This window comes from Coccinella septempunctata, chromosome 8, assembly GCF_907165205.1.
Source record: "Coccinella septempunctata chromosome 8, icCocSept1.1, whole genome shotgun sequence".
Classification (NCBI taxonomy): Eukaryota; Metazoa; Arthropoda; class Insecta; order Coleoptera; family Coccinellidae; genus Coccinella; species Coccinella septempunctata.
In genome coordinates this window covers 12,681,939-12,970,296 of record NC_058196.1, presented here as the reverse complement: position 1 = coordinate 12,970,296, position 288,358 = coordinate 12,681,939, and the positions used below count along the sequence as shown (strand labels likewise).

The window sequence follows — 288,358 nt, the reverse complement described above, 5'->3', positions numbered from 1 at the left end:
GCTTCAGATTCTATCATAAGTTTACATTACTGGAGCGTTTTTAATTTTTTTGGCACACATCCAGTTTTCCTAGAAAAATTTTTCAAGGATGAACAATATCGTTATTCCGCTCCAAGGCATTGAGAATATTCTGAACCGGTGTCGTCCAATGATACAAAGCTCTTCCTGAGTCCTAAAGTAGTTCTTTCAGATTCGAAATTCATATTTAATCACTCATATTCTGATGTATAAAATCATTTAATCCAGAAAATATACCTACCTACTTAAACCAAAAAATCTACAACTTATACAGAATAAACATTCGAAACATATCATGAACGGCAAAACTAAGGATTAACACAAAATTTACATAGAATGTTCGAAATGATTTCCCCTTTTTTGAATACCTACATATTCGAGACCTTTTTATTAAATTTCCAATTGACCTTCTAATGAGGGATTGATTTTGCTTCAAGATATTACATTCCTCGAAAATCCTTTCAACTAGGTGTTTTCTACTTCTAATTTCAACCTTATAAACTCTCGTTTTCAGATATCCCCACACAAAATAGTCTAAACCTAAAGGGTTCAAATCAGGCGATCTTTGTGGCCAAGCAATAGGGCCTCCACGACCAATCCATCTGTTCGGATAATTTACATCCAGGTGATTTCTCACATTTAATGCAAAGTGAGGTGGTGCTCCGTCATGCTGAAAATACATAGAGCGGATATGTACATTTTCCAATAAATTTAGTAAAATATTTTCCAAAAAATCTAGTTAAATTTCACCATTTTATCTTTCCGCAAAAATGTGAGGGCCAACTAAATTTCCGTCTATTGTTCCAAGCCAAATATTGGCAGAAAATCTGTGTTGTGTATTATGACTCTTCTTCAAATGCGGGTTGTCTCTTGCTCATTCGTGGGAATTGTGGATATTGAAAATTCCATTCTTAGTGAACATAGCCTAGTCGCTGAATAGAATACGAAAAATAGTTCGTTGGTGACTAATAACCCAGCGACAAAATTGTAATCGTGGGGGCAGATCTTGTGGCAACAGTTCTTGCACCTTTTGGTAGTGGTATGGGTGGAATTGTTCTTTCTTCAAAGTCTTGCTCACTTTGCTCTGCGAAGTTCCTAATTTGACGAGTACTAATAGACGGTTCCTCCTCCACCCGTTCAACAATTTGAATCGAAATTTCATTTTGAGTAGGCCTATCAATGTGCTCTGCCTTACTAGGATATTGCCCATGTTCTTTAGAATAATGGAATACTCGTCCGAAAGTACATTTATTTGGTTGACGTCGGTTGGGAAATCGTCTATGGTACTCCATTTTGGCTTCATTTCCATTTCCGTTACAAAAATCATATCCGCATATTCCGCATGAGTAAATAATTGAGGCATGTTGAAATACACTTCTTGTAACAGATTATTCATTAAATATTCTCATTCTGTGGTTCACTGTGATGGTAACCATGGATCTCAAAGAACTTGATTTAAATAGAGATTTAATTTTCATGGAGAATTTTCAATTTCATTAAAACTATTTATCATACATTCGTGATTCAATATTTCACATATCATAAGGCCATAAGTGAGTACATTTTTGAACGAAACTACTATGTTTTAGGAATATTCGCTTCATAGAAAACCGGAAGTGTGCCGAAAATCACCTGAATAATGACTCAATTTCATGTTTATCCATAATTTTGCCTTTCATATGTTTCGAATGTTTATTCTGTATTTGTAGTAGTAATCTACATAGATTTTTTTGGTTCACGTACGGATAAAAAAATTTTTTGAATTAAATGATTTTATACATCTGAATATGAGCGATCGAAAATGAATTTCGAATTTGGAAAATTTATTTTAGGACTCAGGAAGAGCTTTGTATTATTGGACGATACAGCTTTACCATCTAGTTCAGAATATTCTCGATGCCTTGGAGCGAAAAAACGATATTGTTCATCTTTGAAAAATTTTTCTAGGAAAAATGGACGTGTGCCAAAAAAAATAAAAACGCTCCAGTAATGTAAACTTATGGTAGAATCTGAAGCAAGTAGAAAATTTCTGAAAACGGAATGTACAGGGTGTTTTTTCAACCTGCATACTTAATCTGAACTTATCATAATTCCCACCCTGTATTTTTGAACAAGTGTTGGAATTATTGAAAGAAGATAATCATATTGTTCTACACTGAAAATTTCATCATGATTGATCAAGCCATACCAAAGTTATGAATAAAAGAAAAATCGGTCGAATCGGACAAATCACCCTGTAGACTCTCAATGAAGGCCCCGAACCATAAACCCAACATTGTTCCGAAACTATATTGACTAGTGTATACTTCACCTAAAATCTGACGGTCTCCTCCGGAATCACCCTGTATAAGATGAGATGTGCTGGATATTCGATCAAAATATGCAAGTTGATCAGGAATTATCTCAAAAATAGAAGATTTTACGTAAAAGTGGGAGGAGAATGCTCCTCAACAAGAGATATTGAGGCTGGAGTACCCCAAGGATCAGTACTTGGGCCACTTCTGTACAACATATACATCCACGATATTCCGAAAAATCCAAGAACCATGCTAACGTTATATGCTGACGACACAGGCATAGCAACTCGACACCGAAACCCTGAAATAATAGAACGAGTTCTACAAGAGTCGATTGACGAAACAAATGACTGGTGCATAAAGTGGAAAATCAAGCTCAATGGACAAAAGAGCCAAGCAATATTACTACAGAAGAGAAGACTGCGACCCACAACAAAACTGGATGTTGACGGCGAAGAAATCGACTGGAAAAATGAAGCCAAATATTTAGGAATAACGCTTGACAAAGGACTTACCTGGAAAAATCATATCAAACAAGCAATCGACAAAACGAAAGCAGCGATGAATAGACTCTATCCTCTGATAGGAAGAAGAAGCCACATGTCGAAAGAGACAAAATTGAAGATAATCAAAGCCGTTGCTAGGCCTCAACTGACTTATGGATCAGTTGCCTGGGGTTTCGCGGCAAAGAGCCATATCAAAAGAATTCAGGCCACTGAAAACAAGCTGCTACGATGTGCAATAGATGCACCTTGGTTTGTCAGGAATAGACAGATTTATAAGGACCTGAAATGGGAAACCATAACGGAATTCATGAACAGAAAAGCAGAGAAATTATTCGAAACAGCGAAAAACCATCCGAATCAAGAACTCAGGAGACTAGTGGACTACGACCCAGAGGAAGACAAAAGGAGAATGCGAATTTACCGAAGGGGACCAAGAGATCAATTAAAAAGAGATTAAAATAACAACAGAAACTTATTGAAAATTTCAATAAAGTGTTAATCCAATAGAGGATAAACACAAAAATCCCAGCACGATAGTGTGCGAGAAGAAAACCGACCAAGAGATGAACGGTTTATAGGCAACTGCCCGGAACCAAAATTCAAGAAGCAGTAGGGTTTTTAGTGGGTCTCGAGCTCAGGAGAGTGAGAAACCCCACACTGTTCCCCCTCAGGAGATGAGGGTGGTTCGTCTGTCTTGCAGATTTTCCCCCTGCTACACCAAAAAAAAAAAAAAGAGGGTGACATTGTTAAGCATTCAATTATAAACACCCTGTTGAATATTTATATATATATTATATTAATTATATTTTATTGGAGAAAAAGGGAATACTTCTGGAGACGCCCGTTTTTGCACTTTGGAGACAGAAAGGTAAGACCCAATGAATTATTAACACTGCATTGATATGGCCGATACGAAAATCCATACTACTAAATGAATTCCAAAATTTCACTAACATGCCACTATCTTACCTTTGTCCAGCTGAGGATATTACCGTAATAGCAAAAAACATGTCTAGGTAAAATAACCCATGGTAGTGAAAATCATGTGATTCATTAGTAATTGTAGTTGTAATTTGTTCAAGTGTAAATCAGAGTATTTGAATAGCGTTGTGGTGGAATAACAATTGGAGTGCAAATATAACTTGCCACAAAAAGAATACCTGTAATATTGGATTTTTACCTCAAAAAAAAATTATGATTAAATCAGTGGTTTTCTCGATAGGAATATTGAATACAACTGATGTTATTGCAGGTCACCATTTCCTCAACAGCAAGTCGCAAAAGAAGTCGCGAAGATATTTCAACAATAAGCGATGGTCCTACGAGCAAAATAAAAATGGCTAGACAGGACAACGGAATCCCAGAAACCTATAGATTGGTATTGATAGCATTCTATCTGGATGAAATTTTAAGATATCACTGAATGATTTTGAAAAAGCTTATGTTCATTATAGAACGAGCTGGAGATCTCCAATATTAGATTACGTTTCATTTGGTTCCGATTGTTTCATTGATATTTAACGATATTAAATAATTCTGAAACAGTATTAATTTTCAGTGTGATTACTTCAGAACTTCTTCATGAAGTAGAAAAGGCTAATGTTAGGAAAACTGTTGCACAAATAAAATTGAAAAGAATGAAAGAGAAAGTTCAACGGTTGAAAAGAAAAGTTACTAACGTAAAACAAGTGTTATGGGCTGTGAAGAAAAAAAATTGGCTTTCCGAGAATGGACTTCAGTGGATGACAAAGTCGGTCACTACTGGACTACCGTTCTCTCTATTGAAAAGATCCTTAGATATTCAAAAGAAAAAATCGCAGGGAAAACAATATAAACATTCATACGGAGAAGACATCAAAACATTCGCAATGAATTTACAATTTCTATCATCAAAGGCTTATTTATATGTTAGAAATACCTTTGATCTTGCTCTTCCAGCACCCTCAACCATCCGAAAATGGCTGAGCAAGGTTGATTGCGAGCCTGGATTCTGCGAGAATTCCTTCACTACCCTGAAAGTCCTTGTCGCTGAAAATAAGGAGAGAAAGAAAGACACTTTATGTAGCCTTATGCTCGATGAAATGTCAATAAAAAAACAAATCGATTTGAGACATGAAAACGTGGGGGTATGAAGATTATGGGACCGGGATCAAAGATGATTCACTCAAATGTGCCACTGAAGCATTAGTTCTAATGGTGGTCTCCTTACAGGGTAACTGGAAATTACCCATAGCATATTTTTTCATAAATTCAATGACGGGTACTGAAAAAGCGAACATTACAAAAGAGGCTTTGATAAAATTGCATGAAGTTGGAGTGAAAGTAGTATCGGTTACTTGTGATGGACCTTCAGCTAACATTACAATGGCGGAGAAACTTAGTGGGAGTATTCGAAATTTGAATAAACTCAAAACATGTTTCCGACACCCACTGACGAAGGATAAGGTGTTCATAATTTTTGATGCATGCCACATGCTCAAATTAGTTAGAAATAATTGGGCAAGTTGTGGAATATTTCTAAATGACAAAAGGGAAAAAATTAACTTTGAATTTATTAATAAACTACACATGGTTCAAGAAGAAGAATATTGTCATTTCGGAAATTAAATTGGGATAAACCATATCAATTGGATGTCCCAAAAAATGGAAGTTAGTTCTGAATATCTATAAGTGGATTCCCATCAATTCAACTCGTACTTTTAGGTGAATTTAGCTGCGCAGACACTAAGTTCCAGTGTTGCAAATGCCTTGGAATTTCTATCCAAGGATATAAAACATCCAGACTTCGTAGATGCAAGCCCAACAATAGAATTTATAAGAATAATTGATCGGTTATTTGACTTATTGAATTCAAGAAATCCATTTGCAAAAGGCTACAAAACACCGTTGAAAAAAATTAATGTTTCTTTTTGGATGCCACTTTTAGAAGAGGCTTTCACTTATTTGAAGTCGTTGAAACACGTGGGTGGACAATATCTGCATATTTCAAAAAATATGACACCAATTATTGGCATTTGTACTACAATACAATCAATATTAGGAATTTTTGATGAATATGTCAAGAAAGAAAATTCGCCCTTAGAATATTTGCTGACCTACAAGTTCAGCCAAGACCATCTAGAATTATTTTTTATTAGCGATCGGTAAGAAAGTTCTTATTTTAAACACATCAATCTTTAATATGATTCTAATTCACAAATTTCCATGCAAATCTGGGATTCTACTCCAGGACTTCGGCACTGCAGGACAAACGCCAGCAAGCCGGCTGTAAGAATGTTTATTGATTCGCTGAATATGTCCGAATAGTCTTATTTCATGCATTTTTTCTGGTTGTTTTGATTCTTTCAGTTTCATACGTCTCATACCATATACATTTTATGTCCTTTTGCTTACCCATGTCCAAGTGCTGAAATTGATGTTATCTCTTCTTTTCTCATCATTTTTCAGGGGAAGGAATGGTTGGAATAATAATCCTACAGCATATCAATTCTACTACACTTTCAGAAGACTCTGCCTCAACATTGATTTGAAGGTATTAAAAGGTAATTGCGATATATTAGATAATACAAAAATGCTCACTTCCTCTACCTCAATTGCGAAACGAAATGTGTCCACAGAGCTGGATCTGGGTGATATGGCAATTATTGAAAAATATGGAATCGATTATAATGAGCTGGTCATAGAAGATGATGAATTTATGTATATAGTTGATATTTTACCATCCCTGTCACTGTTGAATGAAAATGTAGTAGTTCACATAGCCGGATATGTTGTACGGTCAATTTATAAACAAATTAAATGCACCGAATGTCTCGATTCATTGGAAGAGTCGCATTATAAATCAAACGATCGCCAACAATTCATGTTATTGCATAGGAAGGATAGAGGTGGACTTATAAAACCATCCAAAGATATCATTCAGGTTTGTATGTACACAGAAAAGAAAATTCGGCAACTGCTGAACATAACCAATAACCTAATGCCGACTGAAAAGAATTTTTTGGACACCTTTATTATGCAGGCTTCATTGTTCTTGGTTCAGCAAAGAAATATATTCAAATGTTTGGAAGACCATGTATTCGATACTTCCCGTATGAATTGAATCACACAATGAAGTTGATTCGATTGAGAATTTACTCAAAAATAAGATTTTTCAAAATTTCCAAAACGACAGACTGATCTTATTAGAGGAGAATTAAAAAGAAAAAAATTGAGTAAACTGATATTATTTTACAACCAATAATTATATTTAGTATACTATAGGTTTACTGTTTGTCTTTGTATAAGAATAAACAATACCTCAAATTTCAGAATTATTTATTGGTTTCGCTGCCAGCCCCCCTCCTTCCTAGTTCCCGCATGCAAACAATTGTACTTTTACATTTTCCATAAATACAGCATGGGAGCGCCTGCTATAAAAACTTCCTTTTCCTATGTCGCCAAGGATCCCCACTATAATCAACGATAATCTAATCATATTAGGTGCTATTCAAAGATTGAGTGAAAATCACCAATTAATTAAATGCACTTTAATCAATGACTCCAAAATGCAAATTTTACATTGATAACTCCCGTTTAGCTTCAACAATTGCATACTATTTTATTGAAGCCGATCCTGTCCAGAAATAAACTAATGGTGCGCATTCGCATTAACGACAACTGTCAATATTTCGCCCCATTTTCTATTTCCTAGCACTGCATTAGAATTCTAGAGTAAGTATATATATTATGATTTCTATGGTGCAGACGGTGAAGAACTCCTCGTAAGTGAGTTTTTGCTCCCCGACAACGCGAGTGAGATGGTGCTTAGTAGATTTGACAGCGGCTTCCCAAAGGCCGCCAAAGTGAGGACTGGAAGGTGGTATGAATCGCCAGTCAGTTCCGGAAGACGAGGCTGCATCACAAAGACTTTGCTGATGTTGTGGAGTAGACAATAAGCGACCAAGATCACGGAGGTAGTTATGTGCACCCACGTAGTTGGTCCCGTTGTCAGAAAAGATAACGGCAGGATGACTTAGGCGTGCGACGAAGCGACGATAAGCAGCAATGAAAGCTGGGGTGGACAGCTCAGATGCCAATTCTAGGTGAACCGCTTTGGTGGAAGATTGCCCATTGGTTGAATTAGAGGACGGGGTTTGCAGGAAAAGCATCTATTGCAGTTGCGCAGATGAATACGCAACACATTACGACCGTCCAAAATCCAATACCGTCGGCGAATGAACGAGTGAGTACCGAGAGCACCGGCGTGCAGAAGACGAAGATGGGCATCATCGATAATCAGACGAGTGAGATGATCATTTTTTGGCAGAAGAACCGGATGATTGTGTCGATATGGCAACAGCGAGTATGAAAGGCGACCTCCAACATGCAGTAGTCCATGCTCATCACAAAACAGGTGGAGCTTCATAATAAGCCGATGACGGGAAGACGGTTTCTGAAGCTCAGCTAGCTCCTCGGCAAAATGAACAGATTGGACTAGACAGATCAAACAGATCTCGGCCTCCTGGAGTTCAATAGAGGAGAGGAAACCTGAGCGAGGTAAAGATGGATTACGAGCATTAAGAATTAAACATCGACAAAAGGCAGTCACACACTTGAGACGAAGATACGAGGAGAAAAGTTCAACCAAGGTGGGTTCATCTGAGATGGCTGCTAACATGAAAGTGGAGGTCGGCTTGGCCTCGACCTCCACTTGTTGCACAATCCGCTGGATTGTCCTCAGAGACCACATGCCTCCAGCAATCTGAAGGAATCATATCCTGGATCTCAGCGACTCGATTGCCAACAAATGTCTTCCATCTGTGACTTTCACCGCGGATCCACGACAAAGCAACGGAAGAGTCACAAAAGGCAATACACTCAGTTGTGAGATTCGGCAGAACGCGGGTGGACAGATGGTGCATGAGTTTTGCGAGCAGATGGGCACCGCACAGTTCAAGACGAGGCAGGGTCACAGCTTTGCAAGGAGCGATTTTAGATTTGGCCGCTAGAAGAGACACGTGGTATTGATCAGATGATGTAGAATTGCGAAGATAGACGACTGCAGCGTAGCCCGACACAGATGCGTCACAGAAGCCAATCAGCTGATGAGCTGAAGAGGACACGGCAGGGATATGAAGTTCTGCCAAGGTGGGAAGCTGGGATTGAAACGGCAACCACGAAGGCTGGGCTTCATTCGAAAGAGGTTGGTCCCAATCCAGATGAAGAAGACAGAGCTGACGAAAGAAGATCTTGGCGTAGAAGGTGATAGGAGCTAACCATCCCAAGGGATCGAAGATTCTGGCCAGCTGACTCAGCACAGTCCGTTTGGTGACTGTCGCTGAAGTCAGGCGGACAGAGTAGAAGAAGTGATCAGATGTAGGGTTCCAGCCAAGTCCCAGAATCTTGAGACTCGGTTCACGGTCAAGAAGAAGGGGGTTAATTGAAGAAGATTTTCTACAATGATCAGGAGGAATACCGTCCAGCAGAGAAGAATGATTAGAGGCCCACTTGCGCAGCTCAAAACCACCCGCCATGAGCAGATCCTGAACTTGCTGCCGCAGTTCGAGAGCTTCAGACTCGGATGAACAGCCTGTCAAGATATCATCGACATAAATCTCATCTAGCAAGACATGCATTGCAACAGGAAATTTGGCTCCCTCATCCGAAGCCAGCTGCCTAATAGTCCTAAGTGCCAAATAAGGAGCGGCAGATAGTCCATAGGTGACAGTGTTCAGACGATAATATTGTAGAGGTTCCTGTTTGGTGAAGCGCCAGACTATGCGTTGATAGTCTCGCGATATCTACCCCTGACTGAAGTGCCCCGAGAGATGACAGCGCGGATTGGAGACCTGGACCCGGCAGGAGGCAAAGGAGAACATTGGTCCGTCGAGGGGGGATCCGTGTGGGAAGCTGAAAGGGGCGAGGTGGTAGGTGCCAAGTGGAGGATCGTGTGGTGTCGTCGCCCGCACGTGTGACAACACTGAACCGAACTGCACGCAACAGTACCATGGAAAGCCGACATGCAGTTTCTACACAATTGCCTTTCAGTCAAGAAAGCTCGCGTTTGGTGGATGTTCATCGCCTTGAATTCTCGACACTGGCGAATAGAGTGATTCGGGGTCCAATACACACGGGCTGAGGAAGTACTAGATGAAGCAGAGGGGCGTACTCCAGCATATGCATGGGGGCGAGAGGATGGACCAGGGGACTTTCCAACACTCGCAACTTTCGATTGATGAATTCGATCAGTTGAACGAGAGTGGGAAAATCATCAGAGGATATTGGCAGCGCCTTGATGGCATTTATGGCGTTCTGATGGGTGGTGATGGACCGCTTCAATTGTGGCAAAGAAGACACAGATGCTGGCCGGGACTCTAAAATCTGGTTCACGTAAAGATCTGCCAGACGCCGGGGATTCTGGTAGCGGGAGTGAAGGGCCTGATAAGCCAGATGATAGTTGGCCGAATTCATCTCGAATCCGGAGATCACTGATGCGGCCTCACCGGAAAGAGTTTGACCTCAGTGGTCAAACCCTTAACTAAATTGAGCAGGGTGGAAGCTGCGGCGAATGCATTCTCGCGCTTGACCATCGACTCGGTGATAGAGGCCTTCAATTTGTCTTCGACGGCATTCCGACCTTACTGAACGACCCCGGTATGTAAAAAGAATGATTTATTGACCTACAGTTTTACATCCTCCTCCTTCTCAATAATTCACTATTTGACTGAAAAATCCCTGTGACATACCTAGATACACATAACTAATCAAACGTTCAATATTTGCACTTCACTTTCAGTAATACACTTTTCAACTGACAAAATGTCTATATAACTGATGAGACTAAATGATAATAAATACATATCCACTAATCAAAACTCCATATCTGTTTACGTGTTGCAGCGCCCTTGACGGTAGTTAAAACTCTAATGATGCAATACTCTCTCAATGGTCTGAAAATGATACATGGACAAATATTGAGGAAAGTTACAAATATTTCAAGTGAAAATCATGGAGCGGAAATATGAAATTAACTAAATGTGGATCTAATTTGGATGCAACACAGGCACAAATACATTGAACTCTCTTATGTTCGATAGCTCGGTAATTTTGTAGAGAAAATAGGACACTATTTCTTGCGGTTTGAAGCTGAAGCGAAAGCGAAATATATATGTGTATGAAACAATAAAATTTATATAAAGAAAATGCGGTCAACAATGATGACTTACCAAAACTGTGAACAACGATGACTTCAAGGTTCTGTTCCAAATCCCACCTTTTTCCATGGACCCTTTGCTGCGGGATATCTGCTCCAACTTTTTGTTCAAATGCGGTGTTGAAAACACAATCAAAATGCGATGCGAAATTTCCAAATTAGCGGGTCAAACTATGCGAGTAATAAATCCAAAACTAGTCCAAAAATAGCGTAATTTTAAAGAGAATTGCAATAACACAGGTGATAGCGAAACTTTGTCAATTCGCGTTCGAGAAGCGTATGTTCTCGAACAACATATGCGAAGCCACCTGTATTGACTTACAATTCGGGCGAGATTCAAATATTCAGCGAACGCTTTAGCTTCAAATTTATGTTATAACAAAAGGACCGAACAAACTCAAAAAAATAAAAATAGAATAACTTCTTTATTGATTTGCATGCCCAAATATCGCAGCAGACCAATAATGGTTAATTTATTTATTTATTTTATATATTAACTCATTTAAGTAATACGCTATTCCTTAGACTAGGTCAATTACAGAATAGAAGAAATTTACAATTAAAAATAATACAATAATTTAACTTCGTGTACAACTAAACTAAACAAAAAATAAGCAGCATAATAACCAAAGCAGAGCATGGTCTGAAAAAAACTCCATTGGAGAAAAAAAACCTACACTCGGCGATGTAAAAAAAAATTCAACCAAGAATAGCCCTCTTTATATAAGATGAATTGCAATGAAATATATCAATAATACTGATATGACATGTAATCACTACACATTACATACAGAAGCGAAAAAAGAAGTAGGTACATTGGAACGTGAAAAAGGTTGGTGAAATGTGGTCTTATTTCGCACGGGTAATCTAGGAACATGAACATTTATAAGGGCAAGCAAGTAGGGACAATCAATTACCGAGGATAAAATCTTCATCAGGAAAAAATACCTAAATAAGTACGCCGTCGCTCTTGAGAATTGACTCCAAATCTACTTAAGAGATTTGCATGTACAGTACCCCTGTTTGGATAAACACCGTCAATTCGAAAACATATATACTTAAAAAATCGCCTCTGTACATTCTCTAAACTATTGACATGCACATCATACCATGGGCTCCATATTAGGCCACCATATTCGAGCCTTGACCTCACAAAAGCATTAAACAAAGTGAAAAGGGTTCTGTTATCTTGTAACCACCTTGAGTTTCTCAAAATTAAACCAAGTGTTTGAAATCCCTTTGAAACAAGAGATCTCACATATGGTACAAAACTGAGTCCCTGGTCAAACAGACCTCCTAGGTCCCCATACTGCGCCACCATACCAAGGACACAGCCGTCAACGTTATACGAAAACTGAATCATTGTTCTCTTACGGCTGTATGATAACACGTTACCTTTTCCGATATTTAGGGGAAGTAAGTTATCCCTGCACCAACGATTCAAGTCATCTATTTCACCCTGAAGATCCCAAGAATGTTCAATAGAAAGAATACGACGAAACAATTCAAAATCATCTACATAAAGGAGGATAACGTTGATCAAAATTATGAACAAGAGTATCCCCAAAATAGACCCCTGTGGAACACCAGATAACGCCACGAACGTATTCGATCTTAAACCAAAGCACCGAACCCAAAGTTTTGTGTCCGAGAGGTAAGACTTCATGAAGCACAAAAAGCCGAGATCCAATCCAAAAACTTATGGATGATCTAGTCGGTCAAACGCTTTCGAAAAATCTGTATAAACGACATCGACATGAGAAGATTCATCCTCCAGTGATGTACTCAGTCAAACAAGTTTAATTGGTCACGGTTGATCGACCCCTCACGAACCCATGCTGACTATCAGAAATATGACATCTTACATATGAGTAAATTATGTCATAAGGTACACTCTCAAAAACTTTACTGAAGTTGCTCAAATTAACAATGGGTCTGTAATTTTCGATGTTAACCCTGTTGCCCTTTTTGAAAACAGCACACACTCTACCCTCTTTCCAGATGGTCGGAAAGGGAAATTTTGAGAGAGACAACCTATAAATAACAGTCAGAGGTTTGACCAAAACGATCGCACAATCCTTCAACAGAAAAGATGGAACTCCATAGGGTCCTGCTGTCATATTTGCCTTGCATTTTTTATGTACTTGAGCACAGCATCCTCCGTTATTTCAGGAACAGTTAGAGTTTGGCCAAAAGAGTTGACAGGTGGCAGATCACTCAGATTGAAGTCTGAGTTTTCAATAAAAGTTGAGCTGAAAAAAGAACCGAAAGCCTGAACAGTGTCCTGAGGAGTTGAGAGGTGATGATCTCCGTAGTTCATCGAACCAGGAATGAGAGAACTATCCCGAATTGAATTTATATAAGACCAAAATTTTAATGGGTTCTCAGATAAATCTGCCTCAGCCTTTTTCGTGAAATTAGCTCGTGCTATAGCAACTTCGTTCTTTATTTTCCTGCGAAGATCTTTATATTTATCGACATATTGAACATCGCCCGTTGATTTATATATGTGCGGATACCTATTTTTTTTCTTTCAGCCTAGTAATAATATGTCCCGTGAACCATGATGGGTAAGAAGACTTTCTATTCATCGATCTGGGGACACATTGAGAAAAAACATTATTCAGAATAGAATAAAACATGTTACAAGCTAAATTGACATCAGTTTGTTCATTCCATATATCCCAATTGGTGTTAAGGATCGTGTCATAAAGCCGCGGAAAATCAGCCTTTCTGAAGTTAAAACACATAAGATTGGCTTTAACACTTAATCGATGGCGTTATTGGTTCGGTTATCGACACCAAACACCGAAATATTGGTGTTACGCCACTGTCTCTGCATGTAGCTTGTGAATCCATCATCATTAATTATTTCGCAAACGAAGTCTATCCCTTCAGAAATTCGTTCTGCGGGCAACAGTGGAAGGGCCATAGCCATTCTGACGGCAACTGCGTCATTTATATGCATTTGGCGAGCTGAAAAATATTTATCAATTGAAAAATAATCCATATGCTTTCATAAACACTTGATTTCGAATACCATATCGTACCTACCTTTGAGAAATACATTTTTTGCGAAGTGGAACCAGCAACCTCTCAAGGAAATTCCAGCAAACACTTCTCGAACTGCATGTCTAAGGGCCACCTCATAGTCACAAAGGACAGAGGAGATATGGGAGGCGCCAAATAATTGCCTGGTGTATCGCAGTACCCCAGTGTATGTCTCCCTGGTGCGGTTTGGCATCATACAAAACACCACAGTGTATGCCTTGCAGGAAAAAAAAAATAAGAAATGCCAAACTAGAAAATAATAAAAAAGTTATGCTCACCGTGTGATCCCTCATCCAATGGATGATGAACAACTGATGGGTTCCACCTGCTCTGGGCACAATTTTGAATGTCGCGTCCATGTGCAAGTGGAGACTATTCCCATCAATTGCCTCTCTTAGAATACCAGGGGACACAAAAAAGAGGCATCCATCCCTGATGCCATCGAAGAATGGTCTCTGTTGTGGCCCCAATTCCAATGAATATTTCCGATATCTGGAACAATTGAACATGAAAAATTTAATTCTTTTTTCTTTAAGACAGATGAAGTCAATAAAATATGTTTGAAAAATATTGAACTTACGATGCATTTGCCAAATAGCCAGCAGCATCCTCCAATGTAGCTGGTATGGGAGGTTGCACTTTCCTCCTTTCCCGCTGCATCATCGGTTTTACAGTGAGGAACCCATTTGTGAGCCTCAAAGATGCCTCATTGTGGCGAATCTCTTCCTCCATGAATATATGGAGGAGAGTTGATGTTTCGGTCCTACTTCTGAATGCTAAGATACTTTATAGCCGAATATCTTGAAGCAGGACCAAATCTGCCAAATGGTTATGCTCCGCTCTAAAACCACATTCTAGATCAAGTATTGTGTTTATTTGCAATAAATTGAAACCTTCGAAGGTAGTTATTAGATACTTAGTAATAGTTATATTCATTAAGCAAATAACCAAACAATAAGTAAATAATGGTAAATTCGATTTTGGAGTTTTAGGAAACTTGCCCATTAGGTATTAGCCCAGAGAACTCACCTCAAAATCCATTGCTGACCCTCCTGCATTTTAATTCTGGCAGAGCACAATGGATCTTGACATTTTAAATATGTCCTGCCTCTTGATGCCTGTTTATCTTTGATAAAAAATATGAAATTTTCGGGTGAAATATACCTTTCGGTACTTCAACTTCCATCTGAAAAAAATTGTTTTTAAAATCAATAATTTATAAGAACATGGGTGTTCATTGGTAAATGAACAGACTTGTGCCTTGTATTTTCCAAATACTTATATGGATAGCCCTGTCGGAAATGGATATGTTACAACTAGACCTCTATAATACTTAGGTTTTTTGGACTCGACTAGATTATAGCTCTACATACCTCATCAGGTTTACCTAATTTTACTCACCAATTATGTTATGTACCCACATTTTCTTTTCGGAAAAGTATTATCATCAAATAATATGAAATTACCCTTTTATATTTACTCACCTTCTTTTTTATCAAGGAATAAATCAATTGAAAAAACAACAGGAACTTCAACAGACACTCAATAACAACAATAAAAACAAAAACAAATAACAACTCTTTACAAAACGCAGGAAAATCTCGAAAATCTATAAAACAAGCAAAATAGCAGCCAGAACGTTTCAAATGAACTGAAGACTGAAGCGGCAAACCAAGCGCAAGCCCAATGTTCAAAAACGGTTGATAATTTCAAAAGAAGGATTTCTATTCGCTGCTGATTCCGTTCCGCTATTGGGTGGTTAATACGTAGCCTCGTAGCCACTCATTTCGAATATTGGAATATTTCAGCAGGGTTGCCGGAGCACTCGAAATGAAATTCTTGAATCGTAGTATATACGGGAACAGGATATGGCATAAGTCTGAAATATTGAAATATAATCTTCGACCAAAAAATCAAAATGAAAGATCATAAGCCCGTCAATTGATTTTTAATAAAATTGACTGTTTTTTCTTTAATTCCTTAGCCGAATACCATTCCGTTTTTCAAATGGAAACTGGAAACATATACGATGTGTGGGCTTCTTGAAAAGCTCATGGAAAATAGAATCCCACCATAATCTTCGTTGACTCTGAAACACTTTATCAATACTTTTGAATATCATCACCTATACCTATTTGATTTATTTTCTGTGTTCGAGAATAATTTTTTTATCGAAAATCTTTTTTTTGGTGCCTTTATTATTGATATGGCAACGCTGTATGGATCCTCCGTAGCTCTGAAACTGTAGATGTGAATCGTATTTGAAGCGGCCAATGAGAACGTCTCCCCCGTGGTTCAACCGCTTCACTCCTCTACAACATTCGGATGCGTTCCGCATTCGGATGCGTTCCGACATAATTCACGCAGGTTCAATTCACGCGAGAGTTCGTTTTTAAATCTTATATTTCAGAATATACAAGGTGTTCCATCTCAGACGAGCCACCCCAAATATCTTATACCATAGTGATTGGAAAAATTTTCCAAAAAAAGTCAAATGATTTGTTTGGGGGACATCTTTTGATGCATTTTTGAGGTTTAAACGAGCAACCTACTAAGAGGGGGCGCTTCAACCCCTCAAAATTGAATAGGGAAGAAGAGTTGAGTAATACTTCATAAGAAAAGTCTTGAAAACCTCTTTACAGCGGTGTATGAAAATAGTTATTTTCCTATCAAGTGCGGAAAGTGATACTTGCCCGCACGAAACTGCCGTTGCCCGAACGATGCGAAGCAGAGTTCGGGTAAGCAGTTGAGTGCGGGCAAGACACTTTCCGCAAGACTTAGGAACAATATTTTTTCTACAAGCGCTTGAAATAAATAAATGTATCCATTTTGCGACAGATCATATCTCATTTTATTAATTCATATATAATGACAGACGTTATTCCGCATGTCGTTACTAAGGGTTTCTCATCGTTGACGTTCTGTCCATAGAAAGATGATAGAATTTAATTTACTCTATAATATTTGCGTGCGGGAAAGAAATAGCAGGCGTTTTTCCCGCACTCTTTGGGAAAGTGACTCTTTGCAACTTGGAATGCGTGCGGGAAAAAGGTTGAACGCGCACGCTTGTAGAAAAAAGTAATTTTTTATTTAATTATTTGAAGTCAAGGAGGTGAACCCTCTTTATACAAAGTGTTGTAACAAAATACCGAACAAAAATATAAAATATACATTCAAATACACACATAAATACCAAATTGAACAAGTTCAGTAACATTAATGCTAACGATTAACAAGCTTCTTAAGCTTCAATTTAAACGTACCAAAATTAAAAGTACTCTTAATTCCACAAGGAAGAACAAGTTTATTCCATTTGGAATCTTGGACTTAAGATGTCCCCACAAGAAAAAGTCCAAAGGGTTCAGGTCAGGAGATCGGGCAGGCCACTCCATAGGACCTCTTCTTCCAATGCAACGACCAGGCTCTATCTGTTGCCTTCCTGCTTTCTCTGATCGCCCAGGGAGATGCCATTTTGCTGCCCCAGCTCTTCTATTGCCTCGTCCAATTCGAAGTTGAATATGGAGGGGGACATCGGTTCGCCTTGCCTTGTCCCTATCTTGACAGGAAGGGTACAGATCTCCTCCGCAACACAAGAAATGGTAGTTGAGGCTTCTTTGTAATTGGCCATGATGTAATGGCGAGTATCTTTGTCAATGCCCTTGCGTTCTAGACCTCTCCCCACAGTTGCATGTGAAAGCATATCGAACGCTTTGGAGATATCGAGAGCAATTATGGAGTAACTCCGTCTGTCTCTTTTCTTAGCTTTTACAATAGTGTGGAGGGAAATGTTGTTGCCGAAGACTCCATCCCCTCTGGTTTGTATGTATTGGTACCTCCATTAGGTGTTAACCTTTGATGCTCTTTTTGCAAGTTCATCGGCGGTTCGCCCTTTCAAAATAGCTGATATCAGAGTATTTCCAATATTCCTGAATAGTACTGTCAGTATTTCCAGAGAGACGATGCCTATTGTACAGTGGTTCGGTTCGAGTTCTATTGTTATTCGAATGCTAGTCAGTAACACCAGCAATATCGGAACTCGCCCATCCATTTAACGGTGGAGGGTTCGATTCCTTTATAACTAATCGTCAATCCCTCGAAGACAACACTGATTATTCTGTTCACTAGAAAAAGGAATATCGACCTCAGAGCTTATGTCCTGAACGGACAGACTCTGAAAGTCTGGACGTTCTGGGCTTGAAACCGAAAATGGTGCTGTGCCAGCGGTAGTACGCCCTATTTGTCACCTATGAGTCTCTAGCGTGGTGGACAAAAACCGAAGAGGTCACCACATTCAATAGGTTGCAGAAACTGAAAAGGCTGGGCCTGTGTTGGTGGCACGGGAGCTGTATGCATACAGCTCCTACAGCAGCGCTTGAGGCCATACCTCATCTGCCTACCCTTCACTTACATGTGAGAAATGCAGCTTGCTGGAAGCAATAGAAGAATATCCCTTAACGGAAATCTGCTGCCAGGAAACTGGGTTGGACAAATGAGGATATTGAATCAACTGCTCTTGGCAAAACCATCGAGCAGTGATAATTCCAGGGCCTTTGAAACTTCGGGAACCTTTTTGGCTAACAAAATACGTTCAGCCTATTCTGAATATATTGATCGGACTGAAGCTGCTTTCAGAGAGGAACCAAAGTCGTTTTGGAATTTTATCAACCAGAAACGTCAGATAAGATTAGTTCCTAATTCCATGCATCTTGATGGAAGGGTATTCTCCAATTCCAGAGACATTGTTGACACATTCGCTGATCTCTTTGCTGGAACTTTGAATTCGTCGACCAATTGTGACATTTCGGACGACTCGGTGAACTCTGCCGATTTGTTGCTTGTTAATAGTTTTTCTGAAGATGAGGTCTTTGTTGCGTGTAGGAAGATTAAGCCGAATATGACCGCTGGACCTGATGGTATTCCCGCATTTCTCACCCATGATTCTGCTGCAGCTCTGTCCACACCCCTTACATATATTTTTAACATCATTATTTGGGACAATGTTTTTCCGCGGCAATGGAAAACCTCTCGAGTGACTTCTATTTTCAAGAAGGGTGACCGCGCACATCAGTTTGGTAACTACAGGCCTGTGTCAATAGTCTGCAACTTCGCTAAGATATTTGAGATCACACTTAACGAGTAGGTATATTATTAATTATAGTAGAAATCGGCTGTGTATCCATCAGCATGGCTTCCTGTCGGGTAGGTCAACTGTTACTAACTTGGTTGATGTAATTGAATGACCGTGATCGACCTTATCGAAGGCATCAATATTGATGGGGATGGTCAGGTTGATGTGGTGATGATGATACACTGATTTTTCCAAAGCCTTCGATAAGGTCGATCACGGTTTGCTCTGTTCTAATAAGCTTGCTCGTTTCGGGGTTTCGAATTTGCCCCTTCTTTGGTGAAGTTAATTCAATCTTATCTTGACAATCCATTAATGTATGTGGAATGTTGCGGCAATAGGTCGCGTGAATTTGTGCAGTCGTCCGGGTTTCCACAGGGAACAGTTTTGGCTTCTATTCTGTTTATTATATTTATCGATGACCTCACCTTTGAACTTGCGGTTTATTTCCTAATTTAAAGTGCAGCTTGCTGTACAGTTCTTGCACAGCTATTGTTGCAATTAAAGTGCAGCTTGCTGTACAGTTTTTGCACAGTGGCTACTGCATATAAAGTGCAGCTAATACTGTACAGTTTGAGCACTTAACTGCAGCATTTGAAGTATAGCTTGCTGTACAGTTTTTGCACAGTGACCACTGTATATAAAGTGCAGTTTACTGTACAGTTTTTGCATAGTGACTACTGCATTTAAAGTACAGCTTGCTGTACAGTTTAAGCACGTAACTGCTGCATTTGAAGTGCAGCTTGCTGCTGCACACAAAGTGTAGTTTGCCGTACAGTTCTTGCACAGCTATTGTTGCATTTAAAGTGCAGCTTGCTGTACAGTTTGAGCACAGTGACTATTGTATATAAAATACAGCTTGATGTACAGTTTTTGCACAGGGACTACTGCATATAAAGTGCAGCTTACTGTACAGTTTGAGCACAGTGACTACTGTATATAAAATACAACCGCATATAAAGTGCAGCTTACTGTATAGTTTGAGCACAGTGACTACTGTATATAAAATACAACTTGCTGTACAGTTTTTGCACAGTGACCAAACTGCATATAAAATACAGCTAGTTGTACAGTTTTTGCACTTAACTGCTGCATTTGAAGTGCAGTGTTGAAATGCATACTGCATTTAAAGCACAAATTGCTGTACAGTTTTAGCACGTAACTGCTGCATTTGAAGTGCAGCTTGCTGTATAGTGATTGCAATACCATCGCTGTTTTTAAAGTGCAGCTGTTGCTGTATATCAACTGCAGTTTTTACTGTACAGCAACTGCACAGTCCAGCGGCACATATACGGTCCCTTTTGGTACAGTTACCGCATTACCGTCACTGCAGTCAAGTGAAGCAACGATGTGCAGTTTTTGTACAGTGACTGGATTTCAGTGTTTGCTGGGTCATTACTACTGGAGCGAAGAAGAATTTGGGTTTTATTTTTCGAAATCTACGACATTTTTCGGACGTGGACCGCATGAAGTCCCTCTATTATTACTTAGTGAGATCTGGCCTGGATTATTCTTGTGCCGTATGACAGCATCGATTAAAGCTACATTCACAATCAATTCAAGGGCCGAAGTGCACTTCGGCACGAAAGCTTAGCAGATGGCGTTCTCCGTTACCATTCATAATGAAATTCAAGACAAGCACGAAATTCGAAATTGACCAAATTTCTTGCAAGCTGCAAACTATTACTTCGGCAAGGAGTTTCGTGCCGGCTATCGATGATGCTGATGCTTATGTTGTGATCAGTTACATTTTTGATTCATTTGAGTATTTGGTTCCAAGATTATTGCCAATGGTAAATTTCGTGCCAACTTTTGTGCCGAAGTGCACTTCGGCCCGCGAATTGATTGTGAATGCAGCTTTACGCTGAGTCGCTTGAGAGGGTTCAAAGGAGATTCTTGAAATATATATATTGCTTCTGATCGAGACATCAGTTTCTCTCTTTGAAGGATCGTCGATTGCTCCACAGTGTAATGTTTTTGTTCAATGTTCTTCATAATTCCATACACTGTCCCACTATCTAGCAGGAGGCTTAATTTTCGTATCCCTAGTTTGTCTGGTCGTGGTCAAAGCTTTGTTCTACGGGCTCAGACTCGTACTGACCTTTTGAAGTTTTCACCTGTCAACCATAATATGATATCGTGTTATTCGTCGATTGAAGACCAATGTGTGATGTTTTGACTCCTTTGACCAAGTACTCCTTCAAAGAGTTGGTCATTCAGGTTCTTAGGATCAATCAGTTGTGATGGTTTATAGCTTTGTTCTAATGTGTTTTGTGTTGAAAATTCTGTTTTATATCCGCTTTTTTATTTTTTGTATAAATGTTTCTATCTCTCTTTGCGCATTATATTAATTTTGATTTGTTCACTGACTTTTAAATTGTCTTATAATTGAATATTTGTATTCGTTAGACAATAAATTATTATTATTATTAAAGCTGTCACGGAACTGAGCAGAAACAGCGAAAGACATATGGTATGCAAGTGTCCAGAGCTGGCTGTCCTAAGGGAAACCAGTGCTGGATACTCACGAGGTAATGCAAAGGCCCCTAAGGATGTGTCGATTTTATCTACACCATTGACAATCTCCTTGGATTCTTGTAAATGAGTAGGGTAGAGAATACAAAAGATCTACATGGTCGAAGTTCCCGAAAGGCTAACCGAGCCACATAACGACCCCTGTTCTAATAATAATGAGGGCCTTCATTTGACTTGATTCTCTCGAATATGCTACCTACGAAGAAGAGATCCTATGGAGTGACCTGCCGGAACACCTGACCTGAACCCTCTGGACTTCTTGTGAGGCCATCTTAAGTCCAAGATTTTTGTGAATCGGCCTGAAATTAGGACGAACTACGCCAAAGAATTGTAAATGAGTGTCTACAAATAACCATGTTAGAGAGGGTTTTCAGTCAAGATGGTATTATTGTATGAAAGTCATGGAGGAACAGGAAATGCTAGAACAACCTTCTTACCAGATTTCCAATATATCCAAGATTTGCCAGATCCCTAAACCTTTCAGCACCTACTAGAATGATACATCGTTTCAACCTGATGCCTGCCTGCTACCTACTCTGTTATCCTATGCTCTCCAAGGCAAGAAAATCTTCGTAGGTAAATGGAAAACATTCAAATATCCCACTGAAGATGTGAGACAACTGCACTCGATATATTCCTAGTAACCCAATGAACGGGAAATACTAAAACCACCTGCTCACCAGATTTCCAATATATCCTAGATTTGCCACTTGGTTTTGAATCTGAGATTGAGTAATTTAACATTGACTTTTAGTCTTATATTCCGGAGTGTGTTTTTCACTGAAATAGATTTTTTGAATGTGTTCTTTTATTTCACAAAACCTATCACTATTTCAGTATCTTTGAAATCGAACATTGAAATGAGGGAAAAATTAATATCAGAGTAACATTTTACTTGGTAAATTTCAAAACAGACAGTTAAAATCGGTATAAATGAAAGAAACAAAATGTTACTTTCCTTATCAGTCCTTCGTATCTAGAGTAAGTATACATCATAGTGTGAAGAGTATATGGAGAATTAGATAGAAGGAAATCTGGATGATGTGATATTAGATATCGGGAAAAGAAGTCAAATTCCTGGGTCTTCTAAATATTCTTCATTGAAGTCATCCTAGCTTTTGTTCAGTTTCTGAACTTCTTCAGGGACTAAGAATAAATACATACAATATTTTAATTAATGGACATTGTCCCTGAAGAAGTCCAGAAACTAAAAAATTCTAAAAGAATATTTAGAATTAATTTGACCTCTTTTCCTGATATGTAATATCACAGAATATGAAAAATATTTACAATGTATTACACGATTCTACAAAAAAATTTTCGTTGTTTGTCCTAACGTTTATACTAGGATTTTCCGGTTAATTATGCACAAAAACGAAAAGAAAAAACCTTTTTTTGGTATAAAGTTTGCTTTTGTGACAGTTATAGTATTATTAGTCACTCTTCATTTTTTTAATAATTTTTAATAATTCAAAATGACCGCGCGATGAGAGTGGAGTGTTTACGTTTACAAGGTGCCGCTAGAGGGCACTCGAGTCATAAACAACGATCAGGTGTTGTTTACAAGCCCAGACAATCTTCAAATGTCGCCAAGAAAGTGTAAATACGATGCTGGTGCATTTTGTTTTATATGTGGTCAATTTATTATGATTCGTGTCGTGAAATACGAATTAAAGACATCTCACGTTCCCTCTGAAGCCTATGAAGCATATTTTGACTTTCTAGTTTGAAATAAAGACAAGCCATAGGATCCACATGTTGCTTGAAGTTAGTGTAAATGACATCGTTGAATCAGTCTCCTAAACACAGAAGCAAACTTTTTCATGCCATATATTTTTTTTTTCGTCTAATTAGGATCTAAACTATCGAAATTTTATGCTTTGCAGTCAAAGTCAAATTTTGTGTTGACCCGTGTTATCAAAGTTGTTTTTCGGTTTCATGAATGAAATAAACATTTCGTAGATTCAACCTATAGTTTATATTTAATAATTTCAACACAATGAATTAACATACGATATGATTCTCATTGTTTCAATAGGCAATTGTGAAATATTTCTTCTTAGCAAAGCTTATTATATCAGCACTTCACTGTTTTACCAAATAATTTCATGGCAATTCATTAATGCACCTGTCCATTTATTATCCACTTTCTGAAACCAGAGTTTGAGGAGAATCTCTTGTTTGTATAAAATAATATTTGCTTGTACTTAGTCTTTCGTAATCTATATTATATATTGGAGTCGGGAAAAACCCATGCAAATTTCAAAACAGACACTTCGAATCAGTGTGAATGAAACTTATCCATCAAAAAACAAAATGCTACATTCCCTATTAGTCCTTCGTATCTATAGTAAGTATACATTATACTATGAGGAAATATTTAGAATGTTTGATAATACATCTTATTCGCATTATGAATCAAATGAACATCTTGAAAATTCAACCTACAGTTTATATTTAATTATTTCAATACAATGACTTGACATATGGTATGATTCTCATTGCAGTATTAGGCAATTTTGAAATATTTCTTATCCGCGAAGCTTATATCAGCAGTTCACTGTTTTTCCCAATAATTTTCCATCTGTCCTTTTATTATCCACTTTCTGAAACCATAGTTTGAGGAGAATCTCTTGAATGGCTGGTTTGTAAATTATACTCATTGTTTGTACTTAGTCTCTTGTAATCTATATCATTTATTCGAGTCAAGAAAAATCAGCATTAAATGTGATAGGTCTTAAAATTTTCTGATCGCCAACTGCCCTATTCGCCTCAATCAGTAGAATTTATATGTTAAGATGACATTATAACTAATCGTCATCACATTCCCATTTAATTCGAAAATCTTGGTACATTTGTGAGGTGAGGTTCTCTTGCCCTACACTCCTCTCTTATAAACAAATACAGAATATTGCAGTATTTTGATCATTCAACATCACCTGAAAACAAAGGTTGCGTTTGATTAAACTTAGTACAATGAGAAAATGATATTCATTTTATACAATTTATGGATACCTACTTTTTATTATTTCTTTTATTATCCTAGAGAACACTTTCAATGCATTTCATCATATTATCATTGGTCCTACTTTATTCGTCAAAATGATTATTCAAATTGATTTCATTTTTGAGGAAAGTCGAAAAATTTCCAGACTAAAGGTTATGTAAACAATCAACCGTTTTGGTAGTGCAAAATTAAATGTCTAAATGTGCATATTCTCTGTCAAATTTCATAAATTATAAGACAAAGATGAAAGAGTGCCAGTTCCGAGTTGTTCCGAATCGTTCCGACCAATCTGGCCAATCAGGAGAAAGTGGGCGTCATTTTCGGTCGAGTGACTCTTTGATGCAGAGAACTTTTTATTGAATAGACTTTCGATCGAAAGACTTTTCGGTAGACCGATACTTACTCTGATCCCCGTAGTTCATCGAACCAGGAATGAGAGAACTATCCCGAATTGAATTTATATAAGACCAAAATTTTAATGGGTTCTCAGATAAATCTGCCTCAGCCTTTTTCGTGAAATTAGCTCGTGCTATAGCAACTTCGTTCTTTATTTTCCTGCGAAGATCTTTATATTTATTGACATATTGAACATCGCCCGTTGATTTATATATGTGGGGATACCTATTTTTTTCTTTCAGCCTAGTAATAATATGTCCCGTGAACCATGATGGGTAAGAAGACTTTCTATTCATCGATCTGGGGATACATTGAGAAAAAACATTATTCAGAATAGAATAAAACATGTTACAAGCTAAATTGACATCAGTTTGTTCATTCCATAGATCCCAATTGGTGTTAAGGATCGTGTCATAAAGCCGCGGAAAATCAGCCTTTCTGAAGCTAAAACACTTGAGATTGGCTTTAACACTTAATCGGTTTTGAAGTCAATGACAATGAAAATTCCAAGGGGGGTGATGCGCATCGACGGCAACGACAGGAGATAGAGACTCGAGAACAACAACAGAGCATCGAGTACAGATAAGATCCAAAATCCTGTTTTTAGCATTCAATATCTTATTTTGCTGTGTGAGTCCGAAAAAGTTAATAAAATTTTCAAGCGCGTCGACTGTGATATTATGCAGATTTTTTTCCGTGCTTGCGATGAACTCCGGTATATTGAAATCACCTGTAATCATCAATTTATTGTCCTCATTGCATAAACATGGTAGGCAAGAAAGGGTCTCGGAAATCTCCTCGTAGTGATCGGAGGAGGTATTTAGTGGTATAGATATTGATAATGTAAAAATTTGAACCTCGAATAGTCAATCTCAACCCGATCTCATCGACCCCGGGAAAAACAACGCTTACGGAGCTGAGATCAAGTGAGGAAGCCAACAGATTTGAGCACACTGCAATCAGTACACCACCTCCCATCGTTTTACCCGTGAGGACAAATACTCGATCTTTCCTAAACAGAACGTACCACTCTTTACAAATTTCAGAATCTGAAATATCAGACGACAACCAGGTTTCCGTCAAACATATGACATCGAAATCACATTGGGCAATGCTATCATATATACTCCATTCACTTTCATTTTAGTAGTCGGTTGGCCATGGAAATTTGACACATTTCATTCTGTATAGTAGAAAATGTGGGGTTAAGACGCTTGTCAAAACATTTTAGGGTTTTAAATCAACGCTATGTTGCCCGTTCTACGTAAAAATTTCTGTTAATATTATTACGTATTTTATCACAATGTCGAAAATCTTCGGAAAACATGTGACGAACATTATTGAAGTTTATACAAACTCATTGAAGGCATACCAAATCCAGTTATTTGCATGGAAAGTACAAGAGATCAGTATAATATCATAATATGCACTAGCTTGAGGAGAATTAATGTTCGTTATCTTCGTTGGCTAAAGTTTGAATACGTTACATCAGTTGTAGATTCCAAAAATATCACCCCGAAGATGAAATGCATATGATGCAGTGGTTGGGAATGGGTATCTCCCGAAGGAATTAACCGATAATTACATAAATGTTGAATTCTTCAACAGAAATCATCTTGCATCAATATAAGTAAAAGGAATTAAAAGAAGTTTCATGTCAAGATGAACTTTACCTTTGAACAAAAATTTCACATGAATAAACAATTAACAGGACAACAATTATAATAATTTGGTATGTATTGGTACCTTAAGACATTTACAATGTATAGGACAAGTAAAAGGAAAAAAAGAAAAATCAATTTTCGGGATCTTATTCTACGATGACATTAATAGAAAATCCTGTAGTACACTTTCCGCATTAATTCACTCAAACATAAAATTCTCAAATGCCACCACTTTTTTGGGTCTCCTTAAGCTAAGTGTCCACCTGAGAGAAAATTTCGAGAGAAAGTCTCGAGATAAATCTCAGGGCCTTGTCCATCTGAGATCATCTGTGCTCTCGAGACTCGCTCCGGAGACTCGAACATGACTTTATTCTCGAGACTTCCGTGTCGATCTGAGACTCAACAGTCTGTATGACTACTTGCGTGTGTAAATTATTTGATGGATTCACGATAGGCTCTGGCTTTTATAGTTGCGTATAAAATTGTGCAAAAACGAAAAGTACAAAAAAAGAACTGTTGGGTGAGGAAATTGACTTGGAAGCCGGTTCAACTCTCGTCAATGAGTTTCGGTTGGAGGATGCACAGCAGTTCAAAAATTTCATTCGGTTGTCTGCAGTGGAGTTTCAATTGCTGTTCTATGTAGTTAAACATCAGATTGTCAAGCAAAATACAAAATTTCGTGATGCAATTCCTGCTCATGATCGATTAATTGTAACCTTCGTTTTCTGGCTTCAGGTAAGCATCAAGATATGTATTTGAAATGAATTGTACAGAAATATTTTTCCAACAGAATATTTCTGTTAGTATTTCTTTGCAATATATTCATAACCTCTTTGCTGTCATTTTGGATAACGTATAGTTTTAAAGTTGCTTTTATCTTTCAGGGGATGCCTACTGTAGTTTGCAATACCTTTTCTGCATTCCACTCTGTACAATTGGAAGAGTAGTTATCGAAGTATGCAAAGCCATTCATAATAATTTGAGGGGAAAATATTTGAAGGTATTTATTTATTTATTTATTAGTGAAAGGAATACAAACAGGATAAATCCCATAAAAAGTATTCACAGATAATTTATCCAAGTGCTAACCTTAAAACATAACAAAATATTACATCTTAATACCTAAAGAAAAAAACAATTTAAACTACCTAAATTCACGAAAGCAAACCTCTTTTAAGTGATTTCTTAATTTTAGCAGTACTATCAGCGAACAAATCAAAATCAATCGGGCAACTATTCACCGTTGCCATAGCCCTACATAGGGGTGAATTCATGGAACTGTTGGTTCTCCTTAAAGGAACAAAAAAAAGATCCTTATGCCTTAAGTGTCTATGAGGAGCATAAAAGTTAATACCCTCCAGGTTATCACAGCTCAATTTGTTAGTGACAAGTTTATGTACAAAAAGAATGTCATTTATTTTCCTATTATTCTCAAGGCTGTTGAAATTGAAATGTTTGAGCCTTAATTCATAGTTATTTGGATCTCTGGGCTTTAAATAAAAGTTACATTTGAAACTTAAAAATTTGAGAAACTTCTTTTGAACTGATTCAATTCTATTTATATACGTTATGTAAAATGGGTTCCATACAATTGATGCGAAATTTAACCTACTATTAACAAGCGAAAAGTACAATATCTTCAAGGCCAACTGATTTTTGAAAGGTTTACAATGTCTCATTATGAATCCAAGCATACGGTTAGAAGAAGCTATAAGGGAATCTATGTGGTTATCAAAAGAGAGTTCAGCATCAAAGATTACACCAAGATCTCTGATACTGGTGACTCTAGATAATTTAATGTTGTTCAACGTGTAAGAGTACTGTAGTGCTCTCTGACTACGCGAAAAGGTCATAACTGAGCATTTCAGGTGATTAATGTACAGGCCATTAGCTCTACAATAAGCAGCGAAAATCTCCAATTCCTCTTGCAATTCTAAACAATCTCTCAAAGAACTTACAATTCTAAAAATTTTCAAATCATCTGCAAACAATAAAAATTTGCACCTTTTGAAGCATTTAATAATGTCATTTATATAAATTAAAAATAACAATGGGCCTAAATGTGAACCTTGAGGTACACCAGATGATACAAAAATGCTGTCGGAGCAATAACCACCAATTTCAACGTATTGCTGCCTATTTGTTAGATAAGATTTGAACCATGACATCATGACTGCCAAAACACCAATTTTATCAAGTTTGTTAAGTAGCAAATCTCGGCAGACCCTGTCAAATGCCTTGGTGAAATCTGTATAAACTACATCGACTTGTGAACCCCTCCCCAAGCAATCATGCAAGTACTCGACCAAACTAGTTAAATTGGTTTCCACAGATCTCCCTTCAACAAAACCATGTTGTTCACTTATAATTTGATCTTTTACTACATAATATAACCGTGGAAAGACAAGCGATTCAAAAATCTTCTCAAAGACCGAGAGTTTGCTTATAGGTCGGTAGTTATTAATAACTGTTTTGTCACCATTTTTGAAGACTGGAACGACGCATGCCAACTTCCATAATGTGGGAAAAACCCCTGTTCTTAATGATTTATTATAAATTAAAGTCAAAGGTGTTCTGAGGGAAAAACTACAGGATTGCACGAAAAAAGAATTCAACATGTCAGGGCCAGCGCCCTTCCTCTTATTCAACATTCTCAGTGCCTTTTCTACTTCAGATTCAGAGAACTGAATATAGGATAGAGCCTTCTGTGAAGTGTGTGTATAGTTCTCAAACGTTATATTATCAACATTTTTTTGATCTTTTAGCGGTATATAAGTGCTAGCGAAATACTCAGAGAAAAGATTACTAATCTCCTGTCCGATTTTACCTGTACAATTATTATATGACAGCGTATTAGGTAGAGCTTCATGTTTATTCTTGACTGAGCAGTACGTGAACAACTTGCTTGGATCATTTACAATATCAGATTCCACAGTGGTTATGTATTTGTTGAAATCAGCTGAAATTAGTCTTTTAGATTTGTTACGGAGTATTTTGAAGTTCAAATAATCATTTAAATTTTTATATATTTTCCATTTTTTATGAATTCTATTTTTCTGTCTTATTGCTTTGATCGTTTTTGCAGAATAGTAAATTGGAAATTTCTTGGACTTCTTAATTTTAGGAATTTATATATAAACAAATATTGTTGAGCAGTTCATGAAATAAACTTAATTTTTATTATGGAACTATAACCTTATAAACTTAAATATTCGCATTTCATTTCATTTTAAAGGCATGTAGTATATAAATTGTTATAAAATTCTTGTGCCTTCTCAAATTCTCAACTTGGTGGTGGAGAAAAGTTAGTACGGAGGACAGTTGGTAAATTCATTGGAGTTGAGGATAAGGTATTTGATGGGGTAGGCATCACACGTGACCAGTGGTTTTTCTCGTCTATATCGGAAATATTCGCTATAGCTTTCCGAATATGAATTTTCAATAGCCCTCGGTAATAATCTGATTTTAATGTTTTTAATTTCAACGTCACGAATTCTCCAAATCGATCGAAATCCTCTTTCGGCTTTTTCATGAGCTCAATTGTTTCCTTCAAAATGGGGTCATCGTCTTGGCTTTGTGATTGCCTTTTGGTAGACCTTTTTTTTGTACTCTGTTGTATTACTGTTTCCTGATTCTCCATACTTTCAGTATTCTCCAGCAAATTACACTGAAAAATAAAAAATTTATAACTTTTATAATATGTCTTGTACCTTGAGTAACAATAATGATCTATCGGAAATATAAACTAGACCAATATTTATATGTTGTATATGTAATATATGAAAAATAATAGGAACACAAGCAGAAAAATCTATAGAATTTCAGAATACATAAGTAAAATATGTTCAATGCATTCAAGTTTATTTTTATTTCAGTGTCCTTCAAGTACAGAAGAATTGAAGAAATATGCTGGTCAATTGGAATTAAAATGGCAATTCCCACATTGCTTTGGGGCTATTGACGGCAAACATATTACAATAGTGGCTCCACAGAATTGTGGAAGCCTTTACTTTAATTATAAGAACACACACAGCATTGTTTTGATGGGAGTCGCAGATGCTAATTATAAGTTCCTACTTTCAAATACAATAATCCCTTCGAACCAGCATGGATTTTTGCCCGGTCGCTCAGTTCTCACAAACCTTCTGGAGTGTATTAACGATTGGACGAAGGCCTTTGATATGGACATTCCTGTGGATGTCGTTTACCTAGACTATTCGAGAGCATTCGACCGTGTTCCCCACCGTCGCCTTCTCTCCAAGCTGGAGCATGTCGGAGTGAGAGGAGATCTTCTGCTTTGGATTGAGGCCTTCTTAAAAAATAGGCAATTTTCTGTTAGAGTATCAAATGTCACATCAACACCAAGACCCGTCACTAGTGGTATTCCTCAGGGGTCTGTTTTAGGACCCTTGCTCTTTTTGATTTATACAGCTGATCTGCCCCGCATATTGCGTTCGTCATGCTCCCAGTTCGCTGATGATACTAAAATATATAATAATGCAATCTCTAATTCAGCATTGCTTCAATCAGATCTCGATTCGCTGTCTGATTGGTCTAATGATTGGTTGATTCCACTCAATCTAGAGAAGTGTTGCGTTCTTCACATTGGAAAGAAAAATCCAGGACATCCATATTTCCTGTGTGGCCATCGACTCAGTCCGACAGATTGTCATGAAGATCTTGGACTGACCGTTACTTCGGATTTGAGTTGGTCAAAGCACGTGAAAAAGTTTACGGCCAGGGCAAGAAGCCTCATATTCACGATTTCCAAGTCTTTTCGTGGTTGTTCACCTGCTGTTTGTTCTAAGATTTATACAACTTATATACGCCCTATTCTTGAGTTCGCCGGACCAGCTTGGTGTCCCAATCTCAAGTCTGATATTGAACAATTGGAGGGAGTTCAGAGATGGGCGACTCGTATACCGTATGGTACACTGCGCCCTAGTTACGAGGAGAGAATGAAAATTTTTGGAATAACATACTTTCAGGATCGTCGTCTGAGGGGTGACCTCATCGTGACCTTCAGAATACTGAATATGACCTTCGGCACCGATTTATCAGCCTTCTTCGTTTACAATAGAAATAACTTGAGGGGCCACGCGTATAAGTTGAGTAAGGAGAACTTCAAAACAACCCCTCGGCAGCATTTTTTATCAAATCGAGTATTCTCCATCTGGAACAACTTACCCGCTGATGTTGTGGGAGCAGCAAATGTGAATGCGTTCAAGAACAGACTGGACCGACATAGAAGCCATTCGACCGTAACCTGACTGATCTTTATTTTTGTTTTTTTTTGTCTGAATCACTAATTATTTTCCATTGTTCAATTCTTGTTTACGTTTTGTTTCGCATACTAATGATTTTTCTTTTTGTATTTTGAGCTTATATAGGCTTTGCCTCAGCTCTAAACATTATTGTAATAATAATAATTGACGATCTTGAAGATTTAAAAGGTGGATCCCAATATTGTTGAGTTCCTGAAAAACGCCATGTCAACCTGGCGTACTAGTCTTCAAATGAAAGCAGCAGATTGCTCCATTACAACAGGACCTATTCCAATAAGACGCGGAATTTTCCAAGGAGACTCGCTGAGCCCTCTGTGGTTCTGCATGGCCCTGAATCCCTTGTCTCATAGATTGAATTCTACGGACTACGGATTTTCCATCAAGAGCGGCAGTAGAACTATGATGAAACTGAATCATCTCCTTTACATGGACGATTTGAAACTCTTCGCATCTACCAAAAAACAAATGCAACTGATGCTGAAAATGGTGGAAGGATTCTCGGAAGACATCAAAATGAAGTTTGGACTAGAAAAATGTCGACTGCTAAACATAACGAGAGGGAAAATAGAAGATGGTACGTTCAAACTCAAGGAAGGTGCAGAAATTGAAGCATTGAAGGAAGGAGACACATACAAGTATCTAGGCATAAAACAGGCAAGAAAAATCAATCAGACCCAGATGAAGAAGGAATTAACGGAGGAGTTCACCCGAAGATTGAGAAGGATAATGAGAACTGGTCTCAACAGCAAGAATCTGATAAAAGCGATTAACACCTACGCTTGCTCGGCGCTGAGCTATTCATTTGGTATTATCTCTTGGACGACCACCGATTTAGCAGCTTTACAGAGAAAACTACGGACGATGCTGACTAAACACAATAAACATCACCCCAAAAGCTCAATAGAACGGACAGATCTGCCACGACATCTTGGGGGTAGAGGAATTGTTGATTTGTCCAACCGTATGTCCCAGGAAATTGAAGGACTTCGAAAATATTTCTTGAGCAAGGCAGCTTCATCAGAACTCCATCGAGTAGTGTGTGTTGCTGATAGTTTTACACCATTAAAGCTACAGCAGGATCACTTGGAAACCGTCGAACACTCTGCAGAAAGTAAAATGCAGAAACTGATTGGCAAACCTTTGCATGGGAGGCACCAGAACGAGGTCAACCATGATTACGTCGACATATCTGCGTCGAACTACTGGTTGACTTCCGAAAGGTTGTTTCCTGAGACAGAGGGCTTTATGCTCGCCATCCAGGATCAGGTGATTCCAACAAGAAATTACATGAAATACATCGCCAAGGATGCCTCAGTGGCGGACGACTGCTGTCGTTATGGCTGTGCGACTCATGAAACTATCCAGCACATCACCGGGGGATCTCAGAAGTTCGCGGGCACGGAGTACAAGAATAGACATGATGCTGTTGCCAAGATTCTTCACCAAGAATTGGCACTAAAACACCAACTTCTAACTTCGAAAAAAGTTCCTTATTACAATTACCATCCGGATGCTGTATTGGAAAATGAACATCACAAGCTCTACTGGGATCGCACGGTTCTCACAGACCGGAAAATAACCCACAATAGACCAGACCTCATATTGCTCAATAAGGACGAGGACACAGCACTATTCATGGACGTGGCAATTCCAAATAATAACAATCTTCTAGATAGACACACTGAGAAAATTTCAAAATACAGAGATCTCGAGGAACAAACCAGAAGACAGTGGAAGCTGAAAGATATAAAGACCATCCCTATTGTCATTTCATCTACAGGCCTGATACCGAAGAAACTACTAGAGAACTTGAGAAAACTTCAGTTGGACGAAAATATTTATAAAGTCATGCAGAAGGCGGTACTGCTCGGAACGGCGAGAACTGTACGCAAGTACATGGGGAATGCAGAGGAACACCGTCTGCTCCGACAGGAAGTGCGAGTGGAGCAGGAGTCCAACCCACAGCAGGGAGGCGAGGAGCGACCCGGACCCGACCACCACCACGAGCCCGAAAACCTGGAAAGGGCTCCAACAGAGCTTAATCCTTTTGATATCTGAGATATCTGGGATAAGTGAATTTTCCTCTGGAGAGGAGTGTGAAAGCCGCAAGGCTAAAGTCATAATAATAAATTAATTTATGTTGATGTTGGTTGCAATGGAAGAATTTCTGATGGGGGTATTCAGTAACTGCTCCCTGCACGATGCTTTGGAGAGCAAAAAGTTACAACTTCCTGAACCAGAATCACTTCCCGAAAGAGATTTTCCCGTTCCATATATAATGGTAGCAGATGATGCCTTCACTATGACATCATACATTTTGAAGCCCTATGGTTACCGAAATCAACCTGTACCAAACCGAATTTTCAATTATAGATTAAGTAGAGCTCGTCGTATTATATAAAATGTGTTTGGCCACAGCCTTCTTAAAGACGGCTGTGGTTTGGCATTATGTTCAGTAAATTAAGAGTTCTCCGAAAACCAATAAATTTGAAGTGAAGAATGTTACTCTGGCGATATGTACTTTACATAACTTTATAATTTCTGCATCACATAATTTTATATGTTCTGTTCATAAACTTTTTAGGGTTTTCACTCCCAATCTCTGAAACAAAATCAATTAAAAATGAAATCAACGATTTGCTCCTGCGTAAATTCTTGCACTAATTTGTCAGGAGCAAATTAACTAGAAAAAATTGTTGCCTGACAATGAACTCAAAATAAATAACGTTGAAATTATAATTCTTTGTAACGTTTCGGAGTCTATATCAGACTCCTTCATCAGACGAAAAAATCTACTTTTGAAAATCTTCTGAATTGTCGCTTTTTGTCTGACATTAATTGTCAACACACAGAAACAGAGACTGCACAGAAACGTTGATTCATTTAATTTTGAAATTACCGGATGACAGTTCCTTCTTTAGTAAATTGGTCCAAATATGATCTATTCCTACCGAACAATTTGCCAAATTATTATCTTGATCTAATAGAATACACGTAGACTCTTTAATTTTTCGTTTAAAATGGTCTGGTTCTGTCATTAAAATTTTAGTGTTGTCCCAATCCATTACTAGAGAAATTATAAACGGTGAATGGCGAAATGATCCCCCACCAGAAGGAACGTTATTTTCATTAGAAATGGGACGGCAGCGAAACTATCCGATCTGTCAAAAAGATGCCAGAGACGAATCATGACAACAGCTGGTGAGGTTCGATGGCAATATCAATTCATAAATTGAATTATAGGCAATAAGAAATTTCTCGGAAACAAATCACTGTAATAAATAAAATTAAAGAAGATTAATTTACTGACCAAATTCGATGTACTGCTTGTTGGTGGCAGGGTACAAGGAACCACCAATTTCCATTTGCTGTCATAACTGTCATCTACACCATAGCCACTCTTCGATTTTTTTATCTTTTGGAGTTCATGGGAAACCTAAAAAATTTGATTTGAGTTAGTATTAATGCAATTCAATATTCAAAAATGAAACAATACAAAATAAATAACATGAAGTGAATGATATTCAGACGCATATTGCCCGACGAGGTGAAGTGCTTATCATCCAGTTCGATTCAGATAGTAACATTCGCACATATTTATATCGGAGGGTGTTATACGTCTGAATATATATCACTTATGTTATCTTTGAATTCATATGAAACCCGCTTTCATAATGTTATTTTTAAGGATTATTTTGGTAAAAATAGATAAACCTACCTGATTTTGAAGTTGTGTATTATCCTTCGTACCTCGCTAGCATCGCAATTTAATGTTGTCGCAAATTCTTCATAGGCACTCAATTTTTTTTCACGATTTCTGTACAATTTGTGTCCCACATTCCACAAAAATTCCTTTTCCCCATAAAAATGTATCAACTGAAAAATTTCTTCTTGTGTCCATAGTCGGACACTCATTTTCAAATATTAATTAATTACTTTCTTCACACGAAACTATAATATTCCTTTAAATCACGCTATCCCCGTCTGAGACTGCTCTCAGATCTTCTGGAACAAACAGAAGACTGGAGACTAGATCTCGAGTGTAGAAATGAGCGTTTCCACCTGAGACACCTACAGTCTCGGAGACTAGTTATGACTTGTGTCGGAGAGTGCTCTCTGGGGTATGTCCATTTGTGACTGTAGTCTCGACTCTGCTCTCGACACTCTTTTGTCTCAGACGGACACGTACCATAATAGAAGGAAATTCTTTGTCATCCTCTTTATTCACAATCTTTCTGATTGTGGAAATATTCAGCTGAAATATAAGTCATTGAGATTCAGATGAAATATTATATAAATAATTCTCCTACATTGAATATGTTCGCTACCGTCTGACGTATTATGGATTTTAGAATATCAGGTTATAACTATTCGAATGAGCGGACCTGAATTCTAAATAGCACATCCCTGTCTCTTTTTTCAATCACTTACGGCATTTTCGTAATAAAAATTGATATTAGTTGTGGCAACGGCGTTATAACATTAACGACATTTCATTAGTGCCAACCTTACTCCGTTCTAGTTACAAAAACTTGAGAAAATCATTTCATGGCCAACTGACTGCTGAAATAAATGTGAATGGAGTATACCACAAAACTTTTGGATCTCTGTCCCCTCACGTTCTGATAAAAAAAAATTAAATTTGCTAAATGAGCTGCAGAAAAAATTGTGGAAATATTTCGCCGACATAATTGTTATTTAGGAGCAAAAATAGATGACTTATGTACTTTCAGTTTCTTTTTATAAATTGGATATTTTACGGCATCCCATACAGCATGACAACTGTCAGTTGAATTAGCATTAATACAATTGATACATTTGTGAAATGACCTCATTCAAAATATGATCTCCCATCACATTTTGAACAAACAATTTTTCGAGAGCAGCTTAATTTCCTGTGATTGAAATCACCGCACCGATAGCAAATCTTCAAATCCGTAGCATCATAAACCGAGCAAGCAGTAATTTACGAAGAGTTTTTCCCGATCCATTATCGAACCATGAGTTGCAGCATCTACCTCGATTAATGCCTGGAATATGCTCGGATTATTGTGCGTCGGCAAGGTTTTCAGGATCCTCAAATGAGATGAATCAGATAAAACATTGTCCTGTCCCTTCAAAAATTTCAAGATATCTTTATCTGAGTGATCCTCCACAAGACCCAGAATTTTAACCTTGGGAAGAAATCTTTTAACATCCGAAATTTTGTAGTCCGTGGCGAGTTTTTTGGTAGCTAGTTCTCTGAATTTCTTGGCACCGTCAGGTTCGTCGCAACAAATGAGAATGCCACCGTCCTTAATTTGCTTGATTTGAGAAACCTTCAAGCCCAATTGAACCGGCTCAATATTTTTCATTATGTCCAGTTTGGTTTTTGAGTTCGCCTGATCTGAATCAGAATCTGACAACAATCATCCATCTCGTCTTGACAACATTTGAGTACGAGGGAACATCGTCTACGGCTCTAGAGGGAAGGGAAATCCGTGAAAATGTTTCCTCAGCCTGAAGCGAGATTTCATCCAAAAGTTTCTTAAATCTAAGTTTCCTCAAATATTCGCTTGAGTTTACCATCAAAAGATGCCTTCATATGCTCCTCGTATCCATTTCGAACTTTATAACAATCCGGACAATACCAACAAAAATCAGGGGATTTCAAACATTGTAACTTATTAGCGGAGATTTCAACACATTTGGCCTGATAAGTCTTCGCACACGTGCCGGAGCACAATATGCTGGGAGATTGGCTTGGATCGAATGATTCATTACAGTGGTCGTATGTAAACATTTTTCACGACTTTATTCCAACCAGTGAGATCTGAAAAATAATAAGAAAATATAAATATGTAACTCACATTAACGTCGTAAGACGTTCGCAATATTCAAGTTAAGTTATTGAATACCGCCTGAAGCTGTTTTGAAAGAAATTAAAGATCTGCCAGATAAACCTGCAGGACCGGATTATCTGCCAACGTGCTTACTGAAGAATTGCGCTACTACTCTCGTTGTTCCTCTTGATTGGCTGTACAATAAGTCTCTATCTATATATATATAGCGAAGTGAAGAACATCATTAACTTTGAGCTGCACGGGTTTATGAAGGGACGTTCTGTTGAGACCAACTTATTTTTATACACCAATTTCCTTCTTTAGCGGATGAACGCTGGTTTTCAGGTGGATGCTATCTATGCTGATTTCAGCAAGGCCTTTGACAAAATTGATCACAGTATTTTAATTCGAAGGTTTGCTGAGATTGGTGTACATGGTAGTCTGCTGAGATGGATATGTTAACAACAGACGTGAATCAGTAGTAATTGGTGATTGTTGCTCCGCTTAGAGGAATCGTACTTCTGAAGTACCAGAAGGGTCTCATTTGGGACCTTTGCTTTTCAATATATAGGTCAACAGCATTGTGCGGTGCTTCAGATTTCCTAGGTTTCTAATGTATGCTGACGACCTTAAGATATTTTGTGCCATTTCTTGTTTATCAGATTCGGCAAACTTCAGGAAGATTTGAATAGACTCTTCAAATATTGCCATGAAAACTCTCGTTGTCTCAATTTCAATAAGTGCCATTTTAACATTTTCACGCAAAAAAAAAACATCATCAGTGCCCAGTATGAAATAAACCACAATAAGTTGAATAGAGTCTTTGTTATAAATGATTTGGGCATTTTTTATGACTCTAAGCTCAATTTCGATCATCACATCAATTATATTTCCAAAAAAAGCTCATAAGATGCTAGGCTTCATAATGAGAGTTTGCAAAAATTTCCGCCAATGCCAGTCCATCCGAACTCTTTACATAGCATATGTGCAAAGTGTTCTAGCCTTTGAATCAGTTATTTGGAACCCATGCTTTAATGTTTATATCAATCGCTTAGATAATGTATAGAATAAGCTCATTAGGTATATAAATAGGAAATTTTATCAAAATAGCATTAGTAACAAGGTGAGAATTATGAAGAATTCGAAATTGTTAAGCCTTACAGATCAACGAATGATAAGAGATGAGAAGTTCATATACAAAATTTTGAATGTCGCTGACTGTAGCGAGCTTGTTGATATGCTCACCTTCAACGTCCCATCTTATAGCACGCTAGATAAATTTTTATTTCATATAAATCAAAGTTCCACAAATTATCACCTGAATTCACCTCTGATTAGACGCCTCAAGTCATTTAATTCGATATACAGTCTTGTAAATGTGGATCTTTTTTCACAATCATTCGGGAGTTTTTCTGGAATTTTGAAGCGATTCTTTATTGATAACATTTCTCTTATTTAGTTGGTAGAATTGTTCCTTTTTTTGTGTTTCGATGTATATTCTTTGTATTTTTAATCTTTGAACACCACTGTATCTATTAGAGAGTAAATATTTTTGGGTTTGTCCTGTCATGTACTTTAAATAAATAAATAAAATAAAAATCGGAGAGTACACTCCGACGTTGCTAACTGCTGTTGAAGAATAATAATACACAACAAAGTTCTTAATTAGAGCTCCCAATAAAATATAACATATTATTATGTTACTGGTCATCTGGGTTGGAAGGTTTTGAAACAATGGACTAGTATTATTCCAGAATATTTTCAATACACCACTGTATCTAAAGAGAATATTTCATTCAAGTACTTCAAGCAAAATATTCGTTTTTAAAGGAGTTTCTCCACTTGATATGCACAATACCTGTTGAAACTCCCTGTAGAATACTTTCAAAAAAGTATAAGTATCCTTCATTATGGCTCACTAGCATATCTGATATTTGCAGTTATTAACCATATTTGATACCTGATTATTCAATAGTTATCACTTTTCCTTGGAGTTTTAGAATAAAAAATTCTTGATATTATACAGTTCAAGCCTAAGTACTTTGAAATCGAAATGGGCGGATATCATCATGATTCAGTAATCAATGCTGCGATGAGAAGCATGCTCTTCTGAAAGTATTTCACTCTGGACGAGAACGACCTCGCATAAAAAGTAATCTGAGTTCTGTTGTTAAAATGTTTAGGTCAAAATCTATTCAGTACCTATTTTATTGTGAAATAGATATTTTATACTAACAAGGGCGGAAAGTGAACGAAACTGCAGTTCAGGCAAGCAGTTGCCTGCGGCAAGACACTTTCCGCAAGAGTTATTAACAAAATTGTTTCAAGAAGCGCTTGAAATATATAAATATATCCACTTTACGAAACAAAGCGAATTTGATTTGTTAAATTCTTATCTATTAAGTTAAGTTAGGTTAGGTATTTTTGTTATGTGGCAACACCCTTCGTAAAGTCACTGAGGTAGTTGCCAGGATGGACAAGTTGGAGAGAGGAAATTTTGCGCTGAAACAGGAAGTGTCCGAGTTGAATTCTAGAATAAGCAGCATCGAACAACACAACCGTTCAAATAATGTTGAAATTCAGAATGTACCCGAGAAATCTGGGGAAAATGTTATAAACATAATTGAAAAAATTGGAAATTTCATTAATCTGCCTGTTAATGTAGAATCTTTGGACTATGTAACCAGAGTTCCTGCGAAACTAAAGAATAAACCCAAGAATATCATTCTTTCGCTTCCACTCAAAGATAAAAAGCGATAATTTCCTTGCAGCTTACAGGACAAAACGTATGAACATCAGCGATAAAAAAGCTGGGTTGGATGTTGGGGAATTGAACTGTAGACTTTATGTGGGTGAACATCTGACTAATAAAAATAAAATTCTCTTCAACTTCTCTTCACTACCGACCTTTATAGGTCGGTAGTTACAAACTCTCGGTTTTTGAGAAGATTTTTGAATCGCTTGTCTTTCCACGGTTATATTATGTAGTAAAAGATCAAATTATAAGTGAACAACATGGTTTTGTTGAAAGGAGATCTGTGGAAACCAATTTAACTAGTTTGGTCGAGTACTTGCATGATTGGGGAGGGGTTCACAAGTCGATGTAGTTTATACAGATTTCACCAAGGCATTTGACAGAGTCTGCCGAGATTTGCTACTTAACAAACTTGATAAAATTGGTGTTTTGGGAGTCATGATGTCATGGTTCAAATCTTATCTAACAAATAGGCAGCAATACGTTGTAATTGGTAGTTATTGCTTGGACAGCATTTTTGTATCATCTGGTGTACCTCAGGGTTCACATTTAGGCCCATTGTTATTTTTAATTTATATAAATGACATTATTAAATGCTTCAAAAAGTGCAAATTCTTGTTGCTTGCAGATGATTTGAAAATTTTTAGAATTGTAAGTTCTTTGAGAGATTGTTTAGAATTGCAAGAGGAATTGGAGATTTTCGCTGCTCATTGTAGAGCTAATGGCCTGTACATTAATCACCTGAAATGCTCAGTTATGACCTTCTCGCGTAGTCAGAGAGCACAACAGTACTCTTACACGTTGAACAACATTAAATTATCTAGAGTCACCAGTATCAGAGATCTTGGTGTAATCTTTGATACTGAACTCTCTTTTGATAACCACATAGATTCCCTTATAGCTTCTTGTAACCGTATGCTTGGATTTATAATGAAACATTGTAAACCTTTCAAAAATCAGTTGGCCTTGAAGATATTGTACTTTTCGCTTGTTAATAGTAGGTTAAATTTCGCATCAATTGTATGGAACCCATTCAACATAACATATATAACTAGAATTGAATCAGTTCAAAAGAAGTTTCTCAAATTTTTAAGTTTCAAATGTAACTTTTATATAAAGCCCAGAGATCCAAATAACTATGAATTGAGGCTCAAACATTTCAATTTCAACAGCCTTGAGAATAATAGGAAAATAAATGACATTCTTTTTGTACATAAACTTGTCACTAACAAATTGAGCTGTGATAGCCTGGAGGATACTAACTTTTATGCTCCTCGTAGACACCTAAGGCATAAGGATCTTTTTTTTGTTCCTTTAAGGAGAACCAACAGTGCCATGAATTCACCCCTATGGCAACGCTATGGCAACGGAAAATAGTTGCCCGATTGATTTCGATTTGTTCGCTGATCTCTCCGCATGTGTCATTGCGAGTAGACGTCAGTTTACCGCTCCGATAAGTTAAGTTACTATTAATATATATAGTTATTGACAATCCTGGAAAATGGTATCAACCCGTGAAAATAAGGATGAAATAAAGGAAATCATAAAGGATACGGTCATTTCAGTACTTGATCGTTACCTAGATAAATTAGCTGATCAGGTCATGGTGAAGATTAAGGACAGAATGGAAGAAGAGTATCAACAATTACAGTCACGAATCAAAGAGGATGAAATCATTCCTGTTCAAGAAGCCTTCAAGGAAATACAGTTGAAACTTCAGAAAACGGAATCAAACCTGGAACAATTACAGCAAGAAAATAAATGAACAAATTTGGTAATATTTGGGATTCCGGAAACCGAAAATGAGAAAGTGAAAGAGAACCTTATCAACATATGTCAAGATAACAAAGTAAACATCAATGCACAATCAATAAAATATTGTTTTCGTTTGGGAAGAAAAGGCCGAAAGGAACCACGTCCCGTCATAGCAAAATTTATGAATGAATTACACCGAGATGTATTTTATTCGGCAAGAAAACTTTTTCTCAAGAACAAGATTTTTGTTAGTGAAGACCTTACAAGGGAGCGCATTGAACTGTTTAAGTATGCTAAAGAATTATATCATAAAAATGTGTGGACAGTTAATGGTGATATTAAGGTTAAAACTGACAAGGGGATAATTACAATTAGGAATAAACACGATATAGATTCCATGATTTGTTCATTGGGTGAAAATTAATATATTTTATGTGTCTATATTTGATAAGGGATTTGTTTTTTTGTTTGAAAGTGTACAACTTATTGGCGGTATTTGTCGTAAATTATAGTTGCCTTGTTTATAAATTTCTAATTTATATCACATAAGTACGCTAAAATCATTTTGCAAGACTCCTTTCATTTTTGATTATTGATTTTATTGCTTCATTTCAGATTGTTGATTCTTTTCTTTGGTAATTAATAGAGTTACCTTATTTATAATTTTCTATCACATATTTGATAATCGATTTTTATTATTTCAATTTGGATTATTGTTTTAATATTTGGTTCTGTTCATTTTTCACAATAGTAGAATGGAATACCTCGAATCGGAATTTGATGAAAAAACGGATAGATATTATGATATTGATGGTGCTAAAGAAGAAATTGCACTTGACAAACTCCTTAATATTGTTCATTTCAACATACGTAGTATACGTAAAAATTATGATGATTTATTGTTATATCTGAATGCCTTGAATTTGGATAATCTTGATGTGATTGTTTTGTCTGAATGTTGGGAATTGTACGATGAGTCAAATTATAATATTTCTGGTTTTGATGTGTTTTATAATGAATCAAGATATAATCAAAATGATGGTTTGTTAATCTATGTCAAGTCGACCATGAATGTGAATGTTCAAGTGGTGCATCTCTCTCAGTCTAACTTTTTGCATTTGTCTTTCATGATGAACCATATGGAATATGGATTAACTGCATCATATAGGCCCCCTTCTACTGACGTAAGACTTTATATTGAGGAATTGAATGAATATTTGATAAACTTGAGTTCTGGGGATGTAGAGATTTTTTTGGATGATATTAATATTAATATTGGGGATACAAATAACTTGGATGTATTAACATATGAAACTTGTATGGGACAAAATGGTTACATTTCTGAGATAAATTCTCCCACTCGGGTAACTGATAGTTCCGCCACTATAATAGACCATATATATTATTACGTGAAACGTAAAAATAGTTTTCGAAAGAATTTTTTAGTTAGTTCTGGTATTATTAGAACTTCGATTACGGATCACTGGGCGGTTTTTTTATCCATTAAATCTAGGATTATTGATAGTCATAATTCACAAGCTTTTAAAGCGGTGCAAACATTTCTAGACAAGGATAAATTAGTGTTCTGTCTGAAAAAGGAAAGCTGGCGGACGGTGTTGGATGATTCTGACCCCCAGACGGCTTGTTCTAACTTTGTGTGTTCTTTAAAAAAATATATAAAGGAATCATCTCATACAAAAAGTGAGACAGTAAAAAACAGTAGACGAAAGCAGCCTTGGATCACGTCTGGGCTAATAACATCTATAAAGCGACGAGATAAAATGAAATTATGGCTGAAAAAGAATTTTACTGTTGAAAATAAGCGCAGTTTTGCGATTTAAAGGAATTCACTGAATAATTTGTTGAGGAAAGCTAAAGAATCTTTTTATGCAGAACAGTTCAGATTGGCAGGTAAAGATGTTAAGAAATTTTGGAAAACTCTGAATCATTTAAATAACACAAATACTGTTAAATCCGGTATCCCTAATGAAATATGTGATGAGGAAGGTCATATTATTACAGGATTGAAGGAAAAGGCTGAAATATTTAATGATTTTTTCGTCAACATAGGTAAACGCTTGACACAAGATACAATTAAGTCCTCCAGTGCTGTTACTGCGCAGGTTCCTCCAAGTCGGTCCTCCATGTTCATCAAACCTGTCGATGAAAATGAAATTGTGTGCATTATTGCTTCACTTAAAAACGGTTCTTGCCCTGGACCCGATGGTATTTCATCATTCCTTATTAAACATATACATTCATTTATTTTGAGACCTCTAGTTCATATTATAAATCTGTGTTTTTTTAATGGTATAGTACCGACAGAGTGGAAGGAGTCTCATGTTACTTGCGTTTACAAGTCGGGGGATAAAACTGAAATGACGAATTACCGTCCAATCTCAGTAATAAATAATTTTGCTAAGATCTTGGAAAAATGTCTAAAAAGAAGATTAATATCCTACTTTGAAGAGAATAAATTGCTGAGTGACAGACAATTTGGGTTCAGGGAAAATATGTCGACAACTGATGCGATTCAGGAATTTATTGAAGGTGTCATTAAACCTATGGATAGGGGTGATAAGGTACTGGCGGTGTTTTTAGATCTAGCCAAGGCCTTTGACACGGTGAATCATGGGAAGCTTCTTGATCGACTGGAAAATCTTAGTGTCAGGGGTGTTGGCTTGAATTTGTTTCGTAGCTACTTGGAAAATCGAACTCAGCGTGTCAAGATGGGGAGTGCATTGAGTTCTCCACTGGGTGTTGATGTTGGCGTCCCACAGGGAACCGTACTTGGCCCGATCCTCTTTCTGGTTTTCATTGACTGGGTCCTTCGTGCTGCCGGTCTTGACATGATTGCTTATGCTGACGATACTGTCGTAACTTTTAAAGGGAGCACATGGGATGAAGTTTATAACGGTGCTGTGATGGGCTTGGAAAGAATTTTTGCGTTGCTGTCAGTGTCTTCGTTAAGTTTGAACACCCATAAAACAAAATTTATCACTTTTTCCCTTAAAATAACCGAACAACCAGAATTTGAAACGATATTTCTGCATGAGGATAATTGTGATCAGGTGTGCTGTCAGTGCACTGGCATCAACAAAACCGAGTCAATAAAGTATTTGGGGATCTTAATAGACCAACATCTTAGATGGAGTGAACATATAGCTCACCTGGTGAAAAGGATAAAAAAACTATATTATGTTTTTTATAATGTTCGTAATGTCTTGTCACGTAAAGTATGTTTCCAGGTGTATGAAGCTTTGGTATTATCATTGTTGAGGTATGGTATTGTGGTGTGGGGTGGTGCTGGTGAAACTAACATGAGAGGTCTGGACATAGTACATAAGGCCATAATAAAAATAATTTTGAAAGTTGGGAGAAGATTTGGAACTGACAGACTGTACGTAGAATCTCAGCAATTAAGTATTAAACAACTGTATATATATAAAGTGATTCTGAATCAGATGAAAAAGAGAAAAAATCTTGTTCTGCATGCAGTCCAAACGAGACAGGTTGTGCAAGGGAATCTTGTTATACCATTATTCCATAGAAAACATTTACAGAGTAGCCTTTTGTACTATGGTCCCAAATTTTATAATCTTCTCCCTCATGAATTGAAGGCATCATCTAGACAAAGGAGTAGAGTATATAAGAACCAACTCCGTACATATATAAGATTAAACACAAATAGATTCGAGGATGTCATTTCTGCATAGTAGGTATTCTAGTGTTTTTTTGTATTTGGGCAATTCTCATTTTCTGTTTGTTTTCGATGGAGAGAGTTCATCATCGGTTCTTGCAGAACTTGACAGTATACAAGCTTGCTTAGACTGCAGGTTCTGCAACTCAATTTTGTGAATTCTTATTTGAAATGTACATTTTCTTTATGATGAATAAAATTGAATTGAATTGAATTGAATAGTACAGCTAAAATTAAGAAATCACTTAAAAGAGGTTTGCTTTCGTGAATTTAGGTAGTTTAAATTGTTTTTTTCTTTTTGTATTAAGATGTAATATTTTGTTATGTTTTAAGGTTAGCACTTTGATAAATTATCTGTGAATACTTTTTATGGGATTTATCCTGTTTGTATTCCTTTCACTAATAAATAAATAAATAAATAAATATGAACATAGGTCAAGTTTCATTTCAATTTCGCGGTGTCTCAGTATTTTTTGCAATGGAGAAAATCAAGTATCGTGCAGTGATTGAATTTTTATTTTTGGAAGGTTTAAAGGCAAAGAAAATTTTTGAACGAATTTTGAAAGTGTATAAGGACTCTTCGCCTTCAATTAGTACAGCTGAAAGATGGGTTGCTGAATTTAAACGTGGTCGTACAAGCCTTGAAGACGATCCACGTCAAGGACGTCCAAAAGCAGCATCAACACCAGAAATCGTTGAAAAATTACAGGATATCGTTTTGGTGAATCATCGAGTGACTGAAAGATATTTAGTAGAAGCCCTAGGTATCTTATTGGGCAGTATAAGTAATATTTTGACTGAAGTATTGGGTTTCAGAAAGCTGTGCACACAATGGGTGCCGCATTCACTAACAATGGAACAAAAACGCATTCGAATGCGATTTTCTCAGCAAATTTTTGTGGTTTATCGGCAAAATAAAGTGGATTTTATGCGCCGATTTATCACCATGGATGAGACTTGGGTCTATCACCATGATCCTGAATCGAGACAAGGCTAAAGAGTGGTGTAAACCTGGTGCTTTGGCTCCGAAACGAACTCGTGTGCAGAAATCAGCAAAGAAGGTGTTAGCATCCGTTTTTGGGGTGCAAAAGAAATTTTGTTGGTGGATTACTTGCAAACTGGTGAAGCAATAAATTCTGAATACTATTAAAACCCGGTTTGCAGAAGAAAAAAATTATTTCATTTCATCAGAACAACGCACCATGTCACAAAAGCATTTTAACAATGGCTAAAATCCATTAATTAGGGTTCGAATTGATAGAGCATCCACCATATTCACCAGATTTGGCCCCTAGCGACTTCCACCTGTTTCTAGAACTGGAATCCAAATGCATGCGTGGAAAGCGTTTTTCATCAAATGATGACGTCATAACAGCTGTGAAAGCGTATTTTGCAGGCCTTCCAGATTCTCACTTCAGGAGTGGAATTTTTAGATTGGAGTCTCGTTGGAATAAGTGTATCGATGTTCAGGAAGACTATACTGAATAAAAAAGTGCATTTCAGACCAAACAATTGTGTTTTTCTTATCCAACCGCTAAACTTATTGAACAACCTAGTATATAATGACGTAATTCTGCATGTCGTTACCATCGTTATATCATTGTTGGCGTTGGTTCATAGTAACACAACATAATTCGATTTACTCTCCAAGAATTAGGTGCGGAAAATCCTTGCGTGCGGAAAAAAAATAGCAGGTGTTTCTCCCGCACTGTTTGGGAAAGTGACTCTTTGCCACTTGAAATGCTTTACTTACCATTTATAGCTGTAAAAAGGGAATTACAGTTTATGCAGCAGATCTGCTGCAACGTTGGGTTCTCATATTGTCATATTTCCAATATGAATTAAAATCTATGAAGCCCAAGAAAAACTCAGGTGATTGACAATTGAAAGTTATAAAAGGGGTGGCGAAAATAACACATATTTATATACATGATTCGGTAGAGTCATGTGATGCAGGTTTGAAATACAGAAATTGGCCACCTATAAAGCGTCCCTTGATGTATGCAAATTTCCGAACGGCCCTTGGGAATGTTGATTATTTGGTTTTGGCGAAAACATACTTACCTATTTGCTTTAGTGGATTCGTATTCAAAATGGGTCGATACAATTCTAGTAGAACATTCAAGCAGTCCCATCTCATAAAACTTTCACGAAGCATATTTTGCGAGATTTGGTTTTGATTAAACAATAGCATCGGATAATGCAACCTATTTTTCATCTTGGCTGTTCATTTGATCGGTATCACAACTTAGCAAAAGTTGGCACTGGCATCTGAATCAGGTATAAGATTAAAATAATGTGTGTATAAAAAATTCTTCTGATAAGATTGGAACGCGAACTTATTCAATTTACATAAGTATCACAACTAAGCAAATATTGGCACCGGCATCTGAAACATATAATTATGAATTTTGGGATGAAGACTTGGTTTTTAAAAAACACTTTATTTACAATAGAGAATATTTGAATATTCTGTGTAAACTATGACTATCGACTAAGGCTCTAGATCTATTTCTTCACTGAAGGCAAGGAAGAAGATGCTTTTATACAAATATCTTATCTATAGGATGTGACTCAGCACTGCAGGTGTTCACTGCTGACTTTGCAGGCTGCAACATAGTCATATACAAAGCTTATGGTTAATCTGGATAAGTTACATTGAATTAATATGGGGTGCGATTACATAATTCCTCCCCCCTTTGGATAAAGGTATCACCTCTTTGAGGTGTAGCTTTAAAATTATGACAAACTTTACAAATTACTCAAATAATTGTTAAAATTATTATAAGAATCAAGATAATCATAAATGTTGATATCGATGGATTCCATTTCCAGTCTTCAATTTCTTCTAGCTGGATATCTGGAATCTCTTCATCCTTGAAGTTGAAGTCTTTTTTCTCTTCTTCCTTGGAGTGATTGGTAAAAAATGTAGGTTCTGTAAAACGATGTATTTTTCCTCGTTTTTAACTTGGATGGGGTAAATTTCCTTTTGATTGTTACTAATGATACACTTGGACTGGATTATAGCCATTGGCAGGGTAAAATGATATTTTGTCTGCTGTGGGCATTTTTCTTGAATTTCCAAATTATTGATCGATAAAATATTTCCATCTTCCAATGTTTTTAAATTTGGTGCTGAGGGTGATTCATTTCTGGGACAGCTTTCTAAATGAGTTTTCAAAACATTTTTCATGCATTCTGAAGGCCTGTCGAGGGAATCTTGATCACAGAGGTAGTCTTCCTCTACTTGATGACATTGTTTTGTGGACCATCTTAGTTCTTCGTCTCGAGTGAGCATATAGGGTTTTGTGAAAGGAAGGGACAAATTCCGTTGAGGGATATAGTAAAACTTGTATAGATTATATTTTTCCTCATAAACCGTTGGAATTGAAATTAGAAATAACAATGTTTTTTCTTTGAAAATGACTTTGGTATGACATATCTGAAAATAATCTTTTAAATGATGCATTGGAATGATAGTATCGTTTTTGACAATTTCCGCAAATTTTGTATAGGGGAGAATAGACTCATGCAGGATGTGCAATCTTGCAAAGCTCACTGCTGTCTGAATCTCATCCAAAATATTTTTGATGTCTTTAATTTCAAAAGTCATGAGATGCATTTGTTCAATACGTTCTAATTGAGGTACAGTTCGAAGCAATTTGAAATTTTCAGTTAGTTTCTGAAATTCATTAATGTACTTATTTTTCAAGTCATTTACAATAGTAGCAATTTGTTTTTGATTCCTCATAAGTGTCTCTTCGTTTTTCTTCATACTTTCAAAATAACTTTGGTAAAGCTCTTCGTCATCAGAATCTAATGTTCCAAATAATATCTTTGATATTTTGCCTCCAACATTAATCAATCCTCTTTTTTCTCTAATTCTCTGAGTTAAAAGTTCTTCTAATGTTTTTACATTTATTAAATTTGAATGCTGTAAATACTGATAATGTGCTGTCTGAGAAAACCCTAGTTGTTTATTTTTGAAATGATCAATTTCTTTTTGATATTTGAGTATTAAATCTTCAATTTGACTCAAATCAATATGATAAATCAATTGTATATGCCTTTTTGTAATGTAGGCTTTTCCTAATAAAATTGGAAGAATATTATTTTCTAACGGAATAATTGTGAGGTTCGTTATTAATTCTACTGCCTCGAGTAATATGAAAATAAATGTGACGTATTTCATCTTGATCTGAAACAAAATATTCAACTACTTTTTTCTTTGTTTTAAAATTTTCTTATGATAAATGTGTCTATTTTTATTATCCTGAATTCTATGTGTATCGATTTCGCGAATATCTACTTTTTTGTATACGGGATCGAGTTTACGCGTTATTGGATTTTTGATAAAAGTGGGGTTTTCATTTAATTCATAGGTACTTTTTGCTGAACGTTTTTCATTTAATTTATCTAACTTTTCGGTTGCCTTCTTTTGATTTTTCTCCAAGTGTTTCGTTATATCATTTAAATTCTCAATATAATTCTCAACGTAATTTTGAATTTTCTCATTGTGAGTTTGTTCGATTGGTAAAGAATAATTTAGATCTGCTTTTATTATTTGCATGGCTGTTAATTCTAGGCTGGAATGATTTAAATTATAAGTCACTATGCTCTTTAGTATGGTATTGTATATGCGATGTTTGTTGCTTTTGGATATTGATTGATCCCACAGGATGCCATTCATCATGGATATCGCCTTTCTCCCTTGAACATTTCTGTCCTTTATAGCAGCGTCCAGTGTCCCATCATGCGTCAGCTTCATACCAAGGTATCTATATTCGGTGCAATGAGAAATTTGTGTTCCATCCTCTAATGTGATGTTCTGTGGTGTCCCTCCAATACACATAGATTCCGTCTTTTTAACGTTCACTTCGAGGCCCCATTTCTTGTATTCCTCTACTAATTTTCTCGTCATATAGTTCAGGTCGTCTTGATCTTGTGCTATCAGGATTTGATCGTCTGCAAAGCAGAGCGTGTATAATGTTGTTTCATCATTAAGAGGGATTCCCATGCCACTACATTTTTTCTTCCACATTTTGAGAGCTTGCTCTAAGTATATTCTAAAAAGCGTCGGCGACAGGCAGCACCCCTGTTTCAGTCCCTTAGTAGGAGTAAATCCCTGAGAAATTTTGTTTCCCACTTTGATCCTTGTCTTTGCGTCCGTGTATGAATTTTGAACTGCTTTGATAAGTCCATATCGAATATTTGTTTGCTGTAATGTTGGCCATAGCTTACTGTGAGGGACACTATCGAATGCCTTCTGTATTCCAATTTACTTTGGAATGTGGAGTTTTTAGATTCAATAGTTCTCATTTGTTCGATCAGGGTTGAATGGAATCTTTCTACTAAAGCATTTGAATTAGGATTATAATTAGTAATATAATGAATTTCTATTTGATGGACTCTGCAAAAATCTTGTACTACGCTATTTTTAAATTCAAGTCCATTGTCACAGGTTATTTTTATAGGAATGCCATAATGACTGAAAAACATTATTAATTTATCTACAATTTCTGTTCCCGTTTTCTGAAGTAAAGGGTAACACTGACCCAACCTTGAAAATGAGTCTACTATGCTCAAGCAATAATTTTGTCCAAATCTTATAGTATCACAATAAATATGTGTGAAAGGTTTTGATCCTATCGGGTTTGGTTTAAACTGTAATTCAATGGGTGTTCTTTCGTACTTATTCTTTTGACAAATTTTACATGCATTAATATAATTTTGAACATCTTTAATCATATTCGGCCAATAATACTTTTTTCTCAAACTTATTGAATTTTCTCTTAAGCCACGATGAATAGTCTTGGTTTCATGATATTGTTGAATTCTCAAAAGTTGTTCTTCTTTATCTTCTATATTTTCTAGCAAAATATTTGAAATTTTGAAATTGAGGGTTTTATAATCGAATTTATTCTGTAAAATGTTTATAAAAGGTTTTTCTAATTCCTGAGACGCGAAATATATTTTGTATGACATTTTAGGTTAGGTTAGGTTAGGTTAGGGTTAGGTTAGGTTAGGGACATTTTAGGTTGTACGAATTCTTTAATAAACTGAAAAATATCTTTATCAATTGAATTAATGGACACTCTAAATCTGAGTTTATCTCCAAATAATTTAATTTTCGTAACATTAAAATTCGATGCTGTTTTGAAAATAATTTGTAACGGATAGGCATTTACGCTTCTTTCAGTGTAAGGAACTTCTAAAATGGGGTTTTCAATACCACTGTGAACTGTGACATCGCTGTGTATAATAACATTTCCTGTTTGTAATTCACTTAAATCTTCATTTTCTAAAATTGGTAATTCCTCGTTAGGGTTAGTTAAAAGATCAACGCATTCGTCTAGTTCATCATCTGATATGTGATTAATCAAAGAAATTTCGTCATCTTCGATTCCATCAAACTCTTCAATATACTAATTTCTTGATCTTGATAAATAATAAATAACTACATTGATTTTTGATTCATTGAAAATATATTTGATCATATTGAAAATGCATGACCATTCCAATCTATCTAAACCACTTCCTACTTATCGCGGTAATGCTAAATATTTATCGTTATTAAATTCACATAATTCTTTAAGCTTGATTAAACATTCAAAAAAATTTTCATAATTAGGTTTATTAAAATAAAATTCTTTCGTTATTAAATAATAAATATTCTTATTGTCTTTTCTAATAGACTCGACTTCACCAATACCCTTATTTTGTAACTTTAATTCATCTACATTTCCGTATTTATTTTTAAAAATTGACGCGATTCCTTTACTCATCTCTAGATCTCTTGATACCCAATGTGCAAATGAATACTCTTTTGGAGCTTCAAATAAATTACCTTCTTTTTCTTTAACATTATTTGGTTCTGGAATATCATTATTTTCATTTGATTTTGAAAAGTTTTCATACGTTTTCTCATTTTCAGATTTCCATATAATTCTACTCAATGCATCGGCATTATTCATCGATCCTTTTCTATACTTGATTTCATAATCGTCTTCTTCTAACTTGATTATCCAGCGCATTAATCTTGAATTCGGTTCTTTTAACGAAAATAGTGTAACAAAGCAAATTTTCAATTAGTTTTGTTTCCGAATTATTCATTTTCATATTTCCGTAACGTGAATTGATTAAGTCGACCGGTTTCAGGCCGCGCGGACCCATGTGTTCCCGGATCGCGATGTCTTCAACGTGAGGTCAAGGGGGGATATCGTATGCCGAATTTGTTTAATTGCGCATTTGACAATTGTATAAAAAAGGGCCGTGCCGGGTATAAATTCGAGCGATTTCGTAAATTCAGTCAATGAAGCCAGAGTGTTCCATCAACCGTCCGAGAAGTATACCAGATAGTAAGTACCTACATTCAAGGGTTACACATGGGCAAGGTCTCAGGTATGATTATTTTATTTACTCTTTTGGTTAATTTGCCGGTTTATTTATTTTCCCACATACCCTTCTTTCCGCCGTTGAGTTGTGTAGTAGCTTCAAATGGCCTACACTACTCCATGGACTTTCCCAGTATGCGTAGGTGTGTACGCTAGCTTCAAATGGCGCGTACATGCTTCCGTGTCATCCTTCCACCGTACCGCCCGGGTCCTGGAGGCCATGCATTAGCTTGAAACGGCCTGCATGTTTCCTGGTATCCTAAAAGCACGGGGGTGTACGATGTTAGCTTCAAACGGCCCATCCTACACTCTTGTCAGGTACGTTCCGCCGTCTCTAGCTCAGCCCACCCTTACCGTACCGCCTGAGTTCCTAGAGGTGATGCATTAGCTTCAAACGGCCTGCATCTCTCTTGGGATTCCGAGTGTGCGGGAGTGTACGATGTTAGCTTCAAACGGCCCATCCTACACACCTGCCAGGTATGTCCCTTTGTTAACCCTTTTTTTACCCCGCCTTTCCCTAACCGTACCGCCCGAGTTCTTGGAGATTATGCATTAGCTTCAAACGGCCTGCATCGCTCTTGGAATTCCGAGTGTACAGAGGTGTACGATGTTAGCTTCAAACGGCCCATCCTACACAACTGTCCGGTATGATCCCCTTCGAACTAGGCTACCCACCGGGGTTACGGGGGTGGGTACAGCCCCCGTGATTTCGGAACACCTTGGATTCCGAGGACACCCTTGCGGGTGTGTTCGTCGTCCTTGTTCCGTGGTTTAGTTTTTCCCTCGGTTCACCAAAGTATACCGGCAAACCGCCGTCCGTCTTAACACCAGTCTCGCTTATAATAACCGACTTTGCCCATGTTACTACCCGCTGCTTGTACGCAACGTAGAGTTAACTTGCACTGTTTTCACTTACGCTCTTGCTTCATTCTAACTCCGACCGCTTCATCCCGCATTCTTACTTTGCTCACTCATCATGTTTCGACATTAAAAGCACGTTACATCCCGCTTCTGCTTCTGCACCGCTTATTCACCCTATACCCTGTACGACATCATTATGTATATAGAAGATATTGAATAGAAGTTTCATGGTTATTGTGTGTTTTATTTTTCTCCCGAATAAAGTTTTTAAGATATTTCAGAGATAGGGGACTGTCCGAACTTCATGAACATCTGACCCCTGGACATAACTTTCTCTGACTGTAGCTCCTGGTCACCTGTGGGATACCGCCTACAGCCTACAGGTTCCGAGTGTCCTCAACACTTTAAACTAGAGGTGGCGCCCGAGGTTTCTATCTTCGGAGAAGAAGACGGCAACAGATGGAGACAGGAGGTCGTCACAAAATGGCGCCCGAGCAGGGACCGTTGTTTGTGAAGAGCTGCCAAAGCGTCCCAACAACTGGACGGCAGAAGAGAGGTGTCGAAGACTTGACCTGGAGATGAGCGACCGCCGACCAAGAAGCGACCGTTTTCCGTCCGAATAACCGTATTCCGCCCGAATAACCGTATTCCGACCGAGTAACCGTATTCCGACCGACCGTAGCCGTAGCGACAAATGGTGGAGGCTCCTGGGAAACACTCTAAGGATCTGCGCACGGAAGTTTCCCCTACTACCTCCTAGGTGGGGGAAAAGGTATAAATGGAGCGGTGTAAGTGGCTAGGAGGAGAGTTGAAGACCACCAAGTGAAAAGCAGACAACTAGGAATCCAGTTAGCCTACGAAGAGAACTATTGACCAGACCGAAGACCGGACATGACCAGTAACGCCGAGGAAACCCAGCCGATCACCGCCCCTATGGACCAGAGTACCAGCTGGATTTACAAGTTGAGGAAGGAAGAACTTGAGGTGGAATTGGATAAATTCCATCTTCGCAGGGATGGGACGGTAGACGAGATGAGGAAAAGGTTGGCCAAGTTCATCAAGAATGGCCAAGCGACCCCAAACCCAACTATCCACTTGGCACCACCTGTTTTCCCGACACCACCGCCGCAGAATACCTCCAGCCACGCCGACCCCGTGGACTTACATAAGTATGGAGTGAGCTTCGATGGACTACAAGATCCGGCTGCATTCTTAGAAAGGATAGAAGAAGTCCGTCACCAACTTAACCTAGATCCAGAAAGGATATTGGCAGGCCTACCGCAGATCTTGACCGGAGATGCTTCCCTATGCATCGTGGCATCGTGATGCCAGATGAAGAAGACGCGTTGTCGGATTGCTCTGAGCAATCCGAACCTGAATTATTCTTAAAGTGCTGTAAAACTAAAAAATGCTGCATTAAGAAATTGTCAAATTTAACAGTGATCGACCACGTGAAAGTGATATGTTGTGAAAAACGAAACAACGTAGCACTGCAAGGAAGTGACAAAGAAAATCTTTTAACCGAAATTCGTTACCTACGAGAACTAGTCGAGGAAACACGGGACAAAAATAATATTTTGAAAACGAACAACAAATTCCTAATGGATAGAGTAACTACACTTGAAGAACAAATACGGGAAAAAGAGGAAATAAAAAATCGCTCAGATAGTGAGGTAAATATAAACAGTGTTGCAAACTACGCAACTGCGAGAACGGACACCTGTAAAACAAACTTAACCAATCAAGAAAGTACGTCGTCTACGCAAAAGATGCCGCCACTAACTCGCAGTAAGCACAAATCACAGAATTCAGAAAAACTATACAGCAACGCTGTCACTCTGAACATACCCAAAAACACAGAGAAATCACAGACTCTAACCTTAAATGAAACAAAACAAAAGCAACCGATTACAACTTAGCGGAATTCAGAAATTCCAAACGGAAAAGAAGAATTTATCACAGTTAGGAACAAAAGAATAGGAAATCAACAATTACTAAAAATATAGGCACGGGTCAAAGGCAGACCGATTTCAGTGGTCCGAAAAAGAAAAAATGGATGTATCTTTACAGAGTAAACAGGAACGCAACGGAAGAAAAAATAAAGGACTATATCAAAAAGTCTCCTGGATTCGAAAACGCTTAAGTTAATGTCAAAGAAATACCAACCTCTGAGAACAGTCTACGGCGATATGTGGTAACAGCTCCTTTCAACAAAAAGGACGATATGTACGCATCAGATTTTTGGCCTGATGGAGTCGGAATAAAGCGCTTCGACTTCCATAAACACAAAGACTTCTTAGATCAACAAGGAGGCGATTTTTTATAAGAAACAAAAGATCAGCACACCCAGTAAGCCTCATATCGCAGAATATGCAGTCCATAGGAAACAGTATAAATGAACTGAACACCTTACTCGAAGGACATCCAGATTTCCATTTCCTCACATTATCTGAGCACTGGAAGACTGAAGCACAGCTTCAATCATACAAAGTACAGAACTTCACCCTGGCTACCCACTACTGTCGACAGGAGAGAAGACATGGAGGAGCTGCTGTTTACATCAAGAACGGTACCAAATATAGAGTCCACCAACGAATAAATAACTTAGCTGAGCATCGAGTGTTTGAGTGTGCTGCAGTGGAGTGTTTTATGGGCAATCAAAGTGTCGTTGTTATCAGTGTTTATCGGTCACCCAAGAGCTCACTAGAATTATTTTACGAAAAACTAGAAGATGTCTTGGAAGTACTCGTCTTGGACAGAAAATTAACTTTTATATCAGGTGATTTTAATATTGATTTGAAAGATGATCACAATAATATTGTCAGAATGAACCTCCTACTCAGTTCATATTCATTCAGTTCTGCTTTCAATGAATACACTAGAATAACTCCTACATCTAGATCAGGTATAGATAATGTTCTCACTAACTGTGAATATATCTGTTCAACCGATGTATTGTATACGGCTTTCTCAGATCACTTAGGGCTTAAACTCTCATTCACATTGAACTTTGCTATTAAACCTAGCACGTACTACAAAAGAACCTATACGTCCGAAAGTATAGAAATTTTTCCCAAAAAACTGACAGAACAAGATTGGCAACAGGTATATAACGCGAGAGAGAGTCAAGTAAATTCACAATGGAATTGTTTCATGAATCTCTTTCTGAGACTGCTTTCCACTCAAACTAGTTGCCCCACAACGGTGCAAGCCCAAAACCTTCGACCCAGAGATAGAGGAATGGAAAAACAAACTCAGTGCATTACAGTTAATCTCGCACTATCACCCTGAAATGAAACAAACATACAATCGGTTCAAGAAGGAGTATAACAACTTACTAATTAAAAGTCGTTCGAACAACTATCACAGAAAAATTTCCCTATCAGATAATAAAACAAAAACAATGTGGGCCATATACAACGATGTGGTTGGTAAAGACAAGCATTCCAATTCCAATAGTCACTTCAAGGGAACTCCAGCTGAAACAGCTAATCACTATAATAGCTTCTTGCTAGAAGTAATACCTAATCTGATGCAGAACAGCACAAGATCTACTTTCAGCTGTAACATCCTTCCAAACCAACTGTCTTTCTTCTTGAACCCCGTTACAGAAAATGAGATCCTATCATTGGGTAAAAGACTCAAGAATAAATTCACCAGTGGAGATGACGAAATACCAATAATTATCATCAAGCAATGTTTGAGTAGTATAACAGAAGTTCTGAGTTATATGGTTAATAATTCTTTTGTATATGGAATTTTCCCTGAACAACTAAAATTAGCTTCAGTAATTCCTGTCTATAAGAAAGGGGATCGCAGTTTGTTTGAAAGTTATAGGCCCATTAGCATATTGCCATCGTTCTCTAAAATATTTGAGATGGCTGCGTGCAACAGGTTGGTGAGCTTTCTTAGCAAATGTAGCATACTGAACAAAAACCAGCACGGTTACATTAGAGGAAAGTCTGTAACAAGTGCCATACTACAGTTTACAGAAAAAATTGTTGAGGCATTTGAAAAAAATGAAATCCTATTGGGCATATTTTTGGATCTATCTAAGGCATTTGATTGTCTCAGCCATGAATACATCTTGATGAAACTTGAAAAATATGGTGTGAGAGGCATTGCACTAGATTGGTTCAAGTCGTACTTAGGAAACAGAAGACAAAGAACAGTCATAAAACAAGATGGCAACATCTCCAAATCAGAAATCCAAGAGAACCCCTCAGGTGTTGAACAGGGAAGCATATTAAGCCCCATTATATTTGTTCTCTTTATTAACGACGTATCTACTATCCTTGAGGATACTTGGGACGAGAATGCTACAGTAGAAGAGGTTCTAGGCGGCGCAGTTGGAATTGCTGAAGAATTACGAGAGTTTTTGAATGACATGAGCAAGATTAATACATCAGGGGAAGAAAATGAAAGCAGATACTCGGATGAAATGCCCACGGAAAACAATCTAACTGACTGTCTTCTCACAAACTATGCAGATGACACGAGTATGCTAGTACCAGGTTAGGATTATCCTCAGCTACTCAGGACCAGTTCTTTGCTGTTCAATAGAATTGAGGAATGGTTCAAGAAGAATGGATTATTTCTCAACGCTGATAAAACGAATGTTATACTCTTCAGAACATCATAACAGAGGATACAGACACCAACTACTATCAAATTGGAAAACCTAGTAACAAAACCTAAAACCACAACAAAATTCTTAGGAGTCCATTTAGACGAAAACCTCAAATGGGAAGCCCATATTATCAGTCTGGGAAAGAAATTAAACTCTGTTGTTTATAACTTGAGAATAACCAGCCAATACTTAAATGCTGATTCGCTAAGAATATTTTATTTTGCCAACTTTGAGAGCTTACTGAGATTCGGTTTGATTTTCTATGGGGCATGTTCTGGATTACAAGAGATTTTCCGCATCCAGAAAAGAATCATCTTTGGGCTGGGTTACAGGGAATCATGCAGGGGAGTTTTCAAAAGAACAAAATATTAACCGTATATTCTCTTTATATTTATGAATTGTTGATCTATATGTTTAGGAACCTAGGTGAATATAAACTATGTAGTTCAATGCATACCTATCACACTCGGAATTTTGATATTTGTTACCCCAAACATAGACTTTCTATCACTGAGAAACACCCAACTTATGCCTGTATCAGAATGTTCAATAGACTTCCTGATTAATTGAAAAATTGTAAAAGTATTTATGTCTTCTAAAAGAATTTGAAAGAGATGCTCATCACACTAGAACCCTATTCCATTGGAGATTACCTAGACAGATAGGGTGTAAGGTTTTTGACGTTGTTTCATTTAATGTGCATTTACCATGTACTTGTGACATTCTTTGAAATAAACATTATTATTATTATTTTTTTTTCTCTCCTTTTTTGAGGGTTTGTTTCATAACAGATGAATCACGGATCGAGAAAGACCAAGTGAAATCATCTGGAACTTCATCCTATCACGGACCGCACAATGGCTGCCGTCTGCAAAATTACAGCCTCTGCATTTGAACGTAAGTATTCTCCGGTATGCTTAACTTCGACAAATTGCTTTTTAGTGTCTTGGGAATGATGCCAACGCCAGAGACAATCAGTGGTACGATATCTACACTCTGCATGCCCCATATTTGTCGAACTTCTTGTGCTAGTATTTCGTATTTGAGGAGTTTCTCTTCGTACTTTTGTTGCAGATTGTGAGCACTGGGAACAGCAACATCTATGAGGTAAGTCTTCTTTTTCCTTCTGTCTACCAATGTTATATCCGGTCTGTTATGCTGTACGGTCCTGTTGGTAAGGATTGTCTTGTCCCAATAGATCTTAAACTGTACATTTTCTCTGACAGCATTTGGCTCGTATTTATAGTAAGGTGTATCATCGTGCTCCATGCCACACATTTTCAGTAGCTCTAAATATACTATTTTGGCAACTTAGTTATGCCTCTCGATGTACTTGGTTTTCGCCAGTTTTGTGCATCCTGATATGATGTGATCTATTGTCTCTGTTTTCTCTGCACACAGTCTACACTGGTCACTCTGTATATCCTCCTTTAGGATGAACTTACTATAATTCCTCGTTTTGACAACTTGATCTTGGATAGCTATCATTGATCCTTCTGTTTCTGGGTTTAAATACCCTTGTGTGAGCCATCTAACAGATGCCGGTTTATCTACATGTGGTTCGTCTAGAGCTCTGCAGAATCTACCGTGCAGTTGTTTGGATTTCCACTCACTCAGCAGCTCCTGTTGGTTGCATGCATAGGTATGTCCTCTTTCGTTCTTTAGGTCCAGTGGCGTCAGCTTGAGTAATGGTATGGTGTAACAGACGGTCTCTCCTCGAATAAAAGTACCGTCTCATGTTTTCCACCTGTCCATTATGTAAATTCTCGATATCAACTATTCCTCTGCCCCCAGAACCTCTCGGAAGATTAACTCGCTCGCAGCTTGATTTGGGGTGGTGCATCCTTGCTCTAGTAAGAGCTGTTCGCACTCTTCTATTCAGATCCTCGAGATCTGTTTGGGACCATTTAATCACCCCAAACGAGTAGGACAAAGCTGGGATCACGTACGTATTTATGGCCTTAGTTAAATTCCTTGAGTTCAGCTTTGTCTTGAGGACAGTCTGTAGCCTTTTATTGAATTCTGTCCTCAGTTCCTCCTTGACGGTAGTATGGTTTATCTTATTTGTCTGAAGAATGCCCAGATATTTGTAGGTTTCTTCGCTCAGACATTCTATTTGGGTTGTAGGTGTGATCTGCAGGGGCTCTGTATGCTGCAAAGTTCCCCTGTGTACAGTTACAGTTTTGCATTTATTGAGGCCGAATTCCATACCAATATCGGTGCTCATTTTATGTATTTGTTCCAGGACAATTTCTAGCTTCCTCTTTGAGCTGGTATAGATTTCGAGGTCATCCATGAAAAACAGGTGGGTGAGATTGAAAGTGTTTTGCTCAGTTTTTATTTTTATTCCATGCCCCATCCGAACTATGGTGCTAGACAAGGGGTTCAGCGCCAAGCAAAACCAGGGTGCGCTCAGGGGATCCCCTTGGAAAATTCCTCTCCTGATAGGAATTTCTTTGCTCTGTATGATCTGCTCAGTGGTATGTAAAGTAAGCACTGTGGACCATTGTCTCATCGATGTCTCTAAGAAGTTAACGATATCCGGGCTGACCTTATGTATTTTTAGTGCATGTATCAACCATGAGTGGGGTACAGAATCGAAGGCCTTCTTATAGTCAATAAAGGCCATATGAGCATTCCTGTTTGATCTTCTGATGTGTTCAAGGACGACCTCATCCACAACAAGCTGCTCTTTACACCCCAGGACACCCTTCCTTGATCCTTTTTGCTCTTCTGTCATGAGATGGTTTACCTTCAGGTGATTGGTTATTTTTTCTGTTATAAGTGCGGTGAGGATCTTGAATAGTGTGGGAAGACAGGTTATTGGGCGGTACTGGGCTGGGTCTTGTTTGTTCTCACCTTTGGGCAGTAGATAAGTGACACCTTGCGTGAAAAACTTAGGACATCTCGATGGTTGTCTCAGAATATTATTGAACTCCTCGCTGATGTATGGATGCGTAGAGGAAAATTTTTTTATCCAGAAATTTTGAACCTTATCTCTACCCGGCGCCTTCCAATTGGGCAGTCGACTCAATACTCTGCTAAGATCGGCAGGTGTCATCTGTGGATTCGGCATTTCGTTGGTGTCCGCCATTCTCCGTTCTTCTTCATATATCCAAGGAGAATCCGCCCTATGTCTCGCTTCTTTGGACCATATTTCCTCCCAGAATCTTTCCAGTTCCAGCATTTTTGGACATGTGTTTTGTGTCTGGTGCTTTTTCTCGATGATGTCCCGATAGAATCTTCTCTCATCTTTCTCGAATAGAGCATTCTGTTTTTTTCTCTCATTACTTTCCTTATAAGATCTTAGTCTATGTGCATACACGGCCAGTTGCTGCTTCATTGTGTCCAGGCTGTCCAGTATCAATTGTTGATGTGCAGAAGCTGGAGTCTGAATCAATGTTTCGTACATCTTTTTCGGAAGCTTCTTCAGGATTCTACTTCTTTTATTCCCTAACTTTAGCTGTTGTAAGGCTGCTACAATCTTCCTTGTTTTCTCTATTTTCTGTTCCAATCTTATTTCCCACTTCGGCTTGCTTTCTCTTCTTCTGGCGTTGGAAGTGCTGTGGATCTTCTGGTTTTTCTCGAGTACTGTTCTAGCTGCACAATAGATCATCAGGTGAATTTCCTCCAAGTCGGCATCTGTGTTTAATTTAGATTGGATGATATTATTTAGGGTGTTGATAAGTGCACCTGTGTGGGCTCTGAATCGAAGTTTAGACAGGGGTGGTCGTGAGCATGGGTCGGATCCGCGATATTGCATGCAGAGCGTCTCGAAGTAGTTTTCTAGACCCAAGTCAACCCTGTCATGCTCTTCATATTGCACTTCTGGCAGATCATCGTTTCGGACCTGTACTAGGGGTGGCTGGACCATCTCATTTTGGCAACGGACATCATTTTTTATTTCATCTAATATCGGATCTGATAGAAGATCTCTTCGGATTATAGCTCTTTGTTGGTCCGATATTCTCGGTTCGGACAGATGGTCAAGTTGAGGGTAAAATCTCAGGAATTCCTCACGCATTCTTCTGCGATAGAAAGTACGGTCCGCTTCTAGGTTAGTAGCTCTATAGTACGCTGTCATTACTGCTTTATTCATCTCGTTAGTCCAGTGCATTCGACGCGTTTGTTCGTTTCGTCTGGGCACAGCTCGTTGTTGTGCAACATGGCGAAACGGCGAAGCTCGTTGATTTTCTCCGGTATTAATGCTTCTATTTATTCCAGGTTCGGCTGTAGTTGCTCTACCATCTCCAGCAATCTGGTTCCGGCGCGTGGTCGCCCGCCTGCTCAGCTCACCACGGTCAGCTTGCTCACTGTCACGTCCATCGCCAACATTGGACGTGCCCTGGGGATCACCAGGAATCCGCCTGCTCCTTAAGTTTAGACTTCGCCTCATTTCATTGAAAATGGTTTTGCATTTTACCTACTGCCAGGTTTCCGTTTCGTTCTCTTTTTTTAGAGAAGAGGCTGGAAACACGCCTTGCGATCGAAGGTAGAGAATGATCGTTGAGTTGAAACCTCTGTGTATACTGCCACTATAGAGGAGTTAACTTGGGGGGAGATAGACAATACAGTGGGCCCGCTCCCCTCGGGGTGTTGGCTTCGGGTAGTACGGATCGCCCAGAATTCCGTAGCGTAGTTCTAGAACTATATCCAGCCGACCCGACATTATTTCATTTTTTTTTTTTTTTTCCTTCGTGTGAGGGGAAAACCCTTTATGGGCGCCCAGAGGGTCCGCACTCTAGGTAGTGTGAGACTCCGAGATCTTGTTTGGCTACTCACTAAAAACCCCTCACACTTTCGACGGAGAAGTTCTTCGTCCGGCCCTTGCAGCGTCCCTTAACAAAAGAGATGAGCTGCAAGTGGCATCTAGAGTTCATGGGATCTGATGATATGCAGTGACCCAAGCAACACCGCCTTCTGCATTCTGTGCGCTAGTATCTCGGCCCAAGATCTGCAGGCCGGAATAATCTTCAATTCTTCCACGTAGTTGGCTCTCATTCTTCCGAGACATCCTATGATTAGTACAACCATCCTGACTTTATGACCTGGGTACATAGTTCCAAGCTCGAAAACAAGATCTTTGTATTTTTGCCTTTATTATTATTATTTTTTTTTTTCTTCGTGTGAGGGGAAAACCCTTTATGGGCGCCCAGAGGGTCCGCACTCTAGGTAGTGTGAGACTCCGAGATCTTGTTTGGCTACTCACTAAAAACCCCTCACACTTTCGACGGAGAAGTTCTTCGTCCGGCCCTTGCAGCGTCCCTTAACAAAAGAGATGAGCTGCAAGTGGCATCTAGAGTTCATTGGATCTGATGATATGCAGTGACCCAAGCAACACCGCCTTCTGCATTCTGTGCGCTAATATCTCGGCCCAAGATCTGCAGGCCGGAATAATCTTCAATTCTTCTACGTAGTTGGCTCTCATTCCTCCGAGACATCCTATGATCAGTACAACCATCCTGACTTTATGACCCGGGTACATAGTTCCAAGCTCGAAAACAAGATCTTTGTATTTTTGCCTTTTCTGCTCTTCCTTCATCACCATGTTGTTTTCTGCAGGGGATGAGAATTCCACGACGAACAATTCCTTCAGCTCTTTGTCCAAAAGAAGTATGTCTGGCTTTATTGCATTGATCTGCCGTGTTGTTGAGAGAGGATAGTTCCAGTATATTCGAGCTTTCTCGTTCTGGACCACCGCTTCAATCTCCAGAGGCACATATGGTAGCACCGGTTCTTTGTCTATCTCATATGCCGCCCTCAGATGGAAGTAGAGAATTCGGAGTGCCGCGTTGTGTCTCTCTATATACCCCGATGGAGCATGGACTCTGCAGGCGGAAAGAATGTGCATAATCGTTTCTTGTTGACTATGGCACGCTCTGCACGTTGTTGGGGTGTCCATTTTCATGATGTTCTTTTTATACCATCTGGTATTTATTACTCCATCCTGACACGCCATCACAAATCCCTCCGTCTCCGACTTAAGGCTAGCCGACTTCAGAAAGGCGAAAGACAATTCTTCCGACAGATCTTGGTCTTTTAAACTCCTGAAAAATATGGAGTGCAGGCTCTTACTCATATGATGTTCGAGTAATGTATTCGACTGAGACTTCCGGATCAGTCTTGCTAGCCTTCTTTGGTCCGCTTGAGTGATCGGTGCTCCAGCACGCTCAGGATCGATCTCTGTGCAGCTCGGAATAGGAAGGCTCCGTGGTTCGCGAGTTCATGCTGAGCTACAAACTTCAGAAGCGGATCTTCACTTCTTAGGACCCTTACTGCTGTTTCCAATGTTTGTTGATAGTGTTGATATTCCAAACATTGCAATCCTCTACCCCCCTGGCTTCGGGGAAGGTATATCCTCTGAATCGAGCTATTTGGGTGAAGGCTACGATTCATGTTCATCGTTTTTCTTGTTGACCTATCAAGATCGAGGAGTTCGTTCACCGTCCAGTTTACCACCCCGAAAGAGTAGGTAAGTATCGGGGTGGCTAGCATATTTGTAGCTGATACTTTGTTCTTTCCTGACAGCTGTGATTTCCAGATGTCTCTCAGCTTCTTCTTGTAGCTGGCTGATAAGGCGTCCTTTATCTGGGTTGTCTCCAGTACTCCCCTCTGTTTCATCCCGAAAAACTTATAAGTTTCTCCGTCTTCCAGACGTCGAAAAGTCATTCCATCTTCCAGTTGGATATCTTCTCCTGGATCATCAACCCTTCCCCTGCGGAGATAAAAAACAGCACACTTGTCCAAACCAAATGACATTCCCATTGCAGAGGTGTACTCGGAAACGATATTCAATAGTTGCTGTAGTGCGGTCCTGGAGGGAGCGTAGAGTTTCAAGTCGTCCACGTACATAAGATGGGAGATCAGGTGGTTCCTTCTGCCTGGTGGACCGGCCTTGTATCCTATTTTGCTTGCCCTCAGCTCAATTGATAGTGGCATGAGTGTTATGCAGAATAATAACGGGCTTAGCGAATCTCCCTGGAACACTCCTCTTCTGTACCTCACCCATCCCGTATAAACGGTTCGTCCCTCTGCTCGGATGGCAAACTTCGTTTTCCACAACGCAATGATGCTTTCTATCGCATGGGTGATGTTAGGGTGGACTTTCAGCATTTTTAATAGCCGTATGATCAGGTCGTGCGGCGAGGTGTCAAATGCTTTCGCGTAGTCTAACCATGATGTATGTAGGTCGCGCTTGTAATGTCTGGCGTCTAGGCATACGCTCTTGTCGATCAGCAAGTTGTCCTTGCATCCTTGTACTCCTTTCTTTGCTCCCCTCTGTTCGTAGATACTGTCCCACATTGGTCCAATAACCCTCAGAATTCGATCTTGAATAACACTTGTGAGTATCTTGTACAGTGTATTGAGGCAAGTGATTGGGCGATAGTTCTTGGGTTGCCCTAAGTCCCCTGATTTTGGTATCAGCACTGTCCTACCCTCCACCAACCATGAAGGAATGGGCTCACGGCCCATTATTATTATTTTTTTTTTTTTTTTTTTTTTTTTTTTTTTCCTTCGTGTGAGGGGAAAACCCTTTATGGGCGCCCAGAGGGTCCGCACTCTAGGTTGTGTGAGACTCCGAGATCTTGTTTGGCTACTCACTAAAAACCCCTCACACTTTCGACGGAGAAGTTCTTCGTCCGGCCCTTGCAGCGTCCCTTAACACAAGAGATGAGCTGCAAGTGGCATCTAGAGTTCATGGGATCTGATGATATGCAGTGACCCAAGCAACACCGCCTTCTGCATTCTGTGCGCTAGTATCTCGGCCCAAGATCTGCAGGCCGGAATAATCTTCAATTCTTCCACGTAGTTGGCTCTCATTCCTCCGAGACATCCTATGATTAGTACAACCATCCTGACTTTATGACCTGGGTACATAGTTCCAAGCTCGAAAACAAGATCTTTGTATTTTTGCCTTTTCTGCTCTTCCTTCATCACCATGTTGTTTTCTGCAGGGGATGAGAATTCCACGACGAACAATTCCTTCAGCTCTTTGTCCAGAAGAAGTATGTCTGGCTTTATTGCGTTGATCTGCCGCTTTGTTGAGACAGGATAGTTCCAGTATATTCGAGCTTTCTCGTTCTGGACCACCGCTTCAATCTCCAAAGGCACATATGGTAGCACCGGTTCTTTGTCTATCTCATATGCCGCCCTCAGATGGAAGTAGAGAACTCGGAGTGCCGCGTTGTGTCTCTCTATATACCCCGATGGAGCATGGACTCTGCAGGCGGAAAGAATGTGCATAATCGTTTCTTGTTGACTATGGCACGCTCTGCACGTTGTTGGGGTGTCCATTTTCATGATGTTCTTTTTATACCATCTGGTATTTATTACTCCATCCTGACACGCCATCACAAATCCCTCCGTCTCTGACTTAAGGCTAGCCGACTTAAGAAAGGCGAAAGACAATTCTTCCGACAGATCTTGGTCTTTTAAACTCCTGAAAAATATGGAGTGCAGGCTCTTACTCATATGATGTTCGAGTAATGTATTCGACTGAGACTTCCGGATCAGTCTTGCTAGCCTTCTTTGGTCCGCTTGAGTGATCGGTGCTCCTGCACGCTCAGGATCTATCGCCACGCCGGTTATACCGAGCTTCTCCAAGGCTCTCTGTGCAGCTCGGAATAGGAAGGCTCCGTGGTTCGCGAGTTCATGCTGAGCTACAAACTTCAGAAGCGGATCTTCACTTCTTAGGACCCTTACTGCTGTTTCCAATGTTTGTTGATAGTGTTGATATTCCAAACATTGCAATCCTCTACCCCCCTGGCTTCGGGGAAGGTATATCCTCTGAATCGAGCTATTTGGGTGAAGGCTACGATTCATGTTCATCGTTTTTCTTGTTGACCTATCAAGATCGAGGAGTTCGTTCACCGTCCAGTTTACCACCCCGAAAGAGTAGGTAAGTATCGGGATGGCTAGCATATTTGTAGCTGATACTTTATTATTATTATTATTATTATTATTATTATTATGGTTCAGGAACAATAAACGCAGCCTCACTACGTGGTCTGCTTTCACCGAAGCTTTCAGGACTTTCTATTTTCCGACCGACTATTACATCACCCTGGAGGAGGACATCCGCCGACGCCAGCAACAACCCAACGAGGCCGTTACAAAATATATAACCGACCTCCAGACTATGATGAGGAGACACGGAGGGTATAGCGAAATTCAAGAATTGTCCTTACTTCAGAGAAACCTGCTACCTGACTACCGCCAAATGCTCTGGGGCCAAGACGTCCAAGATATACCCACGTTCCTGAGAAAAGTCCGGGAAATAGAGACTCTCAAGATGGAAATCCGCCGCCAGAATGACCCGTCGACAACCGGAGAGTCCGTGAGAAGATCACCGGCATCAACAGGAGCACGAGCGACATATCCTGCAAAACAAGAGCATCCGGCCAGATCTCCGACTTGTTGGAAATGCGGACAAACCGGCCACTTAAGAGGAGATTGTATGAACCGAGCAGTGTTGTTTTGTTCAAGATGCGGACGACAGGGAATTATGAGTCGCGATTGTGACTGTCCCAGGTCGGGAAACTAATAGTCCAAGATCCCAGAGCGACCAGACATAACTTATTTTCACACAGATGAAACTTTAGGATCTCAGTAGATTTTCAAGTGCTTTGAATACCTGCGAACTTGTGTGACTTGCCTAGTGACACCTGGGCAGATACCAGGTGGCAAAGGTGACTAAAAATAAGTGTTACTTTACTTATTTTCACATGGCTGATTTTTATATATGTTTTGAAGAATATCATTCTGAAGTTATATTATAAGTGCCAGACACTTCCCATGGGCCAAAACTCTTGCCAGACGCTTTGAATATGCACAAAAAATAAATGAACTTTACTTATTTTCACATGTATGATGTTATAAAATATGCCATTGAAGTATAGGTGAATCCCTTCACGCCATCCACTTCAACTGCTGAGCTTTTCTTTGTTAAACAATCTTCAAGTGGTAATAGTAGAAGTGAATAAAATGAGTTGTAGTACAATTATTTTTGTGTCAAAATTCTTAGTGTACTGAATTGATCCTACTCCTCGTCCTCCTACCTTGGCTGAAATGTATGTTGAACACAAATTTCGCAAAATTTCCAATGTCCATCGAGAATATAATACTTGATTATTGAAGGCCTTCAGGGAAAACGAACATGTATTTTATTAAATTTTAATGAAACTTCCAATTTTATATAGGGAATAGTTTGATTTCGGATTCTCTAAACGTCTCTTCTTCCCTATAAAATCTGCCAAAAATCAAATAATCGAAAGAAAATTCTTTCAATCCGAATATTACTCTCATTCTATTCACTTCTACTATTACCACTTGAAGATTGTTTAACAAAGAAAAGCTCAGCAGTTGAAGTGGATGGAGTGGAGGGATTCACCTATACTTCAATGGCATATTTTATAACATCATACATGTGAAAATAAGTAAAGTTCATTTATTTTTTGTGCATCTTCAAAGCGTCTGGCAAGAGTTTTGGCCCATGGGAAGTGTCTGGCACTCATAATATAACTTCAGAATAATATTCTTTAAAACAAGTATGAAAATCAGTCATGTGAAAATAAGTAAAGTTCATATATTTTTTGTGCATCTTCAAAATGTTTGGCAAGAGTTTTGGCCCGTGGGAAGTGTCTGGCACTTATAATATAACTTCAGAATGATATTTTTTAAAACATATATAAAAATCAGCCATGTGAAAATAAGTAAAGTAACACTTATTTTTAGTCATCTTTGTCACCTGGTATCTGCCCAGGTGTCACTAGGCAAGTTACACAGGTTCGCAGGTATTCAAAGCACATGAGAATCTACTGAGATCCTAAAGTTTCATTTGTGTGAAAATAAGTTATGTCTGGTCGCTCTGGGATCTTACTCTATAAGTAGGGAAAGGTTTGCTACGAGGCCATACCCGACCCCTGTTCCCTCCGCCTCGTGTGCCGTCACCGAACACCAGGGAGACCGCCGTCCTCACATCAAGGTCGGGATATTTGGAAAGGTGTTCCGAGCTCTTTTGGATACCGGAGCCTCCAGATCGTACTTCGGGGACACCGTTATGGAACTGTGCAAGGCCAAAAGACTGCCTACAACCCAGGAACGGATACCGAACGCCCTACTAGCTGACGGAAGTATAGCAAAAATACCGTAGTCCGTCAAGCTTCCGCTCAGCATTCAAGGAGAATCGTACGAGATGCCCCTGATGTACTTGCCGGGGCTGAGTCATGATGTCCTGCTGGGGATGGATTTCCTCATTCCGAACAAGGTACAAATATTTCCGGCCGCCGATTAAATTATGATCAACGGAAAACCGCTACCGACCCAGTCTCTTAACACTATTGCTGAGAGGCCGACGGGATCCCACTTGGAGCTGACACCGAGGGAGCAGCAACAACTACAAGAATTCTTAACGACGGAATTAGCCAAGTTCAAGGACATCAAAGGAACAACACCGCTAGTGGAACACAAAATACATCTCCTAAAGAAAAAACCGATAAAACAGCGTTACCGGCCCCAAAATCCCAAAATGCAGCAGCTCATCAACCAGGAGGTAGACCGAATGCTGGCTGAAGGAATCATCGAGCCATCAAACAGCCCTTGGAGCAGCCCGGTCGTTATTGTGAAGAAGAAGGATGGAAACCCCCGATTTTGCATCGACTTTCGTCAAGTAAACGAGGTCAGCCGTAAAGATGCGTACCCCCTACCATATATCTCGGCCATACTCGACCGACTACGAGCCACAAAATATATTTCGAGCATCGATCTAAAGCAGGGATATTGGCAGATTCCGTTAGCAGAAGAATGTCGACCAATTACCGCTTTCACTGTACCATCTAGGGGTTTGTTCCAGTTCAAAGTTATGCCCTTCGGATTACACTCAGCGGCCGCAACGTTCCAACGACTATTGGATACCATCATCGGACCGGATATGGAACCCCGAGCATTTGCATACCTGGATGATATCATCGTCTTGGGTAAAACATTCGAGGAGCATTTAGAAAACCTACGAGAAGTATTTCGCCGACTTCGAGAGGCCAACCTGCAGCTTAACCCAGAGAAGTGCGAATTTGGAAAACGCGCCCTCAAATACTTAGGTCATGAGGTCACGGCCGAGGGAATCCGTACCGATCCGGACAAGGTTAGGGCCATCTTGGAAATGAAAGCACCTACTACCGTTCGCGCATTGCGACGATTTTTAGGCGTTTGTTCCTGGTACCGAAGGTTCATAGCTGATTTTTCAAAAGTAGCAACTCCGTTAACGAGCTTGTTGAAGAAAGGAAGGAGATGGTCCTGGGGTGAAGCTCAACAAAAATCCTTCGAGGATCTAAAGAAATGTCTCACGGAATCCCCAGTACTAGCATGTCCCGATTTCGATCGACCCTTCCAATTGCAAACAGATGCTTCAGAAGACGGACTTGGAGCGGCGCTATTACAGAACCAAGAGGGACACGACCGTATAATCGCCTACGCCAGTCGCACGTTACAACCTGCTGAACGTAACTACTCCGTCACGGAAAAAGAATGTTTGGCTATAGTATGGGGAATCGAGAAAATGAGGCCTTACTTGGAAGGATATCATTTTACCGTCATTACCGATCACCAGAGTCTGAAATGGCTTCATTCCATCAAGAGCCCAACAGGACGTATAGCCCGGTGGAGTGTTTTTCTGCAGCAGTACAATTTTGACATCAAGTACCGAAAGGGAGTCCTGAATAAAGTGGCCGACGCCCTATCCCGAGAACCTTTGCCGGAGCCGACCAACACAATACACACCGCCAAAACCGGAAAGGAAGAGAAGAGTACACAGAACTGTTCTTGGTAGGACCGGAAAATAGAGGAAGTCCAACAGCAACCAGAAAATTATCCAGACTATGCGGTCCGAGAAGGAAGACTTTTCCGCCATTTCTGGGACTTTAGCGACTTAAAAGAAGAGGAAGATACAGAACCCTGGAAATTGTGTGTACCGACCTATCAACGGAAAGCTGTCTTGAACGAAAACCATGATCAACCAACGGCAGGACACCTAGGGATCGCTAAGACCGCCGCTCGCATAGCCCGCCACTACTACTGGCCCAATATGTATCGAGAAATCAGCAAGTACGTCCGGAACTGCCCCACCTGTCAGGCGTATAAACCACTGCAACAACAACCACCAGGAAAAATGCAGCCGAGCCCGGTCTCCCAACCATGGGAAACTGTGAGCACAGATCTGATAGGACCGCTACCCCGATCATCTAAAGGGAATGTTTACCTGGTAATGTTCCACGACCGTTTTACTAAATGGACTGCCTGCCGACCTATTCGCCGGGCCACCGCAGCGGCCGTAACCAAAGCACTTTATGAAGAGATCATCACTCGCTACGGGTGCCCCAAAACAGTCATCTCTGATAATGGGTCACATACACTGGCAAGCTTTTTCGTGGAATGATGGATGAAATGGGTATTCAACATCGCGTCAAACCAGTTTATACACCCCAGTGTAACCCCGTAGAGAGGACAAACCGAACCTTGAAGACCATGATAGCGCAGTTTTGCGAGAACAATCATAAGCATTGGGACAGCCATCTGCATGAACTCACTTTCGCTCTCAATAGCTCCCGCCAGGAATCCACAGGCTTTACTCCCGCCTTCTTGAACTTCGGCCGAGAATTGGAAGCTCCAAAGACGATCTATCGCGAGGCCACGAAGGACTACAGAGAAACCGCTGACACCGACCCTAGTCCGACCACCATACAAGAACGCACCAACCGCTTGGGTAGACTACAAGAAATCTTCACTCTAGTACGTCGACACTTGGCCCAGGCTTTCAACAAACAGAAAAAGCACTACGACCTACGACACCGCGCTTGGAGATGCCATATCGGTGATAGGGTGATGAAGCGGGAGCATCCTCTTTCGCGCTCCGTTAACGATTTTACCGCAAAATTAGCCGGACCGTTTACTGTTTGCCGGGTGCTGTCACCCGTGGTTTATGATTTGCGGGATGAGCGCGGAAAGTTAGTCAGGCGCTGGTCTCCCTCACCCGCTGCCCGCTACCGACGACGTGCGGCTGACGTCATACGGGAACGCTGGCGGTCGCTGACAACGGGCGCATGGTCTCTCTGAAATACCTTCCGCATTCTACATGCGCGCTGCAACACTAGGCTACTATGTATTACTTACTCGTTTGATTTTTGGGGAAGAAGACGATGAACTATTGGCTTTGTCAACAAAGAGGCAAAAAACGGATACAATGTTCCAGAACAGGAAAAAGGAAGGCACTTTTTACGGTTTGGTTAACTATATTAAGTGCAATGATACAAAATTTAATGAATTTTTTCGACTTTCCCAAGAACAATTCGCAAGAATATTAGTTTGATTGAACATGAAATAAAAAAACCTTCAACTATTAAATGCCCACGGCCTATTTCACCCTCTAAAAAACATTATGCTTGAGTATATTACTTTTATGGTCACTATGTGAGGCATCGTATAGTGCAAGATAACATTCTATTAACTGAATCAGCATTTCGTACTTTTTCTTATTAAAAGAACTCATTTTTCCCTCTGACGTCCACACGCCACTATGCTATTGAATCAATACAACCGTCGCGTGCGACGTGTGACCTTCGCCAGCCGCGGCTGAACGTCGCACGCGACGTTTCAGGGAGACCGTGCCCGTAATTTTCCGAATATAGCATTCACACGTTGACGGCGGCAGGTCCGCGTACGTCGTCGGTCGCGGGCGGCGGGTGTTTGGGGAGACCAGCGCCTCAGGCAGATCCACTCCCCCTAAACCGGAACATCAACTGAACATCGTCCGCAAATGCCTCAGCAATGCAGTGGTCTAAGCAAGAGAAAAGATCAGCCACATAAATAATAAACAACAATGGCCCCAATATGGAACCCTGCGGAACGCCTGTGAAATAAAACACCCCTTACCTGGAATCAATGGAAGAGCGGCTTTCCACTGAACAAGGGGTGATTATTTTTAAGATGTTAACTACACAAAATTGAAGGCCCCTTTAAGGGCCAAAATGGTGGATTCGGCCCGTCGCGCGAAGGACAGGTCTTTGATGTTTTTCTGTATTTTCTGGGGAGAAAATTTAAATGAAAATCTGTTAAATTTAACGAATAAATCTTTTGCAGAAATTTGAATACAAGCACGTATTTGGTCGATAACGACCACAATATAATCTCAATTTCTTTCACACATGCAAAGTGCGCAAAGCAATAATCATTAAAATTTCATCAATAAAAATCTTGGATTAAAAATTCTCTTTTCTTAATTTCACAACAACAATAAGAATATGATCAAAAATCAGATGAATTTTAGAGGAGCTTTCAGGACAAAAATTGGAACCTTCTACCTTTTTCTGCGACCAGCGACCGTCGTTCGCCTGGGGTTGCTGGTGAACTTTTCGATCACCAGACTTTCCTCGCACAGTACGGCGAATTCTTTACACTCAACCACACTTCCCGCACTTTTCCGTCGTCAACGATTAACGCTCTTCGTTTCGACTCTATACGAAATTCCCAAAATCCCATATCCGATCTATACCACAAATAAAAACAATGTTACGCCCTGAACTGACTTTAACCACGGTACTAATTCTATTTCACTATTCCCCGAATAGCTTGTACCCGTCTTCCTTTTTGAGACCTAACTCCGAAAAATACTTCTAAATTTCTCGAACTGCCGAATCTACTCTCGGACTTCCAAATCTACCCTATTAGAATCCCGGATTCTACTTCCGTCTTCCCGACGTATATTTTCTTCGACCAACTTCCCACTGACTCCCTTCCTTTTTTTGGTTCCTTTTTATCATTCCCCTTCTTAGACCAAAAACCCAAATTTCCTCTCCACCTCTCGTGGGTGTTTCCCCGATTATTCCACGACGCGCTAACCTTGCATATTTCTGAACTAATCAAATTAGCCGGTTAAAACTCAAGAGCCTGCTAATTCTTACAACGCCGAATCAATTATCTTCGAATATTGAATTGATATATAAGCTCTTATGGGCGAGTTATTATCTAAACTAAACCATTTTCCTTTTAACTTAAAATTGGCCTCATGTCCCACATGAAACTCTACTTCTTCGACACTTATCTTCCGAGTGGAAAATTATCATTCATACGCTTGTCATCATACCTTTATTTTCAATTATCTTGGACGTTGAGAGCCCGAGAAAGAATTTCCTAGCCCAATATTCTACAGCATATATATCTCGTCAATATTCCTATTTATTACAATACTCCCCCCTTAAAAAAAGTTTTGGCATTGATTGCCATAACTTTTCCCTATTCCTATCATGACTTTCACTTGTCCACTAGTCCATCGTCTCCCAACCAAAAAGCTCAACCATCCTATACTAAATGTGCCAAGCATTTAAGCGTAATTCACAAGCAAAAAAAAAATTTCCTTTACAACTATGGAACTTATCTACTCAACATAGACAAAATCGATCAAAAATCAAACATCAATATCATGGAGATTCGAAAACATGGAAATTCAAAACAGCAAAATTCAAAGTTCATTGATCAAGTTCTTGAAAGATAAATTTCGTCTGTCACTTCACTTCTCCAGCATGGAGTCTTTTTTTGTCCACTTCGGATTTCAAATTCACTATCGCGAACATTTTCATTCAATCATCGACATCCTTGAAATCATCTGGCATAACTCTTCAGGTGGTAAAACCAAAAGTTACCTCAGGTGGAAAAAGATTCTTTACACGAAACGCCAGTGTTCAACCCGTGCTAGTGTCCGTTTCGTATGATCATCTAGGCATACACTCTTCTGCTCAGTTCGAAATTCTTGACGCGGCACATTACTTAGCACATCGTTTACCGGCTATGTCTTTCAATTCAGTGTGGTAACAATATGGGTAAAATGGACGTAACCCTGGAGATGGTTCTTCTTTGGCATCGTGCTATCGAAGTTGGATTTGCTCGCACTTACTCGCCCTTGGTAAAACTCTCTACTGAGTGATGTATTGGATTATTCGCAGTACACTAAGCTTACTCCATTGCTTCTTGATCTTCAAGGTATATGGTGGACAGTTGATGCCCCGTCGTCCCTTATAGAAGTCTCTTCTGGATACCTTCTACTCGCATCTTTCGAAGAACCTTCCTTCTAAGCTGACCCATCGTCGTTCTGATAATGACAATTACCATCTCAGCATCGTTCCATTTTCCGCACTAGATCAGTACAAGTCCATATATTAAATTGAATGTCAGTCCCATTCTTACGAAAAATTTCCGAACTTTCTAATTGATAGGCGCAAACCTTTTTCGAGTTCTTAAAGTTTCTCAACATTGCGAATGAAATTGCCGTAATTTCCGATCTATTAGCCGCACTTTGGTTCACTATCGTCGTCGCCACCTGGTAACTAAGGTCAACCACCATTCAGAGGTTATTCCACTGATGATGACCTGATGATTCACCTTCCTTCTAGTTGAAAACCTGCCCTGGATTGTCTTCAAAGATTCCTTGGTTTGGATAATTGATTGACCAAAACCAACCTATCGACTAATCACAAGAAATAACAACAACGAAAAACACATGCAAAAATCATACAACAACGAATCTTGTTGGGTGGTATCTCAATTATACCTCAAGTTCTAAGAGTTCTGGGTTGGTGAAAACTTAGGGACTCGAGGATTGAGATTGATAATGCGGATCACTTGATAATGAACGTTTATTTCCTAATCTAACAAACTATATATAGTCAAATTGTACAATGACGTCAAGACCACATAATCGAAATCGACTTACATTCTGCATATTCAGTACATTTTTCTTTACTTGCAAAATTGTCGTAGTTGGATTAAGGAATGTTAGATATTAAAGCAAACTATTGCAATCCTTTGTCTCACCTGGCCTACTTACACAGGAAATAACAATTATGAAAGAGCGGATGATCTAAATAATTTCGAATGGAAATATTTGGTTGAATTGAGTTTATGAATTTTTGATATATTTAATTTTGGATATTTATTGTACGTTTCGTACATATTCCCGGCGGCCATGGTGATGTGGTTGGGGTCTTGATGTCTTTGCTGGTGGTTGTCATCCCTGGAGCTGGACACCTAGTCTGGAGTCATTGTATATTGGCTGCAGCTCGATCTCCTCAGGATGAACTGGTCTATTGCTCGCGTGTGCATCAGCCGGTGCTTGTTGTTGTTTCCTATGTTTCAAAAAGTAAACAATAAGTAAAACAATGACAATGATTATTACGATGTTCGTGCTGGAGTTTATCGTTGAATGCAAGTGATATTGTTTCCAACGGTAACCTGATACTTCGTCGCCCAGGTTAGATTGTTGTACCAGGAGTTTGTTTATTTCTCCAGATGTTTGGAGTTCTTCTTCTTCCGCTATGTGATGTGTCACTGGGAATTCCTGTGTCGTCAAGTTCATGGTCATTGGATGGACGTATGTTCCAATGACGGCCTTTTCGTCGAAAGTGTCGGCTCTTAAGATGCTCCCGTCGGTGTGTATCGTACAATGTGGGGATACTTGTACTATTCCTGTTCCGTTTATAGTGATTTCTTCTCTTTCACCATCACATGTGATTGAAACTGTCACTGCATGGTCGGAAATGTAGAGCCAGGAGTTCGGTTTTTTCAATTTCCTCCACAATATACTGGATACCCGGTAGCTGTAGGAAGGACATCTTTTTTGATGGGGTTGTTTGAATATTTCGTTGATTACGCAGTTGGGGTGCTTGTCCATATTCCTGACGATACTGGGGTTGCATAAATAAATGTTATCTGCAACTTTTCTTGTCTTGGCGTCCTCCTGTTCTGTGAGCTCGAAGTATTTTTGAGTGTTATACTCAACGCCAAGAACTGAAGAGGTTATCCCTGGTTCCACAAATGTTTTGTTTGGTTTTTCTTCTGGTATCGGGGTAACTTTTATCAGATCGTAATATCTCCTCTGTACCACATATAAATAGCAGTTAATTGATAGGCTGTCATTGTCATATCGCGTTTCCATTTTCCATGCCGGTTTTATGAGGATCTTCAGGTCAGATGGCAATTTCATTTCAACATCCTTGGCTATTTTTCTTAATGCTGACGGTGTTATGAAGTCTATTATGTGCCCTTGAGAGTAGTGGGCTTTCATTATCTTTTGATACTTTTCGCGTATTTCTTCAAGGTAGTTGCTTGCAAGTTGGAAGTTGTTCATCGCTTGTAAGTTCAAGGAATTTTCATCGACTGTTTTATACCATGCGTGCATATCATTGATAACTCTTATTCCTTCATTGAATTTTCGGCGGAAATTTTCCAGCTTCTGGTTAATTCGTGTTTCCGTTGTGTTCAAAGTGGCCAGTGTAGATATCATTATTTTGGATTGACGATTTGTGAGGCTGATTAAGTGTTGTTGGTTGTCATGTAGGTCGTCGATATCACGGTATACTTCTTCATTAACTCCAAAAACGGCTGTCATGAGTTTTCCAAGGATTCCTCTTCGTTGTCTTGTTTTTCCATCAAGCAAACTTTCTATCAAGGACACAGCTTCATTTTCCATTTCCCTTATATGATGTTCGAATTCTCTGCAATGGGTATTTACTGAATGAGTAGCGATCCTTTCGCAGATGGTGTGAAATTGCAGGGAGGTGTTTCTGACGTTATCTCTGTCCGCAGCTATTTGTTCCCTAGATACGTTAAGTTTGAGTTTGAGCGTGCCAGCATTTATACAGGCTTGTCCCATATGTTCCACGTAGAGTCCGGGTTTCATTGGAGTTTCTGTGAAATCGGCATAGGATGGGGTAAATATGCACAACAAGGTCAGAAGTGTTACTAGAAATTTGTTTTTTCCTTTCCTTTGTGTGGGTGCCATGGGAATTTTCAGGTTTTCTTCTTCTTCGCTCGTCACGGGCAGTTTACAGATTTTCGTAATCGGTCTTTTTAAGTTGGGATTATCTTTGGTGCGTAAGGTCACCACCCGTACTAAACCATCGTTGCCGTGGTGCGTTTCACTAACTTTTGCGAGGGGCCAGTTGTTTGGGTTGACGTGTTCTTGCTTTATCAACACAATGTCTCCTATTTTCAAGTTCTCTTCTCTCCTAGTCCATTTCGATCTATGTTGAAGGCGAGTCAGGTATTCGCTGGACCATTTCCTCCAAAAGTCTTTCTTTATCGCCTGGATAAGAGACCATCTATTTCGAAGACTCAATCTTTCATCTAGTGGCTGTGATGATTCTGGAATCGCCTTGAGAGGGTGACCGATTAAGAAATGTCCTGGTGTAATGACATCTATTTCCTCTGTATCTTCTGAGAGTGCTATTAGTGGGCGTGAATTCAGGCATGCTTCAATTTGGCAGAGCAACGTTGACAGTTCTTCATATGTTAAAGTGTGATTGCCGATTGTTCGTTTCAGATGATATTTGATGGACTTGACTCCAGCTTCCCAAAGACCTCCATGATGGGGGGATGCTGGAGCGTTCCAGTGCCATCTCACGGCTTCGGTGGCAACTGCTTCTTTTATGGCTTGTTCGTCAATGGCATCTTTTGTTTCCTTGTCCAGGATTTTCTTGGCTCCTACGAAGTTTGTGCCGTTGTCTGAGTACAAATCGGTGCATATTCCCCTGCGCGAGATGAATCTCCTGAAGGCAGCCATGAAGGCGGTCGATGTAAGGTCCGTGACAGCTTCTATGTGGATTGCCTTCGTTGATAGACATATAAAAACTGCTATGTATCCTTTGTAGGATTTACATCCTCTTCCTCTGGAGAGTCTTATCTGTATCGGCCCAGCGTAATCGACACCAGTGTGGGTGAATGGATGCGACGGAGCTACTCTGGGAGTTGGCAGTGATCCCATTAATTGGTTTCTTGTCTCTGCTCGGAATCGTGTACATACAACACATTGCCGGATCATCTGCTTAACTTTGTTCTTCGCTTGAATTATCCAATACTTTTGTCGAATATAATTCAAAGTAGCTTGGTTTCCTCCATGCAAGGTTTGATGATGAGCGTTTCTTATTATGAGGTTAGTAATGTGGCTCCTTGTGGGTAGTATAATTGGATGTCTTTGGCTATATTCTAGGGGTGCGTTATGTATTCTCCCATCTACTCTGAGTAGGCCTTCGTGATCTATGTATGGGTTAAGACTTTTCAGGTGGCTGGACTTCTTCACTTTTCCTGTTTTGATGATCAGCTCAATGTCATTTTGAAAATATGTGTGTTGTGTAAGCTTGAGAAGAGCTTTTTCACTCTCCTGTAGTTCTTCTGCTTCAAGGGATGTGGTGGATCTGCGATTTTCTGGTTTCAGGAATCTCCTGCAGTACGCCATAATTCTCACCGTTTTTTTCCATGAAGAGTATTTACTCAATATTTTTGGCTGATTCTCCACGCTTGCGGTATTCGCGGAAATTTCTGTTTTCTTCAATTCCTTCGTGACTTCCTGTGTGTCAGAAGGGAGTAATAGTAGATGGATTTCTTCTTTCAGTCCATGCTTTAGCCATTCGGGTCCATTCCACCAAAGGTTATTGCTTGCAAGCGCGCTGGGTCTCAATCCTCGTGAGATTAAATCTGCCGGATTATCGGCTGACCTTACGTAGTACCAGTGACCTTGACCTAGCAGGTTATGGATTTCTCGAACTCTGTTCGCGACGAACATTTTCCACTTTCCAGCGTCAGCGTTTATCCATGATATTACTACTTGAGAGTCGGACCAGGTGGATATTTTTGAATTGTTGTGATTCAGGGCCGTAACGCAGCGTTTGATGAGTTTGGCTAGAAGAAGGGCTGCGCAGAGTTCTAACTGCGGGATTGTCTTTGTATTTTTTAGTGGTGATACTTTTGATTTGGAAGCCAGGAGTCCTACGTGGGTGTTCCCATTTGTGTCTGTTGTTTTTATGTATACTGCAGCGCCATATGCTTTCAGGGATGCATCTGAGAATCCATGTATTTCCAAGGGTTGACCACGCCGTAGGTGAATCTAGCGTTGAACCTGAATTTCTTCTAATTTTGGAAGCTCGTTTCTGAAGTTTTTCCAGGTGTTCCTGATGTGCTCTGGTGGTGGTTCATCCCAAGATGTGTTGGTTTTCCATATTTCTTGCATTAACAGTTTCGCCTGTATAATGACTGGAGATAATAATCCAAGAGGATCGAAGATTGTTGCGATTTCTGATAAGATTTTTCTTTTTGTTAACCGATGTTCGGAGTTTCGTTTTATTAGATACTGAATATTATCTTCTCTGGGAGTCCATGTTATACCGAGCGTCTTGGTTGGTCCATTTTTGTCGTCCAGCGTGACGGTGGATTCGCTTTCGGTCAGTACGTTATATTTCCACTTTCTTATATTGAATCCTCCCTTTTTGAGTAGGTCAGTTACTTCCTTTTGTATATGTCGTGCTTCTTCAATGGTGTCAGCGCCACTCAGAAGATCGTCCACGTAGAAATCCCGTAGCACTATTTCAGCCGCAAGGGGGTGGTTTTTCTTTTCATCTGTAGCTAGTTGTCTCATTGTTCTTATGGCCAGGTAAGCTGCTGGTGCTGTACCGTAGGTTACAGTGGTTAATTCGTAGGTTTGAATTGGCTCATCTTTGGTGTTTCTCCAGAGTATAGAGTGTAATGGCTGGTTTTCTCTGTCCAATTTCACCTGCCTATACATTTTCTCGATGTCAGCTGTTATGGCTATTTTGTGTTTTCGCCATCTTATCAGAATATCTATGAGATCTTGCTGTAGTTTAGGTCCTGTGTGAAGTATGTCGTTTAGGCTGAGTCCGGTACTTGTCTTTGCGCTTGCATCGAATACGACTCTTAGCTTTGTCGTATCACGTTCTTCTTTCAATACAGGTTGATGTGGAATATAATACCTCTTCGCTGAATTATTTGAGCTAGCAATTTTCATATGACCTAGCGCAATGTATTCCTGCATGAATTCTTTATACATAGTTCTGAGCTTTTCGTCTTTATCCAGCTTGTTTTCCAATTGAAATAGTCGTGCCAGTGCCCTCTGCTTCGATTCTCCTAGCTGAGTTGTACTTTTCTTGAATGGAAGTTTCACAGTATAACCGTGCTCGTCCCGTCGAAAGGTGTTGGAGTAAAATTCTTCGACGAAAGTAGCGTCGTTTGTTGTTTCCTCGGAATTTTCTGCTTCTTCGATGTTCCAGAATTTTGTGAGTTGTGAATTCTCATTCAAATTCGTGATCAAGCTTGCTAGGCGAAGTTGTGGACTCGATGATGTGGTTCCGCTAATAATCCATCCGATGTGAGTGTTTTGTGCTACTAGTCCATCCTCTGTTGCCTTGAATCCCGACTTCATATACTTGGGGAAGTAGTCAATTCCAAGTAGAACGTCGATTGGACCTGGTACATGGAATAATGGATCTGCTAGTTGTGTATTATCCCAGTTGATTTTGGTATAAAGGTGAGTGGACGGCATATTATTTGTTACTTTGCCTATTACATTGAGCTCAGCATCCATCGCAAATTCACTGTCGAAGTTGGGTGTAATTTTCGTATTTATTTTCCACCTGGATTCCGTAGCGGTATTTCCTAGGCCGGTTATTTCGGCGTTTTGTTTGATTTTTTGTTTTCCCAATGCTTGAGCTGCGGCTGTTGTGATGAAAGAGGCTTGTGATCCTGGGTCAATCAGGGCTCTTAAAGTTATTTTTTCATCGTTTTTGTTGGTGGCTCTGATGAGTGCGGTTGCTAGCACTGAGGTCTTTGATTCTTGAAGGTTGTTCTTTGCGTGTCCCAGATGTGAATTGACCCTTTCTTGAGTGGGGTTGGAAGGATGTGGCCTTTTTGTATCATCATTTCGCTTTTCTCGATGGAGCATTGTATGATGGCGACCGTTGCATTTTTGGCATCTGGTACGACAGTGACAGATTTGTTTGAAGTGGTGACTCAGGCAGTTCCTGCATAGTTGTTTTTGATTGATGTGTGCTTCTCTTTCAGCTAAGCTAAGATTTTTGAATTTTTCACATCTGTAGATTTCGTGGAGGTTATTGCATATGCTGCAATTTGTTGTTCTCTGGAGGTGACTGTTTATTTTCTGGTATTCATCGTACTTTCTTTCTGGTTTTTTTGTATTCGTTCTGACGACTTCAAGTGTTTGGAAACGTTGAGCTAGGAAGCTGATGAGGTCATCCAGGTGCTGAATATCTCGTGGCTTGTTTACACTTTGCTCGTAGAGATTTGCTGTAGTTGAATCCAGTTTTCTTAGCATGATATATGCAATTATGTCTTCCCATTTGTTTATATTCATGTTTCTGAGGGCTTCTGTGCTTTCCCTAATAGTGTCGTGTAATTTCTTCATGGCTCCTGCTGATTCAGAATTCAGATTGGTGAAATTGAGAAGATTGTCCATGTGTTTATTGAACAGCATCCTTGGGTTGTTGTATCTTTCCTCTATGAGTTTCCAGGCCGTTTGGTAGTTGGAAGATGATATTTCCAGATGTTGGATAATTCTGGCGGGCTCTCCTCTGAGATTTGTTTTCAACAGTTGCATTTTTTCTACACCTCCGAAGGAACTGTTGTTGTCTACTAGTTGCTTGAATATATCTCGGAAGTTGGGCCATGAGTCATACAGTCCAGTGAATGTCGGAATAGTTGTAGTTGGAAGATTAATTTTTGAGGATCCTGCTGAATTTTCTCTTCGGATAGCGGTTATTATTTTGGCTTGGGTTTCTTCGTACTTTTCATTTGCCTCATCGAAGTATCCATTTTTTGAATATAACTCTGCATCTTCTGTTCCCAGAGCGTTTATTTTGATTTCCAGAGAGACAATTTCTGACCATCTTCTTTCCATATTTTGTTGTTTGACCTTCAGTAGTTCGTAATGACTTTCATCTTCTAGTAGGTTGTTGATTCTGTTCAGATCTTTCAGGAATAATTGTATGCTCGACATCTGTTCTTTGATGATTTGGGAATCGGTAATTAATGGTTTGTGGGCATTTCCTTCCGTCGTAAGTCCATCTTCCTGAAGTTTTTGCTCAATTTTTTCCAAATGGGCAATTGCTTGTTGATAAATCTTTTCGGCTTGCCCATATACGTCCTTGGTATGGTATTCATGGGTTTTCGGAAGTTCTTGTAGCTTCTGATGAGTTTCTTTGAAGTTGTCCCATTCTTCATTTAATTGTGCCATCTTCCTGTCGCAGTATTCTTTGGTTTTTCTCGATGGTGAATCTTTCTTCATATTGATATGAGCCCTTTTTATGGCTTCGGCCGTTTTGAGCTGCTCGGCGACGAGGTTTTCCATTTTTTTTTTTTTTTTTTTAATCTCTGTGTTGCTGGCTGATGGATTCAGTGGCTGGATATTATGTGAGTGGTTGATTTCTTGTGGATCGTGGATACAGTGGGTGTTTTCCAAAGTCCCTGGTGGTTGAGTCCGTTGACTGCTTCTTGTTGTGTGCCCAGTGGATGTATTTCCCTGGTGGTCGAGTCAAAGGGTTGTAAGTCCGATGACTGCTTCTTGATGTGTGCCCAGTGGATGTATTTCCCTGGTGGTTGAGTCTGTTGACTGCTTCTTGTTGTGTGCCCAGTGGATGTATTTCCCTGGTGGTCGAGTCAAAGGGTTGTAAGTCCGATGACTGCTTCTTGATGTGTGCCCAGTGGATGTATTTCCCTGGTGGTTGAGTCAAAGGGTTGTAAGTCCGATGACTGCTTCTTGATGTGTGCCCAGTGGATGTATTTCCCTGGTGGTTGAGTCTGTTGACTGCTTCTTGATATGGGTTCAGTGGATATTTTTCCAAAGTCCCTGGTGGTTGATTGTAGGCTCGAAGGACCAATGTTGGATCCGGCTCGAAGGACCAATGTTGGGTGGTATCTCAATTATACCTCAAGTTCTAAGAGTTCTGGGTTGGTGAAAACTTAGGGACTCGAGGATTGAGATTGATAATGCGGATCACTTGATAATGAACGTTTATTTCCTAATCTAACAAACTATATATAGTCAAATTGTACAATGACGTCAAGACCACATAATCGAAATCGACTTACATTCTGCATATTCAGTACATTTTTCTTTACTTGCAAAATTGTCGTAGTTGGATTAAGGAATGTTAGATATTAAAGCAAACTATTGCAATCCTTTGTCTCACCTGGCCTACTTACACAGGAAATAACAATTATGAAAGAGCGGATGATCTAAATAATTTCGAATGGAAATATTTGGTTGAATTGAGTTTATGAATTTTTGATATATTTAATTTTGGATATTTATTGTACGTTTCGTACAAATCTCAACAACAATCTCCCATGAGCATGCAATACAATCATGGTAAAAACAATCATCATAAAAGACTTATCATAGATATTTACAAAATTCAAATCTTATCTTAAATGGCATGCAAAAAGTTGTGCTCACATTGAAGGGTGACCACAACGCTTCTTCATAATCCTTTTCCGAACAGGATTATTTCTATCAGATAATTAATCTCTTTCCGATATATGTACTCCATTATTACTGAATATTATTAGTAAGCAAATCAAAATTACCCCCTCATCGTTAATTTAACTTCCAACATGAATCTCCTAACAGAAACACATAGTACATTGCTTCTATGAAATCTATCCCCTCATAATGACTTTAGGTCCAGCTTAACTCAAAATACGTCTGTCTATTTTACAACATTTCTCCCAAAACTACCATTCTTGAAATAAAGCAAAGACCGCTACCTAAATAATTTCAATCTGAATGAAAATAAACTGACTTCTATAAAATGACTTAGGGTTTCTCCGGAGATTACCTAGCGCCCATCTGACGCAAAAAAAAATTAAGAAACCCTTCTTTATACCGGTCATAGTTCCCTCACTATGACTCATTATTACCGGACCTACTTGTTATTCTACCTATAATCTGTGGACTGGGAAAGGTCGATTATTCCTTTTTCAGGACTGTCAGCCAAAAGGTCCTGCCACTACCCAAAAAAACGGACCCTATTCAGGTTGTGGCTCTCCGGGTCAGTGAGAGCCCCTGGAATCTGCGAAAGGGCAGGAGTCGATTCAACTCTCCTGACAGGTCAATCTTACATATTTTCCTGTCGCTACCCTAAACCTGTTCTCTGACTCCTATCCAATTAGGTTACTCCACATATTAGTGGGACGCCTTATCCGGGTAGACCTCCTTGCAATCCTTTCTGGTTCTCCCCTGTCTTCATCACTGCTCTCTAATTCCATGTCTGAATTATGTGTCTGATACCCCTGTGGTACCAACATAGGATGAAACCTCTTAGTTTTCCCCATTTCTGCATCTGTCTCACAGATGACCCTAAATCCTTCGTCTCTTTCTAGCAGATCTCCTTCGGAGCACTTTTGCCGAACCTTAACGACATAAGGTTTCAGCCTATTTACAACGACAATTCGTTCCTCCCAACCCCCACATTTTCGTATCCTACAGGTTACCGAATCAAAGACTTCAATTATCCTGTACTGCCCTAACCAGTTTTTACCCAATTTTTCAGATACCTCTTTTAAGTATACCAGGTCGCTTAACTCAAATTTTGCCATCCGACATTCTTCTGCATCGATGTCCCATGACACCCGTTTAGTCGACTTCGACCCCCTGGGTCTATTCTCACCTTGATACCCCTCTTCATTCCTGTATATACTTGAACTGCTTAATTCATTAAACCTTTGTGTGTCCCCTTTTCCCTGTTTTTTGTTATCATCTCTCGGTTTCTTCCTAGTATCACGATTACTATTTTCTGATTTCTTTCGAATTTCTTCAACAGCTCCTATAATGAAACTCGTTTGTGTACTGTGATTCACAACTCCTACTTTAGCCTTCGAAATCTGTTCTTCGCGCTGTTCCATTGCGATTTCCCTTTCGACGCTATTCTCCTTAATTTCCTTCTTAACCGCGCTATCCCTTTCCCTTATCGAAATTTCTACCAACGACTCTAGGTTCGCCGATCCATCACCACCCATGTGACCTACCCCTGCTAGGTCCGGATTCTCTAAGTTATCAATCATCTCTCTCGATAATAACTTGAAAATTTGTCCTCTAATTGTTATGAAAGGGCCATGAACATAATCGATATGCACCTGGTTAGCATGCATAAAATCTCTTCCCAAAATCACCTGAACATCCCCTAATGTGGAATTATCACACACCACGGCCCTCCATGTTCTCAAAAGTTGCCCTGTTATACTCGTCAACTGATAATTGTCCATTTCTTCCCAGTCTATATCCTCCTTCGATACCAACCCCTTTCCTATTAGCGTCACTGCGGCCCCCGTATCTACCATACAATAACTAATAATACCATTTACCCTCAGCTTTACAACATTAGGTATATCTCCCGACGTTCGACCATATATACCTGGTACCACTATTCTAATATTGTTAATACCCTTCCGTATATCTCCCTCGACCTGAGACAGTTTCTTTACATGTCCATCGACCTGTAAAACTGGATTTTGCCCATCCTCCTTTGAATTTTCCAATCGAAAACTAGACGGCGATCGCGATTGCTTCGGAATCGCGCCGGTAGAAATGTTAATTCCTGATAATTGAAGTGTTTCCCTATTGCTGGAATACCTTGTATCCCTATCCCCGCTCATAAGTCGCCCACCAGGTGTACTTACTTCCTCTCTCCTCCATGACCCATTTTCGAAATTCTGCCTCTGTTCTTTTCGTTTAAATGCATTTTCCTTAGTGCATTCCCTTGCCCAATGTCCCTGCTGGTTGCAGTTATAACACAATCCTTGTGTCTTTTGTCCCATTTCCCTATTATTCCGACATTCCCTCGCAAAATGTCCCATTTGGCCGCAAGAAAAGCACTTCCTTCCGATATTTTTCTCTGGGTTTCCCTGACTTCGCCAGGTACTTCTACATTTCTTCGCCGAATGTCCCTCCTTTTCGCACAATGGGCACACTGTTCCAGTGTCAACTGTTGATATCCTCATATTTGCTAACCTCCCCTGCAACATCCTGTTGTTTGTTTCCTGTAACCGCACTAATTCTTCGGCCTTTTCCAAATCCAAATCCTTTTCCTTCAACAATAAAATTCCGGTTTCTTTCATGACATCCTTCCTGAGACCAATTTTGAATTGATTTAAAATTAAATCCTTATTTTTCTTCCGTATTCCAGGTTCCTCCTCTTCCTTTGCTCCGGTCAGATCCTCGATCAACAAATTAGCCCCTATTGTGCGCAATCTGGTACAAAATGAGGACACATCCTCGTCCTGTCTTTGAAAACAACGACTCAAGTTCCATTGGTATTCGCCCGGCAATCTATCTGTAGTGAATTTTTGTAAGAATCTATTTTTTAAATCGGTATAAGTTAAAGAATTGAAGGTAGGATCCGATTTGAAAAAATTGTAGGCATCACCCACAAGCTTAAGTTTTAGTAAGATGAGGGTATCTTCCTCACTCCAATCATCTAATTTTGCGCGTAATTCTAATTTATCAAAATATCTATTTACATCTTTACCGGAGAACCCATCAAGAGTGGTCGCGATCATCCCCAACGAATACATGAAAGGGAGTTGCACAGAACTTTTTGCCGCCACAGTAGGGGTGGTGTTACTAGCAGTAGCCGCCGGCAACATTTTCGACACTTACCAAATATCCTCAAAAACAAGTAAATCTGAAAACTATCTTTAAATTCCGCAAAGATACTGAAAATCAAATTTCCCCTTTTTCGAAATCAAAATACGCGATAGAGTTAGTCAAACTCTACACACCAAATAATCTAACTATTCACAATTATATGAATCTTAAATAGAAACGTCCTGAAAAAAAAATTATTTAAAAAAAAATGTTATCCTGAACGCAAATAATATATCGAAAAATAAATAGCGCCCTGGAAAAAAAAAATTATATTTCAATAGAAAATAATATTCAATAAACAATTCCTGAAAAAAAATTCCTGCAACCCTATCTTGTCGTAAATTCCAAATTATTCTGTTTATCAAATCAATTAGAAAAATTAAATCAAACTGACTTAAAATTCCAAATTATCCTAATGTTCACTTGATTTTAAACAATTAAATTAAAATGACCGAAATTCCAAAGTATTCAAACGTCCAAATTGGAAAAATGAAAATATTTAATTGAGAGGATTTCACTCTTAATTCCGTGTTCAACTTCTGACAAAACAACACAAAAAAAAATTCTTAATTTTCCATATTCGCGTTAACTAAATTGATCATAATTTCGCAAAAGTTTTTTGAAAGAAACAAACTAATTTGCGACTCCGCTTTTTGTTACGAAAATAACCGATCAATCAACTCTACGTTCTAAATCCTACGTATTTGATACTCAACAACAAAATTTTTTTTTTCGAAATATTCACATCAAAACCATCAAACAAATACAAATTCAAAATTTCAATACCACACAGTAATATGCAAATATCCTGAAAAAAACAAACAGAAAAAAATATCTTTCACCATCAGCCAAGAATATGCACCCTTAAACAGTAAAATTCTTGCGAAAAATTAAATTTCAATCTTCAATATAATCAACTACTATTAAATCTTCTTAAGGTTTCCATCAATCAAATCTTTCAAAATTAAAGAACACCAATGCTTTTCGCGAATAAAATTTTGAATTATAGCCCGATTGAAAACTTGATAAATACCTCCGATTTTCAAATAAAATTCTTATCCAACTCACTGAAAAGTAAATAACATTTTCCAACTCTACTCAACTTTCCCCAATATCTCCGCAGCTAAACTTTAAAGAGAGAGAAAAAAAAAATCCTGTTGGCAACTATACCTTTCACTTTTCACAAAATTCCTCTCAAAATGAACTAAAACCGACGAAAACTTAAATTATCTTTGGCAATAAAATAACTCACAGTTCCTCCATCTGAAAGTCCTCCTCAAATTCATTGATGTAATCAAAACATCATATATTCTCTCGAAAACCCTTAATAAATCAACAACAAAAAATTCTAAAAACGCAATTCCCCCAATACGTTTCACTTCTACGATGACGCCTACCCAATTATTAGATTCAATTAAACTCGCTCCAAAAACAACCAAAACTTTGAAAATCAAACTTTTCATATAATAGAATTTAGTATTCCACCCCAGAAAAATCAACTAACATCATCCCACCGCTGTCACCAGTGAAATAAAACACCCCTTACCTGGAATCAATGGAAGAGCGGCTTTCCACTGAACAAGGGGTGATTATTTTTAAGATGTTAACTACACAAAATTGAAGGCCCCTTTAAGGGCCAAAATGGTGGATTCGGCCCGTCGCGCGAAGGACAGGTCTTTGATGTTTTTCTATATTTTCTGGGGAGAAAATTTAAATGAAAATCTGTTAAATTTAACGAATAAATCTATTGCAGAAATTTGAATGCAAGCACGTATTTGGTCGATAACGACCACAATATAATCTCAATTTCTTTCACACATGCAAAGTGCGCAAAGCAATAATCATTAAAATTTCATCAATAAAAATCTTGGATTAAAAATTCTCTTTTCTCAATTTCACAACAACAATAAGAATATGATCAAAAATCAGATGAATTTTAGAGGAGCTTTCAGGACTCTGGACAAACAAAAATTGGAACCTTCTACCTTTTTCTGCGACCAGCGACCGTCGTTCGCCTGGGGTTGCTGGTGAACTTTTCGATCACCAGACTTTCCTCGCACAGTACGGCGAATTCTTTACACTCAACCGCACTTCCCGCACTTTTCCGTCGTCAACGATTAACGCTCTTCGTTTCGACTCTATACGAAATTCCCAAAATCCCATATCCGATCTATACCACAAATAAAAACAATGTTACGCCCTGAACTGACTTTAACCACGGTACTAATTCTCTTACACTATTCCCCGAATAGCTTGTACCCGTCTCCCTTTTTGAGACCTAACTCCGAAAAATACTTCTAAATTTCTCGAACTGCCGAATCTACTCTCGGACTTCCAAATCTACCCTATTAGAATTCCGGATTCTACTTCCGTCTTCCCGACGTATATTTTCTTCGACCAACTTCCCACTGACTCCCTTCCTTTTTTTGGTTCCTTTTTATCATTCCCCTTCTTAGACCAAAAACCCAAATTTCCTCTCCACCTCTCGTGGGTGTTTCCCCGATTATTCCACGACGCGCTAACCTTGCATATTTCTGAACTAATTAAATTAGCCGGTTAAAACTCAAGAGCCTGCTAATTCTTACAACGCCGAATCAATTATCTTCGAATATTGAATTGATATATAAGCTCTTATGGGCGAGTTATTATCTAAACTAAACCATTTTCCTTCCAACTTAAAATTGGCCTCATGTCCAACATGAAACTCTACTTCTTCGACACTTATCTTCCGAGTGGAAAATTATCATTCATACGCTTGTCATCATACCTTTATTTTCAATTATCTTGGACGTTGAGAGCCCGAGAAAGAATTTCCTAGCCCAATATTCTACAGCATATATATCTCGTCAATATTCCTATTTATTACACCTGCCCGGATTGATTTCGGTGTCGCGTACCTGCCGTCCACCAGCACCCTTAAACTTCGGAATGTTAGGAAAGATCTTATCATAGAAACAGCTGAGGCAGAGAAACCAAAATATTTTAGCTTGGCATACAGAAGGGAATGATTAATCGTGTCGAATGCCTTCGAAAAATCAAGCAAAATATGAAGTACAGAATAACCCCGATCAAGATCATGGAATATTTTATCTGTGACCGATGCCAGAGTAGTAGCAGTACTGTGATTCTTGCGAAAGCCAGACTGGTACGATGGTAGCAAATTGAAGTCATTGACGTACTCCGAAATCTGATCAGACAAAACCTTCTCCAACACCTTAGACAAAAGTGGCAGAATACTGATGATCCTCAAATCCGAAAAAGAAGTAGGCTCCACTGTTTTCGGAAGCGGTATACCAATAGCGCACTTCCACTGCACAGGAAACACACCGGCCACTATGCAGCTATTGACCAGATGCTGAACATACGACTCTATTACTGGAAACGCATGAACGAGCATATCCAGCGTTACATCATCGTCGCCCACGGCTTTAGTTCGAATTCCAGTCATGATGGTCCTTATCTGTTCCAACGAGACAATTTTGAAATGGAATGATGGCTCAGTTCTATAACTATTGTTGTTATAATACGAAATCTTATCAGTACACGCATCATCACCTGCAACACCATTGAATGCTGAGCAAAAATCACTAATAGATTCCGCGTCCTTTAAGCAATCTGGAATAGCCCTTGCATTAACCTTAGCAACATTCAGAGACTTCAAAGCCTTCCAGACAGCTTCATTACCATCAGAACTAGCAGCCAAGAGATATGACGTCTTGCTACGTCTAATCTCAGCCAGAGTACCATTTCTCATTCTCTTATACTCATTCCAATCCTCCGCTGAACCAGACCGCCTGAATGCAGCAAAAGCTCGGTCCCGCTTCCTCATCAACCCCCTGAGCCGTTCAGTCAACCAGGGCGCTCTAGGCTTAGAGATTCTCCTTCGTCTAACAGGAGCATGGCGGTCATAAACGCTCAGTAAGATGTCATTGAAGATTTGCACTTTTTTATTGATATTAGGTTCGCGGGTGAATGAGCGCCACCTTTCCGATCTCAAGTCTGAAAGGAAAGCTTCACAATCAAAATCATCGAAGTCCCTATAAGTTATAAACTTTTGCACCCTCTTCGAACCAGGTACGTAGCACTCACAGAACGCTAAGCGATGATCGCTAATATGACACATGTTCTTAACTCCACTCACCCCCATGAAGTTGGCCGGACATTTCACAAAAATCGGATCCAATAGCGTACTCGATGTTAGAGTAACTCTTGTTGGCTCCTGGATGATTTGATCAAATCCATAGGAGGAAAAACATTCAGACAGAGGGTTTGATGAATTCAGCAGGTTGACGTTGACGTCACCGATACAAAAAATACAATCAGCCATAGGACAAACATAATTCAACATCAGATGAACGTCGTTAACGAAAGAACTAAACTTGGACTTATGCTTTCTACGATTTGGAGGTCTATATACTACACCAATCACAATACTCAATTTTCGAATACTCGGCTGTATCCAAAGACATTCCACAGGACTCTCGAATTCGAAGTCCATATCAATTACTTTGATCTTATAATGCTCTCTCACAAACACACATACACCACCACCCCTACCTACCCTATCATTGCGGATCAACTCAAAACCAGGTAGTGACACATCAGCCGAATTCACGTCATCGTTGAACCAGGTTTCCGTAGTTTTTTTATTTTATTTTTATTTTGTTTTGTTGGTGCCGAATTAAAGTTAATTTGAAGACTGCCTGTACTTGTTTTTGTAGACCTTTGACCCGTGCGCTTCCAGATATTCAATATGGGAGATGCCAAAATTTTGGTGCTGCAGGAGGAGGTGGAATTGGAGGGAGACGTTGCACCGCCGGTTCCGGACCCCCAAGGGAAGGCCCCGGTTTACCTACCGGTAGCGAAGTACCCGTTGTACTGGCGCTGCGGATACCCGGACCACGACCGGAGAACCTGCAGAAGAACCCCATTAATATTCTGCTACAGGTGCGGACTGGTGGGAACCCGGTCCAGGGATTGTGGATGCCCGAAGGGAGCCACCGAAAGGCCCAGGAAAAAGGACATGGGAGTGCAGTGCGAATTAATCCGGGTGACCGCATCCGGGGCTCCAGCCTGGTCACCCGGAAAGTGACCGTTCTTTTGTTTTCTTTTTTTTTCTTATTGTGATTTTAGAATAAATTTTATTTTGTAGTAGAGATTATAAAAAAGTTTCCTTTTTTAGCCGAAGAAGGAGGGGGATGTAACAAAGCAAATTTTCAATTAGTTTTGTTTCCGAATTATTCATTTTCATATTTCCGTAACGTGAATTGATTAAGTCGACCGGTTTCAGGCCGCGCGGACCCATGTGTTCCCGGATCGCGATGTCTTCAACGTGAGGTCAAGGGGGGATATCGTATGCAGAATTTGTTTAATTGCGCATTTGACAATTGTATAAAAAAGGGCCGTGCCGGGTATAAATTCGAGCGATTTCGTAAATTCAATCAATGAAGCCAGAGTGTTCCATCAACCGTCCGAGAAGTATACCAGATAGTAAGTACATTCAAGGGTTACACATGGGCAAGGTCTCAGGTATGATTATTTTATTTACTCTTTTGGTTAATTTGCCGGTTTATTTATTTTCCCACATACCCTTCTTTCCGCCGTGGAGTTGTGTAGTAGCTTCAAATGGCCTACACTACTCCATGGACTTTCCCAGTATGCGTAGGTGTGTACGCTAGCTTCAAATGGCGCGTACATGCTTCCGTGTCATCCTTCCACCGTACCGCCCGGGTCCTGGAGGCCATGCATTAGCTTGAAACGGCCTGCATGTCTCCTGTTATCCTAAAAGCACGGGGGTGTACGATGTTAGCTTCAAACGGCCCATCCTACACTCTTGTCAGGTACGTTCCGCCGTCTCTAGCTCAGCCCACCCTTACCGTACCGCCTGAGTTCCTAGAGGTGATGCATTAGCATCGAATAAAAATAATAAGAAAAATAAAATCAAACAAAGTTCACCTAGGGCCGAGACACCACAAATTCCCCCTGCCAAACACAGAGAGGGTACTAAAAAAGTACTGAAACCGATAGTGGGAACCTCGAAGACGGGGAATCTACATGCTGTCCCGAAGATTCAATTCTCGCATATCCATATTACACGACTCAGCCCGGAAACATCTACGAATGAGCTGCTGGACTTTTTCGATGGGAACATACCCAATGTCTCTTGTGAAAAATTAACTTCTAGGAAGCCTGAGATATACTCGTCATTCAAAATTACTCTACCCACGGAAAGGACAAAGTCTCAAATCCTGACTTCTGGCCTGCAGGGATTGCAGTGAAAAAGTTTTTTATGAAACGACGCCTGTCCAACACTGCTTCGTGAAAAACAGAGCCAGTTCAACGTTTGTACCATTTTCTGATCGCTGTCACGGAGAACTCAATGGTTATTATCAAAATGTTCGTGGTCTGAATATGAGGTCTCATGAATTCAGGAATTCAGTGTCGCGTGGTGATTTCGATTTTGTATCTATAACTGAGACTTGGCTGCAGGATGGGATACAGGATGGTGAGTTGTTTCCTTCTGAATACGATGTGTTTCGGTCTGACAGGGATTTAGTGAGAACCGGCTCATCTACCGGGGGAGGAGTGTTAGTTGCGGTTCGGAGTGAGTATTGTGCTGAGAAACTAGATTTATCTGTTCTGGTAGATTTGATACCTTCTGTTGATGTGACTGCATGTAAAGTTAGGTGTAACTTCAGATCTGTAATTATACTTGTTCTTTATATTCCACCTAAATTGGAAATTGAATTGTATGAGTTGTTTTTTGAAACTTTGTCATCCCTTGAGTTTATGTTGAATAGTCAACTTATTATATTAGGCGCCTTTAATGCCACAAAATATGTTGAGAATTCGCTAACTGATCATCAAACTGTAATTATCGATATATTTAAACAAACACTGAACCTGCATCAGTTCAATAATATTGTTAACACTAATGGTAAATTGTTGGATCTCGTACTTTCTAATATTGAGTGCTCAATAGCTGCCTCTGACTTCCCGCTCGTCTCGGTGGATTTCCATCACCCACCAATTGAAATTTTGTTTAGTTTCAGGCAGCCTAGAAAAGTTCGCAATCTTGGAATCGATAAGAATGCGATGTTTTCGTCTTATAATTTTCGTAAAGCCAATTTCATTGATATGTATGATCACTTCCTCAAGGCTGACTGGTCAAGGGTTCTGAGTAGTTGTGAATCTGACATAGCATGCACTGAATTTTATGACGTTCTCAATAATATTTTCGAACAAACTGTTCCAGTCAAGGTGAGGAGGAAACAACGTTTTCCTTCATGGTACTCCTCTGAGATAGTTGCGTTGATCAAATTAAAGCTAAGAGCTTTAAAAAATTACAGAAAGTTCAAAAATAATATTAATCTTCTCAAATATAGATCACTTCGTAAGCTGCTCAAATCTAAAATAAGTATTGCACATCGAAAGTTTGTTAGTTATTCTGAGGATAAAATACGTACTGATCCAGCGTTTTTTTGGTCATTTATGCGTGAGAATAAGGGTTTTTCTCGTATACCTGGTGTAATGAAAAATGGTGATGAAACTTTTAAAACTCCAGCTGAAGTTGTTGATGCATTTGCTGCTCACTTTTCTGGTGTGTATGAGGGACCTGCCGATACCTTGTTTATGGAACATGTTATTGATAGTACTTTCGTTGAACTAGGAAATATTACGGAGGATGATGTTATTAAGGCGTCTAAAAGGCTGTCGAACAAGTGTACGGCTGGACCTGATGGAGTTCCTAGTTTTTTAGTCAAGGACTGCATTGGTGCGTTTGCTGCACCTCTAGCGCATATTTTTAATTTGTCTGCTATTAAGGGAAATTATCCTTCTATCTGGAAACTATCAAAAATTATACCTATTTTCAAAAAAGGTGAGAAATCGAATATAAAAAATTACCGACCTATTGCTATTTTGTCGAACTTTTCCAAATTATTTGAGATTATTTTGTATAATTCAATTTTTCCATCAGTTAGGCACCGTATCAAACCTAGTCAACATGGTTTCATGCCAAAAAGATCCACCTGTACTAATCGTGCCTGTTTTTTTGAATTGGTGCTTGATTCATTGGATAAATCTGAACAAGTGGACGTAATCTACACGGATTTTCAGAAAGCATTCGATAAAGTCGATCACAGAATTTTGTTGAGTAAATTGAGGTTTATATTTGGATTTGGAGATAGGTTGGCCTCTCTGATGGAATCTTATTTGTGTGAAAGAGTATGTTTGGTAGAGATCGAGCAATCTCGCTCATTTGAGTTCTGTGCAACATCTGGTGTTCCTCAGGGCTCTAACTTGGGACCTTTGCTGTTTCTTCTCTTTATTAATGATATTCTAAATGACACTGACATTTTTATTTTGATGTTCGCTGATGATTTAAAGCTATTCACCAGAATATTCTCGATTACTGATTGTGTTCGATTGCAGAGGGCGCTCGATACTCTCTTGAGATGGTGTGAAAGGAATAGGCTGTCGTTGAATGTTACCAAGTGCCATGTAATGTCTTACACGAAAAAAAGTAATAAAATTCTTTATAATTATCGAGTCGATAATCATGAATTATCTCGTTTAACTGAGTATAGAGATTTGGGGGTGCTGTGTGACAGTCAGTGCTCTTTTGTACCACACTTGAATCAACTTATTTCTTCTGTCAGTAAAACATATGGATACATTATTCGTAATGGTAGGCGCTTCAACAACTCGAACACGTTGATAATTTTATTTAATAGTTTTATTCGTAGCAAATTAGAATATTGTAGCATCATTTGGAGACCCATATATAGTTGTCATAAAAAACGAATTGAATCAGTACAGAGAAAGTTCTATAAGTATCTAGTTTGGAGAGAAGATGGTGTCTATCCAAATATAGGTTGTTGCAATGATATGTTACTTGGTAGATTTGGAGCTGAGCCCATAGAACAAAGGGTCAAAGTAAAAGCACTATTGTTTATTTTTAAGATTGTGAATAACCTAATAGATTGTAGTGATTTGATTGAGCATCTTCCCTTTTTGGTGCCACGATTGGGCTCTAGGAGTGATGCTGTATTTTACTGTAGGGCGGGAAGAACAAACGCCAGTCTCAGATCACCAATTAATTTTATGTGTAACCTATTCAATTCCATAGCTGGCAAATGTGATTTATATAATGACTCTCCCCGCTCTATAGTGGCTGCATTTATGAAGGGGATTGGTAATGTCAACCAATTATTAGAATGAGTTTTTTTTTTCATTGCTCTCAATATTTTATGTTTACTTTCCTGTAATTGGGTTGTTTGACCTGTTGGAAATAAAGTCTTATTATTATTATTATTATTATTATTAGCTTCAAACGGCCTGCATCTCTCTTGGGATTCCGAGTGTGCGGGAGTGTACGATGTTAGCTTCAAACGGCCCATCCTACACACCTGCAAGGTATGTCCCTTTGTTACCCCTTTTTTTACCTCGCCTTTCCCTAACCGTACCGCCCGAGTTCTTGGAGATTATGCATTAGCTTCAAACGGCCTGCATCGCTCTTGGAATTCTGAGTGTACAGAGGTGTACGATGTTAGCTTCAAACGGCCCATCCTACACAACTGTCCGGTATGATCCCCTTCGAACTAGGCCACCCACCGGGGTTACGGGGGTGGGTACAGCCCCCGTGATTTCGGAACACCTTGGATTCCGAGGACACCCTTGCGGGTGTGTTCGTCGTCCTTGTTCCGTGGTTTAGTTTTTCCCTCGGTTCACCAAAGTATACCGGCAAACCGCCGTCCGTCTTAACACCAGTCTCGCTTATAATAACGGACTTTGCCCATGTTACTACCCGCTGCTTGTACGCAACGTAGAGTTAACTTGCACTGTTTTCACTTACGCTCTTGCTTCATTCTAACTCCAACCGCTTCATCCCGCATTCTTACTTTGCTCACTCATCATGTTTCGACATTAAAAGCACGTTACATCCCGCTTCTGCTTCTGCACCGCTTATTCACCCTATACCCTGTACGACATCATTATGTATATAGAAGATATTGAATAGAAGTTTCATGGTTATTGTGTGTTTTATTTTTCTCCCGAATAAAGTTTTTAAGATATTTCAGAGATAGGGGACTGTCCGAACTTCATGAACATCTGACCCCTGGACATAACTTTCTCTGACTGTAGCTCCTGGTCACCTGTGGGATACCGCCTACAGCCTACAGGTTCCGAGTGTCCTCAACACTTTAAACTAGAGGTGGCGCCCGAGGTTTCTATCTTCGGAGAAGAAGACGGCAACAGATGGAGACAGGAGGTCGTCACAATAGCCAAATTAATGGTTTATGATCTGTATAGATCGTGAATTTCCTTCCGTAGAGATATGGTCGAAAATGTTTACATGACCAAACAATTGATAATAATTCTTTTTCTATTGTGCTTTATCGAGTTTCAGCGGAATTTAGAGTACGACTTGCGTAGGCGATCGGAAGATCATCAGGTGGTTCTCCTTGAGATAAAACTGAACCTATCGCAAAACCTGACGCATCAGTTGTCAAAACAAAGGAAGCATTAAAATCGGATATCGGAGTATTGGGTGATTCAATAAATTATTTTTGCATAATTCAAAGGATTCAATGTAATCAGAATTATCAATATTAATTTTTGCATTCTTCTTCAAACACATTGTCAATGGTTTGGTAATTTTTGCAAAATTGGGAATGAATTTTCTGTAGTATCCTATACGACCAAGGAAAGATTTAATTTCCTTCTGTGTTTTAGGAATAGGATAATTTTGAATAGGTTCTAATTTATTTGGATTTGGTTTGATTCCTTCAGGAGTTATTATATGACCAAGAAATTCAATTTCTGTTTTAAAGAAATGACATTTATCTAACTGAATTTTCAGATTTTCTGATGCATGTGTTTCTAAAATATTATGGATATCAGCTAAATGCTGTTCAATATTTTTTGAAAATATTATTATATCATTCATATAAATATAGCATATTTTTCCAATAAAATTTTTCAAAACTTCGTTCATTAATCTCTGAAAAGTTGCTGGCGCATTCTTAAGTCCGAAAGGCATTCTTAAAAACTCATAATGTCCGTTTTCGACAGTAAAAGCAGTTTTTTCAATCGAATTTTCATCCAACTCTATTTGATGAAATCCGGATGCTAAATCTAAGGTTGTGAAATATTTTTTGTTACCGAGTTTGTCTAAGATAGAGTCGATTTGTGGTAATGGGTACTTATCATCAATAGTTTTTTCATTTAATTTTCTATAATCTATGGCCATACGCCATTTAGTTTTTCCGGATAAATCCTGTTTTTTAGGAACAATTACTACGGGAAATGACCAAGGGGATATACTCGGTCTGATTATTTTCTTTTCCAATAAATCTTCAATTTGGTTTTTCACCTCTTCACGATGAATCTCTGGATAACGATAAATTTTACAGTGAACTGGATTTTCATCGATCGTTCTAATTCTGTGTTTTATTTTACTTGAAAAATTCAATGGTTGACCCGGCAATTGGAGGACTTTATTATTAGTTTGAAAGATTTTGATAAGTTGACTTTTTATTTTGGGTTCTAAGTGACTCAAATCTATAGGAATTCTTGTTGGATTTTGACAAACTTGTTGATATTTAAAAGGGATTTGACAAAAATCATTTTCTAAAACCATATTTTTGAAATCAATTCTCAAATCGTATTTATTGAGAAAATCTGCTCCTATTATACCATCATAATTTTTATGAAATTTGTAAAGAACAAAGGGATGAAAATCGTTCATTTTTAATTCGGAAAATAAAGCCAATAAAACTTTTTCATTTGACGTTTGAGATCTGAAACATGCAGTAAGGGTAGTATCTTCTCTAAAAATATTTTCTTTAAAATTATTATAAGCGAATTTTGAATCAATTAGACAAACTGAACATCCACTATCAATTAATAATTTACACTTAGGATATTCAAATTCTACATAAGGTAATTGATTATGATATTCTAACGTTTGGTTTGAGTCAACGCGAGTTTTTCGGCTGATCGACGAAAATTTTGATTGGGTTGCATCTTTGACGTAGAAGTTTTTGCTTGACTATAAAAATTCTCTTTTCGTTTTTCTTCTTCAGCGTGAGTCAATTCTTCGAATGTAAAATTCGGAATATTTTCATTACGATGATTATTCGCATTTGGATGATTTTCATTGCGATTATTATAGAAGTTTCTTTGTGGATTAACATTATATTGCGTGGAATAATTTGCTCGTTTCTGCGGGTAGTTTCTAGTCTGTATAGACATTTTTTCAGGCGGACTATTATTTCTATAATTAGGGTTAGGCTTGAAAACATTAATATTTTGATTTCGTTGTGGATTTGATCTTTCGAAAGTTTCACGATATGAAGGATAATGAGTTTTCACTGGCCGCTGTTGAATCTGAATCGGCTGAGATGGAAAATTATGCTGATTATTATTATAAAATCTATTAACATTATTTCTCGGCTGATGATTGAACGAATAATTATATCGGTACGTCGATTGATAATTAAATACTTTATTCGACGTTTGCATATTCTTGGTGCGACGGCTCTTATCTAATAATTCATATTGTGCCATATTGCACAGATAATCCTTCACGGCATTGACCGTTTCGTCGAAAAAAAGTGCATTATTGGTAATTAAATAGGTTCTCAATTTTACGGGGGCATTCGAAATCAACACGGTTTTACAAATTTTATGAATATTAGATTTATAAATTTGTTTCTCTGGATCAGGCATTAAATCGGCATCAATTCTGTAATTTATTCTGATTTTCATTGCAATAATTTTATCAATGAAAGCTAATAAATCTTCATGAGGTTTTTTAGTCAAAAATTGTAGGTTATGAATCAAAACATCTAAATTAATATTATCACCGAATTTGCTATATAAAAAGTTCTTCAATAATCCCCAATTATCAGGAACATCAGATGTAGAAACCTCAGCTAGGGCTCTATCAGTCAGTTTTGATTTAACGACAGCATAATAATAATTCTTTACTATTTGATTATCATCCGCAAACATCAATAGATATTGTTCGGAACTCTTAATAAAAGAATGAAGTTCATTTTCAATACCAGAAAATTTAGGCAAGAGCATACCAAATGTTTCAGCTAGTGACAAATCTATTCTCTCTTGTGCCATCTTATTTATTTTCTTTTTACGACCCGAAAAATGTTTTATCGACGTAATCGTGAAATATAAAAATATTATCAGGTAATCACGGTATCAATATAAATTATCAATATTAAAATAGTAATCGGTTTTTTCTTAATAAAGAAACCTAGGAAAAACTCTTTAGTGATCGGTTTTTGTTAAAGAAACCTAGGAAAAACTTTTGAAAATCGGTTTTTTAAAGAAACCTAGAAAAAACTATACAAGTTTACTAATTTTTTACCAGATTAGGGTAACTGGGGAGAAATAGGAAATGCTCACCGATAGTCTTGAAGTCGTTGAGGTCGCTACTCCGTCAATCGGACTCTCTGGTCTTCTTCCACTGGTTCTTCAGGGTGTGCTTGATGGTTGAAACCAACAGGTATCTGATCTGGAGCTGGTACACTTGACTGGCACTATTCACTTCTTCTTCAGACCTGGCACAATCCCATCACCTCGTCGCCAATTATGAATTTTGGGATGAAGACTTGGTTTTTAAAAAACACTTTATTTACAATAGAGAATATTTGAATATTCTGTGTAAACTATGACTATCGACTAAGGCTCTAGATCTATTTCTTCACTGAAGGCAAGGAAGAAGATGCTTTTATACAAATATCTTATCTATAGGATGTGACTTAGCACTGCAGGTGTTCACTGCTGACTTTGCAGGCTGCAACATAGTCATATACAAAGCTTATGATTAATCTGGATAAGTTACATTGAATTAATATGGGGTGCGATTACATAATTATATATAAGATAAAAAGAATGTCTGTATGAAAAATTCTTCAGAACATATACATAACATAATATACTCATAACGAATGTATTTTGAATATTTATGAATTTAATAAATTGAATATACATCATTGAATGTTAATTTCAATTTTCATTTCATCGAATACATCAGATTTCTGAAGCGTAACAATTATTCATTTCACTTGATTAGCAAGAATAAACTATGAAGTGATGAATAAGAAATAGGTAAAATGAAACTGTTCGAAATGATGGCCTAAAAGAACTGATAAATGTATTCAGATAGAGGCCTTCATTTCGAACGGACAATGAGACCCATCCATAAGTTACTCTTCAGAAAACTGATGTATACGATCGAATGAAAACTGAAATTAACATTCAATTATGTATATTCAATTTGGTTTAATTCATAAAGATTCAAAATTCACTTCGTTATGAGATGAATATAGTCCATTCAAGAATGATTGACATCCCAGTAGGTCTTGAAAATCCAGACGCAGCTCAATATCTGATCACAAAATATCTTCAATAGTTTCTGTAGTTCCACTCACAGAACAGGAATATACAAATATAACCTAGACAAGTATTTGTAAAGAAGAAATATTTGACTTCAGAGCATATTAATCAGCATTCAAAATTGAAACACTCATGTTTCCAATTTGTACGATTAAATTAAGAACATAAATAGCAGTACAAAATTCAAATTATCATCGGTCAGTGCATAGATTAACACATAATAGGACTATAGATCACTGTTTATTCACAATACCAACCTGAATTCCGCAAAACATAATCTCAACTTATGAGCTGTTACCAACTTAAATTCGATTTTCCATAGCCACCCGAGATGTCAATCATTCTTAAAAGGACTATAGGATGTTAAATATTGACACGAGAGAAAAAATAATTGTCACTATCAAAAAAAAATCAGTCCTTGTCAACCTGGATGGTGCCGCATCCATTATTATGGGTCGAATTGAACGAATGAATCTTACATTTTAAGCAGTTACCGAAAAAATCACGAAGCTCATTGTGAATCAGGGTGATACCGCGAACTTTTAAGAATTGTTCAAATTTATGTGATACGATCCTGCAAATCGAATGATATTTGATTGCAGTTTTCTGGAACCTCATGGAACCCCATTCCAAATTTCGGAGAAATCGGTGATTCCGTTCAGAAGAGAGAGTGGTTTTAATTTCCATTCAAATTTGAAAAGTGAAACAGAATCTAGAACTCCTAAATACTACATATGGAGGTTTTTCGCCATCTTCTGGGTGTTCTCTATCTCACATTAAAATGTGTCACATCTTATACGAGACACCCTATATAAAAATATGTTGCAGATAGTAATAGTAAGTATTTTCTGTTTAGAATAAGATGAAAAGGAAATGGTTATCGATGTTAACTCTGGATAAAATCAGATAGATTATGTTTGTGAGCTTTAATTTTGGTGATAATATTTGGATTTTCGAGCTTTTCACTGTGTCGAGAATTTCAAAGGGTATGTGATATATGATCCAAATGAATTCGATAGAATATGACTATTATTTATTCAGAATGTGAAATACTTTTTCTTCGTATATCATCATATGCTACATAATACGTATGTTTTTTGGGCATTCGTGATCATTTACGATCTCTCCGATTGAGTTCTATCAGAAATGAAGAGTATTGAATACGGTTTGAAACTTATTATTAAGAACCTTGTTAATCCAGCAGCTTCATCTGTACCAATAGTTGAAACTACATTCAACAGATTTTTACAGTTACCCTTACGTGTAGAATTCGGAGTTCGATAGTTAAAAATCCATTGGGTAGCTGGCGTTAGCTGCACTGTGTAGGTACAGTGACTTTATAGGTACTCCCCAGGGGAGTATGTGTATGAGTATGTGTAGGTATAAGCTTTGAGTATTCAACCCAATTCAATACGCAAGGATATAAAGAGATTTAATTATTCCTTCATCACCAAGTACTCAATACTATTCTCACAAAAGTAGTTGAATCATCTCCAAAAGGAAACGCCCCCATATCTCTAGTACTAAAAACCGACTACATTTTGGTGAGTGAAAACACTCTTTATAATGAGAATGGCGCTGAAAACGCACTGTGAATACAGAAAAACTTTTTAATATCAGTTTTCTGTTTTATAATTGAGGGGCGCTTCAGATCAGAAAACAATCATCAAAAACAACAAGAATAAAACAAAAGTATGGATTTATTTTGTCATCAGGATGTTAGTTTTCATCTGAAAATTGTTTGGAATCAATTGATATCAATGAAAAACGCTGTTGGATGTGCTATATATTTATTTGCAATTTGTAAAAAAATCTACAAAAATTGAAATTATGGACAATAAATAAAGCCTTGACTTGGACACAGAAGTACATGGTGATCTGCTTTACGATGCATCGAAGGTGCATGTTATTTCTTCACATATGTAGGTACGAGTGTAGGTATTATTTATAGAATTTTCAGAACCACACTCAAAAAAAAACCTTACAGAAATATACAAGACCTGTATGTCTGTCCATAGTTTCTTGGTGCTTTTTTTGAGATTTCCTTATGATATGGTCTCTTTATGACACAATATACAAATTGATTACTGAATGAACTAAACACTCACAGTAGGCTTCATGAAACTGTTGAAGTAAGAACTGCTGGCCAAAGTTGATTTGGGACCAGTCCACTTCTATAAAACAACCTGCTGACAACTAATATTATGTTCGGCCTAATGCGCAAGCGCAACTAAGTTAGGTACACGTGCTATTAATGGTGCAGAAGCCAGTTCTGTCGGGAATGCGAATAGATAAAGGCTACTCTCACTATTAATAGTTTCAAGCGACCATCAGCCATTTTGTATTATTCACCAGTGTGTTAATATATCTTTAAATAAACTTTGTTAAAAACCGTCTCATCAGTTTTAAGAGTATCCACCCTCACATGGTAGCAGCGCTTGTGTGTATGTGCGTTCGTATTAATTAACAAACAGAAGACCACGTGTTAAACAGAAGACTAGAGGACCACGTGTTAAACAGAAGACTAGACGACCACGTGTTCAACAACAAGCATGTTCAATCAAGAAGAGATGATCGAGATGGACCAATCCGATGCAAGCGAAAGGTCAACGATGGGAGTACCAGAAAATATTTTTGCAATGCTCACGAACACCAATTTCGTGAAGATGTTGGCAGAGCAAATAAACAACTTGAATCCTCCGGCAACGTCAACAGGAAGCACAGTATCAGAACAATCTGTGGAGAAGGTCAATATACCCACCTTCATAATACCTCAATTTGAGAACAGCGACAAGCTGAGGGGTCATTCCAATTTCCGCTCATGGAAACAAAGAGTCGAGCGTGACATTAGGGCCCTAGGAAGATCCCAATTTTTACTGCACAACATGGGTGGACCAGAGTGTAACATGAGCGTAGAAGAGAAAAACATGTACAACGCTCAAGTACTACAATACTTGGAAGCATCTTTGCAGCACGCTCCCAGAGCTATAATAGAAAATGAAGAATCGGCAGCTGAAGCCTTCAAAAAACTTATTCAAATGTTCGGCAAAAATGATGTCCAAAAAATGGTGGAAGTTTTGGACAATTTTGGAAAAATTACATTTTACCCGAAGATGAACCCGGTGAACTTCGTATCACAATTCGAAAAAGGAGTTCAAGAATTCAAGGAACTGGGCTTTCCGTTGGACCCGAAGATCATAGTGGGATATTTTCTACATAAAATCAAGGATGCTAATGGTTTCTTGGCGTTTTTCACCACAATGGCTACACTACCAGAGGAAACGAGGACGTACGAGTTCGTAAAGAATGCCTTTCTGGAGGTGGCGAATAGCCAATATTTTAAGGAAGCAGAAAACAGTATGTATAAGAATGAATCAAATGATAGTTTGGATATTTGTTCCGAGTGTTTTGGTATTACGGGTGAGAATCTCAATACTGAGATCAATGAAGTGTATACTGTATGCTCTTTTTGTATTGACGATCCCATTGGGGAATGTACTTTTGCTAATCCTAATTCAGTTTCAGTGCTCTGCATCAAATGTGGTAAGAGAGATGATAATAATTGTTGTGATTTTTGTTTAGAGCATAGGTCTGATCGAACAAACAGGGATGGTTCAAAAAAGGAGAAGTATCCAGCAAAGAGGTCTCCTTATTTTAAAGAGAAAAGGGTAGAAAAGAGTCCTTACACACTGGATCAGTTGGAGAAAATAAAGAAAATGACACCAGCTGAAAAGCGCGATGCAAGTTGCAGAAAATGTGGTTTGATGTTCCACAAGTCAAACACATGTGTGAACACAGAGAGATTCTGCTTTTATTGCCATAAGAAGGGACACGAAAAGAAGGACTGTAGGAAACTGAAAGATCAAAAATCTAGTAAGTCATTGTTCGATTTGAATAAGTTCAGTATGTTTGCAACATTTCTAGTTGATTCTGGTGCATCTCACCATGTAGTGAATGTACAGAATATTTTGTTGAACTATCAGGCTTATAAAGAGCCGATATCTGTTGTTTTGGCATCGGAAACTGAAAGCACTATGTCAATGGGTCAGGGAACACTTCCATTACTAGTACAGTTTGGAAAAAGTTCGCACATTGTACATCTAGCTAATGTTCAGTATGTCCCCGAAGTAAGGGATAATATTCTCAGTGTCCGTGCATTTAATATTCAGTTTGGGACAAGTCTTGTGCTAAATGCTAATAATGGATTTATTTTATCTAGAAAATTAAGAAGAAAGATCTCCCTGCTCTTTGTATCGGATGGCGTTTATCGAATCTCAGCAAGAGTCAATCCTGGTGATACAAGTAGTATCAACAAAATTAATGTAAATAAAGTAGAGAGTATAAATAAACAGTTAAGTTCGAAAGATAATTCTAGTTTTAAAATGAAACTCTCAGTTATCAAACCCAATAGGAAAGTCAATAATAGTAGAAGGGAAACACGAAAATTACGTAAAAGATTTACTCGTAATCAGTTAAAAATGTTGGCTCAGGAAGGTAGTATGTGGCATCGTAGAATGGGTCATATATCATCTTCTTACTTAGGAAAATTACCTAATGTTGTTCAGGGAGTTAAAGAACTCACGTATAATCTCAGTACTGGTAATTGTACAATTTGTTCTAAAGCAAAAATGACCAGAAAAACATGTGCAAAAGAAAGAGATCGAGCCACTAGAGCTTGTGAAATTCTTCATTCAGATCTATTAACTGTCAATCCGCCAACACATTACACTAAGAAAAAGTATATTTTAATTGTTCTAGATGATTATTCAAGATACGCACAAATTTTCCTGATGAAACAAAAGTCTGAAACTTTCAAGTTTTTGAAGTCTGCTTTGAACTATCTTCAGTCATTATTTCCTAGTCCTGGTCAATTCAGAAAATTACGTTGTGATAATGGAACAGAGTTCATCAGCGAATCTTGTCAACAAGTTCTCGATCAGTTTGGTATTCAAATTCAGTTAGCAGAACCTTATCAACATGAGCATAATGGAACTGCTGAAAGGTTCAATAGAACACTCCAAGAAAGGGCTAGAGCCTTGTTATTTGAATCAGGCTTTCCAAATACTTTCTGGGGTTTTGCATTTTCGACTGCTTGCTATCTATACAATCGTACGCCTCATTCATCATTAGACTTTTTGACTCCATATGAAAAACTCTATGGAAAACAAGCCGATCTGCAAAATATAAGAATTTTCGGTTCACAGACAGAAGTTAGAAATGAAAATGTTCCAAAAGGTAAAAAGTTGAATGCAAGATCCAGCACAATGTATTTAATAGGATATACCGATACTGGCTATTTGTTGTATGATCCTAAAACCTGTAAAACTATTACATCTTGTAATGTTCTAATAAATGAAGAGTTGACCTACAAGTCATATGAATCAAAGTTATCAGTCCCAAGTGATGAATTAACAGTTTCGTCTGAATCTGTTGAGTCCAGTGAGAACGTTTCTGTTACGCCCTCTGTAGGCAATTCTGTTGCGTCCATTACGGACATATCTGTTGTGCCACCTACTGGCAATTCTGTTGTATCAGTTGCAAACAATCCTGTTGAAATGAAATCAGTTGAACAAAACTCTGATTCTGCAAGAACTACAAGTCCAGTACAGAGTAGCTCCAACAATTCTGTTGATAAAATAAGTGCTACAAATATGTTAGAAAATGTTTCAGTTAGCTCTCAGATAAATAATGAGATAGAATATGAAGAAATATCCCAGCTAGATGATTTTGATGGCAATGAAACCAGTGGACTTGATATGCCGCAAATTTCAGTTAATGCCACAATTTTGAATCCATTTGGTTTTGTATATGATACAAAAATCTATCAGACAAGTAAAACACCTCAAACATATCTGGAAGCAATGACATGTTCAGAAAGTAGTAAATGGATTACTGCCATTCAGTCCGAACTTGAAGCTATAAACCAACATGAAGTTTGGGAAATTGTGGAAAGAAAACAAGGTATGAAAAGTATTCCGTTGAAATGGGTATTTACAGTTAAGGACAATGGTGTGTGTAAGGCTCGTTTAGTTGTTGTAGGATGCAAAGATACTGAAAAGTATACTCCTGAGGAAACTGCATCTCCTACACCAGCTCTATCAGTTGTTAAATTATTATTTGCATTATCAGTTTCTAGGAATTGGCATGTTGAACAGTTGGATGTCAAAACAGCATTTCTTCATGGTGAAATTGATCGACCAAAATATGTAAGTGTTCCTGAAGGAATCAATCTTGATAAATCAAAGGTAATATTGAAGTTACGAAAAGCTCTTTATGGATTATCTATAGCACCGAAATGTTGGTTTATGACACTTGATAATTTTCTGAAGGATTCTGGTTTTGAATCAAATTTACGAGAACCATGTTTATATAAGAAAAAGGAAGATAGTAATATCATTTTGATTTTAGTATATGTTGATGATCTATTAATTACAGGTAGTTGTAGAAACCTTATTCAGGAAAATGTGAATATGTTGAAGTCACGTTTTAAGGTAAAACAATTTGGCTTTCCTACAAAATTTCTTGGTTTGGAAATCACTAGATCAGAAAATCAGTTGTTTCTTCATCAAACACAGTTTGTTAATGAAATGTTGAAAGAATTTCGAATGGAAAACTCAAATTCAGTTGACACTCCTTTAGTTCCTCAAGGAAATCATAAAGTTCCGGAAGTAACGAATGAAGCAGATTTTCCGTATAAGAAAGCTATAGGTTCCCTACTGTATTTAAGTATGTTCACAAGACCTGATATATCCTTTGCCGTAGGTTATTTGGCTAGATTCCAAGCTAATCCACAGCAGTATCATTGGACGTTAGTCAAAAGAGTTTTCAGATATTTGAAAGGTACAAGTCAGTTAGGTCTAAAATTCACAGTAGGATTTCCAATTTTGTCATGTTATTGTGATGCAGATTTTTCAGGTGATAGGTGTGGTCAAAAGTCGACCACAGGCTTTGTGATTTTTGCATTTGGTAATCCTGTTGTATGGTGCTCAAAACTTCAATCAACAATAGCACAAAGTTCAGCAGAAGCGGAATTTATTGCACTTACTCATGCTACTAATGAAATTCTATTTTTAGCACAATTATTAGAAGAGACTGTGGGTCTCAGAGCATTTCCAGTTAATATATATGAAGACAATGAAGCAGCAAGACGTAACTGTCTGGCTAGCACAAGTAAAAGCCGCTTGAAGTATGTGGAACGTAAATATTTATTGATTCGTCAACACGTAAGAGATAAGAAAATTAATATGGTGAAGATCAATACCAATGATCAGATTGCTGACATTCTAACAAAACCATTGAATGCAGCAAAGCTCACTAAGTTTCGTGATCACCTTGTATTCTATGAGGTTTGATTTGCATGAAAATATCCAATCCAAGCATAAGATGATAACCAAGTAATAAGTCATAATGATTCAATATTATAGGAAGAAAATGAGAAAAGTCAACGACAAACTCAACACATGCTCTGTTTGATCAAACATTTCATAAGTAATATTAATTTTTTCTTTTCAGTCATTATGTATACCTTATCTGAGTAGTGTTATAAATGATCTTCGATCTCAAACATACTCTGATAATGAATTCTGTTGTTTATCTTAGTATCTTGAAAGGATCTTCGATCCCTTAGGTACTTTGGTAATATGTCTGTTGAGTGTTTTATCTGTATATTGTGGAAAGGTTCTTCGTTCCTGGAAACATAATCTGATAATACTCAAAATTTGTTGTATATTTGTTCGAGTTATATTGGAAGGGTCTTCGGTCCCTGGAGATATACTTTGATGAATATACATGTTGAAGTGTTCATTTGAGACATGTAGGAAGGGTCTCCGGTCCCTGGATACATACTCTTACGAATACTAGTGTCTTGATTTGGAAGGGTCTCCGGTCCCTGGAAATGATAGATGCGAAATCCAAAATTCTGACCACATATGTGTGTAATGAATTAATCATGTTAGTCCGATATGATGGAACATACTATGTATGTGATCAGTCATGTCATTTATATGTTGATCTACTATGTGATATGCATGCATTATGGCATATGTATCTGTTGATCAGTTTCAGTTGATATGATGGTATAATATCACTTGTGGGAAGGGTCTCCGGTCCCTGGACACAATGTATTGATACCATACCAAATATTAAGGACAGTTGGTTCGCTATAAGGAACCCTATTCCATTGTCTCACAGCAACAGCTCTGTATGGTTTCACTGACAATCCTGTTGTAGGTTTAAGGCTTGATTTATATAAATTCTAATAAAATACTATCTATTGTACACTTTATATATATTCTATATTTCTTAGTTTATCGAAGTCAGTTAAATGGAACTTTCAGTTTTCTGTTGATTAGTTGTCAAGTCCTCAGTTTGGGAGGGGGTGTTGAAGTAAGAACTGCTGGCCAAAGTTGATTTGGGACCAGTCCACTTCTATAAAACAACCTGCTGACAACTAATATTATGTTCGGCCTAATGCGCAAGCGCAACTGAGTTAGGTACACGTGCTATTAATGGTGCAGAAGCCAGTTCTGTCGGGAATGCGAATAGATAAAGGCTACTCTCACTATTAATAGTTTCAAGCGACCATCAGCCATTTTGTATTATTCACCAGTGTGTTAATATATCTTTAAATAAACTTTGTTAAAAACCGTCTCATCAGTTTTAAGAGTATCCACCCTCACAGAAACAACATAAAACAAATGAATGACCTATTTACATGTTACGAGTTTTAATACTTACGCTTCCATTTTCCCTAGTTGAGTGAAAAACTTAATCTCGGAAAATCAATTTTATTATTTGATCCACAGTTCTTCACTATTCAATAATTTTTGAACAATATTTTGGTGTATTCACCAAGAAATAAGACAAAAAAATTCAATAATCAGCAACCAAAACGAGAAAGATAAACAAAAAGCGGTACGAGAATCAAAACATTCAAAACCTCTTTGATCAAAATGGGGATCTGAAATCTTACATAATTCCATTTATTTGTATAAATGGCCCTCGAATTAATATTTTAACCATTCCTAGCCTCTTTAAAACACGCTTGACATACAGATGGTGCTCACATCGCTTTAGTCTCCTCGTTTCCCATCTTTCTACTCTATAATCTTTGAGCTAAATATTACGTTTTTGGTCTTAACAGATATTGCAATGTCAAACTTTGGATCGGGCAATGTCAAATATCATTGACGATATAAGCGGGAAATTGAAATCTAAAAGGGTGAAATCAGGTGCATGGACTGAATTAGCGGAGAACTTCGGTATAAGTTCTTGGAAGCTTAGAGACTTACGTTTTTTTCTCATTTATTAGGTACATGTTTTATGTTTCTGATTCAGTTGAATTATTTGTGAAGAAATTGGATGCAAGTTTTGAACCTCTACAATGGTTTTGAAAATATGTGTTGAAGCTTTGTATCTGCAGGAGGACATTTGTTGATGATTTAGAATAATTCATTCAATAACTACTCGACGCGCGTTCCGTTTCATTTAATTTTTTTGTTGTTGCGTTTTTGGTGCATTTTTGCATTATGAGTAAGCATGCTTGCGGTTTTCTGAAGAGTTTGATCTCTTTCTTAGTATATTTTTTAACAAGGAAGTGTATGTAGTTTAATAAGTGAATTTTTGTTTATATTTAAGTATATTCATCTACCCATGGTCCACACAACACAGGTTATTCTGTGCATCGGTTTCTAAATCGTTGTGTGGTCCTTTTTGTCTGTTTATAATACTGTCAACCTGTTATTGTAAAAATTTGAGACGAATAAACAAATGATGATGATGATGATGATGTACAACCACCAAAGCATAATGAAATATTTCACTCTCATTTAGATAATTCTCTTTTTCTCATTCTTGAGACACTTGAACGATAAGTAGATGTTACGAATATTACAATAGTTTCCACTTTCGTCGCAAATATGGCAGCACTTAACGAACGTCGTTGTAGCGAATGGCGAGATCTTTCGGGAAATTTTTTTATTGTGGAAATTCATAGAAGAGATAATTTCACCTCAGAAAGTTAATAACATAAATGAATATCTGTTCTTCAATGAAAAAAATTCTTTATTTTTTCCGTTAGACGAATAAAAACATTTCTGTATTTCCAAGATGACGAACTCATTGAATTGAATTATAACGAAAACCCCATATAAATTAGTGGTTTCTGACGTGAGATATTCATTTTCTCTCTTTGAACTAACCACAAAAACGTTATAAACCCTTCTTAAATGCTTGCTGAAATATCTGCTCGTTCATTACCAAAATATTTCAGTTTATTTTCACCCAACTGTGGATGCTATTGTGATAACGAAACACGTGTCGTAGTTCAAAACTCATTCTTGTGAAAATAATATGATCTGTTTTTAATTATTAAGGATTTTTATGATATCGGCCATATCAATTCAAAATTGTTCATATATTATGAGGACGATACTTGATGAAAATTGAACTATGCAACCAGAATTTTATAATTTAAACTATCGCACGTGTTTCTCTATCACGTTGTAGCATCTAAGTTTATCTTTTTCTACTTATGTGAGGGCAAAGCACGTGTCGTGAAACAAACTCATGTTAGGGGGAATCGTAATTCTGTTTTTGGATCAATTTTTCTTAACTTATGATGCAATCAAGAATCAATTCTTAATGAAATGAAATCAATTATCAATAAATAAATATAACTTTAATGAATTGAAAAATTGACAAAAATATTCAATGAAGAATATTGAAAATAGACTTAAGGCTCTTCCTCTTCCTTGTTCTGGCCTTACTCATAAAAACATTGTATTGAATAGGATCATTAGAGTTATCCAATATTTCGTTTGTTTTGGCGGATAAAGATGCAAGAGAGTTGAATAGTGCCTCCCTATTTGGTATACCCTTGAAACTACCTCTCTTATTCTCCATGATGTCGAAGTAGAATTTAGAAACCTGAAATTTATCTGAAACTTTTGATACTCGTAAGCTCCCTCCAAGTTTGGTTACTTCTCTTTTCTTCTCTATACAGTCCAAAGAGAATCTTCTCTTAATTAAGGGTTTGGCTTTCAAGGGTAACTTGTGGCAGTTGGATTTCTCTAGGTTCCTGAAGAATGTAAATGCTGTCTTGAATGGAGTTAGTGTTTTCAACTCGCATGATTTGATTTGCATATTGTTTGGGGAATTCTCAGAGATCTTGGAGCATTCTTCTTCATGTACAGCAATGTTAGTTGAGTTTTCTGGAAATTAAGTTTAATGTGAGTTGAAGAACTTGAAGCCAAGAAGAAGAAACTTAAAAATTAAAAAGGAATGAATTGAAAACAGCGGCGTTTGCGCTTTTATTGTTTATTCCACTATTATATGATTATTATTTTTCTGCTATTCATAGAAAAACATATTTGAAAAACAGAAAATGGCTTAAAACTGCGTTTTGCTAGGATTGCAAAACTTGAGCGCCTTCTGGTGAAGAATTTCTGCTTAACAACTTTTTGTTTTTCATACGATTTCGACCAAACTTCTCACAAGTCTCACAATTGTTCATTTTCAATTCTATTGGATTGGCGTTTTCTGAAATATTGGGTGAAAAGGTCAGATCCTCGCTGTGAAAGTATCAAATACAATTTTTAGATGAATTGATGGATTTATCAATTCATTGCGGGGTCTATTGTGCCCCTCATCAGTTGGGTGGTTTCAAGGAGGGTGAGTTCTCGTTCCATCTAATATTTTCTTGTCCAAGGCATACTTTCGCATTGATTTACAATGGCGATGCAGTACCTATGTGATCAAGTGAACAGGAAGAACAGGAATTTTTTCCATTTTCCTACTGAATCTACTTTCGTCAGTTTTTCATAAACCCATTCTCATCCTATGAATTCTGAAGCAGAAATGTCCTATAAGAATGCTAGTGACTAGGCGTAAATAACTTTCTGAGATCCAAACAATTTGCATTTTTGGATCTAAGGCTAGTTGCACAAAGAACTCTTTCTTGAGTTCAATGGTAAACAATCCGTGTTTGTACAAACGTATAATTAGTCACGTACGCCACTGCATCCCTGTATTGGACGGTTGCTCACCGTGTGCCAGGTCCCGTTCCCACACGTGGTTCACAATTGGAATTTGGACGACCGTCGGTGTCGACGGTCGGTGTGTGTGAAACTAGCCGCACAGCTTTAAGATTCCTAAGGAACTTTTCGCAGTGACCCATTCCTGGAATATTCTACCAAAGTGTTTTTTATCGGGTTCCTTCTTCTCCGAAAACACTTTCTTATAGCCGCTTTTTGCTTTAGGTAACCCAGAAGGGTTCTGCGCCAGGAAGTGGCGTTTGTGCTCCCTTTTTGACAATCGTATTGACCTCTAAGTTTATTTTGAATCCCGACCGACCGGGAACTCAGACATACAAAGAGGAACCTTATTGCTTTCATTTATTTCGTTCAATTTTCTACGGCATTCCCATATTTGCGTCTGTGACCTAGAAGTTCAATGCTTGAGATAATCAATAATGGATCGCTATGTCACATCCTCGATTCCTGTCAATAGATCAAGCCTGCAGAGTATTTCGGTTGACAATTCAAAAATTGCAGGCAGTTGGGTAAAATAATAACGCTTCCATTATCCATTCCAGATTTCCCTAAAAATTATGGCAGCAATCGATATTCCGATTTCAATGATGGGATAAATAATCCGTAATTAAATGAAAGGAAAAGAAAGTAAAACTCATCAAAATGATCCATTTAATTGCATGAAGAAGAGTCTGCTTCACAGAAATTTCGCGTCAGTTAAAACGCCCGTTACCTACTTTTTGTCGCGAATTTGATGAAAAATGCTGCATATTTATTGTAAAAATGAGATGCCGGTTCGGAAAAGAATTCTTTCAGCAAACTCGAATTTCAACTTTTTATTTATTTGAAATTTTCGACAACAAACTGGAAATTCCTGACATCGAAAATGCCGATTGAAAACTCGACATTTTCCGACCTCAATCTCCGAATTTGCGAGTTTCAATATTCAAGTTTATTTTTCGGAATATCTGAGTTGAAGCAAAGAAAAATGAAAAAAAAAACTTCAGTCGACCTGGACCTCTTTCTTATCACAGAGAAAGAATGCCTTTAGAACTTCTTCGCGATCTCAATGGAATAAGGGTCGATAAGGTGATTTGACATATCTTGGGAGTGCAGGGCAAATATTGTGGAGAGTCTGGTGAATTGTGAAAAGCAGTTATCAAACAAATTGCGACCACTCAAAGCTAGTATTGTGTATAAGTTTGTTGAAATTTCATTAGTTGCTTCTGACTTTGAATGGGTATTTTAAAGGGTTAGCTTTTCTGTGTCGAAAACATCGTGTATATCGATGGATATTTTTATATCTTTATTTTATCTGGATGAACCATGAATTTGAATTGAAACACTCACCTGTATCTGTATTCTCCAAATTTACCGTTTCTCTATTCATATCACCGCATTTCTTTTTGTAAAATATATTTCTGTTGATGTATCTTGTTGCCATCTTTTCTGTTTCATATTGATCTTGAAGAAGCATTTTTTTGCGTTCATCCAAACTAATGAAATCGATGGCTTCGAAATCTCTTTCATTCAGAGAAGAACATTTTGCCAGCCTCCTACTGAAATTCCTTCTTGAAAATGATGTTATATCTTCGGCAGATCTATATTTATCGCAGGACGTTTTTATTGAATTGTCTAATTGCTTTGGTGTTGTTATGTTCGGTTTTTGATGATTAATTGAACCAATTGAGCAGTTCTCGGTAGATAAATTGAGCCAGTACTCCCTGGCTTCGACAAAAGACGTCCTACTTCTCATACTACCCTCAGAGTAGCTTCCCAATGAGTTGAAGCTTTTGGAAATTGAGATATTGGGACTGCTATTGGATATAGTTCGGCTTAAGCTTGAATTGGTTGAGTTTCTTATGGTATCTATGAAGCTGAGGAGTTTGAGCTTGTACTTGTTTTCGTCGGATTCTTTCGCAACATCTTCATTTTCCTTTTCAGAAAATGAAGAGTTGTTCGAGCTCGTAAGTGATACACATGTTTGCTTAGTGAGAAGTTTCCTTTTTTCGGAGACTGTGGCAGTTTCATATTCTACGTTATTTGCTTTCTCTACTTCTGGGACAATATGAGCAGTGCATATTGGGGAAGTTGCTCTGAGGGTTGTGATATGAAAAGAATTGTTATTTTGGTCTTGTTGATGATGTAGTTTTTTCATCCTTTTCAATTTGTTGGTTGAGTTCACTAAATTCTTTATTGTTTTAGTATTTTCTGACTCTGTGAATTTATTTATCAAAATAGTTTTAAGCCGTTCGACGTAATTGTTTTTTCTTTTATCTCCTATTTCGTTTATATTATAATGGGGATAATCAACTTCGTTTGTTACTTCGATTTTTGTATTATTATCGTTTCTTTCGTCTTCTTGGCTTTTAGAGTTTGATTTCTCTACCAAATTAGGAGTTATCAGAAAAGGAGTCACGATGGAAGTTGGGCGTTTCTGCATACGATCTTCAGTTTCAGAGAATTTTGCTGAAACGTCGTTGCCTTCTTTGGATGCATTAGTTTCTAAGTTTTGCTGGTCATCATCGGAGGTCTTCACTGAAAGATTCGATTTCGGGGGGCTTGAAGAGTTATCTGGATTGGTCGGTGGAGGAGGATCGAAACCATGAATAGTCGATGGTTCTGCAGTAGCTTGAAGGTGATCATAAATTTCAAGGGAATCAATTGGTGTTGTGGAATCTACATGACAGTAATCAAAAATCTTAGGCGACTTCAAGTTACCCAAAAATACACCACACAAACCAACTTCAGAAAAGCTTTTTTCTGCCTCTATATGTTCAGTTTTGCTTAAAGTGGGTACCACCCCTTCAATGTTATCATCAGCGAATTTTACTGTTTTTATAAATTTCATCTGATTACTCTCGTCCTCGCTCTCGTCATTCGAGTCATCTTTCAAATTTGAAATCAATTCTTCTTTCACATCTGGTGATACTGATACATCGGATAATGTGGATTCCATTTGATTACCGAATCCTGATTCATCTGTCGTGGATAACGCGTCACTTCCTTCGTGGTCCAGTAAAATTTTTTCGTTAATGCAATCAATAAACCTAGCTACAATCTTCCGCTTCCTCGTCATAGGCAACTCTTGTTGGAGTTTCTCATTTTCGTCCAGTGTTTCCTTAGTACCTGAATTATTTTCACTGACGCTGACAGCGTAAGGTGAATTGATAAGAAGTTCACCATTAGTAATAAGACTAATTTCGTAAATGCCGGAGTTTAGAGGTAAGTAACTGACTCTGGCTCTGTCAGCTTCCATTTCCACTAGGATGGGAATATCATTAGACACAGATTTTCGATTAACCAAAGACGATATATCAGAAGCGATAGACATAAGAAAAGACTTTCTTGCTTCTTTCTTGAACACTATCTTATCCATCGACCTAGGATGTCTATGTAATGAGCTCAATAGCGAATCAGACCTGCGATTGTAAAAAGCAGGTATAGTAGCAGAACCTTGTGTACCATAAGGACCTCGGATGTAGATCATGACATTGCTACAATTTGAATTTGTGCTATTGGAATAAACATAAAATATTGTTTTCCGGTGCTGCTCGCTATTGTGGAGTCCCATACCTTTTGCCAGGTATTTATGTGTGAATTTTTCTGCTGTTTCTCTAACACCATGTGATTTAATCGCATGCTGAAGATCTTGAAGGTAGAGGAGAAATCTTCTTTCCTCTTTTGGAGTGAGCAATTTTTCGAAGTCCGACTCGCTGAATACCTGAAAGAAAAATTTTCAATCAGATAACTAGCCGTGAGAAATCCAATCGAGGCTATCAAGAAAATGTAATATTTATACAAGCTTCCGAATTTCTCATCAAGGGTATTATAAATATTGCGGTACACTTTGCAATTTCAAATGCTGATATTTAATGTCTTTCTTGGCGCTCAGCTTGTACCGCCACATTATATAACGCGCGATCAAAAATATTCGTTAAGTAGGCTATGGAATTTTTAAGGTCGATATTCTGTGTCTGAACAAATTCAGTTTCTCTTGTACCATTGTTTTGGTGAACTGTCAAGCTAGTATTCTGGATTATTGTTATTTTGAAAATTATTATGCAAATTATGAAGATAAGTTTTGATCAATGCAAAATTGAATCCTATTTCAGAAACAGGATGAAAATTTTAGTGAATCGAATGATGAGCTTTTTCAGGAAGTTTAAAGTGTTATCTGAGAGACAAAATGGTTTTACTCAGGGCAGGGGAAAAGAAACTACAATTTTTGAGTTTCTTCGGGGCATTATGCATTCCATTGAAAATGGTGAAGTGTCTGCAGGACTTTTCGTGGACCTCTCGAAGGCCTTCGATTGTGTGAACCATGAGGTCTTGCTTTCGAAACTCGAAAACCACGGAATAAGAGGTATACCACTCAGACTATTTGAGAGTTACCTCAGTAACAGAAAGCAAGATGGATGCAGCATGTCTTCAGAGGGGTCCATTACTAGGGGGGAACCACAGGGTACCTTGGCGGGGCCAAATTTGTTTTTGGTGTACATCGATGACCTTCCTTTTCGAATCATCGGCAGTTTCTGAACCATCACATATTGAGGATTTGATAAGATTGTGTGCAACAAATAATGACACATTTTCCCATTATTGGAATCTTCCACGAAATTGTTGCAAACGAGGTGGACACCACAACAGGGGCAATAATAGAAACGCACCTTTATGCGGATGACACAAATATTATAGTGAGGTCAGGTAATAAGAATGTATTCGTAATCTCAATTCAATACGATCTATGTTAATGGTTGAGAGGTGGTGTGTTGAGGACAGCCTAGTTCTAAATGGTGAAAAGACAAATATTTTATTTTTCACAAATAGTCGCTCAAAATTGACACCCCCAGACAGACAGACAGAATCTCATTCAGCTCATGTACAGTCCAAACAAACTCACAAACAAAACTATTAGGACTATATATTGAAAGTCGTTTAAACTGGTCAACACATTGTGAATTGCTGTCGGGAAAGTTGAACTCTACTGTATACATGTAAAGAGCTCTAAGAAACCAGGTAGATGATAAAACTTTGATACTTGTTTATTTCGCATCGTTGATGTCTCACGGAATAATTATTTTTTGGGGAGGAAGAACGTCGTCAAAACAAGTATTTGTTACTCAGAAGCTTGTTCTAAGAACGATGTTCAAAATAAAATTCAGGGAAACCTGTCGGAGGTTTTCAGAAGGAATAACATTCTTACAATGGTAGGTTTGTACATATATAGGGTATTATTGTTTTTTCATAAAAACAAACGATATTTTGAACACCTTAAAAAAATACCAATGCCACTCGTAGGATGAATGATGATTCATTTTTTTTCCAGTCCATAAATATTCAATGACTGAAGAAAGCATCATATATGATCATAAAACTATTAAACTCCGTGCCGAGAATGATAAGGACTATGAATGAATTTTCAAAAAATCAATTTTTTCGATTATAGATAAATGAGAGCCCTACACAATATCTGAATTCAAAATTCATTGCGAAAAATTGTTGTACTACTGTTAATATTATCATTTGTAATTTTGACTTGTTTCCTCTTTTTTGTATGCCATGTGACTGTAAATGATTTGGGAAATAAAACAGTTTTATATTCTATTCTATTCTATTCTATTCTATTCTATTCTATTCTATTCTATTCTATTCTATTCTATTCTATTCTATTCTATTCTATTCTATTCTATTCTATTCTATTCTATTCTACATCCGAATAGTATACATATTCTTGCACTTGTAAAAAAATTTAAAGGCGTTAAACCTTTGAAATGCGAAATGTTGATTTGTTGCAACATTATTCTAGTCAAAAATAAAACATTTTATTCCAAAAGGAGCATTTTTCTTCTTTTTTTGTTTCTCTTCAATTAGAATAAGTTGATGATTTGAGCTGGAAACTTACTATTTAGGGAAAAAAATTCATATTTTCAAATTTTGTGCCACCTGATTTTCGAAATATGTAGATTCAACTCCCGCTATGAATGAAATTCCAGAATTTTGATATACAAGATGTTGTTTCGACTTCAAACCTACTCATTAAATTTTTTAGTGACTGACCTAGAATGAGACTCTTCTTATTAGGTTGATCGATAACACTACTGACAAAAAATATACGCAATGTATTCGGGTTCGGCTTTCTGAGAGTCCGAGAATTGTTCTAGGACTGCTCAAAACTGTTGCGCCCTAGTATTAAATCCACTGCGCAGTTCTAGAACCATTCTCGGACTGTCCAAAAGCCGAACCCGAATACAGCTACGAATCGCTGCAAAAATAGGCAAAGGGAAAACAGAAGATGGAGTGGCTAGACGGTTCAGCTTGGGAGAAAGAAATTGTATAGGGGATCGACTGATACAGTTTTGCCAAGAAGAACAATTCAAAATAGTCAACACATGGTTCTCGTTACCACCGAGACGCCTGTATACCTGGAAATCACCACAAGATCGGACCAATAATATAGTTCGCAACCAGATTGACTTCATATTAGTAAACCGAAGATTCAGTGGTGAAAAAAGCCGTCAATTATCTGACCATGTCTTGCTTACGATGTATATGAGATTGAAACTTGCGATCACTAAACCGAACAACAGAATGCAGAAAATAGACGTTAAAAAACTAGAAGACCCTGAAATAAGAACAAAACTGTAATAAAAAATAAATGAATATCTGACAGAAATCATGAATAATATAGAACAACCAATAAATGAACTTTATGAAAACTTTGAGGAACATATCAGAAACACGGCAACATATATCCTAGTTTACCATCAACGGACCAAGAAGAAGAAATGGATGAAATTCTAACATTGATGGAAGAACGTCATAAATATAATAGTAAGGATGACAGTGAATATAAAAGGGTTAATCTCCACATCAGGTAAGAGATAAGAAAGGCAAAACGAAAGCAGTTGGAATGGAAATGTGACGAAATTGAGGGATTACAACAGATGCATGACACAAATGGAGAGAATAGAAATCTGAAAGATTCGGCTGGAGTATATAGATCTAGACCAGCAACGGTATTGAAAAATGATTCAAATGGAGTCATCACCGCGACTGAAGGTAGGAGAGACCTTTGGAAAAAATACAAATACATTGTTTTCTGATGACAGGATGCCGTAACGTCAAAACTGCTGCTCGCACTTATCTGGGCTTCCAATTCAAGTCGATGAGATAAGAAAAACAATAATGGAATCTAAAAGCAACAAAGCTGCTGGACCTGATTGTATAACTGCGAAAATATGAAAATTGATCGATGGAGATAATATCACATTGTTGCAGAAAATATTTAACAGAATATATGATACCGGTTGTTTTCCCAAATGGCTGGGATCCACGTTCATACCGCTCCCGAAGAAATTCAATGCAAACCGTTGCGGTGATCATAGATTAATATGCCTCATGAATCATACTCTTAAGATATTCTTGAAGATACTGCATAATAGACTATATAAAAAATGCGAACAAAACATATGTTCCAGTCAGTTTGGTTTCAGATCTGCAGTGGGCACCCGAGAGGCACTTTATGGAATTCAGGTTCTGGTACAGAATTGCCGTGACGTCAACAAGGACGTATTTTTCGGCTTCATCGATTACGAGAAAGCTTTCGATCGGGTTAATGATGGAAAACTGCAGTTACTGAATAGTACAGACAAAGTGTATCAACGTGTTTGTCTTTGGTACAGAGGTAGATGATAAGCAAATAAGGATATCAGGTGCATAGAAGATTTATGCTGGCGCCAAACAGCACATGTCAGAACACGATACATAACTTCGGAAAATGTTAAAAGAGGTGTCCGTTCAATTTGTACTCAGAGGCTATAATTGATGAAAGCTTTGAAGGGAAAGAGATGGTTGTAAAAGTGAATGGTGTGCGAGTGTCAAATATCAGGTATGCAGATGATACTGTGCTGATTGCCAACAACGCTATCGAACTTCAAGAAATGTGTAATCGTCTAAATCACGTGAGTGGAAAATAGAGATGGCCCGCAGTGCTTTCATGAATAATGAAAAAATTCTCAAATGTAGAGATCTAAACCTAACACTACTTATGAGATATGTTAGGTGTTATGTGTGGTCGACTCTGTTGTACGGACTGGAGGCTTGGACCTTAAAGGTAGGCACATATGAAATGTGGACGTATAGACGTCTTTTCAAGATTCCATGGAATGATGAAGTGTCGAAAAATGATGTTTAACAAAGAATGAACAAAGGAAGAATTACTTACCTTGTGGTAAGTTTTGATTGTTCAAAAGAGAAAGAATGCATATTTTGCTCACATTTTCAGAAATGAAAAGAATTATATCTTGCAGTTGATCTTGGAGGGTGAAATTGATTGAAGAAGGGGTATAGGACTAAAACAAATTTCTTGGGCAAGTTATATCAGAGGATGGACCGGAATATAATATATTTTGGAACTCGTTCACACCGCCAGGAATAAATGTATCTGATAGTATGGTTGCTAACATTCATTAATGTGGATGGGCAGTCAAAGAAAAAGAAAAAAAGAAAATAAATTCATGTGAACGTTCCTGTAAAACGGATTTTTTAGATCTCTCCTGAATAACTAACGGAAGTGAATCCATCCTTGAAATTTTTGAAGGATAATTTTGCCATTGCGCTAAATATATTCATTGAATGTAAACTGTAACTCACTGGTGAAATTCCAAAGTACTTATAAGCCAACGCTTGAGCGTGGGTCGGAGGTTTCTTCCAATGCTTAGGGGGGTTCTGGCAAGCCCCTGGTATGGCCATATTTATTAGTGTACACAGGAGCGAACCATCTTTCCACAGATCTTGAATTCCACCATTGAGGTTCTTGGAAGAGATGGACCACGTGCTTGGGAGGTTCTCCACGACCCATCTCAATAATTTCTGGCGCTGGCTGAAGGATGGACAGAATACTGCAACAAAAGTAGAAATTGATTTCATTCAATTATTATATAATCAAATTGAATATCGTACAGGCGTTATAAAAGAATTAAAAGGAATTCATGTCATATTTTCCTCAAAATAAATAGTTAAATTGTGGTTTTGATAAGCACTTATCTATTTTTATATTTAATTACTTCAAATGTCTCAATGATATCAATGTTCACAAACATTTGGATCATGCCGTGCATCCCAAATTGAGCGATTTTGTTCTCCTAGCCATTATGGAGTCCTGAATAATAGGTATTGGAGACTTAATTTATGACAGCTAGAAAAAACACTGGAATTAAATAATTTTGTCGTACATAATTCCGAAGAGTATTTTATCCTGTTGCTTGTTCCGGATCGTTTGAATTACACATTACAAAATCATAACGTATTCTTGATTACATCATGAAACCGGCAGAATAACTTCTTAATTTGGATTGATGAGAATATCAAACATCTACCAGGATATGTAAATTAGAGACTACAGGTGTTGCGGTTTGTGTATACGCTATAATACCTATGTTCCTTTAATAAACTCCAACCGGAGCGGCCCTCGAGTGGCACCAGGGTGTGTTGGTTCGATTCATTATTTCGTATGCAATTATTGATACCAACTATCCGCATCTCTCGGTAAATTCCTCAATTCCTGCATTTTCATCAGAGGAATGCCGACTGAAATTATACAAATACTTTTCAAATGGAAAAATATTTTTAATTGAATTCACAATGTTTTAATTTTTTTTTGCGGGTTATCCCCAGAATTGAGATACATGACTCGGTACAATTCTAGAACATAACATATCAAGTTGTTTCGAAAGATTTGTCTGTTTTAATGCGCTCACTTTAATCTGTAATATCTAATATCTCAGTGAATACTCATTCAATCGAAATAAGCCTTATTTGAATCAGTACACTTTTTCCAACTTAACACAAGTTGATTCATTCCGACGGCATAAAAATTGGGTGCTCGGGATTCGATGAAGTCGACGAAGGCTGTTTACCTGGTTTTGATTGGCGATGGTTCTACCGATGAGAAAGTTATCGAAGTGCTTGAAAGATGGTAGTCGGTTGGCGAGAGTTCTGGGGAGTATGGTGGGTTAGGCAAAACTTCGACGCTCAATTCGTTTAATTTTCGGAAGGCGATTTGTGGAAAGTGCGAACGGGCGTTGTCGTGGAGCAGAATCGGACCTCTTCTGTTGATGCTAACACAATTTTCGATACATTGTGTCGATTCTCTCAGAATACGACTCTACTGTGGTGGTTTGGCCTAGTTGCAGAAAGTTGTAGTAAATCACAGCAGTCGCTGACCATCATACAGTAATCATGTTCTTTCTTGATAGGTTATCGCCTTTGGGAAGTGCCTGGATGGCTCATCGGTGTCCAACTACTGTCCTGAACGTCTGTTGTCGTAGAGGTTCCACTTTTCATCATACGTGATGATACGATTCAAAAAAGATCGTTTTGGTTGCACAAAAGCAAAAAAGAATAGACCTTGAAACGTGACAATTTCTGTCGAAGGTTTAAATCGTAGGGCACCCACTTTTCGAGCTTTTTGACCTTTCCAATACGTTTCAAGTCATCAAAAATTGCATGGGAGCTGATGCCCAGTTGTTCCGCCATCCCACGCACCGTTTGTGATAGATCAATCTCCACCAGGGTCCTCAAATCCTCGTCCTGGATTACTTTGAGACGACTACTTCGGGGCCCATCTTTGAGGCTAAAATCTCCGGAACGAAATTTAACGAACCAGTGTCGAACAGTCGAACGTGCATTAACACTGTCATTGCCAAATGCCTGGTTAATTTTTGGGCTGTTTCGGCAGCGATTTGCTTCAATTTTAATTTGTTGAGAAAAAAAAGCTGAAAATCGCTTAACGACATCAAACAGTTATACCTGAAAAGAGATAAAAAATTATCAGCATCAATGTGCAGTGTACAAAATGCCTTCTCGATCAGTGTCCATCGTATAAACGGCATACCTTCTAGAAGTTGTTCGCACTCTGAGCTTCTGATTAATGCCTTATGGTGGGCGGAACTGAATTTCTTAAAAGTGATATTCTTTTTTCGGATGCCTAAACCCAAAGCAGCTATTCGGATATCGAAGTTTCAACTGAAGAGAAACTGAGAATCCTTAATCCTTAACTGAAGTAACCATGATTATGGCCTTATTCGAAAAATATTCATCATCAGAGAAGATACATGTCGGCTTACGTTGGTCGATTTCTCAAAAGGAGAAATAGTTCACTTAGTCTATCTTTACCCTTAAGTATATGAACTCAATTACGCTTTAGATTTGACAATTATCAGTGTTCAGGGTATTTGCCGAAGAGTTTGATCGATTGAAGCAAGATTTGCCGCTATCGAAGACTATGAGTGAATTGGGACCGTTTTTATGTGTCTCTGGTATACTGAGAGTTTAAGATCGCCTCATTGATTAAAAAACATTTCGTACGAGTTTTTGCCGGTAGATCTTCGCACATTGCAAATTTTGATATTGCAACGATATTGAATTTTATCACCAAGAATAGCAATAAGGAGTGTTATCTCAAAGTGTCATAAATATTTCAAAGTGAGTCCCAAGAACTTTCAACCTTTTATGAGAAAACCCTCTTTTCGGATCTCGCAAGCGAAGCCATTTGCATGTGATGGGGTTGATTTCGGAGGCCCTTTTAGTTTTAGATTGGACAGGTTGAAGAGCATCAAAACACAACCTATCTTTGCCTGTTTGTTTGGTATTCAACCGAGGCATTGCGCTTTATCGGTAGGTGAGGAAGAGTTTTAATCGTGCACTGTGGTATTGACTTTGTTGGCATTAAAAACTATCTCACTAAGATTTTCAAAGATGTCGTGAAGAATGAGAGAATTGCCTAGTGTTACAGTTCTCCCCATTCTGGAGTTCTTTATGAGAGCGGTATGAAGAGGAGTTAATACCACAGGACTTTCTCCCATCCGTTTTAGACTTCCGGTATGTGGGGTTGCCAGAACACGCAGTAGAAGTTGCGCAATAGTTTCATTCAATCCCTAAAATACAATAGTTTCCACTTTCATCGAAAAGATGGGAACACTTCACGAATGAATTCATTTCAATTTCAGCAGATTTCGAATTGTAGCCAATGGCGAGAAATTTTTCATGTGGAGATTTATTGAACGAATCAATCCACCCTGGAAAGTGATTAACATGAATGAACATATTTGTTCCTCAAATAAAGAGATTTTCTATTTTTTTCTGGCTTTCCGAGATTACGAACTGGTTGAATTGAATTGCGAGTATAACGAAAATTGAAAAGCCCATATAAATTGGTGGTTTCTGACTTAAGATATACGTTTTGGCATTTCGAACTGACCCCTCTTAAGTCTGTGAAGACTTACATAAAACGGGTAATTTGTGAACAAAAATTAACCCACGAAGAGTTAAATACTCATATCATTCATATCGAAGCTGTATTGAATACAAAACCTTTAACATAACTTAGTTCAGTTCCTAGAGATCTCTCCGTCTTAGCACAGTGTCATTTTTCAATTCTTGAGCATCTATCTACATTGCGGGATCCCGATCTACCACATTTGAGAATGAATCGGCTAGATCCGTGGCAATTATTGAATCGATCGCACTGAGATTTTTGGAATACATATCAAACAACTGCATTCATCCAATCAGAGAAAAAAGAATCGACAATACTGAAAGTAGTTTATGTAAAAAATACTGATGGAATTCATAAGTGTGGGTTAGCGAAGCTTTTTCCACTTCCAAAGTACGATTAGTTCCCACTGCAAACTTGAAATTCCATCCCCTCTAAACTAGGTAATGTTCAATTGGGCTTTTTTCATTTCTTTTTGGTTCCGAAATATCTGTTATTACAACTGGGGAAATATGAATAGTATATTTCCAGTGTTGTTATCAATAGATTCTTCCTGAAAATGGGAAAAATAATATAGGATTGTGAATGTGTTAATTCATTGGATTTTTAACGTCGATCGTGTTTGTGAGAATCATGACTGACTGGTTTGATTTTCGAGTCTTGTCAGACATAAAATTGATAAAACGTCAAATTATGTGGAAGCTCAAGCCCCAAAAGCCCCCTGAATCTTTGGTTCCGGCGAAATTTAAAGCTGCTTAAAGTAAAGCCTATGAAGATTTTTAGGATTGGAGAATAAAAAATTTGGTGAACGGTATTGACGAAAATATTTTGTTGGCATATTTTGAAGATTTGGTATATTGCTGTGATCCTTGTTAATTTTCATGTAGACTAATTTATCCGCTTGCCAGTCGCAGAAATATTCACGAAATACATTACAGCCAAAATTATCAATGCTAAGAACATTCGTGAATAACAAAAATACGTTCCTAAAAATCAGAAGTTTTGTCCCGGTACCAGATCAAAATATTCTTGAAAGAAGCTCCAACTGACATTTTTTTGATGTATAAGGTAAAGATTACATTTCGATTTCCTCTGTTGAATATATTTTTACATCCCTTTTTTTTTCTTTTTTTTTGGTGTAGCAGGGGGAAAATCTGCAAGTCAGACGAACCACCCGCTCCTGAGGAGAACAATTGTGGGGATTCTCACTCTCCTGAGCTCGAGACCTACTAAAAACTGCTTCTTGAATATTGGTTCCGGGCATTTGCCTATAAACCGTTTATCTCTTGGTCGGTTTTCTTCTCGCACAATATCATGCTGGGATTTATGTGTTTATCCTCTATTGGATAACACTTTATTGGATTGTTTAATAAGTTTCTGTTCTTATTTATCTCTTTTTTATTGATTTCTTGGTCTCCTTCGTTAAATTCGCATTCTCCTTTTGTCTTCCCCTGGGTCGTAGTCCACTAGTCTCTTGAGTTCTTGATTCGGATGGTTTTTTTGCTGTTTCGAATAATTTGTCTGCTTTTCTGTTCATGAATTCCGTTATGGTTTTCCATTTTAGGTCCCTATAAATCTGTCTATTCCTGACAAACCAAGGTGCATCTATTGCACATCTTAGCAGCTTGTTTTCAGTGGCCTGAATTCTTTTGATATGGCTCTTTGCCGCGAAACCCCAGACAACTGATCCATAAGTCAGATGAGGCCTAGCAACGGCTTTGATTATCTTCAATTTTGTCTTTTTCGATATGCGGCTTTTTCTTCCTATCAGAGGGTAGAGTCTATTCATTCGCTGCTCTGATCCAATCACCATGGCATTTTGTTTTTCGGCGAAATCCTTGAGTGTTTCGCCATTTCTATTCTCTGTTCTGCTATTCCATAATGGGGATTTACAGTTGAAATCTTCGATGGAGATTTTCGGGTTTGTTCCTTCCAACATGTTATTTATCTCTTCTTCCAATAAATTGTTTTGTGGTGGCTTGTATGCCGAGGTAATTTCGACTCTTTGACGGTTTAATTCGGCAATTGATCGGATTGATCTCGTGAACGACTGGTGTGTGTCGACGTAGAATTTCTGGCTCCGGAGTAATCTCGTTTATTTCGCGATTTATTGGCTTGAAAATTTTCGTATTTGTGGTTGTGGCGCGACCTGAGTGATTTTTGAAGCTGGTTTGTATAAATCAACATTTTATTGGTCAGAAATATTACGAAATCATAAGTGAAATTTCCGTTGTTTATAAACTCGGACCAGTTTTTTCAACACCATAACCCCACCATTTCAGTCCGGTGGTGCGCGGTCATATCGTGGGTGTCATCCCGTACCCGCTGTTATCAGCGACCGGCGAACCGTCGCTGGTCTCAGATCTCAGTTAAACATTGGACTTCATTGTTGCGCTGCATCTTCTCGAAATATCACTTGGAAGTTAGAACGTTCGTAAAATTACGGAGATCTGTTTCCTCTCACTTCTCTCTACCTTCGTTTTTTGATAACCCTTCCATCCGTGGTCACCCTTCTGTATACTTTAAGTCTGTCTTATAGACCCAAGACAGTGAAGCGCGTCTTTTCCAATAAATCCCATTTCCTTTCATAAAGATGCCGAATTCTTGCGCTGGCTGTTCTGTACCATTAGGCGATGGGTCATCGTCAATAATATGTAACACCTGTAGGAAACATTATCATCATAAATGTGTCAACTTAGGCGACGTTGAGGTGTCCTTCATCTTAGAAAATAAACAGAAATGGGTTTGCCCTTCTTGTTCCTCGCGTTCGAGAACACTACGAAGCAATTCCTCTTCATCTTCCACTGTCAGTTCTCAACCCATTTCTAATTATGTGACCAATGAGAGTTTCAGTCTTCTTGTAGACAAAATAACGGCCATGTCGCAGCAGCTTTCGATGGTGCTGAGTGAGGTGAGGTCCATGAAGGTGGAGCAAACGGGTTTGATTTCCCGGGTCGATGCCTGTGTCTCTATTGTGGAAAAACATACTGATCTGCTCGGGCAGCACCAATCAGAGATAAACTCTTGCAAATCTAGGCTTGACGGATTGGCAGTTAAAAGCGACGAATTACATTCGGATTTGGCTGACCTGTCTGCAAGAGTCGACACGATGTATAAAACCTTCAACACCCAACAACCAACCTTGCAGGTTGTATCGGAGATGAAAACGAGGGTCGGTCAGGTTGAGGAGAAACTCACAGCCCTTGAGGTTGATTCCAGCGCCGGTTCTAATGAGACTATCGAACGTATGAATCGCTCATTTAATATTATTTTACGAGGTGTTCCCGAGCATGTGAGCACCGCTGCTGGTATCGAGGAGATTCTTATGGTTATTGATGAATCCTGCAGGAATCGGGTGGTTAGCTCCGCTCGGTTGGGAAGGAAACAAGATGCTCGCCCTCGTTTGCTGAAAGTTACACTGTCAAGTCCACATATTGCAAGGTCACTGCTACGTAACAAAAACCTTCTTATGAACCATCCAGACTACAGGAAATTCTCTATATCAGATGACAAGACACCCTTCCAGCAGACGCAGCTAAACGAACTGCGAAAACTATTGAAGAGGAGGCAGAAGTTGGGGGAGAAGGACCTCACCATAAAATTCGTCAAGGGAAATCCCACTATTGTGCAGTGTCCTCCTTTCCAGCCAGGAGAGGCTCCATCTTCACAGAATGGAGCCTAATTTATACTAACATTCAATCACTCTACAGCAAATATAATGAGTTGCTAGCTTATGTCAATTACAATAAAACAGATTTAATTTTGATTTCGGAATCTTGGCTCAAGACCACCATTCCAGACAGCGTTGTTGCTATTCCTGGGTACAAGTTGTTTCGATGTGACAATTCCTTCAATGTGGGATACGATGGTGTATGCATCTTTGTCAGTGATAACATCCAACAGAACTATAAATTATCAGTTTACACCATTGCCACTCCTCATATAGATAATCTATTTCTAGATATAAGGGAAAACAACGAACTCCTAGTGACGGTAGGTTGTGTCTACAGGCCCCGGGCATCCGCCTCCGACTGCACCCTCTTCTCCCATCTGGAACAGTTGTCTCGTAGTGGTAGAACTGTTTTTATTGCCGGCGATTTCAATTTCCCCGATCTGAAATGGCCTTTGCAGGCAACATTCCAGGGCACATCTCCGCATGCGCAGTTTGCAGAGTTGATCCAAAACTCTTCCTTCACTCAATTAGTTGACAAGCCTACCAGATATCGAAGTGGACAGCAGCCTTCCCTTTTGGATCTCATTCTCGTCAATGACACTGATTTAGTGACGGAACTTGATTACTTGCCTTCCTTCGGGAAATCGGATCATGTGACACTTGCCACAAAATTTCAATTCACCTCACGGATTCGCGCTGCCTCAACTAAGTCAGTTAAGAGAATTGATTTCCAGGCCTTAAATGACGATCTTTCTATTGTGGATTGGGTGAGCAAATTCCATGGAAAATCAATACAGGAAATGTGGGACGCTTTCATCTTCACGTTCGATGAACTACTCAATTCGCATACTTCAATCCGTCAATTCAAATTCGATCCCAAGAAGCCCTGGATTACTAGGGAAACTGCTAAGATGCTGCATCACAAGAAGGTCCTCTGGCGTCGCTTCCTCCGTTTTAAAACACAGGAGAATTACAGACGCCATAGATTGTACTCGAATACACTACATTCCAGACTTGCACGAGACAGAAAAGAATACCAGATAAAGATAGCGGGTTCGAAGAATAAGAAACAACTCTACAAATTTGTCCGATCTTCCTTGAGTACTAAGGTAGGTGTCCCAGTTATAAGGGATGCCGATGGATCTGTCACTCTTGAGCCTGAAAAGTCTGCTGAACTCTTCGCCGACACTTTCTTCTCCAGCTTCATTGATGAACCCAGTGGCAAGATACCTGAAATAAAGACCCCTCGACAGACGAATAACCTCTGCAACATAGTTTTCACCGAATCCGCTGTTCTCGAGGAACTCAGTTCTCTGGATGGTACATCTGCTCCAGGGCCGGACAATTTAACTCCTTTTGCTTTGAAGCAGTGTGCATCCTCGTTGGCCTTACCACTATCGCTCATATTCACTGAATCGTTCAAGTCTGGCATTATTCCTACTGATTGGCTTGTGGCAAATGTTGCTCCCATCTTCAAGTCGGGAGATAAATTGCAGGCTTCGAATTACCGACCCATCAGTCTCACCTCAGTAGTATCTAAGATCTGCGAAAGACTCATTACCAGGGAAATGATATCTTTTCTTTTGCAAAATGGTTCTCTTCCCGAGTGCCAGCATGGCTTTCTACCTGGAAGATCTGTCCTCACGAACCATCTCACGAGTGTCCATGATTGGACGAGAATGGTGGATGATGGGCGGCCAGTTGATGTCCTCTACTTGGACCTCTCCCGGGCATTTGACCGTGTTCCCTTCAGGCGGCTCTTGCATAAACTCGAGCACATCGGAGTCAGAGGCAAGCTCTTGGAATGGATTGGAGCGTTTCTGCGGGGTAGGCATTTTCGAGTGAAGGTCTCCGATATCGTTTCAGCGCTCAGAACGGTGTCAAGTGGAGTGCCCCAGGGTACAGTTTTGGGTCCAATTTTGTTCCTTGTTTATGTGGCAGACCTCCCCCCACTACTTCAATCCAGGTGTTCTCAATACGCTGATGACCTGAAGCTGTACGCAGATCCCAGAACTGATTATCGGACTCTCCAGGATGACCTGAACTCTGTTGCTGAGTGGTGTGACGCATGGCTGATGTCGGTGAACGTTTCGAAGTGTAGAGTTCTTCATATAGGGAAAAACAATCCACTCTTACCCTACTACTTAAATGGGTCGCCGATCCAGAGTGCTGATTCTCATGTGGATTTGGGTTTGGTTGTGAACAGAACGCTAACATGGTCTGACCATATAGCGAATATCTCAGCAAAAGCGAAGAAGATGCTATACCTGTTCTACAAGTCATTCCCAAGTATGGACATCACAACATGCTCCCTTCTATATAAGACCTACATTCGACCGGTGTTGGAGTTCGCTGGGCCGGTTTGGTATCCGATCTATCAGTACGATGGAGACCTCCTGGAGTCGGTGCAGCGCTTTGCAACGAGATTGCCCTATGGATATCTCCGTCCTGACTATCCAACGCGACTGAAGATCTTCTCCTTGCCAACTGTTGAGGATCGCAGACTACGTGGGGATCTCATCGTGACGTACCGAGCTCTTCGCGGACATTTTGGGGTGGATCTGTCACACATGTTCCCACTTAACATCAATAACGCTCTACGTGGTCACAACTTTAAGCTCGCCAAGGAAGTTTTCAGGACAACAAGCCGCCAGAAGTTTCTGCCAAACAGAGTGTTCAGTGTTTGGAACAGCTTACCGGTTGAGGTTGTGAACGCTAGTAGTGTGAACTCTTTTAAAAATAGATATGACGATTGGTGTGCTCTGATTTCGAGGCAGTGAAAAATATTTTCCGTTCTATTTCGAATTTTGTTCCTCGGATGCTAGAAATTTTTCTTTATCGTTTTTCCTTTTTGTAGAGATTTTTCTTTGTTTCAAACATTTCTGCTGGGCCATACTGGTTGTCATTTTGTATTCATTATTGTATTGAGTCATAAAAGGCTAATAGGCCTCGACTCTATTTTGTATTTAATAATAATAATAATAATAATAATAATAACAATGGACACTGTTTCTGTTTCTCCTTGTGTTTCAGATCTGTTCTCACCAATATTGCTTCTTCTCCTCCGGTGTTTGTAATTCTGTCACATCTTGTAACGAGAGGGTAGTTTTCAAACCTTCCCCCTCAGTTTAGAATAATTATGTTAGTTTTCATTTTTGAGTAATTTTGTTTTGAATTAATTTTCCGAGAAATCTTTTCAAATTTCCAACTCAGGATTCCGACATCGTTCGGAATTGTAAACATTCCGCACCGTTTTTATTCCATTTTCATTTCCTAAAAATGATGTCGCATCGTATAAAACATCCTGAATTGGAAGATAACCGAGTTTTTTGTTCGCTAGCACAGATAAGTCGAAATTAAGACGTCTTCATCGCATATTCTACCGAATTTCGACTGTCAGGGCACATCTGATTTCCGCTACCCCCCTGTGGGTAGAAAATCAGATGTCCCCCCGCAGGCCACTTCACTTATGATTAATTCACCGAGTGTTCACTTTAACTTGCTTCTGCCGATTGATTGACTGATTACCTGATTAAAGCCTATACGATCATAGTACCGTCCGCCGACAGAACGTGGGTTGTTTCGAGAAGATTTATATTTTTTTTTTGATTTTTTTTTTCGATTCGGAGTAGAATTTTACGTCATTGGGTGATTTTTTTTCTGTTTTTCTGTAAATTTTGCGAGTGCAAATGGCCAAACCGATAGGTAAGACGGCACTCCGTTTTTTTATATATCATTGGAACTTCAGTCTCCGTCTGCATCCCTCTTATACCCGAGTCTGAGTTCCACCCCTACTGTCATTAACGAACTCTGCTGGTGTGGATACCCGGGAGGTACCGAAGGCACTTTGGGGTGGCTCACGCTTCCCTGAAATTTCCCGTCTCTCTTAGTTCCACCCCTACTGTGGTTATAGTACCCTGCTGGTGTGGATACCCGGGGGGTACCGAGGACACTTTGTGGTGGCGCACCCTTTCCTCAGTTTCCGTCTTTTACCTCGTTCCTGTGTTCACTCCTACGGTTAGGGAGGCATTCTGCTGGTGTGGATACCCGTGGAGTGCCAAACGAGCCTAAGGGTGAGCCGTCGTGACTATGTGTTGTAATTTTTCATTCCCTAACCTGGCTGAAGTCCGATATCTGTCCGTTAAGTGTGCGTCTTAGGTTCTGGCTGGCGAACAAGTCCGTAAACCCCCGTATAATTTTTGAGATCGGATCCCGTTTCATTCCGTCCGTTTTGCCCTGTAAATTTTGTAATAGTGCCATTCGTGTTTCCTTGCAAGAGTCGACAAATATAATTTGTGTGCGTTGATTTTGAATTCCACTGGTTGTCGCTAACACCCCAGACACCAAGGAACCTTGTCTTCGGCTAGTAGCTACCAGGGTAGGTTTGCTATTCTCCCTTAAAGAATAGCTGGCGCTCGAGTGCACCGAGGAAAACCTGTTACAATCTATATGTTTCATAATTCATGAAATTCAGTCGTCTGTTCCGGTTTATTCTTGTTTCCTGTAGGGGTATAATATCAAGTTGTCTCTCTGATATTATTTCTTCTATCTCGGCTTTCCGAGTGTTGATCCCGTTTATGTTCCACGAGATTATCTTGAGGGATTCCTTCCTAATATCCGTAAGGTCCATTAATTCAGTTTATAGAATAATCCTTAAAGTTTTTTCTCCATTTTCCTCTCAAATTTCAACATTATTTTGTTGAAAAGATATCTAAATCATCGGCTGATTCAGATATCGTTTTTTTCTCTTGTTGATTGTTCACAGCCTGTTTCATTGGAAGCTTCTTCTGTTCTTTTTTTTCCTGAACCGGTTTTTGAGTCTCCCTCTTCTATTACTGTTCTGTAGGTTTGGCCTTCGCTACTTCTTGAATTTTCTGAACAGTAGTTGTTTTTGTTACCGGCTTTTTCTGTTCAGCTGGTTTTTGGGAATTCTTCTTTCTGGTCACCAGCTTCAACACGCTACATCCTTTGTAGCTAGCTGGATGGCCCTCTTCTCCACATAAGACGCAGGTGGCATTTCCCTCTTCACCTTTTCTGATGAGTGTGCAGTCATTGCTGCTATGGCTTCCTAAGCACTTCACGCAACTCCACGGAAAGGAGCATGTGTTCTGTGCATGTCCGTACCTTTGGCACCTAAAGCACTGGCTTGGACTTTCAGGTCTCTTTTTGTATTCAACCACAATACAGAGATTGTAGAGTCGCTTCACTTCGAAGATTTCCTTTTTCTGGGTTTTAACCAGGTTGACAGGTATGGGCTTCTTCGTCTTGTGCGATGTCATTCTGGACACCTCAGCGATCATATTCTCTGGAATATCAGGTCGTCCTTAATCAACGCAAGATCAGCGTCGATTGGTAAATGTCTGATGAGGGCATATATCTTCTTCTCCTCCTCCATTTGGTAGGTAAAAATTCTTTACCATGCTGCTCGAATAATTTTGTGATTTTTCTAAAATCATCTTCGGTTGACGCGATGATTTTCATACTGTCTTTAACTACAGTTGTGCGGTTGTAGTTGATCTTTTTTGTGTAGAGAGCTTTGGATATTTCTACCCAATCTGAGGTGCCCATCATCGTGATGGGTGGGATTTTATCCTTCTTAGGCACATCTGGTACCTTTCTGATATTTTCCTCGTTAGACGAGAAACTTTCTTTGCGCGCGCGCTTTGTAGGAGGCGCATTTTGGGGTTTGAACAAAGGCGTTGTAGGCCTTTCCTGATCTCCACAGAAATTACTTTTTTTCCCACCGAATTGGCAACTTCGGCGAAAGTTGGGGGCTTCAGCGCAGAGAGTTTTACAATTTCCTCTTTGGCTTGACGGAGCTCATTTATCAAAATCGAAACCGTTTCATTGAATTTAGCGATTTCGGCTCTCATGAGTTCATTTTCTTTGCGTGAATTTGTCCGACCTACGGACTCACCTTCGCCAAAGTCTTCCTCGACTTCATCGGAAGCTTTCATGTAAGCACCCTCATTATCTGAGGTCTCCGACATGGCTAAACGTTTTTAGTTTTTTACAATGGCGATAGATTTCAATAAGAGAGAAAATAACAAAAATAACCAATTATTATATAGACAAAGTCTCACCTCATGTAATTTGCACAACCAACGATCTTTTGATCAGGACTGTATACAATAACAATACAACAAAACTTATTCACAGAAGTCTCCCGAATAATCAGTATTCAATCAAATCCCCAAATCGTATTCTCGAAAAATCATTCAACACGTCTACTCGCTTGAACGTATCGCACTGGAATCATTCAACGCGTCTACCCGCTTCGACTTCTCGCACTGAACATAATAACTTAAAGATACTCAACGGATATTTCCAACACCGCTCAAGTCATAAGTATACCTGGATTCAACCCACCAGAGATCTAATGTCCATCATAGATTATGTGATTCTACGACAACAAACAAGGATGAAAATTCAGGACACTGGCCTGAGGAAGCGATCACTACCTTGTCAAGGCCAAAATTCTGCCTTTAGAACTGAAGAAGACGAGAGCTTTAATGCCTGAAGATGATGAACAGGAGATTACAGGAGTCAGATATAAGCTCGAGAGTTTCGATGATGAAAGTATTAAACAGCTATATTGATCCAAATTGGATATAAAATTCCGAAAAAACAGCGTGGAAAGTTTCGGTGTTGGATATATTTCTAAGTTTGTTTATGATGATTTTGTACCACCGCTGACTTATGGAGTTCTTGTTAATTTGCATTCTCATATTGAGTAGTTTACTAAATGACATGAAAAATGGATAGAACTATAATCTTTTTTTTTGTAGACCTCTGAAGGAGTTTCATAGCAGAAGCGAAAGGTAAGGTATCAATATAGAGTAAACCCGATAAAGAACGTTTTTAGACTCCTGAAAAATCCGATAATACAATACATCGCAAAAAAAATACTTTGACAACACCGAACAATTCTATCGTCCTTTCAAAGATTGTCTCAAGGAAGCAGAGCTAGAAGCTTAACGGGAGGAGAGAAGAACATCAGGAGAACAATACCATACTGATGGATCCGGGTGAAAGACAAGGTTGCTTGTTATTACGGAGTTAGCGATAACTATTGAAAGCCAAATCCGAGTTGTTTCGCGATAAGGAATACAAAAACCACTATTACACAACTCTAAAAATTCAACGGTTTACAGGGATATAAGCTAATATCAGTCAAAGCTAAAATTTCAGTTCAAGAGATGGAATGGCGAACATTCTACTATACACAACTACAAAGTTTTTCCTCGGAATGATATTCAAATAATTTTATGAGAAGGTGGTGAATTCACAAAGGCTCAGCTTCAGAACTACAGGATTGCAGATCGTGAAAACAAGGCACTGCGGTGAAAAAAGGTGCTCCGTTCTCTGTTTTCTCCTCCCAACGGATTTGCAGGTCGACCAGGAAATAATACTCCCAGCAGTGGTAGAATAGAACTGAATTTTAAAGAGGGTTGAAGCTGGGGTAAACAGTTGAAAATAAGCCACTACGTCGTCACTTCGTCTCATTTCTGGACTCGATTTACGGCTCGTACCTAGCGGTTGCTTTGGCACTTGGCATAACCGTGTATTTCTTCGGGTTAGCTACGAGGACGGCGAAAATAGCAAGGATACGTAAATCGAACCCAACAGCAACAAATCTCGGCTACGGGGCTATCTTTAATTGTACATTGATGCCTCGCAACGCAAGAAGATAATAATGATCACTTATGGTGGTATTCTGATTTCATATGTTAGCCAATCTATAACTTTTCATAAGCTCATAGTAGCTTACAGGAATCCGTAACTATTTACGATAAGTAGTTCAAACGTAACACTTTAAAGAAGATAGTTACAAAAGCATTCCTGAATTGCATTATTCAAGAATCTGTCAATCGGACACTGACAGATCGATCGTACCCTACAGATTTTGTAACTTACAGATGAAAAGTAGAATACAACCATTAGACTCAAAATAAAAAAAAATATCGAGCTATCACTCAAAACGGGCTCGGCAATCAATACAGCATAATACAAATACACAATTAGTTCTAAATACCGAATGTATATAACGAATGAATCACTAATCAGAACTATTAAGGAATGAAAAGTAAACCCAGAATGAATACTCGATGCAGATTCACTATTAAATACAGAATTATCTCTTTTTGAACCACCTGTGAGTGCGGAAACGATATGATCCTCAATTGCCGAAAATCGGTAAAATTCGCGTCGATAAAAAGGTCTTATCGATACTGACGAACAAAAAATCGGTTATCTCCAAATTCAGGTGAAATAGTGCCACTTTAAAATACAGGTACGACGAAACATGAAGTAATGGGACATGGTTCTCGCTCCTGTCTATAAAGGTCCTCAGAGAAAAAAACCAAATTCTATAAGCGTTGGAAAAATTATTGTAATGATATTGACTATTCAACATTCAGGCTCCTTAGAGGACGGGCTAAACATCTCATAGAACAAGACTACAGAAATTTTGTTGGCAGTATGGTGAGTAGGATAAAGCAGGACCCGAAATCATTTTGGCGTTACGTTGGTGGCAAGAAGAACTCTCCTTGTGTGCCTGACTGTGTTAAGACTCCGGAGGGTATTCTAACTGATGGTCAAAAGATTCGTGATCGGTTCTCTGACTATTTCGGGTCTGTATTTTTGTCTTCCCGTCGCAGCAACTTTCCCGAGTATCTTGAGACACATTTACATGTAGGAAACTACACCATAAGTCGTGATAAGATAGGAAAGATGATTAAAGCGATGAAAAATGTGGGTCCTGGCCCTGATGGGATTCCTTTATCTTTATTGAAGAATTGCCTGGAATGCTTGATTGAACCTTTTTTTATTATATTCAACAAATCTCCAGTGCAGGGCCGCTTTCCCCAAAGGTGGAGATTCTCCAACTTGACCCCTGTTTTCGATTCCGGTGATAAGAATGTCCTAGAAAACTACAGACCCATCTCTAAACTTTGCGTGATTGGGAAACTCTTTGAGGCAATCGTGACCGACTTCTTGTTTTTCGATGTGAAGAGCATATTGGGTCTTGAACAGCATGGATTCGTGAAGCAACGTTCAGTTGATACTAATCTATTTACATTTGTGGAATATGTACTGGAGAGCATGGACTCTGGATATGTGGTTGACTCTGTGTATACGGACTTCAGTGAGGCCTTCGATAAGATTGATCATTCAATAATGATTTCCAAGCTTGCTGGGGTGGGTGTGCATGGGAGTCTCCTGAGATGGTTCGAGTCTTATCTTAGGAATAGGTCTCAGACAGTAGTATTAGGCCAATTTCGTTCTAACAATATTCCCGTAACATCAGGTGTGCCTCAGGGCTCACATCTTGGCCCGTTGTTGTTCATTTTGTATATAAATGATATTGCAACATGCTTTCGATTTTGCAGATTTCTTGTGTACGCTAATGACCTGAAGATATTCCACTCTATTCGTCATTCTACAGATAGATTTAACATGCAAGAGGACTTGGATAGGTTCACTTTGTATTGCGAGAGAAATCAGTTGTATCTTAACCTCTCTAAATGCTACTCCATCACCTTCACTAGAAAGTCTGATAAGGTTCTTCCATCTTATATCATTTCCAACCATGCCATTTCAAATGTAGACGTCGTGCGAGACCTTGGGATTACTGTGGATTCTAAACTGATTTTTGACCAACGTATATACAATATCACCAAAAACGCGAATCGTATGCTTGGCTTTATCTTTAGAACCTCATATGAGTTTGGGAGTCCTATGGTACTTCGTACACTCTACTTAGCATATGTCAATAGCATCCTGAGTTTCGGTTCGGGTATCTGGAACCCACGCTACGGGGTTTATATCGATAAGTTGGAAACTGTCCAGAGAAGGTTTCTCAGATGTTTTAGAGCACGATTTTTCCCCTCCAGGTCGACGTTGGGAGAGATGTACCGCCGGATGAATTTATTACCGCTTGAGGATCGCAGAAGGATGACTGACGTAATGTTTGCCCACAAGCGCGTTAATGACAGATTGGACTGTATCGAGTTAGTTCATCAAGTCAGGTTGGTTGTCGCACCCTATGGCACACGACACGTGAACACTTTCTTCTTGCAGCAGGCTAGTACCTACTATTTCCCCTGCGCAGAACAATGAGGTCCTACAAGTTTTTGTCTCGGTGGACAGGTTTGGACATTTTCTCTGACACAGTGAAGAAGTTCCGAACCATCATGTTTCGGTTTTTCCAGTCGGTATTTGACAGTAGCGCTGGTTGAGCTGCTTTCATCTCTCACAAATTTGCTTTTCAGAAATAGAGTTTATTATGTTAAGTTACTGTATTGCTGTGTATTTTGCTCGATGTAATTTAAATTTATTGTAAATGTATTGTGTGGATACTTTTTTGGGTTCGTCCCGTTTGTATCCCAAAGAGAAATAAATGAATAAAAATAAATAAATGGTGAAAATTGAGATATAACCACCGTGAAAAACTCGTTAATATGTCATACGGTGATTAGACTTCAGGTTCCTCATGTTTTGTCGTGCCTGTATTTTAAAGAGTTTTATGTGTTTCTCTAGTGGACAATGGGAGTCAAACGATCATGTGAGTCGCCATTTCTAACTACTTGCTCATTTGTTGGTATATGTATATGTTGACTCATTGTATTTCGTTCATATTGTCAGGAAAGATGTAGATATGTGTTTATATATTTGAATAGTTATTTGAAGTCAGTAATGCAAAATTCCTGACTTCCCGAAGATGATTTAAACATAATTGACGTCGGCATCGTCGGCAGAATATTCATCTAACGGATTTCTTTCTCATCCTTGTCCTCAACCAATTATTAACAAATAGATCAAAGTGATTGTCATTAAACTTAATATTGTGTATTATAGATAATGATCTACAATGGCTGAAATTGGAACATTGATGCAGAGAAAACTTGACCAAGTTGAACTGGAAATAAGAAATTATTTTCTGAATGAGATTTGTGTGAATTTTGAGGTATCTATCCAGGTCAGTTAATTCACCTCCTATTGTAATTTGAAATGTACAAAAACATCACCATACTATTTGGACAAGATGCAGTTTTCCCTAAACATTGACTAAAAGCTCAATTCATCGTGGAAAATAGTGGAAACTGACATCTCTACAAAAAAGTCGTAATTAAAGATTTGCTCAAAGGATGCAAATTATGAAAACTTCACTGAGTTTCTCCCATTATCACGAGATAGATGAAGATTTTTGCAACAACTTAAGATACACTATTTATGAAAACTCTTATTGAAACACCAGTATATTTTTGTTGCCTCGATTAAAACAAAAAAAATCAAATGACTTTTTATTTGCAAAAATTGACATCAGAGGGCGTTTCGCTTGTTTGGAATTCCCAATAGCATCATAAAAAGTATTTAACTGGAATCAAGTCATTGGATCTAGCAGGCAAGCAAGTGAAACCCTTCAGACGATCCACCTACTCCAAACTCTCTACTGAGGGATTTCGCAATGCGAACGTAAAATGTCGAAAGATTCCGATAATTACGTTCAAGCATCATTCAATAAATCATAATATTTAATCCTCAGTTAACGCCAAAGTAAGAATAAATCAAAGGTGCTTATTATCAGAAAAACTATTCAATGACATTAACCTCACCTTATGAACAATTGATTAAATAGATTAAAATTTGAAATTCACTTCGTTGTGAGATAACTATAGTATCCACATTAAATATCGACCCAAGGTGAAAAAATATTTGTCTCTGTCCAGAATAAAATATCAATAGTTACTGGAGAACGTCGATGGTGCCATACGACCTTTTTTTGGAGAATTGAGTTCATGCAGATCATGAAATTCGCTATACACGGTGATTTCAATAATCTCATAGCACTATTCGAAATTTTGGAAAACTGGCCTACAAATCGAATTATATTTAACTGCATCAGTTTCTTGGAACCTTCTGAGATCTTACTTGATTCCAAATATATGCCAAATTGATCATTTCGTTCAGGAGGGGTAGTGAAATTAATGTCTACTCATATTTGAAAACCATCCTGTGAATTAGATTTCAAGTAATCCTAGATACTACAAATAGGGTATGCGTGTCCTTTTAGGCGTCTTCAAGCTCACATTAAAATGTTTCTCATCTTATCTGGGCATACCAGAAGTTTCCCAACTTATTAGACAAAAACATCAGTTTTATATTCAGTTTTCAAATGATGATAATATACTAAGATTGATTCCTCTAATGTGATCAATATTCTCTCTTTTAATTTCATATATGCCTAGTAAAGGCGCAAATTCCAGTTGAAATCAAATTTTCCTTTTGTTCGCAGAACTTCTTTGTTAAGTATCAAATGTATCATACCGGTTGCAGAACATCCTCTCGTCTAATTAGAAAATAAATTAATGCAGGTTGAAATTTAAGGTTCTTCGTATTACATCGGATCGGAGTCCAATTAATCCAGAAGCTACTTTGAGTTTGTTCCCGCTAGGGGACAACTCTAGTCCTTTAACTCCTACGTTGTCATTTCGGTGTCTTCTCATTACAGAATGATTGAATTGATCAAAGGGAACGAAGAAAGTTAAATCGACTTTCGATATTGTTGACGCTCCTGTTTCTCCCTTGAGAAATGGCAGGAATTAGTTTGAATGTTATGTGTTTTATTGTGAACGAAGCCTGAGAACTATGTTTGGTACATAGTTCCATGAAAACTTATTAATTCTCGATTGAATTATATCATCTTCTCCTCGTTATAAATAAGTTCGTTCCAAGAATGAATTCATGTTAGGTATTTTTAGACAATCAATAAAAAATTCTGAACCCTAGGAAATAACCAAAGAGCTGCAAAAAAGTTCCGTAAGCCTACCCTGCCTTGTATCGAATGAAACCTAATTAACCCTCTAGAGTCTAGACAAATGACAGGAATATTTTTTTAATTTTGGTTCATCGAAGAAGTTATTCTACAAAGAGGATATCTATTTTTTATAATATATCAATTCTTTGTAGCTATTTGCAATAAAATACTTAGATCGATATATTTAGATATCTTTCGAGGTATAATAAAAATTAGTCGTCAAGTAGGCTATGGAATTTTAAACATTGATATTCGGTGTCTGAACATAGGTCTTTTCAAAGAGGTTCCTCTTTGGTCTTTTCTTGAATTACTTCATTTTCCCAAATCGTAATTTTGTATAAATATTGGACAATGTATCATTTCTGAAGAATTAGCTACCAAAATTGCTAATTAAACGAGGAGGTGAGTAAATTTTCCAGCAGAAAAATTATATTTTTTTTTTGAAAAAATTTCATTCCAGATAATTCGAATATGTTACTGCAAACTTAGATAAAAAGAAATTTTCCCGTCCCGTCCGTCAAAAATGGCAGCCTACTAACCATAAATAAATAAATAAATAATAACTTTATTTCAAGGAATCTTCGTACAAAGATCAAATGAAATCGACGTCAGGTCAAATTTGACGAGTGTAGTGTTGACGTGTGTTCGTACTTCCAGTTTCCAAGTGAATTTTTGTGCTCAAAAGTGACTCTTATGTGGAAAATCATGTGATTCCTCCTGAAGATGTAGATCTGTCTATCTTCTGGTGATAGAACATTCCATATCCTGTGAAAATTAACTAATTTTGGAAACATTATTTACAACCATCGACGACCCTACTTATCTGTGTCAGGAAAACCTTCAAATACTCGAGGCGGTCTCACGCACCGCTTCGAGGCAAACAACCAAACTAACATCTGCCGAAATGGCAGACAAACTAACGAGCAACGCTCTTGACTACGAGAGTGGAGCAAATTTCAACTATTCTTCGAATAATCCATCACAACCGTCAACCTCTTATACTTCAAATAGTTCTCAACCCAATTCGACCTACTCATCGGCTGCCAAAGCGACTCCAAAGATTATATATCCAAAAAAAGATCAAGCAATAGTGTTCCATTCTGATGACAACCTGAAACTCCAAGATTTCGTCCGAGCTGTAAGTCAAATAGTTGGTGCCAAATCGATAACCTACGCATCAAGGATTTCAAACAATAGGATATGCATCTATCTTTCAAGTCTGAATATTGTCAACAATCTCATTTCGAACCATCCAACAATTAATGTTAACAACATTCAAGTTCCGATTCGAAGACTCATCTCACCTACGAAACGGATCATCATATCAAATGTTTCCCCATGCATCCCAAACGAATATGTCGAAAAAGCGATCAAAAGCTGCGGCCTGCAGATGTCCTCACCCATATCGTTCCTGAAAGCTGGCATCCCAGGCGATGAATTCAGTCACATTCTGAGCTTTAGGCGACAAGTTTACGTCCATGTAAATTCTGAAAAATTCGAACTACAAACTTCCACCATTATTTCATTTGAAGACACCGACTACAGAATTTTCCTATCCACAGATAAAATGGAATGCTTCCTCTGTAAGAAGCCAGGTCATATTGCCAACTCCTGTCCTTATCCCCCAACCCTCAGCCTCCCCTCTCAAAATGAAAACGTCATTCGTTCACCAGAACCACAACTGCTTGATCATCCAAACACCGCACATGATACCCAATCTCTCGATAATCTACCTCTGATACATAAAAGAGGTCGTTCAGAAGTAGACACTCCAAGTGATGTCACTAGCATACCGGACGAGATTGCTGATATTTCGAGTGATACCACAGCAAAAATGCCTCCACCAAAAAAATTTACACCAGTAGATCCATCCTCTAAGAATCCCAACAAGAAAAAACGTAAATTAGAAACCACAACCGAATTCAGCCTCTCCAATCAAACTAAAGCAGATATTATACAAGTATACAACACCAACCCCAATGCACTTACGCTTCCAACAGACAATATTTTCGCATTCATAGAAAACAGTCACGGCTCTAGTATCCCCTATGAAGAAGCATTAAAGTTCACGAACAACATCCGAGGCCTACTACAGGATATGCACATTATATATCCACATCTTTCCGAAAGATCCATGAAAAATCGCTTCACACGACTATCCAAGAAAATCAAGCAACAACTCGCTGATGGCTCGATGGAAACAGAAAGTATTCCTAGTATTACGACATCTACTCCATTGGACTCTAGTGATGATGAATGCTCTCCTGTCCCTTCCCAACCGTCTGTTCCCTCATCACAATAACGCTATACTATAACTTTTCAAATTACTGCAATGGAATTGTAATGGCTTCTTTCCCCGAATCGAGCGTATTCACCAAATAATATCAGACACATCTGCGGACATACTATGCCTACAAGAAACGAACTTCAAAGAGAACAAATTGAATAACCTAAAACACTTCACATCTTATCATCATATTAGAGCAGAATATTCGAGAGCTAGCGGTGGCACCAGTGTCTTTATCTCAGACGATATTTATTCAACTCAACTCCATCTACTCACCAACTTGGAAGCAGTTGCAGCAACAGCCTACCTCCCAGAAAAAATGACAATATGCTCCCTCTACATACCCCCAAATTTCAATCTCACAAGAGCGGACCTCCTAAACCTCATAAATCAACTTCCAGAACCCTTCTTACTGGTCGGAGATTTTAATGCCCATAGCATAATGTGGGGTTCTATCAATACTTTCGGCAGAGGACACATAGTGGAGGAAGTTATTAATAACCTTGATCTTTATCTTTTGAACACGGGCAGTCCCACCTTCTTCAACATGTCTTCCACCTTCTCGAGCATTGACCTCAGCCTATGTGATGCACGTACCGGCTCCCACCTCACATGGAACACCCTTGATTGCCTCTATGACAGCAACCATTACCCGATACTTGTCACGAATAATGCACCGAAAACCCCGCAAAACATCAAGAAGTGGAGAATAAAGCAAGCCGATTGGATCGGATTTGGTCAGTACATAAACGAACAACTTACTGAATCCGTCCTCCCCCTTGATATCGACAAAGCAGTTGAACACATAACTGGCATAATAATTTCAAGCGCAGAAGTATATGTGGGACAGTTCTCGTTCGACCCCTCAAGAAGGATTGTTCCATGGTGGAGCGATCAGTGCGCAGAAGCTGTGAGGAGATGTAAGACAGCACTTAATAAATTCCGTAGAGTTCGCAGTCAAGAGAACCTAGTAAATTTCAAGAAAATTAGATCTCAGTGCAGAAGAACACTCAAAGAAAGTAAGAGAACTTCCTGGGCCACTTATGTGAATTCCATAACACCTAACACACCAACTAATCTAGTATGGAAGAAAATTCACCAGATCCAAGGAAAAAGTACTGCCTACAAAATCCCAGCAGTCAAGTACAACAACTCAATTCTCACAGACAGTCAAAACATAGTTGACACTCTTGGACAATACTATCATTCGAAGACAATCGACACTCAGACTTCTGCAGAACCTGAAGAAAACTTCCCACCACCATCCCCTGATTGCAATGAGCTGAACCTTCCATTCACCATGGATGAACTCACTAATTCTCTTCACTCATTTAAAAACTCAGCAGCTGGTCCTGATCATATTCCTGTAATATTCCTGAAATACCTACACGGCAACTCGTTAAAGATTATCCTGAAGCTGTACAACAACATATGGGCTAATCAAATATTCCCATCCTCTTGGAAAGTATCCACCATTATTCCAGTCAAGAAAAGATGCACAACTGACATCTGCCCAAACTCTTTCAGGCCGATCTCACTCACATGCACGCTATGCAAATTGTTAGAGAAGATGGTTAATCGCAGACTCCTCTGGTATCTAGAGAAACACAACCTACTAAACAAATACCAATCAAGCTTCAGAGCTCATCGTAGTACTATAGACAACTTATTCTCCCTCCAAACTCACATAGCAAACTCGCTACAACTCAATCAAGATGTCGTCGCTGTTGCGTTAGATATCGAGAGTGCTTACCCTACTACGAAGACCTCCACCGTCTTAAGAAATCTTAAGAAAATCGGTCTCTCTGGAAGAATTTTGGAGTTCCTGATCATATTTATCTCCTCCAGATCATTCTCAGTTACTGCAAATGGCACAATGTCTAAACCATTTTATGTTGAGAACGGACTTGACCAAGGCTCTGTACTTAGTACAACCCTCTTCCTAGTTGCCATCAATGATATAGACGACTCAATTTCTTCTCCAGTCAAGCTCTCTATATTTGCTGATGACCTTTATCTTTACTGTCATGGAAAGAACACAAATACCACCAGTGCCCTTCTACAAAACGCTGTGAACAATCTCGAACTCTGGTCGAAATCTAGTGGATTTCAGTTCGCCGCCAACAAGTCTAAGGTCATAAAGTTCTCCAGAAGACGTAAGAGCTCGCAGCAACCCTCCATCCGTCTGAACGGTGTAGTTCTCCCCATAGTGAATGACTTAACTATCCTCGGACTGACTTTTGACTCCAAACTCACCTGGAAACGCCACATTCAAAAAATAAAAGGAAACTGTTTGAAGCAGATGAACATCCTCAAAACCCTAGCGCATTACCAATGGGGCGCCGATGAAAGAGTGCTTCTTGCTGTTTACAGAGCTCTGATTCGATCCAAACTTGACTACGGCAGCCTTGTATATATTACAGCATCAAAAAACTCACTCCGTTCCCTCGATGTCGTCCACAATACTGCTCTCAGATTATGCACTGGAGCGTTCCGATCCAGCCCAAATTTGAGTCTCTACTGTGAGTCACGAGAACTTCCTCTCCAACTTCGTCGCCAAAAAATGCTCTTAACATATGCTGCCAGAGTGTCAGCCAACCCGAGAAATCCTGTTTACTCTCTCATCAACACACGAGACAGAGTGCCATCAAACTGCACACGCTGTCTTCCTCTCCCAAAAATGGTTGAAAATCTCTCCACTTCCATCTCTTTCTCTGCCACCATTCCCTACTCCATATCTAAGACTCCCCCTTGGTTGAAATCCCTCCCACTTGTCGACACATCACTAAGCCGACACAAAAAATATAGCGTTCCAAACGAACTCTATCGGAAGTCTTTTCAAGAGATACTAGAAAAGTATTCGTTCGATGAAACTCTATACACAGATGCTTCCAAAACTGAAAACGCAGTGGGCTGTGCAGTTACAAATCGAAACTCCATCCTCGGGAAATTCCGGATCTCGACCATATGTTGCATTCAAACAGGTGAACTCTTCAGCATTTTCCAAGCATTGAAACTTCCTCATCTCAACTCTAAAAAGGTAGCAATATGCACCGATTCACTAGCCTCGCTACACTTAATAGTAAACCCTTACTCCCAACACCCCATTGTTGAAAGAATCCAAAATCAATGCCAGACACTCTCGCACCTCGGGACATCAATCGTACTGATTTGGGTTCCATCACATGTGGGGATTGAGGGCAACGAAACTGCCGACCGAGCTTGCAAAGAAGCTTCCACCTCCAATGTCCCAATAAGGCATATCCAACTTCCACAAGACATCGGAACCCACCTCAGAAGATCAGTCAACGAGCAATGGCAAGCACAGTGGAGCTGCTCTAGAGGAAAACTAAGAAATATACAGGATTCCGTATGGGACCCCATACAATTACCACCAATGAAGAGGAGGGACCAAACTATAATCAGACGGCTTCGGATTGGACACTGTAGAATTACTCACGGCTACCTTATGAGCAACCAAGAACCCCCAACGTGCCACCACTGTAGCAGCCCTCTCACAATCCCACATTTTCTGGTGGAGTGCTCACATTATGAAAACGATAGGAGATCCTACAAAATAGAGTCGAACCTAAAGGAAATTCTTCACAACTCCACAAACTTTGGAAATCTAATCAATTACCTTAAGGCAACTCAACTGTACAGTCAGATTTGAAATTTTACATTGTACACATATAGTTAAAAAATAGACTGTAACCGTGTCAATGACCTCTGAAGTCGAGACACTTAAATTAAATAAATAAAATAAATAATAATGAAATCGACGTCACAAAAATACATTTACAAACGCTTTGCAGCTACAGAGTATTCGCTCAGTGAATATGGCTCAATATCAATAAGACAGTTTTTCAGTCTTTTTTTGAAAACATTTATGTTATTTAAAATTCTTATATTAGTTGGAAGTGCATTGAATAATTTTATGCACATGTACGAAGGATGTTTTTCCGTTATGGATAATCTGTGAATGGGATAGTGTAGGTTTTCTGATCTAGTGTTATAATCATGCTGAGTAGTATATACCTCAAACTTTTCTCTGTGCTTGAAAAAAAATATCAAACAACCAAATATATATAAGGCATACAGAGTTAAAATTCTATTATTCTTGAAAACTCCTCTACAAGACTCTCTATAGGATAAATGACACATAATTCTAACAATTTTTTTTTTGAACTTTGAAAATTACATCTACCGCTGAACTACTTCCCCAGAAAATTATACCATACCTCATAATTGACTCAGCGTTCGCGAAATAGACTATCCTCAATTCTTTCTCACTTATATACTTTGACAATGTTCTTATGCCAAAACTGATTTTACTTAGTTTAATAGATAAGTATTCAATGTGATCGTACCATTTCAAAAATCTATCAACATATAGACCCAGAAACTTTACAGAATCTTTCACTGGTACACTTCCATTTCCGAGCTGCAAGATGTCATTCAGATCTCGGCGCGATTTATCAGTACTGAAAATTAATGCTGCAGTTTTGTCCTCATTTATTACAAGTTTATTGGAGTAGAGCCAATTTTTGATTATTGTGAAAGTTTCATCAGTTTTATCACCGAGAATTGAAAAATTCTGACCTTCTAATAATATGTTTGTATCATCTACAAAACAAGTAATAATAATTAAGAGGCATTTGATTAATATACACAGATCATTTACATATAGAATGAATAATATCGGGCCTAGTACACTACCCTGAGGTACTCCTGTTTCAATCTTTTTGAACTCTGATTCAGACACACATCTTCGACTCTTACAGCAACTTTCTGATGGCGACCTCCGAGGTAGGACTCAAACCACCCTTTTACCTCATTACGAAAGCCCATTTTTTCAAGTTTTTTGAGTAGATAACCATGATTGAGGCAATCGTATGCTCTTGTTTGATCAATAAATAAGCCTAAACCGAGTTCATCTCTTTACAGTATTTTTATTATTTCATGAGTGAATTGAAAAATGGCTGTGATCGGAGACCTACCCCCAAGGTAACCATGTTGTGAGTCACTAAATATTTTATTTCTCATGCAAAATTCTACAAGCCTTGAAGACATCGCTTTTTCAAATATCCGTGAAAAACTAGGGAGAAGGCTTATAGGACTATAGTTTTCAAGTGCATTTTCATTTCCTCTTCTGTAAATAGGTTTTATTAATGAATATTTCAGCTGATTAGGGAATATTTCAAATTTAAAAGAATTATTGACAATATATGAAATCACAGTACTCAGTTCATCGCTACATGATTTGATTAGTGATAGAGGTATCTCATCATATCCACTGCAATGTTTATTTTTGAAACTTTAATTATTTGAACAATTTCTTCGGGTGAAACTTGTGAGAGGGTGAATGTTTTCTTTATATCTGGAGAATAATCAACAAAGGGAAGATCCATAATTTCTTTAAACAACTTCTGAATGAGTGATTCAAGAAACGTGGAAAAACTGTTTGACACCTCGGATGGTGACCCTTCAACATAACATTCATTGTTAAGAGTTTTCCCTGTTATATCATTTACTATAGACCACATCATTTTTGATTTGTTATCTGAACCTTGAATTTTTTTTCATAGTATGAAGCTTTTGATTTCAATAGAAGAGACTCATAGTTTTTCTTCTCAATTTTATAAAGATCGTCATATACTTTGTGGTGAGTTCTCAGTAACAAAAGATTATCTAATTCATTTTTACATTCTATAATTTCCTGAGTCACAAACATCTTTGTGGAATCCTCTTTTTTAACATGAACCAGTTTTTTAGGGAATTTCTCAAAAAAAAAAACAATAAAAATATCTCAACAAAGCTTTCCCATTGAAAATTCACGTCATATTATTCTGCTTCAAATACAGACGCCCAGTCCTGCTCCCTCAGATCACTCCTGAAAGCCTCGATAGCCTCAGAAGTGAAAAATCTTCTGAATATTGGTTTGTTGGTGTTTATTTTAAGGAATTTAAAAGAAATCTTTTGACCAAAGTGATCGGATATTACAGTTCTGAGCACCTGAGATTCACATTCAGAGCTATGAAAAGTGGTAAAAATATTATCTAAGCAACTACTACTGTTAGGTGTTATTCTGGTAGCTTCTTGAATTGTTTGAGATAGCTCAAATGAACTCATCAGGGATAGAAATTCAATTTTTTCACCAACATTCGTTGACTGCAAAAGGTTAATGTTGAAATCACCAGATACGATAATATCTGGGCCCACGCCAATGGAAGTAAGCACCATTTCCATCCTCTCAAAAAAAAAACAGCTACATCACCACCACTGGGTCTGTAGACCGATAGAACTATCAACTTGGCTTCATTGATATTCCCGAAATAAAAAGTTGAAATTGAGCGACTGTTGTCCAGAGACCCTCTGTTATCTACACCTACTATTGGAAAAACAATGAGCAGGGATAGGTATGTGCTGATATTGAGATTATTACATTTTTGTAACAATGACGAGCAGATTACCAGAAATCGTTTTTCAAAATGGAATATCTTTTGAAATTTCTAAAAAATAAGTTCCAGTCTAGTTTGAACCCTTTCAGAAATCTTTGTATAGACGAGTCTCTACAAACTAGTTCACAAGCCCAACACTTGTAGAGTATCTACACGAAAATGAAACATATTGTTGTGGCACCGTTCGTAGAAACAGAATGGGAATGCCACAATTATCATAGATGAAAGTGAAAGAATCATATGTCAGTAAACATACAGATAAGATCCTAGTTTAGAAATGGTTTGATCGAAGAGTAGTACATATGCTTAAAACTATTCATGAAAACAAAATAGTTCCTAGTGGAAAAAATATGGCAAACAGGTGAAATGAAAAAACAAACCAAATTGCGTCAAAGAATATAATGAGAACATGGAAACTATTGACAAGATTGTTATGTTACCAAGTTCTGTTGAATGCCTATGAAAATGTAAAGTGGTTTAAAAAAAAAAATTTCACTTGATAGACATAGGTAGTGGTAATCAACCCACATGCTGCATATAAAGTGGAAACTGGACAGCATATTTCGCTAGCTGATTTTCAGTTGACACTTATTAGGCAATTGCTTCAAAAATATATACCCGAAGAAACTGCCACGAAGTCAAGAGTAGGATTCGGAGGTCAACCGTCGTTCGAATGGTGTCTCCCTGCGCTTTTTTCCTGGATTCTCGTATTTCCTTTAATATTTGGTTAATTTTCAACTTTTCAACAAGTGTTTTTAGTGTAAGTGGTAAGTCTGTCTGTTATCCCTTCAATCAAGATAACTTAACTTTATAATTAATTATCTTTTTATTGGTTACAATCCGCATGCAGTCTTTCCCATGTAAGTGGGAGAGAGATGGATAGGGACATTGACGAGGAGCACAGCTGCTCCTCCTCATTTTTTTCTGATAAACTAGTGTTTTTACATTTCACTCCTACCTCTCAAAAAACTGTGTCATCGCTTTGTAATCTAAAGGATGGGACCGAGTTCACTTTTTCCCCTGCAAACATTATTCTCTTGTCAAAGGAGATTGATACAATAAGATCTCAATTTAAAGACGATCATGAAATGATTAGAGAAGCAGATAGTTTTTCTCGAATAATAAATCAACTCAAATCTAATTCAAAAATTCATTCAAAGTCCTCCTCCTCTAGAAAAAATAACTCCAAACTCAGCCAAATACCCTCCTTCTTCAACTGGCTCATTCATTATTATTATTGAATCAAAAGAAAATGGTCATATGGTCATATATATATCATATACCCCATGAATTTGGGGAAAAAGTTAATACAAGAAGGTATTACTTATATAATTGATATTTCCAAAAAAGAAAGAATAGACTATCAATAGAATTTTCTTCCCTTTCCTCCGCTAATTCTTCCTATTAAAAAACCCTTTTTGCTCCTAAGATGACATAGACATTTATATACCTTCCAGTATGGTTACGAGCAAGGGAGTCATTTCTAATGTTGGTTCCGATATCACGTCTGAAGATCAGCCTTCTTGAGGCTGATTCGAAAATTAAAATCCTTGAAACCAGACAATTAAATAGGAGGTACAAATGTCTCCGATATGGTCATACTTTGGCAAATTGTGAAGGCCAAAAACGTTGCCGGAACTGCGGTCTTTCTCACGAAGAGGATGATTGCCAGAACAAGGAAAAAGACCTCCTCAAGTGTATCTTTTGCGCAGACAAACATGCATTTACGGACACAATATGACCTCAGTTTGCACTTAAAAAGAAAACTAATACTGTAATAGGCTTAGAAAATATTTCCTATTTTGAAGCTCTCAAATTTGTCCCCAAAAGCTATGCCTCCTCTGATCAACTCAAAATTTGATTCAGTTCCCCTGGCCAATTCGCCCCAAAGCTTTCCTGCAATTTCCTCCAATAACTCTTCATCGAAAAATCCAAACATAGTTTCTGTTCATAACAGAAGAACAATTGATAATTCCTCTAAACCATCTTATTCTTATCTTGAATTGCACAAAAAAAGGAAACTCCCCTCTGCTGGTAGATATGGCTACGACAAAGCTGCCCATCAGGATCAGCTCATTCAAGTTCACTCCAATAGAGCGATCTCACCCATCTCTTTCTCTATGATACCTCCCCCTCCCCCTCCTTATCCCTCCTTCAAAAGGAAACATCTCTTTTACAGAACAAAGATTTCCATTCCATCACAACATTGTTTCTTCAGAGAAAAATCTAGACGTTCAAGACATTCCTCCTTTTCTTCGCTCAGAACTTATAAACAAACTAAATCCTCTTTTTACCTCCCACAAACCTTCCTGCTCCCCAGGTCAGTAGTCTAATATTCTCTCCCTCCGCCTTTTCTTTTCTTCTTTTCCTATTGAATGATACTCCAATGGAATATTAGGTCTACCAACTGAAATTTCGATACTTTGAAAAATCACATCTTTAATCTTCAACCGTCTCTGAGACTTGACTGAAACCTTCCTCCAACTTCAGGGTTCAGGGATACAATATTCTCCGGGACGAATCACTTTGGGGCGTGGCATTGCCATCCTTATTGAAAACAACCCAAATTTTTCCCCGGTTCACCTTTCACTCCCCCGTACTCCAGCTCACCTTCAAATTCAAGCAATCCAAGTTGCGGATCTCACTGTGATAAATATTTCTGCCCCCCTAGCATAAAATTTCCTAAATCACTCTGGTACTCTCTTCTGCCTCAATTATCTCCTTGCTTTCTTATTGCTGTGGATATTAACTCCCAGAATCCCCTTTGGGGCTCTTCCTACACCACCTACAATGGTAGAATTTTGGAGGAGGTTCTATTAGAACAGGACATTAGAACAGGTAGAATCAGGACACTGGTGTCCCTACTAGAGTGTCCCCTCCAGGTCATGGCCCAAGTGCCCTGGCTGTCACCCTTTGCTCCAAAGATATAAGTCTAAGGTTGTTGTAGTCAGTTGATGGTGATTTAGGGAATAGCTCTTTCACGAAGAAGTTCATACTCTGTCATCTTCATTAAACCCATATAATCTGGAATCATTCCAGAAAATAGTTATCACCGCACCCGAGCGTTCCACCCCTTATAGGAAACCCCCCCACAACAATCGCTCCAAATTCGCCAGGTCTGGTGAGATGACTCCCTTTCAGACTTAATCAAATCAAGAGACCTCACCTTTAGGGAATATCTCTCTTCGCCTTCCCTGGAAAATTTTTTGAAGGCTTACATCAAATTTTTAATTCTAATCTCCTCCTGTCTGAAAGACACATTCTTCATCCCTATATGTAAACCAGGTAAATCACCTCATGACCCTTTGAGCTACAGAGCAGACAGAAGTCTGGTCTGATTAAAGATCTACCACGAGTGGGATAATCACGATAATCACCATTCAGTGTCAGGTCACTCCTATTCTTGTGTACGAATAATAATGATTCCAACAGGAAAATGCATGGAAACGTTGAAATGCCATGAGTGATAAACGCCATTCTACAATCGGCGCGATAACCAAGGGAGGCAACAATCCTCACCGCCCTCCTCTGCAACGCGAAAATCCTTGTGCGAGATGACGAATTACCCCACGCCAACACAGCATACTTCAGGTAGGACTCAATCGCTGCAAAAAACGCAGTCCTAAGCACATTAAACGATAGACGGCAGGACATATTATTTAAAAGAAACATATTTCGGCTCAGTTTAACAGCAAGGCGATCTGAGTAGATATTCCAACTCAATGTTGGATCCAAATCAAGACCCAGGAAAGTGACAGACTCATCCAGGCCGATTGCATCAGCAGGTCTTAGCGAGAACACAATTTTGACGGTCTTTTGTACATTCGCTAGTAATTCATTCGAGGTGAACCAATCCATAGCCCTCGCTAGCTCCACCTCACCCTCCTACACAGCTAGCATCAGCAGGTCTTAGCGAGAACACAATTTTGACGGACTTTTGTACATTCGCTAGTAATTCATTCGAGGTGAACCAATCCATAGCCCTCGCTAGCGCCACCTCACCCTTCTACACGGCTGTTCGCAAGCCCCCGGACCTCACGGAGACAGTCGTGTCATCTGCGAATAAAATGGTTTCATTGATTTTCAAATACCAGGGTAGATTATTAATGAATATCAAAAAGAGGATACGGAACCTTGTGGTACTCCAAGATATACCTCGCGCAAGTTGGACCATGAACCATCGCTAAAAACAGCCTGCGATAAGGGTTAATGAGGTCGCAACTGTCACCGGAAAGTCTGTAAGGCCGCAGCTTATCAACCAAGAGGGGGCGCGCGACGTAGTCAAAAGCCTTAGCAACATCTAAAAGAAGGGTATATGAGAAATCCTCACTTTCAAAGCACTGCATGGTATTCTCAACGATGTTTTAAAGTAGCATCACTAGTACTCATATTTCTACAAATTGCCTGGTGCTAAAAAGAGAATTGTCATCGAAATAAGGAACCAATTGCAAGAAAATAGTTATTTTCCTATCAAGTGCGGAAAGTGATACTTGCCCGCACGAAACTGCCGTTGCCCGAACGATGCGAAGCAGAGTTCGGGTAAGCAGTTGAGTGCTGGCAAGACACTTTACGCAAGAGTTAGGAACAATATTTTTTCTACAAGCGCTTGAAATATATAAATATATCCATTTCACGAAACAGATAATATCTCATTTGATTAATTCCTATATAATGACAGACGTAATTCTGCATGTCATTACTATGGGTTTCTCATCGTTGACGTTCTATGCATAGAAACATGATAGAATTTAATTTATTCTATAAGATTTGCGTGCGGGAAAAACCCCTGCTAATCCATTCCCGCACGCAAATGCGTGCGGGAAAGAAATAGCAGGCGTTTTTCCCGCACGTTTTGGGAAAGTGACTCTTTGCAACTTGGAATGCGTGCGGGAAAAAGGTTGAACGCGCACGATTGTAGAAAAATAGTTTTTCAAATATTTTTGAGATCACCGGTACCAAAGAAATAGGTCTATATTTTTTGACATCATTAGTATCGCCCCTCTTAAACAGTGGAATAACCTTCGACACAAGTTAAACAGCCGGGTTAGAAGAGACAAAGTTATTACTATATTTTTTTTATAATAAAAGATGACAGACCATAAATTTCAGGAGTACTACTACATTTCAGAGATTTAATTGCATCTTTCATCGGATTGGGAGATACCTCTGAGAAAGAAAAACTGCAGTTTACCCTCGGCAACAGATCCATGGGATCTATAGATTTATTACCCAACAATTTTCCAGTCTCATGGGCAACAGAAACAAAGAAATCATTAAAATCATTTGCAGAGAAGTGATGTCGATTTTTGTCGTGAACTGGACTCTTTGTATTTTTTATTAACCGCCAATCTTTTATAATTCTGTCATTCGCACCTATTCTAGCCTCATTGATTTAAGACCTATAAAATCTTGAATTAAACAATTATTATATTTATCAACGCAATCATTCACGTCGGCATTATCAACACATAGGAAAATTCACTGAGGATAACATGGAAAGAGTTCAAACCAGCCCGAGTGAGAGGCCTAATCCTCCTGGGAATAAGAGTGTTATCCAACCTAGCCCTGCATGCAGGCGAGAGCAAATTCACCCACTGAGCTCTGTGATGAGAAAAATAGAACTCAAATACATGACAAACATAATCATTCAGGAAAAAATTTACCAACACATTATCGATCCGATTCCTTCCTCTCGTAGGCTCAGAAACTGTACTCAGAAATCCATTACATTCCAACAAATCACAGAGAGATTTAAAACTTTTATCTGGGTTACAGAAATTTAAATTAAAATCACCTAAAATTACTACATTATTGTTGCCACAACATAATTTTTGGAAAATTTTCTCGAAAACGTCAAAAAATAACATGTCACCACTAGGTGTCCTGTAACATCCAACTACAATAACATTTTCACAAATAATTTTCACTCACGAAATTTCACAATGAGATTCAACAGAAAGATAATTCATTTCGTTCATAGTGACACTCATATGCAGGGGGCACAAGGTCAGAACACCACCCCTAATTTTTTGTTTGCGATTGAAACTGTGAACCACACACCATTTCTCAAGCAGAGACGGCACACGCTCCTCCTCCTTCAGCCAAAGTTCAGTGATGCAAGCAACACCAACCCCAGCATAATCACCCAAGAATGCCTCAAGGGGACCTTGCCAGAAATGCCCTCGATGTTAAGATGAACGAAGTTGAACCCCCCGCCTAGCCGATCGGGGTCAAGGGAGTCCGGCACGAAAGAACTTTTTGAGAACAACACTCAGCTTTACGCCTAATCGCGTGGCTTTTCCGGTTTCGGGACTGCGACAATGGCTTTCAACCACAGTTGCGGAATTAACTTTTTTAGTTTCTACATATTGAGTCACACTTTTTCAAACTTATCGAAGTTTTGAAACCTTTGACTTTTCGCAACCAGTTACGAAAAGTGAAATATTTCGCAACTGTTGATGAAAAGTAAATTTCGCAATTAATAGTGAAAAATACAGAATGCTTTTAAGCCTTAACTACCTGAACTATGTGTACTTGTTTTCCTAAATATATATCACATGAAATTTGATATACTAAAATATTATGAGTATCAATAAATTTATCAATTAGGTACTTTAAAAAGTGAATGGGAGAATTATTTATAACCTCAAACACAATTTTAGCAATTAGTGATATTGAGCCCAGATGACAACGTAGTTTTCTGTATAGTATTAATTTGCGTACTGTTCATGTAATTTTCTCCTAAGATGTTTGTAGCACTCTTCTGTTTATAAATTATGGAATTCTTTTCATATTCCCAATTTTTTCATTCAAATGGGTAATCCTTTTATATTCACATAATGAACTAAAATTGAAATAGGACAAATCATACTTGCTCCTCGATTTCTAAGGAATAATTTTAGATAACGCACACTAAGCCGCTTCCTCCATGTCGCTGGAAACGTCGTTCTGTGAAACAGGTATTGCAGTATTAAATTCTCCTACTTTAAAAATATTCAATGAATAATTTTCGAAAAGAAAACCGTTTCCCAACTTTTTGAGAATCAAAACGAAATATTATACGACACTAAACGATACTTTCACAGCAACGAAGTGAAAAACAAATATCTCCGAATTCACGCTTGTAAAGAAGTTTTTGGTACTTTTAATTTGAATTCAAATACTCTCATCCTTCTCAAAATTAGAAAATATAGTGAAACTCCTTGGAAAACACTATTTTTCGTAATACGAGTTCTTTTGAAATAAGCTACGAAGAGAGCTCTACTTCTGTTGATTCCTATAAAAGATTGTTTGGAGGGTTGTGCAATGGGTTGTTGGGGTGTCTAATTTCAGTGATTTTTCTCAAACTTGTTGTTTCGGCATCTTTTGAAATATCAGGTGTTGATTTGAAAGAATTCAGAAAAATTATTTATCTATCCATATTCAAAAAAAAGGCCTGCATACCATCTTTGAGTATTCAATACTCAAGGATATCATGTTATAAATTGAACTGCCAACCCATTGATTCCTAAGTTTTTGTAGGAGAGATTTAATGTGACCGGCTCTTGTGATCGCTGCTGGTTTTAGGCATTTTATGTGTGCTTTAAAGCTGAGCTTGTTATCTTCTTGTATTCCCAGATACTTGCAGATATTTGGAAGGCTTATTGTGTTGTTGTCAATTTTAATACAAGGGGAGTTGATCCTGATGTTATGGTTGAATATAATAAGCTTCGGTTTTGGTGAGTTTGGTTGTATCCCCCAGCGTCGCATCCATGCAACAGTGGCGTCTGTAAGTTGTTGCAGTTTCTCTATACATTGAGCTCTTGTCTTGTGATGGGTTATAAGTTATAAGTGCTGTATCGTCGGCAAACTGTAGCATATATGTTGTTTGATTATCTAGGTACTGTTCTACAATCTACTGGGTATCTATAATCATATATTATGTCGTAGCAAAAAAGATTAATAAAATGGGTGATAAGGGTGAGCCTTCTGGAATGCCTTGTTGTGGAGTGAATGGACATGATATGTCGTTTTTGACTGGGACTTGGATTTTCATTTCAGATAGGAATTGATTTATAATTTTCAGGAGGTTGGCTGGGTATTGTAGTTGCTGTCATTTATATATGAGTCCTGCATGCCAAATACTGTCGAAAGTTTTCTTTATGTCCATAAAGAAGGCAGCTTTTCTCTCCTTTCGTTGCATTGGACATTCGTAGGAAGAATTGCAAGAGGATGGATTGTGGACAAATTCTTATTCACTGTCCTTAGAAAAATATTCCGTTGAAATTGGATGGAGCAAAAGGACATTGAGGTTTATGCTTTGAAAAAATGATATGGAGTGAAAATTCAATCAATTTCAATGAAATTTTGAGTGACTTTCAATTTTTCTTGCACATGCGACCCATATCTTCAATACTACTAAAGTATTTTCAAAATGAGAAATTTTTTGAATGACTATGATGTTGGAATGACTGATCAGGAAGTTTATTTTGGTCATGTGAAATTCTGTGATTTTTGTCTGGTGTATCAAAGAATGAATATTTATTTCATACTGCATTCACATAATAATGCAAAATTCCTCGAAGTGGAAAAATTATATTGATTCTCAATGTATACTTTCCTATATTATAAAAAACATGACAGAACTAAATATGAAATTTCCGTTCGGCACTTAGCTACGTTTAGCTAGATGTGATATTTCGGATTGCATGAAGTTGTTTGATCTTTACAAGCAAAGCTTAGTATAAAATTTCTGTCACTGAGGTATTAAATCGGCATCGTTAAAAAGATTAACTTTACAGCTAATTCAATTATGCATGAGGGCATAACAAAGCTTCTCAGGAAGGATGGATATTGCAGGCGGATTGCATTAAAATGAATTACCCGCCTCGGTATCAGGTAGACTTCAAAATGAAAAATAATGATATTTCGATTCCGATATTGTTCAATTTCAATCGTATTACCAGAAAATAAAATAAAATTTGACAAAACTTGAATAGCGGGTTTCATAAAACTTTGATTGTTTGATCAAAGACTTGACAGTCTCTCGATTTCTGAAACGAAATCACTGAAACCTTTTTTTCTGAATATATTGAAGGAGTAGCAATTGAGAATAATTGAACATGGACGTATGAACATCATAATTTGAGAAGAATATTCTGAATGATTATGACTGAATTATCGATTGAAAAAAAATTGACGTCTATTCGTCAATCAGGCGTTGATTCCTCTATCAAGCTTTATTAAACCCGGGGTAAGTCTGATGAACCATCCCTTAGAAAGTGCTAGCTTTTCCAAGCACCTTAAAAACGTTGTTCTAGAGCAAATTATTCCAACTCAAAATATTAAATAAAAACTTATAATTAAAAATTTGTAGTAGGATTTATTGATAATATTTTTTTGTCTCTGAATATGAATTAACCATACTATACCGAGTGGCTTACCACAGACGAATTAAAAATCGAAAATTGCTGAGAAACTATCAGATTTAGGTGGAGGAAAACTTTGTGAAAGTATGATTGAAATTTATTCTGGGAGGATACTGCATTTGTTAATAAACTTTTCAGGGTTTTCATTCCCAATCTGTGAAACAAAAATGAAATAAACGATTTGCTCCTGCGTAAATTCTTGCACTAATTTGTCAGGAGCAAATCAACTAGAAAAAATTGTTGTCTGACAATGAACTGAAAATAAAGAACGTTGAAATTATAATTTTATGTTGTAACGTTTCGGAGTCTATATCAGACTCCTTCATCAGACTAAAACTAATTTTCGAAAATTTTCTGAATTGTATCTTTTGTTTCACATTTTGTCAATACATAGAAACAGGGACTGCATAGAAACGTTGATTCAAAATTAAATAAATCAACAAAAAAAAAAGATACAATTCAGAAGATTATCGAAAATTGATGATCTGATGAAGGAGTCTGATATAGACTCTGAAACGTTACAACATAACGTTATAATTTCAACGTTCTTTATTTTCAGTTCATGCTCAGGCAACAATTTTTTCTAGTTGATTTGCTCCTGACAAATTAGTGCAAAGATTTACGCAGGAGCAAATAGTTTGTTTCATTTTTAATTTATTTTGTTTCAGAGAACGGGAGAAAAAAACTCTAATAAGTTTATTAAGAAACTTATGAAGATAGTTTCGAAGTAAATTTTTATGTTCAACGAGATATTGCACCTGTTGTGCCATTTGAAATAAGGAAGTCCTTAACCATTAACTACAACTACAACTACAAATAGTTGATGTTTGAAAATTAATTATGAACACTGTGTACTCCAGAGTTGAATTTTGTTGTTCAGTATAGGAGTAGCCAATTTCATTTTCCTGTAAATGGTGCTTCTAAGGTATAAAGTGATCTGACAAAACTCATCATAATTTGAACTTGCCATTTCATTTTTGAGGGTCTTAGATTTAAAAAAATGTAACTTCAATATATATCTTTGTTTTCGAACAGCCTTTATATAAAAATAATTTTATATTGGGCTTTTGAACACCCTGCACCCATCTCAAAAAATAATTTCAAAATATCCATATTACTCCCCCAAAAAAAGCTCCACGTCTGTGGCGGGCCACCAGGTATATATTATCATAATTATACAGAAATGGCGTCTGCCCTTTTTTAATTTTGGTACTGAAAGGTGAAACCTTTTTGGTTTTATTTTTCAATTTATTTACTCGATTATTGAGAAATTACCCCGAAATTGGAGATATTTCCACATTAATAATTCGCATTTCGATTTAACTGTCCAAATGAACAGGCGTGTCAGCAGCAGATGGAACAAGATTAATAATTCGCAGACAAATTGGAGAACCAGATTCGGTGTTATCCTCCAATTTCCATTTCGGACATTACGCGGTATATATTTTCGATATTCACGAAAGATTCATTATTGAAATTTCATTCAGATATATAAAACTTTCTTTTGAAACATAACAATTTTTTTTCGCTTGTCCTGAATAACTTTCTGGGAAGGTTTCACTTCCTATAATGTGGAAACTTAAGATTGGTAATTAAGATTGCTATGTGATCATAATCTGGCATGGTGTTCATATCCATGAAACCGATACTACATAAGATGAAATAGTGGTTTACTCCAAATTTTTGGCAACTGATCTCACAGCCATACTATACATATATTATTTTTATTTATCTCGTATCATCGACAAAATTTTTTCATTAGAAATACGGGGATGCAAACAGGCACATGTCGGATACATCATCACGGTTTCTTTTCTGTTAGATAAAACTTATGTTGTAGATGAGTAATATTAGCAGTTCTTGAAGTACCTATACATAAAATTAGTATTATTTTCAAGGAATTCAGCTATATTTTTATGTAGGCATAGAAGGCATTCGTGCAGGTACTTATAGACCTTTCCAGAACACTTTATTCAAAAATACGTTTTTGTAATTTGGGGGTTCTGCTCAGAAAATGCACCGAAACAACTTCTGTTTTTTTTATCTCCCAAACGGTGCCTGAATAAATGAAAAAAAAGATGAAAAAACATGGACCCACGATGGACAAACGATTCTGAAATTTTGGTTCAAAAATTTCCTTTTGGGGGTGCCAACTTCACAGCTTCAAGATTTTCAATGATTGATTTCTATGGTTCTGTGGGTGGACAAATGAAAAACTTGGGTGAACAAAAGTGGATTTACGTTGGACGAACGATCTATACTATTAAAAATACGTTTCTGCAATTTGGGGGTGCTGCTTAGGAAATTCACCGAACAACTCAAACGGTGCCTGGACAAATGAAAAAAAAAGGGTGGACAAACATGGACCAACGATGAACAAACGACCCTGAAGTTGTGGTTCAAAAATTTTCACTTGGAGGTGCCAACTTCACAACTTCCGAAATTTTCAACCATTGATTTCTATGGTTCTGTGGGTGAATAAATGAAAAACTTGGGTGAACAAAAGTGGATTTACGTTGGACGAACGATCTATACCATTAAAAATTCATTTCTGTAATCTGGGGGTGCTGCTTAGGAAATTCACCGAAACAACTCAAACGTTGCCTGGACAAATGGAAAAAAAGGGTGGAAAAACATGAACCAATGATGAACAAACGACCCTGGAATTTTAGTTTCAAAATTCGCATTTGAGGGTGCCAGCTTCACATAGCTCATCGAAACGCCTCGTGAGTGGATTCCCACACATTTCCATATAGGCAGTCACGTCGAACGACCCGTGTGAGGATTGCCTCTTCTGAATGTTATGTATCCATAAAATAAAATTCTTTCACAGCAAAAATGAGTACACTTGAACACTGATCTCTTGTACTTTCCATGCACATAAATAGATATAGTATCCCTTCAAGCAGTTATGAACATTAATAATGTTCACATATTTTAGAATCAATAGTTTTCGAAGTGAATTCACATTGTCATAAAATACGTAATTATTGTTACTTAAACGTCGAATGGACCACATAACGCTTATTTAAACCCAAAAATGTCTTGACAAGCATCATAACCTTACCTTTTCGTACTTTACACTGTGAAATGTGTCAAATTTCCATGGTCTGTCGACGGCTTCTATAAAAGTGAGTGGAGCATACGTATTCGTTTTTCTAACATAACTTACATTCCTTACATGCCTTAAAATTCAACGTTCTTTCCGAGTAGTTTCATGAATGAGCATAATATCTATAATATTTTTGAAATCAATTAACGCCCGCCGTACTCAACAGAGTATATTTGTGTTTACGCTCGGTACTGCCAGATATTGCCAAAAAATTTAATTTGGTGGGACCCAGTAGAGTGTTGTCAACTTTACAACCGCTACAGCCGATTGAAATATTGTACGAATCGTTATAATTGTACGCCTTTTTTCGATATTTTTGTAGGACTTTATCATAACAGCATTATTATCATAACTTTTGAACGAAGAAGCAAAGAAGTATCTTTTTACATGAGAGTTCTCATGAGATACACAAAAAAAGTTGTCGCAAAAAAATTCTACCTATTTCTGTATTGTCCTGAGCAGGCCTCAAACTTAGTTGTACTCAATCAAGTATAATGGGCTAATACGGGACATAATTTCAGAGTGAGTTTCAGTTGAATGTATAACGATTCAGTTGAACATTATATAGCTATTACAATTTCATACTGGGTGAATGAGTTACCCAAAGACTTAGAAGTGTGTTGTTGAGATGATGAGATAAAATGCAGATGAAATGTTTGACGACAGCAATGAAAAACCATTAGCAGATAAGCAGAAACACAGTGTACAAGATATATTATGAGGCATTATCTTAGAGACGGAAAATAAATCAGTAGTTCATTACCGCAAAAGACGCTTTCCAAAAAATTAAACTAAACAATTGAGATGTACAGGGTGGGCAAATTTCGATGTTTTAGTACTACAGTTTTTAAACCAGAGGAGATAGACAAAATCTGATACCCCATTCTCGTTCTCTTTTTCTGAGAAACTAACAATAGTAGTAGTCATTTTTGGCCACTTTCTTTTGTTTTTGAGTTATAAGCAAAAAATGGAAAAATGGCGATATCGGAATAAATTTATATCTCCGCTAATACTGATGATAGAGCTCTGAAATTGAAACATTATACAGGCACTTTTTTACGTAGAATCCAGTGGCGTGCTCGCCTTTTTAGCAGGATTTTTAATTTCGAAGCTATGACCCAAAGTTATGTTTTTTTAAATGGGAACACTAGTTTTCTATGTAATTTTTTGAAAGCTCAATTTTTACTGATTTCAAAAATATATAACATCATATGGTTTGTATCAATATAAATAATAGAAAATAGTCAGAAACCTTTTTTCTCAATATTTCTATGGTTTCTACTTTTGATGAGCATAGAAAAATATAGCATTGTGTGATTATCACTGAATCTTCCTATGAGTCCTTTCATTATAATGAAAATTTATGAAATATATCTTGATTCAAAGTCTGTGAAAATTGGTAAAAAGCATAGAAAGAATGACATTGCCGGAAGTTATAGGAAACTCTATTTTTCTGTGCTCGTCAAAAGTTGAAACCATAGAAATATTGGGAAAAAGTGTTTTTGACCATTTTCTATTATTTATATTGATACAAACCATATGATGTTATATATTCTTGAAATCAGTAAAAATTATGCTTTCAAAAAATTGCACAAAAAACTAGTGTTCTCATTTAAAAAAACATAACTTTGGGTCATAGCGTCGTAATTAAAAATCCTGCTGAAAAGGCGAGCACGCCACTGGATTCTACGTAAAAAAGTGCCTGTATAATGTTTCAATTTCAGAGCTCTATCATCAGTATTAGCGGAGATATAAATTTATTTCGAAATCGCCATTTTTCCAATTTTTGCTTATAACTCGAAAACAAGAGAAAGTGGCCAAAAATCACTACTACTATTGTAAGTTTCTCAGAAAAAGAGAACGAGAATGGGGTATCAGATTTTGTCTATCTCCTCTAGTTTAAAAGCTGTAGTGCTAAGACATCGAAATTTGCCCACCCTGTACAATATGTCATCAAGAGTAAAGTGGGGTTGCAAAAAGTGCAATATGACTCGTTGCATGGAAAGGGAATGCTTTGAAAAATATTACTTTTAATTTTTTTACTTATTTATCTAACCAGACATCTGCTCAGTGTACTCGCTTGAGTGCACCCTCGTATCTTTCCCCAAGAAATTCAGATTTTTTTCGTTTTTGTTTTTATTGATTAGTTACATGTTTTCAACAGAAACATAATAAAATTGAGTCGAAGTATCAGCCAAAAGTTGAGTGGGCGTTAATGGCCTTTTAAAAATTTTATTATATTTGTATGTTTTCCACTACTTTTGTTGATGTTCGATGCTTTCTGAATGTGATATCTTAATCGTGTCATATGAATTCTAGTGTGCTCCTCATTGTTATTATTTTGAATTTCATAGCTCTGATGAACGGCTATGCAAATGCGAAGGATGAAGGGAGATGATTCCTCAATGAAAATAAGCAGGGGTATTTCCTGTAAATACAGCCTGTATATCAGAAAATAAATTCCTGTGATGCAGTATTGTGAGTACAAATGGAATGCTACTCAACTAAATTCCTAAAATGTCTGGTTTGGCAGCTATGGAAGCCTAACGCAGTATTGCATGACCCTGTATATATTGGGATTCGAAACGTTGACAAGGTCTCAGTTTGATTTGACTTGATTTCTTCCATATTGTAGAGTTCCAAAAACCATTTCAACCTTGTTGAATTGTTGTAATTCTCAACTTCACTGTGTCCTGACCCACGGACTATAAATTAATAGCTTCAGCAATTATTTCCTGATCAACCTACCTTCAGTTGCTCAAATAACATTACCTTCCCTTGCTTGAGGGGTTGATTCTTCATGTTTCAATTAAAATATTTTCAATTCCTCAAAGGAATACGAAATAATACTCGTGGTCAGCAAAAGAGTTGAATACAAATTCGGAGAAATGATCTAGATAATCTCTGAACTTACCAGAAACACAACCCCTGTCTACTTGGAGAAGAAGCTTGTTGAAAAGATCTCGTCGTCCCCACAAAATCAAAAATCCGGCTATTGGGAGTAGTAAATGGAAAGCTATCGAATAACCTTGCCATTCTGTTGGATATTGTTGGGCTTTCTGGTCTCTATTGGCTTTGCAAATTTCTGAAACCAGAGTAGGAGATTCAAAAATTTTATTATAGAAATTCCATATTATTCAAAAAATTTAAAATAAGTATACCAGCTTCAATATCTTCAATATCTTAATTTTATTTCCGTGTTTTTACTTCACCTGAAATAACAAAAAAAAGATCAAAATGAGACAATTTGCGAAAAAACATTCAATCGTCGCTCATAGTTTACATATTATTACTATTGACATATTCTTTCGCAGCCTTCACACTTTACTTCGTATACTACCTTAGTAGAAAGTAGAAAAGTCTAACGTAGTATACGAAGTAAAGTGTGAAGGCTGCGATAAAAGCTATATCGGGATGACTAAGCAATATATAGGCTCTAGAATTAACCAGCATTCTAATGACTGTAAGCCAATAAATAGAGCAAAAAAAGAGAAAACTGCCTTAGCCCAACACCATTTCAATACCGGTCATATCTTTTACCTTTCCAATTTCAAATTATTAGACAGGGAAAGTAATTATATTAGGAGAAGTATCAGTGAGATGATACAAATCAAATTACATAACACCGTTAATTTGAGGACAGACACTCAGAACCTTAGTGTAATATATCATAATTTGTTGGAGAGAGTTAAAAATGGTCGAGAAAGGATAAATATGACAACATCGAATCCTACAGATGCGTGATTGACGAGTATTCGTTTCGAATCGATCAGCTGACATATTTTCATATGTTCGGGTCTAAATAGTAGACGACCATTTTCAGAAAGATTACGATTTTAAATGATTAATATAGAGAAGAGGAAATTGTATGTCTCACCTACCTCCCTGTGAAGGGTGTATTTCAATCTCATCAATTCGGTGAGTTTTTGCTTTCAGTTTGATGTGTTCGCCTTCATCATTTCTTGTTGTATCGTTTATTGACCATCGTTGCCATTTGTATTTGTGATATTGTTTTGACTGTGATTTTATTTTATTAAAGCCTTGAAAAAGAGTAAAATTTGCTCGAAACGTCGGCCAATCGAAAAGGATTGTTTACTGTCACCCAGCCCTACAAACCACTAGCTTTTTCGTCTATTATTACTATTATTATTATTATAATTAGAAATGAATGATAGCTTAGGCAGTGCATATTCGTTCAAAGAAATCCTTCAAGACACGTAAGAAGAAAAAACTGCTTGAAGAGCAGAAAGAAATCTCCCCAGCTATCAACCATCACATTCTATCATCCACGGCGAAGCCAGTTGTTGTAGCTATTCTTGAAAGAATTCACCGACACTTAATCCACTACAGCTGAAGGTAAAGCGTTCCACGCACCAAACACACGATTGGACAGGGCAAAAACTATTGTCTCTGTACTACTGTACTGTCTTAAAGTTTTCCTTTTTGAGCTTAAACGGATGGCCACGCGAACGGTCGTCCGAATTGATTGTAAACAAGTTACGCAGACAAACACCAAAAAAGTCATACGGTGCGCGAAAGGTTAAAGAAGGTCGCCACGAGTCCTTCGGTCGGCAAACGGAGGTAAGTTCATTATTGAGTCTCTCGTTGTAGGAAGGGCGCGAAGCACCGTAAGGAAGACGAGTCGCGCGACGCAGTAGGTAGACTCTAGCTACACCCACGAGCAGCGAAAATCACCACCTAGAACTGGGCTACAAACAGGACCAGCGAACTCAAGGATAGGGCTGACATATATCCGATAGATACGAGAACGTTGAAGGGTCACACCTTTCTGGCTTTGAGGGTCAAAAATAAGGACCCTTTATTGACACCCTGGAAGATTTAATCCGACCAACTCAGGTTGTCCGTTATAATCACCCCTAGATCACAGTGGCTGCTTGAAACTGGGACTAAATTTACGAACACGTTCGCGACATCTAGAGATTCACAGAGGGACCCGTGAGGAAGTTATCTCACTTTTCTTGTTGAATTACGTATGTTCATTTTAAACATGAAAATAACCTATTTTTATGTTGAACAGGGGTAATGTGTGATCAAATGACTATTTTTGTTTCATATAATTGATTGAACTTTTGTCTATTGTTTTGGAAATAGAACCTATTTTCGCAATTATGTCCATATTTTTCATCCAAATTTTCCATTTCCAAAACCATACCACACACACACATTCATAAACTTTACCTGCAGCCATAGCTGCGTATCAAAAGTCTACCTAGAAAATGCAGAGATAATTTGGCCATATAAAATGCGCACCAGTGTGACCTACCGGTGGGTCAACACATCGTGAACGTGTTGGTACTACGGTCGACGCGGATTGTCGGTTCCCATATGAAGAACGAAGCACTTATCATTGTTGAGAGGTAAATGCAAGTTTCAACACCATTGTGCTATAGAATTAAGGTCATCTTGAAGGGTATTGGCTGGTATTGGCACCAGTAAACGGTTCCAATAATTTTTGTGTCGTCTGCGAACTGCGAACAGTTTGACCGAACATGAGACGGCAAGTCTGAGATATGAAGCAAAAACAACACGGGACTCAGCACTGATCCCTGAGGAGCCGCATGCACTAACACGAGATCTAGATGATGACAGAGGATCTCTAACACGAAGCCTTAACAGTGCGATCCGAAAGAAACGCCATGATACACGGTAGCAGACGACCCATATGGATGAATATTATTTTGAGTACTGTGTTTTGTAATCTGATGAATCAAATAAGACTGTGATAATCATGTGAGGGGGGTTTATTTATGAGAACGGATCGTTATCGTTCATTGTTGTCTTCGTTTGATTGAATGCACCTACCTGTGTGAGAGATCACTTCTTTTGAATCATATCTCCTTTCTCATTTTTATAAAATCTGTATTTAATTTTTATTCAGTTACAGTACTCTGATCGGGTGAATTATATGATATGTATAGAGGGTGATTCATAACTATTGGGACATAGACTAAGGGCAGATTGTTTGGACCAAAATATGGCGATAGGATCAAATATACCTCAATAAAATATTGCTGTGGAAAAAGATAGAGGGCGTTAAAGTTGAATTTTTTATAAGGGAACAGAATAATATTTTCTTCAAAGTTCGAAAGTCCTTTATTGAAAGAATTAGAAAAGGCAAAGAAGTCGGAGGAGGCCAAGTAGAACATTTAATTTAAGTTTATTCTTTTTATGTTACATTGTTTTCAATTATGCCTTATTGTCCAAATAAATAAATAAAGTAAATAAATCGTTACTTCAAATCCCCTTTCAATGCCCTGAACTGTTCAATTGTGTTTTTCTTTCCGTTTCTTAAAAACGGATGAGAAAATATACAGTGAAATTATTAGTAAAAAACGAAAGAAAAAAATCAACTTTAACGCCCTCTATCTTTCTCCACAGCAATATTTTATTGAGGTATATTTGGTCCTATCGCCATATTTTGGTCCAAACAATCTGCCCTTAGCCTATGTCCCAATAGTTATGAATCACCCTGTATGTACATATATGATTTTAACTATAATGTTTTCGGGCAATTGATATTTCTATATGTCTGCCCTTATTCGATGTTTCGTTTTCACATAATTAATCCAAAAAAAATTTTTCATTCATTCTTTTCAGTCATTCGGTTGTTCACATTTTATTCATATATTAGTTTTTATATTTTTGCTCTCTTCTTTTTATATTCTGGATCTTTTTGTTGTTTTTTGATCCAATCTGAATGCTTGGTAACAATTATATTTTGTTGTAGCCTGATGAAGGAAAAATTTCCGAAACTTCGCTAGGATAATGAGTGTTTTGATTTCATGTTCCTTGTGCCGATATTCACTTTTAATATTATATTATGGTGTGTAACAGGTTTTCCTCGGTGTACTCGAGCGCCAGCTATTCTTTAAGGGAGAATAGCAAACCTACCCTGGTAGCTACTAGCCGAAGACAAGGTTCCGTGGTGTCTAGGGTGTTAGCGACGCCCAATGATAGTCAAAAGCAACGTACACAACCTTTATTTGTCGACTCGTAAAAGGAAACACAAATGGCACTATTACAAAATTCGTACATTGAAAGAATGGAAACCAGTGAATTTACAGGGCAAAACGGACGGAATGAAACGGAATCCGATCTCAACACTTATACGGGGGTATACGGACTAGTTCGCCAGCCAGAACCTGAGACGTACACTTAACGGACAGATATCGGACCTCAGCCAGGTTAGGGGATGAAAGTCGGCACAGATTTACGACAGCTCACCCCTAGGTGCGTTCTTCGCCCCCTGAGTATCCACGCCAGCGGGGTTCTTCGATAACAGCTGAGGTGTGCGTCGAAACAACGGGGAAGGAAAAACGTTTAGCCACTCCAAAGTGCTTCCGCACCTCCTGAGTATCCACGCCAGCGGGGTGCTTTAGCAGTAGGGGTGGAACTTAACCCGGGGTAGGAAGGGATGAAGGAAGGTTTTTCGCCACTCCAAAGTGCTTTCCGCGCCCCCTGAGTATCCACGCCAGCGGGGTGCTCCTGCAGTAGGAGTGGAACTTAACCTGGGGTAGGAAAGGGTGGAGGAAGTTTTTCGCCACTCCAAAGTGCTTTCTGCCCCCCCTGAGTACCCACGCCAGCGGGGTGCTTCTGCAGTAGGAGTGGAGCTTAAACTAGGGGTAGGAAGGGATGAAGGGAGGCTGAAGTTCCAATGATACGAATGAGAAAAAAATGGCGGAGTGTCGTCTTACCTATGGTTTCGGTTGACCACTTGCTCTCGCAAACTCCCAGAAAACAGAAAAATATCACCCAATACCGTGAAGAGAGAAAAGAAAACAAAGTATACTCCGAATCGTAACAAAGAAAAAAGAAAAGCAACTCTAAAGAAATCTCCCAACAAGTTTTTACGGCGGACGGCACTAATTAATCGCAAATCGTAAAGTACGTGAACAGCAGGTGAATTAATCGTAAGTGAATCGTAAGTGAAGTGGTCTGCGGGGGAACATCTGATTCTATACCCACAGGGGGGTGCGGAAATCAGATGTGCCCGACAGTCGAAATTCGGTAAATTTGCGTCGATGAAAACGTCTTAATTTCGACTTATCTAGCTAGCGACCAGAAAAACACGGTTATCTTCCAATTCAGGATGTTTTATACGGTACGACATCGTTTTTTCAGAACTGAAAACAGAACAAAAACGGTGCGGTATGTTTACAATTCCGAACGATGTCGGAATCCTGTGTTGGAAAATGAAAATATTTTTTTCTACAAGCGTGCGCGTTCAACCTTTTTCCCGCACGCATTTCAAGTTGCAAAGAGTCACTTTTCCAAAACGTGCGGGAAAAACGCCTGCTATTTCTTTCCCGTACGCATTTGCGTCCGTGGATTAGCAGGGGTTTTTCCCGCACGCAAATCTTATAGAATAAATTAAATTCTATCATGTCTCTATGCACCGAACGTCAACGATGAGTAACCCATGGTAACGACATGCAGAATTACGTCTGTCATTTTATATGAATTAATCAAATGAGATATGATCTGTATCGTGCAATTGATATATTTATATATTTCAAGCGCTTGTAGAAAAAATATTGTTCCTAACTCTTGCGGAAAGTGTCTTGCCCGCACTCAACTGCTTACCCGAACTCTGCTTCGCATCGTTCGGGTAACGGCAGTTTCGTGCGGGCAAGTATCACTTTCCGCACTTGATAGGAAAATAACTATTTTTTACAAGCGTGCGCGTTCAACCTTTTTCCCGCACGCATTCCAAGTTGCAAAGAGTCACTTTTCCCAAAACGTGCGGGAAAAACGCCTGCTATTTCTTTCCCGCCCGCATTTGCGTGCGGGAATGGATTAGCAGGGGTTTTTCCCGCATGAAAATATTATAGAATAAATAAAATTCTATCATGTTTCTATGCACAGAACGTCAACAATGAGAAACCCATAGTAATGACATGCAGAATTACGTCTGTCATTATATATGAATAAATCAAATGAGATATGATATGTTTCGTGAAATGGATACATTTATATATTTCAAGCGCTTGTAGAAAAAATATTGTTTCTAACTCTTGCGGAAAGTGTCTTGCCCGCACGAAACTGCCGTTGTAACGGCAGTTTCGTGCGGGCAAGTATCACTTTCCGCACTTGATAGGAAAATAACTATTCCCCAAAATTAATTCGTAAATGAAATTACTTGAAAATGCAAACTAAAAGATTCTGCTAAAATGAGGGTGTCGAACCATGAATGTAAAGAATGAAATTTGAGCTTGACTCAAGAAAAAAGAATATACAATAAAAAAACTTTTGAAATGAAGGATTCACGCTCTGAAGCTCAATTTCTCAATTGAAAATTGAACAAATCAATCGAATGGACAAAATGATTTTTATTCATCTTTTTCTTCAAGGAGAGGGTATAGTAACTCTGGTCTCTTATATGGAAGAAGAAAACACATCTTTCTTTACCGAGCTTTCGCACTTTGTTTACTGTATCTTCAGGGTTTCTAAAAAATATACAGACATAAAATAGTCTGTACCATGTCTGTACATTTTTCAGAAATCCTGAAGATGCAATAAACAAATTGCGAAAGCTCGGTAATGAAAAAAAGAATGCATTTTTTCCCTTTTTCCATAAGATACCAGATTCACTATAGACTCTATATCCTTAATATAGTTTCATATTCCAAAGGGCTCTTAATTTTGTAAACTCAGTAGATATCTCTAAATCCAGAAGTACTCATTAGATAGAACCCTCGAATTCCATTAAAACCTTATCCAAATCATTGATGCTAATACCTAAAGTGCAAAATATACAGAATTATCTTTGTCTCATGAAAACCGGCATAATTTGTTCGGATTTCGTGAATAAATACAGTAGGCTCTGGATTTTCACGAAACAAACTCTGGGTAATTATGAAATAGCAACGCTCCTAAATCATCGCTGCCATGAATGGAAACTCCAACCAGTGGCGGAGGGCGAATTAGGTGAATGATATTCAATTTTAATGGTATTCTTGAAAATTTCGGAATAATTATAACTATACAACTCCTTTATTCCACAAACAAATAATGATTGTATAACACTGACATAAAAAAGATTATATGTAGGTAATAATCAAATTTTCCTTTTCTTGCTTTTTCCCAAATTTTATAAGAAATATATACATATTGAAACTATGGAGTTAAAAGTGATAGAAGACCCGATCTCGTGATGATCGTTTATCGTACAAAATGGTTCGGAATGAATATGATGACAATATCGAAGTGGGTAGATACATCCAGAACCTGTACCTTTAATTTTTCAAAAAAACAATAGCAGCTGTTTTGACGAAAACTAGCAAACTTAACCATGGGGAATAATTGATGAAATTTGTTAATGGCGCTCCTTATGGATCGATAATATACAGGATCTGCCTCTATGAAGTCGATCTAGCATCGGGGACCTTGCCTGGAGAGTTAAAGGTAAACTAGTTGTTTGATTTTTATAGTATTTGGTTCGAGAAGAATGGTCTGTATGATTTGGCGTTCACTTCATGCCAAGTTTTGCCCCTGTCGATATCAAATCCTGCCTCAAAATCCTAAATCTTTTATTGATGGAATTTCGATTAAGATATAATTGAGCATATAAGAAACTTTTTCACGACTTGAACGCATAAATATCATAGCTTAGTTGTTTTGTTTGAGTGATGGATCAGAAAATGAAATAAATATTTTAGCAGGAGTCACTGGGGAAAATACGGATCGCATCGAAAGGACTTCAAAATGCTAGCAACAAATAGCTAAGAAGGTGCAATTCGGTTCAAAGCCAAATGGATAGGTGATGACATAGAAGGTGACGTAGCATGCACATTGGAGAAGGTATTATGATAAATATGATAATTTGAAATAACTTCAACTTTTGTACGAAAACGTTGCTCGAGACGTTGCTTATCTAATGAAGGAGTCATTGAAAATGCTGAAAATATTTAGTAAATTATTCGAATTATACGGCACCACCTTATTTAATAATAGCTACATGTGTGTGCAATTGGCTCAGCATTTCTTGATTTTCGAAAAAAAAGTTTTTGTACTGAATGGTGCTAGGTTTGTGCTGCTTCGTTACGTAGAGATTTTTTTGGTATTCCATACGATTCTCAAGATATTCCATCAAATATATGGAATGGACCAGCATAGCAATCTTATGGAAAAAATGGGAAATGAAAATTTCAACGGCACAACTTAGTGTACGCGTTTTCAGGAACAAAAAGGGGGGCCTTTTTTAATCTTCTGTTGATCCATCGTGCCCTATAATAACTCGTTGCAAAACCTATCTGTTTTTTTTTCATAAAAACGACAAAAGCTCAATCTGCCTAAGATCACAGTTCACCACACACGCGAGTTCAGTTTCTACTTCACCTAAGTTCTGTCACGGTTGCAAAAATATGTTGTAACCCGAAAAAAATTCTACTCGCTTCACTCCAGATCACCAGATTTTTCAAAAGGAATAAATATATACTCAAATGTTATTCTTATAAAAATACCTTGATGAAATGGAATGCAAAACTGTATCTAAAAAATTCTATTCACATTCAATCCTCCAAATTGACATTAACATCATTATTTCTTAAATAAAAAAACCCACCCAGTTAACCAAAAATTATTATTATTATATAATCCATTCAAGAATGATTGACATCTCGGGTGGTTATGAAAAATCGAAATTAAGTTGGTAATAGCCCATAAGTTGAGATTTTTGTGTTGCGGATTTCAGGTTGGAATTGTGATATTGTGAATAAACAGTGATCCATGACCTATTATATGTGACTTTATTCGTTGGTCGATGATAATTAGAATGTTGTACTACTGTTTATATCCTTAAATTAATCAAACAAATCGAATATCGATATTTTTCTAGATTATATTCATATATACCATCCGTGTGTTTGGATCTACAAAAATTATGAAAGATCTTTCGTGACCAGATTTATGCTGCGTCTGAACTTTCAAGGACTAGCGGGATGTCATTCATTCTTGAATGGACTACATACGTCTCCGACACTTATGATACCATAAAGTAACAACCCGATATTATGACACAGGAGGTTGGAAAATTCTGGCGAAAGATTCGAAAGTTTGTGAAAGACCAAGGAGGTAATTTTGAACATAAATGACTCCAAGTTGTTAACATTTTGTTTCTTCCCACAATATAATATTCAGAAAGTTTGTTATTTAACTCAAGTCTTTCTGTTTTGAAATAGTTTTGTCGTTGAACTGGTATCGTTGTCTTTAGTTGGAGTAAATATTTCCGAGAGTTTCATTCTAAAAACCTGTTATGAGCATCTGAATTTGATGAATGAATTCGTTCCGAAAACTGGTCCAAAAAAGCATTTCTTCCAAGATAAAGCAATATTCGCTACCATGTTATTTTGGAAAAATTAAATGTGCTGACTTAATCGTGGTATAATTAGTATTACTGAGTGCGACATCATTGCCGAGTACCTAAACCGAATTGCATGTTCAATCATCAGATGAGTTCACATAAAATCAATGGAAAATCATTGAAGCTGTGGAAGCTACAAACTCTTCACTTTTTTGCAGGAACATAAATTACCCTGTGATGACTCCTAAAATAGTGGGTATATGTATAAGAGAAAATAATTGGTACTTTTGTTCATTTTACTGTTACGCCTATGTTTTACAGAAGAACTCAAAGCTCTGGCATAGAAATGGGTCAGGGATAATTAGAAAAGTATATTATGATACTCGTAAATCACACTCAGGAAACTTGAGCATGAAGAACAGGAATAGGTCAACAATGCCTCTAAAACTCGACAAACACAAATGAAAACGAAGTACTCAACTCGTCCTATTGAGCAAACTGAATAGGACTATAAAAGAATCTTTTACTGCCTATCAAATATCGGGATTGCTCAAAGCAAATATGGAATAAACTTAGGAAGTGTACCCCATAAATATATCGGCAAAGGAAGTTAAATAATTAGATAATCATTATGGCTTTTTTGTTGTTGCATGGTCATTAGTCAAGTGAATTATAAATAATTACTTCGAAACGTAGCGCAATACCTACAAATTGACATATAAATGATGATTTCCAACGGCCAAAGGATATGACAAACTGATTGTCGTATTGTTGATCTTGTGTTTTGAACTCGATTTTGAAGTATGCTATAGCTTCTAGTTCACAAAAACTATTCTTCGGCATAAACTAGTGCATCCTTATTTTTCTCCTTCTCCTCTTTTAGAGAATTTTCACTTATTAAAAGTGATTTGTCCCCGCAAAATGCAGGCACCCCGGTATGCGACTATCATGACATCATCATTGCTTTCGAGAAGTAACGAATAAATTCGTTATTCTTGAAGTTGAGATGTTTTAGAAAAAATCCTCTGATACGTCGATTTTGTTTTAAAAAAATTGCGCGACTCATATCCAACTTTATTCGTTATACCTACGACGTCATTGACAATTTTTTAAATGGCAACACCCAATTTCGTCTATGCCAATTGAAAGATCGTGTTATTTTAGGTACATATTGTCAAAAATTATGATTGTTCTACAGTTGCTACAGTTGCTTCAGCGACCGAGGCGGTTTTTCATGACTTTTAGAGGAAAATTTGGAATTGATTACGTAATATATTTGGGTCATATGTCAAAAAATGCCTAGGTTCAAAACAAACTCGACTCTCAGTTTGAGAAATAATGAATGTAGGTATTCATTACTTTCCGAAAGCACTGTACAATATGAAAAAAATGTGTCTTAGGATGGACTCTTGGTAAACTGCATCTTTAAATATACATCAATGTGCAAGATTTCGAAATATATATGAATGAATGGAATTTAATTAGAATATGAAACGTTCATGAAAAGGAATAACCTTCAATGAGAAGAAAGTAAATTTGAATTGAAATGAAATATCGGAAAGTTGGACTCTTTGATAACTCTTATTTCACAACAACGCCAACGTTTCGAGGAAGGTTACCCCTTTTTCAAGCAAAGTCGAAAAGCTAAAAGTTACAGTCATAAAATGGTATCTTCGAAAGGAATGTTGGGGAAGCGTCCACCAACCAATACATTCCGGTTTAAGCTCAAAGAGTCCAACTTCGCGATATTTTATTTCAATTGAAGAAAAAATGGACGTTAACATATCACATGTAAATATAAATATTCCGAAAAACAATCTAATATTGTTTAGTGGTTTTCCTCGAATAATGGAATCGTATATGGGCACATTTGGTTTGTAGTATAAGTGGTAAACTGAAATTTAACCATGCTTAGATATGAAATTAGAAAATACAATGAAATGGGTATGTAATTGCGCATCTATATAGATGTCTACAATGAAATTAATTTATTTCACTGAAATTCTATTAAACTATACCAATTTTGAACCTAATCACACTTAAAGGATCTCTCTCGAATTGAAAACACTCTTATTGTTTGTGAACGGTCTGAATGAAGGCGAGATTGCATATAATTAAGAATTAATTAACAACTCAGCACATTTTCATTCGAAATCACAACACTGTACTTTAGTAATACATCTAAGAGGTTGTGATATTGTGCCTATCAGACACGAGGTATATTTATCGAAATGAAAGAGGGAAGTCAGTATTTCACGCTCTGAATACAACAAAAAATTCATGGCAATTGTACCTTCTTTTTTCATATCGGTAAAATTCCACTGGACCACTGTATACTAAGAGAACGTGAATAACTTTGCTGGATGAATTCTGTTGACGTACAACTATCCAATAAAATATATGAACTTACGAGATCTGCGACATCGATAACGGAATGTACGAAAACAATAGAGGCGACTGACTCAATGATAGGAATTACTTCAAATATAGTCAAATTGTAAAACAATGAACCCAGATATGGATTAGATTATTGAAATTTTTCAGTTCATCTTACCAAACTTCGACTGAAAATATTTACTCAGTGATATCACCATCCGTGGTTTCTGAAGCAAGCTCAAAAGTAACGTAGGTAATTATGAAAGTTTTTATTCAATGATCTCTGGAGGTTTTTATATACAGGATGTCATATTGGAAAGTGAACAGAGGTTCTTTCTAGTAGTAAAATCAAGATTTTGGAAAACCAATATCATATCATTTCATCCCTTTGCGCGACGACCCCAGCCTGTTGAATTTGAAGAGCGAAGATTTGTCTTTCGACATATGATTGAAGTAGTTTTCTTCTTAAAATGGATACGAATATTTTCTGAGATTCAATCTTTCGTTTACGTTATATTCGATTCTGAAAGAAAAATATCACCAAATCAACCTAGAGCAAAGAGGATCACTGTTTTCAGAGAGACAATGTAGGGAGAGGATGTTCGTTCAAAATAACGAGAAAAGTGTCGTAACTTCCTTAATATAACGAATCTTCAATGAGCTCCGCCAAATGCAATACAATAGTTTAAATTTCGCTCAAACTTCCGCCTCACATTATGGGGCATTTCAGGTGTATTTCGGCTACAATAGTCGACAATTTACCGGCTCTTATTTTCAGCGAGGTGCATTCTGTAGCATAAATTTTCGATTTCAAGTGGCCTCTCAAAATGAAGACTGTGCCAATTCTATATGTCCCCCCTCACTTGAAATCGAACATTTTTGCCACAAAATGGGCCTCTTTGAAAAAATTATGCCAGCAAATTGTCGACAAATGTAGCCCAATTTTCCTCGAAATGCTCCAAAATGTGAGGCAGAAGTTTGAGAAAAATTTATACTTTGCAGTTGGAGAGGCTCAAATTGAGCATTTGTTAGATTGAAATATTCAGGGTAATTTTTCCCGTTTTTCTGAACAAATTTTTATTCTTCATTGTGTTCTTGAAATTGATATCATCTTTCATTTTTCAAGTAATGAATCTCAAAAAATTAGAATTCTCATATTCGTAAGGAAATTACCTTTTCTAGAACACATCGCGCCACCCTTTTGAATTTTACTTATTGCGCAGAGAGATGAAACGATATGATAATCATCTACTGTGATGATATTTCTTTGGGTGTGAAGGATCGATTGAAACAAGAACACTCTTTGCCTCTAAGCCGACGTTTCACTTTAATTTGAAAGAATCTTCAGGGCACTATGAATATACAAAAAGCATTGCGTCAGCCACTATGTATAAGAAAAGCACAAAGAAACACAATGAAATCAAGTTAAAATCAAAAAGATACGCCTTGTATAAATGTGAGTAGAATTTTAAAATTGAAACAGTCAATAGATAAAATTTAAAAGGATAAACAAACATGAAAAATGACGTCATATAAAAAGGTATAACAGTTGGTGTGATGCAATTAAGTATTTATCGAACAACAAACAGAGAAAAGAGACACATAAAAACAGTTACATACCGAAACTATAAGGTTTTCATTCTCTGAAATTTTTGATTTCACTAGGGCTCCATAAAAGTAAACAATTACACTTCGGAAAACGAAAAATTTTTTCAAATATTCCACCAATTGATTGTTGATATGGGCGGACATTGTGGTGCGAATTCTTTTTGTAATTTGAGTTTGAATTATTTCAGCTTATGAATGAGATTGAAATATATGGCGTTCAAATTCTCAATATCCGTCCTTTTATTTACTGAATTTCTATTATTCTTTATTTCAATCATCTCACTCAATAGTCTTTTCTTATATACAGGGTATCCCAAAACTAGCAAATCAAACGTCACACCACGGTAGAGTAGATCAAATATTATCGAATGACATCAACATTAGTTGGGTAAAAATGTGAAAATGTACCGTTCCCAAAAAAACCTAACCTGAAATTGCCGATTTTCGGTCTATTTTTCTAATCACAGAGTCAATTCGTGATTAAGGACAGCGTTTTTCGCCCATATTATCACCCCCTCTATACGGTAGATGTAGAAAAAATCGTTTTAATTCACATTAACTTGGGTTTTCGAATAACTATTTGAAATAATTTTAGTTAGGTGTGATAATAATCTAGGATTAATATGATTTGAAATCGCTATCCTTTGTCACAAACTGGCCCTGCGATTGATATAAATAGTTCGAAAATCGGCAACTTTAGGTATTTTCATAAAATTCTGATTATTTTGCAAACGATATATTTTCGCTGAACTAATATTGGTGTCATTCAATAGTATTTGGTCTACTCTATCGTGGTGTGACGTTTGATTCACTAGTTTTGGGACTGTATATATATTGTTCATCTAATATCTCGAAAGCGTTAAAATTAAAATTGTGTCCTGATTTTATGGGGTGTTCTATTAGAGTGTTGGATTTGATTTAAATAATTCGTTTTTTTGATTATTTTTATGTTTCCTTGAGCGTATCTTGATATATCTTCCAGTTTGACCTATGTAACAGTGTACGCAATTGAAACACGGAATTTTATAAACTACGTCGCTCCGTTGATCCAAGGGTATTTCTTATTTTAATTACGTGAAAAATCTCCCGTAGATGTTGTTTTCCGGTTTTAGAATTATTTTAATATCTGACATATCCTTTTGAAGTGTGGATTTCAATCTTTCAGACAAGCCCCTAATGTATGGAATTTTGAAATATTTTATTGTTGATGGGGAGTCAGCTGAAATAATTTGTTCAGGTGTGTGCGTGATATTGCTTCGCATGATTTTCTTTATGAGTGAGTGAGGATTGTGATTTTTTTTGGAGAATTTCTGTGATGTATTGATAATTTTTCTTATGGAATTTCGGGCTTGAAAGATTGGTTGCTCTCAATTTTATGTTTTGGATAATGTTGGCCTTTTGACTAATTGAGTGGTAATAGCGGGATGCCATCTTTTGCAATTATGACGTGGCTAAATCGGCACAGACGGATGACATACATTTTCCTATTCCTAAGCCATGAGTTTGTTCGAAATATGAATTACCGCGTTACGTAGTTAATACTCAATGAAAATTCAAAACGATCCAGAAATTCCTCAACATTCACAAAGGTTTCTTCCTTGATGTTGTTCCATCCTTCCGTGATCATTTCCGTTATCAATTCTGTTGGGATGTTCGTATACAGTGAAATGACGTCCAGCGATACTAGAATGTATTCGTTGGGTGTTTTTGATTTTTTATGAATTCGGAAAACATAAAACATATACATAACATATAAAAATATGTCGTCGTTATATCTTTTGGTATGTCGTCACTTCTCTTTTTTTCTCCTTTCAAATTATATCTACTGATTGTTCTAATTTTAATTCTACTTACATTCATACACTGTCATACAAAGCGTATCTCTCTGAGTGATTTTAACTTGATTTCATTGTGTTTCTTTGTGCTTTTCTCTGTTTGTTGTTCGATAAATACTTAATTGCATCACACCAACTGTTATACCTTTTTATATGACGTCATTTTTCATGTTTGTTTATCCTTTTAAATTTTATCTATTGACTGTTTCAATTTTAAAATTCTACTCACATTTATACAAGGCGTATCTTTTTGATTTTAACTTGATTTCATTGTGTTTCTTTGTGCTTTTCTTATACATAGTGGCTCACGCAATGCTTTTTGTATATTCATTGTGCCCTGAAGATGCTTTTAAATTAAAGCGAAACGTCGGCTTAAAAGCAAAAAGTGTTCTTGTTTCAATCGATCCTTCACACCAAAAAAAATAATCATAGTAGATACTTAAGTGCTAGGATCATCCGATATTTTCAAGATATGATAATTCTAATGCGAGTAAAGGTCCCCCTCAAGAACCGAATAATTTTCTAAAATCTTTATTTTTCATCCAGCAAAGACGTGTGCTATTTTCAATGTATCAGGCTGTAATTGTTGCTTGCATCAGTTGTTGTCTGAGTAGAAAATATAGTAAATAGCATTAAAATAATAAAAGTGTACGGTATACATGTTTCATATAATAAGATTGGTAAACGATCAGTATATTAATTGGTTTTTCGGTTCAGATTTCATCTCTACCCAATGAAGACTATATATATGAAACTATTGGAGGTAGAAGAAAATGATCAACTTCAATTTTGTAGAACTTGAAATGACTGACCTCCCAAGATTGCCGATAATAAATAGTTTCAACATGAACTTGATTTAAAGTAATGGCCCTGTGAGTGTCCACGAACGATTTCTATGGTGATAAGGACTCCTACCTGTCGACATGAGGCGTTTTGTCAGCGTGTCTCAGGGTTTGAGTCTCTTCAAATACAACCGGATGAGCAATGGGTCTCTAGGCCTCAGTTCAGCCTGGTGGGGCACCGCACGTAGAAGAAGAAGAAGAAGAAGAAAATAGTGTCCTTGCCATCAAATTTATCTATATACAAATTGCCATATTACATATGCAAATGCCACCACCAGGTTGACGGGGCAAGAAATGTGAACAGTAGAATTTTTTACAGGTCATGATTGCATACCTGCTCCGAATATTCAGGTAAAAATAAACCAGTCGGCTAGAAAAATGACCATAAGCTATGCAGAAGCCGCCATATCAGTTCTTCCTGACAATGACTCTGATATTGAAGATGAGAGCGAAGGTTCAAAGATCAAAGCCCAGATTTTATAAAGAAATTCTATTGGATGTTGAGCAAGAAAGCTGACAAAATTCAAGAAGAACCAGAAGAACTGTGAACTGGAAGAAAAATCAATTTTTACCCTCGCATTCAGTGCGAAGGATGCCAAGTTTCTCTCTGCCTGACCAAATTCAGGAATGATTTTGAGAATTTACATCACAAATTATTATATTTATATGATGCTGTTATTCAAAAATGAATAAAACCAATTTTCTTTTGGATGTGTGGAATATACTTGGAAAGTCTTCCAATTACCTGCCAGATCTAGTTGATCGCATTTGCTACTTCCTTTACCAGTCATGAGAATAACTCTAACCCCCTCTGAGGGGGATACTAGGAGGTCACTGGCTAATAAAATAATGAGAAAATGTTTCCATCTTGAATTTCAAAAATTCAGGCTGAAAGATTTGAGCAAATGCATCTTGTATTATAGTATTATGCTATGAGAAGATTTGTCTTTTTTTGTTTCTGCATTTCATACAGGCTGTTCCTAAATTGAACGTACAAACGAAAAGGGGAGATTCCTTAAGTGAGTTTAAGAAAAAAAGTTCCATAAACATGGGGTCGCAAACGTTTCGTTTTCGAGATACAGAGTGTTGAAGTTTGAATTTTTTCAAATTTTTTTTTTCTCGAAATCGTTGGTAAATACGACAAAACTACAGGAGACCGAAAAGTTTAGTATAAGAACAATGCTTCTTTTTACATTTTTTTAAATTAACAGTTGCTCACCAAAAAAAAAGTTCTGCAGAAGAACAGGTGGCAGTGTTCCAGAAACCATATCACCCTGTAGATCTTCTATCGAAATTGTCACGTGGTGAGAACTCTAAAATGTAATATCTTTGCCAAATTACAGTTGAATATCTTGGCATAGGTAAGAAAAAAAGTCCCATAAACAAGGGGTCGCAAACGTTTCGTTTTCGAGATACAGAGTGTTGAAGTTTGAATTTTTTTTCAAGTTTTTTTCTCATAGTATCTACACTTCACGTGAAGTGTAAGGAGAGGGACACCCTGTATATCATCAGCAGTAAACGGCGAATGAAAATATAACGACATTCACGATGCAACAACAGTCCCCAAAAACTGTGCAGTATTTTCAGGATCAAAATATAAATCGTCGAAGCGTTAAATTCCTCGTCCCTAACATCAATCCTTACTACGTTCGCGCTCTAACGGAGGCTTCGACTATCTCAAATCAGTTTTCCAATCTCCCATAGGCCAATACGAATCCATTCCCAAGCGATGCATCCCCTAATGCAGAAGAACCCCTCACAGACATCAAAGTGGCTAATCAATCTGAACTTTCGACTGAGCAATCTGTGGCAATGCTTGGAAATGTTCAGACAAATTCCTCCTGTAATTAGGTGATTTTTCACAAGAGAACCTTCAGTTTCTGAAACCACACAGTGCAGTGGAAAGGAATGATGGATCTGCCGTATCATAATTTGAATTTCCTGCCGATCTAACATGTTTCAGACTGAAAGAAGGTAAAAACTACACATTTTTGGTTTCATGGGATTTGAAAGAATATTTTTTGTGGTATTATACAGAGAGTTCCATGGTGTGTGACCAATTCTATTGAGCGTTTTTGCAAAACTCAAAGCACCATTATTCTGAAAATTTCGTTTTATAAAAGTTGGATCTGTTCTATAGATCTGAAATATCTTCTTAATTTCTGACTTTGCCACTTCTACCGAAAACTGACACCTACTTTGGTTTTTTGAAAGGTACACCTTATTTAGTTTTCAATTTGTGAATATTTTTTCAAATTCTAATACGTTAGTTTCGTGTAGTATTCAATATACATACCTATGTTTTATATTTTTCAAGTGAAGGAACTGTTTATTTCTCTTGAATGCAATGCACAAAAACATTTCGCGACTAATCGGAATTCCAAGTTTCAGATATTGAAGTGCCTTACACATTTATTGAATAATTCAAGTTTTCTGATTCCAAAAAGAAACTCAGTTTTGACGACAGAATTCATTTCGGCTGCAATGGCCTGCCAATTTTCCGACTTTCAAAAGGTTTCAAAGGTTACCAACACTCGATGGTTAAATTTATATAATATTGATGTCGGTGGAAATAAATCAGTAATTTTATCTAATAGTGGGTTGTTTATTAGTGGAAGTAGTAATATTTGTCCCAATTGAGAAATAAAAACATAACATTGTTGAATCGCAAAATTATAGAGATTCTAAGTTAAATCAAGTTCTTTCGTCTGTAACAAGTTGAATGCAAATGCCGAAGATAATAGAAATCGTGGTTGACACATTCACTTGTCGCTGTCGCAGATACTTATTTCTCCCATTTTTCAGTGTACACTTTCATAGTAGGCGGACGTTCTCTTTTTTTCTACTCTCCACATCTTATACAATTCGCATGCCTTAGAAAAAATCGTATGCCAGAAAAACTTTACCTTCAGCGATTTCGCCTTCATGTAGAACCGTCAAATAAGTTTGCTTATTTATAACAGGGCACTCTTACTTCTACCAACTATTTGAAAGAAATATAAGTGTGTTTTTGAATAATCTGCCACTAAAGAGAAAATAAATTCACACATATCATCATCGGGTGACTTCTCAACCAAATTTCGTTTCATGCATAATGAACGATTATAGATATAAATTCAGAATTTGCTATCAAGTGAGACTTATTTCATGATATCTCAAAAATGGAACTTTCAATATAAAGGAAACTTCGCCTATTTTTATTCCAAATAGAAATAGGAAGGGAAATCATATAATTCTGAAAAAATTATCTATTACCTTTTTCGTGTACTTCCTATTCAACTAGGATATATTTAACGCGTTGGTGTTTTTTGTTACAATACATGAATAAATTGACAAATTAATAGCCTGATTGAACCCTGTAGTTAGACCGTCCTATTTTTAAGCTAAGTCTGAAATATTTCAGAGAAGATTGAGAATTTTTTTTTCATATGGGTATTCCTAAACGATCAATACATTGGACGAAAACATATGAAATCAGAAAACGTAAATCGCTAAAATATTTATGCAATTTCACGATATTTTAACTACCTAGTAATTTCAAAAAAGCTGGATAGTAAATAAGGAAAACAAACAATTTTCTGTACTTATGCATTGGATGTTGAAAGGCGATAATTATTTGAACTAATTTGTTTGCAAATTGACACGAAATATACTGCAAATCAGGAAGAAAATTTTTATTATCAATTGGTCGGTATCTTCCCGATTCTTAGAAAATAGTTATAAAATAGTTACCTATTTTTCACATGAATGCCCAGTATTTATTCGGTTGATTGAGATGAAAGTAATTCAATGTGTATTTTGTAAATTTATTATTGCAATGTGAGTATATATGTTTCTATATTACTTCATGATTGATAATATACTTTCACCAAACTTGAAGGAAATATGTTAGTCAATTATTGAACATTTAATCAATCCCAAATATTGAATTAGTACCATCACTGTAGAAAGGCTTAAGGTCCTCGTATATTGGCGAAAATATTTTGTTATATCGTGCACGAGGGGAGAGCCGGTCATGAAAATGTTGTACACCACAATTCAGACAATTCACGCAATTCCTATGATAACATATAAAACAATTCAGACAATTCCAACAATTCACGCTATTCAAGAAAATTCATGGCAATTCCTGACAATTCACGGACAATTCATGAAAATTCAAAACAATTCATAGCAATTCAACACAATTCAATACAATTCATGGCAATTCATATTTCAGAGTAAGTCTCAAATATACAATATCAAAGTTTTTTCACATCATACTATACTTATTCAGACTAAGGTCTGGTTTCACGAAGCTAGATCGGAAAATCAACGCAATCGATTTAAACAACAATATGAAACTGGAGAAGTGAACTGCCAGGAATTGTTGAGAATGGTCGTGAATTGACAGGATGTGTTGTAAATTGTTGATGAATTATAGGCATATATTTGATGTGATATTTTTTGATGTTTTTCAGAAGTAAAAATCATAAGACGAAATTTGAATTAAGAAGTGGAATTGATGACAGTGGGTTATAATAAATAAAGAAGTTAACGGAATAATAAAGATGATACATTTCCCGAACACATCACACAACGTTAGAAACTCGACAAATGACACCCCAAATTGTTCTTCTAATCTAACTCCTTTCTGTCACTACATTTTACATATTGAACACGACAGGAACTTCGACGTTTGGGATATATTTCAAAGAACTGAATAGAGAAAAATTATTTCTTGAAGTCAAATATTCCATCCTTGATTTTGACTCATCATATATGTTTACCAATTTACCTCCAACGACGGTAAGATTGCACACTCTCATTCTTTCACAATGACCACCGTTTACATAAAAAATAGCATCATTTAAATTGTGAAAAATGTAATTTCAGTTGGCCTGATGATGGCTTAATCATAGCCGAAATCGATCGCCAAAGAATTATAAAATAATTACAGTGTGTTTTTATTTACATTCACCAATAATATACAGAAACATACTATGGAAGCATACATTGCCAAAATAGAAATATATAGGTTTTTCAGAATATTTCGCCAAGTTTCCGATCCTAAAATTTTTGTCAGTGACCTGACAACATAAAATATGCTGAATTTCGAATTCCATAAGTTAATACATTTCATTCATGTGATACCAAAAAACTTATAGGAAACCCTTCAATCATAAAATTATCCTAAGTACCAAGGAGTTAATGCCTTTATGGCACAAAAATTTAGGATGGCCTTTTTTTTCCCTACTATCTCTCAGACATAGATGGTGCATGACCAACTCCTCAATTATATGGAAAAGGTTCGAGCATTTTTCTACAAAATAATAAATAGAAAATACTTTTTACTCAAGCTGTATATTGTTGTGAGAATATTTTCCAATTCCAGTATATAAGCGATTTCAACTATCGGCATAAAGGAATTCGGACGTAAAAAAAATTGGGAAAACAAACCGTGAAATACATGTGAACCCTTCCATTGTTCTGAAAGTTGATAGCCCATTAAAATGGTAGTAAAATTCTCATAGATTGACAACGAAAACGATTTTGTTCGACCATGACTGCAAATCGCGTATCTTCGTATAACGGTTATATCAGCAAATATATTGTACATCATTAAAAAAGTACCCCAAGGTCAATGGTAACGACGAACATAACCTCACAAACTTCAATAAGCATTAGGTCAAAAATACACTGGTCGATTAACAAGTATCCAATCATATACTATATGGACTTTTCAGTTTTCCTTATACACACCGTTTCAATTTCATATTCACACAGTGAATGTTTGCTTTGAAAATCCACTCTTTCTGTTAATTTTTTTTCCTCTCTAACGTTTTTTCTAATACCACCCCGCTTTATAAACCAGATAAAAGACGAGTGCGGAATGCTCAAGTTATATTTAAAAGACTAGAAATTAGTTGGGAAACATTCTTCCTTAATGATGCTATTGACAGAAATGGATGATAGAAATTGATTTTTCGAGGAAAAATTACGAATTGACTCCTGATCTCTTTTCAGTTATAAACAAAATTCGTGTTTATTTCGAATAGTGTACTAGAGACTGTAGTCTCGTCTCGACTTGAGACTCGTTCGAGAGTTTCGTGAAATTCTCGTGTTCTCTTCGTTGATAACATTTTTTAAGAGCGAAATATTTAAATCTAATGATTATAACGCATATTCTAGTTTATCTACCCAGTAATTCTTTCCAGTTATTTGCCTTTCGAAGTATAATTATAATATTATATGAAATTTATTTATTGACAAGTTGTCAATAAAGTGTCAGAAGTTTTTTTAATTTCTTTCCAGTTTTTTCAATTTTATACTGAATTACCACTGCTATATCTATGGGAGATGATTCCCCATCATAAGGGTCCTGTAGGAAATTACTTCGAAAATCAGGAAATCGTTCTGGAAAGTTACAATTAATATGATTTTATTTAGATTTAAATCATTTATGACATCCCCAAACTGTCAACCTCAACAATTGTTAGCGAGTTAGAGTTTTATACTCTTCAGAATCAAATTATTATTTAGCATCTCTTATTTCTCACTTGTGTGAAGCAAAAACTTCCGTCTACCGTTCGTGATGCCCACGAGACCAACCAGACTCTACTAAACCCTCGTCTCGTCTCGCCGATAAGACATGAAGTCTCGTCTCGAAGCTCGTGAAAGTTTTGTAGTCTCGTAGTCTCGTCGTTGATAAAGTTTTGTGAAAGCGAAATATTTAAATCTAATGATTATAATATATACTTATTCTGAAATTGATGATGTAATATCAAGGAAAAAATTTCATAATATAAAAATCGAATTTCGAAGTACCTGTTAATTCTTTTCACATACCTGAATGTTGATGGATTCAGTTTTATTCGAATAATTCTAGTTTGAAACTATTTACACAAACCGTATCACTCATATTGTGAAACAAACATAATTTTGCGAATTCCGTGTACAGCGTTTTATTCATAACTATTGGGATATGGGCACTAGCTTTTCAATTGAAGGCTAACTACAAACGTTTCCTCCAGAATAATGGGACAATTAACATTTTTTTGACCTCACGTAGTGGTAAACTCATATAAATCTTCGTTTTCTCATTTCAAACTATCTGTTCGAGTAAACCGTTTGATAGACTTCTGTGAAATTATCATAGAATAATATTTTCCTACCTTCCTACAGTGGGTCTCACTGTTTACCAAGCTATGATAGTTATTGTTAATCTTGCTGCGAAATCGTTTATTGCTCAGGTAAACATTGGTGGATAACTAAGCGATTACGTTACGGCTTCTTACAATATTTACTGAATAATTCTCGTTAGTGTAGCTCCACATGATGAATATATGCCTATACATAAAATTGTCTAGATAAATTGGTTCAAGAATTGACGAAATCAAGTCATGGAGCTGTATCATTGAGATAACTTTTCCGACGTCGCCGCCGCGGGGAGAGTAATATTTCCCAACACCCACGGTGGTAGAGAGAATTTCTAGGATTCCAATAGCCCTAAACTATGATAGGCAATGTCCGGAACCTTTTCACTTTCCAATCGTAACTCGGATCTTTTTATTTAATCTTGAAATTAATTTTTTCAAATAGGGTGGGGTGGAGATTACACTATTACAAAAACAACAAACTATTATAGAATATGTCATTTTTATCAGCTTCTTTTCCACATAAATATAAACTATAACATGAACATTATCAACACTTCAATTAAAACAGTCGATTGTAACACTCAGCCTCGTATTTGGGGTAAGCTGTTACAAGGTGAGGAACACTATATTACAACATAAAAATAAGAGAAAAACTAACTAAACGTGAAAAAGTGAATATTCCTAAAAAATATTACGGTTCGCACTATTTTCTTCTCATATTTTACTGATGTGGGTTTAGTCGTTCCTTTTCAAAATAATTTGTCTATTCTTTAAAGTTGTGTTAAAGGCTAGTTTTGCCGCTATTGTTTTGTGAGAGAACACATCTAATCTCTGTAATTCATCCTTTTGTAGCCCTGACGAATTTAGTCGATATATATTCACGAAATCAAATAACCAGGAAGTGCTCCCAGGAAGATTTGTAAATTTCTTGTGGCTTTTTCAATGTTTTATTCGTGATATGGAAAGTGAGTCGATTGTATTGCTTTCAAGTACAAGTTGACGGCTGTGTTCAGCTTTGTACTTATTGAATGCTTGAAATGAAAATTCAATATTCCCGCTGATACCGATTTGTCAAAAAAATCTGTTCATCTGTAGATCATGGTATTTATAAAAAAATTAAACCATTTTTGTTTTCTTCCAGTGTGAATTGCACCTTCCCTTCTCATTGAAACTATTGAAGATATAATAGTAAGCACAGTATCGACTTGGTCTCGAGGAACAACCAAAAAAGCATTAATATATGTCTTAAGTATCTTGATACAAAAAGTATCCTCCACACAAGAAGTGATCAGGTTGTTCATGACCAAGTAACGTAACATCCAGCTAGTAGGGTTACCCATCGCAGAACAATCCAATTGTTGATAATAATCAAAAGAAAAATAACTAGAATCAAAACGAAACGAAACTAGTCATAAAAAGATTTCCACGGGCAAGGCTGAGATACGTTCCCAATCCGCCTTTATTATTTCGAGTATTAATTTTTAAGGTATATTGGTGTATGAATATATTACCTACATCTAATGACATTAAATATAATCTTGACGGATCGTTACGTTTTGAACACATGAAACAAATTCGATGGAATTTTTACATTGTATAGAAAGGTAGATGTGAGCATAGCCAAAGTACAAGGTATGAGTGCATTCGATATTTGCATCTGAGATCTGAGTGTGTCACATGACTCTAGAGCAGGCGGAGTGTTGAGGAATTAAAAAACTTTTAGATCTTAAAAATTTTACGAACCTTAACTCAACTAATTAGAGATTTATTTCTTTTTTTTTACTGTTCGTTTGTTGTTTGTTATTTCTATCAGTATTTAGGGTTTAGCGAATTAACCGGACATTAACAAGGAATGGAGACCGCTCTGAAGGCCATCGTGGCAATAATTCATCGCCACCAAATAATGTTGTTTGAAAGTGACGACGGAGAGGAAAATCAAATAAACAAAACTGAAAATTTTTCTTAAATTTGTTCCGAATTTTCCTGATAGACAGTTTCAAAAACACTTCAGAATGTATCCATCAACTTTTGATACCTGAAAAAAATACTGATGCTTACCTACGGAAGCTAATAATGTAGGCTGTAGTTACCAGAGATCTCGCTTGAGAAACAGCTCCTCAAACTAAAGAACGCACTTGATTTACTTCCCCTTCTTCTATATGGGATAACAATACAATCCAGAGCAGTCAGATTGATCAGATGTAAATACCGAATGGGGCCTATGTAGGTAGTGTTGTGTGATGAGGCAGTAACACAAATAACTAACTAAAGGTCCATAAAGTTTTGGTGCTACGGGAGGTGCTACGGCATTATTCTTTTTCATACATTTAGATTGTTTCTTGGAAATGTAATTATTATTCGCTGAGGTCATTAGCAAAATTTTGGAATCTGTTTGTTTGATCACTTTTTATTCTCCAGTGAACCGTCATATCAGTCAAAAGCCCAGCACAGTTGAAACATACTGCTTTTTATACATAATAACTATTTTGTTTACCTTATCGGCTTTCATGATTTTAATTTGTGAATATGATACACCAACTATGAGTTTCAGGGGCGACGCCCAAAAATTAAGTGAGATATACAATAATCTACTTCTACTGGGTGACACAGATATTGTAAAGCCTAGCTATAACATTTTATATGTAGGGTCTTCAAAAAAAAAAGGACCCCGTCTCTTGAAAAGGCCAAAAACTTATTACTTGCTGTGTAAAAATTTTTTGTAACGCCATCCCTATTCAAGATAAAGAGAGTTGAGGGAAAAAAACAAACTTTTATGATTTTGCCGAAAATACTGGCAACATCGATGTACTCTCATTTTCGCGACAAAAAATGTTAATTCGCATAATGCATACTAATAATTGAAAAGGATAATGAGAACAGCAAGAATCTGATCAAAGCGTCTCTACGCTTGCTCGGCGCTCGGTATCATCTTTTGGACCACCACCGATTTAGCACCCGTACAGAGAAAAATAAAGACGATGCTGACTAAACACAATGAACATCACCCCAAAAACTCAATAAAACGGAGAGCAGCCACGATATCTTGGAGGTAGAGGAATTGTTGATTTATCCAACCGTATATCCCAGGAAATTGAAGGACTTTGAAAATATTTCCTGAGCAAGGCTGCTTCGTCAGAACTCCATAGAGTGGTTTGTGTTGCTGATAGAAACCACTTGGGAACCATCGAACAATCTGCAGAAAGTAAAATGCAGAAACTGATTGGCAAACCTTTACATGGAAGGCACCAGAACGAGGTCAACCATGATTACGTCGACATATCTGCCTTCGAAACACTGGTTGACTTCCGGAAGGTTGTTTCCTGAGACAGAGGGCTTCAGTGGCGGACAATAGCTGTCGTTATGGCTGTGCGACACATGAATCTATCCAGCGCATCACCGGGGGATGTCAGAAGTTCGCGGGACAGAGTACAAAATAGACATGATGCTGTTGCCAAGATTCTTGACTAAGAATTTGTACTAAAACACCAACTTCTAAGTTCGAAAAAGGTTCCTTATTACAATTACCATCCGGATGCTGTATTGGAAAATGAACATCATAAGCTCTGCTGGGGTCGCTCACAGACCAGACCTCATATTGCTCATTTAGGATGAGGACAGAGCACTATTCATTGACGTGGCGATTCCAAATAATAACAATCTCCTAGATAGGCACACTGATAAAATTTCAAAATACAGAGATCTCGAGGAACAAACCAGGAGACAGTGGAAGCTAAAAGATATCAAGACCATCCCTATTGTCATTTCATCTACAGGCCTGATAGCGGAGAAACTACTAGAGAACTTGAGGAAATTTCAATTGGACTGAAATATCTCTAGAGTCATGCAGAAGGCGGTACTGCTGGGAACGGCGAGAACTGTACGCAAGTATATGAGGAATGCAGAGGAACACCGTCTGCTCCGACAGGAAGTGCGGGTGGAGTAGGAATCCAACCGACGGCAGGGAGTCGAGGGGCGACCCGGACCCGACTACCACCACGAGCCCGAAAACCTGGAAAGGGCTCCAACAGAGCTTAATCCATTAGATATATGAGAAATCTGGGATAAGTGAATTTTCCTCTGGAGAGGAGAATGAAAGACGCAATGCTAAAGTCATAATCAATAACCCATCGTTTCTTTCTTCTAGCATCGGTTAATTATTAATTCACAATTGAACCATGTAACTAACTCAAGAAGAGTCAGATATAAAAATAATTTCATGTAATGAATAATGTATAAAACCTCATCACAATATTGCCAGCAGTTTCGGCAGAATTGTAAAAAATATATATTTTTTTTTTCTTCAGCTCCCTTTATCTTGAATACAGGTGGCGTTACGAAATTGTTTTGCTGAGAAAACCTCAATTATTTTTCAATATTCTGCTTATCCCAGAGAGGGGGGTCAGCTGTTTTTGAAATACCCTGTATTACTTTCTTTGTCAAGCATATTGCTGCGACGTCTCGCCAGATGTCAATAATTTTGGTTCATTTTTCGGTTCGTTGAGTTTGTCGAAATGGCACTCATTTTTCGTTGTCGTTTTGTGATTGTGAAATGACGATTTCATGTTACGTTATTCATTTCACACTACGTGTATGAGAAGGAATTTTCAAGAGGGATTCAAGATTCATTATTACACTTCGGAAGTTTTGTAGCTTCGGATGACCGCAGCTGATTCTTGATGGTCGTGGAGCATATACATTGACGTCTGAAACGGTGTGTTGTAAAAATTACGAGATGAGTCTACTTTCAACTTTTCTGGTGGTTTTCAGCCTGGCAAATCGATTCAGCAAATAAAAACAGTATTCTGGTCCATACTCCTGAGAACCTTTCTAGATATAACTTATGGGCACTAACTATAACAATTAAAACTAATATAAAGTAAGAGACTGTTTATTTATTCGCCTTAGGAGCAACAAGGGAATTACAGAAGAAACTTGTGAATTACTTCAAAATGTTCTACAATCTTGATGTTCGATTCAGAAAAAAATAGGAATTTGGTACTTACTTCGATTACAAGTATTTTGTGTGTGTTTCCACTTAAGAGGAACGAAGTACGACAGCACCCCCACACCGTAAAGAATCAACATCACCACTCTCATCGAAGCTCACTTTTCGCTATGAACTTCCTCACATTTCTACATTTCCTATATTCTCGCCAGTTAACCGTAGGAGAAAGCAACAATTCCCCACGACTTGATTCAGCGGAATAGGAATTCCTACCCGGTGTACAGATGTTATCAATTTTTTCCTTCCTTTTTCCTTTCAGACCCTGACAGAGAGAAATTCCTCATCTCATTTGATATTCGTTATTATTTTCACGCCTGGGTTGCTCTCAAATCGCGATATTTATAACTGTGCTGCGATCAGCCATTGGAAATCATTAATCAGTGGTTATTACTGAAAGTAAGTCAGTTGCAATTGCTTCTCAGTTTCAAATGATGCCAAGTGAGGCAAAAAGTGTGTAGAATCTTTAATGATGAAAAAAGAACGGTTTTCTTGCATTCTGGGCATAACCTTGGTTCAGCATTAAGAGGAAGTTGGAAATTATACTTCCGAGGTGGGCAATTTTGGGTTATTATATGCAATAAATAGTTTTACTCCATCGAGTATGTCTAGGTGTATCTTACGGTGACCATTATGAACAATTTATTCAGATGAATGGATGATAGATCTTAATGGCATTGCTTCGTAATGATTGCTTCACGAATATCAACAGAATTCTCATGGACATTCACGATTTTCGTGAAAACTTCATAATTGAAAATCGTTCTCCGAAGCATTCATCTGTCTTTGATATGGGACCAAATTTTGCCAATTTAGAAAATGTTGAATTACCATTGATCACCATTAATTTTTTATGTTTAAAACTCAACAGTATTACTCATCTTTTTATTGATGTGCAGGATTGGGCATAGGTCTGGTATGAAATTAATATACAGGGTGTTCCAAATTAAGTCGGCACCATTGCCAACTTCCGTTATTATTGATGCTACTAATTCGGTAGCATTTTTAATGGCCTTGATGCCAAAACAAAACAAAAATTGACAATTGCGTTTTCATAATATTTCATGAAATGATATTCTTTTAAATGGAACACCCTATATTTTATCATGCATTTCGATTCGTTATAACATTATCAACAGCAAGGCTCATATCACATTTATTCTTGAAGTTGAAAATGAGCGACTTATGTGAAAATGCTAAATTCATTCACCAGTACAAAAAATTTCTTCATTTTGGTTAATGAAACCTTATGATTGTCCAATTACTCAAAAAACTATTGTGGTTCGTATAAGTACAAAAATTGGATATTTGGACAATCATGAGGTTTTATTCGCCAAAAAAAAAAGAATCTTTTGTACAGGTGAATGAAATAAATATTTTCACATAAGTCGCTCATTTTCGATTTTAATAAGAAAGGTGATATGAGCTTAGTTGTTGAGAAAAACAACTGTCAATTTGTGTTTTGTTTTCGGCATTGAGAAGGCCATTAAAAATGCTACTAGTTTGACCATTTAACCGAATTCGTAGCATCAATACTAAAGGAGTTGGCAATGGTGCCGACTTAATTTGGACCAGCCTGTATATTTAACCAATAAATCAGAAGGAAAACGCTGATAGCCATAATTGCACTTTTAATTACCCTTATTGACTGACAATAAAATTTAGTGTTTTTCTTCAACTCCTTAGCCTTCAGCTGCTACCTCACCCAACTTCGGTTTTCCAACTGGAAACATAAATCATGTGTCCGCTCGTTGGGAACTTTATGGAAAAATGTCATTGCCGATTGTCAATGATCGATAAGAATTCCGGTTATGCCGCTTCTAACATGTGTTGTTTGATATCCATATTGTGTGATTTGGTACATTTTTGTTTCAGTTTTGATACTGGAGTAAAACCCGAATGATGTCAACTTTTTAACTTCTTCGACGCTTACTCTCAGAATAAAATATAGTAAACAGAGTCAAGAGTTTTAATTATTTATTATATTATTGCACAATTATTATTATTTTATGTACTCAATTATTATGCAATAAGCAATTCCAGACATTTTGCTTGAGAAGATTGGTCGGCTACTGTAGTCAAAGAACTGGGATGTTACATTCTCTTTATTGCTTAAGCCAAGCTTTCGGAAAGAACTACTTTCCTCCTCTAGGGCAACTTTTTTTTTTAACAAAAACACACAAAATCAGATCATCATCATAAAACGTGGGAAAGAAAGTACTTGCATCAACATGAGAATTACAGTTTGAGTTGGAAAATACATTAATCATCTCGGCACATTTGTAAAAAAACAGGATATAACAACTTCAATAAGAAGGTTTGTATCAGATGGTGGTAATGTGCAGGTATTTCATCATCGATGAATTCGCAAAGAAGGCAACAGGTCAATAACAATTTAAGCGGGATGAGATACAACAGACATTTAACACAGAAGAATAGGTACAATAAATGACAACTCTGTCATACTCAGGATCGCGTGAAGGCGTTTTCTTGTGATTATCTTTTCCATACGTTTTTTATCAAATCTGGAAACTGGTGACCTTACATTATCCTCATCAATATAATTTCCGAAACGTCGGCTAGGTTGGAGGTTTGATTCCTGAATATTTCGACCTTTTCCACCATCATCCCTATACTAATGTTATTTATTAATCTAACCACGTTGCAACACATAGAATTGATTTCTGTAAAATAGGTGTTAATATTCAAACTAACCTCAAGACCCATGATATCAACCGATTCCACTTCTTTTACCTATTAGGCACTATTAATTCTCAAAACTTTTGCATCCGAAAAATTCATACTAGGGCTTGTTTCAAATACAGTGTTGTGATAAAGTATGGAACCAAGTAAATATCTTTCGAACGAAAAGGACATTATTTCTGAAATTTCGCAGGTAATTGCAATGGTGCAAAATTGTGCATACATACAACATCAATCTGTTTATCTGAACGGTTTTTCACGGCAATGTAAAAAACTCAAATGGAGTTGCTAACGTGCGATGATCCCTCAAGTATACGGATTTCTTACTCCAAACCCAGTATATGCCAATTCGAGATTACAAGCTCTTGCTGTAATTTCTTTAACTAATCATCTGCGAAGATATAGAGGAGGTCCCATATGAAATGAAAGAGTTGTAGCAGTTTTGCGCCATTGCACATACCACCATAATTTCATCAATATTGTCTCATCAAAAGCTTTTTATGAAATAAATAATTTTTCTTCTGATTTTGACATATAAAGTGACACTTTTCAAAACTCATTGACGTTTTGAAACGTTTTACTTTTCGCCACCAGTTACGCAAAGTAAAATATTTCGCAACTGATGATGAAACGATACTTGCTTCCATAGTAACGGAGTGAAAAATATAATAATTTCCGTCCCTAGACGATTCTGAAGTAATCTCCGAGAGAAGCTTTCAGATACGTTTTCGGTCATTTTAATTTGAATTCATAGCAATATGCTATTCAAAATTAGAAAATATATTTTGTGAAACATGTTGGGAAACAATATTTTTCTTATTTCGCGAAATTTACGAAAAATAATGCTTTTCCCAACTGGTTGCACAAATAACTATTATCTAACATCCAGTTCGGATTCAGAGAAGGTGAATCTATGGAGGATGCAAAGAAAAAAAACGTAGAAAAAATATACAGCTACAACAAGATGGGTTTATGCGTTTTCATAGACCTTAAAAAAGCTTCAAGCACTGTATCGCATCAGAAGCTCCTTCGGATATTTTACATCAGTGGATTTCGAGAAAAAGCATACAAGTTGATTAAAAGTTATTTATCGCATAGTACACAGTCTGTAAAAATAGGTTTATACACAAGCGAACCAAAAACTATTGAGTATTTATTACCACAGGGTACGGTATTGGGACAAGTATTATTCCTTCGTGGAGTAAAACAGTGGTTTGAGGATAATAAACTCACAATGAATGTTGAAAAACTAGTATACTTACAATTTGCATCCTACGAATCAGGTCTTCCACGTACGGGTTATCTACTAGTCGACTGTAATACATCCTTCCTGAAGCGGACCAAATAAAATATCTAGGAGTAACTACCGACAGACATCTGAGATGGGATGAGCACATAGATATTTCAGTGGTAAAACTAAGATCATTACTCCCAAATTCCGATACCTGAAGAATTATTTCAGTGTTGAAACTTTGCGCTGATATATACTGCCTCCTGTCAGTCTCAGATAGGATATGGAATAATTGGATGGAGTGGAGCATACAGTTGTCATATAAAAAGAGTTGAAGTAATCTAAAAGTGCTTGCTCCGTGTTATCCGAGCCAGAAAAAACTACAGAAATGATGATGACAATGAGGATCCAGAAGAAGAAGTGAAGGCAAACGACAACTGATTATGGAACCACCGGAAACCGAAATGATTCCAGAACCGGCTTCACCAACAGAGATCAAAGAGATCATAATGAAATTGAAGAACAGGAAAACGCTGGGAGAAGATAGGATAACGAATTATATGTTGAAGAAATTGCCTAGAAAAGGAATAGCAGCCTTGACGAATATAACAAACGGGGTGATGAGGACCGAATACTACCCAAAGAGATGGAAAACTGCAGAAATGATAGTTTTCAACAAGCCTGGAGAGGAACGAAAATTTACTCAAAATTATAGATCAATCAGCCTACTATCAGCACTAGGAAAAATCGTCGAGAGGGTTATCGCTAAAAGGCTGAATGAGGAAGCAGAAATGTTGAAGATAATTCCACCCGAACAATTTACAATTTGGATTTCGACGAGAACATTCGACTGAACTCCAATTGCTACGGCTCATAGAATACGTCACCGAAGGAATGCAGACCAAACAGTCCACAGGATTAGTTCAGATGGATATCGAGAGAGCTTTTGATAGAGTATGGCACGAAGACCTAATCTACAAGATGAAAAAAGCAGGATATTCGACCGACCTATACAAGATTATAAGGAACTTTTTGAGGAATAGAAACTTTTATGTGAAGATAGATGGAGCAACCTCTCAAACCAGACAATTGGAAGCGGGAGTGCCTCAAGGATCGCTACTTGGACCTCTGCTTTACGTGACATACTTTCATGATATCCCGAAGAAGGCTAGAAATATGCTCACCTTCTACGCAGATGACACAGGAATAGCGTTCAGAAACTGCCGTTGGTCATAGAGGAAATACTCAAATAGTGCATCAAATGAAAAATACGAATCAATGGAAGAAAGACTCAAGCAATATTACTGCAAAAAAGAAGATTGAGGATGGAAGAAAACCTTGAAGTTGATGGAGAAGAGGTTGAATGGAAAAATGAAGCAACATACCTAGAAGTGAAGCTTGACAGAGGACTAACATGGAAAAACCACATCAAATGTGCAGTTGATAAAACAAAAGCCGCAATGAGTAGACTTTATTCACTCATAGGCAGAAGAAGTCATATGAATAAGAACATCAAGTTGACGACGATTGAAACTATCGCGCGATCACAATTCACATATGGATCGGCGGCATGGGGCTTCGCAGCCAAGACCCACATCAAGAGAGTACAGTCCACTGAGAATAAACTCCTTAGAATGGCGATGGATGTACCCTAGTTTATTAGGAACAAACAAATCTACAAGGACTTGGAATAGGAACCAGTTACAGAATTTATGAAAAGAAAGGCGTAAAGGATATTCGACAAAGCCAAACAACATCCAAATGAGGAACTACGAAGATTAGTCGACTACGATCCAATAGAGGAAGCTAGAAGGTCAAGAACTTACCACCAAAGACCGAGAGATCAGTTAAGGATTTAAAAAGTAACCAAAGAAGAGCTTAACTTATGAAAGATATAGTCAGCATACAACTATCAACGCGACTATGATCGTGTGAGAGTCCAGAAACCATAAGAGTCAACTGGTTAATAGGCAAAATGCCCGGAACCTATGAAGAAGCAGTTAAGGGTTTCTAGTGGGTCTCGAGCTCAGGAGAGTGATAAGCCCCACACATTTTCCCCCTCAGGAGAGGTTGTGTTCGTCTGTCTCGCAGATTTTTCCCCTGCTACACAAAAAAAAATCCGTGTTATCTGCGTGAAAGCACCCTTGATGATTTGTAGGAACTCTCTAGAATTATGAATCTTCAGCAGTTATTTGGTATTGAAAATCTTATCCTTCATTAATTCGAGAAAAATTCTGATCATTTCATAATAAGTTTTCGTTGGGGAGCAAAATTATTGTTGTGTACCTAAATGCAACAGAAACGAGAAGTGAAAGGAAAGAGGAAAAATTGCCCGTTTTTATGGTTCTTTATAGTGTTATGGTTGGTAATTTTTCAGAAACCGGACTATTAGGAATTAGAAGAATTATTCCTTTCTGATTAAGTACGATGGTGTACCCAAGAAAAAATATAAATTTCTCATGAAGTGCTTGAAAGTTTTTCCTGATATTTCAGCTAATAAAAGATCCATAACTTACATTTCACTGATTTTTTGTTTGTCAATCATATATTCCAATATTCCATTGCTGTTCATTTATCATATATAAATATTTCATGTAATAAATTGTGTGTACAGGGTGGGCAAAATTGGTGATACCTGAACTCCAATCTTTTTCAACCCAACGAGATAGAGAAAAATGCATGGAACATTACGGTAGTCTTTTTTTGAAATAATAATAATGCCATCAACTGCATTCCTCTATCTTCTTTTGTTTCCGAGTTATAGGTCAAAATTAAAATTTCAACTTTGGTTATTATCTCCGTTTCTGTTTGAGCTAGGATGTTGAAAAGAAAACATTTTACTGACACTTTTTCGATAGCAATCCAGTGGCGTACTATGATTTTTCCCAACAGGTATATTTGCTGAGCTGCAACATGATGATGTGTTTATTCTTATGAAAACAGTTGTTGAAATGACTTAGAAAGACTGAGGGCGATGAATCATATATTTTTGAAACAGCAAAAAATGACGATTCTAAGTCATTTCAAACTACTGTTTTCATAAGGAAAAACACAACTTTATGTTATAGCTCAGCAAATAAACCTGTGGAAAAAATCATAGTATGCCATTGGTTAGTTATCAAAATAGTGCCCGCATAATGTTTCCATTTCAACATCCTAGCACAAACAGAAACGGAGATAATGGCCAATGTTGAAATCGCCCAAATTTAAATTTTGATCTATAGCTCAAAAACAAAAGAAGATAGAGGAATGCAGTTGATGGCATTATCAGTTGCTCGAAAAAAAACGACATGAATGGTTCATTCATTTTCCTCTATCTCGTTGGGTTAAAAAGTTGTAGTTCAGGTATCACCAATTTTGCCCAACCTGTACAAAATCGGAGTCTTATTGTAGTAAGTAAGTAAGTAGTTACTTGCAAATAAACTTGATTTGATCAAGGCGAATAAGGCCGCTCTCGACAAGACGAGATTACTTTTCTGACGTCTAAGAGATGGCGCTGTTATTCGTAAATTTTATCCGAGAGTTTCCCATCTATAGTGTTTATCTATGTTGAGAAGATACAATTCAACTCGAATTGTAGATAATTCTTATGTTGATGTAAGTACTTTCGTTTCCATTTTTTTACGATGATCTGATTTTGACTGTTTTTTGTTTTAAATAATTTATTTGCCCTGAAGAAGGAAAGGAGTTCTTACCGAAAGCTTGACTTGAGGAATAAAAAAAATGTAATATCCCAGCTCTTTGACTACAGTGCCTGACCAATCCTCCTAAGTTAGATTCAGTTAGTCGATATCTAAAATATTCAAAAATTTTAGACAAGTGTTTGTTGAATTGAGTGATTTTTTAGGAATTTTGGCAATTTCTTGATTATAATGAATGAAGATTATGACTAGCCTTACTATACTGATGCCTTGTGTTATAATACATGGTATTTTATCGCATATAAATCGACAAATTAGCAAAAAGCATACTGATAATTCAAGTATATAAAAAAAAATAGATGCTCAAACGATGCGAAGTAGAGCAATTGATTGCAATTGATTGCGGGCAAGACACTTTTCACAAGAGTTAGAAAATAGTTATTTTCCTAACAAGTGTGGAAAGTGGTACTTTTTCGCAACAGACTGCAGGTCATGATATCGAGTGCGGCAAAGTTACTTTCCACATGAGTTAGGACAATAATATTCCTACTAGCGTAAATGATACACTTCCACGGGGAGTTTTCGTCTTGATACCGACATTATAACTGACGTTATAAGGAATTATATTTTTGTGCGCTCAGCCGCATAGAGGAACGTTTGAATTGTATAATTGGCGCATAGAGACATGCCGAAATCTTTCCACACTTCTGATATGGTTCTCGTTTCTAGATTACCATTGAAACCTAATTCAATGAGAGTGCTGAGGCTTAGAAACAGATCCTTTGTCCTGGTACTCTTTCTGGTTTTAAAATTTCTCGTGACTTTCGTTTTTCCGAACTCGGCCGGAAAATTGCAAGTATTTAGAATGTTATTATAAAGAGATAACAACCAAGACAAGGCCTTTTTGCCTAAATGTTTGATGAACTCAGGATATTTTTCGTCGACACCTGCAGCTATCAGTAGGTGAACCAATTGAAAGGACCATTCTGAATTGTTAGTTATAAATGATGAACCTATATATGTGTATATCACATTAGTTTTTACTAGCCAGTGACTGTGTTTATTGAAATTTTCAATTTTTTTTAAATTCTTGCATCAGTGACTAGACATTTTTATGGACTATGACTATTTTTCAATAGGAAAGTATAATTTAATGCCACGCAGGAATTTTCGAAATTGTTCAATACTGTAACCATTCCGGACCTAGCGGCCGCTCCCTGGAAGGATCGCGCCTTCATTCTTAAAACTAGGTATTTGAATGAGTACAATTGTTTCAACATAAATTTATTCTGCATTGAATTGCTCAATCATATCAGAAAAAAAATGGAAAAAAAATTTTCAACTAACTTTTTTTCACTCCTCTTAGGAAGTGCTCAGGCGCCAAAAATATTTTAGCTCAGTAGAGAATTTAGAACAAGATTAAATCCCAATTTTCAGATTTCAAGTACATATGTCCAGTTTTCCAGAAACGCCTAATAGGCACTCGAACTTGGGAGACCCTGTATTATTTATATTTCCACACTGCTTTTTGGGCATTGTTCCGTTGAACTGTACGTGTACAGTTGATATATTATATCATAATGATGATCTATTGTGTTACAGAAAGGTACTGCAACTCATCTCAATTTTTTCGTAATGACAAATAACATTTCTGGCATATGTACATATATGTAAATAAATAAAAATGAAAATAAAAAACACTGGGACGAAAAATGAGTTCGAAAAATAAGAATGCTATGAGAATCTTCACATAAACTTACCGCCAGTAGCAAAAAACCAGAAGATCCCCAGTGCTGATGTCATTTCTTGTACTCTCAAAGATTGAAACTACAAATCACATCTTATAATTCAAAGTTGATAATCGTCGAGATTCTCTGATCTGAACTGCTTTCTTTGAAACAAAATCGCCGGTCAGATTCGCGTAACTTTAAGCTCGAATAATAGCACGTATGTGTTACTTTCAGCTGAGGTGTCGACTGACTGAACCAAACAGTTGCACTCCCGCTTAGGTGAACTTGAGTATAATCGAATTAATTCGTAGGTAATTGAACACTTTACCTGCTTCATCAAAATTAAAGAACAGACTTTCCCTCAATCGGAATAAATAAAAATGCGCAGCGAAAGCAGAGATAACAGAGTCGAACGTATATATTTTTTTTGTATATTTTACATAGTTGAGTGAATCCTTTCTCGTGGTGTTTTTTTCCGGATGAGACGAAAAGAGATTATACATTTATGTTCTGTATATTCCAAATCTAGGTAGTCATGAAACATAATATTCCATAATTATGCCAAGCGTGTATCTCCCAATTATATAAAATCGGACCAACACCTATTTTAGTGATTTATTATAACTTTTTTCATTCCGATTTTCTAAATTCTGAACGCACAATATAAGTTCAAAAAACTTCATTTCTGGATTTTTTTTCAGATTGTTATTGTATGCTGCGAATCTATGAAAAATAGGAACAAAATCTTTTATGCTGAATGATCGCAATTTTCATACAGCCCGATTAAAAAATGAAGGCACAAAATTTACATCTACGTGTTAAGTATTTAGCAAAAAAATGTTTCAACAGTTGAAGTTTCATTTCATATAAACCAATTTTTGCTGTGAAATTAAGGAATTGTCATGAATCTTTTACAAGGGGCGAAGAGCAGCAGAGTTTTCAATAACGCCGACTTTAACCTTTTGTATAAAACATATACAGGGTCTTTCACGAGGAACCTCACCCATATTTATACATTAAACTACTGAACGTATTTTCATGAAATTCAGCACTTATAAGTATTTCACGATGCTGATGAAATCTAAAATATTTTCAAGGCATGAGCACCTCCGGTTTTTCCGGAGATGACGTCAACTTCCGTTTTCAAAATTAGAACACCATTTTTTTATTGCAGAAATAGATTCCTTAGAAAATTTCAAGTTATTTTGATGTAACATTTTTCAGTTTTGGTTGGAAAATTCTCTCTGAGAGGGAAAATTCGAAAAAAAAATCGAAAATAGAGCTCCGCTGAAACAAGAATAACTTCGAGGTTTTTGGATGGAAAATTTTCATTTTTGAGATTTTTCAAGATATAAGATTGATGTATCCACTTTAGAAATCGAAATCGCGATTCATGATACAGGGGGTGAAAAAATCGCTTTCAAAGTAAGTGATGACAAAATCGTGAAAAATCAATTTTTTCAAATTAGAACCCTATTTCTTTATGGCAGATATTGAATCTTCGTTAAAAAATAATGTGAGTGTTGAATCACACTCTCGCCCTAAAGTGGATATTTTCTGAGTTATTCATAAAAAACTGTTTTTCGTCTTGAATTTTCAGCTATTTCTTTTCTCTTCACGCCAAAAAGATGAAATTTTCAGGAACTGTTATTTGAACCCAGCTGTAGATTTTTCACCCCTTCTTGAAACCGTCTTACCGAGTTACTATTAGGAGAACCATGGCAAACTCTCGCTGTTATAACTAGGGAAGATGCTCAAAGTTTCGACCGTTAATTTCTAGACATTTATTTATACGTCTCAAAAATGCTTCGTGCGTTGCTCTTCTTATTTCATCGGGAGAAAGAGATCTGCAAAAGTGTTTAAAAACCAAATTGAGTTTCGAAACTATGAATCTAAAAATCTTAACAAACCTGAACGCATTTCTGACTCGTTCTATGCAGTCCTCTTTATCAGTCAGGGGGGTTGAGTAGACAATATTTTTTATCCTATCTCAAACATAATAGTCTAAAGGAGTTAAATCGGGAGAACGTGGTGGCCAAAAATGTGGACCAATGTTCGCCAACCATCGATCTTCAAATAGCCTGTAGAGGATATTTGACATATTGAGTGAATTGTGTGGAGGCGCGCCATCTTGTTGATACCATAAGTCATTATGGTTCTGTACTAGCGCGCTCAATTATTTGAGTCAATATGTCAGAATATCTATCTCCTAAGGGAGAACATTTTTTAAATAATGCAAACATGTGTAGTGTTCTATCTTACCAGTTAAAGTCCCATCATAAATGTGAACATCGAGAATCGCATTATTTTTGATGGCTCAAAAAACATTGAAACTCCAGGTCTCTTGAAAGTTCCATTGTCTGAAGTGGTGGTTGTTCTCTTCATCCCAATAATGACTGTAATGCCTATTGAAAGAACCATTCTTTGTGAATTCAGATTCATCTGTCCAAATTATACAGTCCAAAATGTTTTCATTCTCTCGAAATCGAATCATCATAGCTTCGCAAAACTCTGTTCTTCTGACGAAATCAGTTTCCTTCAAATGCTGTACCCTATTGAATTTATATGGGTGCATTTCATGTTTTTTTAATATTCTCCAAACACTCGATTGAGATAATCCCAGATCAATCTCGGCATTTCTGAGAGAATTTTGAGGATTCACACGAAAATATGCAAGAACTGTACTTTCGTTGTTCTCATCTTCTACTACACTTTTTTCTCTGTGTATAGTTTTCTTAACGAAAGATCCAACATTTCTCAAGTTTGTCATGGTTCTGTTAATGGTATCTCTCGTTGGTCTGGGTCGGTCAGGAAACCTCTCAATGAACAGTCGAATCGTTCTATCTACAACTTTATTACATTCTCCATGAAGTAGAATGAGATTTAAATAATCTTCATTGGTAAAAGTAGGCATAGTGAGAGATTTGATAACTTAGTACGAATTATCACCAAATTACTAGTAAACTCAAAATGCTACTGAATAAAGAGGAATTTGGCAGATGTAATTAATGATATCTATCATTAAAAAAAAAGAATGTAAAACATGGTAAGTTTTTGCATATGGTTCATAAGGAATTATTTATTTATCACTGAGGAGAAAACCGATGGCCGATTAGTTGAAATAAAGAGGTTTCCGATATAAATTCGAATCAAAATTCGCCATCTATTTAGGAACAACCTGTAACTTTTTTTCTCTTGCATATAAGGGTAGTAAAATCTAAAACATGGTTTAAGTAACAGTTCCTGAAAATTTCATCTTTTTGGCGTGAAGGAAAAAGAAATAGCTGAAAATTCAAGACGAAAAACAGTTTTTTGTGAATAACTCAGAAAATATCCACTTTAGGGCAATGTGATGCATACACTCACATTATTTTTTAACGTAGATTCAATATCTGCTATAAAAAAATGGGTTTCTTTCGAAAAAATTGATTTTTCACTATTTTGTCATCCCTAACTTTGAAAGTGATTTTTTCACCCCCTGTATCATGAATCGCGATTTCGATTTTTAAAGTGGATACATCAATCTTATATCTTGAAAAATCTCAAAAATGAAAATTTTCCATCCAAAAACCTCGAAGTTATTCTTGTTTCAGCGGAGCTCTATTTTCGATTTTCCTTTCGAATTTTCCCGCTCAGAGAGAATTTTCCAACCAAAACTGAAAACTGTTACATCAAAATAACTTGAAATTTTCTAAGGAATCTATTTCTGCAATAAAAAAATGGTGTTCTAATTTCAAAAACGGAAGTTGACGTCATTTCCGGAAAAACCGGAGGTGCTCATGCCTTGAAAATATTGTAGATTTCATCAGCATCGTGAAATACTTATAAGTGCTGAATTTCATGAAAATACGTTCAGTAGTTTCGCGTATAAATATGGGTCAGGTTCCTCGTGAAAGACCCTGTATTGCCAAGAATGATTTGATAATTTGAAGAAGCTTTTAATTAACCTTATTCTATGATAGGGATGAAATAGATGAACTTAATGAATTCGAATTTTTTCTGATACACACTTACAAAGTAATTGATATTTCGGAAACGTGCCTTTTACTTTAAATAGTATTATAGTTGCCCCAGATAGCATGGGATATTTGTCAAGTATAATATTTATGAAATATGTGTACACAAGGTTTTGAATATTTAATGAATCTTTCGTTGAAATATTCATGAAATAAAGGTATGTCCGACTTTTCCTCACATTGAAATATTTCATATACATTTTTGCAATATTTTCCACAACATTGTGTGAAATCTCTTCTAACCATCATAGTAATATAACATGGAATATTTACGCAAGATTTCTTCTTGTTGAAGAAAATGTTTCTTGAAATCTTCAGAAGAGATTTCCGCAATCTTCCAACGAGAGGGTCTGAAATGTTACGAAATATATTTCTGTGACGTTTGTGTGAAGCTGCTGGAATCTTTCGAAAAATATTTTTGGAAGATTTATATGCAATAATGGGAAATATTTCCATGAAAATTCAATAAATGTTTTGAATTATATTATATTATCTGACGTGAAATATTTCTGCAATATGCGAGAAAATATATTGAACAATATTTCGCCAGGGTATAGCTGAATATCTTCATAAAATACATGTTCCTGAAGAATTAAGTGATACTTTGAACATATATCTTCAGAGTGATACCAAATTGATTTGTATTTTATTAAGTTCATTGCTAAATATTGTGCAAAGATCTCGCGAGATATTTTGGGATAATTGAAACGGAAATTGTCGTCGACTACTGGCATTCCTGGAATGAATATATATTCTTATGATTTTTCAGAAACAGAAAGTTTTATATTTTGTCAATTTAGGGTGATGAAAGTTCTTCTACCAAGAATTGGGGTAATTATCGAATTTTCGATAAGGTATCAAATTATTGTGTAAAATTCCTTCACTTAAGAAAGCGCAAATTGAAAATACTAATCAACTTGTTATATTTACAACAAACAACCTGTCCCTTTTCGGAGAATTTGTTTGAAGTTAGACTCTCACACTCTATAAAGTGAGGGCATTTTTTGCAAAACAATAAAAGCCGTGTTAAAATTCACATCACGAGAAATATTTTAGTGCAGATTCTCATATTAGACAGCAACTCGCACAGCAAGTAGTCATAAAAATAAACACAAAATTCATTCTGAATTGAACTGAAGAAAAGCAAAAAATCTCAGGATATGAAAAAATTATAAAACTCACTTTTAATTCCGTCCAGCATCTGAAGTCATCCAACCATATCCGTATGGGAAACTTTTATGATTTCGGCATCTGTCGCTTCTCCATAATTTGTCCTTACACCAAAAGCTACTGTAAACATTCACAGTATGATATGATCATAACTTACTACTCAGCAGATTTAAGGGCAGAAGTTTAGAAGGGGTATGCTAGCATTGAGTTTCATTAATGAACTTTTAAATAACAGGGTGGATTGTCCACCATTATAAGACGAGTTACAAATTCTTGTTCCACGCTTAGAGGGCAGAAACAATTTCTTGTTTTATATGAGAGCGGGAAAAACCAATTTGAATTTAAAGTCACCAATTCACTACATGTGTAGTATTTATAATAAGATAGCTAAGGTGTGACATTAATTATGACCCTCTTTATAAATTGCTCCAAGTTTATGTAGAATTGGATATTTGCTAAATTCAATTCTGTAATATTTGAGTTTTTCGATTTATAGCTGTGTCAAGCATGACTATGTGCTGTTGTGTTCTTTATAGTATTTTTCATTTTGTTTTTCCTGTAATTGGGTTTAAAACCTGTTGGAGAATAAAGGCTTATTATTACAACCTCAATCAAATGATATAATTTGCATAAATAGGTAAACAAATAAAAAACTTCTTCTTTTTTTTTTTAAACGTGTTAGAATGCAGTCTACATAGTGCATTTCTACAACCGCATCACCCGTGGTTTGAATAAATTCAAAACCAAAATTGGAAAATTCATTTAAACTTATTCGCCTCAAACAAGGTCAATTCACCAAATCTCCATTTTATAATAATAGCTTTTTTATTATATATATATATATATATATATATATATATATATATATATATATATATATATATACATATATATATAAATATCAAAATTCACTCCAAACTATAATGATGTAATCTGATTAACGGGATTGTTGGAAATGAAAGGGCTGATTCTGAATACTACATTTATTCCTAGTCGACGTTTCGGATCTTTACAGATCCTTCATCAGGACTCTAAAAACAAAATTACGAAGTCACATTAACATTCATTGGTTGATTGAAATGGGCACACATTACCGAATAGTTGAGTTTCTCTGAAGCAGTTGGAAAGACGTACATCAAAAGGCACTCAAGAAGTTCTCCGAGATGAACAATGCATACACAACAATACTTAAATTTATCTTCAAAAACTTTTTTTCATCTAACAAACTCATCCATCAAACAATTTCCTTAGAAATGAAGGATCTGTAAAGATCCGAAACGTCGACTAGGAATAAATGTAGTATTCAGAATCAGCCCTTTCATTTCCAACAATCCCGTTAATCAGATTACATATATATATATATATATATATATATATATATATATATATATATATATATATATATATATATATATATGCAGCGGGACATATGGGGACCGAATGTATATAACGTATGGACCGTATATATTGATATACATTTTGATTTGGAGGTGTACATTACTATTCATTTGTCTATGTATATTGTGGAAAAGAAATTATATCGTGTTTCTGTTCTGTATATGTTGCGTAACATATGGGGACCGACAGAAGTATATGCAGCGATACTTATTGGGACCGTATTGTGGGGAATGGCGTAGTAAAATAAACATAGCCCAAAAGATAATTACTGGTACCTCGTTGTGACCTTGTCATTATCGATTGAAATTCTGCAGTTGTATTCATGTTGAATTCAAGTTTTTATTGAACTAGAGAAAACTTGGATATAGAAAATTAGTTCAGATTGCAATTCAAAATTTCCCCAAGACAATTTGATTGACATAAATGAAGAACTTATATCTGTATATTTGAATTTCAAATAATCGAGCATATGGAAAAAAGAAAAAAATTGTTTTTGTTTTAATGAACGAAAAAAATTTCACCGCCTCCGCGATAACCGAAATGGTTTCCATACCATTTGTTTCGGAAAACGAACGTAAAACACAGAATGTATTTCTTATTGAGAAATGCTTTTTTCGTAGTGATAACTTTATGTCCATAGTCAATAATATTTTGGAGAGAATATTCGGATGTATGCTATACATTACCATTCATTTGACTATGTATATTGTTGAAACGAAATTATACCGATATTTCTGTTCTGTATATGTATGGGGATCGATAGAAAAATATGCAGCGATACTTATTGGGACCGTATTGTGGGGAATGGCGTAGTAAAATAAACATAGCCCAAAAGATAATTACTGGGACCTAGTTATGACCTTGTCATTATCGATTAAAATTCTGCAGTTGTATTAATGTTGAATTCAAGTTTTTATTGAACCAGAGAAAACTTGGATAAGGAATATCAGTTCAGATTGCAATTTAAAATTTCCTCAAGACAATTTGATTGACATAAATGAAGAACTTATATCTGTATATTTGAATTTCAAATGATCGAGCATATGGAAAAAAATTGTTTTTGTTTTTAAAAATTTCACCGCCTCCGAGATAACCCAAATGGTCTCCATACCATTTGTTTCGAAAAACGAATGTAAAACACAGAATGTATTTCTTGTTGAAAAATGCTTTTTTCGTAGTGATAACTTTATATCCATATTCAATAATATTTTGGAGAGAATAGTCGAATGTATGCTATACATTACCATTCATTTGACTATGTATATTGTTGAAACGAAATTATATCGATATTTCTGTTCTGTATAATGTTGCGTAACATATGGTGATCGACAGAAGTATATGCAGCGATACTTATTGGGACCGTATTGTGGGGAATGGCGTAGTAAAATAAACATAGCCCAAAAGAAAATTACTGGGACCTAGTTGTGACCTTGTCATTATCGATTAAAATTATGCAGTTGTATCCATGTTGACTTCAAGTTTTTATTGCACCAGAGACAACTTGGATATAGATCAGTTCGGATTCCAATTTGAAATTTCCTCAAGACAATTTGATTGACATATATGAAGAACTCATATCTAAATATTTGAATTTCAAATGATCGGGCATATGATGAAAAAAAAATTCGATTTTGTTTTAATGAATGAACAAAATTTCACCACCTCCGAGATTACCGAAATGATCTCCATACCATTTGTTTCGGAAAACGAATGTAAAATGCAGAATATATTTCTTGTTAAAAAATGCCTTTTTCGTAGTGATCACCTTCTGTCCATATTCAATAATATTTTGGAGAGAATATTCGGATGTATGCTATACATTACTATTCATTTGACTATGTATATTGTTGAAACGAAAAGATATTCTGATTTGGTAAGAATTCTACCGATGTGTCGATTATTGAAATCATTCAGAAATGCGAAATACATAACAAAATTATAATATTTTTTTATTTGTTTTTATTGAACTAGGTAAATAGTATTGTCTTATTAATCATTATCAAAAGAATATATCTATATACAGAGAGATTAATTGGGAAATGCGGATAGATGGAGGAAACCGAAATGCTCCTAAATAACCCATATTTCATAGATCTATCATTCTTCATTACCAATATGCAGGCTGATTTATCGATTTCCCTAATTTTTTCAATTAATCATTATTTATGAACAACCCTACACATTTTTGTAAAATTTGTTCGGAGTGTTGTCGATCAGCATAATGAGAAAGCCGTATTCCAGGTCTGGCCTCAAAAAAATTGATAATTACATTTATAGTCTAAAGACCCAGTATGTCAATATTTTATAATTTCATTTACAAAATTGGAAATCCGAATACAACTTTCCCACTAGTTAGCTTCAGTCGAATGAAGAAGTTTCGAAAATATATTAGCATAAAATTTAAAACAATATTTTTTTTCTCATATAGTTCTTCTCCAGGTTGAACCAATAATCTTATTCACCTAATTTCTGGACCTCTTAAAAAAAAGAGAGGGCATGTATTTGGGACAAATTTATTAATATCAATGGCTAAAGTTTCAAACACTTTGTGTATTGTGTATTGATGTGAATTAATTTTTACATCAGGACACTTTTGAAGATAAATATAAAATTGAGGAAAATTGCTTGCAGTCACAGTAGCATAACATCCTTAAAAAAATAATGTCGCTGCAACAAATCTACATTTCAAAATTTGGAGGTTGAATATGATAATTTCTCAAGCCTTCTGATGTTTTCTTGATGATAGAAATAAAATAAAGCAGTGTATACATACTGTTTGATTCAGTTAATAATTCTTACAAGGTTCAATATCCAATACTGTAATAATAATAAACCTCAAGTTATTATGCAGTAAATGGATCAATACAAACGGAATGCTGTATTTTATTATTACTTTTGGCGAGACGCAAATGAAAAAAAATCTGATTTCCTGTTTTGTTCATCCTTAAAAATGTAGATACATTTTTTAGTGTGGACTATGTGGGTATATTTCATACGGATTGAACATAATTCTTTTCTATTTTTTTTCGATGTAGTGCAATGAACAAAAATGTGTCAATTTAGGGACGTATGGGATAGTTTTTATCTTGGTAATTTTCCATTTCGAGTTCATTCAGAACATCTGGTCTACCGAAATCGGCAGGGATACCAAGGCGGCAAACACAAAAGATAGAGGTGGAGAGTTGTGAGCAATAAACTAGAAAGGGAAGCGGATATCAACCCATTAGAGATGAAGAAAGAGAATAATTATATTGCTCCTCTCTCAATGTTCCAATATGCTTGTCGAAATACATATGCATTTCGACGACACTTTTTCCGATTCACAAATAACGGAGGAATAAAATTATTAGGTGAATCATATTTTTCCAATTTTATCATATAATTGAAATCTGAATCAATTCTGATTTTGAAGAAGTATAATTGAAATCCCCACAGCGTTTTGAGTTTTGCAAACACAAAAAATATCGAACAAATACATATTAACTTTGAGTATTCAACACAATGAATTGATGTTACTCAAACTGCAAATTGAATACCTCAATAATAAGGGCGAATATTCTGGATTTTTTTTATCGTTTGCAATAAGAAACGATGCCAAGAATCATGATGTACCTACACTAACGTGATTTTTCTTCAGTGAATCAATTGAACACATGAATTTCTTCAATATTTAGCTCAATTTTCATTACAGTACATCTAGGAGACAAATGAAAATAAAATTGAATTAAGAGTTATTAATCAATTAATCCACAATTAATATTAAATAATGGGATATCCAATATTTTGACTATATATGTATGATATCAAATTATATTTTTATTTTTTCTCTATATATGTTATTATTCCAACGTGTTTCGTATTAATAGGTATGTATTTTATATATATATATATATATATATATATATATATATATATATATATATATATATATATATATATATATATATGTGAATCGGTCTTTTCGGGGACATTTCAGAGCATGAATTGGTCCATTCGGGGACATTTGGCCCATTTGAGGACGGTCCTCAAATTGCCAATGCAAGGATTGGCTCTTTTGGGGACGGTCCTCAAATGGGACGTCTTTTCGAGGACTTTCGAAAAAATGGAAAGATATAATTTGTTTTTATATAATATGGACCTATGTTTTTCTGAATGATTCTTGACGAGTGTGAACTTAGCATACCTTTTCGAGGTTTTCAGTGGCTCACTGAAATTTGTTCATTATTAATGAGAACCAGCCTAGGTTCTCATTAATAATGAACAAAGAGTTCTCAGATTCGCTTGGATTTCTATTAAACAATGAAAACGAGGGTTGATTATAGGAATGATTTGGAAAAGTAATCACAATAACAAACTTTCTATGCAGAACATTTATATCAAATTGATTGATTGAAGAGAATTTCATTAACTTTCCCTAGAATGCGGGATAAGTTTCCAACCTTTAATTTTCAAAATTCAATATCTCTAGAACACTACAATGAGATTGGGCTAGTAAAAAAATTATATTGATGTGAACGTTCGTTGAATGTAATGGGATCCAGGGGATGAATTTCCATCGCCCAATTTTCAAAAATTTATATCTTCGAATTAATCAACTTCGCATAATGAGACTGGGCATGTAGAATTGTTATATGGTTGTGAACATCGCTGGAAATTTCTTTAACTTGAGGATCCAAGCGGTGCAGTTCCATCCCCTAATTTTCAAAATTCAATATGTCGGGAACGTTAGAAAAAAACTTCAGATTCGTTTGCTGGAAATGATTTCAACTTTCGTTCATTGAATGCAGTGCCCAGTTTTTTCATTCATAATCAGATTACTCCATGAATTCTACGCAAAGTTTCAAGGGCGCAAATCAGCGCAAACTAACCTATCAAAATTCAACACAATTTTTTTTCGAAAATCAAATTTTCAATTCCTCGAATCATTCATATCAGTTAGTTTGTAGAAAAGTACGTTAGTACGTTTTTCATTTTGGGCTTACTGCTGTTTTTAATTATAGTCCTATATATTTTAGACACATTGCAGTTTGAAAAAAATAAAGCAGTAAAATCAAAGACATTAGTAGTTCTATATGAATCAAGAAGCAACACTCTCATAATCATTTCATAAAATTATGTTACACAAATCTATTCAAACTTTGGTATGCATTCACAGTAAGCCTAAAAATGCGGTAATATTTGGTTCTGGCAACACTGAACAAAGCGCACCAGCAAAGGGATGAGTAATTGATGCAAGAAGGAACCGAGATCTGAATTCCAGTAGCAGGTAGAAAAAGCGAACGCTCGCTTCTTTGAAGTTGACCCGATACTTATTGGAACAATATTATTATGTTCCCTATTCGACGTCATGAACAAGACATTGGATTTATTCTTATCAGGTTGAAAATGAATTCTCAATTTATATAGGCATGAATGAAATGGAACTTGTCTAGATTTCAATCTTCTATCATGAAGTTATAAGAAATGGGTGTTTTTTGGGTGAATCATACCTATAACAGTCGATAACACTAAGAAATTATTTTTCCACTAATGAACATTTTTTTATCAATCATATAAATTATCGTCATCCAAACTGCTAGTATCAAAATTCATTAAAAAACGACTCGAAGTCATGAAATGAACCTACTTTAAGTTAATTGAAATTTCAACAATTTTGTATGTTTCAAGAGGAAAACCTTAGATAAACAATTGGAATTTTATAGTTAACCTTTGCTATAGATAGTCATGTTCAGATACATAAATCTTGTGCTTCAAGCAAAACGAAAAATGTTGAATTCATTGAAGATATTTTTTAGCATTTCAAAATACCCGTTTGAAGTTTCAAATGAACAGGAAATTGTCCATAGAAAACATTAATTCACAAACTGGATCTTATTCAAGAAATAAAACTAATGCCAGAATATTAGTTCCAGCCCAAATCTAGTCGTAATGGATATAATTGAAAATAAACAATTCCAATGTTGAATTGAAAAAATTTAGTTTCATTTTATGTAAATTGAATTTTTACTACCTCCTTAAACTATCAGGCATATACCTTAGGTTTAATTGGCAGTTTCTATGAAGAATATAATTTTTCTATATTATTTTGTATTTTCTAGAATAAATGAATTGAAAAAAAATTGTCCAATTTGGTTATCAAAAGCGGTAGTTTTGGATATCAGAAAAATTTCAAATGGAACGAATTTAACTCTTGTTCTGATATTTTGGCATATTTTTCAATTGAACACCTAAAAAATGATTTGAAAATTTCAACCTCTTATACATGGTGTCCCAAGTTCGAGTGTCTATTAAACGTTTCTGGAGAACTGAACATATATTTTGAAATCTGAAAATTGGCATTATGATATTGTTCGAAATTCTTTACTTAGCTTAAATATTTTAAGAGACCACTTCAGGTTATACAGGGAGCGAAAATAAATTTGTTGAAATTTTTTTTTCGATATCTTCGTTTCTCATATGATTGAGTATTCAATTTTGAATGAAATTCCCTTAAAATCATTGTATCTTTTCGAATACTTTTCAAAATATCGAGAAAAAACTGAAAATAAAAGCCACATATTCGTAGTCAGTATTAGGTTCATTTTTCGTATTCTCAACAACCATAGCGTGAACCTTCCTCTTAACATCAAAGTTGTTTTTCTTCTCTGGGTGGTTTTTTGTTAATTAGTCCGGTAAAGGAAGGGATGAAATCACTTTTTTGCGGAAAGAGCTGCATTTTTGATATGTTGTTTGTTATGAAGAGAGAAACATATGGTCAAAAACGCAGGTGTCAAAATTTTCAGGATTATCGAAAAATTCGTGAAAATATAGAAAAAAATACGGTTTTCCTGAAATTTTCGCGAATGAGAAGGTTTATGAAAAAAAGTTTCAAACAAAAGTTGTACAGCGGAAAATTTTAGCCGAAATTACTTACTTTCCTGTTTTCGCGATTTTGTATACTGATTATTAAGGTATTTCTCTAACACGGTGATAACAGTGAATTCGCAATTTGGCGCCTACTGCAAACTGCAAAGCGAGCGGCCGTAAACGTCTGAACCTCTTGAACAGGGTAGGATTTAAGATGAATTATCTGGAGAGTGTTATTTGAAATTCCCGGTCTATTTTAAAGAATGAATAACAGCTCGTTTGGGCTATCAATAACACTAAGTTTGAAATCGGTATTTCAGTGACGAATTGAAATGAATAATTGCATCAACAAAATTTCATATTCATATTCTCAAGTAAATCGTTGACGAGATTCTGAATACTTACAATAATAGATTATTGTATAAATATTTTTCTGTCCCATCTGAAATTAGCATTAGTATCTTTTCATAATAACAATATAATGAAGGTCCTTATGATCCTATTCATCTTTGTGAACACCTCAGGAGATGATATTCAAATTCTTACACTTTCACTGTATTTAGTTCAACAGGTATTAATTTAATGGATAGAAATATCTACCGAAGTGTGGTAGCTACATTGCGATTTTATCTTTATTATGCACTCAATCAAAATGGAAGCTATTTATTTGAAGAATTATTAGTAAAAATAAAAAACTGTTTTTCCTGATATTATTCGATGCAAAAACTTTAATTTTTATTCAATATTGTCATTGCTCTTCAAATAGTAACTACATACATCATTCAATTCAACTTTTGTCCCATTACTCGGAATAAATTCCTTTCCTTCGAAGAATTACCTTTTATTTCACTATCAGAAACATAACTACGTCTAAGTTATTATTCTCGTATGCATCTTAAGAAAATTTAGCCAGGAATTCGAATTCGTTCAAAATTGCGGCTGAAAAGAATATTAGTTTCTGAATTAATTGAATTTGCATTTCAATTTGGTCAAATTAAGAAATTTCCTTTTTAAATTACTTTTTTTACTTATTGTTACCGTTTTGTAGGACTCTGCAGAAGGCATAGTTATTTGCCGAAAGCTAGGTCATATGACCATAAAAAGGTTTCAACATCAGTCGTATAAATTTGACCAAATAACCCGATAATCTCTTCGTTAATTATCATCAGTTGGTCGATATTTTTTCCTGAAATTCCTCTTCAAAATTTATCCAAATCAAGAATTTCTGACATTTTTCATTTTACTTTTAGCCTCCCTTGAAGAATCTATATCGCCTTCTACATAGGCGGATTTAGGGGGGGGGATGAGATGGCACGTGCCCCCCAGATTATATATTTGTGTACTCTGGAGATTTCATCACAGTATATCTTCTTGGACATCTTTAGCAAAAAGCTTAAAAGAAAACTGTCTTTATCAAACATTCAATATTTCTATTGTATTGACACTTTGATGAACCTTTATTATACGTACTTGTTATTCTTGACTTTTTGCCCATCCGCCCCTTGTGAACACCTAGGGTTCCATGTAATAAATGCAATACAAAACGAGACGAGAGTCCAACTCTGGCGAATATCTGCCAGATATTTGGTTCAGCGTTTAGATTCAGGTAGTCATTTCATCGAGCGTCGAATTTCAAATTTGTTGCCATTGCGCTACTCTACTAGGGATGCAAAAAACAACAAAATCATGTTTCACGAAGTTCAACCATCTTCTCTTAAAAAATAGCGTATTTACAGGTGTAGGTACCTACGTATTAAATTCGGTAGAAATTCCAATGTAGAAAGGGCGCACATTGATAACAGATGGTTTTTTTATGGTACGGACGTGCTCCGTAGTGTAGTAGCACTTAGAATTGCAACATTCATTATTAGGTGGGATTGAAATATTTTTGGATATCATAGGTTAAAATCAGGTTAGTTGTTGGATTGTTGACTTATTCGAGATAAGTTGCAAATTTAAAAGGAAAATAAAAATTAGGATGACATGCTTACTTAATTCAGTATCGATACTTTGAATTTCAGTATTCAATTGATATCGAAACCGCAGCGTCAAATATCGAATAAGTATATGGTATCGATATGGAATACGCTGTTAAGGTAAGCGTATTTTTCCGTCCCGATGCGACCCGGCCTGATCGGCCTAATGGACGCTTACCTTTAATCATCAGGCCCGGATCTACGATTTCTTCTGACCGGGCAAAAATTCATGATGACGCCCCTCCACTCAGATTGGATATAAGAATTGAAAGCTTTAAAAATGTACAGTCTGATAAAATTTGACCATAATCATAATCTTGACAGTTTATTTTTAGGCAACCCAATCGCTGTATATTCTTCTACATCCCAAATTTGATATGTAGGTATGTATTTTTTTTTTCATCCATTGAACAGATGGGTACAATCTTTTTCTATTCGTATCCCTGATTATTAGGAATAATTGGCGCTTCATCTATAGAGTATCCCATCATTCCCATCACGATTTAGAGAGAAATATCCATTTGGAATTTTGTGGTCCCAGAACTACACAGGTGTCCCAATTTCGAGTGCCTATTAGACGTGGCTGTAGAACTGAATATAATTGAAATCTTAAAATTGGGATTATGATATTGTTCGAAATTCTCTAATGAGCTGAAATATTTTTGGAGCCCTAGCTAGTGAAAATAAATTTGTTCAAAAATATGTTTCAATTTTTTCCATTCTGATATGATTGAATATTATATTCAATTTTGAATACATTTATGTTAAAACCATTGTATTCATTCAAATAGTTTTCAAAATAACGAGAATAAACTGATAAAAAAGTCAAATATTCCTAGTCAGTATTAGGCTCAACATCCTGAGCGTAAACCGTTCTCATAACATTCAAGTAGAAGAATGTGGAAAGGTCATGCGTTTTTAGAATTTCAGAATATCATCACCGGGTGTTTCAAATTTTGTGTCGAAAACTAAGATTTAAAATATGTCATAACTTCCCGTTTTTCAAATTAGAACCCTATTTTTTATAATTGCGTTGGATTATGCAAAGAAGAATAATGATAATGATTTCTGATTTTTTTTCCATTTTTTTTATATTTTGTTCTTAATTCTTTTTTTAGAGTACGATCTTTATTTTTCTTTGCAGAATTCAACGTAATCATAAAAAATAGGATTCTAATTTGAAAAACAGAAATTATAACCAATATTCGATAACAGTTTTCGACACAAAATTTGAATCGCCGTGATGATATTCCTGGAATTCAAAAGATGCATGACCTTTCCACATTCTTCTACTCCGATGTTATGAGAATGGTTAACGCTCAGGATGTTGAAAATAGTAAGAATGAACATAATAGCGACTACGAATATTTGACTTATTCTCCAGTTTTTTCTCGATATTTTGAAAAGTCTTTGGAATGGATACAATAGTTCTAATAGAACTGTCCCTATTTAGAATTGAATACCCAATCATATCAGAAAGGAAAAAATAAAAAAAAATTTTTTTTGAACGAATTTATTTTCGCTCAGGCTTCAAAAAAATTCTAGCTCAGTAGAGAACTTTGAACAATATTTTCAAAGTTCGAATATGTCCAGTTCTCCAGAAATGTCTAATAGGCACTCGAACTTGGGACGCCCTGTATAGTTCTGGGATCAAAAAATTCCAAATGGATATTGCTCTCTGAATCGTGATGGGAAAACCTATAGATGAATCGCTACCAATAACTCATATAACTTAGGAATACGAATAGGAAAAAAATTGTATCCATCTATTCACCGGTGTGAACCTGGCGTACACGTTTCTTGGAGTTAGCGGCCGATTGGCCAGTTGCGTCGGATGTGAAATTAATAATATCGTAACTCCCGTTTCGCGAACAGCAGCTATTAGAAATTTATAGAGATACTTCGGGAAGTCATTTCGGATGGTTTACCCTGATATCAATTGTTTTTTTCACCTGAAAGGGTCAAAACAAGGTGAAATCGAATATGAACAGCTCGCAGTGTTCCATATTTAACATCGAAATTCATCGAACACGACGGCCTCTACACATGAAATTTTCAGGGAACGTTTATTAGGTATCAATGAAGTACAGTTGTTAATTTTATGACCTATTCGCTATCAAAATGCATCGATGACGTTATCTTCTTCACATGAAACTCGCAAGGAACGTTGATTATGTGCTAATGAATTACTATTATTAATTTCGTGATCTTCGGAGGGGGCTGAGGGGTGGAAATCTCACCGCCTGCAACGCCGTATTCCTTTTCGCTATCAAAATTTATCGATGATGATGGCATCTACACAGATGGTTGTTCGTAAAAATGCTTTGTTAGAATTCCCAGCTTCCGACAAAGGTTCAATAAGGGCCTGAGCGGTCATAAACTCATCTGGTTTGTGCTTCATTCCAAATGCTACCGATTGCGAAAATGAGCAAATTGAGGTATTTCAGATAAAGCTGGTTCATGACCGTAACAAATTTTTACAATAATTTCACGACGTTTTTCTATGCTTAGGTTGATACCATATTGTAACTGTTTTTTATTACTCATCAAGTACCACCAACCCCTTGACAGCATAGGTAGTCCTTAAAACATTCGTTGACAATAGTTTGTAAGAATCGTTGCTTCGTACATAACTATGAGGTGAGATTCCACCCCTCAGCCTCTTCCGAAGATCATGAAATTAATAACTGTACTTCATAAGCACATAATAAACGTTCCCTGCGAGTTTCATGTGTAGAGGCCATCGTAATCGATGAATTTTGATAGCGAATAGAAATACGGCGTTGGGGACGGTGAGATTTCTACCCATCAGCCCCTTCCGAAGATTAAGAAATTAATAACTGTACTTCATTAGCACATAATCAACGTTTCCTGCGAGTTTAATGTGTAGAGGCCATCGTCATCGATGAATTTTGATAGCAAAAAGGAATACGGCGTTGGAGGTGGTGAGATTTCCACCCCTCAGCCCCTTCCGAAGATTATGCAATTAATAACTGTACTTCATTGGTACCTTATAAACGTTCCCTGAAAATTTCAAGTGTAGAGGTCATCGTCATCGACACCTGCATTTTTGTCCATATGTTTCTCTTTTCATAACAATTAACATATCAAAAATGCAGCTCTTTCCGAGAAAAAGTGATTTCAGCCCTTCCTTTACTGGACCATTCTACCTGTTTTGGGAATTCGCATCTCGGTTCCGTCTTCCGTCTTTAAACTCATCCCCTAGCTAGAGGGGCTGGTCTGAGCAGCGTTGCCAGATAAATTTCATTACAGAATATTATGGCGATTTTCCTTGGAGGCATTGTGACTGCTCACCTTAATTCAATAAATTTTTGTTACATTATTACATGAAATGATTATGGGACATAGTGTTGCATTCCTCGAAATGATGATACATATTATAAAATTATTAATGAATACATGCCAATTATTTGTTATCAAATAACTGCTACTCAGTATATCAATGGATGATTTGAATAATACAGTTCTTCGCTCAATAAATACATGCTCTACATAGGGTGATAAACTGCGATGGCCTATTAAGAAGTTCAATTTAATTATCATTATATCCTGAAAGCGAATCCAATCATTTTATGAAATATTGGTTATGATGATGTACAGGACTGAATTTTTACATGAATTCATTTCTTGACTTTTATTCCTTTAAATTCACAGCATTTTGAGCATAAAATCGTTCAAAGAAGTGATTCACCATTGTAAAATCCAGCTTCAATATATGAAATTAAATAATGATTCAAATTTTTTTTTCGGTTGCTAAATATCATTTTTGTTCGTCAAGTGGTCATAACTATTAGTGAATCAACTCATTTTATTGCAAAAATATAAAAAGTAAGTCTACTACAACAAGGTACGAACCATGATATTCCAGGCGAAACCCAGAACTAGCTGTTCGGCTACGTGCGCCCCTTTCAAATTTTGGGTATATCAATTCTAATTGAAAAGCTAAAGTTTAACTTTTGAAGATCATTTTCTTTGAATCTATTGAGCGTTGCGCTTTACCATTTCTAAGGAAGATCACCCCAAAAAAGTCTCATTCCAAAATGAATTCCCAAGATAATGCCCTCCTTGTGAGCTTCCCCCCCCCAATAGCTCAGGACACCCCTAATTTTGCTGGTTTCTCTGAATTTGAAACATACTAAGACTAAAATAATTACAAGATCAGCAAAAATATCTAAAAGTTCTCCCGTAAAAAGTCGGGACTGGTTCCAGTGTATCCGCGCCTGAATCCTGGTGTGCTACTGTAAAATTTCTTCGAAAAGTATGAAAAGTGGTGTGTATTGCAATTCAGTACAAGGCTGAAGAAGAATACACCACCTTTATCCAAAAAAACACAAAAAAAAAATTTTTTTCGAGCGTCCCCAAATGGTCACATACATGCATTTTTCCCTATAGATAGCAAAAAAATTCACATATGGGCAAACGGATCGAATTATATGACCCAGAATTACAATGCGAACCTAACTATGTCATTATATTTGATATATGAGAAATATATGAAATGTCCTCAAAAAGACCGATTCGCATATATATATATATATATATATTGAAAATTATTTCACCAACTCCTGAATTTTCATTCTCATAATTTTTTCAATAAATTTGAGTATTTTTCTTTTACTATTTTTCATTTTACTATTCAGATATTTCGGAACAAAGAGATTCATATATGCGTCAATCGCTGGACCGATGCTGTTGTTGAAGGTCTTCCTGTAATTCAATTTTTAACATATACAAGCGTGTTTAGCTGGACGTTAGTTTTCTCCCCACCAAAATCTTAAAATTCACATTGAGGAAACAAGATTTATTATGTGAAACCATTGAGTTGTATACTCAAAGGTAAGACTAAGAGAAACATACTTTCAATACTTTATGGTTTCCGTTGTCAGGCGGGACAATATACAGGGTGTTTCACGAGTAAACGGACAAATGAGAACCGTGAATAGAGAGCATTGAGCTGCGTTTAAAAACACCTCATATGTGTGTACTCTGTTTCCGATATACAGAGGGTTTTCTGATATTTCTCAAATTTTAGTTTCACTTTAACTTAAATACTCGATCTATTCGAATGAAAATTTATATTTGAGCTAAAGTTTTCAGTTTCAATGAAACAGAACATCAAAATCCGACAAAAACCAGTACCGGATATGTCCATTAAGTTTCGAGAAAAATTATGAAATAGGTAAATTTTAATCTCCCAACTTGCCCACATTCGATGGAAATTCTAAAGTTATAACGCCATCGGTGCTAGGAGTGGTGACGTCATCGATGATTTCTGAATACCAAAATGTCATATGTAATACCAAAGAGACAGTTCCTCAACCCCCTAATGCTCTTTCTGTTCTCTATTCATTATATAAACATTAGGAAATTTTTCTATTGAGTCCTATGTATATACAGGAATGTACAATTATAGATCAGATAGATAGGTATAGATAGGTTGTGTACCCCCAATTACTGATATTTAATTTAACCAGATTATATAACATTTATCATCATGTTTGGGAACCATTAGTCGAATCGGCAGTCATATAGAGATCCAACGAAAACGATCCACAATCCACGACTTATCGTTACTGCTTTTCTATATTTTTCATTTTACTATTCAGATATTTCGGAACAAATAAGAGATTCATATATGCGTCAATCGCTGGACCGATGGTGTTGTTGAAGGTCTTCCTGTAATTCAATTTTTAACATATACAAGCGTGTTTAGCTAGACGTTAGTTTTCTCCCCACCAAAATCTTAAAATTTACATTGAGGAAACAAGATTTATTATGTGAAACCATTGAGTTGTATACTCAAAGGTAAGACATACTTTCAATACTTTATGGTTTCCGCTGTCAGACGGGACAATATACAGGGTGTTTCACGAGTAAACGGACAAATGAGAACCGTGAATAGAAAGCATTGAGGTGCGTTTAAAAACACCTCATATGTGTGTAGTCTGTTTCCGATATACAGAGGGTTTTCTGATATTTCTCAAATTTTCGTTTCGCTTTAACTTCTGAAATACTCGATCTATTCGACTAAAAATTTATATTTGAGCTAAAGTTTTCAGTTTCAATGAAACAGAATATTAAAATCCGACAAAAACCAGTACCGGATTAAGTGACGCTTCATTCACTGATTTTACAAAAATCAGTTGAACATTTCCAAATTCACTTTTATGCAGGGCTGGTTTTTTCAAGAGGCGTTTCTCCTCGAAAAAATTATTCATAAAAAATAATTCACGGATGAGGCAGGCATACAACCGAATCATTGAATTCGAAAATTTTTTACGTGTAGATAACTAAATTATTATTTTTCAATGAAAAACTAGATACAGGGTGTTTTTCATGAGTTTGAAGTTGAATAAAGCGTCCGAACCTTATTTTGATCGAATTTTAATGTTTTTTTTTCATTAAAACTAACAACTTCAAGCTGATAATGAATTTTCAGTCTAATGGATCAAAAATATCAGGAGTGATAGTGAAAAAAAATTCGAGAAATTTTAGAAAACACACTGTATATCGGAAACCCGGAAATAGAGTACCTAAGACGCATATATGAGCTCAATGATCTCTATTCACGGTTTTAGTTTGTCTGTTTACTCGTGAAACAACTATTTGTTGAAAAAAAACACAATAACAAATTGGAAATATGCAGTTTTTGCAAGAGAATTAAATCAACTGCGAAATGAGATGTGAACGTCCATCGTTGAAGAAACGCTTATAATTTCTCTCAATTACATTTTTGATATGAAAAAATAATATGCCGTGTCCATCTTCTCAATATCGCTTCGTATATTCACTGCGTTTTCATCATTTATAAACTCAATCATCTCATGAAATGTTGGAATACCATAAGTAGATGGCAAGCGGGCCTTAAAATCAACTATGTCACACATATTAGTTCGGAAGCTTGATCTTTCGATCTATTCGTTTTTGTCTGATAGTAGTTCGTAAGACAAACTTACTCCATCAGTGTTTTCATTTAAGTTCTATTCTATTCTATTCGTTACTAAAATCTTGCTTTTCTGACGACGATGGCGCTCTCAGAGAGTTAGGCGTCATAATTCATCCGACCTCATTTCACCTCAGTACACGTTGTTACGACCTAATCATTGCCGGAATGTTTTTTTTCTGCTTCAGAGATAGAAAAAATTTGCACCAGTTAACATCTAAGTACTGATGACGGCTAAGAAGCCCGAAACCAATCTGCCTGTTACTCTTTTGATTGATATGATTACACACTACAGCATGCTTCGAAATATAGATTAAACTAGTCCATTTCATTCTTATTATTATTATACTATCACCAATTGGTTTGTATTTAAACTCAAAAATTATTTGTAGAGTAGGTACCCGAATTTTTCCGTTTAGCTTCACCACCTCGTATATATAAGAACATAGTCCAGCCGTGGACGTATTGATATATGTTGAAGATATTCAGGTACGTGCATGACTGGACCAACTGATATATGGAACCATGGCTCATGGTCCAGCTATCCACGTACCAACATACAAGGTGTCCCAAAACTAGTGAATCAAACGTCACACCACGATAGAGTAGATCAAATACTATCGAATGAAACAAATATCATCAAAATCATGTAGAAAAAACAATTGTTTTAATTTACATTTACTTAGGTTATCGATTAACTAACTTAACACCCTGTATACTCCTTGTACTCTGAAAATTTTGAAACAAATGCCCTCACCCTCATATGAAAATTCAAATTCTTCTTGTTGTGAGAAACGTTCATCTAGAGACTCTGGTTCATCCCCCCGACCCTGGTTACATTGCCCGTTGAAAATGAAATCGGCATCTGTTTACTGCAAAACACGTGTTAATGCTGATACGAAGGGTTCAAACTTTTCTACCTGATTCGAGCTTTTTAGGAAAGAACTGCTCAAGATGAGTTCGAGTAACATTTCGTTTTGCGTGTTATATTGCATAAAATTGAATTTATGCCATGGATGATTCGAGAATTATTGATGTCCAGAATGCTCCAGAATGATGAAAATTTTCAGATTTCATTGAAACTCTTGCGAAAACTGTCTCGTATATTGTCAAGTTTAGATTTTAATTCATTCAGAACTTTGAAGTTCGACAAATAATGATGTGAATAATTCAATATTATATTTGCCTCAGACTCGAAACTTTTCGAGAAACGATTTATTTAATGATTTGATGACGAATAAGTCAAAAAATTATGTGTGTTGATATTATATTTTCATTCATTGAAGAATATTTAGAATAATGAAGTTCAACAAATGATACGAACAAGATACTTATTCAATTAACCTTATGATCCGAAACATTTCAGAATTTATTTCGTGTTTAGATAATCCGCTGCATATCGTTTTTCACAATACGACTGTCAATTTAGGATCAATTATAGAACGATTAGATTAATAGAGCTTTCGAAAATGTTGGTCAGTCTATGAACTGACAACTCATTTTGACAAATGACGGATTTCAGTATCCGACTGCTATATAGTATGATGAGAGTTAAAAAAAATTTGTATGGACTACAGAATTTAGATGGTTGATATTCCGCGTCGCTAACAGTCAATCACATTTTCTTCAGCGTAGTTGTTGTTTTGAAGAAAAAATAGTAGATTCTCGCAAAATCCGAAACTCTACATGTATAGCAGTTGTTCAGTTCGGGATTAAAGTTTATCCTAGATTGATTTTGATATTTCAGTTCAGTTCTGTCAGATCAATCTAGGATCATCTTAAATCTCGGCCTCATCCTGAACTAAACAACCGGGCCTTATAGTAATAGCAACGTAGCATTCATTAAGTCGGTATATTATTGGAATAATACTAATTTTTTATAGCGGAGAATAGTGGTTTTCAGCCTCGGTAGGTATTCACGAAATTCATTTTATTATGTTTTTTTGGTGAATCGGCTCGAAATCTTGGATCCCCCGACCTGCTAGTTTCGTATACTTCTATGACAATAGCATAATAACTCAAATTTCAACATTTTCACAGAAATTTTTAAATTTAAGGGAGAGACACATTGAAAAAATCGATAGCAATTTACCGCCTAAACTACGAGCTTGCCGAAGTTGAAACTGGTAACAATCTACTCAGTTTGGGTTCATATTGTCATCCATGTTATCGAATCAGTAAAACTACTATCAGGTATTTGGATCATCTATTTCATCACTCCCTATTCAATCATTACACCGACCTTGAAAAAAGTCCGATTGGCGACCGAAACGTCGGTGTAATGATTGAATAGGGAGTGATGAAATAGATGATCCAAATACCTGATAGTAGTTTTACTGAATCTACTCAGTGCTTCATAATATGTATAGTTTTATGACTCAGTGTTTTTTAGAACCTGTAAAAAAAATTAAAAACTGTAAACTCGTCATCTCCTTCTAAAGGCTGTATCTTGGAAGGGCTGTCGATTTGGAAAATTTACAGGAAATACCCCCGCTTATTTTCATTAAGGAATCATCTCCCTTAGATAGTAGAAGTTAATCAATCATCTGTATCTCAATCATATGTATCCGAGTATGTATCTATATTATTAACTTCATTTTGAAGATTCATTATATCTTGACAAAAATATGGTTGCAATTTCAAAATATGTTGACTCGAGGCCTTCCAAAGACTTCAATTTTGTTTATTTTTTCCCTTTTTCCAGTATGATCAATCGAAAAATGCAAATCTGTTTTGGCGAATTCTTCATAAAATCTTACTTGTTTCGATATAATTGGTAATTTTCTTTATGATACATCACTGAAATATTTAAACCAGAGAGATGGTACAAGCTCTTCAAATTTTCGGGAAAATCCAATATTTAAACATAATCGATAAAAAAAGAGATGTTTCTGAGCAAAGGATTCCTCAAAATCATTGAGAAATCTGATTCAAGAAAAATATAAAGAGCGTTCCATTTGAAATAACACAATGTCCAACATTCGGTTTAGCCGACGTTGTTCATTTCTGTGATATTGTGAAATTTGTAGCATTTATTTCTCCTGATTCTGAAATGAAAATTTTCGGATTGGCTCATTGTCCTTGAATATTCATCACCATTAACATCTGAATTTTCTTATCCAAAAAATGTTTTTCTCTGAAAAGGTTATTTTATTATATGCAATGTAACAATACTGATTATTCGTTATACTAATAGGTAGTATTATCTATATGGATCATTTCCATAGAGAGAAGAAATATCATTATGGACAAGACTCAAATCGATTCGTTTTCAGATAGGTAATGAAATAGTTCGCCAAATTCAGAATTATAGTGTTAGCTTGAGATGAAGGAAGTTCAACGGATGCATAGATATACGCACGATGAAATATAAACAGTCATAATCCCATTCGAGAGAGCCAAGATTGGTTCTCTTTCACGCGATTCTTTCACCTACAGAGGAATGCGATAAAAAATCGTTGAGATATGCCGCCTGGCTTGCAATAATGGACGAGAAAACGCCCTGCGCCTCTCTTTACTTAATTCCTCCGTATACTAATATTCCGCCTGTCTACATCTGCTTGGACAGTACAACGTTGCCATTTTCGGAGGTGCTAACGAGCGAAGAGTCTTTCAGAGCAATTCTCCGATATACAGCTCAGCACACTAGCGCCAGTGATATACACTCGAACTAAAAGATTGTTCAGTACATAAAGGGGGTGCGTTGTGACCTCAAAACGATTTTTTGATATGTTGGTCCCTGAAGCCTCCTGAATCTAACAAGCTAAAAAACAAGGCAAAACGTTGTCACCTCCGATTTCGGAGGTGACATCGATATATATGAGGTGAGAGCGTTAAACGAGTTACTATTTTGGAGGTGGTATTAACACTTTATAACTATATATATATACATATATATATATATGTATATATATATATATATATATATATATATATATATATATATATATATATATATATATATATATATATATATATATATATATATATATATATATATATATATATATATATATATATATATATATATATATATATATATATATATATATATATATATATATATATATATATATATATATATATATATATATATATATATATATATATATATATATATATATATATATATATATATATATATATATATATATATATATATATATATATATATATATATATTCATGTTTTAGTTCTTCATCAGTTCGCTGCGTCGGATGGTAGTCTCGAGATGACAGTTTTAGTTAGTTATATATATATATATATATATATAACTATATATATATAACTAAAACTGTCATCTCGAGACTACCATCCGACGCAGCGAACTGATGAAGAACTAAAACATGAATATATATATATATATATATATATATATATATATATATATATATATATATATATATATATATATATATATATATATATATATATATATATATATATATATATATATAAACAGAGCTATATGGTGAAAAGGAAAAAATATATATATATATATATATTTTTTTTTCCTCTTCACCATATAGGGTTGGACTCTTCGCTGCCGGGCAAATTCAGAGGTCAGAGGGATGTCAGGAACTTCCTCACCAGTCTTGTGTTCGCGAGGATAACTTCTTTTTGGGCTGCGCTGATGATCTCCTCGTCCAATTCCAGTCTCCGTGTATTCTCAACTAGATGTTTCTCGACCAATCCATTTGTTGACATGACCAGGGGCAGTATTGTTGTTGACTTTAAGTTGTCTTCAGTTGAAAAGCCAGATCATGGTATTTTGTCAACTTTTCGATGAACGTTTTGCTCAGGTTATCGTCGGCCGGGATAGCGACGTCCATAATCACCACTGTTTTTTCCTTCTTGTTATGAAGTAGAATATCCGGTCTGTTATGTTTCACTGGTCTGTCCGTCGTGATGAAAGTATCCCAGTATAGTTTGTAGCTTTCGTTCTCAAGGACGCTACTTGGCTGATACTCAAACGGTCTTAACGTTCTTTTTATAAGGCCGTATTTTTTGGCGATAGCCTGGTGATAAACCTTCGCCATCTCATTGTGCCGTTGAGTATAATCCGTAGGCGCCAGCACACTACATGAGGAAGTCACGTGTTGGATGGATTCTATTGCCTGCGAACACTTGCGACATCTATCTGTAAGTATATTCCTGCCTGTGATGTTTTTTATATAAGATCTTGTCGGAACCACTTGATCTTGTATAGCAATTGCCCTTCCTTCTGTTTCCGGGAACAAATATCCTGCTTTAAGGTAAGTAAGTGATTCCGACTTATTAACATCTTTATTTTGCAGGGCTCCAGGGTACCTTCCGTGAAGTGCCTTGCTTCGCCACTCCTGGAAGAGTCCCTCCATGGTAAGCTCCGGAGGTTCCAGCTGGCCCGCCAAGTTTAATGGGCTCAAGTTGTCATCTTCTTGAAGAAGTGCTTGATGAAAGGGTGAGCTTTTAGAAGTGAAATATTCTCTCATACTGCAGATTGTATTGTTATGCGTTATTTCCAGGTTGAGTAGGCCCCGGCCTCCTTCATTTCTCGGGATATACAACCTGTTCACGGATGAGTGTGGATGATGGATTCCATATGTTGTAAGTATTGCTCTCACTTTCTTATCCATATCTTTTAGCTCCGCATTGGTCCATCGTATTACTCCGAACGAGTATGTGATACAAGGTATTGCCCAGATGTTAATTGCTTCAAACATCGATCTTGAATTGAGCTTGCTTTGGACCACTTTCTTCATTCTGCAGAAAAGCCTTTCTCTGAAAACCTTCTTCATCTCTGTTGATTTAATATCCAGGGCCTGTTGGACACCCAGATACTTGTAAGATTCCTCCGTGCCTAGTTGCGGTATTATAATGTCCTCCATCACCCGTAGACCAACTCCCTCCTGTATTCGGCCTCTTTTGACGTGGACCACAGCACATTTATCTACGCCCCTCTTCATGCCAATGGACTCGGAGAACGATGCCACTATTCTGAGTTGTTTCTTCAGTTGTTCTTCATTCGCGGCGTAGAGCTTAAGGTCATCTATATATAACCGGTGGCTGATTTTGATATTTCGTGCCTTGTGAACAGTGTATCCATATATCTGGTTCCTCAGTAGTTGGCTTAGAGGATTCAGTGCTAGACAGAACCATAGGGGGCTTAGTGTATCCCCCTGGAAAATTCCCCGTTTGATCTTAATTTTCCTCCGTATACTAATATTCCGCCTGTCTACATCTGCTTGGACAGTACAACGTTGCCATTTTCGGAGGTGCTAACGAGCGAAGAGTCTTTCAGAGCAATTCTCCGATATACAGCTCAGCACACTAGCGCCAGTGATATACACTCGAACTAAAAGATTGTTCAGTACATAAAGGGGGTGCGTTGTGACCTCAAAACGATTTTTTGATATGTTGGTCCCTGAAGCCTCCTGAATCTAACAAGCTAAAAAACAAGGCAAAACGTTGTCACCTCCGATTTCGGAGGTGACATCGATATATATGAGGTGAGAGCGTTAAACGAGTTACTATTTTGGAGGTGGTATTAACACTTTATAACTATATATATATACATATATATATATATATATATATATATATATATATATATATATATATATATATATATATATATATATATATATATATATATATATATATATATATATATATATATATATATATATATATATATATATATATATATATATATATATATATATATATATATATATATATATATATATAAAAAAATTATTCCAATTAATAAACTCCTTCACCTGGAGGTCAGGTCGCCCAATGAACTTAACGGAGGTAACAACGAACTACGGGTTCATATATATATATATATATATATATATATATATATATATATATATATATATATATATATATATATATATATATATATATATATATATATATATATATATATATATATATATATATATATATATATATATATATATATATATATATATATATATATATATATATATATATATATATATATATATATATATATATATATATATATATATATATATATAACTAAAACTGTCATCTCGAGACTACCATCCGACGCAGCGAACTGATGAAGAACTAAAACATGAATATATATATATATATATATATATATATTCATGTTTTAGTTCTTCATCAGTTCGCTGCGTCGGATGGTAGTCTCGAGATGACAGTTTTAGTTAGTTATATATATATATATTTTTTTTTTTTTTTTTTTTTTTTTTTTTTTTTTTTTTTTTTTTTTTTTTTTTTTTTTTTTTTTTACCACCATCTAATGACGGGTTAGTTCGGAACATCCTCCGGGAGCTTCAGCGCCAAGGTGGAGTCCTACGACGGACCTTGTAAGAATTTTCTCACCGTACGAACAGTGCCCAGTATGACCTGCTTCTGGGCAGCGGATATTATGGCTCGGTTTAGCCCCAGCTTCTCTGTGTTTCCAACCAGGTGCTGTTCCACCAGACCGCTAACGCTCATAACAAGAGGCATCACACTTATAGACTCCAACTTATGAAGCTCTCTCAGCTGGAAGGCCAGATCTGCGTATTTAGTTATTTTCTCCGTATAGGCCTTGGAGAGATTCTCATCTGCCGGTATGGTGAAGTCGAGCAGGAGACAAGATGCGCGCGTTTTATCAAAGATGACTACATCCGGTCGGTTGTGAGTGACCCCTCTCTCAGTGACCATCGTGACATCCCAGTATAGCTTGTGTCTATCATTCTGCAGCAGGCTTTTAGGTATGTATAGATGTTGTTCGACTTCACGTTTCAGTAGGCCCAGATTGAGGGCTATCTGTTGATGGTAAATTCGTGCCATTGAGTTGTGTCTTTCCAGGTATTCCGTTGGTGCCATAATGGGGCATGCTGATGTTATGTGCTGGATAGTCTCAGCCCCCACCAAACATCTTCTGCATCGGTCAGAAGGGATATCAATCTTCGCTATATGCCTCAAGTACATGCGGGTCGGAACCACCTGGTCCTGTATGGCAAGCAGTCGCCCTTCAGTTTCTGGGAAGAGGTACCCTGCACGAAGGTAAGTCAAGGACTCCATCTTATTTACTTCTTTTTTTTCCAGGTTACCCGGGTATCTACCATGCAGTGCTTTACTTTTCCATTCCTCCATCATTTCTTCGGCTGAGTGTTCCTGCCTTCGATGTTCGGTTTCCGATAGCCGCAGCGCCGAGAGGCCATCGTCAGCTTCTCGCAGCGCGATGAAAAAAATTGTGCTCTTCTTTAGAATATATGTTCTCAAGGCATCAACTTCTCTCTCATGTGCGATCTCCAAACTTATCAAACCTCTTCCACCTAGGTGCCGCGGAAGATACAATCGTGTTGTGGACGAGTGCGGATGATGCATTCCATATTTGGTCAGCATAGTTCTTACACTCCTATCGATTTCTCGGAGATCAGTAGGCGACCACGTCAAGATCCCAAACGAGTACGTAATACTAGGTATCGCCCACATGTTGATGGCCCTGAATAGGGATCCCGCATTCAGTTTTGATTTAAGAAGCAAGGTCATTCTGCTCAGCAATCTCTCTTTAAATTGTTTTTTCATTTCCGAAGTCTTAATGTCCAGCGCTTGCTTTACTCCAAGATATTTATAAGTCTCCTGCGCCGAAAGGGTGGGTATTTTTTCGTTGTTCATCAACTTAACTGGCTCATCAGCATTTATTATTTTTCCTCTTTTCACTTCCAGTGTCGCACTCTTATTCATCCCCATCTGCATTTTAACAGATTGACTGAAAGCCGATACAATCTCCAATTGTCTCTTCAGCTGGTCAAAGTTGGCTGCGTATAGTTTCAAGTCGTCCATATATAAATGGTGACTAATTCGCACGTTCTTTTGTTTGTCTATCACATAGCCGTAATTCGTATTTTTGAGAAGTATACTCAGGGGGTTGAGTGCGACGCAGAACCATAGCGGGCTCAGGGTGTCGCCCTGAAATATTCCTCGGTTGATGAGAACTTGTCCCGACTCCTCTATTCGATCCCCAACTTTAACCTTCAGGCGCGTCCTCCATGTTTTCATGAGGTGCATGAGGGTGTCGATTACTTGATCGGCAATGCCATGCATCCTCAAAACCTTGATCAGCCAGGAATGAGGAACCGTGTCAAAAGCCTTGCGGTAATCAATCCAGGCCACAGAAATATTTCTGAGCTTCCTTCTAGCTTGTTTTGTCAGGATGTAATCGACAACCAGCAATTCCTTTGATGATCTTGCGCCTCTTCGGCATCCCCTTTGCTCAGCCGCCATCAAGTTGTTTTCCCCTAGGTATTTACCTATGTGTTTACTTATTACCCCAGTGAACAGTTTGTAGATAGACGGAAGGCATGTTATAGGTCGGTAGTTTTCGGGGTCAGTTTTATTGCCCCCCTTTGGTATAAGGTACGTAATACCTGCTGTGAAGTACTCAGGGATACTGGAAGGATCTTGCAAAGCCCTTCGAAAGAGCCGCGCCAGCAAGTCGTGGGTACTCGTGAGGTACTTCCACCAATAATTGTGGATCTTATCCTCTCCAGGGGAGGACCAGTTATTGGAGCCTCTTAGGACCTCCACAATGTCCGCCTCAGAAACTTCTATGTCTTCCATCCTGGTGTTAGGGATCTTCTCCTGAGCTTCGTCTATCCAGTATGCACTGTCATCGTGGGTAACCGCCTCAGTCCAAATACCGCTCCAATACTCACGTGCCGTCCTAGGGTCAAGATGACCTCCATCACTGGGTGTTTTTTCTTCTAGTTGGCGGAAAAATTGTTTTTGGTTCTTGTAGAAAAGCTTATTGTTATTATAACGCTTAACTCTTTCATTGTACCTTCGTAATCGACTGCCTAACGCTTTGATTTTTTGTTTTACGAAATCCAGTTTTAAGGATATCTTCTCCCTGAAGTTGGGATCTTTGCGTTTGATCTTAAATGCTGATGCCACTTTTTTTACAGATCTCAAAAGTTTCAATGATGGAGCATCGTTCCCCAGGTAAGCATGCATGATCCCGACTTTTTTCCTTAAGCTGACGATCTTCCCCTGCAGACGGTCCAGCCACGGGGGCCGCTGTTGACAAGTCTTCCTCACTCGTGATTCAGTTTGCTGTATTATTCGCTGGCCGTTAATCTCACATATCGTGATCGCTGCGGCATAGACTACGTCCACCAGCCCTTCCAGAGTGTCGGTCTGTTCAAGATATCCGGGCAAAATATTGTTCAGTGATGCTATTGTTTTAACAGCCATCTTACAGTGTTCGAGCCTGGGAATCACTGGTCTAGACTCCGGCGACATTGACGCATACTTCATTAGGTTGCCGCTGAAGGATCTCCCCAGCTCAATGTCGCTCTCACGCGGGAGAAAGAGTGCACTTCTCCTGATTCGAGGTGATGACATGCGAGGTCCAGTCAGTCGTTCCATGTCTTCCTGTTCTCTGCTTGCCACATTTGGGTAGCAGCTTGTCTTAATCACCTCCAGTTCAGCTCGAGAGATCTTCTGACCGCTAAGAATCCATCTCACTCGGTTCGACAAAATTGGAGCAGTTGACGGTCTGGCAGGGTTGATTTCATTCCATACCTCGACCAGTATTTGCCGATAGGTTTTATCAGAGTTCGTAGCTAACATGTCCGTTGCAATATAATGCGCACGCATCACCAAACAATTCTCTTCAAAAGACCAGCGTGTGCGTCCGTCCCGTTGTCGCCTGGTAGTGGAACGATTCGTTGATACATTCAAACTACTTCGGCTATCTTGTGTCGAAGATCCAGGGATCAACCTTACGGTGCCATCTCGGAGGGGTGCGCCGCTTGCCCCACACGTGCCTCCTACAGGTCGTACATCTGGACGGTTCCGAAGGGAGCCGACCCGAGACTCCCCACCGCCCTGGGTTAAGTTCCTTCTTCCGTTAGGAGCGATGATTATCAAGCTCTCTCAGGTTGCTAACCTAGGGAGAGCGTGCTTGACTCAGGTTCGCGGGGTCGTCACTCCCCGATGATCAAAAGATCACCCTGCGATAATAAATAAATATATATATATATATATATATATATATATAACTATATATATATAACTAAAACTGTCATCTCGAGACTACCATCCGACGCAGCGAACTGATGAAGAACTAAAACATGAATATGTTATATATATATATATATATATATATATATATATATATATATATATATATATATATATATATATATATATATATATAAACAGAGCTATATGGTGAAGAGGAAAAAATATATATATATATATTTTTTTTTTCCTCTTCACCATATAGGGTTGGACTCTTCGCTGCCGGGCAAATTCAGAGGTCAGAGGGATGTCAGGAACTTCCTCACCAGTCTTGTGTTCGCGAGGATAACTTCTTTTTGGGCTGCGCTGATGATCTCCTCGTCCAATTCCAGTCTCCGTGTATTCTCAACTAGATGTTTCTCGACCAATCCATTTGTTGACATGACCAGGGGCAGTATTGTTGTTGACTTTAAGTTGTCTTCAGTTGAAAAGCCAGATCATGGTATTTTGTCAACTTTTCGATGAACGTTTTGCTCAGGTTATCGTCGGCCGGGATAGCGACGTCCATAATCACCACTGTTTTTTCCTTCTTGTTATGAAGTAGAATATCCGGTCTGTTATGTTTCACTGGTCTGTCCGTCGTGATGAAAGTATCCCAGTATAGTTTGTAGCTTTCGTTCTCAAGGACGCTACTTGGCTGATACTCAAACGGTCTTAACGTTCTTTTTATAAGGCCGTATTTTTTGGCGATAGCCTGGTGATAAACCTTCGCCATCTCATTGTGCCGTTGAGTATAATCCGTAGGCGCCAGCACACTACATGAGGAAGTCACGTGTTGGATGGATTCTATTGCCTGCGAACACTTGCGACATCTATCTGTAAGTATATTCCTGCCTGTGATGTTTTTTATATAAGATCTTGTCGGAACCACTTGATCTTGTATAGCAATTGCCCTTCCTTCTGTTTCCGGGAACAAATATCCTGCTTTAAGGTAAGTAAGTGATTCCGACTTATTAACATCTTTATTTTGCAGGGCTCCAGGGTACCTTCCGTGAAGTGCCTTGCTTCGCCACTCCTGGAAGAGTCCCTCCATGGTAAGCTCCGGAGGTTCCAGCTGGCCCGCCAAGTTCAATGGGCTCAAGTTGTCATCTTCTTGAAGAAGTGCTTGATGAAAGGGTGAGCTTTTAGAAGTGAAATATTCTCTCATACTGCAGATTGTATTGTTATGCGTTATTTCCAGGTTGAGTAGGCCCCGGCCTCCTTCATTTCTCGGGATATACAACCTGTTCACGGATGAGTGTGGATGATGGATTCCATATGTTGTAAGTATTGCTCTCACTTTCTTATCCATATCTTTTAGCTCCGCATTGGTCCATCGTATTACTCCGAACGAGTATGTGATACAAGGTATTGCCCAGATGTTAATTGCTTCAAACATCGATCTTGAATTGAGCTTGCTTTGGACCACTTTCTTCATTCTGCAGAAAAGCCTTTCTCTGAAAACCTTCTTCATCTCTGTTGATTTAATATCCAGGGCCTGTTGGACACCCAGATACTTGTAAGATTCCTCCGTGCCTAGTTGCGGTATTATAATGTCCTCCATCACCCGTAGACCAACTCCCTCCTGTATTCGGCCTCTTTTGACGTGGACCACAGCACATTTATCTACGCCCCTCTTCATGCCAATGGACTCGGAGAACGATGCCACTATTCTGAGTTGTTTCTTCAGTTGTTCTTCATTCGCGGCGTAGAGCTTAAGGTCATCTATATATAACCGGTGGCTGATTTTGATATTTCGTGCCTTGTGAACAGTGTATCCATATATCTGGTTCCTCAGTAGTTGGCTTAGAGGATTCAGTGCTAGACAGAACCATAGGGGGCTTAGTGTATCCCCCTGGAAAATTCCCCGTTTGATCTTAATTTTCCTCCGTATACTAATATTCCGCCTGTCTACATCTGCTTGGACAGTACAACGTTGCCATTTTCGGAGGTGCTAACGAGCGAAGAGTCTTTCAGAGCAATTCTCCGATATACAGCTCAGCACACTAGCGCCAGTGATATACACTCGAACTAAAAGATTGTTCAGTACATAAAGGGGGTGCGTTGTGACCTCAAAACGATTTTTTGATATGTTGGTCCCTGAAGCCTCCTGAATCTAACAAGCTAAAAAACAAGGCAAAACGTTGTCACCTCCGATTTCGGAGGTGACATCGATATATATGAGGTGAGAGCGTTAAACGAGTTACTATTTTGGAGGTGGTATTAACACTTTATAACTATATATATATACATATATATATATATATATATATATATATATATATATATATATATATATATATATATATATATATATATATATATATATATATATATATATATATATATATATATATATATATATATATATATATATATATATATATATATATATATATTAGACTGATTCAAAAAAATCGACTTTCTTTTTTTTCGAGAAACACACCCCTTATTATCTTCAGGGCACTGAAAAATGACGTCTGTGAAAATATTAGTCAAAAATCTTATTATTTAGAGGTCGCTCATCGAGGATTTCTATTTTCCCTACTAATAGCAGGGGAAAAAAATTTATTTCTAGTTGAAAAATTCCAGTTCGCAAACCAGTGGACGGATTTCATTGAGCGATATATTTTTATGTAGGGAGTTAGGTGCTCTACAAAAACTGCCACTTACAATTTTTCCATAAAACGGCTTTTCGAAAAGTTATTAGAGCTTGAAATTAAATTTTTGTCGAAGTATCTCTTTTTACTCGGATATCGGGGAGAAATTATTGGAATTTACTTTGAAAATCAGGAAATCTTTCTCGAAAGTTACAATTGATATGATTTTATTTAGATTTAAATCATTTATGACATCCCCAAATTGTCAACCTCAACAATTGTTAGGGTGTTAGTGTTTCATACTCTTCAGAATCAAATTATTTAGCATCTCTTATTTCTCATTCACTTGGGTCAGAAAGAATGATTGGTTTTGTGCCCTCTTTCAGATTAGTGTTTGATCTTAAACTCGGTACTTGTCTTCAGTTTCATCCATAATACAATTTTGTGTATTCATTATTTTTGCAAACCCAAAATGGCCGCATTCACAAAATTCTCGCTATATGATTTCATTGGAGAAGACATTATGTAGGGAAAGTAACATATAGATGATAGGATCTTTCTGTTGTTAACAATTCAGCGGATCGAGTTATTGGTTTAATTGAAGAATGCAATAACTACTAAAAGAAGAATGAAGAATAAACAGTTACAGTTTCTTTTACAATTGATAAACGAACATCGTCATCGTTTTCCGGATTGCAACAAAAAAAATTGAAATTATCTGTTTAGAACATATTATGTATTATAGATGTTGAATATACCAACACCAATATTATTTTTCACAACCGAATAAATGCTTTCTATATGCGACTTATTTCTAATATCATTAGACCTACCAATCCCACAAATATCGAGACATTTGTTGAAAAATTGATAGTTCACTACCTATTTTGTGACAGCGGCTATTTTGGATTTATAAAAATAATGAATACACAAAATTGCATTCATTCATTCATTCATTGCTGTATCCCGTTACCGGGAATGAATCTACAAAAAGAAGAAGAAGAAAAAAAAAAAAAAATTGCATTATGACTGAAACTGAAGACAAGTACTGGGTTCAAGAACAAACACTAATCATTCTTTCTGACCCAAGTGAATGAGAAATAATAGATGCTGAATAATTTGATTCTGAAGAGTATAAATTTCTAACTCTCTAACAATTGTTGAGGTTGACTATTTTAGGATGTCATAAATTATTTGAATCTACATAGAATCATATTAATTGTATCTTTCCAGAACTATATTCTGATTCTCAAAGTAAATTCCAATAATTTCTCCCCAATATCCGAGTAAAAACAGCTCATTCATTTCAAGCTCTAATAACTTTTCGAAAAGCCGTTTTATGGAAAAATTATATGAGACAGTTTTTGTAGAGCACCTAACTCCCTACATAAAAATATATCGCTCAATGGAATCCGTCCATTGGTTTGCGAACTGGAATTTTTTAACTAGAAATACATTTTTTTCCCCTGCTATTAGTAGGGAAAATAGAAATCCTCGATGAGCGACCTCTAAATAATAAGATTTTTGACTAATATTTCCACAGACGTCATTTTTCAGTGCCCTGAAGATAATAAGGGGTGTGTTCCTCGAAAAAAAAGAAAGTCGATTTTTTTGAATCAGTCTAATATATATATATATATATATATATATATATATATATATATATATATATATATATATATATATATATATATATATATATATATATATGAACCCGTAGTTCGTTGTTACCTCCGTTAAGTTCATTGGGCGACCTGACCTCCAGGTGAAGGAGTTTATTAATTGGAATAATTTTTGCTTATATATGTAGAGGGGAAGGTAAATAACAGGGGTACCTAAAGAGGGGAAAAGATTTTCATTGAAAAATTTTTCTTTAAACGAATCAGACCTTACTACCTCCGCATATATTTCTTATTAGTAGTGCGCTCTCACCTCCCGCAACGTTGCCAGATTTCAGGAGGACAGAAAGTAGGGCAGCTTGAATTCTACTCATATACAGAATACAGCTGCTCTTCCGATTCATTCACACATACTGAAACCTGTAAATAGTTCGAGAACGATACTGATATTAATAAACTTCATACGCTAATAATTGATTGATAAGGATTCGGAGTAAATGAATTTGGAGAGAAATTATTATCTTTTCTTCATGAATATCAACAGTTTTGAATAAGTATGCTATGTCTACGATACTTCGTCCGATAGGGGAGTTTAATACCGTATAGGTCCTAAAATGAATGATACATGACAATGAAATTTTTCGTCACATATAAGATTAATTCCAAAGACAATTTTACCGAATTTGTTCTGGTATGAAATTTTGGGCATTATATTCACGACATGAGGAACTCCATTGAAATGTTTTTCCCGAATGAATCAACAAAGATATACGTTTTATTTTCAGCTTCTATACTTCATTCACTTTCATTTTAGCACAGGATTGGCCATGGAAATTGAATACCTTTCACTCTGTATGGTACGAAAATGTTGGGTTAAGACGCTTGTCAAAACATTTTTGAGTTTTAAATCAGTGCTACGTAGTCCGTTCTACGTGAGACTCTCAGTAATTACGTATTTCATCACAATGTCAAATCACTTCGGAAAATATTGCGTCGAAAATATGTAACGAACATAATTGACATTTATACAAACTGATTGAAGACATACCAAATCTATTTATTTACATGGAAAATAGAAGTAATCAGTAGCTTGAGGAGAGTTACTGTTGTTTATTTTCTTTGGCTGAAGACGTTACATCAGTTGTAGAATTCAAAAAAATTAACCCGAAGATGAAATGCATTTGATGCAGTGTTAGCATTGAATTGAATACTCATAGGTGGTAGGGAATGGGTATCTCTTGAAGAAATGAACGGATAATTACGAGAATGTTGAATTCCTCAACAAAAATCATCTTGCGTCAAAATAATTAAAAGAAGTTTGAAGCAACAGGAGCTTCACCTTCAAACAAAACAACTGCCTAGTATTCATGTCTATTTATTTTCAATACATTGATATAATAATAATAATTATACAGGGTGTGGCGTAATGAGTGGATAATATGGAGCCTGCGGGTAGAGTCCTCTATGGCGGTTCAAATAAATATATTTTACGTTTGGCAAAAGTGCCTTGGTTTTCGAGATATTGGGGATTTTCGATGAATCACCCCAAATAATAATAATAACTGGATATTGACATTTTTCATCATAGCGGTTCAAAAGAAACTCCTTGATTTAATGGCATTTCTTAATTGCTCGAGGAGTCTTTTGAAATTTTTCAGTACACAGGGTGTTTCACAAGTAAACGGACAAACGAAAACCGTGAATAGAGGGCATTGAGCTTAGTTCAAAAACACCTCATATGTGTGTCTTAGGCATTCCGTTTCCGATATAGAGAGGAGTTTATTCAAATTTCCCTAATTTTTGTTCGGCTATAACTCCAAATATTTTAGTTGGATTCGGCTAAAAATTCATTATCCGCTTAAACTTCAAAGTTTCAATAAAACAGAACATTAAAAGTTGACGAACACAGGACCGAACTCATTGAGGATATATTCAAATTCAAACTCATGCAAAACACTCTGTTTGTAGTTTTTCTCGTCATAATTTTGAATTTTTCAGGTATCTCCATTGATTTTCTCAAAATCAATGAAACTTTGGTATGCCTTTTCAGATTATTTTTAATGAATAATTGTTTGATCGTGAAATGTCTGGAAAAAACAGCGCTGCATATTGACTTTTACTTCACATTAATTAATGGGATGAATATGATCGCCAATCAACTGAGGAAATCTAAAAATGGAATTGGAAATGTTCAACTGAATTTTTTCGTTCTCAATATATGTCTTGCATTTGTTTTTGATATTTATAGCATATCTGGTCATTCAGATAAGTCATTAACAGTGATAATAAGCTTTGTTATTGATAATGAACAAAAATAGAAATAAAAAACTACGCTATCATGATCATGAAAATAATAATTATAATTCGATGTCTTATGAATGAATCGCTTTTTATGGACAACGTGGAACTGAAGTAATTTTCCGAACTGGTTTTCACCTCATTTGGTCTTTTAGTGAAGGTAATGATTGGCACTTCGGATAAGTATGATAAATGCACTTTCGAATTCTTCACTGATTCCGTTATAGTCATTATTGGATCTATGGAAATCTATGGATTGTTCTGGTCTTATTACAATTTGTTATTGAAACATTGATGATATTCATGCACCAGCAAAAGTATTTATCAGTATTTCAGGTCATTTTATTAGAAGGGTAGGACCCCAATATTGGACTGCTAGATCTCCAGATCTGACACCCCGCGATTTCTTTCTTTGTTTTTATTCACACAACTAGTTGTCCATAGAAAAAAAGATTCATTCTGAATATCAAGTTTTAAATTTTAGTTTCAAGATAGCGTAGTTTTTCCACCCATATTTGGATATTATCAATTTTGAAACATTTTATCCTTGTGAAAGAGTATTTTGAAGACCGAATATGGTATAATTGTTGAACACATTCAACAGAATATTCTTTGAAAAAAAATCAATTATGGATTTCTAAATACATTTTCATGAAGTGCTCTATTCCTTAGAGGCGTCTGACCAAAACAATTATTTCTAGAACATGATCAACAGGTGGTGCAACCCAAAAATCAATTCATTTTGAGACAATAATAATGCAGATAAAAAAGTTGAAATTATGATTAAAAAACTACATACATGGTGTTTTTATGAGTTTGAAGTTAAGTAAAGCCTCACTGAGCCCGGTCCAGATTTTTGTCGAATTTTAATGCTCTGTTTCAATGAAATTAACAACTCAAGGCTAAATATAAATTTTCAGTCGACTTGATCAGAATTTCAGGAAATATAGCCAAAGGGAAATTTGAGCAATTTCAAAAAACCTCGAAGAAACCTATATATAGGGTGCCCCAAAACTATTGAATCAAACGTCACACCACGATAGACTAGATCAAATACTATCGAATGACACCAACATTAGTTGAGCGAAAATGTACCGTTTCTGAAAAAACCTAACCTAAAGTTGCCGATTTTCGAACTATTTTTTCAGTCACAAGGCCAATTTGTTATTGAGGATAGCGTTTTTCTCCCATATTATCACCCCTGTTTATTCTGAGTATTAAAAATCATGTAGAAAAAACAATTGTTTTAATTTAAATTTACTTAGGTTATGGTTATCGATTAACTACTTAAAATAATTTCAATTAGGGGAGATGAAACAATAATATTACTTCAATATAATTTAAAATCGATATCCTTTTTCACAAACTGGCCCTGTTATTAAGAAAAATAGTTCGAAAATCGGCAACTTTATGTATTTTAATAAAATTCTGATTATTTTGGAAACGGTACATTTTCGTCGAACTAATGTTGGTGTCATTCGATAATATTTGGTTTACTCTATCGTGGTGTAACGTTTGATTCACTAGTTTTGGAACACCCTGTATATGGTATGATTCTGAACTCAGCTCAATGCCCTCTTTTCACGGTTTTCATTTGTCTGTTTACTCGTGAAACACCCTGTATACTTCTTGTACTCTGAAAATTTTAAAACAAATGCCCTCACCGTCATATGAAAATTCAAATTCTTCTTGTTGTAAGAACCGTTCATCCTTTCACCCAACGCCGACCCTAGTTACATGGCCCGTTGAAAACGAAATCGGCATCTGTTTACTGCAAAACACGTGTTAACGCTGATATGAAGGGTTCAAAATTTTCTACCTGATTCGGGCTTTTTAGGAACGAATTGCTCAAGATGCCGAGTTCGAATAACATTTCGTTTTGCGTGTTATATTGGATAAAATTGAATTTATTCCATGGATGATTCGAGAATTATTGATGTCCAGAATGCTTCAGAATGATGAAAATTTTCAGATTTCATTGAAATTCTTGCGAAAATTATCTCGTATATTTTCAAGTTTAGATTTTAATTCATTCAGAACTTTGAAGTTCGGCAAATAATGATGTAAATGATATAGATAACAGTCAATCACATTTCCTTCAGCGCAGTTGTTGTTTTGAAGAAAAAGCAGTAGATTCTCGCAAAATCCGAAACTCTACATGAATAGGCCCAGTTGTTCAGTTCGGGATTAAAGTTTATCCTAAATTGATTTTGACACTTCAGTTCAGTTCTGTCAGGTTAATCTAGGATCATCTTAAATCTCGGCCTTATCCTGAACTGAACAACCGGGCCTTATAGTAATAGCAACGTAGCATTAATTAACTCGGTATATTATTGGAATAATATTAAATTTTCATAGCGGAGAATAGTGGTTTTCAGCCTCGGTATTCACGAAATTCATTTTATTATGTTTTTTTTTTCATGTGAATCGGCCCGAAATCTTGGATCCCCCGACCTGATAGTTTCGTATACTTCTATGACAATAGCATAATAACTCAAATTTCAACATTTTCACAGAAATTTTTGAATTTAAGGGAGAGACACATTAAAAAAATCGATAGCAAGTTACCGCCTAAACTGCGAGCTTGCCGAAGTTGAAACTGGTACCAATCTACTCAGTGCTTCATAATATGTATAGTTTTATGACTCAGTGTTTTTCAGAACCTGTAAAAAAAAATTAAAAACTGTAGACTCGTCATCGCCTTCCAAGGCTGCATCTTGGAAGAGCTGTCTATTTGGAAAAAAATTTATAGGAACTAGCCCCGCTTATTTTCATTAAGGAATCATCTCCCTTAGTCCTTCGCATTTGTTTACAGATATCCTGTATATAGATACATTTTATCTATGTACCTATTCATTTTGGATAGTAGAAGTTTAATCAATATGTGTTATTTTCGAAGACCAAAACAAAAATTTTAATTGCACCTGATTTGTTAATTATAAGAATCATCATTTATTTTGAATAATAAAACTTCATGCGAAAATACTTAAATTAAATTTTGTCTTTCTCCTTTCATCATGCGTCCATCATAGTGTCCGCTGTTCATCATAGCTTTTGGGAATTACCAATCAATCATATGTATCCGAGTATGTATCTATATTATTACCTTCATTTTGTAGATTCATCATGTCTTGACAAAAATATGGTTGCAATTTCAATATGTTGACTCGAGGCCTTCAAAAGACTTCAATTTTGTTTATTTTTTCCCTTACATCCTGTATGATCTATCGAAAAATGCAAATCTGTTTTGGATAATTCTTCATGAATTCTTACTTGTTTCGATATAATTTGTAGTTTTCTTTATGATACATCACTAAAAAATTTAAATAAATAAATAAATAAATAAATAAATAAATAAATAATGTGCTTTATATCAGGTAAAGTGTACACATGACATTAAACACTTGAAGTGAAACAGGGTCATTTTCTGCTTTATAGTCTGTGTTCCATAAAGTCTTCCACACTGTAGGGTTCGATTTCAAGTAGGAGTTTGAAGATGAATTTCTTGAACTGTTGTAGGGTCCATTCTACTCTTAGTTTGTGAGCTATCTTATTGTAATAACGAATATATCTATATTCAGGTCCCTTTTCAGTGAGGCTTAATCTGTGTCTTGGATATTTTAGTGCAGTTGTCCTCGTATTGTAATTACTTATTGTTTTCTCTTCGAAGTAGTGCTAGTTCTTGAATGTAAATATCAGGCTTTCTTGGATGTGTACAGCAGGAGCAGTCAAAAGACCATTCCTTCTGAAGACTCCCCTGCATGATTCCGTCCTCCTCATCCTCCAGATCATTCTGAAGGCTCTCTTCTTCATTTTCAGCACTCTATGTAGGTTGTATGAACTACCATAGAACATGATGCCATACCTAAACACTGCCTGGTATATTGTTCTTAGTGAGGTTATGTCCAGATATTTATTGAGGACTCCCAAAGTGTAGCAGATGGTACCCAGTTGATTGCAAAGGTTGGAAATGTGCTCTCCCCAATCAAGGGTTACCTCAATAGTGAGGCCTAGGAAGCGACAAGATTTAGTCAGTTCTAATGTGGAGTTAGACAGTGAAATGCTGGTAGGCACTTGGGGACCGGAATGAGCTGTCCTGAATAGGATGGCACTTGTTTTTTCAGAATTCATGCACAAACCGTTTGCTTCAAACCACTGGCTAGCACGATTTAGAGTTAGAGTTGAGTGTAAAATGGTAAACTCAACTCTAAATCGTGCTTGGCCAATACAGTTAAGTTTGTGTCATCTGCATAATTCACTGTCCTAACCATGGTTTCATCGAATATGGTACTTAGGTCATTTAGAAAAATGATAAAAATGATAGGGCCCAATATGCTACCCTGCGGAACTCTGTGAGTTCTTCTTCCGAAACTGTTGTTTTTCCGTTCTGAGAGATCACCACTCTCTGCCTGCGGTTTGCTAAATATGATTGAAACCAGTCAAGCTTGTTTATGCCATATGCAGAAAGTTTATGGAGAATAAGGTCGTGGGACAGAGTATCGAATGCCTTTGATAGATCCAGCATTAGACCCACTGTTATATTAGAATCCTCCAAGGCATTAAGGATTCCTGAAATGAACTCAAACACTGCTGTCTGAGTTGATCTACCTCTTACATAACCATGTTGTGTGGGTAAAAAGATCTTTTCTTTTAGAAGGTATTCTACTAGTTGAGTGCAGATTGTTAGTTCCAGTATTTTAAACCAGAGAGATGGTACAAGCTATTCAAATTTTCGGGAAAATCCAATAATTAAACATAATCGATAATAAAACAGATGTTTCTGAGCAAAGGATTCCTCAAAATCATTGAGCAATCCGATTTAAGAAAAATATATAGAGCGTTCCATTTGAAATAACACAACAATGTCCAACATTCGGTTTAGCCGACGTTGTTCATTTCTGTGATATTGTAAAATTTGTAGCATTTTTTCTCTTGATTCTGAAATGAAAATTTTCGGAATGGCTCATTGTCCTTGAATATTCATCACCATTTACATCTGAATATTTAGCTTGAGATGAAAGAAGTTCAACGGATGCATAGATACACACGATGGAATATAAACAGTCATAATTCCATTCGAGAGAGCCAAGATTGGTTTTCTTTCACGTGATTCTTTCCCCTACAGATAAATGCGATAAAAAATCGTTGAGATATGCCGCCTGGATTGCAATTATGGAGGAGATAGCGCGCTGCGCCTCTCTACAGTTAATTCATCCGTATACTTATATTCCGCCTGTCTACATCTGCTTTTAAAATACAACGTTGCCATTTTCGGAGGTGCTAACGAGCAAAGAGTCCCCCACAGCAATTCTTCGATATATAGCTCAGCACACTAGCGCCAGTGATATACACTCGAACTAAAAGATTGTTCAGTACATAAGCGGGGTGCGTTGTGACCTCAAAACGATTTTTTGATATGTTGATCCCTGAAGCCTCCTGAATCTAACAAGCTAAAAAACAAGGCAAAACGTTGTCACCTCTGATTTCGGAGGTGACATCGATATATATGAGGTGAGAGCGTTAAACGAGTTACTATTTTGGAGGTGGTATTAACACTTTATAACTATATATATATATATATATATATATATATATATATATATAAATATATATATATATATATATATATATATAACTAAAACTGTCATCTCGAGACTACCATCCGACGCAGCGAACTGATGAAGAACTAAAACATGAATATATATATATATATATATATATTCATGTTTTAGTTCTTCATCAGTTCGCTGCGTCGGATGGTAGTCTCGAGATGACAGTTTTAGTTAGTTATATATATATATATATATATATATATATATATATATATATATATATATATATATATATAACTATATATATATAACTAAAACTGTCATCTCGAGACTACCATCCGACGCAGCGAACTGATGAAGAACTAAAACATGAATATGTTATATATATATATATATATATATATATATATATATATATATATATATATATATATATATATATATATATATATATATATATATATATATATATATATATATATATATATATATATAAACAGAGCTATATGGTGAAGAGGAAAAAATATATATATATATATTTTTTTTTTCCTCTTCACCATATAGGGTTGGACTCTTCGCTGCCGGGCAAATTCAGAGGTCAGAGGGATGTCAGGAACTTCCTCACCAGTCTTGTGTTCGCGAGGATAACTTCTTTTTGGGCTGCGCTGATGATCTCCTCGTCCAATTCCAGTCTCCGTGTATTCTCAACTAGATGTTTCTCGACCAATCCATTTGTTGACATGACCAGGGGCAGTATTGTTGTTGACTTTAAGTTGTCTTCAGTTGAAAAGCCAGATCATGGTATTTTGTCAACTTTTCGATGAACGTTTTGCTCAGGTTATCGTCGGCCGGGATAGCGACGTCCATAATCACCACTGTTTTTTCCTTCTTGTTATGAAGTAGAATATCCGGTCTGTTATGTTTCACTGGTCTGTCCGTCGTGATGAAAGTATCCCAGTATAGTTTGTAGCTTTCGTTCTCAAGGACGCTACTTGGCTGATACTCAAACGGTCTTAACGTTCTTTTTATAAGGCCGTATTTTTTGGCGATAGCCTGGTGATAAACCTTCGCCATCTCATTGTGCCGTTGAGTATAATCCGTAGGCGCCAGCACACTACATGAGGAAGTCACGTGTTGGATGGATTCTATTGCCTGCGAACACTTGCGACATCTATCTGTAAGTATATTCCTGCCTGTGATGTTTTTTATATAAGATCTTGTCGGAACCACTTGATCTTGTATAGCAATTGCCCTTCCTTCTGTTTCCGGGAACAAATATCCTGCTTTAAGGTAAGTAAGTGATTCCGACTTATTAACATCTTTATTTTGCAGGGCTCCAGGGTACCTTCCGTGAAGTGCCTTGCTTCGCCACTCCTGGAAGAGTCCCTCCATGGTAAGCTCCGGAGGTTCCAGCTGGCCCGCCAAGTTCAATGGGCTCAAGTTGTCATCTTCTTGAAGAAGTGCTTGATGTAAGGGTGAGCTTTTAGAAGTGAAATATTCTCTCATACTGCAGATTGTATTGTTATGCGTTATTTCCAGGTTGAGTAGGCCCCGGCCTCCTTCATTTCTCGGGATATACAACCTGTTCACGGATGAGTGTGGATGATGGATTCCATATGTTGTAAGTATTGCTCTCACTTTCTTATCCATATCTTTTAGCTCCGCATTGGTCCATCGTATTACTCCGAACGAGTATGTGATACAAGGTATTGCCCAGATGTTAATTGCTTCAAACATCGATCTTGAATTGAGCTTGCTTTGGACCACTTTCTTCATTCTGCAGAAAAGCCTTTCTCTGAAAACCTTCTTCATCTCTGTTGATTTAATATCCAGGGCCTGTTGGACACCCAGATACTTGTAAGATTCCTCCGTGCCTAGTTGCGGTATTATAATGTCCTCCATCACCCGTAGACCAACTCCCTCCTGTATTCGGCCTCTTTTGACGTGGACCACAGCACATTTATCTACGCCCCTCTTCATGCCAATGGACTCGGAGAACGATGCCACTATTCTGAGTTGTTTCTTCAGTTGTTCTTCATTCGCGGCGTAGAGCTTAAGGTCATCTATATATAACCGGTGGCTGATTTTGATATTTCGTGCCTTGTGAACAGTGTATCCATATATCTGGTTCCTCAGTAGTTGGCTTAGAGGATTCAGTGCTAGACAGAACCATAGGGGGCTTAGTGTATCCCCCTGGAAAATTCCCCGTTTGATCTTAATTTCCGCTGTCTTATAGCTGGACTCTGCAGTATTAACCACCAGTTGTGTGCGCCAGGTCTTCATGAGGTGTTCGAGTAGCGAAATTATCGGTTCAGTTATCCCATATATCCGAAGTGTTTTTATGAGCCATGAGTGAGGCACCGAATCGAACGCCTTCTGATAATCCACCCATGCCATCGATATATTTCGCTGCTTCTTTTTGACCTGCTTAGTTATTATGTAGTCGGTGATCAAAAGCTCCTTACATTCTCTGGCGTATCCTCTGCACCCGCTCTGCTCTTGTGCTAGTATATTATTTCTATTTACATGCTTCCAGATGTGTCGAGTCAGTACCCCTGTTAAGATCTTGTATATAGTTGGGAGGCAGGTGATCGGCCGGTACTTTTTCGGATCTGCAGTGTTGTTTTCTTTTGGTAGCATATACGAAACACCAAGTGTGAAAACATCCGGCAACCTGGATGGGTCCCTGAGGGCAGCCTGGAAAAACCCCGCCAGAAGGCCGTGCGTCGCCGTGAAGTGCTTCCACCAGTAGTTCTGTATGCTATCGACTCCTGGGGCTGACCAGTTGTTCGTCTTTTTTAATGCAAGCTTGATGTCGTCTTCCGTAATCTCTACTTCGTTCATGTGGTACCTGGCAGAGTCCGCTTCTGCTTCCCTAATCCAATATATATATATATATATATATATATATATATGAACCCGTAGTGCGCTGCTACCTCCGTTAAGTTCATTGGGCGACCTGACCTCCGGGTGAAGCAGTTATATAATTGGAATAATTTTTGTTTATATATGTAGAGGGGAAGGTAAATAACAGGGGTACCTAAAGAGGGGAAAAGATTTTCATCGACAAATTTTTCTTCAAACGAATCAGACCTTACTACCTCCGCATATATTTCTTATTAGTAGTGCGCTCTCACCTCCCGCAACGTTGCCAGATTTTAGGAGGACAGAAAGTAAGACAGCTCGAATTCTACTCATATATAGAATACAGCTGCTCTTCCGATTCATTCACACATATTGGAACCTGTAAATAGTTCGAGAACAATACTAGATAATATTAATAAACTTCATACGCTGATAATTGATTGATAAGGTTCGTGATCTCGGTGTGAATGAATTTGGACAGTTTTGAATAAATATGCTTATGTCTACGATACTTCGTCCGATAGGGGAGTTTAATACCATATAGGTCCCAAATGAATGATGCATGAAAATGAAATTTTTCGTGACATATAAGATTAATTCAAAAGACAATTTTACCGAATTTGTTCTGGTATGAAATAGTAGTCTAATTTTTGGGCATTATATTAACGACATCAGGAACTCCATATAAATGTTTTTCCCGAATGAATCGATAAAGATATACGTTTTACTTTCAGCTTCTATACTTCATTCACTTTCATTTTAGCACTGGATTGGCCATGAAAATTGGATACCTTTCACTCTGTATGATACGAAAATGTTGGGTTAAGACGCTTGTCAAAACATTCTTGAGTTTTAAATCAGTGCTACGTAGTCCGTTCTACGTGAGACTCTCAGTAATTACGTATTTCATGACAATGTTAAATCACTTCGGAAAATATCAAGTCGAAAATATGTAACGAACATAATTGACGTTTATACAAACTGATTGAAGACACCCAAATCTATTTATTTATATGGAAAATACAAGTGATCAGTAGCTTGAGGAGAGTTACTGTTGTTTATCTTCTTTGGCTGGAGGTTGAAGACGTTACATCAGTTGTAGAATTCAAAAAAATCAACCCGAAGATGAAATGCATTTGATGCAGTGTTAGCATTGAGTTGAATAATCAAAGGTGGTAGGGAATGGGTATCTCTTGAAGAAATGAACGGATAATTACAAGAATGTTGAATTCTTCAACAAAAATCATCTTGCGTGAATGGTAGTCAAAATAATTAGAAGAAGTTTGAAGCAAGAGGAGCTTCACCTCACAAAACAACTGGCTCGTATTCATGTCTGTTTATTTTCAATACATTGATATAATGATAATAATTATACAGGGTGTGGCGTAATGAATGGATAATATGGATCCTGCGGGTAGAGGACTCTATGGCGCTTCAGATAAATATATTTTACGTTTGGTAAAAGTGCCTTGGTTTTCGAGATATAATTATATAAATAATAATAATAACTGGATATTGACATTTTTCATCATAGCGCATCAAAAGAAACTCCTTGATTTAATGGCATTTCTTAATTGCTCGAGGAGTCTTTTGCGATTTTTCAGTACACAGGGTGTTTCACAAGTAAACGGACAAACGAAAACCGTGAATAGAGGGCATTGAGCTGAGTTCAAAAACACCTCATATGTGTGTCTTGGGCATTCCGTTTCCGATATACAGAGGAGTTTATTCAAATTTCCCGAATTTTCGTTCAGCTATAACTCCAAATAATTTAGTTGTATTCGGCTAAAAACTCATTATCCGCTTAAGCTTGTAAGTTTCAATAAAACAGAACATTAAAAGTTGACGAACACAGCACCGGACTCATTGAGGCCATATTCGAACTTAAACTCATGCAAAACACTCTGTTTGTAGTTTTTTTCGTCATAATTTTCAATTTTTCAGGTATCTGCATTTATTTTCTCAAAATCAATGAAAGTTTGGTATGCTTTATCAGTGGATAATTTTTAATGAATAATTGTTTGGTGGTGAAATGCCTCTAGAAAAAACCAGCGCAGCATATTGACTTTTACTTCATAATAATTATTGGTATGAATATGATCGCCAATCAGAAGTGGAAATAACTTGATATCTTCCGAATGAATCGCTTTTTATGGACAACGTGGACCTGAAGTAATTTTTCGAATTGATTTTCACATCATTGATGAATATGATCGCCAATCAAATGTGGAAATCTAAAAATGGAATTGGAAATGTTCAAATGAATTCTTTCTTTCTCAAAATATGTCTTGCATTTGTTTTTGATATTTATAGCATATCTGGTTATTCAGATAAATCATTCACAGTGATAATAAGCTTTATTATTTATAATGAACAAAAATAGCAATAAAAAACTACGCTATCATGAAAATAATAATTATAACTTGATATCTTCCGAATGAATCGCTTTTTATGGACAACGTGGACCTGAAGTAATTTTCCGAATTGATTTTCACCTCATTTGGTCTTTTAGTGAAGGTAATGATTGGCACTTCGAATAAGTATGATAAATGCACTTTCGAGTTCTTCACTTATTCCGTTATATTCATTATTGGATCTATGGAAATCTATGGATTGGTCTGGTCTTATTACAATTTGTTATTGAAACATTGATGATATTCATGCACTAGCAAAAGTATTTATCAGTATTTCAGGTCATTTCATTAGAAGGGTAGGACCCCAACATTGGACTGCTAGATCTCCAGATCTGACACCCCGCGATTTCTTTCTTTGTTTTCATTCACACAACTAGTTGTCCAAAGAAAAATAGATTAATTCTGAAGATCAAGTTTTAATATTTAGTTTGAAGATAGCGTAGTTTTTCCATCCATATTTGTGCATTATCAATTTTGAAACATTTTATCATTGTGAATGACTATTTTGAAGACCGAATATGGTATAATTGTTGAACACATTCATTTCATTTCTTTGAAAAAAAAATTAAGAATTTCTATTTTTCATGAAGTGCTCTATTCCTTGAAGGCGTCTGACCAAAACAATTACTTCTAAAACATGATCAACAGGTGGCGCAACCCAAAAATCAATTCATTTTGAGACAATAATGATGCAGATAACAAAAAAGTTTAAATTATGATTAAAAAACTACATACACGTTGTTTTTATGAGTTTGAAGTTGAGTAAAGCCTCACTGAGCCCGGTCCTGATTTTTGTCGAATTTAAATGCTCTGTTTCAATGAAATTAACAACTCAAGGCTAAATATAAATTTTCAGTCGACTTGATAGAGAATTTCAGGACTTATAGCCGAACGGAAATTCGAGAAATTTCAAAAAACACTGAAGAAACCTATATATAGGGTGCCCCAAAACTATTGAAACAAACGTCATACCACGATAGAGTAGATCAAATACTATCGAATGACACCAACATTAGTTGAGCGAAAATGTACGGTTTCTGAGAAAACCTAACCTAAAGTTGCCGATTTTCGAACTATTTTTTCAATCACAAGGCAAATTTGTGATTAAGGATAGCGTTTTTACCCCATATTATCACCCCTGTTTAATCTGAGTATTGAAAATCATGTAGAAAAAACAATTGTTTCAATTAACATCAACTTAGGTCGAGACTTAGGTTATGGTTATCGATTAACTACTTAAAATAATTTCAATTAGGGGAGATAAAACAATAATCTTAGTTCAATATAATTTAGAATCGATATCCTTCTTCACAAACTGGCCCTGTTATTAAGAAAAATAGTTCGAAAATCGGGAACTTTAGGTGTTTTAATAAAATTCTGATTATTTTGGAAACGGTACGTTTTCGTTGAACTAATGTTGGTGTCATTCGATAATATTTGGTTTACTCTATCGTGGTGTGACGTTTGATTCACTAGTTTTGGGACACCCTGTATATGGGGTGATTTTGAACTCCGCGCAATGCCCTCAATTCACGGTTTTCATTTGTCTGTTTACTCGTGAAACACCCTGTATACTCCTTGTACTCTGAAAATTTTGAAACAAATGCCTCACCCTCATATGAAAATTCAAATTCTTCTTGTTGTGAGAAACGTTCATCCAGAGACTCTGGTTCATCCCCCCGACCCTGGTTACATTGCCCGTTGAAAATGAAATCGGCATCTGTTTACTGCAAAACACGTGTTAATGCTGATACGAAGGGTTCAAACTTCTCTACCTGATTCGAGCTTTTTAGGAACGAATGGCTCAAGATGAGTTCGAGTAACATTTCGTTTTGCGTGTTATATTGGATAAAATTGAATTTATGCCATGGACGATTCGAGAATTATTGATGTCCAGAATGCTCTAGAACACTGGTTCTTAACCGGTGGTCCGCGGACCACTGGTGGTCCCTGGAAGCACCCGAAGTGGTCCGCGAAGCCATCCGACAGGACATAGGGTTGAACCAGACTGAAGAGCACTTATTGATAACAATTATTTTATATAAGCTTTCTAGAAAAATGCCACCAAAACGAAAGTATGACGGCTATTATATTGAAATGGATTTCTTCAATAAAAAAAATGGGGAGATTAGACCCCAATGCTCTCTCTTTTCATCGACATATTTATGCGAGCAGGGGTTTTCGATTCTACTGATAATTAAAAACAAGCATCGAAATCGGTTGGATGCCAGTGCCGACATGCCAGTTTGGCATTAAGTACCTAGCACTGAACCAAGGATTCATAAATTGGTGAGGAGTATGCAGTGAAAAAAATCGCATTGAAATAATGAAGCTTCTGTATATTTATCTGTTTAAAAATGCAAATATAAAATACTGTTGGCTCTGAATGATTGTTGGCGTGTTTCGTTCATTCAAATTTATAACTACAACAACCTTGTTTATTCATTTACAAAAATTGACATTTAGATAGGTACTTAATATTACCTCGGAACAGTTGGTGGTCCGTGACAAGACAACAATTTTGTCAAATGGTCCCTGATCACTAAAAGGTTAAGAACCACTGCTCTAGAATGATGAAAATTTTCAGATTTCATTGAAACTCTTGCGGAAACTGTCTCGTATATTGTCAAGTTTAGATTTTAATTCATTCAGAACTTTGAAGTTCGACAAATAATGATGTAAATAATTCAATATTATATTTGCCTCAAGACTCGAAACTTTTCGAGAAACGATTTATTTAATTATTTGATGACGAATAAATCAATTATGTGTGTTGATATTATATTTTCATTCATTGAAGAATATTTAGAATAATGAAGTTCAACAAATGATACGAACAAGATACTTATTCAATTAACCTCATGATCCGAAACATTTCAGAATTTATTTCGTGTTTAGATAATCCGCTGCATATCGTTGTTCACAATACGACTGTCAATTTAGGACCAATTATAGAACGATTTAATTAATAGATCAATAGCTTTCGAAAATGTTGGTCAGTCTATGACTGACAACTCTTTTTGTCAAATGACGGATTTCAGTATCAGACTGCTATATTAGTATGATGAGAGTTCAAAAAAATTTGTATGGACTACAGAATTCAGATGGTTGATATTCCGTGTCGCTAACAGTCAATCACATTTCCTTCAGCGTAGTTGTTGTTTTGAAGAAAAAGTAGTAGATTCTCGCAAAATCCGAAACTCTACATGTATAGCAGTTGTTCAGTTCGGGATTAAAGTTTGTCCTAGATTGATTTTGACATTTCAGTTCAGTTCTGTCAGATCAATCTAGGATCATCTTAAATCTCGGCCTAATCCTGAAGTGATCAACCGGGCCTTATAGTAATAGCAACGTAGCATTAATTAAGTCGGTACATTATTGTTATAATACTAATTTTTTATAGTGGAGAATAGTGGATTCTCCTCGGTAGTTATTCACGAAATTCATTTTATTATGTTTTTTTAGGGTGAATCGGCCCGAAATCTTGGATCCCCCCGACCTTCTAGTTTCGTATACTTCTATGACAATCGCATAAAAACTCAAATTTCAACATTTTCACAGAAATTTTTGAATTTAAGGGAGAGACACATTGAAAAAATCGATAGCAATTTACCGCCTAAACTACGAGCTTGCCGAAGTTGAAACTGGTAACAATCTACTCAGTGCTTCTGTAAAAAAAATTAAAACCTGTGAACTCGTCATCGCCTTCCAAAGGCTGTATTTTGGAAGGGCTGTCGATTTGGAAGAAAATTTATAGGAACTACCCCCGATTATTTTCATTAAGGAATCATCTCCCTTAGTTCTTCGCATTTGTTCATAGATATCCTGTATATAGATATATTTTATCTATGTACCTACTTATTTTGGATAGTAGAAGTTTAGTTTCGAAGACCAAAACAAAAATGTCAATTGCACCTGATTTGTTGATTATAAGAATCATTTATTTTGAATAATAAAACAGCATGCGAAAATACTTAAATTAAATTTTGTCTTTCTCCTTTCATCATGCCTCCATCATAGTGTCCGCTGTTCATCATAGCTTTTGGGAATTTACCAATCAATCATATGTATCCGAGTATGTATCTATATTATTAAATTCATTTTGTAGATTCATCATGTCTTGACAAGAACATGGTTGCAATTTCAAAATATGTTGACTCGAGGCCTTCTAAAGACTTCAATTTTGTTTAATTTTTCCCTTACATCCTTTATGATCTATCGAAAAATGAAATCTGTTTTGAATAATTCTTCATAAAATCTCACTTGTTTCGATATAATTGGTAATTTTCTTTATGATACATCACTAAAAAATTCAAACCAGAGAGATGGTACGGGTTTTTTAAATTTTCGGGAAAATCCAATATTTCAAACATAATCGATAATATGAGAGATGTTTTCGAGCAAAGTATTCCTCAAAATCATTGAGCAATCCGATTCAAAGAAAATATACAGAGCGTTCGATCTGGAATAACACATCAATGACCAACATTGGGTTCAGCCGACGTTCATTTCTTTTATATTGTAAAATTTATCGCATTTTTTCTCTCGATTCTGAAATAATTTGAATTAATCTGAAAATGTTCGGAATCGTTTATTCTCATTGAATATTCATCACTATCTATTACGGTAGTGCCGATCCTAGCAGGTATGCAGCGCTTGTCCGGCACGCGGTCGCCCAAATAAAAGGGATGGCCTCAGACAGCCACCTTCATTTGTCAGTCAGTGTCAATTATTGAGTATTACTTTCTAACTCCAATTATCCAAATTTTGAATGAGACGACGAAAAATATTAAATGAAACTGAATTTTTCAATCTTGTCAAATCGAATATTCCTTGTTCCCTTTCACCGAAAAAAAGAAAAACAAAAGAATGCTTGCTTCAGAAGAACGTGATGTAAAGATCGAACAAACCACCATCTGAGAGCAATTATCGTTATCGATAGGGACTCGAGATAGGAATGTCTAGGGTTTGTAAAAATTACCAGATTTTGAAATAGAATCGCGTGGTCGTAAAAACAAAAACGGCTAGGGTTCAATTATGATGCTTCCTAAAGTTACTGCATGCGTGTACTTAAAAATGTAAATTGCATTTTTATTGTGTAGATTAGATAACATAAAAATCTGTAGAGAAGATGTCGGAGGGCAGGGACATCATCATCCAAATGGGAGATTATAGATTCTCATTTACAGGGTGTTTTTAAAGTTTGAGTGGAGTGGAAATTAAAACAACTCTATCTCCTGAACGGAATCGCCTATTCATCCGAAATTTGGAATGGAGATAGTTTCCATGAGGTTCCAGAAAACTGCAATCAATATCATTCTATTTGCAGGACAGTAAATTTGGACAGTCGTTGTCGTTAAAATTTCGCGAAATCACCCAATGAATTTCATATCTCGATATCTGCGTAAACTGTAAATTTTATTTATTCAATTTCTTGATAGTGACAATAAGTTTTTTCTCGTGTTGATATTTAACATTCTATTCTTCTCATACCGAAGTGAATTTTGAATCTTTACGAATTTAATCAATTAAATATACATTATTGAATGTTTATTCCAATTTTCATTTGATCCAATACAAGAAAAAATCAAAGGTGCGGTGCGTTCTATAAAATAACATCAAATAAAATCATCTCTGCAACCAAAGATGTAGGAACAATTAATTCTTTAATGCAATTCATTAAGATATAAAATTCACTTCATCATGGGATGAAAACGATCACTTTATATTTTATTTTTACCAATTAAATTACTTAAAAATAAATAATTGTTGAAGAACCATCCTCGAGTTACTCTTCAGAAAACTGATCTAAGTAGTCGATCAAATGAAAACTAAAATTAACATTCAATAGTGATTCAATTGATTAAATCCATAAAAATTCAAAATTCACTTCGTTATGAGATCAATAGGATGTTGAATATCGACACGATAGAAAAAATTATTGTCGCTATCAAGACGAAAAATCAGTTTCTGGAACCTCATAGAAGCTATCTTCATATCAAATTTCGGATGAATATCTCCGTTCAGGAGATAGAGTGGTTTCAATTTCCATTTAAATTTGAAAAACACCCTGTAAATCAGAATCTAGAACTCTTAGATACTACATGTGGGGGTTCTTCGTAATCCTCGAGGTGTTCTCTATCTCACATTAAAATGTTTTTCATCTTATCTGGGACACCGTATATATGTAAAAAAAAGTATATTTTTTGTCTTTGGAGCGGGCGGAGCGGCACATAAGGAATTCGGCACGCCTAAGGATCGGCCTGTACTTCTGAATATTCTTTTCCAAAAAGTATTCTCCTTTCTCTGAACAACTCATTTTTTTATATGCAATGTAACATTTCTGATTATTCGTTATTCTAATAGGAAGTATTATCTATATAAATAATTTTCATAGAAATAATTTATTTATTTAAACGGTACAACCATTTTACATGATAACGAGAAATAATGCACAATAATAAAACAACAAAAATAACATAGCTCAGCTGAAGGCCCAGGTAGGTAATGAATTATTTCGCCAAATTCAGAATTATAGAGATATATTGAATTGATGTGACTGATACTGGATGAAGATCCACAATTGAACTCAAAATAGATAATACGATTTTACAAAATTAGTTTTGAACCACGACACAATAACATCTTCAGGTGGGTGAAGGTAAGCTCAGTTTACCCAGTAGTGGAATTAATAGTATTCCAAATCTTATGACCATGAAGGTCTTTCGACTAGGTTCGGCCTTCCAAGTGAAGATTCTTCTGTTCTTCAGTTGTTTGAGAAACCCTCATGTTGGGGAATCATCTCCCATAGATATATCAGTGGTTATTCATTAGAAAATAGGAAAAAGAAATTCAAAAATTTCTCACACTTCATTGAAAATTCGTCAATATTTCCTATCAGTGGTTATCAAACCGGCCGAAACAAGGCAACATTTGGCCCGATAAAATCATGCAGAAACCAGAGACGGAATAGCTTGAAATATCTCCAATTGTACAAATTCGTGATTCGTGTTGGCGTAGATTCGGGGTTTTTAGCCCGATATGTATTTTAACAAGTGTTTGAAACAATGAATAATTTTTCTCCTGTTGTGTTATCTTGCAGTTAGTTGTACATTCTTAACAAAAAACTATCTGGTATCATCCATTTAAGCCGTTTCCCTACATAGAGCATTACGCTCTTGTGAGTGATACACTTTTTGTAGTGCTATCGATGTTGATATAAATGAATATCGAAAGTTCGAGCTGAAAGAAAGTTCTTCATAGTATATATAGATATATTTTACCTCTAGGTGTACCTAGAAAAGCTCCTTCCTGTTATTCTATGTTCTAAGAACATTACTGATTTATTCGTTATTCTAATGAGTGGTATTATCTATATAGATCATTTTCATAGAAAGAATCACTATTATGTACAAGATTCAAATCGATTTGTTTTCAAGTAAGTAATTAAATCGCCAAATTCAGAATTATGGTGTTAGCTTGAGATGAAAGAAGTTCAACGGATGCATAGATACACACGATGAAATGTATACAGTCATAATCCCATTCGAGAGAGCTAAGATTGGTTTTCTTTCACGTGATTCTTTCCCCTACAAAAGAATGCGATAAAAATTGTTGAGATATGCCGCCTGGATTGCAATTATGGAGGAGATAGCGCGCTGCGCCTCTGTTTACTTAATTCCTCCGTATACTGATATTCCGCCTGTCTACATCTGCTTGTACGGTACAACGTTGCCATTTTCGGAGGTGCTAACCAGCAAAGAGTCCCGCAGAGCAATTCTTCTATATACAGCTCGGCACACTAGCGCCAGTGATATACACTCGAACTAAAAGATTGTTCAGTACATAAACGGGGTGCGATGTGACCTCAAAACGATTTTTTGATATGTTGATCCCTGAAGCCTCCTGAATCTAACAAGCTAAAAAACAAGGCAAAACGATGTCACCTCCGATTTCGGAGGTGACATCGATATATATGAGGTAAGAGCGTTAAACGAGTTACTATTTTGGAGGTGGTATTAACACTTTATAACTATATATATATATATATATATATATATATATATGTGTCTCGGGTTTGAAAAATATTATCGATTATGCTACTTTTTTGAATGAAGGAATTCTTTTCCCCTCTAAGTGTGCCCAAGGAGTTATAATTCTCATTAACGTTATTTCATCATATATACTCGAAGAAAACATTCGGATCATGTGGGTCTCGGGTCGCCTTAGAAACGTATCGGGACTGGAAACGTCTATTGGACAATATATATATATATATATATATATATATATATATATATATATATATATATATATATATATATATATATATATATATATATATATATATATATATATATATATATATATATATATATATATATATATATATATATATATATATATATATATATATATATATATATATATGTATATATATATAGTTATAAAGTGTTAATACCACCTCCAAAATAGTAACTCGTTTAACGCTCTCACCTCATATATATCGATGTCACCTCCGAAATCGGAGGTGACAACGTTTTGCCTATATATATATATATATATATATGTAACGGACAGATCAATCCCTCATAATCGTCCAGACATCGTACTTTTCGAAAAGACACAGAGGAAAGTGACGATTGCAGACATAACAGTACCAGCTGATGACAACATCGAGAAGGCATATACGGAGAAGATAGTGAAATACCACGACCTTGCCTTCGAACTGAAGGAAATTAATAGACTTACCTGTACCACAATTCTTCCACTGATTATCACCACCAATGGCCTGGTTGAAACACATCTGCTGGAGAACACTAAAAAGCTCGGCCTCGAAGAACATGTGATTGATGACGCACAGAAGGAAGTGATCCTATGGACTACACGCATTGTACGTAGGTTCCTGACGAGCAATTGAGGAACGCTTTGGTCTGCGGTGACCCGGCATCCTCAATAGCCTTACCCGAAATGATGGGAAAAAAAATATATATATATATATATATATATATATATATATATATATATATATATATATATATATATACATATAATATATATATACATATAATATACGGCAATACTTCGAATTCACTATATATATATATATATATATATATATATATATATATATATATATATATATATATATATATATATATATATATATATATATATATATATATATATATGTATATATATATATATATATATATATATATATATATATATATATATATATATATATATATATATATATATATATATATATATATATATATATATATATATATATATATATATATATATATATATATATATATATATATATATATAGTGAATTCGAAGTATTGCCGTATATTATATGTTAAAATACTATGGGTACTCGGCAAGGGGCTGGTTGTAAGCAGAGACAACTATTTGTCGTTCGATTGTCTATATTTCGAGCCTATTGTGTTTTTTAATATGTGATGATAATTTCTGTTGTTCATGGTTCCTCTAAGATCAATGATCTGTTTGAATACCTTGCTCTTGCAGATTTTTTCGAATGTCAACTGAGTTGCTCGTGTCCTGATGAAGAGCCCAACAATAGGCTCGAAATATAGACAATCGAACGACAAATAGTTGTCTCTGCTTACAACCAGCCCCTTGCCGAGTACCCATAGTATTTTAACATATATATATATATATATATTTTTTTTTTTTTTTTTTTTAATTTCACACGACTGTGGTTCACTATCCAGAAAGTTCGGGCCGCAGCCAAGAACCTTCTTTGATCGTCAATGGGGATATATTGCTTGTCTGATGATCCCAACCGTCCCCAGGATCACCGCTTTTTGCATCCAAAGAATTGTGTTGGCTGGTAATTGTATTTCCTTGACATGTTCTGTTGTTTTTCTGTGCACCAACCCATTGCAGCTTATGATCAATGGTTTAATTTCCACCTTTTCCAGGCGCCACATATTCTTTATCTCTTTCGCTAATGGCTCGTATTTTGCGATTTTTTCTCCGTATGCCTTGGAAAGGTTTTGATCTAGAGGCACAGCAAAATCTATGATATATGCCTTCTTATCCTTCTTTGACCACACCACCATATATATATATATATATATATACCATCAATGGAATTCGCTATCAGTGGAACACGATAATTCATTCAAGTTTTGAATTTTTTGTTTGCATTCATTATTTTTAATATGATAGACATGTACAGAAGTATATGTAGATATTTCAGAAAATGGGACTCGAAACTTCTTACCTCCGAGCAGATCGTGCAAGAGTGAAAAATCGAATATCAAATGACTGAAAGAAAACGCGTTGTTGTCGGACATACCTTCATTACATGAATTGTCCCCTCTTCATAAGATTCGATCCACAGAATATTCAGAACTCGGCAACATTCTACTAGAAAATAAACTAATGATGCGCATTCGTATTAACGACCACTGTCAATTTTTCGCCGCATTTCTTACTACTGGATTAGCATTCTAGAGTAATAATATATAATATGATTTCGAGGGAAATATTTGTCGGTTATGTAAGTAGAGTCTTGGTATTTATTGGGAAAGCGACAATGGTAAGTAAAACTCTTTTTCCTTCAGCTTAAGCTTTCGAGACTTTAATTTATCTCTTCTTCAGAAGCACTATAAAATATAGAGGAGTTAGTATTTGTAGGCTATAGTAATTGAAAAATGTAATTACTTACAGGATTTGAGGTTGTACCTGGGTTGTTTTCATTGTAATTACAAATCAGGATGATCATAATTGCATATTATATCGTAAGATTGATAGAATTCAGGTAAGAAATCCTTGAACGTCGGTGTTTCATTAGAGGTCAGATCTTAGATTCGATAGGTTAATGAGTGACATGAGACCACAGACGTACAGAGAAATCATTGGTGACTTGATGACAAGTCGACTCTTCTTCTTTGTGTTAGGTAGTTGTTAGAAATGTCTCACATTAAACAATGACAAATAACAATCTGAGTGGATTTTTTGTTCTCTTTTTGTTAGAATTTGTTCAGAGCATTTTTTTGATTTTATTTTTATTTTCCATTATTAGGTGACAACAGGTATATTAAAAGGCCGTGGGGAAACTACTAGGGTCTTCTATCTGTATCTGTATCTATCTGTATGGGGTTTCTGTTTCTAGACATTTTGTCTATCTCGACTAGGTTCGCAAAAATTGCGCTGAGATTATCAATGTCTCTTTTGTGGTTGATTGCGTTTGGTTCTTGGGTTATCCTGATCATCTCTATAAATTTTCTCTTCCAACTGTTAGTTTCTGTATCTAGGATCTCTAAGTCGGAAAATTTCATGTGGTGTCCAGTCATGTTTTCGTGTTGAGCTAGTGCGCAGGCTTGGATGTTCCTTCTAGAATCACTCTTGTGTGATGTGATCCTTTTATTCATCGTTCTCTTTGTTTCTCCGAAAAACATCTAAATACCTGTACAGTAAACTCAAAGATACAACACCCAAATAGGGAAGACCCAACGTTGTCTACAAGATACCGTGCAACAATTGCAGCGGAGTATACATCGGAGAAACAAAGAGAACGATGAATAAAAGGATCACATCACACAAGAGTGATTCTAGAAGGAACATCCAAGCCTGCGCACTAGCTCAACACGAAAATACGACTGGACACCACATGAAATTTTCCGACTTAGAGATCCTAGATACAGAAACTAACAGTTGGAAGAGGAAATTTATAGAGATGATCAGGATAACCCAAGATTTTATTTTTGTGGAAAGCTGAGAAATCATACAGCGTCTGCAAGGAGTATTTGGTGAGTCTGCAGAATCGTAAAATACTGTTTATCGGTGACTTCTGAGAAGACATCCAACATCTTATGAAGTGATAATTAGCGGCTCGATAATACAGAGTGGTGGGGCTACTCTGAGGGGAATATATTCAAATTAGACTGTGATTGTTTTGCCATTTTGGTTCAGAGATACTTTGACTGGTGGTTTTTGTTGCTTATATATATATATTATTTTAACTCCTGACTTTGATCTTATTTTATAATTTCTTGACTCTTGATATTTTCAAGTTGCGATATTTTGTGGATTTCAATGCGTTGTAACTGCCAAGACCATTTGTTATGAAGGAACGGATTTACCTACTCACTAACATAAGAAAGATAAGATAAAGTAATAGTTTGATAGATATACAATATGAAAACTACGAAAAAAAGATTCATTGAGAAGAGAAATATTATAACGAGCTGAGTTCTGTTCTTCTGGATGTATTATTCATGAATTTGTATCATTGCAGGCTTGAGAAAGGAGAAATAGTGTTCGAAACGTTGGCTTAGTTATGAATGATTTAAGTAACATCAATTTATACACTTTTTCAAGCAGCCCAAATTCCTGTTATCATTTACGGCCGTTTTCAATAAACCTATCTCTCCATTGTTTCAGTTTAGGAAGATAGGAAAAGCCTCTGATTTCGTTTCTATGATCTATCTGTAGATATATTTCAGAATGATTTCCAATCATCAGTAATTGACCCGATGGATAGATAGGTTTATTGAAAACGGCTGTTATTGAATATGGATGCGATTACTCAACAGTTTGAGATGACTGTATTAAGTTGAGAGGAAATTATATCTCCTCAGATTTCCCAGTTTTCTGTCTCTGAAACGAAATAAATTGAAAAATTATGATATATCATAATTGATAATTGATAATTTAATGCAGAAGCAAATTATTATAATAATTTGCTTCTGCAAAGAGTTTCAGAAGATGCAGAAAGTCCCCAGATTGAATTTCAATCGATATGCAAAAGAAGATTATGTTGATAATCAAGCCCTAATTTATTTATCAGCATAGCCAAACATGCAGCATGCAAATTTTTCAATGCCTTCAATTTGTTTCAATGTTTCTTGATAATGTCTAGAAGACGCAGAAATTTTGGCAATATTGGGAACCATAATACTGAAGAGCTCAATTGTGTGCATCAGTAAATGATGCTATATAATCACTGCCTGTTAAAGTCAGATAAAGCTTAAGAAAGAAAAAAATTGTGATGCCTGATGGCACCTCGTAAAAAAAAAATACAAACGAAATGAAAAGGGTGAATCAAGTGTGCGCCATCTTAAATTACGTCTGAAAAGTGCATCCGAATTTTTTTAATTCTGGAAAACATGCCTAGCTCCTATATACTAGTTGATACGAGCTGAAATGGTTTATTGGACCACGAACAGAACCCTTCTACAATTCAAGAAATATGTGTAGACCCAACTCCAGACGTAGAAGAAGATAAGTATTCCACAGTGCGAGAAGTGGTAAAGATTAATTGAAAATACAGTATTGGGTTAGCATTTTAGTATTTCTTATTAGATAACAATCTATTCATTTTTTTTTGGTAGCTATTCAGATTTTCAATGTATGTTCTGATTCTGCTGACATTTTCGGTATTTTGGCTCCTGTTTTCAGAACAGCATCCACAAAAAATGATTAGGTGATTTTAAATTGTTCATTTTTTACATGAAATTTCTACTCAACGACCTCTATGTATATGTGGTTGTATGAGATAATTAAACTAGACCTTTTACAAATTCATAGAATAGGATTCATCTGTTCGTAGGCCGAAGATTTTTCCATTCGTCATAACTTAGAATAATAAATAATTTGACAATCCCACAAAAAAAACTGAGGTAGCTCGTGAAGAAGTTGATGGCGCTTTTTTATACACATGTTCGTTCTTATTACAAGAGACAATATTCAAATCAGGGAAAATCACAATTGGTTATAACACAAGCCAACAAAAAGAAAAAAAAATTTGGTGCCGGAAATCTAACATCTGATTTTAGATGTTTTCAATGTGCTGATTCCAAAAATGCCACCAGATTTTTTTCTATCAGCTCTAGTTTCTGAGATACACGTTACAGGCTAAATGGTATATTTTTTTTTCTGATAAAGGAAAACAAATAAAGAGATAAATATGTACTCGATCAAATATAGCTCAATTCCTATTGGTCATTCTACTACCATGAAGGAAGAATATGAAAGAGTAGCATTAGTTTTGAGAAAAATTAAATACGAAGAACATCAGTGGTCAATTTGTGTTGATTTAAAAATGATTAACTTCCTCCTTGGACAGCAGAGTGGTTATACAAAATATCCTTGTTTTTTGTGCCTTTGGGACAGCAGAGCTAAAAATGAGCACTGGGTTGACAAAAATTGGCCTTCAAGAGATGTCATGATTCAAGGAATACAAAACTTGATCAACGAACCTTTGGTTTCAAGAAAAAAAATCTTACTTCCGCCCTTGCATATCAAGCTAGGCCTAATGAAGCAATTTGTGAAGGCTTTAAATCGAGATGGAAATTGTTTTGGGTATTTGTCACGTACATTTCCTGGCATTAGCACGGAAAAACTAAAAGCTGGTATATTTGATGGTCCCCAAATAAGGCAACTTGTTATAGATCCACAATTCACCACATCAATGAACGAGACTGAATCTAACGCTTGGAGTTCATTTGTTCAAGTAGTACAAAATTTTCTTGGCAATCATAAAGCAGAGAATTACGTAGAATTAGTGGAAACTATGCTTTCAAATTTTAATATTCTCGGCTATAACATGAGTATAAAAGTTCACTACCTCCACAGCCACCTAGATCTTTTTCCAGAAAACTTGATTGTAGTGAAGAACAAGGGGAATGATTCCATCAGGATATTAAAACTATGGAAGATCGTTATCAAGGACGATGGGATAGCCACATGATGGCGGACTACTGCTGGAGCCTTCAGCGAGACTGCCCTAGTAAACTCCATACTAGAAAATCGTGTAAAAGAAAATTTTTATATGATTAGTAACTAATGTAATTATGTAAATTAAGTTTTTGCAATAAATACTTAAATCCATGTGTCTTTGTTTTTTTAACTGTCAATAGTAATATTATATTACTTACGTTATAACGTAAATTATATACACAATTTTTTTAAAATATCTCAAAAACTAGATCTGATAGACAAAATCTTAGAACTTTTTTACATTCTGCATCCAAAAATTACTCAGGAACAGTTAAAAAATCGCAGGCACCAAAATGTGTGTTGGCCTGTGTAATAAGCGAGAAATTTTGCGTATCTACGCGTACTACCTCAGGTAGTAATACTTTTAGGCCGTCTGTCTTGAGAATGCGACCATCAGCCAATGTTTTTTTCTGAACTTCGATAAGTGATATAGTACTTGAAAATTTGAAACAAAAATGACAGTGGTAACTTATGGCTTGCTGGCGTCTTTTAGATATATTTGACAGCGTCGGCTTCGATATAGCGACCACCCCTGATGGCAGACGCTTACGATTTCAATTCAGTTAAGATCCTAAATCATTTTGACACAAGACACAACATTCATCTTGGTAATAATAGGAAAGTCCCAATCGATTTTTTCTCATTTTTTCAATTTTTTTTATCCAATAAGGCGACCACTCATGTACGACGGATGGTTTCAAGTTCCCAACATAAAGTAGAATCAAAATGCCAATCCAAACCTTTGGTAACTTATGAGGTAGTTGTTTCTGCTGCCAGCTCTGGGACTATATATACTCATGAATGAAATCAACAACAAATTTGTAAAAGTGTTGTTACTAAACTTTTTTTCTAATAATTTGAATCGGTTAATGGCATTTTGAATCACCTAACAATTGTTGAGAGTGCTTCATTTGATAATGAATTGACCATCGCTATTTCTTGAGGTATGTTTTTTGAATAGTTCTTTGCATTGTTCGTCATCATAAGACAAAAGTAGTTTCTTATTTGAAATATCTTCTAACTCCCAGAACTTTCTTGACTTTTCATATTCTGGAATATATATGTATTTTGGAAAAATTGCACAAATAATTGTTAGTATTAGGTATGATACCTGTAACTATCCAACCAAATTTCGTATTATGTAATGTAGGCATATTTTTACCAAGCGATATTTTTCCATCTTCGAGTAATTCCCAGAAAACCTAATGCACCTAATAGTGAATCTATTTCAGCGGGTGTTTCAACTCTTGGATCGGATAAATGAACATGGGCTGGTAAACTCATTTTTAAAATATCGAGACTAAAAGAAGGTGTATCGATTGAAATTTATTCTGGGAGGATTCTGCATTTCTTAATGAACTTTTTAGGGTTTACACTTAAAATTATATTATAATTTCAACGTTATTTATTTTCAGTTCATTGTCAGGCAATAATTTTTTCTAGATAATTTGCTCCTGAGAAATTAATGCAAGAATTTACGCAGGAGCAAATCTTCGATTTCATTTTTATTTGATTATGTTTCAGAGATTGGGAGTGAAAACCCTAAAAAGTTTATCAAGAAATAAAAGTAGGTGTCAATGTAGCGATAGCAGGAACAACGAAACACGAAATGATCGAATTGTATTCAGCGAATTTGGAATAAATACGAATTGTACATATCTTACTTAATTGTGAACTTATTTGGTTGATTCCAATAATTATTGTGTGATAAGTAGATGATGAAGTGTTTACGTGGAAAGATGATGAAGGAGTATTATTATTAATATTAAGATGAAACAAAGTATTGTGCTTCATATTCTTACAAATAGTACATGGAATAAGTTTGCATTGCATCTTCGTATGTCCCGTGCGTAGAAAATTTTCGCGTAAATTTAAGGCCTTGACCTTCTGAATTCGAATATCTATATCTACAGGTAACGCTAGGAATTCGGAACTTTCATAAATCGTATAGTTTTCTTTTTTACAATAATTACAAAACACTTTATAGTATAGTATAGTATAGTATAGTATAGTATAATTTATTGATCCTTCCACACATAACAATTTTATGTACCTATAGGACACGTCATAGATGAAATAATCAATTTTACAATGAATTTTCTAAACTATCATACATGTACTCATTTATCGTGTAATACCCTTTTTTTAATAACAATGTCTTGACAACTTTCTTATATTTACTAAGAGTTAAGGTTTGTACACTAAGTGGAAGATGATTGAAGAGCTTAATACTTTGATACATCGGGGACGTCTCAAACTTAGAAGTTTTGTGTTTCGGATAGGATATTATTTCCTTGTTTCTAGTGTTATGAGAGTGAAAACTAGAAAGTTTGTTAATACAACTCTCATTCTCCTTTATGTATATGAGACATTTCAAAATGAAAATGGAGGCCAAGGTGAGGATACCCTTCTCAACAAAAAGAAGTCTACAAGAGGACCGCGGAGCAGCACCGAACATCATTCGTAGTATTCTTTTCTGAATTATGAAGGCCCTGTTAACTTCCGAGGAATTTCCCCATAACATTATATTATAGCACAAATGACTGTACACCAAGCTATAATAGGCACTTATAAGGTGTCTCACAGGAAGCGTATCCTTAATTCTTGCTATTGCATAGTAGGAGCTATTAATTTTTTTGCACACTGCATCAACATGTGTGTTCCATTTCAGATGTTGATCAATATGAACACCGAGGAACTTGATGCTATCGTTCGAAGGAATACTGGTGTCTACAACACGTATTACAAATTTTTTAGAACCAACATTTGTCAGTGAGAAATGAACGAATTCAGTCTTGCTGACATTCAGCATAATAGCATTCAATTGGCACCATTCCACAAAGCTCTGGATCAGAAGTTCACACAAACGCTGTAACTCCTCCAATGTGTTCGCAGAAACAGCTATAGATGCATCGTCAGCGAACAAAATTATTCTTATCATCCTCAGCAAAGCCCGGTTTCCACGAGAATGTCTTAAAATTCTCCTTCTTAGATAAGTTGGTAGGTCATTGATAAATAACAGAAAGAGGAGTGGTCCCAGGACCGATCCCTGTGGTACACCCAACGCTATATCATGTTCAGTGGATACAACTTCTTGAACTATCACGGAAGCTGTTCTACCAGTTAGATAACTGTGAATCCAGTCTAGGAACACCCTCCTGAATCCAAAATCATAGCATTTGTTCAAAATGAATTTATGGGAGAGACTATCAAACGCCTGGGATAGATCGAAAAATATTCCTGCGACACAATCGCCAACATCAAGGCATTCATAGACGAAATCCACAAAATGCAAAGCCCCAGTTTGAGTTGAGAGGCCAGGCCTGAAGCCATGCTGAGCACTATCAAGTATCTCAAACCTATCCAGGTATTTCATCATTCTATTGAACACTATTCTTTCAATTACCTTAGAGAATATACTCAAGATGGATATGGGACGGTAATTCAAAATATCATGAATACTATTCTTTTTATGCAATGGAATAACAACTGCCTTTTTGATAAACCGAGGAAACACACCTGAAACAATTGATAAGTTGACAATATGAGTGAAATGCTGTTCTATATCTGATCCTATCACCTTCAGAAGCCGCGCAGATATTAGATCAACGCCTGAACTCTTTTTATTTTTGAGGGATCTCAAGACATCGTGAACTTCAAGCTCTGCAACTGGATGAAAGAAAAAAGTTTGAGCCTGAATACCTGAAGTAGTACATGAAGAGGATAATGAACCCTTATAAGACCACACTGTTTTATTTTTATTGTCTGATCTTTCGACAAGGGCACTATGAAAGTTATATTTGGCACTTTTCAATAAGATATTATAAGAAGCTTTGGCTTTTATGTATAAATCAAGGGTGGATGGGCTTTTGACATTAGTATATAATCAGTGAATCTTCTTCAGTTCTTGTTTAGCATGCCTAATTTCAGGGGTGACCCATTTTTTAACATTTTGAACATGATCGGTATATCTGATAAGCGGGCAACATACTTCAAAGTTACTCAAAATAATATTCGTGAAAGCTTCAAAGCAATCATCAACATTAGAGTGAAGGTAAATATCTTCAAAACTGCAATTTTGAATTTGATCAACAAATTTGCACAGGTTCCTCTGACTCAAATTTCTCACTAACCTAGTAACAGGTTTTTTTCTCAAGTCAGGGCCAATGGACAGTTCGAGTGAAATAGCTCGGTGATCACTCAGAAACGCTTCAAAAACCTCAGCATGACAAATTGATGGATCTGCATTATTTAGAATATAATCGACTTTAGACACAGACGTATGACCCGTTATATCAGTAAATACTCTTGTAGGAATGTTAGATGAGATGTGTAGATCATAACATTCCATTAAATCAATAAGTAATTTGTAGTTTATACATTTGTCCTTCAGAAAATCAATGTTCAAATCACCACACACAAATATGTTATCGGTTGAAGCACAACAATAATTCAATGCAAGTGATAGTCTATCAAGAAAAATTTCAATTTTACCAGAACATGGCCGGTAGACACTCAGAATACCCATCCGCATGTTATTAACAGTCACTATTGTTCCACATATTTCGCACTCCATTTCTTCCGAAAATCTGAATACAGACAAATTCTTCGTTTGCAGACCATACTTAACGTAGATTATTGATCCACCATGTTCTCTATTTGGGCGACAATAACAGGCAGCTTGTATATAACCAGGAATGGTCATGGTTTTCACATTTTCCTGCTCACACCAGTGCTCTACAATGCTTACAATCTCAGGATCACGCTCTGCCAAGATTGATTCCACGGTCACTATTTTATTTTTGATACATTGAGCATTCATTTGTAGAATTTTAATGGAAGCATCCTTCACAACTTTTAAGTTGCTTGATTGTTCACCGCTCTCGGGCGAAAAAAACGATGAACACTGGCCTTATTAGGCCAGTTTGAACCGTCAAGGGCTCTTTCGTAATCAGAATTAGGAAGAAGTACCTTGAAAGACGAATAACTTTCCGGATATCTTGACGAGAGTTTCTCACACTTCACAATAGAGAAGTTTTTATTCAGAAAATTTTGTAAATCTTCCACAGTAGTCTCAGGCTTCAGATTCGATACATGGAATGCCTTAAATTTCTCAACTCCCTCAACGGATGAGCTCCCTGAAAAGCTTCCAACAACCAATGGGCGATTACGTCGCTGAGATGAACGCTTACGGGAAACGACTTCCCATTCCAATCCATTTTCCTGTTTATCCACCGATGGCGGCACTTCAGTGCCAACCGATTACAAAAGTACCGGATTTTTATTATTCCAAGCATATCGAATTGGTGGTCCTGTTGCAGCAGTGTTAGAAATCGAAAGCCCCGTCTCGCTTGGACCAGGAACACCCTGTAATTTCGCAGGATTAGGATCCACAGTTGCGGTTTCTTTAATACCGTGGGGTGCAGAGGAACCCGATCGACCAGGATCAACAGTTACAGAACATTTATAAATCGTATAGTTTTCTTTTTTATCTACTCCTATTAAATTACATATTCATTATTCAACTGCTTTTGAGCAATTAATAGTATTTGTAAACGAACAACGTGAGTTATAATAACTCACTACTATAACTCACCATAATAAATCGGAAAAGATTCTTGGAATTATTTACGAACCGAATATCAGTGTGGCTCTGTGCTTCTTCTACAAGCCGATTGGCCGAAAGGGAACAGTCCATTATTGTTATTGAGGGGAGGAATGTCACTTGAATAATTTTGACGTTTCGAATTTTAGTTGATACCTAATTATTGTGAGTATTTTGCTGGAAAGAATTAATTCAGATAATGAAGATGAAGAAGAATTATGTGCACCTCCAGAAATAAGACAAGCTGCTAATGTTGCCATACAATTTATTGCCCGAAAATTTGAACTAAAATTTTTATATGTTTTCAGGTAAGTATTGAGATTTGTCAATAGAGTTCTTTCTCTGTACTTGTATCTCAGTATTTATTATTAAAGTCGTAGATAAAGTATAGTATTCAACTTGCGGTAATGGTCATAACTCACTTGATGAATTACAGCACTCGCCTACGGCTCGCGCTGCAAACTTCATCTGCGTGAGTTATGACCTACATTACCGCACGTTAAATAATATACTATTATCTACTCCTATTAAATTACATATTCATTATTCAACTGCTTTTGAGCAATTAATAGTATTTGTAAACAAACAATGTGAGTTATAATAACTCACTACTATAACTCACCATAATAAATCGGAAAAGATTCTTGGAATTATTTACGAACCGAATATCAGTGTGGCTCTGTGCTTCTTCTACAAGCCGATTGGCCGAAAGGGAATAGTCCATTATTGTTATTGAGGGGAGGAATGTCACTTGAATAATTTTGACGTTTTGAATAAGTTGATACCTAATTATTCTGAATATTTTGCTGGAAAGAATTAATTCAGATAATGAAGATGAAGTATTATGTACACCTCCAGAAATAAGACAAGCTGCTGGTGTTGCCGTATAAATTATTGCCCGAAAATTTAAACTAAAATTTTTATAGCACTCTTATAGGTAAGTATTGAGATTTGTCAATAAATTTCTTTCTCTGTACTTGTATCTTACTATTTATTGTTAAATTCGTAGATAATAGTATATTATTTAACGTGCGGTAATGTAGGTCATAACTCACGCAGATGAAGTTTGCAGCGCGAGCCGTAGGCGAGTGCTGTAATTCATCAAGTGAGTTATGACCATTACCGCAAGTTGAATACTATACTTTATCTACGACTTTAATAATAAATACTGAGATACAAGTACAGAGGAAGAACTCTATTGACAAATCTCAATACTTACCTGAAAACATATAAAAATTTTAGTTCAAATTTTCGGGCAATAAATTGTATGGCAACATTAGCAGCTTGTCTTATTTCTGGAGGTGCACATAATTCTTCTTCATCTTCATTATCTGAATTAATTCTTTCCAGCAAAATACTCTAGAAATAAGAAAACGCGAACATAAAAATAATATTAAAAATAGAGAAATTAATCGATCGCAAATCGCAGATCACATTTGTTCTAATACGGGAGACCACATGATGGATTGGGACAACACAAAAATTTTAATGACAGAACCAGACCATTATAAACGAAAAATTAAAGAGTCTACGAGTATTCTATTAGATCAGGATAATAATTTGGCAAATTGTTCGGTAGGAATAGATCATATTTGGATCAATTTATTAAAGAAGGAACTGTCATCCGGTAATTTCAAAATTAAATGAATCAACGTTTCTGTGCAGTCTCTGTTTCTGTGTGTTGACAATTAATGTCAGACAAAAAGCGACAATTCCAGAAGATTTTCAAAAGTAGATTTTTACGTCTGATGAAGGAGTCTGATATAGACTCCGAAACGTTACGAAGAATTATAATTTCAACGTTATTTATTTTGAGTTCATTGTCAGGCAACAATTTTTTCTAGTTAATTTGCTCCTGACAAATTAGTGCAAGAATTTACGCAGGAGCAAATCGTTGATTTCATTTTTAATTGATTTTGTTTCAGAGATTGGGAGTGAAAGCCCTAAAAGGTTTATGAAGAGATGCAAAATCCTCCCAAAATAAATTTCAATCGATATCTGAGTCATACACAGGATTGGGATAAACTTTGGCACCAAATTAATATATTCAAAACGGAACGGACGGTAATTATTTCTTTTTTTTAAAGATTTTCATAAAAAATACGTCATGAAAAGCAGAAAGAGTTATCTAATGCCGCCCACAGACTTTGTTCTTTTGGCGTTCTTGGAACGACGGTTCGAATCGCGGCGATTCGAACGGATGGAAAAGAACGAAGTCTGTGGGCGGCATAATACAAAGTATTTCGTTTTATTTCTCACTATTGATACAAATAACAACGATTTATTTATTTGAATGGATTTCTTCTCAAATGTACAAAAAGACTGAATTTTTTCTTTTTACAGATAATTTTTACATGGAACCCGATATGGACAGATCCGAAACAAGGTGCACTTTCAGAATCTGCAGAAATATACAGGGTGTCCCATTTAAATAAAAAAAAGTTTTGTCATTTCCGGTTAAACCGGAAGTATCTCATCAATGAAAATATGCTCATCAGATGCATTGCTGTCCATTACACTCAGCTGCCAAATTTCAAAAATATCGCCCGTTTTGTTTTAAAGATATTAATCTGGTGCCAAACTTTATCCCAACCTTGTATATCTTCCTTTGATAAATTTAATGCATCTAGAGCTATGAAATGCATACAGATCTCATCGAGAATTTCTCGGAATTCAAACTAATTTTCTTAATGCAAAATTTTTATATTCAAAAGTGATTTGAAATGGCTATCAACTAAAAATTGTTTTTTATCGAATCGCTCGCATAGTAGTTCCCATGCAAGTTCAAAAGGCCTAACCGAACTGTCTACACCTTCTACATTTCTAGAAGCATATCCTTCTAATGAAGCCTTCAACAACTGATATTTTTGATTTTCAGTCAAATTCTGACTTGATGAAACAGTAGATTCAAAATTATTTTTGAAATCAATTCGGTGTTTAAACTCGCCAGAAGAAGTAGGTAATTTAACCTTAGGAACTAAAACTTTTATTAGAGGATCTGAATTGATAGGTTGATGAGATAACGCTTTTGTATTGTGAGATCGACGCAATTTAGTTTGTAAATACTGCATAAAAAAGTCCTGAGCATCATAATATCTTTCTTGAAAATCTTCTCGATTTGAAAAATGCTACTGTAACTGTTCATCTGTGCACAAAGATTCTATCATCGATTGAACAGCATCAAATTCCGACATATGACATGAACTATTTTTATATCTTAAATCAACCTCAGTAATATAGATCAGCTTATTTGAAGTCGAATTTTTAATAGTTGTTATAAATTTCTCCAATATAGTGAGTGTTTGCTTGATAGTACTCCGTTTGCGAATCAAAACACTCATTTCTGATTCGGACATTTTGTTAATAATTTATGATTTCGTAATTGATGATTAATGTAATGAATCTCAACTGATAAATGAAATCTAGAAAATAATATCGAATGATCCAAATGAACCAAAATGGAAGGAAAATAGGAAATCATGGTCAAATTGTTACTAGTCACCCTGTGGTTCAGAGATGTTTTTCGTATTTTCCGAATATCTGGACAACAGCATCTCCAGTTTTGTTATCGATTTTTGACTCTTCTTTGGGCTGCAGATCAATGGAAATAGTCTTGGGAGTTCTTGAATATGGAGAGTAGAGAGAAGGAAAACGATCGCTGCTTTGAGACCACAGATTTTTTGTCCCCTAAAATATGTACCAATAGGGTAGTTCATGCTTTTGCCAACAGGTGCGCTGGCCATCACGAGAGTGCGAAATTTCGATGCAAACAAAGTGTAGTTGGCTGAGTGAACTGTTTCCCTGGTGACAGATGATAGGAATATTATTATTTTCGATTTTTGATAAGAGAACAACATATGACCATGGTGAAATGTTGAAGCGTGCGCTAGTGTAAGAGTGTTTTGGTATCGGAAAGAAAAGGAGAAGAGATAAAATTTCCGAGGGCATTTTTGAGAGAAAATTGGAGAAAACCTCGCCTCAAGAATAGACTCCGAATCAATTTGTGTGTCAAGAGCACTTTTGCGATGAAGATATCAAAAAGATGATGGATTCATTATAAACGAAATCGAAATTGTCATCCCTCGTCAGAAGTTGACTCTTCTGAATAAGAATATCTGACCAATAAAACAACATGGTTCAGAAGTGAATATTCTTGAAGAATTTTGTTGGCATAACATAATATATGGTTTATATCGGTTCTCAGCTAAGTATTGGCAACATAATGTACTCTTATACCTAAGTGATAAATCTGAGATTGCTACCTTTTGTTGTCTTGATGTGTACTACTGCTCACTTCGGATTTATATAATTTTGAAGATTACTGTAAACCAACTAACATACCTGCTTTCAATAAACAATGATAAAAAAAAGTAGGTTCAATTTTTTTGATCAGTGATTTCTTTTGAATTTCATTGATTTCGACTTGTATTTTATTGCATATAATTCATATTTAATATAGATTTGAAGAAAGGTATTCGAAAAATCATCAGAAAAACCACGATGACACATAACCTAAAATAAAATGAAGGCTGTTCATTTCAAATTAATGCTTGAATCCCCACCCGTTATCGATACCCGCTGCAATCGCAGCGACACCTATCTCACGTTTCCCATTTTCGGGGACACATTTTTAGTACGTCGATCGTTCTCCTTCTCTCTACTGTCCATAGTTCTTGAAGATGGTGGTACGTGGTATTTTGGGTACAGCCAATAATTGCAAAGCACTAATCTTCTTTCTTCTTTCTTGATATTAATGGTGTATACTGGAATTGGTTTCTGTTTGTATCCCTGTATTTTCTAAATAAATAAATAATAGAATTGACTATCCGGAAGTTGATCAAAATTTTATGTTTGATATTTAGGTTGCTGGTTTTTAATTTTGAGATTGATTTTAGTGGATTGTATTGAATAAAATTGCTTTCCTGGTTGATAGTTTTATTATATCGCTATGAATCTCTCTAAGGCCGGTAAGATTAATGGTAGTTTAAACCAAAAATGAGGCTTTAAACTTTGGATAACGATTATTTCTTAAGATCAGATCTATGCTTAAGATCGTACATAGTTAATCCATCAAGGATGGTTTAAACTATCGATTAGTTTAAACCTTCGGGACGGTAGGTTTAAACCATCCAAAAGGGATTAAACCCTATATATTCCATGAAACTATTTTCTACCTGCCTCTATGAAGTTTTTTGAAGTTTCTTGTTTGCTTTGATTCAAGGAATTGTGTTTAGGTTTGCCAGTTAGAGAATTATTGAGTTCAATGTTTAAAAATGAACATGGAATTGGAATAGGATGGTGTGATTCAGATTCAGATATTGAAATCTAGATATTGAAATCAATAAAATGATTTCAATAGTTATCATGATAGACCATATATTATCCGGGATCGAGAAAATCATTGGGATAAATGGGATGATATCGAATTCATTCGATCTCCTAAACTCTTGCAAGAGCAGATTTGAGTGAGATTGAGAAAAAAATAAGCCACCCCATCTCAAGGTGAAATATCAACATTCAATTTCATATTTTGTCTCAATTGCAATCCATCTTCTGAATTGTTATGTTCAAAAGCAATTCCTTATTTCCCCTTCGAAATTTGCCTTTCGTTTGATACTAATCAGAGATATTTTCAGAAACGGAGCACTGAATGCTATGTATCAACCATAGGTTTTATCTCACACCTCAATAATATAACAATAAAAATGCTGGTACAAAGATCACAACAGAACACAATAAATAAATGAACTGATCGCTGCAGTCTGACAGAAGCACTGATCCAAAGATTAACACAGAAAACTAAGAAATGACAACCAATGAGTCACAATTAGTTCAAATAGCCAAATATTCTGGCAACTGCACAGGATTAGTTAATCTCTTCTCATTTTGTAGTTGATCTTAACACGACGGTTTAAACCATAGATCAACTTTAATCGGAGATTTCTTAATCGGAAGTTTAAACCACGATTAATCTTACGGGCCTAAGGAATTGAATTTTTAGAATGATAAAGTGCACACATGTCTCACATATCTTGATGAGGTATGACATGTTGCCAAATCGAAATTCGAATAATCAAATTTCAGTAAATTCTTAACAGTTTTATCATTGCCTCAATTTTCAGTCTTCAAATGGATTCGGCATAAAATCAAAGCTATTTAATGGCGTCATAATTTTAATTGAAAAGTGAACTTTCTTGAAAGTAATTCTTCGAAATTGCTCAAAGAAGTTTCAAGAGGAAGAGTTGGTCATTCTCAGGTAATATTTGTCACTTAATATTAATAATTAATTAATTGCAACTTTTATATGACTAACTTAATTCTCAGTGGAATATAAACTACGCCTCATCTCTGACTCTTCTATCAGCTCACCTACCCTCTGAACCCTGTCTCAGCACAACATTATGAGGCATATTGTACCTCATTGCGTCACCAATGCAAGAAAATTTACTACTATTCTCTAATTAAAATTTGACTGTTTTCTTCTTCTTCATGACTGATTTAGGTATTCTGCTTTCATCTGTTAGACAATCTGTAACTTTTCATAAACTCATAGGAAAATTGCAGTTTTGGACATTTTCAAGTGATCTGTAGCTCACAGGAATCCGTAACTATTTACGATTAGTAGTTCAAACTCTGTTGCCCACTCCGATAACCCTGACTATGGATATAGTACTTGTTTTTGGTTGTTTCTCAACTTTGTCCAGAATCTGATGCTCGATTTCTGCCATTTGCGATGTTACAGGCCTGCCAATATTTGCCTACATCTCTGCACCAAGTTTATAAACATCTGAGGAGTTGGGTGATTTCTCAACGGAAATCGTCTTCTGTACAACCTGCACGCCGCACTGGCACTCTGATTGGATTCACCATAAATCAAAATCATGTCAAAAAGTTCATTGTTTGAATATTTCATTTCATTTTTCAACTACTTTACACACTGCGTTTCACAAAATTCATACGCAGACTATGACGGTTTCCAGTATACTGATCTTTCGCCGGCACAAGCCTGCGCATAAGGGTATAGTTTCGGTAGTGCGTCGGAAGCATGCAGTGTTTGCAGAATGTGACTACCTATATGCAGTCACATTCTGTAGCACTGTAGCATTGCATCCGGAGCACTACCGAAACCATACCTTGAGTGGGCATGCAGATCCGGATCGGGAATTTCTCAGATTTTCGAGTAACTTTGGTTTCGAAATATTTAGATCTGGTGAATATTTTATATGAACTATTGTAGGTATCATGACTTATTTTGAGGAGTTCTATTACCTGTAAAAAAAAAGCCTCATCTTTGAAAACACCCTGTATTATTGATATAAATATGGGAGCACTAACTTGTTAGAGAACTATTTTTCTTCGCAAAATCTTACGCAATCATTAAAAAGATTGTTCTTCTTTGAAAACGAAAGTTATAGCAAATCTTCCCAATTTTTGACACAAAATTTGGAACACCTTGTGACAAGCTTTCAAAATTCAGGAAATGTACGGTTTTTGCTTGAGATATTTAGAATATCAATAATAACATAAACAAAAAAATTTTTTTGAGCAAATTTATTTTCATTCTTTGCATAAAAAACCGGAAATGCTGAGGCTCTAAAAATATTTCAACTCAGTAGAAAATTTCAAACAAAATCATAATCCCAATTTTCTGATTTCAAATATATTCAGTTTTCCAGAAACGTCTAAAAGGCACTCGAAATTGGGACACCCTGTATACTCTCCCCATTTTGTTGTTCGTAAAACTGTCGCACTAAATATTATTCGTGCACACAATAATATCGAAAAATTTGTCAGAAATCTTGAACTCGATCAAAATGATTTTAGATGACAACACTCGTCCTGAAGACGAGAGCAATTTGATCTTGTTGATTGATAGTACTGCAAGCACTCGTGGTATATACCTATAGAAATCATAATATTTTAATGTTCAATGATCGTTGAATATGATAAAATATATAATATAAGGGATATCGATCAGTGATTAACGAGATATATTTACTCTTCATTCATGTAAAGCCTAGCTTTCGAAGCTTTTATCCCAGTCTTTCACATTCGAGCAGGAATATCTTCCTGTTCAAGAGGTTCGCCATCTTTCGGTTGTTGTTACTCCATTCCTTCATGATATTAGATGTCCGAATGCCATAACGTGATGTCATCGTTTGATAAAATCCCATCTTAATTTAATGTTCAAGATAATGATCCTGGAATATGATAAAATATATAATATAAGGGATATCGATCAGTGATTAACGAGATATATTTACTCTTTATTCATGTAAAGCCTAGCTTTCGAAGCTTTTATCCCAGTCTTTTACATTCGAGCAGGAATATCCTCCTGTTCAAGAGGTTCGCCATCTTTCGGTTGTTGTTACTCCATTCCTTCATGATATTAGATGTCCGAATGCCATAACGTGATGTCATGGTTTGATAAAATCCCATCTTAATTTACTGTTCAAGATAATGATCGTTGAATATGATAAAATATATAATATATGGGATATCGATCAGTGATTAACGAGATATATTTACTCTTTATTCATGTAAAGCCTAGCTTTCGAAGCTTTTATCCCAGTCTTTCACATTCGAGCAGGAATATCCTCCTGTTCAAGAGGTTCGCCATCTTTCGGTTGTTGTTAATCCATTCCTTCATGATAATAGATGTCCGAATGCCATAACGTGATGTCATCGTTTGATAAAATCCCATCTTAATTTAATGTTCAAGATAATGATCGTCATCAAAAGATGGCGAACCTCTTGAACAGGAGGATATTCCTGCTCGAATGTAAAAGACTGGGATAAAAGCTTCGAAAGCTAGGCTTTACATGAATAAAGAGTAAATATATCTCGTTAATCACTGATCGATATCCCTTATATTATATATTTTATCATATTCAACGATCATTATCTTGAACATTAAATTGAGATGGGATTTTATCAAACGATGACATCACGTTATGGCATTGGGACATCTAATATCATGAAGGAATGGAGTAACAACAACCGAAAGATGGGGAACCTCTTGAACAGGAGGATATTCCTGCTCGAATGTAAAAGACTGGGATAAAAGCTTCGAAAGCTAGGCTTTACATGAATAAAGAGTAAATATATCTCGTTAATCACTGATCGATATCCCTTATATTATATATTTCATGAAATCATAATATATACAGGGTCTTTCACGAGGAACCTCACCCATATTTATACGGGAAACTACTGAACGTATTTTCATGAAATTCAGCACTTATATGTATTTCACGATGCTGATGAAATCTAAAATATTTTCAAGGCATGAGCACCTTCGGTTTTTCCGGAAATGACGTCAACTTCCGTTTTTCAAATTAGAACACCATTTTTTATTGCAGAAATAGATTTCTTAGAAAATTTCAAGTTGTTTTGATGTAACATTTTTCAGTTTTGGTTGGAAAATTCTCTCTGAGCGGGAAAATTCGAAGAAAAAATCGAAAATAGAGCTCCGCTGAAACAAGAATAACTTCGAGGTTTTTGGATGGAAAATTTTCATTTTTGGGATTTTTCAAGATGTAAGATTGATGTATCCACTTAAAAAATCGAAATCGAAAATCATGATACAGGGGGTGAAAAAATCGCTTTCAAAATTAGGGATGACAAAATCGTGAAAAATCAATTTTTTCGAAAGAAACCCATTTTTTTATAGCAGATATTGAATCTACGTTAAAAAATAATGTGAGTGTATGCATCACACCTTTGCCCTAAAATGGATATTTTCTGAGTTATTCACAAAAAACTCTTTTTCGTCTTGAATTTTCAGCTATTTCTTTTCCCTTCACGCCAAAAAGATGAAATTTTCAGGAACTGTTACTTAAACCATGTTTTAGATTTCACTACCCTAATATGCAAGAGAAAAAACTTACAGGTTGTTCCTAAATAGATGGCGAATTTTGATTCGAATTTGTATCGGAAACCTCTTTATTTCAACCAATCGGCTATCGGTTTTCTCTCCAGTGATAAATAAATAATTCCTTATGAACCATATGCAAAAACTCACCATGTTTTACATTCTTTTTTTTTAATGATAGATATCATTAATTACATCTGCCAAATTCCTCTTTATTCAGTAGCATTTTGTGTTTACCATTAATTTGGTGATAATTCGTATTAAGTTATAAAATCGATCACTATGCCTAATTTTACCAATGAAAATTATTTAAATCTCATTCTACTTCATGGAGAATGTAATAAGTTGTAGATAGAACGATTCGACTGTTCATTGAGAGGTTTCCTGACCAACCCAGACCAACGAGAGATACCATTAACAGAGCCATGACAAACTTGAGAAATGTCGGATCTTTCGTTTAGAAAATTATACACAGAGAAAAAAGTGTAGTTGAAGATGAGAACAACGAAATTACAGTTCTTGCATATTTTCGTGTGAATCCTCAAAATTCTCTCAGAGATGCCGAGATTGATCTGGGATTATCTAAATCGAGTGTTTGGAGAAAATTAAAAAAACATAAAATGCACCCATATAAATTCAATAGGGTACAGCATTTGAAGGAAACTGATTTCGTCAGGAGAACAGAGTTTTGCGAAGCTATGATGTTTCGATTTCAAGAGAATGAAAACTTTTTGGACTGTATAATTTGGACAGATGAATCTAAATTCACAAAAAATGGTTCTTTCAATAGGCATAACAGTCATTATTGGAATGAAGAGAACAACCACCACTTCAGACAATGGAACTTTCAAGAGACCTGGAGTTTCAATGTTTTTTGCGCCATCAAAAATAATGCAATTCTCGATGTTCACATTTATGATGGGACTTTAACAGGTAAGATAGAACACTACACATGTTTGCATTATTTAAAGAATGTTCTCCCTTAGGAGATAGATATTCTGACATATTGACTCAAATAATTGAGCCGCTAGTACAGAACCATAATGACTTATGGTATCAACAAGATGGCGCGCCTCCACACAATTCACTCAATGTGTCAAATATACTCTACAGGCTATTTGAAGATCGATGGTTGGCGAACAATGGTCCACATCTTTGGCCACCACGTTCTCCCGATTTAACTCCTTTAGACTATTATGTTTGGGGTGGGATAAAAAATATTGTCTACTCAACTCCCGTGACTGATAAAGAGGACTGCATAGAACGAGTCAGAAATGCGTTCAGGTTTGTTTAGATTTTTAGATTCATAGTTTCGAAATTCAATTTGGTTTTAAACACTTTTTCAGATCTCTTCCTCCCGATGAAATAAGAAGAGCAACGCACGAAGCATTCCTGAGACGTTTAAATAAATGTCTAGAAATTAACGGTCAAAACTTTGAGCATCTTCTCTAGTTATAACTGCGAGAGTTTGCCATGGTTCTCCTAATATTAACTTGAAGTCGGTTTCAAGAAGGGGTGAAAAATTCACAGCATGGTTCAAATAACAGTTCCTGAAAATTTCATCTTTTTGGCGTGAAGGGAAAAGAAGTAGCTGAAAATTCAAGACGAAAAACAGTTTTTTGTGAATAACTCAGAAACTATTCATTTTAGGGCAAGGGTGTGATGCATACACTCACATTATTTTTTAACGTAGATTCAATATCTGCCATAAAAAAATGGGGTTCTAATTTGAAAAAATTGATTTTTCACGATTTTGTCATCCCTCACTTTGAAAGCGATTTTTTCACCCCCTGTATCATGAATTTCGATTTCGATTTTCAAAGTGGATACATCAATCTTACATCTTGAAAAATCCCAAAAATGAAAATTTTCCATCCAAAAACCTCGAAGTTATTCTTGTTTCAGCGGAGCTCTATTTTCGATTTTTTTTTCGAATTTTCCCGCTCAGAGAGAATTTTCCAA

The 288,358-nt window shown here is 36.7% G+C and overlaps 7 protein-coding genes across 8 annotated transcripts; 2 read left to right on the top strand and 5 right to left on the bottom strand.

The window, feature by feature from the left end:
• The first annotated feature begins 5,357 nt into the window (after window positions 1-5,357).
• On the top strand, window positions 5,358-8,171 carry LOC123318311. Its single transcript, XM_044904928.1, has 3 exons — window positions 5,358-6,088; window positions 6,269-6,912; window positions 7,963-8,171. The coding sequence occupies exons 1-3, from the start codon at window positions 6,003-6,005 to the stop codon at window positions 8,169-8,171; spliced, it is 939 nt and encodes a 312-aa protein (XP_044760863.1). The 5' UTR covers window positions 5,358-6,002.
• Window positions 8,172-8,457: 286 nt separating this feature from the next.
• On the bottom strand, window positions 8,458-9,438 carry LOC123318310. Its single transcript, XM_044904927.1, has one exon. It carries the CDS (start codon window positions 9,436-9,438, stop codon window positions 8,458-8,460), a length of 981 nt encoding a protein of 326 aa, XP_044760862.1.
• A 4,444-nt stretch (window positions 9,439-13,882) lies between these two features.
• LOC123319412 lies at window positions 13,883-14,918 on the bottom strand. Its single transcript, XM_044906350.1, has 3 exons — window positions 14,647-14,918; window positions 14,070-14,558; window positions 13,883-13,991 (listed from the first exon to the last, which is right to left on the bottom strand). The coding sequence occupies exons 1-2, from the start codon at window positions 14,796-14,798 to the stop codon at window positions 14,168-14,170; spliced, it is 543 nt and encodes a 180-aa protein (XP_044762285.1). The 5' UTR covers window positions 14,799-14,918; the 3' UTR covers window positions 13,883-13,991; window positions 14,070-14,167.
• A 45,686-nt stretch (window positions 14,919-60,604) lies between these two features.
• LOC123318308 lies at window positions 60,605-63,391 on the bottom strand. Its single transcript, XM_044904926.1, has one exon. It carries the CDS (start codon window positions 63,389-63,391, stop codon window positions 60,605-60,607), a length of 2,787 nt encoding a protein of 928 aa, XP_044760861.1.
• A 25,259-nt stretch (window positions 63,392-88,650) lies between these two features.
• Window positions 88,651-92,981, bottom strand: LOC123318307. The gene is made up of 2 exons (XM_044904925.1): window positions 91,539-92,981; window positions 88,651-88,665 (listed from the first exon to the last, which is right to left on the bottom strand). Exons 1-2 carry the CDS (start codon window positions 92,979-92,981, stop codon window positions 88,651-88,653), a joined length of 1,458 nt encoding a protein of 485 aa, XP_044760860.1.
• A 13,224-nt stretch (window positions 92,982-106,205) lies between these two features.
• Window positions 106,206-107,465, top strand: LOC123318997. The gene is made up of 2 exons (XM_044905789.1): window positions 106,206-106,780; window positions 107,127-107,465. The coding sequence occupies exons 1-2, from the start codon at window positions 106,267-106,269 to the stop codon at window positions 107,132-107,134; spliced, it is 522 nt and encodes a 173-aa protein (XP_044761724.1). The 5' UTR covers window positions 106,206-106,266; the 3' UTR covers window positions 107,135-107,465.
• A 6,105-nt stretch (window positions 107,466-113,570) lies between these two features.
• Window positions 113,571-205,707, bottom strand: LOC123318716. 2 transcript variants are annotated; one of them, XM_044905423.1, is made up of 6 exons: window positions 179,706-179,740; window positions 179,589-179,631; window positions 167,888-168,058; window positions 123,592-123,839; window positions 116,287-118,660; window positions 113,571-114,117 (listed from the first exon to the last, which is right to left on the bottom strand). In XM_044905423.1, the coding sequence occupies exons 2-6, from the start codon at window positions 179,599-179,601 to the stop codon at window positions 113,615-113,617; spliced, it is 3,309 nt and encodes a 1,102-aa protein (XP_044761358.1). In that variant the 5' UTR covers window positions 179,602-179,631; window positions 179,706-179,740; the 3' UTR covers window positions 113,571-113,614. The 2 variants fall into 2 exon arrangements, with proteins under 2 accessions (XP_044761358.1, XP_044761357.1); XM_044905422.1 differs by lacking the exons at window positions 179,589-179,631; window positions 179,706-179,740 and adding an exon at window positions 205,433-205,707.
• Window positions 205,708-288,358: the final 82,651 nt, after the last annotated feature.

Coding starts and splice junctions, on each gene's coding strand:
- LOC123318311 (XM_044904928.1), top strand. CDS start 6,003: ATGATTCTAATTCACAAATTTCCATGCAAATCTGGGATTCTACTCCAG. Junction 6,089..6,268: donor CAAACGCCAGCAAGCCGGCT/GTAAGAATGTTT, acceptor ATCATTTTTCAG/GGGAAGGAATGGTTGGAATA. Junction 6,913..7,962: donor CCATGTATTCGATACTTCCC/GTATGAATTGAA, acceptor CGGGGTTTGCAG/GAAAAGCATCTATTGCAGTT.
- LOC123318310 (XM_044904927.1), bottom strand. CDS start 9,438: ATGCATGTCTTGCTAGATGAGATTTATGTCGATGATATCTTGACAGGC.
- LOC123319412 (XM_044906350.1), bottom strand. CDS start 14,798: ATGGAGGAAGAGATTCGCCACAATGAGGCATCTTTGAGGCTCACAAAT. Junction 14,559..14,646: donor GGCTATTTGGCAAATGCATC/GTAAGTTCAATA, acceptor CAATTGTTCCAG/ATATCGGAAATATTCATTGG.
- LOC123318308 (XM_044904926.1), bottom strand. CDS start 63,391: ATGAGGCGAAGTCTAAACTTAAGGAGCAGGCGGATTCCTGGTGATCCC.
- LOC123318307 (XM_044904925.1), bottom strand. CDS start 92,981: ATGGACTTCGAATTCGAGAGTCCTGTGGAATGTCTTTGGATACAGCCG.
- LOC123318997 (XM_044905789.1), top strand. CDS start 106,267: ATGTATAAGAATGAATCAAATGATAGTTTGGATATTTGTTCCGAGTGT.
- LOC123318716 (XM_044905422.1), bottom strand. CDS start 205,475: ATGACATCAGCACTGGGGATCTTCTGGTTTTTTGCTACTGGCG. Junction 118,661..123,591: donor AGTACTTTGGAATTTCACCA/GTGAGTTACAGT, acceptor TTTTTCTTTCAG/GTATTCAGCGAGTCGGACTT. Junction 114,118..116,286: donor TTTGGAGAATACAGATACAG/GTGAGTGTTTCA, acceptor CTTAATTTCCAG/AAAACTCAACTAACATTGCT.